We start from the raw sequence: 251,992 nt of genomic DNA on the forward strand, positions 1-251,992 counted from the left end.
AAAGTGAAGAGGTCGTCATTAGTCACCGGAGAAAACGGGCCGGCCCATCCATCACTGGCCCGTTAACCCACTTCTCTATTCAGGAATTTCTTAATTTGGACCTGTGCTCAACACAATATATCCTTACTGTTCTTTTTATGGGTTGGATAGATAAGATGAATTACATGGGGTGAAGTTGACAAAAATTTCAGCCATCTGGGCTTCAAAACCAAGACACTTCTGTCTTCACTGGAGAAGCAAAGATCATGATTTCTTGAGATGTTTTAGCTAAAGTGTTGTTTTGGTCATTGAGTCCTTACCAACTGCATTTCACTGAGCCGCCAGCCTAAGCATGGAACACATTAGTAACCAATTAATCAAATTACAGTTAATAGAGTTGAAATCATAATTGCTTTTGGCCTTGTCAATTTCTGGGCAATGGGCACATGTAATTGCTGTTATTAACCAGTCCACTGGATGAGGGAAAATTTTACTTATTTTATTGAAAACAAAGGATCCGTTTTAAGGTTTGACAGCACAAGGAATGGTCTTTGGAGCCGTAACCAAAACATTTCACCATTTACGCACACTAGAGCTTGCCATGGTATCATACCATGAGATGGTAGCTATATGTAAATCAAGTTCAAGGTCACTTGTATTTGTATAGAACATTTACAACAGCCACTAGGCTGACCAAAGTACTTTACAGAACAACCAGATTCAAGAAAGACCTGCATAACAACACATAAAACACAAATAAAAGCAGTAAAGCTAAGCGAAACCTTAAAACCGGAGTGACAAAACAGTATCAGACTCAAATATAAAATAGTAAAATCAGTAGATTCTGCCATACCATTTATATGACGCATATATCAATTATAATGTTTTTTTTTTCTTTTAAAATTATTTACACACGAAAGCCACAAAGAAAAATGGCGGAGTGTTAAAATACAGAGGCTCCGTCCGAACCCTTATTTGTTGCCCTGATGCCCAACCAGGCAATGACTTTGCAGGCAGTGTTTGCGCACAAAGGTACCTTACGAAACTGATTTTGGATAGGTGCATGTACTTCTGAAGCAGCATAAAGGTTTAATGATCTACTTTGGTGAATTATTTAATTACTACACAATACAAAATATTAAAAAAGTGGAAAAAGTTGGATTTACACACAAACACAACCGCAACTTTCAGAAGCTATTATTTTTTAGCACAGCCTGGATTGTGAAATGTCATTGACAGTGAAGGATGCTTCTATGCTGCCTTCAAAAATCAATCAGATGAAGGCAGCAAAGTAGACAGGATGTTGCATGAGCATTGGATTCGGACATGCCTTGTTGCTTTCCTTTCTGCAGAGGCAGCATTTTCTCTGTTCATTATATGTTCTCGTTTATGTGGTTTGCTAGTTTCCTATGTTTTCCCTTATTACCCAGGAGTGTTAACCCCTTAAACCCTGAGCCATTTTTGGAGTTTTTTTGTCTGAGTGACACACAAAAAAGTAAAGACTCATAACTTCAAAACTATAACAAGGAGAGTCAAAAGGTAGGTATCGTTTGATAGAACTCTTTTCAAATTTTTTGAAAATATAAATTACATTACATTTGGATATTCTCCTGCCGAGAAACTGCTGATAAATACAAAAAAAAAAACATATTTTTTTTATGATTTTGCATATCTCTCTTGTTTGACATGCAATAACTCGGGGAGGAAATATGGTAGCACAAATTTTCTTTTTTGGGGAAGTACCCCTAAATGTGAGCTGCATCTGAATCAAATTTTGTGGTGATCGCATAAAGTACTCAAAAGTTACAGCATTTGGAACAAAGGTAGCCTTTTTGTTTAGTCCTCACACATTTGGAAAGCAATAAAAAAAAAGAGTTTTCTGAGTGACATACACAAAACTAAAGACTCATAACTTCAAAACTATAGCAAGGAGAGTCAAAAGGTAGGTATCGTTTAAAAGAACACTTTTCACATTTTTTGAAAATATAAATTAAATTACATTTGGACATTCTTCTGCCGAGAAACTGCTGATAAAAGACAAAAAATAAATATAATTTTTATAATGATAATGCATATCTTTCTTATTTGACATGGAATAACTCAGGAAGGAAATAAGGTAGGAGGAAAATTCTTTTTTGGGGAAGTCCCTCTACATATGAGCTGCATCTGGATAAAATTTTGTGGTGATTGGATAAAGTAATCAAACGTTACAGCCTTTGGAACCAAGATAGCATTTTTGTTGAGACCTTGACGCCCCCTCATGGGCATTTTTTATAGTGTTTCACCATGAAGAATATCTTGTCATAAAAGCAATAGATAAAGTTAATTTTGGGCTCATTTTAATTGTATGAATATGCTGTAAAAATGAAGTGCCATTTTCAACGATTTTTGAATGTTTCGTGAGATGTATGATGTTTTTGACACATTGCAGTACATAGTACAAAAAAGTATTTTATAGATTATGAATTTTTTTTTATATCTTTATCAGCAAATAACTCAGCAATACTTTGGAGTTTTCCAAATAGGCTACATTCACTGTAAAGTTCAGACTCTAAGGTTTCAAATGACACCAATTTTGTTTGAATCAAGGCAATATTTTTGAAAAATATGATAATGAATATTTTCGCAGCTAGGGGGCGCCATGGGTGGCGCACACGGGCGGTACACTCCGGTTTAGAGAGACTAGTCAGCACTCGTTCAGAGTTGATCGAAGTGGTTAGATTCTTTAAAAAGCTGAGATTCTAAGGTTTAAAATGATACATATTTTGTGTTATTCCACGTTTGAAAACGAGCGCGGACGGTTCCGGGAAAATTGGAAAACACTTTGCTCCCCAGAAGGATGAGAGACTTGTTTTTTAGCCAAGTATGCATTACTTCGTGAGGAATATCTCGTGATCAAAGCAATGGATTCTATTGTGTGTGGGCTCTTTGTAATCGTGAGAATCTGTTGTCAATAAAGATGTTCGATTTTTCACAATCTATGCAAGTTTCATTGAGTTATGAGCAGAGCCGGTTCTAGACATTAGGAGGCCCTAGGCAAAATTCATGTTGGAGGCCCCCCACCCCCAATAAAAAAACACTTGAAACAAATATGATTCCTAACCTTTTTATTTATACAACATTTAATTTTAAAAGCAGTATATTTTTACTTACACAGTACATAAGTTTGGACACATTACTATTTTTAATGTTTTTGAAAGAAGTCTCTTATGCTCATCAAGCCTGGATTTATTTGATCAAAAATACAGAAAAATAATATAGTGAAATATTATTAAAATTTAAAATAATGGTTTTCTATTTTACTATACTTTATATTTCTGTGATGCAAAGCTGAATTTAGTGCCACGTGATCATTCTTTATTATCAAATGTTAGAAATGGTGCTTAATATTTATTTTATAACCTGTGATACTTTTTTTCAGGATTTTTGATTATTAAAGAGTTGTTTTAAAAAAGTCTTCACTATCACTTTTTATATATTTAACACATCCTTGCTGAATATTCCTGTTTTTTTTTTCTGTATTTTTGATCAAATAAATGCAGGCTTGTAGAGCATAATAATAAACTTCTTTCAAAAACATTAAAAATAGTAATGGGTCCAGACTTTTACCGGTACTGTACATATTAATCAAACTTTATCTACGGTAATCTCTTTTTTGTTTAATGAAGATGTTATTGTTGTTGTTGTTATTTTGCTGTTTTATTCAATTTATTCACAGTTCCAGAATCCCACTTCAGTAGATGAGCATAAGTGCTTTTATATTGCATTGCTACCTTAAATATGCTATACACAAATCAAGTGGAAGAGAAAGACACGATCGCTACTGAGCAGAAAAAAATATATAAAGTGCAATTATTGGCGTGATGTCAGGAATCTAATCATCAGCAGAATTTAGAAGATAGACCCATAGATATGAGATCCTTTAGACTATTTGAAACATTTAAAAATGTTGTAGTGTGTTGGCTTTTTAACTTAGAATACAGACGTCTTGTCTTTTAATTTTGTAGCTTTTTTACTAGTCAGCTCCCGACGCGATGTTATTCATTGTACGCGCAAATTCAAAGCGTCGCGTCTGGGCACGTTAATGACGCTCGCGCTCTTTTAAACTCGTAATAAAGCGGTGAATGTTTTTCCAGAAATGACGCTGATCTACAGTACAAGTTTATATTTAGAATACATTGCAATCACTCCAAAATAGATGACGACAACTCACACACCTGCATTATGAGCTGTGCTTCTTTGTGTGCTTATTAGGCTTTAGCCTCGCAGCATCTGATGGATGCGTTCGTTACTTTCAGAAGCCGGCACACATTAATTGGTTTAACTGCAGTAATGTAACAGTCTATGGTTAAGATAAACATCGTCACTATTTTTAGTGAATTAATAAATATTGAAATAAATTGTAGATAGGACATTTGTACTTTTTTTGTCCCTCTGTCTGGGCCCCATCCCGCCAATCGGGCCCTAGGCACGTGCCTAGTTTGCCTTTGCGTTAATCCGGCTCTGGTTATGAGCTGAAACGTCACATCAAAACAACATAGCATCACTGCTATTCAGCGGCGGTTTCTTCATTAGGGCGATCGGGCGACGCACCACCAAAGTGTGAAAGGCATAGACATAATATACATAGACGCCCTATTGGCCGCTGGATCGTACGTCAACGGCGCCGCCATACTGCGGAGGGCAACTTTCCCATACCTCTCATAACGAGAATTGAGAAAAATGCCTATTTCTTGTGCTGCTTGGGGCTTTACAAATCGCCACACAATTGAAAACAGGTCTCAGGGAATTACCTTTCACAAGCAAAACTGAAAATTTGTTTCTGGTTGCATTTCATTTACTATTTTTATTTTCAGAGGAGAAAGGCCGCGAAATTTAAAAATACTACTGTTATTGTGTCACGAAATGTAGTTTTAAGAGTTTTTCAGTCGACAATGTAGTTGTTTAAAGCTCAAATCTGTGGTTTATTTATAAAGATAGCGCCTTTTTAAAAATGTTATCTGACGGTTTCGGAGTTGATCCAGCGATCACCGCGGGCGCTCAGCGCTCATGTACCCCGCCGAGAACAGCCTTGCCTCGGCTATAGTGCTTCTGAGTTCTGACGTTCGTCGCTGTCAGTCTAGTGAGAATAATTCGTCTTGTGTTTATCTAACGGGCGATCTTTGGTTTCATTAATCTATAATTTGTTCCTTGGCAGATTGTTTTGGCTGAGGGCAAAGTGAAGTTTCATAACTTTATATATTTAGGCTATAAAACTTTAACAGTGTAGCCTGCTGTATGTTTGACTGGATCGTTTACTTTATTTCTTGACTTGTATAGCTTCTTATACCTTTTAAAAACTGAAATTTAACAAAAAGAGACAGGGTTGCGTCGTTTTATTTTATATAGCCTATGTAATAATATTTTAAAATGTATAAATTTACATTATTTATTATTGTTATTATAATAATATACCACTTGCGATTATCAATCTATTATAGTTATGCTGTTAAATTGTTTTACTATTCATTGTAACTATTTAACTTATTCTTTTTTATTGTCTATATTCTGTAATTGATATTTCATATTCTATTGCTATTATTATAGTATTATACATAAACTATGCTATTATCAATATATTATTATTATTATTATTATTATATTAGTACTTATGATATTATATAATTATACTTTTCATTACTATTTTATTTACTGTATACTGTTTGTTTATTTTATTGACTAAACTATTTACTATTAGCCTACCTCTCACTTTATCTAATTTACTATTTGCATTGCACTGTAGTTGTACCATATCATATGTATTACCATAAAGGATCCATCAGTTATCTTTGTTATTGCTAAAATCAGGTCAATGACAGAATATGCTTTTCCCACAATAAGAAAACTTTATTTAATTTAATGTGAAAATTAAATTATATCTCAGTATGGGGGTGTTCACAATTCTTATCCAAGAATGAAAAGCTAAATACATGACAAGCCAGAGCTTTGGCCATTCCTTATTAAAAAATATAAAATAAAATATAAGTCTATCTATCGAGAGTTTAACTAACTACAGATGGAACTTTTTTGTACACCACATACAAACCACCGAAATCGGTTGATAAATGTAATTTTTTTTTGGGGTTTTATACAGAAAAACCGCAGCTCAGCTGTTTACTTGCATTGATTACAGCGCAGTCTTGCCCTCCACAAAATGGCGGACGCGTTGACGTATCGCAGCAACGTTCCAAAGCGGCCAATAGGGCGTCTATGTATTTATTATGTCTATGGTGAAAGGGACTTTCTATCACTATCTCATTCAACCACAGAGTTACGCTAGCAGCAGAGAATGTCTAATATGGTTAGCAGTCACTCATTGTTGTTCTGCCTCTGGATATAGTCCAATCAGCGCCGAGTCACGTTCTGTGGAGTACCGCCTCTTTTTGGGCGATTTCACTCTGCCTGAGAATCGCCCAGAGTCTTCCCATAGACTTACATTCATTCATTTTTTTTTTTCGAACTGCAGGCACTGCAATGCATTCTCTATGGGTTCCGGGAGGGCTCGCACTAACGTGATTTCGTCATCATACGTAACCTTAACTTGTGCAGCGATTGGTGGAAACAAGTGTACCTCTATTAGTATTTAGCCATAAGCTGAAGTGACATCCAATAATTTCCTCAGTGCATAACTTACATTTCACGGACATATTCTCCATCTGTAAATGTTAGAAAGTCCAGTTTGCTGTCATGAGTGGGCGAGCTTTCTGCAAGCTATACTTCCGTGAACGAGCGCCCCCGCGTGCATGCGCGCCGAACAGACGGAGCGCAATAGAATAGGAGCGCAATTATTCTGACTAAAATATACATTAGCACTAAATTATAAATATATTTATCTAAAACATTTGTTGTTGAATATTTGTTGTTGTTGGTGAACATAAATGTGCTAGATAATTTCAAACCTACCTGTGTATTTTTATGATATTAGCTTTTTTTTTTTTTTTTTTTGGTTTAGAAAATTTAACTACTTCTTTAAAAAACATTTATTTTGTTTTTAGATTGTAATGTTGCAATGTTAGAATGTAATGTGATTCATTTGACCCCTTTTTTGGATAGACTGCAGATAGACAGCAAGGTTGCACTATGTTTGTTTTTATAACCTTCAATATAAACATTGTTTGTAGGACAATATCGATCAGGATATTAAATATTAAAAAAAAAATTAAATACAGGTTTTTTTTTATTCAAATAGAAAAATAATAATTAAATACTCAGATTATACCATTTATGCCATTTAGCCCAAAAATTCAGATTTATTTGGCAATTGGCTATTTCCCAACCCTACCGGCTGAAGTTTTAGCTAAACTTTAGGCTTATGATAGCTACATTATTATCACTGTTAAATTGTTATTTAACAATAAGCCTACATTCAGTCCTGAATTAAAAATTCAGTTTGTTGTGCCCCCCCAAAAAAATTTAGCACCAGCCGCCACTGCTGCTATTGCTACTTCATAGGTGCGCCTCTGGTATTTTTTTGTGTCAGAACGCTATAAGGAATATCTTTAGACCCGAGTGATGGATTATGGTGTGTTTGGGCTCTTTTTAATCGTAACCTTCTGCTGTAAATAATGATGTGCCATTTTCCACAATTGATGCATGCTTCATTGAGTTATGAGTTAGAACGCGACATAAGTGCTACATCTATAATAAAGATCTATGTGCGCATTTGTGTTACAACTCCACGAGGCATAACTTTAGATATGAGTGATGGATTATGCTGAGTTTGGGCTCTTTTTAATCGTGAGAGTCTGCTGAAAATAATGATGTGCATTTTTCTACGATATGTGCATGCTTCGTGAAGTTATAAGTAAAGACCAAACGCGAGTGCTTCATGAGTATATATCTGGCTAGGTACGTCTTTGGTATTTTCTGTGTTAGAGCGCCATGAAGAATATCTTTAGATCTGACTGATGAGTTTGGGCTCGTCTTAATCATGAGCTCCTGCTGTAAATAACGATGTGTCATTTTTCCTGATCGATGTATGTTTCACGAAGATACGAGTAAAAAGGCCAAGTCTAAGCTACCTCGCTTGGCTACGTGCGTTTGTGTATTTTTTGTGAATTAGAACTCCATGAGGAGTATCTTTAGTTCAGAGTGATGGATTACGTTGAGTTTGGACTCATTTTAATTGTAAGCATCTGCTGTAAATAATGGTGTGTCATTTTCCACAATCGGAGCATGTTTCATGAAGTTACAAGTGTGTCTAAAATTCAGCATCCATATGGTTTACCCATGGGTCTCTTGAGGGGCTTATTTTACAAAAACCTTGCTCAAGTTTAGTAAAAGCCTGAAACAATTATGCTTGTTGTATTCTACTCATTGAGACCTTTCAAATGACATATGACACATGACTATCTGAGCAGTATGATGTTTTTGACACATTGCAGTACATAATAATTTCCTCTTCCTCATAAATTATGTATTAAAAAAAAATCTTTTTATCAGCAAATAACTCAGCACTACTTTGGAGATAATCAAAATGGCTACATTCATTGTAAAGTTTAGACTCTAAGCTTTCAAATGATGCCTATTTTGTGTTGATCAATGCAGTAGTTTTGAAAAATATGACAATTAATTTTTTCCATAGCTAGGGGGCGCCCTCCGGCGGTATAATCCGTTCTAAAGGAATAACTCAGCACCTTTTAGGAGTTGAATAAAATGTATAGGTGCATTGAAAAGCTGAGATTCTAAGCTTTAAAATGATACCTATTTTGTATCATATCATTCAGTGGTTGCTTAGTAATTTGATTATGATTTTTTTTCATGGGGTGCCGTCCCGCCGGCGGGACGCTTAGGGTTTAAGGGGTTAAAGAATCTTGAATAAAGACTATTTTGCTTTATACACCATATTGTCAGACCATGCGTTACAATTTAAAGTGGAACAAGTAATTCATTTGTAATGTTATTTTACATAATTTTATAATGTTATTTCATTTGATTTAATTTTATTATTAGTCTTTTGTTTTTGTTATAAAATGTGAGATAGTTCATTTGTTATGAACAATCAACATTTTGCTCTGTGTCCATCAAGCAAAATGATCCAATATGAAAAAAAAAATCTACAAAGTATTTAATTAATCTGATTTTGCAAAAACTGTTTTTACAACATGCAACAGTCTTTGCCACACGATTATTTACTATATTTCATATTGGGTTTCATTTCCAGACAAAAATAACATTATGTCAATTGACTTTAAGTAATGTTGCAACTACATGTTAACTAACTCTCATTAAAGTATTAGTACACTGTTAGAATGTCAAAAGGGGACCATCAAAATAAAGTTACCAAAATCATGCTGTGATTTTGTTTGAATCCACCACTAATGAGAAGAGAGAGGCAGTGGATGTGTGAACACCAAATTCAAACACACAGTCCTCTGCTGTCTGTAGGGTTTCTATCATTGCACGAGCTAAGCTGTGTCAAGGCATGAGTAATGCTACAGTCATGCTGATTTACACACACACACACACACACACACACACACACACACACACACACACACACACACACACACACACACACACACACACACACACACACACACACACACACACACACACACACACACACACAAAGCCTGGACTGCAGCAACCCTCAACACACTCCATTAACACACCATTAGATGTGTTTGTGAGAGAGAATCAAATGAGTTAGGACTACAAATCTAGATGATACTGGATGCTTGCTAATTCTGTACCAACATTTAAACTTTTTAAATATAGTCATATGAAATATTACACACTCAGTTAAGGATTTAATAGAGGACTAATTCATTTTTCCCTTACTATAAAGTTTAAACATTAAAAAAAAAATAATATAATTTATTTTAAATGGTAGGGGTCATTGCATGGAGGCGATATATTGAAATCACATGACCAGCCAAATATTGCTTGCTTTATTTCGGCATCTCTCTAACCACTGATTTCTTGGGCACCTTTTCTGAATAAATGAAATATGACTGGGAGTGAATAGTTTAGTTCTTCTTATGTGTTCTATATTCCACTTGAAAAGTTCAAAAGTTAAATTTCATACTATGGTCCAGGTGATATGTTTAAATGACTTTTTCATAAAAGCATGAAACTTGGTACACAATTTCAGAAATAGAGCCATTACAAAAACGGCTCGTGGCAGCCATTTTGCGTTCATAACGGAATTATGTATTTTGTATGATATTTCCTGAATCAAACATGATAACACAGAAAACTGTATGTCTACCCCTATGTTTTGATGGTCAAGGATTACAACGATACCATATACAGTATAACATCATACACTGTTCAGGTGAATAGTTAATGATGAATTCAGTGACGTTGTGAGAAAGATTAGAATGAAATCGCAGTCTCTGAGAAGATGCAGAATTAAATGTCAAGCATATTTTATGTAGCCTTAATTTACATTCACTCTCTGGGGCCAGAGTTGTCTATTATGATCCCTGCTTGAGGCTGACTTAAGTCTCTGTGTGGATAGCATGATAAAGCTTGTTCCATGGTGCTTCAACCTTGACCACACAAATTATTCACGCTGGTTATGTTCATGTTAAAGACATGACAGGCCTTTCCAAACCCAATCCAGGTGTGGCGAAGGAATTTCTGGCAGGGAAATTCAGTATCACAAAGAGTCAAGTGCCGGTGGTGATTACTGATGAGCGCAACCTGCACGAAGTACTGGTCTCGTATCTCTCACAGAGGAGCTTCGGAAGCATAAAAGGAGGAGAGACGACAGTGAAGGAAGAGAGAGGACCAGGCCTGGATTTTATGTTATGTTTATGTTTTGTTATGTGTCATAACATGTATTTTTTTTTATTTTGTATTTGTTTTATTAAAGTTGTTAAATGTTCACCAGTTCCCGCCTCCTTCTTCCCACAACAACTAACCTTGCTACTTTGGTGCCAAAGCCCAGGAGGAAGGAAGGACATGCTGTCGGAGAGCACTCGCTGCTGAGGGGGATTGCGGTGCTAAGGAGGTTGGGCAGCAAAGGAGCAGAGACCGCTGATGGCTGCCCGAGGAGGTGGTGCTGGAGCGATTGAACAGCAGGTGGGACGGAGAGCTCGCTGCTGTGCTCCTGGGTCAAGGAGGAGTGGCTGCCATGCAAGAGAGTATACCTTATATAATTTTTTTTCCTGATCTTCATCTTCAATGGATCTCTCGGATGGGTTAGATACAATGGGGTGTTACTACCGGGTGTCTCCGCGCCTTGGTTCCTGTCCCAGGGTCCTGTGTTGTGTGCTCATTGTCATCGAGTCACTCTCACGACAGATGCCTCTCTCATAGGCTGGGGAGCGGTAATGGAAGGCCATTAAGCTCAGCTCCTTCTGTGGAGGAGTCATCATCTTTCGTGTCACACAAATTGCCTAAAGATGATGGAGGTCTTCATGGCATTGAAGTACTTCCTGCCAGACCCAAAAGGCCATCATGTGCTTGTCTGCACAGACAACACCTTAGTGGTCTCTTACATAAATCACTCGGGGGGTCTGCGTTCGCATCCACTATTCAAACCGGAGCACCAGATCCTCCTGTGGTCCTCAGGGAAGATGCACTCCTTGAGACAAGATCTTAGGAGCAGACATCCGTTTTAGGCAGGAGCTGAGGTCAGGGGAATGTAGACGTCACCCCGAGGTGGTAAAGCATATATGGGAGTTGTACGGCCAAGCGGAAGTGGATCTGTTAGCGTCTCAGGATATGACGCACTGTCCACTGTCCACTGTCCACGCACTGTAGAGACCATACTTCACTCCAGAGCTCAGAGTGGAAAGTTTTCACTTCTTGGTGCAGTGTGCGACAGTGGGATCCAGTTAACTGCTCAGTTCCTTGGGAAGGAAACCTCTGATAACACATTTCCTTCGTGGCACTCTGAGGCCTGCAATTCTTACCAGGGTTATGGTGTGTGACCTGGCTATTGTTTTAGAAGGCTTATCTGCGGCTCCCTTCGAGCCCCTTAAAATGGTTTTAGAGAAGTTTCTGACATTAAAAACAGTTTTCCTTCTATCCATTCATTCTCTGCAAAGGTTAGGAGATCTTCAGGCCTACTCTGCATCCTCCACTTGCCTTGAGTTCTCACCGGGGATGGTCAAGGCATTCTTTTACCCTAAACAGGGCTATGTCCCTAAGATGCCGACCAACATACCGCAGCCTATCGTTTTGCAAGCCTTCTGCCCTCCTCCTTTATAAGCTCATGACCAGGAAAAGCTGAACCTTCTCTGTCCAGTAGGAGTGCTGGATACATATGTCCACAGAGCTGCCCTGTGGAGGAAATCTGATCAGCTGTTTGTCTGTTTTGGATTGCCTAAAAAGGTCTTCCTGCTTCAAAGCAGACAGTCAGCAAGTGGATAGTCGAGGCTATCTCTCTTGCATATGAGGTCTCTGGTCAGCCTTCACCTTTGGCTATCAGAGCTAACTCTATCAGAAGTATGGCAGCCTCCAAGGCCTTCATTTCATGTGTATACCTTCAAGAAGTTTGTGATGCGGCGGGTTGGTCTTCTTCACTCACATTTGTATGGTTGGCTGCCCCAGGTTCTCAGGTGCTTATGTCTTAGTTGTGCCACAGTTTCACATGGACAGGCACTTGTAAGTACGGCGTTTGGGCATTATCGTTCCCAAAGCATCATTGACGCAGCGCGAGTTCCAGCAGCGGCTCGCCCATAGAGGGCGCTGGGGCGCCGACCTCCCTGCCAGTTTTTTATTTAATTTTTTATTTAATAATAAGAAGTTTTAAATAATCTCTCATTTTGAAAAATAATCTGTGTTAATGACATGCTATTAATGGTTTTACTTTAGAATGTGTTTAGAACTCTCCAGAATGATATTTGCATTCACTTCATGTTGGTGTAGTAGTAGCCAATAGGCTGTCTTCCCTGGACTCCAGTTCGCTCAGCCCTACAGTGCTGGAATTTAAGCCAATGGTTACCCTGTTGCTACGCAAAAAAGTTTATATTTTGCCAATCATCGTCGTCGAATTTTATGGTTTGGGGGCTCTGAAAATATCGCCCGTAGTACCAAGATTAGAGCAGTGCACCTGCTGCACCACGGACGGGACATTTACCTCAGAGGCAGCGCCGCCGCTCCCACCACGCGCATCACGCGCTGTGCGTAGGGCACCAAGTGCTGAGGGGGCACCAAAAATAGCCTAATTAAAAAATATATATAATGCCGATATTATTTCATTAGCTAATAATATAGAAATATTATTAGGCACATTTTAGCCATGTATATGTAACAAAAAAGGGGGAACAAGATCATTTAATTGCTCAAGTCTAGAAAGTACCGCCCCCCGCTTTGGATGGTCCGTGCCGTTTGTTCGCGCAGGCGCCTTTACGAAGGACGAACGCGAACGAAGTTTGACAGACAGACAGTAGGCAACTTTTTTGGAAATGGCCCCTAAAAGACAGCAGAAGTTAGGATGAGAAAAGAAAGAAGAAGAAACTGCGAGATGATGCCCGTGCATCACTTGCAGGTAAGTCCATGTTTAATCATTCTTAAATAAGGGAAATGTGCTGCTGCTAACGCGCCTCGAACTTGCTGACGTTAATGTTAGCAAACTATGTAATTATAACTTATAACTTCGGTGCAAGCTAAATTGAGATTTTACTGTTAAACACTACCCGTTTTACAAATAACTGACGCCAGCTAGCTGTTACTTTCTTTACTATCTTTCTTTAGATATTGAGCAGTAGTTTATGGTTTATTTTGACGTGACGGTGGTTAATACTTTCTCAGTAACAGTTAACGTTAGCAGTCAGTGCAGTGCACATGGTAGGCTAACAATTCCTGTTAAATATATAAAAAAATATAAAATGTCAATATGAATGATGTAAAGCAAACAATACTGTTTAATTGTGTGCATTATTGCACCTCATTCTATTATGCTTTTATGTTATATTATATTTATCAAATAGTTGATAAATAAGGAATAAAGGGGGAGAACTCCTTGGCTGCCATGCTTTCAGTTTTAAATGTTTATAATTTTTTTCTCGTATGAGATTCTTTGTTTGAATATTTTGTCTAATAAATGTAATTTATTCAAAGTGACATTGAATTTGGGAAAAACATGTCTGGATTATTTTGATAGTTTTTTTTTATTTTGCTATTCTGTTTACTGAAAAAAAGTTTGCACTTTCAAATGTGTAGTGTGTGTTGGCTATTCTACATATGTTTACAAAGTCAGCAAAGCTGTGAAGATTTTACTTTCTCTTTTTAGTGTTCTTAAATTTTATACTGTGGTGCTGCCATTGTGTTATTGGTATTGAGTTATATGTTTGGTAATAAAAAGTCAAACTGGCAAAAACAAACGTTTTTTTTCTCGGGGTCGGGGTGGGGGGCATCATAAAGGAATTATGCTTAGGGCACCAAAATGGCTAGCAGCGGCACTGCTCAGAGGAGTGCAAGTGCAGTATGGCAGCGCCAGCGACGTCGAGTTGCATTAGTTGAGTAAAGTTGGCAATAAATTCACAGATTCGAACTTCCCGGGTCAATAACTGGTGAGCTAAACGTTGTTACTACACAAATAACACCTCTTTTTAATCATAGTAATGTAGACAAGCAGCAACCTAATTTCCCTCAAAACGAGCTTTCCCTCGCAGTGGACAAAATACATTGATCTCTATGCGCAGGCGGCAGAGAGACAGATCCAGAGACAGAGTCTGCAAAGTGCAAAACCCGAAAAGCCTTACTACGAAAACAGTCAATAACTTCACTGTCACACACTATAGTGTCAAATTCAGTTCACACATCACTGCTGTCCTGATGGTTATACTACAACACTTATTTTGTATAAATATCTTTTTGCATAATTTTTATGATTATTATTTATGAAAAATATTCAATAACTGCACTGTAATTCACTGTATTGTTGCCAAATTCAATTTACACATCACTGATGTCCTGATGGTTATACTACAAAACTTATTTTGGGGAAATATATATTTTAAATTGTATATACAATTGTAAATGTATGATTCTTATGAAAAATATTCAATAACTGCACTGTAATTCACTGTATTGTTGCCAAATTCAGTTCACACGTCACTGCTATCCTGATGGTTATACTACAACGCTTATTTTGGAAAAAAATATATTTTTAATTTTATATACAATTGTAAATGTATGATTCTTATGAAAAATATTCAATAATGCATGTTGCAATGCATTCTGGGTTCCACCAATCAAAACTCATTCATGGCTCCCATCATGCATTGCTGCATGAATAAATAATGAGCTTGTGATCAGAGGTGATCTGTTTGTCACCATTGCTGAGATTCATATGCTAAATCTTGATGTCTGTGTGCCTATATAAAAAAAATGTAATTTAAATGAACAAATCAATTAAAAAAAAAAATATATATATATATATGAACCCAGAATGCATTGCAACATGCTTTATTATTGTCACCATTGTTGCAATTCACAGGCTGATTCTTGATGTCTGTGTGTCTCTTTTTTGTATATGAGAAACTTTTTAGAAATTATTCGGATTACATTTTAAAAGCTAAAAATATTATGCCATACAAGGCCAGTGCTGCTATAATTAATAAAGTTAACCTAACTCAGAAATTGGACTCTATATGAGTTCAGTGATTCAGGTCAAATGATTGTGAAATAATGACTATGTTAAAACACAATCAACACCATCTGATCACATTTTCTATTTGTTCATCCGGCTGTTATAACTGAATTACAGCAGCCGAACAAAACTTAAAGTTAATAATTTAAGGGTCAAGAGCCCAACTAAAACACACACTGATCTCCATAATGGTGACTTAAATTGTGGCTTTCTCCTTCAGTGATTCTGCTTGTTAACATCAGTTGTCTTCAATGTTAGCAATAAAAAAGAAAGAATTCTTAATTCAGATTTTTTTTTTTACATTTTAGTCATTTTAAATGGTTAACTTTTAAGGAATTAATTTAATTACTCAATTCTAATTTGTTAAATTTAATTAATAATATTGCTTGTAATCTGTTGCCACAATTTTATTGAGTAAATATAGCGTATTCATTTTTATGCTGTCATTCTCTTACTCACTCAGTCTCTCTCTCTTACTCACAGTCACACACACCACGTTTCACACACATTTGCCATTAAAATAGTGATCTCAATAGGAATGTAGCTGTATGTTTGCTTTGCTTTTTTTTGTTTTGAAGTTCTGAGCTGGATTACTGTGTTTCTATCTGGAAACGGAGCATAATAAACATGCAACTTGTTCATTATCATTACCTGTGAAACTGTTGATTTCTACATGGCAGTTCAATTCATATTGTCTTTTTAGACCATTGGTATTGACTGGTTTGAGTTATTTTATTGGTATAAGCAAGGGACATGGGTGGCCTAAAATGCACCAGAATGCAGGAAATCACATATATGAAATTAAAATTTTGTGGGGGAAAAAAATCAATTCCAAAAACAATTCCATGTTCAAAAAACAATCAAAAAACAAAAAATCAAAAAACAATTCCATGTTGATTCTGGCAGTCAACAACAGAGCAACTCTGCATCTTTCACGGTCGAGTGCGTACTTCGAATCGGAATTCAGTAATGGCGGCGCTCGACTGAATATGAGGGGGAGAGGGGCAGGGCGGGCTTCCTGCAGCATAGGTCTGCGGTGTCCATATATGGTATATCCTGCGCCGACTTGACGTGAAGTCGGCGCAGAAATTAACATCACGTATTTGAGTGCGCGTGCACGTGGGCTGGTTGACGAACCCAGGGGTAAACAAACGCTTCACTTTTAAATATCGGCTTCCCGGCCAGTGTATAATCGTTAGGCAATCATAACATACATTTTTTCTCGTGGAAAAGTGAAAATTACAGGTCATGACTCCTTTAACGTTTCATGATGGTGTTTATCTCTGATGATTCCTGGTGTTTATTAAATGTGAGTTCATTGTTTTTCTGCATCAAGCCTCTCTGTTTGGATTATCACATCAAATCAGGGTGTGACAATTACACTGTTTGGATAGTTTGATTGTAAATTATATGGAACTATAGACTATATAGATCTAGCTATGTGAGACTACTTTGAATTAATCCCTTTTCTTTGCATGACACATTGACATTACAGTACAGAATGGTTCTTTTGGCATTATACTGAATATTGTATAAGCATTCATTTCATGTGTCTCGGGAGTGCACATAAACGTCACTCACATCCTTTAGATTTTCCTGGTAAAAACTTCCTGAGTCCTTCACAGAAAAGTCAGTCAACAGGCTTTCATAGACAACCTAGCAAGTCGTTTCATTACAAGCTGTTCACACATTAAAATGATTAATACATGAAAGATCTTACATATAGCCCCTTTAATAATGGTAAATGAAAACCATAATAATTTATTCATTTTCCTCCCTCATCCTCTTCTCCATCTCATTTTTTTTTTTTTTTTTTTTTGCCTGTTTTCATAGTGAGTGATGAAGTGAATTCTCTTGGTGAGTGTGACCTCTTCTTTTGGGTGAGGGTGGGGGAACACTGATTCATGTAAGTGCACAGCAGATTTACACTTGTCTATCTCTCACACTCTCACCTTCACAGTCTCTTCTTGCTCTCCATGTTTTATTATAAGACTTTGTACCATTAAATCCATCTAAATTCACCCTGAAAATGCATGAGTAAGGAAATGATAGCAGGGTAGAGAGGGATGCAGACAAAAAAAAAGTGTGGCAGCACTCAGCAAAAGGGTTGCAGTCAACCGCAGAGTAGCTGCATATTTAATGTGCCCTTTGGTTGTGAGTTTAATCCTAGCGTTATGATTCTGCAATTATTAGAGAAATATAGGGGCATGTTTACCTTTTACAGTAAGGAAACAAAGACATGATTTGTATTCATTGTGCACCAAAGCCTTCTGCACTCTTAGAAATTAAGATTCTTTATTATCATCATTGGTTCTATGAAGAACCTTCATCACCCATGGAACATTTCTTTTGAACAAAAGGTTCTTTATACTTTCTTCAGACTATTAAAATGTTCTTCACACACTAAGAAAAAAATATTGTTCTTTTAAGAACTGTTCACTGAAAGGTTATTTTGCGAACACAAAACCATTTTTGGTTCCTCAAATAATCTTTCAGTTCTTAACCTCTTAAAAGAGCCACTTTTTTTCTTAATGTGAAGAACATTTTTATATTCAAGAATTTTTTTCAATAAAGAACCACTTGTGGAATGAAAAGGTTCCATTGATGTTAACGGTACTTCATGGAACCATCAATGCCATAAATGAACCTTTACTTTTAATAGTGTATGTCATTTATAAAAGATGAATTGCAATTATATAATCTCTATTCAATTGTCTCTAAATACACTCATTGTTAAGTAACTAATAGTCTATGTCCAAACTATAGATGCATTGGTCACAAGAACAACACATTAAACGTCTCAAAAGCGTTTGCCAAACATGGACAAGTGCACTCGCAGAGAAGAGCAGAATTTGAACATCACAGCTCATTGACAAGAACAGAAAGACACTTAACGAAATGGTTTCTAAACGCCACAGAAGTACAGCCTCAAAAAATGCCAAAGAATCTAATCAGCACCTCTTTGAACCAAGCTCAACAAAAACTGTAAATCACAGATTTACTGCCATCAGGAGCCTGCTTGTTTCCAGGCCCAGTGCACAAATAAGTATAACCTGGTATAAGAAGCACAAAATCTGGGCCCAGGAGCACCGAACGAAAAAGAATGGTTTCGTTTTCACTCTATTCATCCTAGAGGTTCAGAAAAAGGCATGGGTTTCTTCAACACTGAATGCTTTTAGCTAGCTGTTGTACATCATGCATTATTTATTTGCAGTTATTTTCACCTCCTGCACATAACAAAACATACAAAACATGTGCTTTACTTCAAAATATGGATTAGTATTACAAAAACTAACATCTCTGACTTCACTAAAAAATACCCATGAACCATAACAATTCTTAAATTCTTCACCCTCCTGTGTTCATACACTGTAAAAAAATGAAATGATCAATAATGACAACAATATACGTTTTTACATTGCTTTAACTCAAGTTAAGCCATTTTCAACTTTTTTTATAAGCTATACAAGATTCAAATAATTTTTAAGTCAGTTCAATGTAATTTACTGTAAGTTGAAATGACTTAGGCTAAACATCCAAGTTGATTGTACTTAATAATTTAAGACAGCAACTTTTTTTTACAGTATACCTGCCTTTAGCATAGAATTCGAATGGAACTTCTTAGTGTTTTGATTTATTAGATCACCACATAACCGCTTGTGATCCCATTTACTGGGAAATGCCTCACATTTCTTGATAGAGCCATGATAGAGCCATCCCATTAAACTCAACATCGCCTTTGACCTAACATCAGCATGTAGGCACCAAATAGTCTGGCAGTGAACAAACCTATAAATTGGATACTTTTACTGCCCTCCCGCAGCTCTCTCAAATGGATGATGTACTTAAATCAGCGAAAGGTGTAATCGCCCCTTTTCCTGTCCTTACGGCCTTCAGACACTTTATAGATTTAACAGTATCGACTTAAACATATCTCAGGGATCACTGCTCCAGTGATATACATATAGATACAGACAGCTTAAACAACAACTTGAACTGATTCGCTGTCTATTGAGTTTTACAGTCTGAACAATCAACAGATCCAGCGTACATCAATCCCTTTTATCAGTTATGAGCTGTGAATGATCGACCACTGAGGAACAGATTCCTGTAGTTAAATGTCAATGCTGGAATTCTGTTGATCTTTCATGAAAGGAAAGTAATATTTGTACTGATTTAGTGTTGTAAATATTTATTTAGAGCATGCCACAATTCCAGTACCTCCATGTAAAACTCTCAAGGATCCTGCATGTCGTCTGTACATAAACATCTATGTAATGTTTATAAACGTTTATTGTCTATTTTATAGACAAAACATTGAATTGTCTATTTATTAAATAATCTATTAATATATATATATATATATATATATATATATATATATATATATATATATATATATATATATATATATATATATTACTGGCTGAATGAAGAATAAAAGGTTCGTGCAAGGTTTTCAATGCACCGTTTTGACTGATATTGGATATATTTTATCATATTTTGAAGGTAGCGCAATGTTTCTTCTATTAAGTAGTATTATAAAGTAGCCTATGCAGTGGAGGCAAATACACGCATAACCTCTCATAAAACTATATCTAATATATCTCATTCAAACTGAAAATATATGTGCTTAATAATAGCTAAAAATAAAACTAAAAAGGCATGCAGCAAAGGCATACTATAAATAATAGACCATAGAGGCCGGAGTGGAAATAAATGCAGCAAAAGAGGTTTTGCAATATTCATGCAATGCACAGAATGTCTCTGCTTCTCAAATTCAGTTTGCAATACAATTGTTCGAACAAATGCATTTAAAAAAACAAAAACATAAACGATTCATGCATAATAGCTGACAATGATGCACTCGTTGCCTTTGCAATGCAGCTTTACCCTTATAATAATAATAATAATAATTCAATGCATCATGTCATCTGTGCTCGCGCGAATATATTCAAACACTTACCGGTAAACAGCGAGTAGAAAGAGGCACGGGATCGTTTCGGGCAGTCAGATAATGGTGTGTTTCTGTCGTGTCGTTGCAGATAATGTCATTGTTTAGTTTGTTTTATGTTCGCGTGCCAGTGTCTGGACAGTTCTTGCATCCACAGAAGAGCGCGACAGAGCAACTGACGAGAGAGCGGCGCGCTGCTGATCCAGCCTTCTCACAGCGAGCGCGTCTCCATGGTTACACACCTGATCCGCTGGTCCCTATTGGGGCAGGTGTGTAACCATGGAGACGCGCTAGCGGTGATGAGACTGGATAAAACTCTAGTCCCCAGGCACGAGTTACACAGCATAATCAGAAGCGGTTATTAGAATTTTTAATGAACTTACTTCTCATCAACATCAGCCCATACATCCTGACCAGACACACACAATTCCAGTAGGCTATTCTTGTTTATCTTATTTATCCTTTTCTTTTTCTATTTTTTTTTTACTGAAAAGGGGAACATGTACTAGTCCACAATACTGGACCATAAAGAAATCTCAATTGGGGAAAAAAAATAAAAAAGATTAACGATTTGGCCTGTCTCACTTCAGAGTTTTCTCTATGGCCCTGTCCCAAATGGCACACTCAGGGGCGTAGTTTGTGGGGGGGTTGGGGGGGAGATAACCCCCTCAATATCTAAATCTATGCATTACAACCCCCCCGATATTTATACCATGATCACATGAAAAATATGCAGACCCAAACTTCAACCCCCCCAATGTTCAAACCAAATCTACACCCGCACACTTCATGTGTACGGTCGGGTTTTGTGAACTTACAGTGGCCGCCGCGTGCGCGTGTCTGTTAAAGCCCAAAGTAAACACCGGCTGTCCGCGCACCGTCCGTGTGACGTAATTTTTGTCATCAGGAGGGTCCGCGGATGTCCACGTACAGCCCAATTTTTGTGAGCTTACAACAGCACATGTGCGAGTGAATTGAGCGCTTGAAAACAAAATCCTATAGATAGTGCGCATGCGCCGAATGTGTCTTTCCATGCTCACAGCCAAAGGAACACGGAAAATGAAGCATACCCGGGCCTTAAAGGTGCTGTATGTAACTTTCTCACTATACTAAAGCATAAAAATACCATAATATGTTTGCAGATATTTAGGAAACATGCTGAGTTCACATACTCGTTAATCTGAAAAACACTTCAACAGCCAGTTATTTTACTTTGAAATGTGAGTTCCGTGTTTGAATGTCTGTTTTTGTTTTGTCTGTGATCTCGCCCACTGCCAGTTCACCCAATAGTATTTCAACACCCAGGATGCCAGTTGGCAAACAAACTGGGTCAGAGATTGCAGATTCTACCCAAACTAAAAAGCCTCGGTATCCATCTAAAAATCTCTATGAACGAGAGCATATTAAAACACGGATGAATCAACTCATCAACTTACTCCTCGTAAGTGTCCTCGGCTTTCATTGTCAATTGCGCTCGTTCCTGAGTGCTCGTTCATCGAGTCTGAGCAGGAGGGGGCTGAGCAAACAACGATCTCTGATATTTTGAATTTGAGCTGCAGTACCTATTTTGACCACTAGCTGTAATTCTTACAGACTGCACCTTTAAGACCACAAGACCGTAGGCTTGGGCTGCATCTGAAATCGTATATGCTATAGTAGGCAAAAAACAGTATGTGACAAAATAAGCATGTCCGAAATTCACAGTATACCCATAAAAACTAAAAACTTTACATATTTAAAATAGAAACTAATAAACCTTGCAAACAAAATTACCAAAACTTTAACTAAAAAAAAAAAAACAGAAACTATGTTTAATAGTAAATTATATTGAATAACTAACTAAAATAATTCAAGCTCAACCATTCAACCCTGTTACCCAAATTACTGTATAAATTTACAATGATTTTTCTTTCATTTATGGGATTGTTCATTTATGTGATCACAAGAAAAACACATTCTTATATTTACATGGAGTCTCCTTATCTGGAGTGTTCTCTCTGTGCACAATACAGTGTGGGATATGTCATGATGCTGATACACAATTGGATTAAGAGGTTTATGGATTATAAAGATCTAAATGGGCTGACAAGGCAGTGATAGTCACCTGGAAAGTGAGTACTATTGGATTAATGGTGCCCCAGACGCTAACCTGTCAGAGAGAATTAAAGCAACAGCCTCTCTGCCGAGGTTCAGCCATGTTTGTCTTTGCTCCTGGACATGAGGAATTGTTGATGCTAGTGTTCACTTGTGGAGAGAGAACAATTCCTAATTTTGATCCTGCCACTCATTAACCACTACTCTGGCTTTTATAAAGGTTTTCATTATATATTATTTTTGTGACTGCCATGAAAAACAATAAATCCAAATACCAGAATGACTGATATAGTGTAAGAATTCCCAAAATCCAGGACAGAAGGGAAAACTTTGTGACTCTGAGAAATAGTTTAGGCATTAGACTACCAGCCAAATTGTTTTACCAGCAGTAGGTCAACATTGAGGAAAATAAGTATTTTAAAGAACCCTAAACATTAAAATGCATTTTTATGAAGCAGTTTAAGAAACCTTTTTTTTTAAGTAAATGTTATGTTCAGTTTAAATAGTCATGGAGATATTCAGATTTATTTGCATGTTTAATATGAATAGAACATTGAGAATAAATAGTTTGTATCGTGACTTTTGCATACTGTACTGAATTAATGATCTCTGATGTGGTTTTACCAGAATACCCGTCGCAGATCTGTTTATGGAAATAGGATTAGGTAGGAAACAGTGATCGTTTCCTTGTTGCAGACCCTCTTTAAAAAGGGGCATCTGGTTGTATCATGATGAAATTCATGTTATAATTGTGCAGCTGTGTGGTTTTGAGTCATCTTCACAATGGCTCTGTTTTGTTGTTGATAAATCAGAAAGCTGTGAACAAAAGTTTTTGTTTGTTTTGTTTTTTGAGAAATCTGTTGCATGTAAACAAATGTGTTCTTTGTTTTGGATAAATCAGATTGCTGTGAACAAACGTTTTTGTTTTGCTTTTGATAAATCAAATGCTGTTAACATTTTTGTTTTGCTTGAATTTGCTTTGTTTTTTGTTTAGTTTTGTTTTGTTTGTTGTTTTTTAGAAATATGTTATGATGAGAAATCAGAATCATGAAAACAAAAGCATTTTTGTTTGTTTTACTTTGCTTTCTTTTGCTTTGATCTGCTCTGATTTGCTTTGCTTTTCTCTGCTTGGGTTTCTCTTCATTTTGTTTTTAAAAACTAACCAGAGCAAACTGGCATCATAATCAGTTATGGGATAATTAAAAAAAAATCCCTTGTGGCCTTGTTAAGAGTCATATTTGCTCTTTAATAACAGAATCACAGCACACATGTGACAGCCTAATGTCTCATTAAGGTCATGTTTTTGCTTCATAGTGTTTTTGTTTTTGCATGTTGATTGCACTCCATATCAGATAAAGACTGCAATGCATCAAACAGTCAAATAAAACCTTCCAGGCAAAACTGTTTGGATATCTTGTATTCAAAATGAGGTCAAATGTCTGCAGTGACTGCATTCTGAAAGTCTCACGGTGTTTTGCACACTCATTAAATAAATGTTAAACACTATTTTTATACTGATGATTGACTATTCTGGAGGCAAACGCTTTAGAGAGACTTGCAGCGTTTGCTGGTAAGACTTATGACTATGTAGTTTGTTAGTGGTGAATGTTGCTGAATAGACCTGAATGTAGCATCTGCAGCATAAATGTAAGGTCAGCTAAATTTCACCCCCCTTCAGCAGCAGTTCATCTTAAGCTGCTGTACAACAGTAAAAAATCTGAGCCAGACGCCACATATACCTCCTACACACAATCGATATAGCAATTATGAGATGACAGGACCAGATTCAATATACACTAACACAGCATCTTTGTTAACAATCCCCCTGAACTGATTCAGCACCCTGCTCATCACAGCCAAAGTATCTCTTTCATTGGGGTCCATCTGGTTTTCGTGAAATAGCGCCCTCAGCTGTCCATACACCATTATGAGTCAAATTACCTTTTTGTATTCAAATAATTGTTTGGAAAAAGTTTCAATCTTTGACATTTCTATTATTCTTATAATTTATTTTAAAAACTTTGACATACATTCATCTCTCACAACCATATTTGGTTCATCCATTCAGTTCTTTTAATCATTTTGGCCATTCTACCTATTTCTTCTTGAGCTTTTTACTTAAAACTCTGCCTAAAAGACCAGCATCTCAGAGTCTTCTCTTCACTGTTGTTGCGGATAAAGTTGTTGTTTATTGTGTACTGTTCAATGCAAGTTGTCCTCAAGTTGTTGTGCATCTGTGCTGTCCTCTTGTCTCTCTATCCTGATGAGATTCTCTTGGCTGGCTTCTTTTAAGGCAAAGTTCAAATCCAAATATGTTGTTTTGCTAGCTATAGCGGGGAGCAAATGGCAATCCAAAGAGCCATGCACCCTCGAACAAGATCTCCCCACAAGAATGACAAAGAGACCGATTGTGACAGAACTGATATAGCTTCTGACTTGTCATCGGTCAGTCACGAGTGAGTGAATTAATACGTGATTCTTGATGTGATGTGTGAGATGCAACTCCTTCCACCATGTACTGACCATCTCTGTCGGTCTGGAACTGTCAAAAAGAACTGTACTTTTACTCAAGTACGTTTCCAAGAACTCTTTACACCTCTCACTGTTGATCAATTTAATGCAGCCTTGACATTAGCCTAATTATATGGTCTATGACTGCAGTTGAAGTCCACTTTTGGTCTAGATATCAAAGCTTTTACAAAACCTTATAATGTGAAATTATCATTCAATCCCCAACAATGTATCCGATCAGTTTGTTCTCATTACAGACTGTGACCTTCACGCAGTCAGCAAGAGCTTCTGTCATGCAGAGTTATGTCTTTAAGTGTCTTCTAAAGTCAAACAGGCCCAGAAGCTGTGAATAATTTGTCTTGCAGAGAAGGTGAGACGTGTGCCTTTGAAAGCCCTCAGGGCTTGTACATAGAGACTGAATCCTGATAACTGAACTTCCTCTACCCTCTTCATAAGTCCTGACATGTGACACCCACAGTTTTACCGTTCAAGACCTATAAACAGTTCAGAGCTCTATAAAACATAGTTAACCCAAAAATAAAAGTTCTGTCATCATTTACTGACCCTCATGGTGCTCCAAGCCTCAATGACTTGCTTTGATACTTTGAATAACATTCATAGTCTTCTGAAGTTAATAGTTTTAGTGAATAATGAGCATTTTTTTCATTCATAGAACCTTTCAATCACACGAAACCTTTCCATTGCCCATATTCTTTATAGTGGGAAATGTTTTCTTAAATTATTAAAATGTTCTTCACACACACAAAAAAATGTTTCTTTAATGACATTGTTGTGAAAAGCCTCTTTTTATTTTTAAGAGTGTATAGAGTGCACAATTCATGAACCACCTGTACATTTGCTGCTTTTTTTGGTCAATTTTGGTGCTTACTAGTCTCTGGTCACTATCATGCTTTCATTGCATGGAAAATATTTGCATGAACATTCTTCAAACGTTCTCATTTCTTGTTTCACAGAAGAAAGTAAGGTTTCTTAATGACGAAGTTTTGGCCACATTTAAAACGACGGGGAAATATAAAACTATTGATTTAAATATTTTTAATATGTATATAGACAACATGTTATGTTTATTTCTTTACAGCATCATGGGTAGGCTAATGTAGTTTTCCGCCAGGAATTCTGGTATTAAATGATTACTTAAAAAATAAGTAGAAATAATGCAAGTTGATGGCTTAAGCAGAGGCATACACTATCGAACAGCCCCACAGCTCACAACACGCCTGTCTTTAAAGTGTTAAGTTATTGTTAAAATATCTCATTTTCTATGGATAAAATTAAAGGATTTTATTTTACTTCCTGAACCAACCATTGCACTATATTGACAGTCAACATTTTTAGAGAATGTTCTTGGGTGAACTTATACCTTTCAGGGATGTTTTGATATTTCAAAAGGTCACAAAAACTATTTTGCTTTATCTGAAATTTTCTTTTCTTCTTAAACTAAAATAAGAAGCATAAACTAGAAGCATTATCTTATAGGAAAAATAGTGAGGAGACTGGGTTTTAATTCTGATTATTTTATTTAAGACACAAGATTCCTATTACTGAAATAAAGAAACAATTAGCCACTTAAGGCTAAAAGTTGAAGAAAGTGTAAAGTGTGGTTTTTGATACTGTCATTTGTATACAGACACAGACAACGGGCATACTGTATTACCTTATGCAAGCTCAGCAGCCTGTGCCAAGCACTTTGGCAAGACTACAGGAAAACAATCAAAGCTACAAGGCTTTAAAAACCATTTTCTTGACATTAGAATTGGTGCTAGGCAAAGAGTAATCGCCATGTGGGTGAAGTGCTTCCAAAATAGTTGAATAGAAACAGTTTTCTTCCTTTGTCCTCAGTCAATATTTTTCTCCTTCAAAACAAATGATGCCCTCCATCCACACACATATCTGGTTTGTACAGTCACAACAACAAAATGGTTTATTGCCATTGTGTGTAAACAGACAGCAGGTCAGCCTGACATATTGACCTGATCTACAAACACATCTCCCAGGCCAGCAATGTGCTCTTAAACTGCCAGTGCTGGTTTTAATAGCAGTCGATGGCTTTATCAACAGGCTGTGCTAATTTGGCTTCAGATTTAGGGGCCGTTCACACAGAACGCTTTGTTCCATTTCCATTTTTCAATGTAAGCGTGCGCTAAACGGACGTCTTTAACCGTTGCGCTTTTGCAGCGTCTCGTGCATGACACGCCATTTTAAAAACGTGACGCTCACGTCAAAATAGGTTGAGTTTTTAAAAAACGTGTCTCTAGATATTGCGCTGTTTTTCGTTCTGCGTTCTGTGTGAACCGGCACTTTGTCATGTATGGAATGGAGATTAAATGATGCACTATTCAAGCATTTAAAAAAAAACTGCATTATTGCAAACCCTTCACTTACCAGAAATTAGTTTAATCATTTTATAAACTACTTGGTCTATTGATATAAGGTGCAGCATAAAAGGTTGCATTGTTACTTTTAAAGCCTTTTGTATTGATCATGTAATATTATGTGGGCTGTCAATGGTTGGTCTTATGACATGGATACATTGATTTGATTCTATTGATTGCAACCGCACAATACAATATCGTTTGACCTTGGTTCATATAAAAATTCTGCTTAAAGACAAGAAAACCCTTTTCTGACAAACCATGCTTGCCTGTCACTTGTTCCTGGACAAAAAGCTGATTATTATTCACAATCGGTGAAAATCATAAACACGTAGGCTACTTATGTTGTCATAGTGAACAGATAGATGCTCTTTGTTGACAAAACATTTGGGCTTGGTATTATATGACTAAAATGTATCCTGCTTATATAAAGCCGAGCTTTTAGGTGAATCTCATGAAATCAGTCAATTTCACATTAGTCCATAAAATCAAAAGAAAAAAATTGCTTAAATAAAATGAAGATTGGTTTTAGGTCCATTATGATATTTTGCAGTGTGACATTCTTTGCGAATTAAGCTCAATTATCTTAAAATTTTATTTTCAAAAGTATTAAAACATTGTTTAGTTAGTGCACTTGTTGTAATTATTTTAAATTATGCTTATTTTAATGAAAAGGATGAATTTAATAAAATTGTGATCATTAAAATGTTTTTTTTTGTCATAAAAAAATGTCACAATGCCAAAAGAAGTTAATGGTCTTAAAGTAGTAATATATGTATATTTTAGCCAGAATGTTGTGTGTGTGTGTGTGTGTGTGTGAGATTCACCTTTTTATTTTAGACTAATTATCAGCAGCATATCATAGTGGCATGTTAAAATTGTAAAAAATTGAAAAGATTTTGAGAATAAAGTTGTAAAAGTTGTTATGAGATCAATGTTGTAATGTTACATTAATAAAGTATAAAAATTCAAAAATGAAGTAGTAACAGGTGTAAAGTAACTCTTTTGCCGCAATTTAATCTCCTAACTATACAATTTATTCTTGAAACTTCATTCATGTAAAAGGCTTATTATGATATCCCCCCAATTTTATTATCAAAATCTGTTGTTGTTTTTTTCAACATGCCACTTAAACAGTATTATAATAGACAGAAACAATTCTTCTACATCTCAGACCTGGGATCTGGGCAGTAGTTTGTCTTACTAAATGATAATATATGTCATATAGTGACTGTGAGGGTGTGAGTCTGATCCATGAGGGTTGTACGATCTGTCTAATGGTTTTAACACACAGTATGTCCGACCCAATCAAATTCTCTCCGCCGTGTCATCCTGACAGCACCTCCCAACATGGAATGTCATGGAATGCAAAGAATGATGAGACGGATCTGAAAGTGAATTTTTTTCCTGAGTTTAAACAGCACCTGAAGCGAGGCCGCAGGCGGACACTGTGCAACAAAGTGTGAAAACAAGAACCTTATTCTGTGTTTTTCTCTTTCTGCAATATCATCAGAAGGTAGGAAACCTGGATAGTCGTCAGTCAACCCGTGGAGTACAGCTCATTTCCCATTATGTACATAACACAGCGATACACGGTTTTAAATTCAAACAAGCTTTTTTCTTTATATATAGATTTTCTCATATATAGATATATTGATAGAGAGAGAGCTTATTCATACTGTGGATGTTGAAAGAGAACACGACACATAATTTAATGTTAAACATACGATCAGTTTCAAATGCATGCCCCTGACACTATTAAGACCTTGCTGAAAGCTTCAGTCGTCTTTCTCCTCATAAATCGGCGGTGAATTCGAAGGCGACACCTCGCTGTGCGCTGTCTGATTATAGTGTTCATACAAAAGCCACTTTGCTTAAATTTTAAGCACACACGAAAGCAAAGCTGCGTTTGAAAACAGCTGTGCAGTTGCTCGAGATGAATGCGGAATCAAATCAGATGGACAAGTACCTGTGAACGCATCCACATCCGTGTATATGACACTAAAAAAAAAGCAAAACGGGAATATCTGGAATGTGACTGAACTAATCAATAAGCAAATTTAATAAATTAGATTTCCGTATGAGACTCTCACTCATTTATCAAGATAACACTGAAGCCATTTGAATTTTTGATTTGCATATTCTAAGGTCCTTTTCCCAAAACGCATCCTTCAGTCCGACACGAAAGCGCGGCATTGCCACATACTCAAACCCTTCGGCTGCATTTACATTTGCTATTCTCGTTCGGGCCACAGTTGCGATGCCATGCAGATAGTAAAGATTCAGCACAAAGGTGGGGTCCATCAGAGAGAGAAGAGGAAGTTTGGGGTGGGCGAAACGTGTGTGGCGGTGGGCGCGACGGAGACCGGCTCTGCGCGCTTTAGCTGACTTCGAAGTTCTGAGGCTGCGAGGCCGATTCCGAGGGCGCCTCCTGCTGCTGGGAGGGAGAGATGGCCAGCGCTTCCGGGGGGTCGTCTGTGCTCGTGCTGGTGGAGACCTGAGTGGGCATGTGATGGTGTTGGGCGAGGGGGCATGACCAGCTGGGGCCGGCCCGTGTTTCCTCTTTCTCCTCGTCCTCCTGCTGGGAGCTGGAGTGCTGGAGCAGGGATCCCGGGAGCCTGACGGGGCAGAACGCAGAGCCGGTGGGGATGAAGTTGACCTTGTTTTTGTCAGGGCAGGAGAAAAGGGGGACGGTGGCTGACTGTCTGGATCTGAGAAAGAGAGAAAAGAGAATGTTCCAAATGGAATACTAATGTATGGCCTACTAAATACTAAACATGCAAGTTTTTTTTTGTTTTTTTTTACGATTTCTATCACCTGTTCCTTTGCAACTGTCGCCTTTGGCTTGCTTAGTTCGGGACAGTTAATATTCAGTAATATTATTGTTTTGACTGCACTGACAGTATCGGATGAGAACACAACTGAATTGATTTGGATGATGATATCACTGATTTCTGCAGAGCTGCTTTATAACTGATTGAATTTTGTTATTGAACTGACGCAAAGTGAACTGAATCAACACTGAACTCACTTCAACTGAATATTGACACTATTTTCTTTTTTTAGAGCAGCTTAAAAAAAAATAAAAAAAAAATTCCATCATTGATCAGTATTTGGATGTTTTGTGTTCAAGTCCTTCATTGCTGAGGGGCCAAGGAGCACCTAAAGGTTAATATGATTTTAATTTAATATGAATTTAATATGAGTGTTCCATACAGTCAGACGGTGAAATAACGAAATGCAAAACCTAGCCGAATCATTGTCATTTAGGTTGGCAGGGCATGTAAAGAGCTAAACAACTGGCCTGACGGTGTCAATAAAAAATTAAATAAAAACATTTTTGTTGAGCCCTGCATGCTATTTCTAAACAAATAGTCTGTGAAACTGTTAATGAAAAATTCATTGTTCTTGTGTCCATTCATTTAAAACTTGTTGATTTCATTTGAGTGTGTGTAAAAGCATTTCTAACAGCTGAATTGGGGGTAGGAAAGAGCAGATGTAATAAACCAGATAGCCCGGGGAGATAACAAACACCTAGGCACGAGAAAGAATCTTAGTCGAAGAATACAGGATGTCATATAGTAGGGTCCCAGGCCCCCTCCTGAGGAAAGCAGGAGGTCATTTAGACTGTAAATGAAGGCCTTTTGGCTTCTCAGGGACAAAGAACAGCATGACCTGCCCAGGGGGGGGGGGGGGGGGGGTAGAACCAGTCCATACTAGATGTCTTTAAGGAAATTTACAGAGACTGGGAAAGGAGGAGTCAAGAATGTCAGAAACCTGTATAAAATGTCTCAGTTTTATTATGTCAGTAGGCTTTCTGTTTCACATCTGGGTGGCTGCGGTTGCGAAAAGATTCCTCAAAGAATAAAGCCTTTTCTTCTATATTACAATTTTGCCTTTTGAGTGTTGTCTTACACCTGTGATGCTGTTTTTCCAAGTGAGATAAAAATTGCTTTTACAGCTGGTGTCAAGAAGAGGGATCCTGTGCGGACGCTTCTTCTCCTGGTCCTGAGAACGGATTTGACGGGAAAGTGCACGACCTCGGCAGCAACAGGCGGCCGTCTCATACCTCGACGGTTTGAGATAGAAACTCAACAGATTACGAGAGAGAGAGGCAAAACCCCGCACTCAGGGCCAGTGAAAGAAAACTCCCACCAGGATTAAAAAATCCGCGACGATTGCGAGAAAAAAAAACAGAAAAGCATCTCTGGGTAAGACACGGCAAATTGTTTTATTGAAGTTGAGTGTAATTTGATAATTGTGAGTGAACGTGAACCATATTGGCTGAGTTTTGCTTTTTGGTACGAGCGAGAGGTGAGTCAGTTAATCACAAATTTTATGGGGAGAAATTGATCTGACAAAGCAGACCAGTTTCTGCCTCACTTAGCTCGTTAGTGGACAGGGGATCCACTGGTGATTCAGAGAAATCACAGCTGCTGAGATGATTACGTTCTACTCGAAATTTATGTAAACCTTAGAGAAAGTTTAAAACAGGATTAAGAAGTTTCTGGGTGATTGTGCTCTACTCGAAGTTTTACCACATTGAATTGAGTCAAGCGAATAAGCGCACGTGGGGGAACTTTGAGTGGAACGTAATTACAAGACCAGGTTGAATTAATCAAGTAAAAAAGAAGTTTCTGGGTGATTGTGCTCTACTCGAAGTTTTACCACATTGAATTGAGTCAAGCGAATAAGCGCACGTGGGGGAACTTTGAGTGGAACGTAATTACAAGACCAGGTTGAATTAATCAAGTCAAAAGAATTGAGCGAGCGAATAAGCGCACGTGAGAAAACTTTGAGTGGAACGTAAACAAGCAGAGGTCCGTCCGATCTCGGAGTAAAAGATCGGGTCTGTCGAAGACGTTTGACAGATTCTGTAAGACACGTGTCGAATTGTGAAATCCAGAAGAGAGGAACTCAGCCAAAATGGGGTCATCTAACAGTAAAGTAGATCATTTTTTTTTACACCAATTTTCTGTCAAAGGAGAAATAATTATGGTGGTAATTATGACTGACATAGGGAAATTGATAAAATATCATGATTTTCCAGAAGAGGAAACATTGAGTACAACAAGATTAAAAGTGGTTAAAGAATCGATAGGAACGTGAAAGTATTGTGCTATGAGAAAGAGATATGGAAGAAAACTGTGAACAGACAGTAGTTTGTTGAACTAAAGAAGATAGGGAAAGATAGAATGTTTTTCCTGATGGAAATTATAAACAGAGAATTGTTGGATTGCAGATAAAAGAGAACAGATGCAGAAGGAACTGGCATGTAGGGGAAGATAGGATGTTTTTCCTGATGGAAATTGTTGGATTGAACAGATACAGAAGGAAGTGGCATGTAGGGAAAGAGTGTTAGATAAAATAAGGCATTGAGTATGATTAACAGGGATTAACATGATATAAAGATTAGGAATCATGTACGCAAATGTAAGCAAAACGGGAAAAATTCGATATTTTGGAGATAAAATAATGATTGAAATTACGATGTGAATGCTTTATTGTATTAATGACATGAAAACAAAAGTATTGAAGAATAGATTGCCATATTTTTGAGTTGAGGATAGCTGTCTGTGTAATTTAGAGACTGAGAAGAATTAGGGAATCTTGTGGTCTCTGTGAAACAGTAGAGATAAGTAGGACTGAATAATTATAATACAATCTTGTGATTTATGTTGAATCTGCAAACTAACCATTTGATAGAAGAATAAGCTTTTAAAACCAGTGTTGATGAAATTAATTACACGTTAATGTTTTAATACTGTATGAAGAGTAACTGAATAGTCCTGATACAAAAGAGAGCAAATGCTGTAAGCAGCTCTGCTCTGAAGCTCTCAGTTTAAAGAGATTTGCAGATTATGTTTTTGTAAAAGTTTGATTCTGATTGGAAAGATAAATAGTAACTTGACTGGCTCCAAACAAAGAAAGTGCCAAACTAACACAAATTTAAAGAAAAGTCTGTGTTAATATGAGTTAGAAAGTAGATCAGTGTTAATATGATGAAGATTATAATTCGGCTATTGTAATTGAATTTGCAGCTGGGACAGTGGGGGAGAATGCAGAGAACTTATCAGTGGCTCTGTTTGCATTTCCTGAATACAACACAATGTTTCAGAAGTGCAAAATAGGGTGAAGCTGTTAGAAAGATAAAAGGCAGAATAACAGAGAGTGTTTTATTGCAGTCAGCTGGGTCATTCAGTGACTGTATGCGCACTGTATGACTGTAAAAGTAAATGAGGGAGAAATAAAGTTGATAGTTGGAACTTTTGAAAGTTGTAAGAAGATTGAAAGATTTAAGTGTAAGGAATTCCTTTTGAAAGGAAAGAACTATAAAAGTACCGGTTGACATAAAATTACGGATAAGACTAAATGAGTTGCAAAATATTTTAAAAGTACCGGTCACTAAAAGGATGATTGTGTTTTTGAATGAAATGCTTTGATAAGGTTTAGATGATATGGAGAGACAAATCTAATGAATGATTTATAATGATAATCAAAAAAATGTATCACAAGCAGGGAGCAGCCTCAAAAGTGAATCATAGAAGCAGATTGGTAAACTCCTAGAGAAAACATTGAAGTAAAATTGAAATGAAATTGTTATTAAGAACTAGAATAATTCGTATTATTTCTTTAAGATAAAATAAACAGAAGCAGTGTTACAGGATTAACAGTTGCTAAATGTAAAATGTGTAAAAGGCATTTGATTAAACAAAGGCTTGTTAATGTTGATTTTAAAAGATAAGATTGTGATTTGGCCAAAACAGGTTTGCTTATCTGAATCTGGCACGTGCTGTGACTGAAACTGCCACAGTTTCAGTGCAACAGAGACTCATTCGGAGTGGATATTATGTCTAAATTACAATACATGTAATTCATGGAAAAGATGCCTTAAGATGGGCTACAGTTGAAAAAGATGGTAGATAAAGTCTGAAGTTAAAAGTTTATGAGAATGCAGTGTACCAGTCCTGAATGCCTCAAGAGTCTCTCTCTCATTCAATATCAGCTGAAAGCTGTTGTCTGAGGCTGTGTAAAGCACAGTGTTTCAGTTGAAAAGATTCATAGATGTGGAAAAGCTAAAACAAATCAGATTTGACAAATTTAGAGGACAATTTGTAAATGTTTTAAAAGTAAAACTGAATGATTTTAAAGAAGTCTTTAAAATAATAATGCAGACCTTAAATGATAGAAGTGACATTTTTGACCGCTTCTTTGTCTGATTTTAGCCTCCACCATAAAACAGGGCCGATGGCTCCGGCTACAGAAGTAACAGTACACTGAATGTCAATATTAAATGTTCCAAGTGGATATGATGGTTCTTGATTACCTCGATTAAAAAAAAAAAAAAAAAAAAAAAAAAAAAAAAAAAAAATTTCATTACCACAAACTATGATAATTTTGCTCAAGTGAAGTAGAGCCATAACTCAGTGTGCAGGAGGCGTAGATCCCAAAGACGGGTAAGATTCTCTGATGGCCATAGATGGGAACAACCTAAGGCAGGGATTATCGCCGCCACTGGGGCACCTGCCCACCAGGTTCGGGAGGTGTTACCTACAAGAAGGGAGTGGTTGTGATGCTACTTGGGGCCAAGAGCATCAAAGAGGGGTCTGTTCCCTACAACTTCCACTCCAATATATATATATCAAAATGTTCCTTCACTTAAAAGAGCTTAATTATCATATAGAGACAATTACATCCAATCTCAGTAATATGTAAATAGAATCACAGAGCACAACCAACAACCATCTTGATTACGGGGACTTCGAATAGCTTGTCACCTTAAACATTTGACCGTTCTGTTTTAACAGAAGATCAAAGATGTGACATAAGGAACATGATGTTGGTTGCCTTATGGGCAAAGAAAAATGTTTGATATTGAACTAGTTTTTAACTCCTGAAGGTCATTAGACATGGTGGTGGCTAAAGATGAGAACAGCTTGTGATGAGTCAAGAGAAATTTCTGAAAAACGAAGGTTAGGTGAATTGAGTATTTAAACTAAAAATAACCTTAGAAAAAAAAGATCATAGCATAATGTATTTTAGATTATTGTAACGGTTCTAATTTGAGTCAAACATTTGTATTTTGACATTTGTGAACTATTAAGGATTGACTATGACTATGATTATTTTAGTTACAGTCCTAGGAGGCTGTTGAAAAGATTATTTGCTTATAATGAGAGAGAAAGAGACTGCTTGAGTGGAGGAAGAGGATGGTACTCTGTCTGTTCTTCTGTTATCAGTCAGCCAAAGAAAGCTGAAGCAAAGTAATAATTATGCACCAAAACAATCCAGCTGACTTTTCTAAAATCAGATGAATAATGAACAGACATGCTTTGAAACTGGTTAAGAGGCCATAAAAACATTAGATAAAAGATACAGGAAAATGTAAGGTTAAAATGTCATTTAAAATTCAAATCTTTTTAGAGAAAAGATATGAATAAGAAATATGAGCAGTTCATAGTCAGGGATGAGTGTGAGTGTTAATTCATGTTTGTACAGTATGTGTTAGTTTAGGACAACTATTCTGTCTGAATAGTGTGTATAAATTTGTCATTAACCTCTGGAAAGAGTGTTTTAGCATTATAGATGGGTTAAGGCAAATGACAAATTTGAAAAGTAAGCTGAGGATTGTGAGTCAATCTGATGAGAAGGCAACACAGAACAGGATGAGCTTTAAGTTGATTGATCATCGAGCTCTGTCTATTTATTATTTTGGTCATTTATGATGTGCAGTAGATTTGAATTACTTTCTGGACAGGTTTAGGTATTGATGTGTAAATTAGAATTGTGAAGTCGTAGATAGCCGTCAGTCATGTGTTGAGAAAAAGTTATAGATTTGACAGCAACAAACACGTAGGCTAAGTAAATATCAGATTATCCAGAGAGCCCTTAACAGTTATGTATTGTAAAAAGGGGGAGATTGCTATTCGACTGACGTTGACGAAGTGTGCACACCACGACCTGACCTGACAAGAATGCAAATGTGTACCTTGAAATGTAAGTCGCTTTGGATAAAAGCGTCTGATAAAAGTAAGAGAATTTTATTATGTTAAATTTATGCACGAGATGGGTGTCGTGCATCAAGAGGAGGATGAATATGCTCATGGCGGGAACAAGAGAACGCACAGTAAAACAAGTGGTCAGATGAGTCTTTGAACTTTTTAGTATGGATAATTTGTATTCAGGCCACAAACAAAGACATTTCGGCCTCACAGGTGGGAAAAACAGTAAATCCAGGGGGGGAGGGCTAAACCCATTGTCTTCACAGCAGGCTGAGAGGTTATCTAGCTTTGACCTCATTGGTATATGAGGACAGTAAAAGTCCAGGAGGGGTTTATTAGAAGAACTTTATTTGTCTAAACCAGCTAGATCTGGTTTACTAAGGGGCTCACATTTGCTGAAAGCCATCGCACAGGTGGGAAGATAAATGTTGGGAGGACATTGGGTTTAATTGTGTGCATTGTTTGTATTTTAAGTGTGCTAATAACAAGAATTGTTTCAACAGGAAACGCCGGAGCAGATGTGGCAGCACAGCAGAAGAAAAAAAAAAAAAAAAAAAAAAAAATTTGTGACAATAACCTCAACATTTGTTTTTCTTTACAGAAGATGCAGACTTTTGCGCATGGCATGAGCAAAGTGAAGAAACACTGCCTAACCCTGTGTAATGCCTAACTTAAAAATTTTCATTTTGCAGGATGTCAGGATGGATTGAACCAAACAGAACTGATTCTGTATTGTTTTGTTAACATGAACAACATGGGTTGAATGTTTTTTTTTCAGGGGAACAAGGACCCTGAGTGCTATTCAATGAGCAAGAAATTATCCGGTGATATGTTTCAGGTTGAAAATTTCACAGGTCACACCAAAGGAACGACAAGACACGCGCTCACTAACAAAATCACTTAAGGCCTCCATTCGCAGGTGACAGTAGACAGTAAATGACTCATTCCAGTAGGGGTGCGATCGTGATCTAAGGGAAAATCTTGTAAGGATTTGAAAATGACTGAAGGATGTTAGACCTGGGTCCAAGCATCTGACCTAAACTATACCAACCAACATCAACAACCTCACACGCCAGCGCAAAGAATAAAGTAGGGGATCAATGATATGTGCTAGAAACAAATCTCCCCTGCCAACGTTGGAAAAAATCCTCTCTACGGCATGCAAAGTGTCATATTGGTGAAGATGGAACGTCCATGAGGCAACGAGATGATCAACATATCTGGAGAAAATGTTGACCAATTAATGGTTGAAGAAAAGTTTTGCGATTTTATTTGATTGAATCAAATTAGGGCTTAGTATTGATATACATGAAGGGTATAACTGTTCTTGAATTAAGACTTGAATTAATTCTATTCTTAAAGATTTAATAGTATAATGGGTTTGATTAGAAAACAGAAATGAATTTTTATTATTTTATTGGTTATCAGAGAATGATAAACAGGGGGGAGATGTTAATGAAAAATTCATTGTTCTTGTGTCCATTCATTTAAAACTTGTTGATTTCATTTGAGTGTGTGTAAAAGCATTTCTAACAGCTGAATTGGGGGTAGGAAAGAGCAGATGTAATAAACCAGATAGCCCGGGGAGATAACAAACACCTAGGCACGAGAAAGAATCTTAGTCGAAGAATACAGGATGTCATATAGTAGGGTCCCAGGCCCCCTCCTGAGGAAAGCAGGAGGTCATTTAGACTGTAAATGAAGGCCTTTTGGCTTCTCAGGGACAAAGAACAGCATGACCTGCCCAGGGGGGGGGGGGGGGGGGGGTAGAACCAGTCCATACTAGATGTCTTTAAGGAAATTTACAGAGACTGGGAAAGGAGGAGTCAAGAATGTCAGAAACCTGTATAAAATGTCTCAGTTTTATTATGTCAGTAGGCTTTCTGTTTCACATCTGGGTGGCTGCGGTTGCGAAAAGATTCCTCAAAGAATAAAGCCTTTTCTTCTATATTACAATTTTGCCTTTTGAGTGTTGTCTTACACCTGTGATGCTGTTTTTCCAAGTGAGATAAAAATTGCTTTTACAAAACCATATGCAACAATAAACGTGCTTCACTTATGTTTTACATTAGCATTAACATTTCAGAAATAAATAAATTCATTCATGCATTAATGTTTTGCATTTTAAAGGAACACTCCACAGTTTTTTCAAATTAAACTATGTTATTCCCTTAACTAAGACGAGTTGATACATACCTCTCTCGCCTAAAAAGCGGTAAAAGGGATAACTATAATGTATGGCGGAATAGCACTTGGGAGCACTTCGACTGTAACTGTATTTAAATAGAGAAAACGTGGAGGTGTTTGGTCGCTTCTAACTTCATCTCTGTTTGGACCCTAATGAATGAGCTGGACTAAGCTAAGTGCTATCAAAGTGTCGCCGCGCCAGAGCGATTGAGTGCGCGCACTGAGACGAGAGAGGTATGTATCAACTCGTCTTAGTTAAGGGAATAACAGTTTAATATGAAAAAACGGTGGAGTGTTCCTTTAAATCCAATTTCCTGAAATTATACATTACAGAAAGAGATGATGTTTGATATTCTGGTTTATTCATCACTCTTAAAATGGATGATCAAAATGAATGCACTGTATTGTAAGACACTATGCACTATACTCTGGTTGGATACTGAATATTTTAGCAAATGATGTAGGTCAACAGAATATTCCATGCATAAGGAACATTTGCAAACTGTGTACATTATACATTCTGCGTGCTGGTATGCTATTTTAGGCTCACTACAGAAAAAAAAAACTCTACTCACGTCATTTCCTCAAACACTTTGATCTTTTCACAGCCCTCTGGAGGCTCCCGTTTGAACATGTAGCTGTTGTTGGGTTTTGGAGACGAGGTGAACTTAGGCAGAGGAGAACTGCTGCCGCTGTCTGCAGGAAGAAATTACAAATCTCAAATGACTCTCTGGATTATTATCAGAGCTGAGAATCTGTCCAACTCTCATGATATAATACAGCAAACTATCAAACATAATATGAACTTGATATAGCTCCTTGACCAACAATCTGGCTTGATCACAAGTCTGTAGGTTTGACCTTTGTCTCTGTCGTCCAGCATCTCGTCAGTGGAGTATGGGCTGCCGTCGTGTGAGCGGGGTGGGCATGCGGGTGAGGGGCAGGGTGACAGGCTAGAGCAGCTACTGGAGCGCCCGGGCACTGATGGCGTCTGAGTGTCTATCCCGCGACTACTGCTGCTGCGCTGCTGGGGCTGAAACGGAGCCCTCCGTCCATCAGGAACCTCCAGTGCCTGAGTGCCAGTCAAAGAGAGAGTCTTTTAACAAGTGTGCTCTGTTATCACTCTTCTGTACAAGAGCAGAATAAAATAGAGCAGATTTGTCCCATTTGTTCACATTAGTTAAAGGTGAACTAAGTACCTTTTTTACCTTAACTGAACAGCTTTGGAGTCATTGGAATGGTTATATTACTTATTTACTTATTTCATCGTAACTAATGTAGTTAATTAAAAATAACATGGAATCTTATTATAAAGTGTAACTGTTTTTTTTTTTTTTTTATAAATAAATACTTTTATTCAGCAAGTACACATTGTGACTATAAAGACATTTATAATGTTACAAAAGATTTATATTTCATATTATATATTTTTTACTTTCTACTGTTTTCAAAATTGATAATAATATTAAATGTTTCTTCAGCACCAAATCAGCATATTAGAATGATTTCTGAAGGATCATGTGACACTGAAGACTTGATGAAACAGCTTTACAAACAGTCGTTTCAACCACACACTATCATTATTTCTGACTTATAATAATTCAAACTACTGTATCACAGGAGTACTGGAAATAAAAGTTTATAGTTCAGTTATTAACACTGATGTCTATGGTAGTTATTATCAAAACAGAGCAAAACCTTTTGAAAGTAACTGGAAGCTTAAAATAAAGATTGTATAAATTACATTGTTACAACAGTAAAACAAAAAAAAGTGTGTGTCATTGAATCATTCAATTCAAGAGATTCGCTCAATAACGCTGATTCGTCCAGTAATGAAACAAGTACTTAGTGAGTATGCCTTCAGGATTGTGTGTGTACCTTTAGCTCCTCTTTCTCTCCGTTGTCTTTGATGAAGACTTTCTCCAGCTCATGGTTGATGCCTTCCATGCTGCTGGGAACCCTGGAGATGGAGGGCTTTGGCACTGTGATGTTGGACAGTGGCATCTGTGCTGACTTCGACATGGACGACTGTGCAGTGAGATGGTACAAATGTGCATTTCACAAACTATTCAGAAATTTCTGGATGTATTTACTAAATACACTGATATTACAGTATGTGTGTGAGCGTGTGCGGACCGGAGCTTGGCTGGCTGTGCTGATGGTGGTGGTGGTGGTGCTGGTACAGCAGTGGAGGGGGGAAAGACGCTCTTTACTGTCTTTACTCTGCCGACCTCCGCCCTGTTTACTGCGCTGCAGCTGGAGCCTGAGCTTAGCAATCTGAAAGTCACAGAAAAATAAATCAATTATAAAGGACAGAGGAGACAACAAAGTTATTTTATCATCTACAAGGCTGGTAAATAAAAATAAATAAATAAAAGCTGGGACTCGAACTCTGGCCGCCTGAGGCGCAGCTGTGCTAAATGTGAGAGTGCTGCCCATAAAGCTATGGCTCCGATAAAATACCTTAAATTGACCTGAGTGCTTGCTGTAACTTAGAACGGCCACAAGAGGTCAATACAAAACAGGCAGCTATGTGACAAGGCTCACCCTTTAAATCCTTTACCAAAACACACACACACACACAAAAAAAAGGTAATGTGCTTCCTGGTCTATTAAGAATTGCTACCCGTAGTAGGAAGAACAACAACAAATAAATAATATTGTAGACACTATTCAAGATACAACTGAAAACCCATCTCCTTTGTGAAACCTTAACTGCATCCTACATATTCTATGCTTTTACCATTTCTTAAACCCTCCCTGTTCTAGCTGATACTATTCTGAACAATGTCTGAAATTTTGTAGGGATAGCACATCTTGCGTTATTGCCTCCTTAAAGTCTATTGCTTGTTATATTACTCATTTGTTACTTTAGATAGAAGCGTCTACTAAATTAATAAAATGTAAATATTGTAAGTAATGAATCTACAACAAAAATTGGAAATTGATATTTAACCCTCATGGCCCAGGTCTCAAAGGCTCCGCCTTTTCAAACTGGCTTGATCACTCATAGTTTACTTTTATTGTCTATATGTCCTGAGACAACAGAACAAGTCTAGACTTGTGCGTTCCTACTGAAAATACAATTGGTTTTCTGTACATGGATGTTTGTCTTGATAATGTTACATTTCTTGCAACAACATTCTCTTCTCTGATGACGTGTTTACCGACTTGAGGGCGGGACAACCTGTCAATCACATGAGATCACAGGCATAGCAAACCACAACGATTTAAACAATTCCCAATGGTCACAAGTCCCGACCTACATTTTTTCTTGTTCGAGAAGCCGTTTCACTAGGATATGTGTCACAATAGAGAAGAAAAAACAATCGTAACTTCCGTTTTGTGCTGACTTTAAACTACAGCCGGTACCACACCTCAACAAGAGGCAGCATTTCCTCCATCTCTGTTTTTTCTACATTAGAGATGTCAATCTAGAAAAGACATGAACATTTATTGCAAATGACATGTACTTCATTTAACTGAAAAAGGCAGCCAAAACGCTGTTTGAAAATGACAGTGAAAAATGTTTTCTAGAGGTGCTGGGCATTGCATTACCTGAATTACACAGTATGTGTTCAGTTGTAACAAGGGGAAATCCTGAATGTGCTCTCTTATAAAGCCCTGCTAAGTATGTCAATATACACAACCTAAATCCACTTAAGAGGTGTAAGGGGTTATAAGCCACTAAGCGAAAGCACTTGACATGAACCTGGATAAAAATGTGGATAACGAGGACATGAACTTTCCATATGCAGGGAAGGAAAGAAGGCCTAAACAGCCTTTTCTTGGAAAATCTCCCAAAGGGGAAACAGTGAGATTATTCAGGCCTTGCAGAATGAGCTCGCTGTGATGAACTCCTAAGAAGCCTCTATTACTTGTGTGTTCATGAATATGAATATGGACACAATCCTGTGGCTGGAAATACAGCAGGAATTGTGTGCAAGCAGCCAAAATGACAGATTCACATAAGAATTTAGAAAAGAAAGAAAAGACAAGGCTGAAAATACCACAAAATGGTTACTTTGGTGTCTCAAAAATGTAAGTATTAGATGTACAAATCTCATGCTTTTATTGTGATACCTATTAAATATGTTTAATGCATATATATATATTTTTTAACATAAAATTAAGTTGGCATGAAAACTAGCTAGATTAAATGCATCCAATGTATGTATTACACAGCAGAGGTCTATACACACACACACACACACACACACACACACACACACACACACACACACACACACACACACACACACACACACACACACACACACACACACACACACACACACACACACACACACACACACACACACACACACACACACACACACACACACACACACACACACACACACATATATGATAACACTTTATCTAGTGCATTAGTTAACATTAGTTAGCTAACATGAACTAAGAATGAACAATAGCTCTTCAGCATTTATTAATCTTAGTTAATATTAATATGTTAACATTTGTTAATGCACTGTGAACTAACATGAACAAACAACAAACAGCTGTATTTGTATTAACTAATGTTCTCAAAGGTTAATAAATACTGTAACAAATGTATTGCTCTTTGTTAGTTCATGTTAGTTAATACATTAACTAATGTTAACAACTGAGCCTTACTGTAAAGTGTTACCAAGTGTTTACCCTTGATTACAAAAAAAAATGCAACTCCTACATTCCTCAGAATTGTGACAACCACAAGATAGCATTTTTTAGATGTTTTCTACTGCATGACAGGAAGTAAATGTTCTAATTCCATTTTCTAAATGTTTATGCAAATTGTAGTTTTGACTGCGTTAATCAAGCTCAATCATTCAACCCTGTCACTCAAGGAATTGTAAGAAAACGATCAAACAAATATTTTATGGGGCTTTATGGGGTCTTTAATTTATGGGGAATATAAGTTGATTAATAATTACAAACCAACATTTGGTGGTTAGCCCCTTTTGTGTGACAGCTTAAATTTGGCTAAATTTGCAGCTCTATTACCCATTCTGACATAATACAAATAATTTTGATGTTTATTAAATGTTTATAAAAAGCTATAAAAAGTTTTGGTTGAAAGTTTTAAACCATATTTGACAGCTCATAACTTCTGGTAACAGGGTTGGAAAAAAATGGCAAAGCCCATAGAAAATGAACTGTGAATAAAGCGGCTCATTTTCTGAGGGTTAAGCCCAGTGTCATCAGTTCTTTTTCCCAGCAAAAAATAATACAAATAATAACAATTCTGAGCAGACACTTGTTTGAGAGTTTGCACAGGAAATGAATTACTTTTGCACCTGCATGTTGCTTATGCAAAAGAGGACTATAAGGCCTTTGTAAATTAGACAGGTTTGTGCACATCAACGATTAGGGCTTTCCATCAACACAATGTCTAATTGATAAAAATGTGACTTCAGTGCGAAAGGACACACGACATGACTTTGCTCTAAAACCCACACGCCTATAGTTCCAAAAGCTTGGAGGTGATGGGAAAGCCATAAATTGGCAGGAGGGGGATAATGGTTGTTGCCGAGAGGGGAAGTTGATTGTTAAAGGGGGAGATAGTCTTATCTCACTGTTCCCTGAATTGTCAGGGAGGGGCTGAGCGCCCGTGATAAGGCTGACTTTGCTGCGGCTAGCGCTAGCAATAACACGACGTGCAGCGCCGGAAGTCTGAAGCCACACAGGAAGTTATATATAGCAGCGGGTGCAGGAGGAGACGGATGGGTCGTCGTGACTGGCAGTCTTGTATAGAGCTGTGTAACAGGGGTTTTATTTCCATCGCCTGGCTACTTCGCTGGCCACACAGGATGAGATCATCGCAAATACAGAAGTGCAATGCTCATCAGTTTCAGGACAGTGAGAGCTCTGTTAATAGCTGTTAGTGTGATTGCACTTTCTTGTTCTCCAAACCCAAGGGGAAAAACTACACAGCTGTGTGCGCAAGACACACATAGTATTTCACTGTTAAAAGGGTGTGTGTTTTGTGCTACTGATGTAAGTGCATGTGTGTGTGTACCTCTTTAAGATGGTCAGAGCTGCCCCAGGATGCTGAGCGCTGGTGTGTGCTCTTTTTCTCTTCGGTCTCGTCACTCCAACATCCAGGAGTCTGAAACACAAAATGCACTTTTGTCTTTTGACTATGGTGAGGATTTTATATTTTTTTTTTTACATAAAGCTAGTTCTAATACGGACTAACTTCATATTTTTAATTTATATATATATATATATATATATATATATATATATATATATATATATATATATATATATATATATATATATATATTCATATCTTACAAATGCATATTGATATATAATATACAAAATCATTCAAAAGTTTGGTGTTGGTATTTATTATTTTTTGAAAGTCTCTTATGCTCCCCAAGGCTGTAGTGACAGCGTACAGGGTACACTTTACTTGCTTTCTTTATAAATAATTTTTAACTTTCCCATAGAAAAGTTTTGAAAGATTTAGTTAACTTCTGGGGACAATTTCCCCCCAAAATTGTAGCCAAGTAAACACACTCACACACCGATAAATCACATTCCCATGCTTCATCCTCCTGACCCACTATTTCACACCAAAATCACAAAGGCAGCATTGTTCCTGCAACCAGTTCCTCAATAAACGGTCACCTACATTCCTTTCAAAAACAACATTTTCTGTTACTATAGGAAAGTCTGCAGGCACACGTGGATGTGATGTGTGTACTCAGGTATGTTATTTGTTTAGTCAGCCCACCATGCCCATAAATGAGGCCCTGAAGTGTCAATCCAATGTGATTAACAGCATATTATGCAAAAAAAGTCTATCATAAGCTGATGTCCACTGATATTTTCCTATTTTTACCTCAAATGTTGACTGTACAATTGAACTTTTGTAAAGTTCGTTGGGCAATGTCGGGCCATTTTTGAGCGTCGGTCGTTGGCTCTAGATGGATGCCGTCTGGTTTTTTGGGATGCTTCAACATGTAGAATCGGAGTCGGGCCGTCGGTGAGAGAGAGAACTCTGATTGGCTGTTCAGTTTAGCGAACGAGTCAGTGCACGAGAATAAGAGCAAAAGTGACGAAAGCAAGCACAGAAGTCATGATGGCTGTTCTAATTTTACGTCATCTTACCTGTGCATTCCACGGCGTGAATATTTTCATAATAACATGAGGAGAGTGGAATAAAGAATGTGATCAGTGTGACTGATATTCAAAACTGTAAGCACGCGCCACTTGGTTTGTGGTTTGTGTACCTGCAGTCTTAATTTCGCTTTCCTTTTTGAATGACAAAATACACGACGAATAGACGAATACAGCTGCTTAAATAAGAAAACACCAACCACAATTTAATACACTTCTATACACTACTAGTTTTCAAATACACTACTACTCACAATTTTGTCGTCAGCAAGATTTTTTCCATCAAAGAATATTTGAAAAAAAAAAAAAAAAAAAAAAAATCCACAAACTTTTAAATGGTAGTATAAACACAGAATATAAATCACAATTCATTATGCAATGGAGTCATCGCTGTCAGTTACAACTTGCTTAAAAAAAAAAAAAAAAAAAAAAAACAATATTAAAAATCTCAACAGCTCTGTTAAACAGCATGACTATCTTCATGATACTTTTGGGGGGTTTTAAGGGCTTCCTGCGGACCAATAGATGTGGTGGAAATGTGCATGTGGACCTTGTGAAAAACAGAGGAAATATATTTTCTAGTGAAAGATGAAAATGGCTCTCTTGAGCATACATTGCCTCTCGATGGGACTGCCTGGAGCTGCTGCTGTGGAGAGAGGCACATTCAAGCCCAGTAAAACCCCTGTGTTCATCAGCCAAACAGACGTCACACTTCAAAGCCTGACCTTTGGAAACAGATCGACACGAGAAGGCCAAAAGGAACAGAGGCTTTGAAAGCTTCGTCTTTTCTTTCTGTTATTCAAATTCTTTTAAAGGATTAACAATTTGTTTTTCTACTACCCTTTTTCTGTGAAACACAAAATTTAATATTTTTTATTTAGCTATTTATTTATTATTATTGTCAGTTATTATTATTTGTGGGATACTACTTTTAAGGTACTTCTTGCTCGAAGTTTGACAGCTCCTGGGCACACATTATTTTTTACATACTTTGCATTATTGCAGCACCTCTATTCCTAGTCTGTCTGAAATGTTCTGATTGTCCAGCTGACCCTGTGGCTTGTGATTGGCCAAACACCTCAAGCATTTGTCGGAAATGTCACAACCCTTACCAATATCGTGAGTATCAGCTTCCAAGGCTTCTAAAGCAATTGCAAACACAAAAAATATGAGCAAAGTTGGAACTGCCCCATTTTTTCAAGAGTAGTCTTTGTATATAGCCGGCATTGTATTCTCCTAGGTTCAGGAAGCTGTCCTCCGTAAAATGCACTGTACACAAGCAAACAGCATTATGAATAAATCTTACCCATGACTCCTAATTTCATAACTTTTTTCTTTGCGTATGCCTTTGGATGGCCATTATGCTAATATTTCAAATTGTGGCATAAATGTTTGCAGAAGTAATATCGGGACTTTGATCTAGGAGTTTTAGGCAGGTATGGAGCAATGATCTCTGTTAGAATAAATCCCTTTTATGGGAGACTATGAGTTTTGTAACTTTGCAGATCTGATATATGCACAAACAGATATTTAATTGTATGGAAAAGAACAGTGCAAATATGCAACAAAACCTCTCCTTGTTTCATGATAGAAAGAAAGTCATAAGGGTTTGGAGTAACATGATGGTGGTGTAAATAATGATAGAGTTTTCTTCTTTTTTTTGGGCGAACTATCCCTTTAAGAAAAGGAATGCAGGCTTTTGGTTATTCCGAGAGTAGAACATCCCAAAGTCACCGCTGTTCACCTGATCTGACTGTGTTACTGCAGAGGAAAGCAGCACTGAATCACTGTAACAAAGGGGACGAGGGGTTAAACCCAAGACACGGTTCAATAATGGAGTGGAAAAAAATCTGAATCCCAACAGAGCTGCCGCACTAATCTATAAAGCTTTTGTCATTGCATCGAACTTTAAAGACAAGCTAACATGAGAGTTGTTTGTAGTTCTTTGACACCGGTGAGTAATAAAGGGTGAGACTTGAGATGGCCTGTCCTGGTAACACCCAGGCTTTGGCAAGTGAACATAATTATTGCGCGTTTATAAACCGACTGGTTATACAAAGAATATATAAAGAAATTTCACACCAAGGAAATACAGTAGGCACAAAAATAATTCAGTATCTCGGTGTCAGTAAGCAGAGCAGAGCCGCAGAGAGTGTGTGGCCTCCGTTGCCATGCAGCAGTGAAAACAGGATGCGGGGGGGTCATGTGACATGCTGCAACTCCTCTGTTGCTCTCACAAGTCCAAATGGACCACAACACCTGACCTCTGACCCTTTATTCACTCACTGCATGTGTATAAGGGGCCATATTTGGTTCTTTTGTAGCATTATAGTCCTCTTATAATGTTACTCAAGGCTTGCACAAGAAACAGTCGTAATAGTTTACATAATCATTTTCCACCCTTTGTTACTTTTTTAGAGTCAGGAGACTGAAGGCTAAACAAGAAGTTTTTGCTTCTGTATTTTTAAGCTCATATTTGTAAATGACCTCTGTTATGATTGGCTCTGTGAAATGAATATCAGCACTCTGTCACTCATGTTGCCTTCAAATTGCCATTTTCTCATTAAAAATGAATGCATTCTGGTCAATTTGTTGCTGCAAATTGTTGCCCTTTAAAAGTTACATCACAGCTGTGTTATTTTAGGATTATTTACATTACTATAATTAGCTTTTATTTTTATGTTTTCAGCTTTCATTTTAATGTTAGTAATTTTGCTATGTGCTTTTTGTCATTTTTATTTATTTATTTTGAAATATTTTTAAATCATTTTTAGATTATTTTTTATTTAAGCTTTAGTAATTTATTACTTTAACCTATTTTATTTCAGTTAGTTGCGAAGACAACAATTTTTATATTAATTATTAAAATTATATTTTATTTTACTTCAGCTTTTTTAATTAACAAAAATATTTGTAATAGTTTTAGTTAACAATAACAACACAGCATCACAGCAATGTCTTACAGAGATACAAATGAAATTATGTGATTTAATCACCATCATGTTGTTCTTTCCCTCTGCTGGAGATCACAAATCTCTTTTGAGCTTGTGTTCAATTACAAGTGGATGCGCCCTATTTGATGTCACTGACTGCAAATGCTATTGGTTCTTATGGGTCATGTGGCCAACCACGACATGACATGTTTAAAAATGCAAATACAAATTAAATTTGAGAGTTATAGCAAAGAGGAGGTTTGTCAATAATGACTTAAATTTGGTTTGTACCTAACAAAAAACTATCATGTGACTTCAAAAGAGTCCAAATATTGTATATGAGACACTTGGTGAACACTATGGTGTTCTTTTTGGAGCTTGGTAGTACATGAGAACTACATGAGATTGAACATTGACCCAAAAATGAAATTTACTCAAAGCACAAATAAAGTTCCAACAGAATTACAGAATAGCGTCTGGTTTACACAAAACGTGTTTTTGCTTTGAAAAAAGCAAGACGCGGGTAGTGGAATGGATAAAAACTGCATGGTCTCAAGACGCGTTTTTTTAAAAGTTGAACTTCTTTTAACTCGAGCGCCACGTTTTTAGAATGCTGTGTCATGCGCGAGCTGCTGCAAAATATGTGAGACATGAGCGCAACGGTTAAAGATGTCCATCTATCGCGTGTTTACATTGAAAATCCGTCGAAAAGTAGCGCAGTAGAATGAAAAAAAATCGTTCTGTGTGAACATATCTAAGAACATATTGAACAGATGCACAATGTAATTGTCTTTCAAAAACTACGGGTTAACAGTGGAGGCCGTTAACACTGGGAACGGCATTCTTGCGGTCTCGTCTTTCTGAACGGTTATATGACACTCGGTGCATGCTGAAGCACACAATGAGAGGCACGGCAGAGTCATTACCTTTAGACACACTGCACTCCCGGAGGTGCCAAATCTCACCTTCAGTGTAGCAGCAGATGGTGGGTGGAACTGTGGGATTGTGGTGATTGTGTTCCGCCTGATACACCTGCTGACATTTGAGGGTAAATCAGCACCTGACCATAAGACAGGTGTGCGTGAGGTACGTTGTGTTCTCTATAGGGACGTGCCATAGTAATCGACTAGTCAAAGAGGCTACTTGCTCTGTAACTAACACCTCAAATTGACTGATTACGCTTGACCTGCAACTAACCTCAACCACGTATGCACACAGGGCTTGACTATAAGGACTGTCTGATGACAGTGTGAAAGACACTCAGGGCAGTTGACGAAATGGTTGATCAGTCAACGCTGCTTCGTCACGAAATTTGATCATTTGCACGTTTTTATGTCAATTTAAAACTTTAAGAGATTTTAAACCATTAAAGTTCAAGAAGTTACAAGAATTCAGTTCAGTATTCTTTTAGTGCACATAAAGCACGCAAATACTGAATTGAGTTCTTTGAAAAATGATGTCAAAATGCAGACCTACCTGAAAAACTGAAAAGCACTGTTTATTTCATTTGTATCACTGTTCTATTGTATTTATTTGTGCTATTGCTTGTAATGTGTTTATTTATTCTTATTTTATTCTGACTGTTTGCTTGTCTTTAATTGTTAAACTTTATATTAGTTAGGCTAGTAGTTTTTGTTGTTGAATCGAGAATTTCGAAATATTTGTTATCATAGCCTCATTTATTAGAATACAGGGTTACATGGGTAAAAAACAAAACAAAAAAACAATGAAAGCAATAACTGCTTTATTTATTTTTAGTGAAAATTTTGACAGGGCGAATAAAAATGTGAACACCTGGCCTGACTGGGCCAGCCGAAAAAAATCCTCAGCGCTGATCCCTGGTACATTAGAAAAACAGAGAAGATCTCTTTGCATGCAATCACAGAATGCATAGTAATGAGCTGGGTGAAAAGGTATCACTAAAAAAAGTTTATTAGATTATCATGTTGTTAGCTTGGCAACAGGGTTGCCCTATTCACCGTTTCCTGTGGAATCGGGCTGCTTTTAAACTGTGCCACTGGTAGATTTTTTTTTTTTTCCCCAGCAGGTTTTGACATTGCTCTGACAAAATGCTTGTTTCAAATGATTTCACTCTACCTAATTAATCTTCTAATAATGATAGAACTGTGCTAGATAATGAGAGAGAGTAAGGAGATTTTTGTGAGCAAGGGCACCGGCATGTGTGTCCAGCTATTATCACTTCCAAGGTAACAGATTGGTGTGCGTTCCTATTCTATGGCACATGATACATCAAGACCTGTCAATCTGAGCGATCAAACCAATCCAAGCTTGCTCCAGCTGTACAACAGTGTCCGATTGGTCTCTACACATCGGCCCTACCCACTAAACCAACTCATCACACCGGAGATCCAGTTTCCATTGGTTGAACTTTCAAATGACGTTGGAAAACACTGCGTCGTGATCGCATTCATCGCAAAGCGATCGGATTCCTAAAGTCTTACAGCTTTAGCCAAGCAGCATGTCATGTCACTGTGATCTACGCATTGACTTATGTTGTGTTTGGGCTCGTTCGAGGCCACCTGCTCTAAATAAAGATATGTGATCTACTATGGTTTACTAATGTGTTGCGAAGTTACAAACAACAATGCGCCGCAAAAGCATCATGAGTATACGGTTTACACCTGTGTTGGTGGCGCTTTTTCATACAAATACTTGGTATAGTTTGGTAGTTGAGACCTGTTTATCTTTGATGAAGATAAACTGTTATGTTATGTTTGATGATTTTACAGATCTCATTTTCATGTAAAACAGTTAGCTTTTCATGTTATGAAAATAGATCACTTCTGATTTATTTTCACAGCAAATTTAAAAGCACGTGTTAAGTCAAGTGATGGTCATATTCCATATATTATCTGTAAAGCCAAGCTTCTAAGCTTTAAAACAACACTTATTTTGTATTGGTTAAGCAAGTGGTTGTTAAGTAAAGTAAAAACTTAGTAGCGCCCACTGTTTCGGATTAATGAGGTTAAGGTTGACGATTAATCGATTAATTGATCGTTAATTTAAACAATGATCGATTATGGGAATTTATGTAAATTGACATCCCAAGTAGGTAGTAGATGGCAAGGCTGCCCATGTTCATTAATAAACCACTGAATACTCAAACTCCACTACAGTCACAACTGGTGATCATTACAGCCTCTGATAAAGTACTACAGTCTCTGAGTGATTTCTGCAATTCAGCTGTGGGTCTAATACAAACCCATGTGTAAGCAGCGAAAGTCTTGGTTCCCCGTCTGTGGTTAATGGTTTATTTGATACCAATAACAGTTTCATGCCAAATGCTAAAGGTAACTACAGTTTACAACCCAGTAGTTCTTTTAAAGTTTCCACGCATTTTGACTGATGAAGGATTTAAAAATAATTTATATATAATGTGAATATTACGTTATAAAACAGTTGGTGTTTACACTGATTGAGAATCATCAGTTGGTTTCAGCTCACAGAAATCCCAGAAAATAGTCCAAAGTAACACAGCAAACATGCAAAAACCCAGAAGAACGATGGACCTGTAAAAGCTGTCAACCTAACGTTTGCAAACACACCTGAACACACAGGCTTTGGAGCCAGAGTTAGATTTGGAGCACAGTGGGTGAAAGTGCCTACCTGCGTGGACTTGTCTTTCATGCAAGAGGGGTTGTGCAGGTGGGATTCACGTGGCCACTGCCCTATCAGGTAGGGCCCGGTTATAGCACCCAAAGAGGAAGTCCGTCTGATAGAACCTGTGCTCCACACCTGTTGCGACTTTGACCTCTCAACTGCCATAAGGAACAAACAGAAAGAGAAACAGAAGGGCGATGAGCAGACGGACTGGGGTTGCAGCAGCCCTAAAGTTATTTCCCTACAAACTGCTACCTGTTTACTAGGGCTGTAACTAATGATTATTTTGATAATTGATTAATCTGATGGAGGAAAAAAACAACAACTTTAAAATATTATACATTAAAAAATATATATATTTTAAAAAAAACTTGTACTTTTAAATTTTTAATCTATTATTTTAAACAATATTATTCCACATCCTACCCAATGCTGTCTTCAAAACGATGTGTAATATTAAGCCTATGAAAACAAATATAGTGAATGTATTTATGTAGGCTATAATGTACAGCACATTATAAGCAAAAAAGGGTTAATATACAATAAACCTAAAAGCAACTGATTGCTTACTATTAGCAGAAATTAAAACAACTAAATTAAAAGTGATAATAACCAAAAACAAAAAGCACAAAATGTTAACATACGAGGGGTGAAAAACACATTCACAAATCACTCGGACATAGTATTTATATTACATTAATGGGCTATTCCAACAATAGTGCCATAGCATTTTCATTTTCGGGTGAACTATCCCTTTACAAAGCTGCATAATTATGCTACCTAGATTTTGGAAAAATTTCTTATCAGTCCATTCTGCTCATATCCCATCTGCCGTAGATGTAGACTGGGGCTCAGAAGCAGGTTAACTTGTTTGCATTTTGCATTTAAGCAGAACATCAATCCTTAATGCATTTGATAAAAATACCTCTTACAAATCCCTCATCCCACAAAGTTGGAGGGGAACTGGGTCAAGGGCACATGAACTTTTCTAATCAGCGATAGTCAGAGCGTGACATCTTCCTTCAGCAGAGATGACAATATTTACTCCTCTCAGTGGCACTATGAATACATCATCAGATCCATGGATCATCTTTATGGCTTTCAGAAGACTAACTCACTCAGGTATCTGTGTACACAAGGCAGTTGTAGGCAAACTGCTCTCATGTCTTTATGAAAAGCAGAGCCATGGGAAGTACAGTAAATGCCATGCCCTGGTGGATGACTAGTTGACCATCAAGACCAATCCCTGGCAACCAGAATTGATGGTCAACAGCATGGCTATGCTGGTCCACCAGCTAGACTAACACTAACCAGCATAATCTCCCACCTGGACAAGCATGAATCCAGACCAACTGGTAAACTTTGTGTCATTGACCTGTTTTGTCAGCAACTTCTAGTCTGGTGAATCATTTAAAAAAAGAAATTTTGCATTTTATCACATTTATGTGGTTCTGTACAACTAAACTAATAAACTAGTCATTTGTTAGAAGGAATAGTTGGCCAGTCTGTCTCATTCTAGCAAAGTTTGTCCGGTCCACAGCATGGCCATGCTGGTCCACCAGCTAGACTAACACTGACCAGCATAAACCAGTGTGGAGCAGCATGCATATTCGGGATGAATCTAGAACAACAGGCACCATCTACATTTGTGACCTGTTGACTAGCAACTTTCAGGCTAGTCCTCAATGTTGCAATTTAAGAATTTTGAATTTTATCACATTTATGTGCAACCGTGAACTGTGCACCCTCATCCCACACATCAAAAGTGACTTTTGACAGAAGTCAATTTTAAGAGAGAACTCAACACATTATGGGCCATATTTTAACGATCTGAAACTCAAGTGTCAAGCGCAAAGCGCAAGTAACTTTGTGGGTGGGTCTTGGCACTGTTGCTATTTTCCCGGCGGGATAAATGACTCTTGCGCCCGGCGCAAATCTAAAATGGGTTGGTCTGAAGTAGCTTCATTATTCATAGGTGTGGTTTGGGCGTAACGTGAAATAAACCAATCAGAGCATCATCTCACATTCCCTTTAAGAGCAGACGCGCTTTTTCCATGGCGGATTGCTATTGTAACGGCGGATTTGCCAGGCGCGCGCCAGGAGCGGTTCACAGCCGAGGAGAGCAACGCTCTCGTTACGGCCGTAAAAGAGAGAGAAGTTACATTGAAATGGAGAAACCCACCCAAATTAACTTCGGTTAAACAGGCGTATGATAATTTGGGTAAATGTGTAAGCTAGATGAATGCTTTTATAATAAATTGTCTATCTATCTATCTATCTATCTATCTATCTATCTATTGTAATAATGTATGATTTGCAAAAATGAAAAATGCTGCTTCCTGGTTAGTGGCGCAATTGTTTTCTAAACCTGCAAAATAGCATGAAGGAACGTTTGCGTCGGAACACGCCTCCTCTTTGCGCTGAACCGCCCTGGGGAGCGCAAGTGTATTTCCTAACTTACCGACGTGCGTCTCTGGAGGGAAAAGTCAAAATAGGAATGATACATGCGTCGGTGTACAAAGTCAATTGTGCTGGGTGCAAGATAGGGCCCTAAATGTGTGATTGCACTGTGACCCAAGCCGACTTGCTTATTTTACAGCTACAGTATCAGTTCACATTTTACAGCTACAGTATCAGTTCACATTTTACAGCTACAGTATCAGTTCACGCAATAAGCCGTTTTAAGCCTGATGACATCTCACTTGGTTGCAGTTTGCCAAAAGCTGTTCACACCTCCCTCAATTTTTTTTATCATCCCCCATGTGTTTGCATGGTGTAAAGCCCACATCAGACGAGCAAAGCGAGCATCAAGTGAAACCAACAGAGAGAACAGCGATGAAAACTCGAAGGAGATGAGAGATCCATTGTTACTTGATGAGCAAATGTCAGAGCAAGTGTGCAAAATGTAAACCACGTGTTTTCAGATATGTGGTGTAAATAATTAGATCTAAGGTACTAAGCAGGATTCAGAGAATAGGATTAGGACTAAAAGACAAACGTGTGTACGAGAGACGCTGTGGACACAGAGAGTGTACTGTTGCTATGGTGATGAATGGTCAGCTTATGGATTATACAGTCCATTCTAGAAGACCATATTTAGACTTGGCCCTTATATCACTGTGTGCTTTTTAGGAAGTGACTAACTAGAGACAGAGTCACTGGAAAATGTAGGTTAAATCATCTCAAACTACAATATAAAGGATTTTAAACAGCAATCATACAGAATTTTGTTTTAGTTTCTTACTTGTAATTGTTGCAAAGTGCACTGCTATAAAGATGACATTCATTGAGAAAAATCATATGGATTACACTTTTTAACTTCTTTCATTAGTAATAGTAACTCATAAATATCATGATTTTAGACCAGCAAATCATATGCATATTATATTGAATTTTCATGACATGCATTTTTGAATGCACATTAAATTCACATTTTGTTTGCTTTTAGACTCTTCTGTCTTTATTGGCAATTGACAGCATGTTGACAGCTTAATTTGCATTTAACTAATGTCATTTAATAGCCTAATGTTTGTTCTTAATTTAAGGTATTATAAAGTTGTATCAATCATTTTAGTATTGAATACATATGAAGGGATGAAAGCTCTCTCTATTCAGATAGATGGGAAAAGCTATAGAGAGGGAGTGAATGACAAATATCAGGTTAAGTACGATGTTGTAAAACAAGCTTATGCTGAGTTCCAATATCAAAGTTTGGCTCTGACATCTGGACTCAGGCCAGATATACCAGTGCAGTGCATTCACAATTTCTTTTATAGATGTAAAAACAACCTCACTGAGAACTGTTAACAAAGGAACAGACCTGTCACCAGTCCTAAACACTTGATTCATCAAGTTGAAATGACAAAATACTATGATGTTCAAAATATATACAGTACGACATTGATGTTTGAGCACTGAAGACTGAAAGATTCAAAACTACTACAGTGGTTAAAAGTTTTACAGCAAACACAACTTTTATTGAAACAGTAAGTTGGGGTGAGACATATGAAGAGGTTTGTCATTTTGCAGCCATTTTAGTTTGTCATAGCCTGGCAAAACCTTGACTTGCTACTTACTAGTAAGAGGCAGGTGGCACTTTGTTATACAAAAAATACATAAAATTTTATTATTATTAACTGCATTTAATTGGATATTATTTGTGTGTATCTGGTAAAAGATTATTTAGCAACATTTAGGAGTTTTCTAGTGTTTAAAAAAAATGTTCAAGCTTATTTTAAAAGGGATAGTTCACTCAAAAATGAACATTATGTCATTATTTACTCAACCTTATGTCATTCCAAATTGGTATGACTTTCGTTTTTCTTAGATTTTAGATTAGTCCATGACCCTCAACAACCAAAAAAGGCTAATTCAGACTATATATTAAGCTATATGCTTCTTTACAGGTGCCATAGTTCAACATGTTTTAGCATGTGTGCTAACTGTCAGACCACAGCTCCAACCTGAACTTGTTTTTTTTAGTATTTTAGCATTTAGAAATGCATACTACAAAAACAAAAGAATGAGTCAGAGTTATGGCCTGGCATTAATTTACTAAAAGAAATGCTTCTCACACGTGTGCTTTGTTGCACTAACAGCTATGCTTATTTGTCGTCAAGTTGGTACAGTTAAAGATGAAGGGGCCGAGGTTGACTTGGTGCGCAGTTTGACTTGCCCAAATGTTGCTCAGTGAGTGTGGAAGGCATTTGCTCATGGAGCCCTGGCATTGGAATGCTTCCTCTCAGCCTGTTTTACAGTTTCCTGAGAGCAGATGGAAAGGCAGGGCAGGTTTATGCCAAGAACAGTTTCAGGAGAGCACACTGACACCCCCACAGCAGGGCAGGGCGGACAGATTGAGAGATTGAAAGAGAGATTTCTTCATGTCATCCTTCCCTTTAATCACTTTAGAGCTGCAACTAACAACCATTTTGTTAACCAATTATGTTCATAATTTATATTATTTATTTGATTAATCAATGAATCAGGTATTTCAAATGAATAAAAATGTTCAGTATTCCATTGAAGTTCATTTAAAAACATTACACACACACACATAAATATATATATATATATAATTATAAATGTTCACATTACAAGAATAAAAGAGTAAACAGTAAGTAAATGTATTTTTTCCTTAGAGTATGAGCTCCATATTCTCACTATATTATACTATATGAACTACAAAAGCCTGATGACTCAAATATGATACTCAACAAAAAACGTGCAAACTTTTTAAAAATATATTTTGTCTAAAGGTTCAATAAAAAATAAAAAAATAAAAAAGGTTCTGACTATTAAGTCATGCTTTACAGGATTAAAGTGATGACACAGCAAAAAACAAAAACTAATTGTGAATACATTTTGTTTTATTATATTATTATCAGTTTTATCTATTAGCCGTGCTCTATGTGTAAGCTTTGAGCGTGGTAAACGGAGCGGCACTATGAATGCCATTAGTAAATGCGTGAGAGGTGACATTCAGTAAAATACTGCGCTTGCAAACAGAGAGAGAGAGTGCGTGGGTGGACGAAACACTGAAAGACCTTCTGTTGTCATTCACACAATCACATTTTGACAAACATCATCGCAATACAGCACGTTTGGCTTCAAGCTGTGAATTAGGTCATATTAGACGGGGGACAGGTGGTTTTGCTTGCTGCACGGTGGGGAAATAAAACAGAGTAATTGCTTCGCTGCAGAACTGCAGCCTGCAGGTTATGATGTGTTCACATGTTTGGAATTCTTTTATGGCATTAATATGATTTAATTGGAATTGATGATCACTGCTCCTGGCGTTCGTTCTTGATTCAGTTACTGTGGGTAAAGTGGGGTGAGCAAACTTTAGTTAGTGGGATATAACGCATTAGTGTGACAGCCAAGGTAAAGGAAGTGCAAGCCAATAACATCATGAACACTGAATATGTGGAAGTTTAAGGGTTTCAGAAGTAAATACAGTCCCTGTTGGGAGTCGATTTGCATTGCAGTAAACACAGGCGCTATTGTACAACATCCATTAGCTCAGTCGGAGTGCTGTTGGGCCGGGCGAAGCGTTTCGCGCAAGGAAACAAAAACGAACTGCGAGGCAGGGGGACATGCAAATGTGAACTTTTCCCCTGCAAACGCATCAGTGTTCACCGCTCTTCAACGAACTCACCCGCGCACATCACATTTTGAATCACAACATCACCACAGCATTCAGACGATCCTCTTTCACTTTTGGACGCCACACATCACATTAAAAAGCTGGGGTCATACATTTAATGGTAACACTTTACAACAAGAGCTCATTTGTTAACATAAGTTAGCCTAGTGTTAATAATATGAACTAACCATGAGCAATACATTTGTTACTGTATTTTTTAATCTTTGTTAATGTTAGTTAATAAAAATACAGCTGTTTATTGTTTGTTACTTCACAGTGCATTAACTAATGTTAACAAATACAACTTTTGATTTTAATAAATGTATTAGTAAATGTTGAAATTAACATTAACAAAGATTAATAAATGCTGTAGAAGTGCAGTTCATATTAACTAATGTACTGAACTAATGTTAACAAATGAAACCTTATTACTCTACAATTATTGTTAATTTTAAGTTCATGAAACTTTATAGTAACGTGTGTTAACCTCTTAACTGAGTATGTAATAATTAGAATTTTGCACTATTTCTTGGTCACTAATCAAATTTGAGGCATTGACCATTCAAACTTTGTACAGACGGTCAGATGCTATACTTCTATTGAAGCTTATGCTCTTTGGATCATCCCAAATCATGCTTGAGAACATGATCATCAGATTTTACACAAACTTGTGGAGTTCATACAGCTCAACTGCTGATAAAATAATTTGCAATTTAAAAAGCATTTAAAAAATGTGCAGTAACAACCTCTGAATATTCATAATGTAAGGTCAACAATAAACAGGGCTTTTTGCAATGCTTTTTTTTTTTATAGTTTGGGTGGCAATGGACCCTTTTCACATTTCCGGGGTTTTCAGAAGCACAAATCATCATACTTGGGAAAGCTTCTATAGCTGTGAATGGGAGATGACGGCAAATATAATTCTTGTATTTGCATTTGCTATAAAAGCAAAATAAAAAATGTTTCCACAACTTTCCAAAGAGAGATTGATTACAGCTGTCAGAAGAGAGAAAGATGTCAATTTTGTCATCACTCCCTTAGCCACTGTATTAAATAGTTTACAGCTGTCAAGGTGTATTAATAAAAACAAAACCGAGAATACAAGTTGCAAGTATAAAGAGAAAAACAACTTCAGCTAGGCCTATATCTGTACAACATGGTAGAAATGTGGTTGAAAGCCGCTGTACTAAAAGAAAATGTGCTAAAAGAAGGAACAGTCTTCTCTGATGATGCTGCAAAATGTTCTATGGTGCAAAATCACATGTATTCCAGAAATAGTCCTTATTTAATAATTAATGCAAATAAGAACTGAAGTCAGGGCAAGAAGCAAGTCAGTCTCCAAATTAATGCTGAAACACCCAAAGCCAGAGATATTTTCACACTGAACTAGGCTATATGGAGCAGATTGAAAACCATAATCAGATATTGATCTACCATCTACAGTATTAGCATTATATTACTGATAATTGTTTGATACCTCAACGCTCAAAGATTTCAAATAAACACACCGAACCAGCATGTGTAAAAAACATGCATTGGGTGATACTCCTCATAGTAAAATCGCCCTATCATCAATGCGTGAGATCGCTGATACACTAGATATTCGTCGGGTTGTAGGTGGGTGTTTTTTTTTACTAAGGCATAGGCTATTTGCTCATTAATTTGATCATTCATTTACTTGTTTATTTACTCATTTGTTTAATTATGTACTTACTTTTATCACAAGAAAATGACGTGAACAAAATGTGAATCGTTGTCCATCATTTTGTAAGCCAAGAGGTAGTAGTTGGTGATAGAGAAAAAATGTCACGTCACAATATTGGAAACATTTCAGTTTTACACCATGAAGGTGAGTCAGTGGATATCACACAAGCAATGTGCAAACTTTGTGCAAAAGATAAGTCGGCAAAGGAGTCCCAAACCCCAGTCAATTATTCACTACAGAAAATGAAATTAAAAATTGACAGAGCTTTCTCATCTAACGCAGAGAGATGAATCTACTTCAACATATGCTGATATGATAAGATAACGGTATATAACGGTCTTTCTATATTTATCTTGTGGCACATACGTTAGTGAAAAAAATTTGAAGATAATTATTTTGTGTTTAACAAGTTTGTGTTTGTCTCTCTTAATTTTCATTGATGACTGATTATTGCAGTGTTCGGACCTATTAGATTGGTGTTACATAATTTTAATTATATAATTAATTGCATAATAGACCTACATGTTTTTAAATCCTTTTCAATGAGGAGTAAGCTAATTTATCTAAGCTTTTATTATCACATAGCATCGGTGTGATTTACCATGAAATTATGGCGGAGCAAATGAAATGTAATATTAATTTAATAATAATAGTAGCCTAACAATAATAATCGTAATAATAATTTAGTACATTAATTGGAAATGCCAAATCCTCTTGATATCGATATCTCTGGCTTTCTTCGATACAAGATATCAACATCTACCTGCACAACCCTACATTACATTGGTGTTACATTTGTAAACTACTGTGAACAAGTCTATGGAGGTAGATTTGTGTCTTTATTATTCAATCAAAAAAAAGGTTGCTTCAATCAAAAAATATATTTTCAATCAAAAAAACCCGTTTCAATCAAAGAAAAAAAGTGTTTGAATGCAAAAATATATTTGAGACTCAAAAAAATGCATTTGAACACTATTTTTTTTTGCTTGAAAATGTTTTTTTTGATAGAAGTGAAGGTTTTTTTGTTTGAAGCAACTTTTTTGATTGAAGTATTGTTGTTTTGTGTTTGGGCCATATTATGGGTAGGACATTTGTGTCTTTATAATTCAATCAAAAAAGAAGTTGCTTCAAACAAACAAAACATATTTTCAATAAAAAAATCACTTCAATCAAAAAATAAACCTTTTCAATCATAGAAAAAATGTTTTTGAATGCAAAAAAATATTTGAGACTCAAAAAATTGCACTTGAACACTTTTTTTTTTGATTGAAAATGTTTTCTTTGATTGAAGTAATCTTTTTTGTGTTTGGACCATGTTATGGGTAGGACATTTGTGTCTTAATTATTCAATCCCAAAAAAGTTGCTTCAATCAAAAAAAAACATTTTCAATAAAAAAAAAAATAATTTCAATCAAAGAAAAAACTGTTTAAATGCAAAAAAAAAAATCATTTGAAGTGTTTTTTTTTATTGAACTTTCTTTTTTTTTGAATGAAGTGAAAAAAGTTTTGAAGTCGTTTTTTTTTTTAAATCATTTTGACACAAACGTACCGCAGTGGGGGCGGGTGCTTCCCCATTGGTCAGACATGTTTGAGTGACAAGTGTCTACACCAACGACGTCTTTCTGACAAGCAAGTCATGGTCGCCACTCGCCAGCGAGCCAGGAAGCAGTGGTGGAGTTGTTGGTAAGTAGATAAAACCGTATTAAAATGATTGGTGTCACGTTATTAGCCTACTCTGTTTGATATTTCGATTAAACATACAGCTTGCTAACTTAGCTCACGTTGACTAATTTGTGTGATGGTGTTAGATATCTGACGCCTCATATTGTCAGGCAGGCTAGCAGGGTGCGCTAACGGCTAATTGAATTGTTTATTTCACTTAAGTAACGTTACAGAGGCTTGCTATGTGCTTGTGCTATATTGTGTTATAATACGTAACGTCATTAGTGGTCAAACAACAGTCCACAGGCCAACTGTTGCCCACAGCGCTGCCTGTTTAGCAGCAACAGGTCATGCAGAGCCTGAGTCTATCTTCTCACACAGCCCACAGGATTACAGCTATTTGACCGTCCCGCTCTCTCTCTCGCTCACGGGTAGTGGTCTCCCCACCATCACAGTCAAATGCTCGCAGACACAGAGGCAGATGCTGTTATTTTGAGAGCGGGGCTTACATATGCCGTCCCGTACGGAAAATAATGTTGCATACCACCGGTAACATGAATATATATTCCGTTGCTCGGTGCGCAAACTAGCTGTGTCAGGCATTATTTATAAGTAGCCTAATGTCCTGCACAACTCCACATGGAAAACTGGCAGTTCAATGAAGTGATGCTTATTGTCTGACATAGTGTACAAGTAGTTACTAGCTTAAAGTATTGTGCCAATAATGATCCTTCTGGTAAATTTGGCATTCAGTTGAGACACAAAAGCTCTTAGTTTAATGAAAATCCTTGGAAAAGAAGACAAGATGGTTTGTTTAATTAGTATTCATTTATTTATATTTCTAATATCATATAGTATTGTCCTGTCAACCCATTACAAGTCTTGCCTTATTCAGTGTTGATTTATTGTTGTAGGACCAGAGTCCTACATTATCAATCAGCATTGCAATAAAATAGAAAAATACAACTTCAGACAACTTTCACTCACACACCTTCTAATAAAACATCTTACATAAACATGTCAATAAATCAACACTGAATAAGGCAAGACTTGTAATGGGTTGACAGGACAATACTATATGATATTAGAAATCTAAATAAATGAATACATCACTTCATTGAACTGCCAGTTTTCCATGTGGAGTTGTGCAGGACATTAGGCTACTTATAAATAATGCCTGACACAGCTAGTTTGCGCACCGAGCAACGGAATATATATTCATGTTACCGGTGGTATGCAACATTATTTTCCGTACGGGACGGCATATGTAAGCCCCGCTCTCAAAATAACAGCATCTGCCTCTGTGTCTGCGAGCATTTGACTGTGATGGTGGGGAGACCACTACCCGTGAGCGAGAGAGAGAGCGGGACGGTCAAATAGCTGTAATCCTGTGGGCTGTGTGAGAAGATAGACTCAGGCTCTGCATGACCTGTTGCTGCTAAACAGGCAGCGCTGTGGGCAACAGTTGGCCTGTGGACTGTTGTTTGACCACTAATGACGTTACGTATTATAACACAATATAGCACTAGCACATAGCAAGCCTCTGTAACGTTACTTAAGTGAAATAAACAATTCAATTAGCCGTTAGCGCACCCTGCTAGCCTGCCTGACAATATGAGGCGTCAGATATCTAACACCATCACACAAATTAGTCAACGTGAGCTAAGTTAGCAAGCTGTATGTTTAATCGAAATATCAAACAGAGTAGGCTAATAACGTGACACCAATCATTTTAATACGGTTTTATCTACTTACCAACAACTCCACCACTGCTTCCTGGCTCGCTGGCGAGTGGCGACCATGACTTGCTTGTCAGAAAGACGTCGTTGGTGTAGACACTTGTCACTCAAACATGTCTGACCAATGGGGAAGCACCCGCCCCCACTGCGGTACGTTTGTGTCAAAATGATTTAAAAAAAAAACGACTTCAAAACTTTTTTCACTTCATTCAAAAAAAAAGAAAGTTCAATAAAAAAAAAACACTTCAAATGATTTTTTTTTTTTTTGCATTTAAACAGTTTTTTCTTTGATTGAAATTATTTTTTTTTGATTGAAAATGTTTTTTTTTTGATTGAAGCAACTTTTTTGGGATTGAATAATTAAGACACAAATGTCCTACCCATAACATGGTCCAAACACAAAAAAGATTACTTCAATCAAAGAAAACATTTTCAATCAAAAAAAAAGTGTTCAAGTGCAATTTTTTGAATCTCAAATATTTTTTTGCATTCAAAAACATTTTTTCTATGATTGAAAAGGTTTATTTTTTGATTGAAGTGATTTTTTTATTGAAAATATGTTTTGTTTGTTTGAAGCAACTTCTTTTTTGATTGAATTATAAAGACACAAATGTCCTACCCATAATATGGCCCAAACACAAAACAACAATACTTCAATCAAAAAAGTTGCTTCAAACAAAAAAACCTTCACTTCTATCAAAAAAAACATTTTCAAGCAAAAAAAAATAGTGTTCAAATGCATTTTTTTGAGTCTCAAATATATTTTTGCATTCAAACACTTTTTTTCTTTGATTGAAACGGGTTTTTTTGATTGAAAATATATTTTTTGATTGAAGCAACCTTTTTTTTGATTGAATAATAAAGACACAAATCTACCTCCATACAAGTCATGCTGTTCATACAACAATTTCACACCACAACACTCACTGTAGAGCAAAACAAAATTGTAAACATCCCTGAATTGCTGTGGGGTTTCTTTTGATATATGTCCTGTCAAACTTAAAATAAACAAGAAAACATTGCATTGCATTTTGCTATAAATAATATGTTATACATGATTATTTGCCTTTCAGGACATTACAATTACGTGCTAGTTCTTTTTGGCACAGATACATTACAAAGGTCAACATGGGAACTGATAAATAGAAAGTAGCCTATATCCTTCATCTTTTGCTATTTTTATGTACTGTAATCAATTTCAAATAAGTCTATCATATGTTGTTGTAGAGAAGAGAAGTGAGAGAAAGTGTGTTTTTTGTGATTATGTCATAATGCTGCTCTCAGGCCCGTTATCACACATCCACCCAGAAGCTACACTTCAACAGCACTCTAAAGCTCACATATATGAACACAAAGTCACGGCCAAAAATAGTGCTGTCTTAGAGAACAAGACAAAAACTTACTAAGTACAACAGAAGTACCCAAATGTATTTCTTCAATACATTAACTCCAGTGTTTCCCATTAATTATGTAGATTCTGGCGGCCAGCATTAATCTAATCTGTCCTTCCACATTTTCACAATGAACCAAAAATATTTTTCATATATGGTCTCCAACAATGTGTTTTGCACCATTGCTTTGGCAAAAGTATCTGTCAAACAAGCTAAATTGAAAGCGTCCTTATCCTATAGCAAAAGGCTGCAATGGTGCGATTTGTGACACTGGACCACAAAACCAGTCACATCGGGTCATTTTTTTTTTTATTGAGATTTATATATCATTTGAAAGCTGAATAAATAAGCTTTCCATTTATGTATGGTTTGTTAGGATATGACAATATTTGGCTGAGATACAACTATTGAAAATCTGGAATCTGAGGGTGCAAAAGAATCGAAACACTGAGAAAATACCCTTTAAAGTTCAACATTTATGTTGGCGATTGTGCTGCATTCACTCACGAAAATAAATGTTTTATATATTTACAGTAGGAAATTTACAAAATATCTTCATGGAACATGATCTTTACTTAATATCCTAATGATTTTTGGCATAAAAGAAAAATCTATCATTTTGACCCATATAATGTATTGTTGGCTATTGCCACAAATATACCTGTGCAACTTACGACTGGTTTTGTCATCCATGGTCACATTTAAGCAAATAGTCTGTTGTAGGGCTAAAAATGAAAGATTATTATGATAATCGATTAATCTGTTTAAAATCTTTTCTTTAAAAAAAATATTAATCTGAGTAAAAATCTAGAAATTATTATACATTAAATATTCATTTGAATCCATTATTTGAAGCAATGTTATTCCACATCCTGCCCAATGCTGTCTTCCAAACAATGTGTAATATAAAGCCTAAAAACAAATATAGTGATCAGTGAATGCATCTATGTAGCCTACGCTGTACATTATAAGCAAAAAAGGGTTAAAATACAAATATTGCATTCTAAACCAAAAACAGCTGATTGCCTACTACCTACTATTTTTAAAGCAGAAATTAAAAAGAGTAAATTAAAAACTATAAACAAAAACAAAAGCACAAAATGTTCTTAACTTGTACGAGGTATGAAGAACACACACTTTCTCGTCTGAACATAATTATATTACATCAATGGACTATTCCAACAATAGTGAATTTACTGTTATTGCTCTCATAAACTGCTCGTGTTACATGTAGAATTTTAAACTTACACTTAATATCTAAAAATATATATATATTAACAAATGTACATTTTAGTCAGAATTATTAAGCTCCTATTCCATTGTCTGTTTGACAGGCTCTTTCATTTCATGTCAGTGAGGTTTTAACAAGACTCACTTGTCAGAATATGCAAAATGGAAATGCTTGTGGGACTTTTACAGATAAGGATATAACCCTAAAATGTAAGTTATGCGCTGAGGAAAGCACTTGTCAGACTCGGCATCTGTCAAAGCAGCACGACAGGGAAAAACGCGGTAATAGCTTGCATTCGTTTGAAGCTCTTATAAATATAAAGCATTTGTAAGACTGTAAAAACTGGAAGAGAGAGCTACTCTCTGAGAGAACAAACATTTGAACTCACTCTTGTGAAGTGAGCATCACCATTTGAGACACAAATTCTCACCTCAGAATACATCTCTTCCCCCACTCCCCCTCTGAGATCACATGAAAATCACAAAAAAATCCATTTAATGTGAATAATTATCACTGAGTATTATACATGTTTGATATCATTTGAAATGTCTCAGTGCCACTGGTACAAAGGTCTCATTCCCAAATAAGTAAAACAAAAGGTAATAAGGTTTTTAAGAGTTTAGAGATAACTGGCACACAAAGGAAAGTGGTCTCTAGGCAAATGGTCTCCTACTCCCAAAAGGTGTCAACTCTGAATGTAAATTCCCATTGTTAGCAGATGTTTCTGTCTATATAATGAAATTATGCAACTAGAGGATCAGCACGATTCTGTACCTCAGATCAAGCCGTGATGCGGAGAGCCGCCGGGACTCTCAGCATCATGTATTTCCCAATATCGGGTTCGCATCTCTTCTCTTTATTCCAGAGCATTTGATGTTTTGAATTGATTATCTTTGAATTGATTATGTAATTGGCATGATACATTTACCTGACATAATATATTGTAAACATTTGATTTTATTATTATTTTCAGTAAAGAGTTAAAAAAAGAATAGTCAAACATTTGCTCACTTTTAATGATGCACAGAACTATTCATTAAAACCTTTTCATTTATGGAGTCTGATGAAATAACGAGAAAATACATACGGTGTGAGAAAATGTATTGCATTTAATCAAAAATACTTTGCCACGAGAAAAGACAGTAACACGCAGACCTTCCCCTCTGATCGGATGCCTCCATTGGGCTGACTGAGCGCGGGCTTACACATTCTTATGTTTTGGACAACTTAAATCATGTACCTTTAGCGCAGCTTACTTGGCGTTAGGGTTGCAAAATTCTGGGAATTTTCAAAGATGGAAACTTCCCATGGGAATTAAAGGGAATTAACAGGAATTTATGGGAATAAACTGGGAATTTTCAAATTTGAAGGTTGGCTCTTCATAGGGAACTTAAATATAGTTGAGGAAAGTATATTTTAGCATAATCTTGACTAAAACAAACAGATTCCATTCAAATACACTTGAATAGCCATGCCATTCCTCAATCACATGCACATAGCACACTGCTTACTGCATGGCTATTGAGTATGGGGTGAGATTTCGGTCACAATTCTGCGCGCGCAAGATCACATTTTGAGCGCGCAAAAGGGCATTTCGCACGCGCGTGAACTGAGTTTTGCGGAGAAATGTTCGTCTCGCAGATAAGAAAATATTGCGAGCGAACGAAAATCAATTTTGCATTTAAAATAAGTATTTGGATGTGCGCGGACGTTCTCTTTCGCGTGTGCAAAGTTTCACTTTCTTGCTCCTTTCATACCAGCCGTGAGCGCTCTCTAAGCGCAGACAGCTCGCTTGCTCAACACAACCCAGCGTTACAATATGCCATAATTCCAGCCAATCAGAGATAAGACTGCTAAATTCTGATTGGCTGGCTTGAAAACCAATCACAAGACTCCCTGTATCACCGACTGCGGAAGAGAACTAGTGCAGTTGAGTTTATTATTTATGAAAAATATTCAAAAACTTCAGTGTAATTCAATGTATTGTTGGCAAATTCAGTTCACACATCACTGCTGTCCTGATGGTTATACTACAAGACTTATTTTGTATAAATATCGTTTTGCGTATTTTTTACGATTATTATTTATGAAAAATATTCAAAAACTTCACTGTAATTCACTGGCAAATTCAGTTCACACATCACTGCTGTCCTGAAGGTTATACAACAACACTTATTTTGATAAAATATATATTTTAAATTGTATATAATTGTACTCTAAATGTATAATTTTTATGATTTTTATGAAAAATATTCAATAACTTTACTGTAATTCACTGTATTGTTGCCAAATTCAGTTCACACATCACTGATGTCCTGATGGTTATACTACAACACTTATTTTGAAAATAAAAAATAAAAAATTAAGTTGTAAATACAATTGTAAATTTATGATTTTTTTTTATGATTTTTATGAAAATATTCAATAACTTTGGACATCAGTGATGTGTGAACTTAATTTGGCAACAATACAGTGAATTACAGTTATGTTATTGAATATTTTTCATAAAAATCATAATTATACATTTACAATTGTATATACAAATTAAAATATATATTTTTCCCTAAAATAAGTGTTGTATAACCATCAGGACAGCAGCGATGTGTGAACTGAATTTGGCAACAATACAGCGAATTACAGTGAAGTTATTGAATATGTTTCATAAAAATCATAATAATTCTACATTTACAATTGTATATACAATTTAGAATATATATTTTGCCTATAAGTGTTGTAGTATAACCATCAGGACAGCAGTGATATGTGAACTGAATTTGGCAACAATACAGTAAATTAGAATATTTTTCATAAAAATCATAAAAAATCATAAATGTACAATTGTATATACAACTTAAAATATATTTTCCCCAAAATAAGTCTTGTAGTATAACTATCAGGACAGCAGTGATGTGTGAACTGAATTTGGCAACAATACAGTGATTTACAGTTATGTTATTGAATATTTTTCATAAAAATCATAATAATTATACATTTACAATTGTATATATAATTTAAAATATATATTTTTCCCAAAATAAGTGTTGTAGTATAACCATCAGGACATCAGTGATGTGTCAACTGAATTTGCCAACAATACAGCGAATTACATTGACGTTTTTTTAAATATTTTTCATAAATAATAATCATAAAAAATACGCAAAACAATATTTATACAAAATAAGTCTTGTAGTATAACCATCAGGACAGCGGTGATGTGTGAACTGAAATTGCCAACAATACAGTGAATTACAGTGAAGTTTTTGAATATTTTTCATAAATAATAAACTCAACTGCACTAGTTCTCTTCCGCAGTCGGTGATACAGGGAGTCTTGTGATTGGTTTTCAAGCCAGCCAATCAGAATTTAGCAGTCTTATCTCTGATTGGCTGGAATTATGGCATATTGTAACGCTGGGTTGTGTTGAGCAAGCGAGCTGTCTGCGCTTAGAGAGCGCTCACGGCTGGTATGAAAGGAGCAAGAAAGTGAAACTTTGCACACGCGAAAGAGAACGTCCGCGCACATCCAAATACTTATTTTAAATGCAAAATTGATTTTCGTTCGCTCGCAATATTTTCTTATCTGCGAGACGAACATTTCTCCGCAAAACTCAGTTCACGCGCGTGCGAAATGCCATTTTGCACGCTCAAAATGTGATCGTGCGCGCGCAGAATTCTGACTGAAATCTAACCCCATAATTGAGACCACACCCCCTACTGGCACTGAGCATGCCTCCATCACATGTACAGAAACCCAAAGCACAAGACTATTGAAGGCACACATTTGAGCCTGTGGACTAAACAAAGTGAAGTAAGTTTTGATGATATTATGGGGAAATATATTTATTAAATGTTTCAATTGCAAATATCACATACAAATGTATTCATCTAGTAGATAGCAAGCTGATAAGTTAGATGCTAAATAAGCTAGCATAACTATTTACCACATAAGTAGGGCTGGGCGGTATGATGGTATATATCGTTACCGCGGAAGAAAATGTCAACCGTAACAGATTTTTTTATTCCGTGAATCCGTGTATACCGCAACATGTAAACAAGTAGGTGTGGTTAACTCGCGTGCAGCGTGCGTGAGACTGAGACACTGATATTTGTCAAAGAAACATGAAGAAAGACCAAGAGGGTCTACAAAAGGAATTAGGCTATGTTTTCAAAATTAACGTGATATTTTCGGGGGGGGGAAGGCGCAGAAGTCAACTAGAGCAGTGCAGCACACTGAAAGTTTAGAGAGCCTTTGCTCTTGCTTGCAACGGGGCTTACTTGACAACAAGTTCATATATCAATATTCTAACGAATAGAAATAACCTTAAATAATGTATCTATCCGTCTCTTATGTGTACAGTTACTTTCAAAGTGGCTGTCGTGGTAATGAATGTTTCCAAAATTCCCCAGCTTAACTTCCCACCCCTTTGCAACCCTACTTGGCGTCTTCCGCTATTTTCCATATGCGTTTTGTCCATTAGAAATTTGCTAATGTAAAGCAGCGACGTGACTGGCTGATGGTTTCAGAGCACAGCGCGCAGACGTGACTAATCGAAAATCAAATTCGTTCGTTTTCATTATCAATAATAATCGATTTTAGCGATTAGTATTTGCAGCCCTAGTCTGTTGCGCTGAGTCCACTCAGTTCACAGTGAATTCAGCGAACTACATCTATGCATGTGCTGAGAGTTTAACACGCATTTGGGAACAGTTAGTTCACCCAAAAATGAAAATTATCCCACAATTTACTCACCCTCAAGCCATCCTAAGTGTATATGACATTCTTTTTTCAGCCATACACATTATATCCTGGCTCTTTTATAATGGAAGTGAATGGTACCAGATTTTGAAGCCCCAGAAAGCACATCCATCCATCATAATAAAAGCAATCCATATAAGACTCAAGCGTGTTAATAAAAGCCTTCTGAAGAGAAGCGATGCATTTTAGTAAGAAAAATATCCATATTTATGACTTCATAATCTATAATCACTGGCTTCCGCTAACAGTCATATGCAAGTCGAGTTTCACTAGATAAGAGACAATTCAGTTGTAAACATGTTTTCACACAACTCCAGATTTTCACTAAAATTAAAGCTAAATGGTTTAGCCCATCTCATACAAGTATCTTGGGGATAATAATAAAGATAATAATAATAATTGATGCATTTAACATTAAAATGTACAAAAAAATTTTTTTGGGGGGGAGGGGAAGGGGTCCGCCCCCTATAGTCTCTTAAAATCCTGTGGGAAACACTGAACTCAGTCTACACTCGCAGTACATCAAATGAATAGTGCTTAACATGACACACTGAATTATGAGAGCTCAGAGACAGCATGTCTGAAACAAGAGTTTCACTTCTAAAAATATCTGACTGTTCATTTAACTCATGATAAAACGCTCAAGAATTCAAGGCCACAGAATCTTTGATGATTTCCGTAATAAAAAAAACAACAACTGTACATTAAAAGTTAGACAAAATTTATGCTGATATGACATCAAGCAGTGTCAGCAGTGTGACATGATATACTTCATTTCAACTATCTGAACTAAAAGTATTTTGAATTGGCTGTATAGAAAGATGGGATATGATCCAGTGTTTTAACATTTACAATCACACACAACATTTAAATTAAATGCACTTTCTTTTAAATATATACAAGATTAACTTAAAATCCGGATGCTGAATATTACAAATTAATAATAATATCCATATGATGTCCAACTTTGTGCAGTAATGCACATTACAAATTGCTTACTATAATAAAAAAACAACGTATAGTTAATTAATATTATATTTGTAATTTTTTTGTTACTTACAAATCTATTAATAAGTAAATATAGCCTATGTTTTTTGCACACTGCAGAAAAATACAGTGAGAACTTCAAACTGAAATTCAAACTTCAAATGGCAGAAGATATATGATTTTTCCAATGCTCGTTCAATGTCTAAACCAAAGTTTTCTTTCTTGTCTAAAACAAACATTTAAAGGTCCCATGGCATGAAAATGTCACTTTATGAGGTTTTTTAACATTAATATGAGTTCCCCTAGCCTGCCTATGTTTCCCCAGTGGCTAGAAATTGTGATAGGTATAAACCAAACCCTGAGTATTCGCCTTCGGGAAAATGAAAGCTCAGACGGGCGAATCTGGAATCTTCCCCTTATGTCGTCATAAGGGGAAAGGTCACCTCTCCTTTCTCTGCTTTGCCCGCAAAGAGAATTTGGCCCGCCTATGAGAAAATGAGCTACGTGAGTGCGATATTGTTTTTTCCTCGAGAGGCATCATGGCTTGCAAACGAGTGAAGCATGGTTGTTGCTCAGTGTTTGGATGTACAAATGAACACAAAAGTATTTTTTTAGTTCATTCATCCGAGTCTCTGAAGAACCAGTGGGTTATGTGAATTTCTGATGTGTAATTGTTCAAGTTCAGACAGATAATCTTTCTCTCAAAATCATTCAATACTGTTTATGCATCAGTAAATCAAGCCAGTGACTAGCCTAAACGATCAACTTCACGTCGTTTCTCTGAGTAGGATGAAAATAATCGTATTTAAACTGTGATTAAAATATATACAGAAAGCAAATCAAAGAACAATGCCTTTCCAATCGCCCAAGCTGTCAATCACACAGCGCGAGTTTATCTGGACACTTGCCAAAACTCGTTATGAAATCAATGACGCTGTTACACTGCACAACGAAGCTCTTACTGTATTCAAATGATTTCATCATGTTTGCATTGGTGAAAGCATTAGTGAGAGTGCAGAAACTGTGATGCAATGATAAGATCTTCATTCACGCGATCAACAGGCTCTCATCTGCTCAATGCTCATCACTGCAACCTTTTGTGATGGGAATAGATCTAAATACTTTAAAAACTTCTCACGATTCGTTCATCTCGATAGCTGTAGTATTAAAAACATATAGTAGCTGTAATAGTAAAAGTTTTCGAGAGAGTTCCACATGTAATGCTAGCTATTTCATATGAAGCATGTCAGCCAATCGCAGCAGTGGGCGTTTACACTGAAGTCTCACAGCAGACACGCCCCTTCAAACAGAGCGTTCAAATCAGAGGCTAAAATCAGGCTAGGAAAATGCCTTTTATTTCTAAATCATGACAATTTTTGATCTTAAAAAACATACTAACATTATAAGGGCACCCCAGGAAACAAAATGACTTCAATAAAGATCTATTCATTTTGATGAATGAGATTGAACGAGAGATTCAATCCTCCCATCACTAGCTCCTTCCTGAATTTAATATGATTTCCATACGATAACAGACAGATAACCTTTCATCAGCCAGGCAAATATTTAAGATTCTCCTTACAATATAATCAAAAAAGGTGGACATTACATTGACCTGTATCTCTGATATAAAGCCTCAGCAGAAGGAATGCCTTACCACAAACACCAATTCATAATCAATGATTAAAATAATGTCAAGTGATTCATGATGATTAATGTCAACAAAAATGACTGCATACTGCAACCACAATCTCCATCCATATGCATTGGCCTCAGAAAGTATTTGGACTCACTAACTCTCTGAATGTGATATCACTGCAAGCATATAAATTGTATTTGGTTTGATATTTTGTTAATGCAATGGATTAAAAACAAACGTTTAAACATCCAAATCACTGATCTCTATATCATAGATCACTGGTCGAAATATATTTTGGAGCCACTGTAGCATCATTACTATTATTATTTTTTTATGACAATTGGCTTATACCAAGTTACCATAGGTTTAAAGTTAGTAGTGTCGAAAATATGTAGGCCTAAATATGAAGACTGAAAATGCAGTAGGCCTACTGGGAATGAATGGACATTTGACATGTTATTTAGCCTAAATATACAGGCAACACGTCGAGTCGTTAAATACGGTTTTAGGTGCTCAATTTGCAACATTTAGGTTTCATAATAATGTGTTATGAAGCAGAACAGCAGGGTTGAGGTTGTGTGTTAGTGACGAGGCCCCCTGTGTGGCCTTCACACACACACACACACACACACAAACACACACACACACACACACACACACACACACACACACACACACACACACACACACACACACACACACACACACACACACACACACACACACACACACACACACACACACAACCTCCAATTACCCACGTAATTCTTTCCATCCCTGCCCGATAAACAACAGCAAATTAACTACAACCATGAGAAAGACATGCAAGCTCATTCATTCACGACTGTGTAGAAAGAACGCAATATTGGTAGTTATGCGTGTGTTTATGAAGCTACATATCGCTAGCCTTAGCAGGAGCTGAACCAGCGCGGGCCGCGTCTCAAAACCTAGCGAGCTCACTACATAGACGGCTTTTCTGGGCATCACAGGGGACGTGTGCACGGGACGCATTCTTGCAGAAGACAGAAACAGAATGGAACCGAACGCAGCGTTTCAAAAAACGCTTATGACACAACGGGAATAACGTTCGTGTTCGCGATATACGATGACTGTATAGGCAACTCACTAGGTTTTAAATCACAGCCATGGTCATGATGCATAAACACCCTGATTATGCACATTAGTAAGATATATATTAACGCTTTAAACGCATTTGGTTTCGATCTTAAATAAATAAGCATATTTAGTTAATAGGGTTAAATATATTTTAAATATGTATTCACTGTAATATATCTAATACTCTTAATAAAGCTGTCATATCTGTGTCATGCATATGCGTTTCTGGTTTATAGTGCTATAGTGACAGTTTTATGTGAAGAATGGGTGTTGTTTTCATATACAGTACATGATAAACACCCTGACCCATATAAACGACTTCAGCAGTAGCGTATGTGAAGATGCTAAAATGAATGGCAGTAAATGAAGCAGGATTTGGGCCTGTTGTTTACCTCTCAGGACAGGTGAATGAGGGCAGCGCTCGGGTGAGCTCCTGTGGTCCGGAGGAGAGCGCCTCTGCCGCGGGATCAGCCGACCGTCCAGCGAGCCGTTTCCTGCCGGACTGGCGAGCGTCGGGCTGTCGGAACTGGAGCTGCTGTGCTGGGCTGCTGCGGTCGGTTCTGTGTTGCTTCCGACTGAGATGGAAGAGGAGGAGGAGGAGGAGGAGGAGAAGTTGGACGCGGGAGGGCGGGTCGGGCTGTGCTGCTGATTTCCACGCAGGAGCTGGTAGGGCACCGTGGCGCGAATGGGCTGCAACCGGCTAGTGTTGCCGGCGGAGGATGATGATGATGATGCTGCTGCTGCTGAGGAAGAGGAGGAGGAGGTGTTGATGGGGGACCCGTCATTGCCGCGCTTGACCCGAGCCGAGTGCACAGGTGATGCTGACATGACTGAACCTTACTATGTAGTAGTTTTACTAAAAAATACGCTAATACATTCCTTCACAAGCCTTCATTAACTAAACTCACGTCATTAATTAAAATTCTTATTAAACGTCTTTTAACAGTTAAAAAAGCAGAAGCTTATTTTAATGTTGGTGTAATGCGCAGCCTCAGCTTGTCGGTTAGTGTGCTGAAATTGTAGCAATGTAACGTTAGCTTCCCTGAACGAAGTTTTTGTCCTTTAGTCATGCAGATGATTGGATGACGCTAACTTGTCCTTAAAATGTGTCAGGGGTTCATCCTACTCTGGAAACCTAAAAAAGTTGACGCTGAAGAAATGTTATCCCGACTGTCGTGTGTCTCTGCACCCCTCTTTGCCTTGTGTTACTCCAAATGACAGGCACTTCAGCGGCACAGTCATCGAGACGTGTGGGCGGGAGCGTCCGGCGCTGTTACGATCTCTGATTGGTGTATTGCAAGATCAAAACAAAATATGATTGGTTTGGCGAAAATGATGGACTCAGAAGGAGCCAATGGACTCATTGTGGTTAAGCACGTTTGGGATTCTGTCCTGCTATTGGTTGAGGCTGTAAACTGACAGACTAATCTAATGGTACAAAGTACAAACATTAATACTAGATAACACAGATGGTGTAACGGACTTAACGGTAAGCAATGCAAAGAGCATTAGAAGACATACGAGAGACCGGGGCTCTAAATGTCATTTATTAAATTAATTAATTAATTAGTTAATTACTTTTAGCTCTAAGGTTGAGCAGTATACTCTGGATAAGTTTCCTCAATAAATGTCAATTTGGGGCAAGTTGTCACATTTTAAATGTCATTTATTCAATTCAGTAATTTAAAATGTTTTAGGACAAAACAGTGATGTGACATTTTTGTTAACATTAAATGTTTTGCCTTTTCTGAAATAGTTTATATATATATATATATATATATATATATATATATATATATATAAAATAAATTAATTTTACCTATAAGTTTTTAGTATAATAATGTACCAATAAGTACAGTCAATTTTATATCATTTTTGTGCTAAATAATATTTGCAATATATGTACATACAAAACAGCAAATTGCAACAAAACAATATAATCAAATACGATTTTAATTAAACATTGTCATTACATTACGCTCATGCTCAGAATTTAGCATAAACATCATGTGGGATCAGAATCAATGAGGAATTCTGTTCCAGATATGAATCAATAAGGAATCCATAGTTAAGGTGACATTAAAGTGACATTACATTATTTTGCAGACATTTTAAAGGGCAAAGACAGCACAATGCAAACTTCGATTACTTCAGTACAGTGTTTTGAAAAGGACAGGTCAGTGACTGAGAAATTAGGAGGAACCTTAGATGAAATAACTGCATCTGACAAATCAAAACAAAGACCAAAAAAAAGAAAAAAAAAGAAAAAGTATATATATATATATATATATATATAATAAACAATAGTGAGATTTGATGTGATATCAAGCAAATAAACTATCAAGTAAAGTACAGAGGATGTAAAGGAGACACAGCTAAACCTGAGTGCATTGTGTACATAGCAGCACGCACTATAAAACCCATTCATTAACCGAAATTCAGATGAAAGGGGGAAAAAAAACAGATCAACAACTATGTGGCCTGTTCAAACAGAACAGTAAATCCTATTAAAATCCATGTGCATGTTTTTGCAATCAAACAATGTTCAGAATACATATCTGCCTCCCAAAATGGAGCAAAACTTAAAACCTTCATGCATTAAAACCAAACAACAACAGTAGATGTATGCAATGTTCACACCAAAAAAAAAATATATATATATGCATACATTTACAAACAAAGAGATATAACATTGGCCTGTTTATAATGAGCACTGCAATGTCCATCTCTCAATTTTAAGTGCAATTCTTTCACTTAAGGTCATAACTCATGTGTGTAATTTTTGTGTTGTAAAAATCCCAACTTAATAGACACAACTACAAGTAAGCAAAATTCTAATTATTAAGACAAAATACTCCAAGGCACTCATGTGGTGAAAGTAAAAAGCCAAACCGAGTAGATCTACACTTTTATTTGGAGGTTTTTAATGATTAAGCCCAGTTAATTAAAGGCTTTTTACTTTCACCATGTGAGTGCCTTTGAGTATTTCGCCTTTATAGTTTGATCCAATGAGCACCAGTGGCTATGTAAAGACTACCATGCAGCACTCTCTGCTTTTGTTGTTTTATAAGCTTTATTACTGATTCCCCTAAGTGTAAACACCATCAAAACATTGTTTGCATCCAAAACGGCCCGGCACAGCAACACTGACTCAATGATATGCTACACCTTTAAGGTTTATGGGTACTCACTGTAGTTACAGCAAATATAGTGGACTAGCCAAAAGGCCATTATGATTGTCATTTTTAATATTTAGATATATTTTAAAAATATAATTTATTTTTGAATTAAATACTTATATCTGTTATCCAATTATTTATTTTAGATATGTTTAAAGAATTACATTGCTGAGTGACAGATTACTATAAAATCATTCTTTCTATGTATAATGACTGGTTTAAGTGAACGATCTGGAAGAAAACTTTTTGAAACCAGTTCCATAAATTACAGTAAGTCTTTGCAGAACTAAGAAAAAACTGAGGAAGGCCAACGCAGACTGCGATGTCTGAAACATCAAACAACCGAATGCAACTACTGAGAAACATAACAGTTTCGAAACAATTTCAGCATATCATCTTATGCTACAGGACCCCACAGAGTCAAAATGCTAAATTGCACAGAATTTACACCCGTAAAATTTAAACAAACTACATTTGAAAAATGTAAAGCCATAGGTCATCTTATAAATACTCATCTACTGTTTTTAAATGAGGCGGTAACACTCATCTCACACAATCATGTGTAAGATCCTGAGAGACTGTAAACCATCTTGATGCGAACTTCACTAACTTATTTAAACTAAATGGACAATATGTTCGTTTGAGCCCAACACCCTATAGTCAGTGACCGATTTTTTTTCAGCTAACTGGAACTAGATCTTCATTTATTTAAGAGGCAAGCGGTTAAGGAGAATCTTGATAACCAAAGGCTCATAGTTCATCACGTGTTAGTAATATGACTGATGGGCTGAGAGTCACGGCTCACAAAGCACCGAGTTCTCCAAGGAGAAGTCATAACGAAAGTTGGCTAGTTTGTCATTTATGTCGTGAGGCAAGGTGATATCTGTTACAAAGGGCAGGCCTGCCTGCATGGCAAGGATGTGTGGTGCTAAAGTGAACGGTATATCGCCTAGAAGTTCAGGGAGAGCGGGGGTGGCGTCCACACCGTGCGTTTCTGAGGACATCTTAGCAGATGTGGGCTGAGAGGAAGGCTGAGCAGTCTCTGCAAATCCTCTGTTCCCGGCACTGGATGGCTGAACAAAAAGAAAGAAAATCCACAGTGAAAACTGAGAAACCTGATCTGTTGAAGAGCAGTACTGTTATTATGTTCATCACAGCATGTGTGACTCAACTATAGTACCATTTACCAGACTGTGAGCTGGTGTTTAGCTCTTTAAATCCCCATCAATGCTGAATGCTCAAGGTCAGGTGATATAATACGTCAGGTATCAGTTCCTTTAGCATTTTTGTTATTAGTAAGACTGACTGCAATGAGTCAGGAAATGTGCCTCGTCTCATTATTACCCCCAAAAAGAGAGAGCCTGCAGCCACATAGCTGAGAAATCTGGTCTCATATGAGGTGGATGATTCATTACAGCCCTAAAACATCACGATGAAGGAAGTCATGTTGTACCACAACTAAAGCTGAACGTAACAGTCTGAAACAACTTATGATGCACAGATGTGCAGCACATTTAAAACTTTGTAAATAGATGTGAATTATTTTCATCAAGACAATAAACAATTCTCATTCAACTACACTACTGTTTAAACGTTTTGGGCCAGTAAGATTTTGAATTTTTTTTTAAAGAACTTAAAACTGTTATTTAGCAAAATTTTAAATGAATCACATTAAATGAATCAAAAGTGCCAGTAAACACTTTTATATTGTTACAAAAGATTTCAATTTTTAAATGCTAGTCTTTTGAACTTTCTATTCATAAAAGAATCCACACACAAAAAAAAAAAAAAGTTTTGTAGTTTTGTATCACACTGAAGACTGGAGTAATGATGCTGAAAAGGAATAGATTACATTTGAAAATATATTCAAATATAAAACAGATCTTTTGTATTTTACTGTATTTTTGATCAAATAAATGCAGCCTTGGAGAGCATAAATGACTTCTTTCCAAAAATATATATATATATAATAAAAATAAATAAATAAATAAAATAAAAATAAAAAATAGTAATAATAATTGTATATATATACAGTGAGGAAAATAAGTATTTGAACACCCTGCTATTTTGCAAGTTCTCCCACTTAGAAATCATAGAGGGGTCTGAAATTGTTATCGTAGGTGCATGTCCACTGTGAGAGACATAATCTAAAAAAAAAAATCCAGAAATCACAATGTATGATTTTTTAACTATTTATTTGTATGATACAGCTGCAAATAAGTATTTGAACACCTGAGAAAATCAATGTTAATATTTGGTACAGTAGCCTTTGTTTGCAATTACAGAGGTCAAACGTTTCCTGTAGTTTTTCACCAGGTTTGCACACACTGCAGGAGGGATTTTGGCCCACTCCTCCACACAGATCTTCTCTAGATCAGTCAGGTTTCTGGGCTGTCGCTGAGAAACACAGAGTTTGAGCTCCCTCCAAAGATTCTCTATTGGGTTTAGGTCTGGAGACTGGCTAGGCCAAGCCAGAACCTTGATATGCTTCTTACAGAGCCACTCCTTGGTTATCCTGGCTGTGTGCTTCGGGTCATTGTCATGTTGGAAGACCCAGCCTCGACCCATCTTCAATGCTCTAACTGAGGGAAGGAGGTTGTTCCCCAAAATCTCGCAATACATGGCCCCGGTCATCCTCTCCTTAATACAGTGCAGTCGCCCTGTCCCTACCACCCCCATGCTTCACAGTAGGGATGGTGTTCTTGGGATGGTACTCATCATTCTTCTTCCTCCAAACATGTTTAGTGGAATTATGACCAAAAAGTTCTATTTTGGTCTCATCTGACCACATGACTTTCTCCCATGATTCCTCTGGATCATCCAAATGGTCATTGGCAAACTTAAGACGGGCCTTGACATGTGCTGGTTTAAGCAGGGGAACCTTCCGTGCCATGCATGATTTCAAACCATGAGTTCTTAGTGTATTACCAACAGTAACCTTGGAAACGGTGGTCCCAGCTCTTTTCAGGTCATTAACCAGCTCCTCCCGTGTAGTTCTGGGCTGATTTCTCACCTTTCTTAGGATCAATGAGACCCCACGAGGTGAGATCTTGCATGGAGCCCCAGTCCGAGGGAGATTGACAGTCATGTTTAGCTTCTTCCATTTTCTAATGATTGCTCCAACAGAGGACCTTTTATCACCAAGCTGCTTGGCAATTTCCCCGTAGCCCTTTCCAGCCTTGTGGAGGTGTACAATTTTGTCTCTAGTGTCTTTGGACAGCTCTTTGGTCTTGGCCATGTTAGTAGTTGGATTCTTACTGATTGTATGGGGTGGACAGGTGTCTTTATGCAGCTAGCGACCTCAAACAGGTGCATCTAATTTAGGATAATGAATGGAGTGGAGGTGGACATTTTAAAGGCAGACTAACAGGTCTTTGAGGGTCAGGATTCTAGCTGATAGACAGGTGTTCAAATACTTATTTGCAGCTGTATCATACAAATAAATAGTTAAAAAATCATAGATTGTGATTTCTGTAATTCTTTTTAGATTATGTCTTTCACAGTGGACATGCACCTACGATGACAATTTCAGACCCCTCCATGATCTCCAAGTGGGAGAACTTGCAAAATAGCAGGGTGTTCAAATAAAAATTCTAAATTATATAATAGTTTGGGTGTAGTGGTGTACTGTATTATAACATAATCAGCTCTAATACACCAGTAAGAGACACTGTCAATCCTGTGCATTATCAAGTAAGGTCAAATGTGAAACTAAATGTTAATTTGTCGATGATTAAATGAGCAAAGCTTTCTTAAGCTGCAGGAAACAGAATATGGTTGTCTTAGTTGCGGAGGTGGTTTCTTACTTTTCCTGTTTGTCTTATATGAGTGCCAAACACATGTCAGACAGGGAATGATGATCTATTAATGTCAGTTCTTTACTGTAACATGAGACTGGAACAATGCATAGAGGGAGAAACAAAAACACTGAACAACTAACTGAACTAAATAAGGTGGAAATCTTAGTTTCCATACGAATGAAAGTGGATGGTGATCGAAAGCTGACTAAAAAGCACAGTAAAAGCAGTCCATGTGATTTGCACTAAAATCCAAGTCTCCTGAAACCACATGATAGCTCTGTGCGAGAAACAGCCTAAAATTTGTTTCACTCAAAATTGAATCTTCTCCTTGGAAATATTGGTCTCTATTCATACTCATTGTAAGGAAAAGAGTAGCTTGGATATTCTTTCAAGGAAAAAACTAAATCATACCAGTTTTGATAGACACAAGGTAAGTAACTGATTAGAATTCTCAGCTTGTCCTTTAATCATCTGAATGAGGTTTCTGAATAGCAGCTTTGTGTAGCTCATAACACAAGGCTTGTGGTCCGACTGAGTCACAGAACTGCTAATTCAACTCTGGTCATTTCTGAGGATGTGCTTTCGTGGCATTTAACAGCTTTCCTATGAAGTGTCATTCTGTTCCTGTCAATGTTTCGCATGTAGTGTCAATTAATTTCCCCCTAAAAGTCTGCATCAAGCGTGAAAAGCATTCCCTATTGTGGCGTATATCTAGGCCTGTCGCGATAGTCGATAAGTCGATTAATCGCACGATAAAAAAAAATGAGCTCGATCATTTTTCCGGCCGCGATAATTCCATTTGCATGCTTGTTTGTTTTCCTCGTCTGGATGACCACTCTCGCTCGGTTCTTTAGCGTATAGGAGGAGTGAACCCGCTTTGTTGTCAGTTGCATGGTCTTTGTGTGGGGAGGCGGCACCGCGGCGCTTGTCAGTGACATGGTCTTTGTATGGGAAAGCGCCGGCGGGACTGTTTGCGGCTACTGCCGGGAGAGAGAGAAGACGCTAGTTGTGAGTTGCGACAGCGAGCCCTATCACATGAAAATGCGTATCTATACCACGAATGTTATTTCTCGTGCCATTTATACGGCAAAAATAGTTTTTGCGTGCATATGATACGCTCTTTATGGCGTGTAATACGCACGCACTCCTCACCCCTAATCCTAACCAAGTATTTTCAGTGCGTAGCATACACACGCAATAAGAGCGTCTCCGTCTTCCCGACAGTACACAATCACTTGACAAAGTAACAGGAGTAACAGTGCAAAATTGTGTGATATGGCTTGTTGAGGCTTTTTAAAATTTGTTTACAAAGGTCCTAACTGTCAGTTTTGCCTGTTATGGAATGTATCACTATTTAAGCCTAATGTCTAAAGCCTAATGTTTAGCCTAATATTTTTTGAAGTGCAATTTTGTTTACATCCATTTTATTTATTAACAGACATTTATTTTGTTAACAGACACTAAGAGTCCATTGCTTTCATTGTTTTTGGTTGTTTTGTTCATTTTTTTGGATATTTAAAATGTTTTCCGTTTTCAATGTTTAATATTCTTTAGAAATAAAAGTTTATAGATCGTTGAAAAGGTGTACCTGCATTATTATGCCATTATAATTATATTAAATGAAAATGGTCTCAGAGCGACAATATTATCGTTTATCGCGATAATTTCTTGGACAATTTATCGTCCAGCAAAATTTGTTATCGTGACAGGCCTACGTATATCCAAGGGAAACAGACAAAAAAAGAAATACGGCTGGACCTTTTGGATTTTGTCCATTGGGAACTGATTGGATCCTTGTTAATTGCTGTGATCTCATGTTAGCAACAGGTTGCTGGAGAAGAGGGATTATTGTCCCAGTGCACACGTCATCAGAGACGAGATGTTACAAGAGGGAGAGGAATGTTTTTATTAAAGATTCATTTAAAAAAATAATAAATGATGTGCAGTTGGCCAGATAAATCCTTTATAACAAACACTGCACCATTCCATAAAAAAATAAGAATTTTCTATTTTGATTTCATTGTGACTAACATTAAAGGGTTAGTTCACCCAAAAATGAAAATTCTGTCAACAGTTCTCTCTGTCGTTCCAAACCCATAAGACTTTCGTTCATCTTCTGTGCACAAATGAAGATATTTTTAATCTAGAGTCCATTCACCCAAATCGCGGAGGTTCAAAATGTTCATAAAGAGCTTGTAAAAGTAATCCATATAAATCGGGTGGTTTGATTGATCAGCGAACTTACATAGAGCACTCAAATATAGTAAATGGAAGCTCAACTCTACTTTCTTGACGCATGAGAACAAACCTCTGTTCTTTCAAATTCCATTAAAAAATATCTTCATTTGTGCATCGAAGATGAATGAAAGTCTTATGGGATTGTAACGATATGAGAGTGAGTAAATAATGACAGAATATTCATTTCTGGGTGAACTAAAGCTTTAAAGCAGGGGTGTCGAACCTCAGTCCTGGAGGGCCACTGTCCTGCAGAGTTTTGCTCCAACATGCCTCAACACACTAGCCTGGAAGTTTCTAGTATGCCTAGTAAGACCTTGATAATCAGGTTCAGGTGTGTTTAATTGGGGTTGAGGAACTAAACTAAACTCTGCTTTAAATCACTGTGCTGTTTTTGTGATCATGTGACCTCTTTGGAACTTCTAATTCTTTGGAAACTCACATCGCAAACTACACACCGTCAGGCCTCTTTGACAGCTGATGATTTTCATGTGGTTTTTCCATTATTTTGTCCACGTGATTGTAAACCGCACTTATCCCATACACAACCCCAATAACTGACTCTAGGCTTTGGGATTTTGTGAAAGCCTCTCATATTCAATGAGAAAGAGTGAGACTGAGCGTCTTTCATTAGCCATATGTCTCCACGCGGTGCTGGAACAGATTGCTGAATGGCAGCGGCACATGTTGGCGCTGTCCAAGCCCTGCCACCTGGCACCTGTCACACACCCGCTCGGCCAGCGCAACTCAAGGGGATCTTTCTCTCTTCAGTGCTGTTGCGCGCCCAGCACACAGCATATGGAAATCACGCCGGCCCACTAACACAGAGGACTCTATGATTGATCCTTAAGATTTAATTAGGATCATACTGAAAACGTAGCAAACTCTGTGTTTACTGATACTCAGCTCTAAGCAAAGAATGTTTTGATGTTTTATCATCCGCCAGGTCAAACTCAGTTTGATCACTTAAAAAAAAAGTAACAGCACACCTTTCCTCAACAAGCATTTACATCATCAAGTCTTTATGCTCTTTTCCAAATAATCACACATTTATCCAAAAATGGCTAAAAGAAGCATAAAGGTGCGGTGACACTAGTGAAAATTTGCCAGCAAAAAAGTCCACTGTTAATAGGGTATCGATCAAAGTGACACAAAAGTCACTTTAGAAATGAGCAGCTTTCTGTTGTTCAACTAAATTAAACCTGTTGCAAATCTTCCTGTGGAAATTTTTCTCCCTTACGGGAAATTCCAGGGTTCCTAATGAAATGACTGAGTTTTGCCCATGTAAATAACGGTAAATGTGACTGCACCTTGAATTTTGTCTATATGACTTGTGATGTGCACTACATTTACAGTCTTCTGCTATATGATAGATTTATGTGAAGAATGGACTAAAATTTAAGTTGTTATTCACTGATAATCTTGCCCACCAGTGAACCTCTGGGACTGGACCAATGGGTCAGTGAGTTGTTCAATCTTTTGAGCCTATACTTTCAATAAACCCGCTGATCCGGTTCACAGCAGTTTCAACACACTTCAACAGCAATTTGTAACTGTTTTGTTTTGGAAAATTGGTGGGTAATTCGAATAAATTTTTACGTTTGTATTATCTGCTTACGCCCTACTAATGCTTTTCCATACGAATCACATTGTACAAATTCATACAAAGTCTTACATTAATAGCTCTCTGGATGGGAAGATTATAAATGAATGATGACTTAGCCTAAATTTTGTTAGAAGTTTGTTGTCATACCATCATTAAGTATATGTAATTATGGATCACTCTATTAAGTGAAACAAAACACACCTTAGATGGTTGTACTATTACATTTGTTGCAGGCTGCTCAATGTTCATGGATTGAATCTTCCGTCGCTGGTCCTCGACAGTTTCACCTGAAAGGCAAAGAATAAACACAATGAATACTTTTGAAATCAATCACAGAAGAAAGGCATAGCGATTCCCAATGCCAGTCATAGCCGCTTTACGGCAACGGCTTGATTTTCAAAAAGTGATAACTTCAATAACTTTTTCTCCATGGCCAGGACAATTATCTGGATTAACTACATTTAACAAGGTAGATTACTTTCTTAGATTACTATCGTAGATATATTACAAAGCATTCCTTCTACGTACTTACAGCCACAATCAACGGTGTTACTTAAGAGTAACCTGCAACACCTTGAAACCATAACTAGACCGAATGCTGTGTAACATAAAAAGGCATTCTCCATGCAAGACCCGTTCGCATCATTAGGGCCCAAGCCCTGAAAGGGCGAAGGCCCTATTGTTTCCGGTAGGATTATTTATTATTATTTAGGGCCCAAGCCCTGAAAGGGCGAAGGCCCTATTGTTTCCGTAAGGATTATTAGGGCCCAAGCCCTGAAAGGGCGAAGGCCCTATTGTTTTCGGTAGGATTATTATTATTATTATTATTATTATTATTATTATTATTATTATTATTATTATTATTATTATTATTTTGTCAACCTTTCGGCCACTTTTGGGGCCCTTAACATGCTCGAAAACTCTTGAAACTTTGCACACAGGTCAGAACCCGCGGCCATCAGGGCCGGGCTGAGGCTGGTACCCGGGCGTGGCAGGGGGGCTCAACAGCGCCCCCTGGAACGGGATCCGAACACGTGTCCATAAATCAAACACGCTTGCATGTAATAATATGAAACTCGGTACACATATAGATCTCATCGGGCCGAACAACTTTCGTGCTCTAAGTTTTACGCCAGCCCAACAGGAAGTCGGCTATTTAGGGTTGTTTGGAAACGCATGCTGTGGAATTTAATGTACTCCTCCTAGGGAATTCATCGATTCGCCTCCAAACTCGGTGTGCATGAAGTCAAGACATTGAGGATGCTAAATTGCGGACGGATTTTTGATATCTCGAACGGTTTGGCCGTGGCGAGGAAACGAATTTATGGCGAAAAAATGAAACAGGAAGTGTGTTATAACTTCTGCATACATTAACTGATCTTGATGAAACTTCAGCAGTGTGTTCGTTGTAAGAGGCCGATCGCACAGATGTGACTATTGTGAGTCAAATTTATAGCGCCACCAACAGGCAGCAGGAAGTACATCACTATTAAAATGCTTTGAAATCACTGTCTTATTTTTACCAGATTTGCTTCAAACTTTATGTGTACAATGTAGACACACGGCAGATGTAAACCTGTGAAAGGATTATTGATATCTTAGATACTGTTGCCGTGGCAACGCATCAAACTTTAATATTCTTTTTTTATGCTTTTGAGACTCTTAACATACTTGAAATTGCATGAAACTCGACAGACACATCACATTTATTATCCAGTAGACATGTGCAAAGTTTCAGAAACGGGCGTGGTGAGGGGCTCAGTAGCGCCACCTTTAGTCATAAGTGGGGGGGTTAGTTTTATCAACAGCAACAAAACTTGGTATGTGTATTGTTCTCATCAAGACGGACAACTTTCTAATTTACATTAACCATCTCCGACCAACAGGAAGAGAGATATTTTGGTTTGAATGTGGATTTTCTGAAGAATTTTCTCTCCCTCTCTCTGTGTCTGTGTGTGTGTAAGGGGAGGGGGGATTTGACTATTGCTTTTATATTGTTAATCAAGGTTTCAGGGGCTTTTGGGGTCCTTAACGTGCTCAAAAACTCTTGAAACTTTGCACACAGGTCAGAACCCACGGCCATCAGGGCCAGGCTGAAGCTGGAACCCGGGCGTGGCTGGGGGGCTCAACAGCGCCCCCTTGAACGGGGTTCTAAAACTTGAACCATATATCAAACACGCTCGCATGAATTAATAGGAAACTCGGTACACATATAGATCTCATCGGGCCGAACAACTTTACCCCGGTCAAGTTTTACGCCAGCCCAACAGGAAGTCGGCTATTATGGGTTGTTTGGAAAACGCTTGCTGTGGAATGTGAAATACTCCTCCTAGAAAATTCACCGTGTCCCCTTCAAACTCGGTGTGCATGTAGTCAAGACTTTGAGGATGCTAAATTGCGGACGGATTTTTGATATCTCGAACGGTTTGGCTGTGGCGAGGAATCGAATTTATGGCGAGAAAAGAGAAACACGGAAGTGGAATAACTTCTGCATACATTAACTGATCTTGATGAAACTTCAGCAGTGTGTTCGTGGTAAGAGGCCGATCAGATGGATGTAGCTATTGTGAGTCAAAGTTATAGCGCCACCAACTGGCAGCAGGAAGTGTGTCACTTTCAACATGCTTTTGACAAAAGTGGGGGGGTTAGTTTTAACTACAGTAAAGAAAAAATAGTTTGTATATTGTTCTCATCAAGCCGGACAACTTTCTAATTTACATTCAATAGCTCTGGCCACCAGGAAGTCAGATATTTTGGTCTGAATGTGATTTTTTTTGCAAAATCAGCCTCTGAATTTTTAGCCACTCCTCTTAAACTATTTATTTTATTCGTACCAAACTTTTTCAACATGATGAAACTACATTAAATATGCTAAATTGTGAATGGATAATAAATATCTCAAACGGTTTTGCTATGGCGAGGGATTAAATAATGTCTAAAAAGGAAACACTAAAAATCTTCTAAAAATGTAATTATATACCATTTATTTCTATATAAAAGTATACAAATATCACAACTAAACCCATTTTATTCTGTTTTTGCAATTCAAGAAGAATGAAAAAGTTAAAACAGGCTATTTAGTGCTATTTGGTTCAACAAAAAAGCAAACATAGGGCTATACTGCCCTCTTGTGTCCAAAAGGACATCAAAATAGTATATAAAACTTTTTACCAGGTAGGCCAATATTGTATTTAAATATACATTTATTAGGTATGTGTCTGAGGATATTTTCCCACCGGTTAATCGACGTGTGACACAAGTGGGTGCTTTTAAATCGCTAATATAATAGTGTAAGAAAAATAATGATAATGTTGCACACACAAATCACACACATGTGGGAAAGAATGATGCTTTTAAACAACACTAAACCGCCATTAGGTGTCGCCAGGCATCCATCTTAATAAGCGAGTCATTGATTCATTCGTTCAAACGATTTGTTCGAATGAGTCGATCATGATTAAGACAGATGTTTATGGATTGATCATTCAATCTTTGAGTCAACCGATTCGTTAAAAATGCTGAATCATTCAGTTATGAGAAAACACGTGATGCGTGATGGTTCTGCCGTGATCTTTGTTTAACTATTTTCGCTGCTGAAACAGAACAGAAACAGTCAACATTGCATCTAAAATGTAAGTGACTTAATTGTAACTGTTTATTAACCTGTTGTATGAAATCTAGGGGTGGGAGAAAAAAAATATTCTTAGATGCATCGCGATGCGGACGTGGACGATTCTGAATCGATTCACAAATGTCAAAAAATCGATTCTCTAAAAAAATATTTTTCTAATAACGTAATATTGACGGAAGGCAAAAGGCGGAACTCTAAGCGGACGTGCGTGCAGTCTGTGGCGCGCACATAACAGAGAAGTTTCTTCTGCTCACCAAGGCTGCATTTATTTGATTAAAAATACAAACAAAAACAGTAATATTGTAAAATATTATTCCAATTTAAAACAGCTGCTTTCTATTTTAATATATTTTAAAATATTATTTATTCCTGTGATCAAAGCTGAGTTTTCAGCATCATTACTCCAGTCGTCACTGTCACATGATCCTTCAGAAATTATTCTAATATGATGATTGATACTCAAGAAACATTCATTATTATTTTAAATGTCGAAAACAGTTGTGTACAGTCTTTGATGAATAGAAAGTTCAAAAGAACAGCATTTATCTGAAATCTAAAGCTTTTGTAACGTTAAACACTACCGCTCAAAAGTTTTGGGTTAGTAATAATTAAAATTTTATTTTTTGGGGAAATAAATAAAATAAATCAGTACTTTTATTTATGAAGGATGAGTTAAACTGATCAACAGTTACAGTAAAGACATTTATAATGTTAAAAATATATATATTTGAAATATATGCTGTTCTTTTGAACTTTACATTCATCAAAGCATTTTGAAAAAAAAAAATCTGTACACAACTGTTTTCAACATTGAAAGTAATAATGAATATTTATTGAGCATCAATCATCATATTAGTATGATTTCTGAAGGATCATGTGACACTGAAGACTGGAGTAATGATGCTGAAAACTCAACTTTGATCACAGAAATGAATTACTATGTAAAATATTTAAAAATTGAAAACAGCTGTTTTAAATTGGAATAATATTTCACAATATTACTGTTTTTGTTTGTATTTTTAATCAATAAATGCAGCCTTGGTGAGCAGAAGAGACTTCTCCTAAAAACATTAAAAATCTTACTGACCCCAAACTTTTGAACAATAATATATATATATATATATATATATATATATATATATATATATATATATATATATATATATATATATATATATACATATATATGTATGTGTGTGTATGTATGTATGTATGTATATATATATATATATATATATATAAATATAGCTGTGAGCAGCGATGGAGGGCCAAAGCCGGCGGTACCGCCACCCCGGTGCCTTTAGTTGCGGTGCCACCGGCTTGGGCCCGTAATCGCTGCTCGCAGCTATATATTTTTTTTTTCTTCATTATTTTTTTTTTTGCCTTTTTGACACTTTTGGGGCCCTTAACATGCTCAAAAACTCTTGAAATTTTGCACACACGTCAGAACCCGCGGCCATCAGGGCCGGGCTGAAGCTGGTACCGGTGCGTGGCAGGGGGGCTCGACGGCGCCCCCTGGAATGGGGTCCGAAAACTTGGTCCATAAATCAAACACGCTTGCATGTAATAATATGAAACTCAGTACACATATAGATCTCATCGGGCCGAACAACTTTCGTGCTCTAAGTTTTACAAAAGCCCAACAGGAAGTCGGTTATTATACGTTGTTTTTGGAAAACGCATACAATGGAATGTGAAATACTCCTCCTAGGGATTTCATCCGATCGCCACCAAACTCGGTGAGAATAAAGTCAAGACATTGAGGATGAATTCTTGCGAACAGATTTTTGATATCTCGAACGGTTTGGCCGTGGCGAGGAAACTAATTTATGGCGAATAATGGGACACAGGAAGTGTGTTATAACTTCTGCATACATTGACAGATCTTGATGAAACTTCAGCAGTGTATTCGTTGTAAGAGGCCGATCACATGGATGTGACTATTGTGAGTCAAAGTTATAGCGCCACCAACTGGCAGCAGGAAGTGTGTCACTTTCAAAATGCTTTGAAGTCACCCTCTTACTTTTACCCGATTTGCTTCAAACTTTATGTGTATAATGTAAACACACGGCAGATGTAGACCTGTGAAAGGATTATTGATATCTTAGATACTGTTGCCGTGGCAACGCATCAAATTTTAATATTCTTTTCGGATGCGTTTGAAACTCTTAGCATGCTTGAAATTGGATGAAACTCGACAGACACATAACACTTATTAGCCAGTAGACATGTGAAAAGTTTCAGAAACGGGCGTGGCAGGGGGGCTCAACAGCGCCCTCTAACAGGGTCTGAAAACTTGGTTCATATATCAAACACGCTTGCATGAATTAATATGAAACTCGGTACACATATAGATTTCATCGGGCTGAACAACTTTCCCTCTGTCAAGTTTCACGCCAGCCCAACAGGAAGTCGGCTATTATGGGTTGTTTGGAAAACGCTTGCTGTGGAATGTGATGTACTCCTCCTAGAGAATTCATTCAATCACCTCCAAACTCAGTCAGCATGAAGTCAAGACATTGAGAATGCTAAATTGCGGACGGATTTTTGATATCTCGAACGGTTTGGCCGTGGCGAGGAAACAAATTTATGGCGAGAAAAGAGAGGAGACGAAGTGTTATAACTTCTGCATACATTAACTGATCTTGATGAAACTTTAGCAGTGTGTTCGTGGTAAGAGGCAGATCAGATGGATGTAACTATCGTGAGTCAAAGTTATAGCGCCACCAACTGGCAGCAGGAAGTGTGTCACTTTCAACATGCGTTTGACAAAAGTGGGTGGGTTAGTTTTACCAACAGTTACAAAAATCAGTATATATATTGGTCTCACCGAGCCGGACATCTTTCTCATTTACAGTTATTAGCTCAGAGCAAAAGGAAGTCAGATATTTTGGTTTGAATGTGGATTTTTTGGATATTTCAGACTCAGACAGAGTTTTTAGCTACTCTTCCTAACTGGTTTATTTTATTCACACCAAACTTTTTCAAAATGATAAAGATACATTAAAGATGCTAAATTGTGAACGGATATTAAACATCTCAAACGGTTTTGCTATAGTGAGGGACTAAAGTAAAGTAACACTTAAAGCCTCATCTTCTAAAAATGTAATTAAACACCATTTATTTCTATATAAAAGTATAAAAATATCACAACTAAACCCATTTTATTCTTTTTTTTTTCAATTTAATAAATATTTATAAGTTTAAAAATAGTAATTGTACTATTTAGTCCCATAAAAGTCAAGTCATACATAGGGCTATACTGCCCTCTTGTGTTCAAAATCAGGTAGGCCTATTGTATCTACTTAAAAATATACTAGGTATGTGACGGTGAGAATATTTTACCACCGGTTAATCGACATGTGACACCGCTGGGGGCTTTTGAATCGCCAACTTAAAAACGAAAGTAAAATATGTTCGTCCACACTGACATTGATAGTGGTTGAGCGAGCGTTTCAAATTAATTCCTATGGAAGTAGGAATTAACTGAAAAACGTTCACTCTGTTCTGCTCGTTCCTCGCCGTGGATGTGCACCGTTATGAATGCCCGTGCAGCCATGAGCATTTTAGTTTAATTTTAAAATTAGCGCCTTTCGGGGGTTGATTGCTTGAAATTATTTTACAAAAGCACAATGTTGTGTTTTATTGCGACTGTACACAAATATAAGTTAACACTTTGCAGTTTGAATGTCGTCCTGTATAATGACGGAGTATGTTTTTATGTGTCCACTGTTCAAACGCGCCCACGCCACACACACACACCCACCCACACACACACGGTTTACTATCTTTGTGGGGACTCTCCATAGATTTAATGATTTTTATACTGTACAAACTGTATATTTTATCTCCTTACACTAACCCTACCCCTAAACCTACCCATCACTGAAAACTTTCTGCATTTTTACATTTCCAAAAAAACTCATTCTGAATGAAGCTTGTTTACCCATGGGGACCTCTATTTAGGTCCCCACTGTGATACGAGTCCCCATGAGTCTGTGTGCATTCAGGTTAAAGTCCCCACCGGGACAGAAAAACATGAACACACACACACACACACACACACACACACACACACACACACACACACACACACACACACACACACACACACACACACACACACACACACACACACACACACACACACTAGCATTGCAATCTTGACATTGCAGCCTGTTCATTATAGACTTAATAAAATATAATAATAAAATGGTCAACCTAACATATAAAGATTACACTGCTCTAAATAGTCAGTAGTACAATTCGTACAATCACAGTATGCACCGCTCCACTGTGAATTTTCCAAGGACATTTTTGCGCATGTGAAGAGGATCATTTTTCCCTTCGATATTGGAACGTGAGTGAAGTACAAAGCATATAATAAACAATAGTTTAGCATCCAAAAAAAGGTAATTATATATATATATATATATATTTTTTTTTTTTTTTAAGTGACAAGACAAAGAATATTACTTGTCTGATATATATATATATATATATATATATATATATATATATATATATATATATATATATATATATATATATATATATATATATATATAGCTGCGGGCAGCGATGGAGGGCCCAAGCCGGTGACACCGCCACCCCGGTGCCTTTAGTGTACTAAAGGCACCAGGTTGGCGGTGCCACCGGCTTGGGCCCGCAATCGCTGCTCGCAGCTATATTTACATCTTTTTCCTGTCTGAAGTTGTAGATGGTGTAATTCCTGCTTGAAAATGAAACCCAGCCTCTTCCTGTTGCTCCTGAAAATAACACAGCTGAATGTCTTGGTGATCGTCTGCTCACCTCTGGGGCCTTCACACACACCACGGCTCCTCCCTGTGTTATTAACACCTTCACAACACCTCCACAAATAACTTCCTCTGAGATGGTGTCCATTGTTTATGTTCTGGGAAAAAGCTTGTATGACTTGCGTTTAAAGGGGCGTTCACAAGTGACAGCAATATATAAAAAACAGAGGTCACCACTAGGTCTTGGTGTTTGTGTTCAAGTCACTGTACCTCCTGGACTGCAGTTTCCAACTGCATCATGATGTGGGTCACATTCTCTGCTTTCATTTTTTATTTAATTTTTTTGCATGGGCAATGCTCTCTGTTCCTCATTTAGTATCAAACTTCCATCGCCAAACGACAGTGAATTATTTGCTGCGAAACACTGTAAGAGTGAATTTCTTATAAGACCTTCCCTATACCAACGGGGTGTATTGCACCAAAATATATTTTTTAACCAAAACCACAATTCAAGTTTCATTTCCCTAATGTTTTGATGTTGTAGCTGAAAATCAAAACTGAAAGTAAAGTTTTGGTAATTGAACTCTGGTTTGATTGCTGATAAGGTGTTCTGAACATTTTGTTGTGTTCTCAGGTAATAAATCAAGCTGTAGAAAAGTTTTTCCACAGTGAGCTGATTCTTGATATTTCAGCCAAAGAAATTTTACATATTGCAACCTGACACTGAACGCTGAAAGAGTCAAAACATAAATTGTCTATTACTGTATTAAAGTTTGAGAGCATTGTGATAGTCTGCTTTCCTTTTGTTCTTTTTTTAAGGCCTTTTTGTGTGTTTTTGGTCATGCACCTGCTCTAAAGTTTTTTTTGGATGTGCACTGCACATACAATCATTGGAGAAAAGCATAATTTGAGAAGTGCTAATTAAACAGCATTGTTTAAATGATTTCGGCTGAAACCGAAAAAATGCATATTTTTTGGTTGCCAAAATTTTGGTTCATCACTAACAGACCTGATCCGTTTATGACCAGATGTTAAACACATGCTCTTCAGGAATGTAATAAAGTCTCAAATCAATTTTATTCAGCTTTAATAGCAAATACGGAAAAAACAAACACACAATTAGTGTGAAAGGGTGAAAGAGCACAATTATTGAATTCATTCACTGGAAGCCTTTACATTACACAAGCATCTAAAGTCAAATAATAAAAAAACAATATTAAGAAAAGTAGAACACTACTCAGTACTATTGGCTGGATAACTTCAGCAGTGAATCAATATTAACACCAAGAACGATAACTATAAATCAAAGTAAAATAAAAAAAAAAATAGCACCCACACCACAACCGTAACGATAACAACGATCTGGCTTTAATCACTTTCAGATCGATTTCTTTCAGGCTGGTGACCAATAAAAACATTGACAGCCAATCAAATCCATTTGTCTTTAAAGCGTGCGTTCTGGGTGTAGTGTTCTCAGGTGCTTGAATGTTATTGTCTTGGTGTGGATTGTGGAGGCCAAGACGTTTATCACTTGTTATAGCATTTGTTCTTTCTGTGAATGAGCATTTAATATTATATTAAATAATTCAGTGGAAACAATTACAAAACTCAACATTTTGCTTGTACTGTCCTTGTTCCAAATATCATGGTGACGGACGGATATAGGTTTACGTTTCTTGCCACCGCACTAGCCATTAATTTTAATTGAAGGAGACGTAAGCATGTTATCCAGGCATTAATGGCAATTAATGGTAATCCCCTTATACTGGGAGTGGCCACATATGAGGTGTTTCTGGGATGTTATAGTACGCGTAATTCTTTTGTCTTTTATGAGTTTAATAAACAAATTGTCTTCTGTCCAAAACATACCATGCCCTCTTTAAAGAATGATGTGACTAACCAGGTGAACTGTAAATGCAAAAAAAAAAAAAAAAAAAAAGCGTATTGGCCGTATTTTCAATTGGTGCAATTTGAATGGTATGGAAACGCAGCCAAAGCTGAAACAATCTGTATTGTATGAAGTGATAGATAAATAAAGGTGAGTTGACATGGAACATAAACTGATCCTTTGCTAAGCTCCTACTGTTTGCCATTTTACAAATCATATATGGCCTCATTTGCACTTCAAAGTCAAAGCAAGGAATTTCTTTCCCCAAGAGAAGTGGATCTGTGGCACAGATAAATAATGCAATGTAAAGTAAGCCTATATTGTGTCCCTTATGTGCTGTCAGCATGTTACCGCAGCCGCATACGCAAGTTCCTTGGGCCTGTTCTAGTGTGCTGAAGGTGAACCGAATGAGAGGCTGCTCACTCACTGCAGAGCCAATGAATAGAGCATGACGTACAGATCCCCTTCCACGTAATCTGGGCGTAATGAGTGGATCTAGAAGGTCCAACCACACCCTAACCCTACCCATAACTATATCCCTCCAGCCATTAGATCAACAGAGGTGGAGCTGGACTAGGTCAAGCTCCACCCATGATGTCCAGAGAGCTGGACGTCATTTGACTCTGCAGTGAACACCACTTCATATGAACCGCTCACACTCAGTAGGAGCAGTGTTGGGTGTAATGCGTTACAAAGTAACGCGTTACTGTAATTAAAATACTTATCTACTGAAAAGGTAAAGTAAGGGATTAGTTTTAATTTTTAGGTAATTTAATTACAGTTACTTATAATGTACTAGCGTTACATACTGTAAATTAGTTCAACAGGTTTGCATAAATAAATATTGAATTTAAAAACTAAATGTATCGCCAAAGGTAAAAGTGAACGCTGCCTCTTTAAAATCGTTCTGTAGTGCAGTTGCGCGTGACGAGTTCGCGGCGCGGTAGTTGGTTACGTTGTCTGAAGTGGAAGATGTCGGTAGAAGCGAGTGGCTGTTTTAGTAAATGGAAATATTCCAATTATTTCAATTTTTGACACAGGTAGACAAGAACATTACGGTACAATGTAAGCTATGTCCTGGGGAGAAAAAACTATCGGCCGCTGTAAATACAGCACAAGTAATCTCCTGAAGCACCTGACAAGGCAGCATCGACGAACACTTTTGAGTGATCCATATTCGTCGACTAGGGTGACCAGATGAGATTGGCTGAAATTCGGGACGGGGGGGGGGGGGGGGGGTTGGGGGTTTGAGAGAGTGTGTTGCTTGGGGTAGTCCTACTATTAGACTACATAGCCTATAATAAGATGAATTTTCAAACCTGAACCAAACATATTTGAATCAAACATATAATAATCAAACATATAAAGATCAACAGTCTGTCATTAATATTTAGTCTGCCACAAAAAAACAATATTAAAATCATGAACTCAAATTTCATTGTGACCAAAAAAAAAAAAAAAAAAAAGACTGTTGTAACTGCGTAAATCAGACATTTCAGGCTATAAGTCTAACGCTAATAAGCCTTATGCCAAAATTATTATTATGACGAAATTGTCGGTCATTAAATAAGAAAACTAAATAATTGTGTAGATGATTTGCTTTGTGAAACCCAACATCAGACATTAGGCCGAAATTTTTTTTTTGCACACAGTGCCGCGACCGATCAATCACTCCTTTACTGGCTGCCTGCACATTCACTGTCCTCGCGGCTGCGGCAACTCGCGCTCGCTTATCAATGCATTTTAATTCGCGCCTACGGTATCTTTGTTGAACTTCAAAAAAAGAAAAAGAAAAAGAAAAAGATGGTGCAGCCAATAAGCAGCCGGCGGGGGCTGGCTGCAGGACGACTCAACCTCCACGGACAGTTTTTAATGTTTTATCAGACAATATAAGAATTTGCTTTAGTATAATTTTCGGGACAATTAGGGCCGGATTCGGGACAACAGCTTAGATTTCGGGACTGTCCCGAATTTTTCGGGACGTCTGGTCACCCTATCGTCGACAGATAACGCTACGGCAACCAACTTGATTTTACACAGGCGGTGCAGAAAGTGTCTGAAGGTGAGCTTAAAAAAATGATTGCAGGCTACCTAGTGCAAGAGATGCTACCTCTGCGTACTGTAGAGTCTCCGTCTTTTAGGCGCATACTAAACAAAATACCTGTGTGTGGCAAAAAAGCAGCCCTGCCCGATCGAAAAGTGTTACACTGACATGGAAATCAAGCTAAAAAGGACATTCGAGAGTTTGGAATATATTTCCACGACTGCCGACATTTGGACGAGCCATAACAAAAGTCTTCTCGGAATGACGGCAAATTGGATTGATCCTTCTACTTTTCTACGCGGACACGCAGCATTAGCTTGTAAAAGGGTTAAAGGGTTAAAGGGAGACACACATATGATGTAATCGCCAATGAAATCGAACAAGTCCATTCAGTTTATGGACTTAACTCTAAAGTGACAGCAACTGTGACAGACAACGGATCCAATTTTGTCAAAGCATTTAGAATGTTCGAGCAATCAGATTCTGATGAGGAGTCAGAGGAAGATGAAGAGGTGACATTTACTGATGTTGCACAGACTCTCTCCACAGACTCTGATGGACAGTTTTCTCTCCCTCCACACTTAAGGTGTGCATCACACACACTGAACTTAATTTTTCATGATGTTGAGAAATGGCTAACAGCAAATGAGTCCAAAGTCATGTACAGAAGTGCTATTTCAAAGTGTTCTGCACTGTGGACAAAAGCGAAACGTTCTTCTGTGGCTTCAGAGTTAGTAGATCATTTTTTCAAGAAAAAACTCATAGTGCCTACTTCAACACGATGGAATTCATTTCACGATGCCCTGTCCAGGATCACTGACATTCCAGTTGCTGAGTTAAATACGCTCAGTCCAAAGTAGTCGATTGCCGAGTTCACGCGTGTGATCATAGGTACTAAACCTATGCGCGTGAACTCGGCAATCGACTACTTTGGACTTCACCCGAAAACAGGATGTAAACACAGGTATTTGCGCTGGCTTAAATAACATCATTTTTATACATTTCTTTCACATCTACTGCAGTCAGATTCACTCGTGTTCACTCTGAAGGAATCACTCACATTTTCTGTGCACTTGTAATGACACATCAAGGATGTTAAGAGGCTAAAAGCAGGTTTAGTACTTGCCCTATTGAAGTCAACAGGGTGCAAATTTTAAAAATAGAATAACTCGGTGTAGGCAACACCGATTTTTGTCGTTGTTCTCTGTATTGACAGCACTCCAAATGTACAAAAAAATGAGCTCAATGTTAAAATTGACCGGAGTTCTCCTTTAAGGAAGGTCTAATCTCGGGAATGCACAAAAAAAAATCCATGAAAAGATATACTATCTCTTAGTGTTGTGATCCCATGAGGTGAAAAAAAAATTGCGCTAAAACACTCACCGAGTTTTTATTACTTGTTTGTTATTCAGATATTTTTCAGAGGAATTCTGACCGTTAACTAAAGGTTACAGTGAATTAGAAATGAGTTCGTTTTGTTGACACACATGACTAGCCTACATATAATATTGTATTCGTTGTTTTGAAAGCAAGTTTCATGTTTACAGCTTGATACATGTCATGTAACTTCTCTTAAGTTAACCTTTTTTGTTATTCAGATATGTAGCAGAGGAATTCTGTTTAACTAAAGGTTACATTTGTTACTGAAATGTTAAATAAAGCTAAAATGCTTTAAAAGGATAAACTATTCCATGTTTGACTCATATTTAATTATTAAGAGTTTCATTTCTATTGTCGATCTATCCGGTCGAGGTTTATAGGGATTTTAAGAAGTAATTTGTTTAATTACTTGTTGAGTAATTCAATTACTTTTCAGACAGAGTAATTAGAAAAGTATTTTAAATACAATATTGATGATGTAATTAGTAATTAATTACTTTTTAGAAGTAACTTACCCAACACTGAGTAGGAGTTATGCGCAGTGTTATATATCAATGACATGATAGACTAATTGTAAATTGCGATTCCATTCATACAGGAAAAATTCTCAAAAAATTTCAGGTAGTCAATTTGAGATTGAACCGTATTTAGTGCTCCAGACCAAATCGACAAGTGTGTTTTACTGCTGTGTGAAGGTAGCGTTCATGTGTTTGTCCCGTGTTTGAACCCCTTTAGTCTAGTTCCAGGTTGTACCAGAGCACTTCAATGTAGTTCAGGAATCATGCTTGAGTTGAGTTAATCTACAATTTACCCTAAAGTACTAAGGCTGGTTCACATGAAGCAAGCTGCACTCTGGACCGGATTAATTTCATAATGTTACATCACGTACCGTTTGTGTTCCAGTTGCCAAGCACACTCCTTAAACCCATAATGAAGAGTGAATAAAAGAGGTTTCAAAAATCAAAATAGACATTGGGTGATGTACTTTGTTTCAAAATGAACCTAAAATGCTGCTGAAGATTATGACTCAGAAATCAATAGAACAATAATAGATTTATAATCAGTTTGTAATAAACACTAAGACTTTGCTTTAAAAATAATAATAATAATAATTTATACATCCCAGAACTGAACACAGTCAATATAAAATCAAAAACTGAGCCTATTTACTTACATATTTCTGTAGGCCATGCGGCCTTGCCAATAGTAGCCTATAATTTAATAGCAGTTAACATTATTTTCATAAGAGTTAAGTGACAGGCTTCATACAAATGTTAACTTCAAATTAAAAGCATCAAGGCATCACTCTCCTATTGTGAGAATCTCTGTTTATTTCCAAAACATTCTCACAGTATGGTTAGCCTAAAATTGGAGAACCAGCATAGTTTGCCATCCATCTATCCTCAAATATTCAGCAGTAATTTTCCATTCCCTGGTTACCAATATTTCCTCGAACTACATGAGCACATGGTGTGAGCTATTCAAATCTGGCTCAAGCCCTCAGTAAACATATCCTGCTTTTTATGAAGCAAGGGATCTCTCTCTTTCCCTTTGACCTACATTCCCTCTAATACAGTAAAATGTAGGCTGGGAGGCATAAAAACATAAAACCTTATTACTGCAAGTTGCAACTAGCACAACAAAAGGTATGCTATGTAATTTCATTGTATTAACTGTCGAGGCTGTGGCATCTGTATCCACTCCAGGTACAGGAAAGGTGGTCCACAGAGGTACAGAGAACCCAAAATACATGTCCTGACTTATTACTACTTCACATTAAGGAAAAAAAAAAACGTCAAGGCTAAATAGAATTGTATTAACTATTACTATTGATGAACTACATTGACAGTGAATGTGAGGATTGAACTATACTGCCCTCTTGTGGTGGATGGGAATTAACCAAACAACGTTTGGATTTATAGTTTCCTATTAACAATATTTTGGATGGTCACACGGACAGGCAGATAGATAGATAGATAGATAGATAGATAGATAGATAGATAGATAGATAGATAGATAGATAGATAGATAGATAGATAGATAGATAGATAGATAGATAGATAAACAGATAGATAGATAGATTTCATTTTATTATTAAAAAAAAAAAATCTAGACATTCAGAAAGGTGCTCCTAAAATAAAATGACTTACCAATGATGACAAATCCATCAGTTTCCCTCTCAGAAGATTTTTTCGCTCCGTCATTCTTGAATCCGAAAAACTTCAACATCTTGTGTGTCTGTGTTGAAAATCAGTCACTCCTCAGCACACGTGATATGCTGGTATGAAGCAGATTTCGAAATCAATCGAGTGTAACAGGTGTAATTTTCTTTTTCTGTATGCATTCAAAATCAATGTGATCTAACGTTATATAAAGTCACAACATGAAGTCAATGAAAACTGTGCTGCCGCTTTGTTTTTCCTAGACAGCTCAAGAAACAAGCAAGTTAGCAAGCGTTGCTATACTACATTTCTACTGAACAATAAAAAGAACAATCTTTTTGAGATTTGAGTGAAATACTGTCTTACTTAAAATCATACGAGTATAATATTTCAGTTTTGTTGTGGTAAAAGCGAGCTGCTCGACTGAAGTTTGTTTACTAGTCCTTCCCACGCCGTGTCCATCTGCTTTTTCGCTCCGTGTGAAAACAAAAAATAAGCTTTTGTGTATCACTCTTACAATGCATTTCCAAACAAAAAAAATCCGACAGTTCTTCAAGCTCACGAAGTAAAGCATCAATAATGTATCTGTAAATATTTAAAAAAGCATGCCCCTTACTCAAGGGCGTAACTTTGGGTCTAACATTGGGGGGGTTAAACTCGTGGCATATTAATTCATTTATTTATTTATTGAATAATTTTCTTGCGTAAAAGGTAACATGCTAATTTGCCGTTCCTGTATTAGAAATACATTGTGATACTTTTACTGATTTAGGATACTTAACGTAAATGCAGCTGTTCATGACTATTTTGCCATAATGACACACAGTAGTTAAATTAAGTGTTTAAGCACTAGCCAGCAGTGGCAGCTTCCATTTAATTGATTTTTTGTGTGTGTTCAATATCTTATTAAAAAAACAAGAACTTAAAGATTAATCAATTGCATCACTGTATTGGCACCTACATGCAGCAAATGTATAATGCACAATTCAACTCTCAATACATTACACAATACAGGCTGGCACACTGGAGTGCAGCTTGCACCTTTATTCTAAACAGATTTCACATATTGGTGGGCATCACCAAAACTCAGTGTTTCTCAAACTTCTTCTGCCATTCCCCACTTCGGAGGTAGGAAAGGGGTCCGAGCCCCACCTGTCCCATCACATTTAAAAACTTAACATCAAAATAACAGCATTAAAAACTTTCAAATAGAGAAAATGAAAGTGCAATTATATTATCACTTTGCATGAAATAAGACTCAAAAGTAGATAAAAAAAATTGTGTTTGCATTTAGCCTCTGATAACATCAAATTCAGAAACTGAGAAAATACAAGTGTGGACTAGGCAAACGTAACGTTAGTTTTGCTTTGATTCATTTTGTCACTTTGCAAACTCCATGCAAAAAGAACAAAAAAATAATAATGAATAAATAAAAATAACAATAATAATAATAATAATAATAATCTCAAATTGAGCCGGAGGTAGTAAATTCCTAATAAATGTAACGTTACGTATTTTTTAAAGTATTTTCAATAAGATAACGTTACCTAAAATACGTTGCACATACAGCTCAACTAACGCGATCGTTATAAAGGTGTTTGAACAACAAAACACATCCACTTGCACATATTTGAGAATCGAAATATATGATATATCCTGCTATAGCTAACAAATTTGTGAAATTTTTAATAAAGAACGAAATAAAAGCAGATCATTGTGGCTGCGGTGTGACCATGGTGTGACAAGCAATGAATGACGCGTCTCCATGGGAACCATAAAGTGATACTACGATCAATAACGGTAGCCTTGAACAACTTTTAAACTTACGTGTGAGAAGGTTAAGCAAGGCTTACATTAAAATGTGTCTTTGTTATGTTTTGAGTGTATGGTCAATAAATAAAGGAATTAAATAGATGGGCACAAAACCTGTTTGTCGCGCCCCACTTGTCATGTCTCTATTCCCCACCAGCGGGCCGCGCCCGCGCCCTTTGAGAAATGCTGGGCTGACCTCCGTTTGGTCAGGATTTTTCCTCTTTTTGGCTGGTGTCGACCAACAATGAAAAATCGTTGTCTGGCTGGCTTTCAGTGTTCTATTTAATCTTTCCATCCGTTAGCATGCACCGTCAGCTTTCTCCAACCATTCATCCCAGCAGCGACTGCGCACAGTGCGCAGAAAATAGTGTGAACAAACTTGGTAGAGAAAGCGGGTTGGGTAATACCAAGTAGTCGGTGCGGTAGGCGGGGGGGACATTACAGATTATTTAAAATATGATACTGTCTTTCTTACTGGAAAATGAAATTAAAAAAGAAAACGAACAAAAGTATTAATTCGGAATATTTCATATTTATTTTAATCTGAATGATGTGATGATATTGGGGGGGTTATATTAGCTGGATCTGATTTTTGAGGGGGTCATGACCCCCGTAACCCCCGTGCAAATTACGCGCATGCCCTTACTAACAAAGGTGAATTATTAAAATAACTATGTGCGTGTGATTTCTGTGGGTTGGAGAGAGTGTTGTTCACTTGGGAATTATTCTCTGTAAATATGAAAAAAGTTTTATTTTATTTTGATAGACAGAGAATACAATCAAATATGGCTTTTATTATAAATCTATTTCTAATGATGGAAAATACCATATGATTAAACAAACGTATTGTTATTTTATGTAAAAATGTATTATTCTAGTTATAGCCCTAGTGAGTAACTTCTTGGTTAGAAAAATTAGTAAAACATGACTCACTAGGTTTCTGTGAAGCTTTTAAGTAATGACGATGTTGTACCATTTCTTTTATTTTTCCATTTTTTCTTCTTTTTTCCTCAAACTGTTATACTGCATTTTGATATGTAAATGGTTATTGTCATGTTTGCAATACATTAAAAATAAATAAATAATAATAATGATCAAAAGAATGAGCGGAAATGATTCGGACTTACCACAACTAGGAACTATAGTTAACAGGCTATTTGTTTCGAGCGTTTTTCTCTGACGCACCGGAAACGTGGTCATCCGGAAAAAAAAAAAAATACGTCACTTGATCCGAGTTTTCCCGCGGTTCTGTTTGACTCGACTGAAGTCATTTTGGGTTTTATTTCTTGTGTGGTTTGCCGTGAACATCCGCAATGTCAGGCGTTTATGAGTCTCCGAAGCCCAGAATAAATACGTCGATGTTGTCTCAATACATCAATCGACCAGTCTGCTTCATTGGACGCTTGGAAACGGTCGGTATTGACCTATTATTCACTTACATTCATATCCTGAATAATGAACATTTTATCATTTATTTATTCCGCAATGAGCCATCTAACGTTAGCTGTAATGAAAATCAAGCGCGAATGATGCATGGTAAAAGTGTTATGATACGATGTAGTGTATTCGAGTAGTTTTCAGTATCATATTAACTGCAAGACGAGCTTATTAGGGCGAATTTTTCCACGCATTGCAAAATAAAAACCTATTGGAAGAGTGTGAGCTCTGTCTAGCGTGTGAACATGACAGTATGGTTGTGTATTGACAGGTCCATCCATCAGGAAAGGTTCTTACTCTTTCAGATGGAGAAGGAAAGACTGCATCAGTGGAGCTCAATGATCCTGTGAGTGATCAGTTCAGCAGCATATGATGCACCTCTGAGTATGATGTTGGTATTTATTAAAAAGGTCATATTTCCCCCCGTCCTGTTTAGCTGGATGAAGAGCTGAGTGGGATTGTAGAGGTTATTGGAATGGTGTCCAACAAAGGAACAATCATGGCTGTTTCACATACCCAGTATCGTGAGGACAAAGTCTCTTTCGGTATAATTTGTTATATTGATTATGATAGATTTATTGTCAGTGTCATTTGCACTTGGATGTAAAAGATTTCCTCTTGCTTTGCAGATCTGGAGCTGTACAACGAAAGCCTGAAAGTCCTTCATGACTATCCCCAGTATTACCCGTTTGAGGTGTCATTAAGCGGTTAAACAGCACTTTTATTTTCATTTTACAGTTTTTGTATAATTGGATATTTACTGTTTGTCCAGTTTTTGTTACTTGAAATAAAACTTATATAAAACTTTTGTTCACATTATTTAATTAATGAAGACTTCTACAGCTGTACGTTGACAAAATAATTCTGGAAGTTATTTACAACTAAATATTAGGTAAGTAAAATAAAAGTTTGTACCATTTTTACATTGCTTTTTTCATCATGAAGCAAAGCATGACTAGATGAATGGATTTGTCTTAATTTAGCCACTTATGTTAGTTACAATGAGACAGATGTAAAGTATACTTATATAAAGTATATTTGCATTTAAAGTGAGCTGAGCATAGTTCAAAAATAAATGTACCAAAAGCATGTATTAATGTAGTTATTTCTAAATAAGAATTTCATGTTTAAATTCACATTGATTATACTCAAATAAAAAGAAGGCTTGACTGATCAGTCATGTAAGTAATCAAGTAATTTTTTGTTTTTCTAACTGAATTGGGTAAACAGGAGTGGTATGGTACCGTATTGTTTATTTAAACCGTTTTATGTATCCTATAACTGCAAGATGAGTAGCCTATAATAAAGGGATGGTTCATCCAAAAATGATAATTCTGTCATCATTTACTTGAATGTTTGTAACCAATCAGCTGATGGACCCCATTGACTTACATAGCATGGAAAAATAATACTATGGATATCAATGGTGTCCCACAACTGATTGGTTTCCGACATTCTTCAAAATATCTTCTTTTGTGTTTAGCAAGAGAAAGAAACTCAATGTGAGGGTGAGTAAATGATAGAATTTTTATTTTTGGGTAAACTCTTACTTCAAGATGAATTACTATGCACATTGCAAGGAATATACTGGTGAAGACTGGTCAGCACTTGATGAATGAGGGGATATGTGAGGCTGGTCTACAGACATGTTTGTTATTCCACATTAAAAAATAATAATGAATTATTCTTTTCGGGTTATTTTATTCAATGCTTGTCTCCCAGCATTTCCTAAAAGTGGACACCAAGATTATTCATTTTGGGGCTTTTTATATATATATATATATATATATATATATATATATATATATATATATACAAGACTGGGTTCAATAAACTTGTTTTTATTCTACCACTAGATGGCAATGAAGTGAAAAACTAAACATGAATTCCATGAGTTGGAATCATAGATTGTAAAAATGAAATACACTTTTTTTTTTCAAATAGACAAATGACATTTTGTTCATTTTTATCGTTATGCTTTTACAACATAAGACCTAAAATACAAGAAGTGAGAAAACAAAGTTTAGCAGCATCTTACTTTTTATAAATAAATTAAAAAGTATCTGGATTTGATCTGGTCTTGGTTTAATTTTATGAATTTTGATTATGACCATTTTTAGTTAGCTAACATTATTTGTAATATAAGACTATAATATAATAAGACTATGGTCTTATTTTTACTATTTACTATGTATACTTATATTTCATATTTTACTCCAGACCAGTGAGCAGAGGAAACTGACACTCTTTGGAAACTAAAACCAGAATTTTGGAATTTTCCTCTTTAATTATGCGAGGGAGGTTAATATTTCTATGGAAAAAAACTTGTACCATTACAAAATTCATCAATCATATGACAACGTGTCAGGAGGGGGCGAATGAGCCAAATACCTCAAGCAGTCACTTCAATATAGCTGTCATGTTGAGTAACTCCCCTTTTTTTGACAGGACAACCCATCTTCATCAGGATAAGAGGCATTAGGGTAAAAGATGCATTCTGCATGTTGTAGTATTTAATATGATGAGCAATAGGTGGCCTGCCTAGCGCTCGATGGTGTGGTGAGGAGTTGCCCGAGGTCAAGCAGCTGCCATATTGTTGCAAGTTCTGACAAAGTGCTGTTTGTACCACTTGCACAGGAGTGTGGCAGTATCTAGCCAGAAAAAAAAGTTATGGGAAACGCACCCCTGGTTGTGAACATATGTGTCTTTAGGTTCGGTATCTGGTCCGGTGTTAAAAATGCGATGTGAACGATTGGATCATGACTTTATTTTTTCGGACCAAACGAACCGACCTACAAATGTGAACACAACACACCCAAGGAAAAGTAACTATTTTACGAGGTGCCAATTCTTTTTTCTTTTTCTTTTTTTTAATTCGTTATGTGAATCATACAAACAAAGAACGTGAAGGTCCACGCGCAATATAGGCCTACCTGTGACGGGTGTAAACAAATTCTAAAATGTAGGCTACGGATGAGTTTGTACAGATTCATAGTTATTTACCACCAATTTGCCAAAAGTGTTACAAATTGCCATTATTGTGTTGGCAAACCTATCTGAAGTTCATGACCTTGTAGATTAAAAGTAACCCACATTACTGCCACATGCCATTAAGTTGACATCACCTTGACATTTGCCCTTAATTAAGATAACACAACTTCATACTGTATTTTTCTTCTAAAACAGCCTTTTCTGATTCATCGAAGCGTTTAAGGGTTTGCACTAAGTCATTTCCTGCAGCATCAGATCTATCTGCTCCACGGATGTGCTCACTGCCTCAGGAAGGTTTCTCCATATCATCTGACATGTTTAACAAATCACCCAAGCACAATTGGTTCGAGAAAACCTTCATACCCTGTGGTAATGCATGCAAGTTCCCAGGGCCGTTAAACTGTCTTTTAGTGCCATGCAACAGCAAATCTCTGCAGAACTTTACATTTGCATCTATTCGTTTAGCAGATGCTTTTTCTAATTCCAGCAATTTATCCAACGAAAGGTTAACAACAAGCACATATTTTGGCCATACTGAACACTTAAAGTTCACAAGTGAAGTCAAAGCTCATTCTGCAGTTGGTTCTTGTGCAAATGCTTAAAGGCACAGAATGATTAAAACATCAGTTTTTCCTTGTCATGACCATTTGATGCGCCCCGGGCAGCAGATTTGGAATTTACTTCAATTTGGTGACTTCATAAAAGTACTAAAATCATTTTTTTTTTTTTTTAATGAAAAAAAAAAGAAAAAAGAAAAAGAAAAATGGGATTTAAAGTGGAGCAGTAGAGAGGAAACCAACTTGATAAACTTTCCAACCAGAAACAATTTGTAGAGAAATTATTTGTCATAATGTCAACAGAAACCGCAAAAATGGGCATATCACATCATATTTGGTGGAAATCTGTAAATTACTGTCAGTTCTGGATAGCAACTGATTATATGTAATATGGATCACCTGCAGTTCCTTCCTGATGTTACGAACTGCTCCGAGACACGAAGGTTGAGGATCCAAATGCAGTTTATTAAAGTAAATCAAAATCATAATCAGAATCCAGGCAAAGGTCATACACAGACAGGCAATCCAATTAAACAGACAAATCCAGAGGGTGAGGCAGGAACGGGAAAAACCAGGACACAGGCAGAGATCAAGAACCAGGAACAAAGGACACGCTCAGAAATACAGTGGAATAACGTACAAGACTTTGCAGGGAATTATGAGGTGAACCAGGCTTATATGGGGTGAACTAAACAATATAATGAGACACAGGTGAATGTGATAATCATAGATGATGAGTCCGGGCAGTGAATTATGGGAAATGTAGTTGTGAGTGAATAATGATAGTCTGATGTGGAGTGCCCTCAGGTGGCTCTCAAGGGCACTCCAGCTGATGACCGTTACACTTGAAGCCTAATTTGGGAAATCCTGGCATAATACAATGTTTAATGCACTGTTTCAGATGCACTGTTTCAGAGTCAAACTTTTCACCTTTGACTCAAACATTTTGTGTAGAACAGCCACTTTAAAATATTGAGGATGTAAATATAGCAGACATGCTTCATATATCTCTTGCATAAAGTGTCAACTTTCCCCTTATGACTTGGTGCTGCAAGTGACATCTTAAGTGCTGTTTAAAAATATGGCTCATGATGACATCACATTGTCATAAAACGTGTAATGTGATCTGAGCTTTTACATCTGAGGCATAGCTTAGTTGTAATTACAACAGTAAAGCAAGCATTTTTAAACAGATTTATGATTTTTACATTAGAGGAAACATATTTGACTTTCAGAGGCGGACTAATTAAATTTATCCTACCATTAGTATCAATAATAATTTATTGACGTCTGTTGCTGTATCTGCTGTGGTTCTCCACTGATGTTCTCCGACTCCTCCTCCCTGTAAGTCATTTTGAGTGCCTCGTTGCCCTGTCACATTTTTTGTAGCTTGTCAAGTGGAGAGGTATTTCACTCACTGTACCATCAAGAGGGTTTGATCGTTTCCACATTTTTCAAAGAACTGAGATTTATCAGATGACAAGGTTGGGAATAGGGTATGTGATGTGACCCTTTTCTGAACTATGTAGTTCAAGGAAACATTCAGGTAAAGTAGATGTGATAAAAAGTTCCAACACACCTACTCTACCTACACCTACCCTAATTTTTTAATTATTATTTCTGCAATATACAAACTGAAGTAATGGAATGGTATAGTGACCAAACAATTCCCAAATGATCTTATATTTTATGTTCTTCAAAGTCGACAACCTAGATTCCAATCCTGTTCATTCTGGACCTGCTTAATGGGGTGCATTCTGGGAAGCTGTAATAGTTTTTCCTGCACTGGTCCAACCCATCCATTGAAAAAAAAAAAATATATATATGTATTAAATAATATAATATAAAATAAAATATAATTATATAAATATAAAAATATGTAATATTATATATATATATATATATATATATATATATATATACTGTATATATATACTGTATACTGTATATATGCATATATATATATATATATACTGAGAAAACAAGTTTTCTTGTACCTCTACAATATATATGTATTATATATATATATATATATATATATATATATATATATATATATATATATATATATATAATACATATATATTGTAGAGGTACAATTTATCTACAAAATTAATTTCAAGCATTTCAACGTAAGTCAATAGATTTAATGACATGATAGATATGCTAGACAAAGTTTTTTCTCCACTGATCCAACTCATCCATATTGTATAGAAATACTATAAAATATGAAACCTTTCACTAGCAATGTAATGCCTTCTGTTTGTAAAATTACATTTAAAGGCTATATGTTTGAGGTGAGACAGGGCTTCAGTTCCTAAAAGAGAATTTTTTTAGCTTGAGGATACTGATAGAAATCCAGTTTAGACCTGCATATTTTCTCAAAGGATTTTCCTCTGCCATCTGCCCATGATAGTTGTATTAAAGTTAGAGCTCAAGCAATTGTTATATTAGTATAATATAATTTAACTGAAGACAGTCTTGTTTATTTTTCCAGTGACTTTTTACACTACGTCTGTGAGCTAATGGCTGATAAAGACACGCATAAAATGTTTGACAGGAATACAGGAATCAAGCCTGTCAGAATAATCACCCTCCCAATCCACTGACAAAAGGGGGTTTTACTCTAGGAGTCCCAGAGCAGTGAGCCGGTTACTGTCAGGATACTGGCACACTGAGCACAGAGTGATTACAGAGAGGGTATTACTGCATTATTCACAGAATATATGCCTGGCCTCAATGAAACTTTGCCTATTCTGCCTCTAGCTCTTTCATACGGAGATATCACACACGATGAGGATGTAACTGGACATGAATGATTAACTGGATGACTGGATTATTAAGGTAACAGACAGTACAGCAATAAATATTAAGGTAAGGAACCACCATAAGCGATTCCTACTGTTAATTTCCATACTATATTTGTTATTTTGTTGGACACAAGAAAGTAGAGGGTCTACATATTGAAAAGATTTTCTTTATGTGTTATGGCTATTGATATGAATAAGTCCAGAAAAAGTCCAGATCTTCATGATACAGAGTATAAAATAGAATATATTTATAGAATTATGTGTTAAATATTATATTATTTTTATATATTACTTGTAGCAGAACAGAATAAGTTTAAACAAAACTTTCACCTAAAAAAGGATCAAATGTGCATTTACTTGTGGAAAAAAAGAACATCGTCATAAAATAAAATGTCAAGTTTTCTCAGTAAAATTCTCTGGAATAGCAGCAGCATGCTTGTGTCACACTGTACCGCAGTGAAGTGATTTTGTAGCACCTTCAGGGCTAAAATGGACAGGCCACGTGCATGACTGCCTCAGGGTAGTTCATAGGATATTGCTCTTCCTGACCCTCATCATTTCTATTGTCAAGATTCCGATTTTTTAGATGCGGAACTATGGGCCAGGTGTAAAAGTGTTGTTTATGATCAGTTTAATTAATCACTGCAGTAAACTGAATACAAATTGGAGTGGAGATGGCTTGAAAACATATTTCCCAGGAATAAAAAAAACATTGATTGTTAAAGCAAAAATGTAATTAGGTATTCATTTCAGGGATTTTTACCCTGATAAGGATTTCTCATTGCCTAAAATTTTTTACTGTGGTACAAATTACTGTAACGCACAGCCTGAACCGGGTGCTTTTATGAAAGTTTTATTTAGCATTTATTACTTAATGGATATACTGATGTCCCACGGTAGACTTTAATATAATCCTGTAGCACGATGTTTTGTTGCCAAACACAATATTATTTACATATCATGTTTTTACAATGTTTCTTCAATGCTGTTATTAAAGGAGAACTCCGGTCAATTTTAACATTGAGCTCATTTTTTTGTACATTTGGAGTGCTGTCAATACAGAGAACAACTACAAAAATCGGTGTTGCCTACACCGAGTTATTCTATTTTTAAAATTTGCACCCTGTTGACTTCAATGGGGCAAGTACTAAACCTGCTTTTAGGCTCTTAACATCCTTGATGTGTCATTACAAGTGCACAGAAAATGTGAGTGATTCCTTCTGAGTGAACACGAGTGAATCTGACTGCAGTAGATGTAAAAGATATGTATAAAAATTATGTGATTTAAGCCAGCGCAAATACCTGTTTACATCCTGTTTTTCGGTTGAAGTCCAAAGTAGTCGATTGCCGAGTTCACGCGCGTAATAAACCTATGCTAATGTTAAAATTGACCGGAGTTCTCCTTTAAGGATCTGTCAGGATGTACTTAAAAATGAATGCATTATTTTAGAGACATGTTTTCAAAAATGAATATGAAATGTTTAATATGGTTCATTTGTAGTGTGACGGCGTGAATAAGCAGGAAGAATGCAGTGTGGTGTGATGTTGTGTCTCCTGCTGCTGATACTGTCCTGTAGTGCTAGCAGCAAGAACAAGAGAAAGAACAGGCAGAAACCTGACAACACTGTCATCCAAAATGAAGTCAGAAGTAAGTAATCTGTCTGCCTGTCTGTCTGTCTACCCAAACCTCTCTAATGATTTTTTTTTTTTATATATATTTTTTTTACGATTGCTTGAACCAGTTTCTCAATACTTCGGTTACTTTTTCAAAACACAGTGAGCACAACAGCAGTCTATGTGGGCTAAACTGTGGATAATTTTCCATTGCTTTGGCACAAAATGCATTCAATGACTACATCTTTTAAATCACATTAATTCTTTTCTCACTTTCTTACTCAGACACCACTGCCAAAATGTACCTATAGGCCAATTTGCACATATCTTTTCAAAACTGTTAAAGGTATGATCAAAACCTAGCATAATACAAAACTGAATAACTGAATAAAATGAAAATACCATAAAAATAATTAGATGTAGTTGAACACAGTTATTACCATATATACAAAAGGGGATTGGAATAATTTGTACTGTAATGTAAACATGGACCATGTTACATAGACTGGAGTGAATTTTAATCAGCAGAGAGCTGTCATTCTTGTTTTGAAAAACATTGCATAAGGCTACCTGTTATTACAGTTTATCTCAGTCGGTTTGGTACATATCTTTATTTATGCAAACCATAATTTGCAAACCAGCCAGTGCATTTCTCGAAACAATTTGTACAAACAGCACTGCAAAATCCTGTAACTTGCTAAAAATCCCTAGTTCACCTCTCAAAAGTAGCCTAAGTATTATGTCAATGAACTTATCAGTGCCATCAGAATGACCTTGTGTCATTGTTCACAAACAAGATAGTCAAAATGCTCAACCATGCTGTCCGTAAAACTGTGTTCTCTGACAGAATGTGATGGTTTTTGATGACTGATTGAAAATGCACAAGGTGTAATGTTCAGTTTGATTTCCGTTTTGGTTTTCCTGGCTTGTAACTCATTGTTTCCTGTGTTTCCTTTCTTTTTCCAATGTTTCTAGAATGTTCTCTTTTGTTGTCACAATGACTCATTGTTTGACTGATTTTATTCAACTGTTCCTTGTTCAGCCCTTTAATTACTATGTTTATAAATAGCCCTCAGTTTGAGTTGTTATTTGTCCATTCTCATTTATTTTTAGTTGGATGTTATTCTCATGTGTTCCACATTTCTCCTGTGCTCATGCATGTTTTTTGTTTTGATTTATTGTTTAATAAATTGACTGCTGTGTATAGATCCTGTCTCAACTTTTCCTTCCTGCAATTAACTGTGACAGAAGAACAGACCTACATATGGATCTACCAGCAGATCATATTCTCCTCCTAAGCCAGGAGGACAGCACCCTTGAGGACCACACAAGACATTTTTCATAACTGGTGCCCTTGGTGCATTATCCCGATTCCTCCCCTGTGTGTTTTCTTAGAGCTGGTCTAAACAGTCAAACTAAAGCATGCTTGCCTGTAAATGGTCCTCGGGGGCTTTTTTGTGAATACATTGAGTGGGTGTTATGCCACTCTGGTTCCTCCTGGACAGTGGTTGAGGAGGAAGTAAAAGCTCCAGATCCCATTCAGCCCCTTGTCAAGCCTAACACTGACCCTGATTCTGAACCACGGAGCCAGAGCCTGCTGCCACTTCCATCCCTGTGCTGGAGCCTGCCCCAAAGTCTGACCAGGGGCGAGAGAACTCACCAATGTCCATCCCAGAAGGTGTTTTATTGCATGGCATGGAGTGGAGTTCTGGCCATACATCTCCCACTGAGGGTGAGCTGAAGGTGTTTTAGTGGAGTCGAGGGCATGGAGTGGAGCCATGCCCATACTTCTGTCACTGAGGGTGATCTGAGCCCAGACCCTCCTAAATGGTATGATGATCTGGACTGTGTCGGTGTCCAAAATAACGGTCTCCCTTAATCCTATCCAGTTTGCAGTCTCCTTTGTCACTGCTGATTCTGCCCAGCTCCAAGTCTTTTTATCACCACTGGTTCTGCCCAGCTCCAAATCTCCCTTGTCGCAGCTAGTTAGACCCAGCTCCAAATCTCCTTCATCGCAGCTAGTTAGACCCAGCTCCAAGTCTCCGTCATCGCCACTGGTCACGTCCATCCTCCTACTCCCTCCTCCTCTGACTACTCCATTAAATTCCTCAGCCCTGCCTCAGCTGGCTCCCTTCAGACAATTGTCTCCTTCTTCAGTGGCTCTGCCCAGCTGCTTGGATCCACCTTGGGCTTCCTGGTCCACAGCCTTGGCGTGTTGATCCCCTGGCTCCACCTCTGGCCTCCAAGCCAATTACTCCACCTCGGCTCATCGACCAGTCAGCTCCCCCTAGGTCCATTGCTCCCTTGGCTCCACCGGCTCCCTGCATCTGCATCCTGCCTCATCTCTGCTTTGGCTCCGTTGGACCCTGGCTTCACCTCGGCTGCTCGTCACCGCTGCTCCAACTTGGCCTCCTGGTCTTCCAGTGTCGCCCAGTACCTCCCTCCCTTCACATCAGTTGTTTGGGCTCATGACTGCTGCATATAGATCCTGCCTCAACTTCTCTTCCTTTTTGCAACCAACTGTGACAGAAGGCTGCACTTTTTATATGGCAAATATTACTTTCAACAGTACAAATGCATTGCTGTATGTGGTACAGTGACAGGATTCACAGTTACTATTTTCTGTTAATCTGACAACAAATTATAGTCTCCAAACCCTTTCACCATGCATCCTTTCTCCTGTTCTTCCTGGCTGTTGACCTTGTTCGTTTCCTTATTGTTGTTGTTGGTTTCTTTTTTCATTGTCAGAAATTGTAACATTGTGTTGTGCTTTATATATCCTTGCCAATCGAAGGGTCATGAGATGCACCTCTGAGATGTAGATCATTGGTTGATTTAATGCTTTACATTCCCCGTTTATAGTTAGATTTAAGATATACCTGCACAATTTATCAGTACAGGACACATTTACAGAAGAGTGTAATAGAAATGTATAGAAAATATGTTTGACAGATTATGACAAGTTCAGCCATTTTGCTTTTAATGATTTATGCAGTGAACTAATGCCTAGAGGTTTTGGGGGTAAGACTATGCAACAGAGATTCAGAATAGTATATTCTGATCAGCATGAGCAATTGATAATGTAGGAAACAGCAGACAATTGTACATAATCAATTGCATGAATGTACTAAAGACAATTGATCAAAAGAATGAAAAATTGCTTTTATGATTTGCACAAGTGACTAGATGATGTGGAGGTTGAACAGGTAGTTTTGAGAATAGTTCTGATCTGAGAAATGCACCAAAGCATTTCAGAAAAAAACTGTAGTGATTTTAAGGTCATTGGGTTTTTTTTTTTGACAAAGTGTGTTTGTTGGGTGAAAACTACTTGCTAGTATGAGTTGATTTAAGACATGCATGAAGTGTTTTGGAAGTTTTGGTGCATTTTGGATGTAAAATTAACATGTACAAAACTAAAAGTTGGTTAGGAGAATTAATTTTGAAAAAGTGTAATTTTGAGAAAGACCTAAATATTGAGAAATGTGTCCTAGCAATTGTTAAAAAAAAAAAAAAAAAAAAAAAAAAAACCTGTTGTTTAATTTTTCTGCAGCCCTGTTCTGTCCAGTGGAGTTGGCTTTTTTGGTGGACAGTTCAGAGAAAGCTACAATGCTTCTGTTTGAGAAGCAAATGGATTTCGTGTTGCGCTTCAGCACCAGGCTGATGCAGATGCAGGTGCCCGGCTGGCGGATGCGGGTGAGAATCGCTGTCCTGCAGTACAGCAGCAACGTCTTAGTGGAGCACAACTTCCGGGACTGGCAGGACATAGATGTGTTCCAAAGCCGAGTGGATGCTATGACCTACATCGGCCAAGGAACCTTCTCAGCTTATGCCATCTCAAACGCCACTCAGCTCTTCATCCGAGAGACAGCGGCCAGCAGCTTAAGAGCAGTGATTCTGTTGACGGATGGGATTGACCACCCGCGCAGCCCCAGTGCTGTGACTGCAGCTGCAGATGCAAAGAGCAACAACATACGCATGTTTGTCATTGGGCTGTCGGGATCCACACGAGACGAGCAAGACAACGGTAGACTGAGGTCCATCGCCAGTGCACCGCCTCAGCAGCACCTGTTCAGCCTCACTGACCCACAACTAGATGAAAAGCTCTTCAGAGAACTGGTGAGTGGATATGTTTTCACCTGGAAGGCATAAGAGATGGTTAGGATCCATTTAACTAACAGGAAATGTTCTCAGAACTTTGACTGACAACATTCTGGCAAGGTTCTCTCAAAGTTATTAACAAATGCACTTCCAGTAACATTGATAGAACATTCATTCAGCGTATTTTGGTGTTCTATAATATTCTCAGACATTAGTAGAAACCATTAGTGGTCCTAACCACTCGTTTTGAAACATAATTTCATATATGAACAATATCACAATTCCATCAAGATCTGTGTGTATCTGTCAATGGTTTATACTTTTGTGTATCAGTCTACAATGCTCTTTTCTCTTTTACAGAGTGAACTTGCGAACACAGTTGTAAGTACAGTTTTTCAACCTGAAATTGAGATGTGATGGAGAACAGTCATTTTACTATAATGACCAGCTAACTGTATATTATCCTACTTATTACATTAATGTTGTTGATAAATGAAAGTATGTATAAATGTCTGCAAAATTACAAAGCACAAAGTCCACTTCAAAGGGAGTTTTTTCTTCCTAGAAGGTACACTTCACAATTTTCCTCATTTAAATAATTCCCGCCCAAGGCATACACAAAATAGGGCAATTCCGAAACATGTTCGAAAAAGGGGCTTCATAGAGACAGGAACTAAATAGAGCTTTGCTTACAGACTAGGAAGGGAGATGTTGCATTAATGTAAAATATGTGAAAAAAATATGTTTTTTGAACACTCAACCATGAAATCCTATTCGAGACCCCAAAAACAAAATCAGGACCTTGTAAAAGGACATAAAATGGCCTATTTTAAATAGAAATAAAATAGTTAGGGTTATGTTTGGTTCAATGGACTCTTATTTTGATATTCTGTTTTGTTTCCCTTGGTTTCTGTTTCCCTGCTGTGTTTAGTTTCGATTTCCTAGGCTTCTGATTAAATCCTTGTTTGTTTCTATAGTTATGAATTATCCCCAGCCTTGTTATATTCCCTGTTTGGTTATGTCCTTTGTTGTGTATCTTTCGTGTTCATTAAAGACTTTGTTATTTCTGTGTCAGGTTTTGGATCACGGAAAACATACACATGACAAAAATAAAATAAAATAAAAAGATACAAAAATAAAAAATATGGCATGCTAACTGTATCATTTATCTCTAATGGCTTATTTCTCTGTTACAGTGTCCTCAGCCGAAATCCTGTATGTGTGAGAAAGGAGAGAGAGGTCCTCCTGGAAAACCAGTGAGTTCATATCTAAATCAGTTTGATAGCCCAGTCAATTCTCATCATATCATATCCAGCTTTGCAGATTGATAAAATGAAATCATTGTAGATGTTCACAATCACAAAAGTACCAACATGATTAATCTGTCATTGGCTCTTAAAGGGTTAGTTCACCCAAAAATGAACATTATGTCATTAATGACTCACCCTCATGTCGTTCCAAGCCCGTAAGACCTCCGTTCATCTTCGGAACACAGTTTAAGATATTTTAGATTTAGTCCGAGAGCTTTCTGTTCCTCCATTGAAAGTCAATGGACGGCATACTGTCCATGTCCAGAAAGGCAGTACAGACATCATCAAAGTAGTCCATGTGACATCAGTGGCTCAATCTTAAGTTTATCAAGCGACGAGAATACTTTTTGTGCGCAAAAAGTAAACAAAAATAACGACTTTATTCCACTATTCATTTCCTTCTCTCTGGGCCTCAAGCTATTTCACGTAGTGTTTTTGCGCAGCGCGTCTGTGTTGTACATCCTACGTAGGCTCACTATTGGCCGATGCTGGTCATGTGTGATGCGTGTGACGTACAACACAGACGCGCTACGCAAAAACACTACGTGAACTCACTCGAGGCCCAGAGAGAAGGAAAGGAATAGTGGAATAAAATCGTTATTTTTGTTTACTTTTTGCGCACAAAAAGTATTCTCGCCGCTTGATAAACTTAAGATTGAGCCACTGATGTCACATGGACTACTTTGATGATGTCTGTATTGCCTTTCTGGACATGGACAGTATGCCGTCCATTGACTTTCAATGGAGGAACAGAAAGATATTTTAAACTGTGTTCCGAAGATGAACGGAGGTCTTACGGGCTTGGAACGACATGAGGGTGAGTCATTAATGACATAATTTTTATTTTTGGGTGAAGTAACCCTTTAAACAGTACAGCCAGGGTTGTTACAGTAAACTAAAACCATAACCATAACCAAACCATGTTTCTTGAAATAAAGGTAACACTTTATTTTGATTGGTCTCTTTTGAAAATGTAGTTAACTATAAGTGACTTTGCAACTATATGTCAACTAACTCTCATTAGAGTATTAGTAGACTGTCTGCTTATTATCTGCTAACACTGTATTGTGATGGTCATCCCACAGACTGACTATAAGAAACTTTGCAATTAAATGTCAACTTATTCTAACACTACCCGTCTACTAATACTCTAATGAGAGTTATTATTAGATGTACTGTAGGTGCAACATTACTGTTAGTCAACAGAATGTCTTAAAGTGACCATCAAAATAAAGTGAAAACGAAATAAAATACTGCAAACTTTAACTGAATTAAAATAAAATATCAAAACTATTTTATTTCAGCTAGTTGCAATGACAGCATTTCTCATTTACATCTTGTTTTACTTGAAGTACTAAAATAACCTAAACTAAAACGGAAATAAAAATAGATAAAACTATATAGACATACTTTTAAAAATAATAAAAATCACAAAAACATGACAAAATGACTAAAAAAGTAACTAAAATTCAAATGAAAGCAGATATAAAATAAAAACTATTTAATAATATTAACATCAATTACAACAGTCTGTCCATAATACTAAAATAACAGTGGTTTTTTTTTTTTTTTTTTTTTTTTTGTCTAATCAATCTCTGAATACTCTGAATGGAGACATCAGACATCCGACCTATGATGTGGAAGACAGTTTCAAACACTAGTAGATCCTTGCCTGATCTGTGCACATGAACAAACAAAGTTAGAATTGTTTGAGGAAGAATTGTTAAACAGCAATAATCCTCTCTCTGAGCTGTGTTTGATCTAACAATGTGAGGCGGTTAACTCCATCGCTCTGAGTCTGAAAGCCCTGGTTTAAAGCCAGAGCAGGTGGATTCAGGGCGATCAGAGAGGCGGTACATGAAAGCGTAGGAAGTGTTTCCCACACTGCAAGTGTAGCAGGTGCTGGAGCACTCAAGAGGACCCCTCTGTGCTTTCAAATATGTGTACTCTTCACAGGGGGGGGTTAAGATCAAGACCAGGGCCTAGTTGTCCAAAAGTAATCTAAGCAGATTTCGGCTATTGGATTGGATTAAACCTTGAAAACGGGTCGTTCAAAAGAAAAAAGGATTCTGAAATTGGATTTGATCACAAAATCCAATATTGGTTTTGATCTGGATCAAATTGTCAGTTTTTTTTTTTTTTTTTTTTTTGCTTTCCCCCAAGACACTTTGCATTCACTTCCCTCTCAAAACTTGAGTTCTTTGCAAATTAACACAAAGTTTGTTGCAAGAACGCAAAACTTTTGCAAAAGAACTCAAAAGCATTAATGTATAATTTTTCACCCATTTTACATATTTTTTGTCCCTTTAATGGCACAGTAAAGGTCTTACTGTTTAAAGAAAATTGAAAATGAAAGGGGATGCTTGTTTGTTGTTTACTTTACCTTCAAATAAAACACTTCAAGTGACCCAACATCGAATCTTCTACCTTTTGATTTCCAAATCTAGATAGATCTGATCCAGATTAAACTTTCTGAACAATGGGGCCAATGGAATTATGCAAAGCTAAACAAACAAAAAGTTTTGCATTTGATCATTCTCATAAATCTATGTAGAATTTATGTGGAGGTCAAATCCACTGACTCACATAGAACGTAATGGGAAAGCTTTCACTTGTCAGTAAATACCTAGTTCTAGAGGTGTAAAGTCCAGGGGTCAGAAAGTAAAAGTCCTGCCATATGTTTATTCCACCCATGAACTCAGCCAGCTTATTTTACTAGTTCTATCTCCTGGCTGAAAACTGTGCTAATTAGCAAATCCAGGTGATTGGAACAAAATACTGAGGAGGACTTTTACTTTCTGAACCTGGACATTACACCTCTGCCTAGTTCTGGCATGAAACTCTATGGTGCAGGCTGATAGGTCTTTAACTCATTTGGTAGCAATCACGTCATTATCTATATAGCACAACTGATTGGTTGTTGTTGCATCAGCAGCCAATGAGCTGTGGCTCAACATTCAAACAAATACCGGTAGTGTTGCTGTTAGCAGTCTGCAGCGTGCTTTCAGAAACCCTCCACCTTCCCCAGCTCCACCTGTATATATCTGCTACGGGGGTTAAATCATGTATGTTACATGTGCAGCAGCATGTCTTACATGCTCACAGCAATGTCTGTGAATGTATTGGCAGTAGCAAGTCTCGGTACTTGCTCTGCAGCAGCAGCAGCAACGTAGCAGATCTATTCTGCCAAGACCAAATACATTTACATTTCCATATCCATTACCATGCCAATCTCTATTACCATACCACTCTCATGACAGAAATATTGTTCAATTACACAAAGGAAATTTTATCCAACCATGTTATTTAAAATGTATGATTGAAGTTATTTTGCCTGCTCAATCTATAACTTCTTGTAAATATTAGGGTAAACCAGGCGATCTAGGAGTTGATGGGCCTCCTGGTCCTAAAGGATCTAAAGTAAGTCTCATTTGAATATGTTTTTGTTTGCTAAGATGATCAGAGTTGTGATTTTTGATTGGAAAATGATTTTATATGTAAATATATTACATTAAAAGATAGAGCTGACACATATGTACAGACCAGAATCAAGTATGGGCTGTTTTGAATTGAGCTTGTAAACTACCACCTAGCAACCAGCCAGAACATAGCAACACCCTGGCGACCACCCACTACACCCTAGAATTGTGGAGTTGTGCACAGGCAAAAGCCACTTGTATTTTCTTTAGAACATGTAAAGAATTGTTTTCAAATCTGATTTTAGGGTTTTCTCTTTTTATTCATAGGGAGAAGGAGGTTTAAATGGACGTCCAGGATTAGAGGGTATAAGGGTACTATATCCTCGTATATTATTATGTATATATTTTTATTATATTAGCATAAATATTTTTTTGCATGTTCATTGGTTGATTTCTGAGTGATCAAGTATTTTCTTTTGTTACAGGGAAGACAAGGACCAAGAGGAGAAAAGGCTAGTATATTTGACTTAATGACAGTGAATTCAGTAATTTTACTGTACAACATGATTCTGCTTGTCAGTAAATGATGAAAGCTGTTTAATCCTGACTGATGCTTTCAAAATATCAGGAGACTACGTCACAGAAGACAGCCTGAGGATGAAGCGCTATAGATGATATTAGACACAGGACAATGAAATTAACTTTCACTCTCTCTCCGTATAGGGGGGGAAAGGAGAATGTGGCACCCCAGGGGTGAAAGGAGATCAAGTACGTTTTAGTAAATGATTCTCTTGATCTGTGGTCTGCGGCCCACAGTCTGTCATGATGATCCTGTCCTTCATTCCCACAGGGCCAGGACGGACCTCCTGGACCACGTGGACAAAGAGGAGATCAGGTTGCCTTTTTATCCCCTTTTTATAGTGTTAAAAATGTTGGGATTTGTAAGATTTAAAAACATTTTGTCATACGATCCTTTAGAAATCATTCTAATAGGCTGCTCAAGAAACATTTATTATTATTATCAATGTTTAAAACAGTTGTGTACAATTCTTTTTCAGGATTCTTTGATAAATAAAAAAATTATCTTTAAAAATGATCATTATACAGAACCATTCAAAAGTTTGGGGTTAGTTAGAATGTTTTTGTTTTTCGTTTGGTTTTTTGGAAAGAAATTAATACTTTTATTCAGCAAGAATGCATTAAATTGATCAAAAAAGTACGAACAATTATTATTTTACAAAAGCTTTCTATTTCAGATAAATGCTGTTCTTTGAACTTTCTATTTATCAAAGAATCCTGAAAAAAAGTTACACAACTGTTTTCAACATTGATAATAATAATACATGTTTCTTGAGTAGTAAATCAGAATATTAGAATGATTTCTGAATGATCATGTGAAACTGAAGATTGGATTAATGATGCTGAAAATTCAGCTTTGACATCACAGGAATAAATGACATTTTAAAATATATTCAAATAGAAAACTGTTATTTTAAATTGTAATAATATTTCACAATATTCCTGTTTTTACTGTATTTTGATCAAATAAATGCAGCCTTGGTGAGCATAAAAGACTTCTTTTAAAATTGTTATAAAATCTTACTGATCGCAAAATTTTGAACGGTAGTGTGTGTGTGTGTATATATATGCATATATATATATATATATATATATATTATTGCATTTTACATTATTTTCATAAAAAGTCATTATATTGTGCCTAATGCAAAAAAGGCACTATTTGCTATTTTATCAAATATTATATTTATTCTATTTTATCAAATATATAATTGATTAAAAAAAATAACAGCATAAATGCATAAATAAACAGCATAAATGAATCAAATATTGCCATATTTTTTCTTTGATTCTTAAAATATATGCTGTTTTTGTTTTTATTTAATTAAATTATTATTAAATTAAATTATTAAATAATATAATAAATTATTAATTATTTTTAATTACAGTAATGAATGAAGAATAACATACCTCCCAAGCTCAGTGAGGAAATGATCCTGCTTACACAGTCAGATAGCCTCTCCTCTCCCTGCACATATGGAATGTGATTGAGAGATTAAGTGCTGTTCTTACACTAATGTAACATAGCTAAAGCAGTGAATCCAGGCCTACACGCCATTGTTCCTCTTTGACGGGTTTCTTTGTTCCTCTGGATTAGCATGGGGACAGGGGTTACTATCTCCTGCCCGCCTACTTCCATCTCTGTCCTTGTGGTTTTGGTTTGATGACAGTAGCCTCCGTTTTTTTTGACCCGATTCAGATTTGGAGAGCTTCAGTTTCCCACACAGTCTATTCTCTGGTGTGTCTGGCTGTCATGTGTCTAGTTAAAACACATTATAATTGATGGCATACCTTGGTAGAGGTCCAGTACACTGAAAAAGTCCTTCAATATTTAAATAGACACACTCTTTCAGTACAACTAGCTCATAGATCATAGATGTGATTAGTGTGAAGTAAAATATATAATAATAGACTAATACATGAATATCTATCTGTTTTAGGGACTGAGTGGCAACCCTGGTGACTCTGGCCCTGAGGGCCCTGTCGGACCTAAAGTAAGAATATTGCATCTCACCATTATGATGTGATATTATGAATGTTAACATGAAAATGATATGGATCATGGAATTACAGTGATATCTTTCCCAGGGTGAGCGAGGACCTAGCGGACCCTCCGGACCTCCAGGGGACCCAGGGTTTGGGTTTCCTGGTGCAAAGGTAATGGCTTCAGATTAGTTAATTAGTTTTGATTTCAAGATAATGCCAAACATATTTTAATATCTGGTTAGACAACATGTCATGCATGCAGTTTATGTATTTTATGAATAATTGAGATAAGACAGTTGTCACAACACAGAACTGTTTTCTTTTATATACACTTCCATTCATAAGTTTGGGTTCAGTGCTTTTCCAGCAAGGATACATTAATTTTATCAAATGTGACATCAAAGACTTTTACTTTGTCACAAAAATATTTAATTTCAAATAAATTATATTCTTTGAACTTTCTATTTTTCAAAGAATCCTGAAAAAACAAAAACAAAAAAATTTAGCTTTGCATCACAGAAATATATTACACACACACACACACACACACACACACACACACACACACACACACACACACACACAATATATTACTGTTTTTACTGTACAGCTATGGTGAGCATAAGAGACTTAAAGAAATGTACGGACCACAAACTTTTGAACAGTTGTGTATCAGTATGCAGTTTTATTATAATTATAATGGAATCATATCCATGTAAACTCTTTGTGTTTTGTAAGGGGGAGAAAGGTAGCCAAGGCAGACCTGGGCCCACCGGGCCTGTTGGGATAGGGGAGCCAGGAATGCCTGTAAGTGAAGTGATTCGGCAGTAACACCACTAGAGGGAGATACAGATCCTTGGTCATGTGTTTTATGTAACAGGCAACTATCAGGCATCTTATCCACTGGGTATGTATAGTATAATGTACTAATATTTAATATCTGTTTGTTAGGGCCAACCAGGACCTCAAGGAGTTCAAGGCAACCAAGGGTTTCCAGGAGAAGGTTTACCAGGGCCAAAGGCAAGAATTAACAATAAAAACTCCATCTTCCTCCTTGTGAAAAAGAAGTGTGCTTAATTGTTTTTAATGTGCACTTGTAATGTACTTTAAATCTTAAAATTACATTTATAAAAAAAACTCCTAAAACTTAAGTGCACTAAAGAGAGTACACTTTCATGACTATTTCTTAAAACATTTAAGCGCACTTTTTAGAAATGGATTCAAAAGTGAACAATGTCAAATTAATTTGTTTAAGTACATTTGAATTTTAATAATTATGTTTTAATAATCATTTTTCGTGCTTTAAAGAAGTGCACTTAATTTGATGTGTTGACTAACATATTAAAGCACATGAAGTATTTGATAATAATTTAGTTAAGTTTTTTATTCAATATTTCATTTAAAGTTAAGACTAAATTGCAACTTCATTTATACTTACATTTAAAGTATGTACTAAACATTATAAGTGTGTAATTAAAAATATATTTAAATACTTGTATATTTTAGTTATATTAGCATATTAAGTTAGCTTGTCAGTACATTCAGTACACTTTAACCATATTTCAATAACATTAGAAATAAATATGAAATTACATTTAAAGATGTATTTAAGTCATACTTAAGTGGGTCAAAAAAGCACCCTAAAGTTCAGCTAATTGCATTTATTAAAAATTTAAACTATAATACATTTTCATTTAATTTTAAAATAACATGTAATTAAGTGTCTGAAAACATTACATACATTAACACACTCAGGTATATTCATTTAAAGTGTATCATTTCCTTAAGTACTCTTTTTGCTATGTAAAATGTGTACTGAATAATGTAAAAATGATGTACTGAATAATGTAATGATGCTTTCAGGGTGACCGGGGATTTGAGGGTCCTAAAGGTGTACGTGGACCTCCTGGGTTTAGCATCAAGGGTGATAAGGTAGAATACATTATCAAAAAATAAAAAATTACATGCTGTTGTGGAGTGTAATCAGATCCAACAATAAGACACTGCTTATTTCTCTCTTCTGTAGGGCAACACAGGGGAACTGGGTTTACCTGGACTGATGGGATTTCCAGGAGTAGGGATCCAGGGTGAAAAGGTAGAGCAAAGTTCTTATCTATCCATAGGCTGCACCCAAATGCCTACATTGTTTTATAGGAAATCATAGTACAACATTCAGTTTGAAAATACGTTCTGATGTGGCATCTCTGGCTGCAGGGAGACCTGGGACCCATTGGACCAGCTGGACCAAGAGGCCCCTCTGGAGTGGGCATGGTGGGCCCTAAGGTGCAGTGTGTTTGTGTTTGTGTTTGTTTGTGTATGTGGTACAGGTAAACCCTACATTATATTATTCCACAAAGATGGAAATCCTTGTCCGTGTGGGGTAATATTTTGGTCCCATGAGGAAAACAGGAAGCCTGTGAAGGGATCAGTTCAAGACGCACAGGTCCAGGATTGGCCGTAACCCACCTGTCTTCTTCGGTACAATGAAATAGGGGCTGTAGAATCTGGACTTCATTTCGGCTGGAGGGACAATCTCGATCGCACATTTCGCCAGTAAGGTAGTGACCTCCGCACGCGTGACAGGGGCATGCCACCCACCATAGTGTAACGGACTCCCCAGAAGCGGGGAGGAGATCGTATGAACTGAATCACATAGCCGAGCCTGATGGTTTTCGCGACCCAGCGGGACAGGTTGGGAAACTCTAGCCAGGCTTCCAAGATCTGAACCAGCGGGGCCATGCGAACCACAGACGTACCCTCGGTGGGGCAGTGAAGCGGAATGACCGGCCGGACAAGGGAGGCATAGTGTCCCGGTGTGGGGGCACGGTCATAAGCCGCGTCCTGACAGAGTAGGCCAGGGAAGGACCAGCCATCCACGGGGGCCTGCTCTGACAGGGGTCTGGCGACAGAGGGGGACGAGAGTGGCAAGGTAGAGCGTCGCACACTGCCATCCACGGCCTCTTGGGGCTTGGAGGAAGGGGCATCAGTTCATAGAAAAAAGATTCTCCCCCGGCCCTCCTCTGGGGGAAAGAGTGGTCCTGCTACCAGCTCCTGAGAAGAACTGAGCCCTAACTCCAAGCTGCCCGTCTCAGGAGTGCTGCTTAGCCTGGCGTTTTGCCGGCTAAGGGGCGGAAACCGGCGGTGCTGCCGCAGGGAGGTGGCCTCGGCGTGAAGCAGACTAAGGAACCACATGTACGGATGACCGTCGTTGCAGAAGGGCCTCAGTCTGCTTCTGGGGGGTCGAAGACTGTTGGGCGCAGTCCTCAACCACACCGCTGAGGAGCCCAGCCTGGGACATGGGGGAGCTGAGAAAATGAATTCTCAGACCCCCTCACATCAACCTGGCTGAGCCCATTCCTGGACCACACTTGTGGACATCACCTGGCCCAGGGATCACGCAGGTACCAATGTCGCCCGTAGAGCGAGGTCTGTACAGTGCACGGCGGATCGACCAGCCCGGACATGGGAGGCATAGCGTCCCTGCGTGGGGGCATGGTCGAGTTCCCACGTTCTGTCCGTGTTGGCCAGGGAAGGACCAGCGATAAGTCATAAGGGAACTCTCTCAACCAGGAGGCGTCCTGATGCACGTCCGGGAAGAAAGGCACTGGGGGCGAGTACTTGTAGTGCAGCACACGCCGCGCCTAGAAACCAATCGTCCAGCCTACAGCGCCACTCCAACAGATGCTTTCAGCTGCCCGGGAAAGCATGGCCATCAGATCAGGATCTGACTCGGCTAACGCTGGCACTCTTGAGGGAGGCAACGCAGTCAAATCCTCATTTCCAGAGGAATCAAGCCCGCCATGTGATGCTGTGAGTGACATGACATCATCTGCTGGAGCCCCGAATGAAAACACTGGGTCCCAGAGAGGAACCAGGCACACACGGAAGCTCCATGGTTTGCTATGTGGAGGGGGGCGTGGCCCGAGGAATGACTCATCGCTTATTGTGCCACACTGTAACCCTCAGATCATCCTGGCCACCAGCCAAAGTATCCCCTCTCGAGGAAGAGATAGATTGGGGTGTGGCAGAGGGGACTCTACCCACACGGAGATCATTGAGTCTTGATCTAAACATTGCAATGGTCATGTTCCCCACAAAAAAAACATGACTCATTCACGCTAGGCAGATGAATCACACACCCACACGGGCGAGCCGTCTTGAAAAAGACGTGCTACGTGCAGCTCTTTTAGAGAGAGGAAAAAGCTCAGCAGAGTGCTGAAGCGCCCAGGGAGAAACACACACACTGTCGGCAGATCACTGCACAGATCAGCAGCAGGCAATGTGATCTCGCTGGAACGCGCCGTTGCACCAACACACTGGAGAGCCGCGCGTCTCGTAGAGTGAAGATAATACAGAATGGCTTGTGGGAGTGAAGAAAACTCTTGGCTCCGAAGCGAAAACATAACTGCATGTTGCCAGAGTACTTCCTTATATATCCACGAGGTGGGGTGGAGTTACGCTTTGCAAATTCCGCAGACCCATGGCATTTTCTTGCCATTGGCTCGTTTTGTATTCTCGAAGGTGAGAGGCTTTCTAAGCGAAACCCCATTCGTCGTCACAACGTAACTCGTATTGACCATGAAAGGGAATGGAAGTTATAAATTATCGCTTTGGCAACTAACTGAAATACTGTAAATTTGTTAAATATTAAATATGTCACTGTAAATACTAAAATGAATAAAACTGAAATAAGTATTCATTAAAGCTATATAGAAATATAAAAAATTTGGGATGAATTTTTCCATCAATTGTTTGTGTGATTATCAGTGTTTGTGATTGTATAAATATGTTCCCAGGGAGATCAAGGCTTTCCAGGAGAATCTGGCCCACAAGGTGAGAGAGGAATAGGAGAACCAGGACCAAAAGTATGTACAATTTTAATGTCCTCACAAAGCAAATTAAATATTATCTGTATGACCAAATTTTTAATTTAATCTGTTTTATGTAATAGTGATATAGTTTTTTTATGATTTTAGGGTGAACCAGGACCAGATGGAGCACCTGGTATTCCTGGCATCCCAGGTGAAGATGGCTCTGTGGGTCCAAAGGTACAGTGAAACACAACATCCTGGGTCACAGGTTTCTTGTAATATGGTTACTATTTAGTTTAAAAATTAACCAATGGATCGTCACTTAAGCTACCCTTAATAATGAATGAATGTCATATAAAGTCATAAGTTTTAAGGTGTGGCCTAAATGTCTACATATTTCTGGGGCCACTGTGACTATAACACATTCTTATTTTTTGATAGCAAATACAGGAAAGCTTCAATAAAGCACACGTGCATTGCTTTCCTATATTGTTTGCATTTCTGTCTTTTCTTTATTATGTTAGGGTGAGATGGGTTTACCTGGTGTACGAGGTCCAGAGGGCTCACCTGGGAAAGGAATTCCTGGTGAGAAGGTACAATGACGTTTCGTTCTAAAAATATTTCTTACTTACCACAATTATATGGATTAAGTTATAGTTGAAAAGCATCTCTCGTGGTTAAACAGTGAGTTCTACATTCAGTGAGTACAGGAGTCAATATTTGCAAGACAATGTAATATATTTTCTGCCATTTGCAAACATGTCTCATAGTAGTTAAACACAGGTTGTAACCATTTCAAATGGTGGAAAGATATCTGTTTTAGATAATTTAGTTTAGGGCTGAATTTCACAAAACCAGCCAAGTCAAGGTTGTATATCACATTGTTATCAAAAGAAAGTACTCTACAATTCAAAAGTTTGGGATCAGTAAGATTTTGCTTTTTTGTTACACTATTTTAAGGTGTCCTTAATGTACACATTTAAGTACTAAATCATATTCATTAACAACATGTACTTACTATAAGGGCTAGAATTTAGGTTTGGTTTAAGGTTAGTTGAATGTAATTATGCATAAATTACTGTTTTTACTACAGTAAGTGCATGACTGTAAAATAAAGTGTCACGGAATTTATACTTTTATTCAGAAGGGATGTATTCAATAGATCGAAAGTGAAAGTAAAAACATTTATATTTTTGTTTCAAATTAATGCTGTTCTTTTGACCCTTCTATTCATCAAAGAATCATGAAAAAAAAATGTATCACAGTTTCCACAAAAATATTAAACAGCACAACTGTTTTCAATATTGATTAGGCCTATTATAATAAATGTTTCTGGAGCAGCAAATCAGCATATTCGAATGATTTCTGAAGGATCATGTGACACTGAAGATTGAAGTAATGATGCTGAAAATTCAGGTTTGCATCACAGGAATAAATTACATTTTAAAATTATATTCAAATAGAAAACAGTGTTGAATCAACATTGTCTTAACATCAACCTTGAATAATGAGAATTACAAAAAAACTCTAAAGTAAATGTCTTAAAATATGCTGTTGTATGCGAAGTCCTAAAAATAGCCTTCATTTTCTTGCAAAATATAACATCTTAATATCTTACATGTGTATTCATGAGGCTTGAGTTTGAAATAAAATACTGCATAACATCATGCCACTCAACTCCATTTCAAAGTTAGTCAATGATCAAAAAGCTGAATAATCTCAAATACTGTCTTTGAATGTACTGAAGTGGAAAATACTGTCACATAATCACACTAAATAGTGTTTATGAATCTCTCCACAGGGGGACAGAGGTGACAGAGGATCTCGGGGTCTCCCAGGAAGCCCTGGAGCAGCGGGACCCCCGGGGGCCAAGGTGGGTGGGACACATTTAACCTTTACATTTCATTTTGCAATGTGGAGGTTAATGTCCAGGTTGTTATGTTTCAAGGTTTAGAATGTCATATTTCATGATCAGATGACTTTTAAGGAGTTCATAAAAGGCCTTTAGGGTTTAGTTGTACACTTTTATGGTTGCTCATAATCAATCCTTTAACAGTCGGCCTTGGGTAGTGAGAATATTCATCCATAAACCCATAAACTAATAAAATACATTACAAATCTAAAATGTATTTCCTGGACTTTGTCACTAAAAAGTTGTTGGAAATAGGCACAAAGCAACAACTCTCATATAGGACATGCTGGATTCAATATATTATCTCATCATTCTAAATTATTTTATTATTTCAAAACCTACAAAATGTAATATATTTTTACAATCACCAGGACACATTTCTCAATACTTAGTCACCTTTTCAAAACTCTTCACACAGTGAGCACAACAGCAGTCTATGTGTCATTTCATTACCATCTATACAAAATGGGATTATTTTTGTACTGTAATACAAACAGCAGAGAGTGTTATTCTTGTTTGGTAACAAAACTTTACAAAAGAAAACATTGTATAATGCTACCTGTTGTTAGTGTTTTTTAGGTAATTGTGTGACAAAGTCTATTGGGTGACAGCCCTTGCTTGTGTTATGGAAGAATGAATTGATTTGAGACATGTATTAAGTGTTTTTGTAGTTTTAGTGCATTTTGAATGTCAAATGAACTGCTGTGACATGTTGAAAGTTGGTTATGACAATTGTGTAAAGAATTCTGAAAAGGTATTGAGAAATGTGTCCTAGCTATTGTTAATACAACTTTTTTTCTTCAAAAGTATCTATTGTTTTAAACTATAATTATACTCCATCAATGCTTTCTTGATATTCTTGAATATTCTTGATATTCAATATGGCAGTAACACTCCAGCTCTTTATAAATTATACACAACTGATCGCTCACTGATCACATTGCCTTATATACAGTACACTATTACCATTTTTAAAGGGCACCTATTATGCCCCTTTTTAGAAGATGTAATATTGGTCTTGGGTGTCCCCAGAATGCATTTGTGAAGTTTCAGCACAAAATACCCCACAGTTAATTTATTATAACCATTTGAAAATGTCATTTTTGGGGCCTGTTTTAAAAAGAGCTGTTTTGTGTGTACCACTTTAAATGTAAATGAGCTGCATATCCCCGCCCTGCTGCTGGACCCAGATGATGAATAGACTCCGGCACAGAATAAACACGAATGAGAATGGACTAAACGTCTCGGAATAGTTATTTGATACATTTATGTACTTACAAAGTTTTAATCGCGTCCCCTTTGCCATTATAGATGTGCAACACACACACACACACACACACACACACACACACACACACGAACTGTGATAACGTTCGCGCAATTTTTTGAAACTACACACACACACACACACACACACACACACACACACACTACTGTGATAACGTTTGCTAAGTACAAACGATTTATTTATTTCTTAAGGGGAGGGAGATAGACGTTTATATAGCCTACTGTCTATGGAGATAGAGCAGACCTTAATTTATTTACATTTGTAAATGCTGCAAAAAAAATGCCTACGTGACATAAAACTGTCTGACAGTTGTTTGTTGAGCCATCCTATGACGACGACAATAAATAGCTTTAGACGCATTTGTTGTTGAACTGGCTGACATCGATTGAAATGACTATTTGCTCAAAAATCATAAAATACACTTACTTCTTCTGGAGGTGACGTTGGATCGCGAACTGTAGGCAACGATCCACACTTGAGGATTAACTTTGACCCTCGTTCACTAAACAGTCAGTCAGAAAATGAATCTCGTATTTAGGAAGTTTAAGTGGTGCCTTTTCTTCATAAATAAAATCCATCCGCTGCGTTTTCAGTGGCTCTGATGTCAGTGAAGACTAGTATGTCCATTCTTACATCCCACAACAGAACACCTACACTTCTTAGGAGACATTACCGGCTGTCGTTGAAACAATGGAGGATGCAGATCACCGAGGGCGGGGTCTATGCCAAAACCAGATGTCAATCAAATCACGTCGGTGGGGCTTAGCTCATTTCTACGTCACAGTGAGGGAAATCTAGAACAGGGTGTTCTGAGACAGTGCTTATGATTTATTGAGATAGTAAAAAAACTACTGGGTGGATTTTTATCATTCTAGGGTGGTTTTGCTCACACACTGCCAACACACATTTATGTTCAAACACCATGTAAAAGTGAATTTTGCTTAATAGGTGCCCTTTAAAAATGATCGATATTGATAAAATATTTCCTTTCATTTATAGGGAGAACCAGGGAGTTTAGGTATGATGGGGTTACCTGGACCTCCGGGTCGAGGATTGCCTGGTTCAAAGGTACGTATATGTCTCATAAAGTGCAAATAGAGATAGATGCTATTCACACAAAGTGTAAAAAGAAGTAATATCCTGTTTGTACTAAAGGTAAATAGCTGATGAATGGTGGGTGGAGCTAGTGAAAATAGCTTTTGCCAACAAGGTTGGCTATTTGCATTCTTACCTAATGTTATACATTATTGTATGTACTGTACATGCTCTTCATCATTATGTTGGTTGCATGTGTATTGTTAGGGTGAGCCAGGACCTGCAGGCCCCTCCGGTCCTGTTGGAGAGCCAGGTGTTGGGACTACAGGCCCTAAGGTTATAGAAACAAATGCATATTACATAGTTTAATAGGAGTTATTTTTTTTTACTCTAATAAAATCTACATTGGCATGTTTCAGGGTGACAGAGGGAGTCCAGGACCAGTGGGGCCAGTAGGAATGAAGGGGGAGGGTTACCCCGGACCACGGGTGCGTGAAGGAAACAAAGACTTGATACAGACAACACAGAAAACAAAAGCAGTAATATCTATACATGTGATATATTCTCAGGGGCCTCAAGGGTGGCCTGGGCTGCCGGGGGAAGTTGGACCTGAAGGACAAGGAATTCCTGGCCCAAAGGTATTGGTCATTATGCAATTTTAAAATAAACAATTGCTGACTTGATCTTTCAGAAAGTGAGCAAAGTAAGCATTTTTGCTAAAGTGATGTTGTTTTCAGGGAGACAGGGGCTCACCCGGAGCTACTGGCCCTTCAGGGCCCCCAGGAATTGGTCTGCTGGGATCAAAGGTTCAATATCACTACTTAGAACATACTGTATGTAGAGCCAATACACATTTTATGTTGATTAATTCTTATGAGATTTTTATAGGGTGCAGTTGGCCAGCCTGGTGCTCCAGGTCTTCCAGGCCCTCCAGGAGAGGGAATACAGGGTCCCAAGGTAAGGCTCCAAGGCCTGCCGGCCTCATTAATACAGTAGCTCTACCAACTAGGACATAAAGCTAAACATAACTGTATCATACAAAAGCTTAGAACTCTAAATAAACTTTGTGTCATCACAGGGAAACTCTGGGTTTCAAGGGCCCCCTGGTCCAAGAGGGCCTCCAGGTGATGGCTTGCCAGGAGAGAAGGTACTAGAAAGGCAAACACTGACTGATTGTGTTATATGTCAGTATGGTTAATAATATAGTACTGTTCAAAAGACAATGTAACAAAGTCTGATGGTTTTAGGGTGACAGAGGCCTAGTGGGTGAGCGCGGGAGAAAAGGAGAGAGAGGAGAACATGGAGTACCTGGACAATCAGGAGCCAAGGTAATATCCAGTTATCAGTTAGCAAAGGCTCATATCATGGTTTTCTGGGCAGCCTTGTACTTGAGACCAGCTAATTTGAGTCTAAGTCCAGGCTGAGACCTGTGAAGGTTGAGTCAGAGTCAAGGTTGAGACCACAGACCACAAAACTATAGTGTTGTAGTATTCAAGACTGGAATTGGGCTTGAGTCATGACTAAGTCCAAATGCTCCCAAGTCCATAACAAGACCATACAGACTCAAGACAGAGTCTAGTGGAGTTCTACAACACGGTTTCTAAATTTCAATTCTAGTCCTGGAGGCATTACAAGTACAAAAAACAGTGATCAAGTAATCAAGACAGTTTGTCTTCAGCTTGCAACTATATTTCATTTGTTAGTTATTCACTATCATAACTTAAAGTGCAGTCACATTAGCAAAAGTTAAGTCAAGTCAAGTCATCCTCATTTATATAGCGCTTTTAACAATGTAGATTGTTTCAAAGCATCTTTACAGAGACAAACCTATAATTTAGGGTAACAGACATTGTTTTGGCTTTATAGCGGTTCTTTAATAAAGTTATTTTCCAGCTAAAGTTAGTTTTGATTGATTCACTTCCATCGCAACAATCATTTGTTATTTGTTAATTATATTAAAAATTCACAGACAACATATGTACACATTCATGGCAAAATTCAAACGGGACCAGAAAATAATTATTTTCTCACATTCACTTGCATTGACGATTTTTCAACCTTGAGGACCAGTGGGGTTAGCGGAAGGGGCGGGACTTACCAGCTCTATAGACTTTAAACACGAACCTGTGATAAACGCTGATGGCGTTCACATGCGCATTAAGAATTGGTTCTATAGTTATGTGCGTTTGAATACATGAATGAATACATGAATAAATTCCCTACAGACCAAGCCTAAACAAAGTACTGGTCTTTCCTTATAAATTTTAATACAGAATTTAATTTTATTTTGTCACTTCGGGGTAGGTACGCGAAACGAATTTCCCCGACAACGCTTTATCTGTAGAGTGGTAAAGGGATCCTCCATAGGGAGAGACTAGTTGGCACTTCAGGACTGCGTTGTCATCGGTTCCAGGCAAAGGTCCTTCATCAGATCTGGATACGGCCTGGATCCGGCAGGCTGCAAGAAAACCTCGGGATAAACAAAGACACTAAAATTTACGTAGATGCCATTCTTCTTATTATGTAACGAGTAGGCCTACATCAGGATTTATGGGAAGTGTTCCCGGTTCCATCTGACCTAATCTATGCAGCCTAACATTGAATTATAGAAGTCTATAATGTGTTATGTGTATGCTAGGTCAAAGAGATGTGTTTTTAATTATTTTTTCCAAAAAAAGTCCATATTGTTGTGATGAAACACTACTCACACAGATGTCACTTTCAAACCAAGAAGCATTTTGTTGCGAATCTGCGTGAAGAACTTGAATCCGTTGTCAAATTAGCTTGGGGAATTATTTTGCCATCACATAAAATTATATTAAAGCGACTGGGTTTCATCCGTTAAAATTCACCAAACAACTTTAAACGTGACCGGACATTTACTCTAATGTAACTGATAATGTAGATAATGTAGAATATACATAAATTACCCTGTTACTAATAAAATTCAACTTAAATTGTATAGGGACAACCAGGAGAGAAGGGAGATCCTGGCCTATCTGTGAGTCAAAACATTTTTCATAAAAACTTCATCATCAGATACTCACAAATATTGTATAAATAACATACATTGAACTTCACCCCGCAGAGAGAAGAGGTGATCAGAATAATCCGGGAAATATGTGGTATATAACCATCCCCACCACTCAAAACTATATATAGGTTGTTTAATCTGTGTTAGGTGGAGGCTCTTACTTCTTTTGCATTTTCTCTCAGGATGTGGTGTGAAATGCCGGACGAGTCCTCTGGAGCTGGTCTTTATCATCGACAGCTCAGAGAGTGTGGGTCCGGAGAACTTTGAGGTCATGAAGGACTTTGTGAACGCTCTGATCGATCGCGTGTCCGTGAGCCGAGAAGCTACGCGTGTTGGGGTGGTGCAGTACAGTCATGTTGACGTGGTGGTGGCAAGCCTACATCAGCTGTCTGACCAGGCTGCCATCAAAACTGCTGTGCGCAGGATGCTGTACCTCGGCGAGGGCACCTTCACGGGCAGCGCCGTCCAACGGGCCACTCAGCTCTTTCAAGCAGCTCGGCCCGGCGTAAGAAAGGTTGCAGTCGTGTTAACGGATGGTCATGCCGACAAGCGTGATGCAGTGAGGCTGAAAGACGCTGCAGAAGAGGCTCACAATGCTGGGATTGAAATCTTCGTGATTGGTATAATGAACAGAAGTGACTCCCAGTATGCAGAGTTTAAGAAGGAGATGAACATTTTGGCATCTGATCCTGATGAAGAGTATGTCTACTTAACTGATGACTTCATGAGACTGCACAGTACGTACTCCTATATTTCTTTTAAATATGGTGTACTTGGCTAAATATTTTTATGCTAACGTTTTGCGATGCGATTTTTTTTTTTTTTCAGCACTGGAGGTTAAACTGCTAAGTCAGATCTGCGAGCGTGATGATGGAACGCCAAATGGCAAAACATCCTTTCCATTTGGGCCTGATCCACTTCCAGATGGAACTGAAGCTTCCACCAGTGATTATTTCATCCCAATAGGCAAAGAGGTAATTTTTCATACTACAGAAAGATACAGTAATAGATTAAAAAGAAGACACTATGTAGGTTAATGAGCAAAATGTTTTTTAAAGAGAAAATATTAAACTTTTCAGTAAAATTAAAATGATAGAGCCCAGCACATGCTGTGAGCACAAATTAAAGACTTGCTCCCATATTTTAGGTAAATCATGGCTACGATTTCCCTAGGATGAGGGAATTAATTAATCAAATGTGGCCATGAATTAAGTCATGGTAACAACTTCTATGTTCATGGCCATGGTATCTGTTTTTTGGGGGTTTTTTTCTCCATGATGTGTGGGCTTCGTAAAAATATACATAAAATATGTACTTTTTTTAAAAGGAAAATGTCACGTTGATTTCATGATGTAACCATCAAGTAAAAAAGTAATAACATATTTTCCTTACACCTAATCATTATTTTCAAAAACGTTTTTAAATGTATTTTTCTAAATAAAAAAGGAACAACTTTTTTTTTCAAATATCTAATCAATCAGAAATTAAAACCCTGCTCATCACTAAAGTAATTTATAAAATGTAATTGTATTGATATGCATTTCTGAATAAATTAATAGATCTGGACACAGAATTCTGTTTATATCATAAAATATGAACAGAAATTACAGAAACATTAATTTGGAGAAAAAGTAGCACATAAAATGATCGATAATCATAATGTAAACACCAACTGAAGGTTGATTGGAAAATTTTCTTTATCACAGGCTGAACTTCCAACAGAGTTTGACACCACCCTTTCTCCTCAACAACCAGATGAATATTATGACACGAATATTGACACAAACTGGAATACCTTTGACGAATCTGTCATTGAGTTCCCTAAGGTGACAGAGGCCCCAGCTGGAGATAAGAGGAGAGACCAGTCCTCCATCTCAGTAGTAGGACCCCAGACGCCCATAAACTGGCGGCATGTTCCAGAAATCAGCTCTCCTCCACGAAATCTACCTGCGCCGCCCCCTCAGCCTGATGCCTTTGTGAAAGGTAAGTGCACTGGCTTACACCATAATTATCTATCATTTCGGGTCACTTCTCGAGCATTCACATTTAAATTTAGTTTGAATCCAGATTTTGTTCAAGTACTTCAGATCTATGTTGTTGTTGTTTTTCAGATGTAGACTGTAGGCAGGGATTGGACCCTGGGCCATGTAGAGAGTACAGGGTGATGTGGTACTATGACCAGGAGGCCAACGCGTGCGCACAATTCTGGTATGGTGGTTGCCAAGGCAACAGAAACCGCTTTGAGACAGAAGACAATTGTATAAGCGCTTGTGTGCAAACATAACACACCTTCACAATAAAGCACAGGGCTTCATTCAGCTTCAGCAGATTTCTTTTTTTTTTTCTTTGCAGTCATGCACTATGCATTTTCATTGTAGTACATGTCTTTTATGAGAACAGTAAGGAAGCCTACACTGACTGTAGATCAGATTGTGAACCAACACTACTTTAATTATTGTTTACTAGACTTAGTGCTGCTCCATTTTCTTGAGAATAACATGTATATTCTTCCTAGTCGCACTGAAAGTATCATTAATTTCTTCATTTTAAATAATCCTTTTCTGTATGTTGCATCCTTAAAAATACAGCATTGTAAATATTTCTGTTAATTGTGATTTACAATCGTCAACTTACTAGTGAATTATAACTTACTTTTTTCCACAAAGTGGAAAAAAAGAGTTGCTGGTAATCCCCTTTGTTTTCAAAAAATTACCAAAAATGCTTATATACATAATTCAGGGTCATCATATGTGGTTATCACAGGGCAATGCTGCAGGGAGTCCAACAATTATTGCTTAACTGCAAAGTATTTTTGTGAAATTTTTTTAATATGCGTTAAATAATACATTACGTTAACTTCAAAGCTAATGTTAAGAAGCTAAAGTTCTGCTAAAGTGACCCCCCTCCCTCATTAAACTGTACAAAGTAACATTGAAATGTATTGAACAAGTGTATGCCACTCTAAATCCATTATTATTTTAATGGTTTTGCAATGTAAGCATCATAAAGTATGTACATACTCTAAGATGATATTTTAGACCAATATATTATGCAACAGAAAACATTGCACAAAATTACTAATACTGTGTACCAGGAAGTACTTGTATTATATTTTAAGTAGCAGTTGTATTATATTGTGTGATTAACAGCATTTGCATTTCAAGGATGTTTTCCCATATATCATTTTAATGTTTCCTTATAGCAGTGAGCATGACTCATAAATTTGAGTATGAACTCCTCCCTGCACGTCTTAAATAAATGACAATCAAACATCCTGAAGTCCTTTTTCAAAATAAATGAATGACCAAGTTTGGATTAACTTGTCTTACATTTGACAGATTTTAATAAATATTCTCAACTTGATTTTTTTACATTCGGTCTGTGATGAAGCGAACCATGGTGTTTCCGAAGCTAATGTTAATAATGTTTTGGACGATAAAGTTCTTAGTCTGTAACTTTGTAAAACCTGTTTTAATATGTATTATAGAACAATAAATGTAACATTATTTACATGTAATGGTCTTACTGGGAAGTAATGTAAACATGTATTAAACAATTTCTCTTTAAAATACATTTTGAATGCTGTCTTATTTTTAGATTTGCTGTTGGTTCTATTATTTGTTAATCTGGGTTAAATCTGTATTTATATCCATATGGGCGTAAGTGGTAGGTGTAGTACTCTAGTGTGTGCATTCCCACTGCATCTATGTAGTGGAAAGAGATGGCTAAATCTGAACAGCATCCAGGGCCCTAAAACACAAGAACAGAACAATGTATATTAGCATAAAGAAGAATCAATCAAATCCTAGCTGAGAAGGAGATACCTAAGAAAGTTTTTTTTTTTTTTACTGTACTCATATACATCTTACTTCTCTCTTGCTATTTCCTGGTTATATCTGCATCTGACTGATTGATCATAAGCCAGGAAATGTGAAAAAGGCCTAGAGGTATTTTATTTTCATTCCAAGGGGGTTTAACAGTGAAATCATCATCATCATTATTACTGATTATTATCATAATAATAATAATTATTATTATTATTATATTGTTGTGGATGTAGCATCATGCAAAAGCAAACATTTTTGGATAAGATGCTAATGTAGATTTACCCATACGTCACTAATGACATGTCCTTGGATCAACATCCTGAACACAACTCTTAACTGGAAACTTATCAATCAAATATAAATAGTTTACAGAGTTGTTCCTGGACCAACAAGGAAACAGAAATTGTCTGACTTGATGGTTCTGTTTTCAACTGCCACGACTGGGTAGGAATGCTTGTAAAACTCACAGCCACCAGTATTTAGTTGGAACTCACTGATTGCTTAAACACATTTCTTGAAACTATGCCTTGTATTCTCAAAACTGTCAACACAAATCCATAACGTCTCACCCAATTCCCCAAACATCCTATTTTCAGGTCAAAATGAAGCTCTACACTCAAAACCATTCACTCTTGCTGAAAAAACAAACTTTGCCCTCAGACAGGACACACAAGCCCTCAAAATCACACACACTACAACATAGTCTAACACACTGCGCAATAAATTCAAAACAACATTTCCAAAACTGGTAAGTTATGTTGCTTGTGGCTTTAATAACAATTAATTGAAAAAAAATGTAAATCAGCTACATGCACATAAACATGGCTTCATTTTATTTTTATTTGAGTCTGTATTTTCACCCACAGGAATGATAGTATGAAGTAATGACGTCTTTATCATTTATTATCATTTGAAGGTAGTTTATGACCCACATTAGCCTAAAGGCTGGTATTCACAACACAACTTTTAAAATCTGAAAAGATTTTTAATCACTAAGCATCATACACTTTGTGACTGTCATCATGACTAAACGGCTAAAAGGAAAAACTGGGTATTGTATGCTAAACGACTGAGGGTCACACACTACCAAATGCAACAACCGCACAAGCGTCTTGATGTTAGTGGGGCGAAAGGTAGTGAGGATTTTAGGGGCCCCGGCCTTTAGAAGGGCCCCACAATTTCATCCGATGATCATGTGCAGGGGTGCGTTTTCCGTACAGTAACTCGCTGCTTAACTGCTGTAGTACGATGCATCGTTGAAGAAATCAACTAGCTAGTCATGACTGTTTCCAAAACCATATTGTCACAAATTTTTTTTTTGAATGAATCTGTTTGAGATCGAATTAATGCTAGATGGTTGGCTTTAAATAATTTTTCTCAGTTATTTTGCTTTATTTCCAGATTCAATCATAGGCTCGTTCTTAGAGCACGTTCGCACATGCGCACTCTTCAAAAATGACGCTTTTAAATGACATTCGTATGTATTCTGAATAAAAAATATAGATTTTACTGAATGTATGCTTGCTTATTTGGCTCAAGATAAGGATTTATTGAGTCCACATGTCATGCAAACAAGAATCTATACTTCTAACCACAGGTATGTGAAACACAGACTCGTTGAACTATGCTGATAACGATGGAACTTGCGACCCTAGTTGGTTAACGATACTTTTGGGAAACGCACCTGTGGTTATTGCTGTGGGCTCTCCAGCTATGGCTCTGGGCACAGGACAACTGAAAACAATACTTTCCAAAATCGGCTCAAAATATCAAACATGTTTGATCTCCTTTGACTGGAAGGAATTACAGTCTTGAAGATAAAAAAATCTGAATCTGTGCCCATCATACTCTACACTGTGGACTTTTCTGTAATTTCTAGTTATTTACTTTAAATCCCCCAGTATTATACTGCTATTTCTCTTTACAGTAAATAACTGTGATTCCCATTGCATCATGGGAATTTTCTGTGACGTATAACACCACATACAGAGACTTACTGTATTTTTTAAATTTGCTGTATACTACGTACTGTATTTGACGTAACGGCCTCTCTGGCTGGCACCATTCCATCGTGCTTTTTATTTCCTAATTTTTGCCTTACACCGCGTGTCTACAACGCTATAACAGTCAGAGACTGTCTATATTGGACACATTGAAGCAACCGGGCTGGACCATTAATGCAAAATGTAAACCAGTTTGTCCCTTGCCAGAAATAGCGCGAGCGCTTGGACTCGGAGTAGGGGAACGCGGGGCACAACGTAACACGGGGCTAGATGTAACACACTTGTTTTAAATACTTCCACACATGCTAGGATGACGAAACTTGGTGTGTTAACTAGTTGCCATATCAACACTATATAGAAAAAAAATTGCGCCAAAATTATTATTTTTTTGGAAGATATCCATAGACATTTATTAAACCATAGCAAAAGTACATTTCTTACTTAAGTTAATTTTTCATCTCTATTTTTTGTGTTTATTTAAAATGAGACAAATCTGATATTATTTTAATCCCCAATATGTTATTTAACAGTTGAGATAGTTCTTTAATGCTTCGCTAACTAGCAGAAGACACTAGCAGGGTTTAAATTCCAGCTGTGCAGGCGGGGCATGTTGTAACACTGTGTTACAATGTGCCCCTATTAGAAATATGCTATTATATTCTATAGTTTTATTAATTTTATTGAGAAAACGTGAGAAAAAGGTGAATAAAGACTGAGAGTCAATGTTCAGAAATTACTAATTATTTATTTGTTTTGAACTATGTTGTATAGCTGTGTTTTCCTGTGTTCGTAGTCAAAACTCAAAAAATGAGTTTATATTTAATTATTAAAAATTGCCATTATTTTATATGAAAAAGTTTTTTAATTGTATTTTATTTAGAAAATATTTTAGTTTGTCTTGTATATTTTTTTTATTAGATCAGATAACATTTTAAGCTGTCATATCATGTTACAATGTGCCCCTCACCCCACCTATGGGGCATGTTGTCACATTTCACTTCCATTCTTTCGGGGTATATCCAGAAAAAGGTATATACTGTATTAATAAAACAAAACCACATAATTGTACTAGACATGTGGGAAATTAATGTGGGAAAAAATAAATACTCTGAACCATAAGTAGATTTACAAAAACTGAGAAAGTCAAAAAGCGTTACTTTGTGCCCCGCTCTCCCCTAACGTTACCGTCCGTACGTCGTCAGAAATTTGTCGTGTCTCACCGGAGCATCCAGTGTAATATCACTGGGACTGTCTTTTGCTGGACAGCGCCGTTCGTGTCTGGCCTGGGGAAGAGACGGAATTCACTTCACCGTGACCGAGAGAGAGACCAGCAAGCAAGGTAAAAGCAAGGTGTGTTGACAGGAATGTGCCCAGTTTAACCTGTTATACTCGTCAACATGGCGGTAACGAACTTTACCACAGTAAACTGTGCTAACGTTTCATTTTAAAGACTTTGTTGTCGAGTTAAAGTCGGCATGAAATCAAATTTGACAAATCTTCTTCTTATATGTAATATTGTAGTGTTTATTATAAATGATTTATCTGTGCACTTCATTATTTTTTTAAAATTCATGTACCCTTATAATCTTTAATCAAATACATTACCCTTCCCTCCCCCCTCGAAACGACCTCTCTTCTCTTTCGGTCACGTGCCATGGCGAAAGGGTGCGGCCAGAGCCGATGAGGGGGCGGCTATAATCGAGATGCTCTCGAGGGTGAACTTGACTGATAACAGAGAATGTCTAATAAGGCTGATAACTTGACTTGACTCATCTTGGTTCGCGGGAATAATAAAATAAAATAAAAAATCCTTCATGGGAGGGTAACGGTGGGGAGTCCGGTGGAGAGAAATCCTCCACAACTGAGCGTAAACTGACATTCAAATCTGCCTCGATTTTGTCTGCAACGCCAAACCTCCAACGATCCAATCAATTCCCGAAGGACGAAATCAAGCCCCGCCCTACATTTTTTTCTAATTTCAGAAGCCGTTTGCGTCACAACCTATTTTTTTACAGTCTATGGTCACAACAAGGAAAAAATTACAATCTCAACTTCCGTTTCATGCCGACTTTAAAATACGCCAACGAGCAACGCTTAGTTTACATTAAGAATAAATTAACTATGTGAAATTCTGTTTTGGTTGTAGATAATGTTGTATGTTAGCTAACGTTAAGTTTTATTTAGCTATTTAGCTTTTTTAATGGAATTTAATATTTGCTTCCATTTTTGTATGTGTTTATTACACAGCAAATGAACCAATCAGAAGATGGACCATTTTCTATGTTCAGTCTCACCAGATTAAATGTATCCAGGTAAGCACTGCACTAAAACTCTCACTAATTCATTCATACCAAATCTAGCATTCTAAACAACTTAAGTTTATATTTTTGCATTATTTTGATATTTTATTAGGCAGAATAACGAACTTTACCACAGTAAACTGTGCTAACGTTTCATTTTAAAGACTTTGTTGTCGAGTTAAAATACGCCAACGAGCAACGCTTAGTTTACATTAAGAATAAATTAACTATGTGAAATTCTGTTTTGGTTGTAGATAATGTTGGCCTACTGATGAGAAAATAACATTGTATGTTAGCTAACGTTAAGTTTTATTTAGCTAGCTATTTAGCTTTTTAAATGGAATTTAATATTTGCTTCTATTTTTGTATGTGTTTAAAGGCAACTGCAACAAAGCGCCAATTCGCGCCTGTGACTTATAACAAGATTCCGGAGATAAGTTAACGTTAGGCCATTTGTGATATATTTTGACATAAGTTTGCTGCAATGATTAGCAAGTTGTGATAAGTGCTTTGGAGCCACTGGTGCAGACTAGGTAGCATACAATATCTTTTAAAATATCTATAAAATTGGCTAACTTTATATCAAATAAGTGACCTTTGCATCATGTCTAACTTCATTTTTATTACACAGCAAATGAACCAATCAGAAGATGGACCATTTTCTATGTTCAGTCTCACCAGATTAAATGTATCCAGGTAAGCACTGCACTAAAACTCTCACTAATTCATTCATACCAAATCTAGCATTCTAAACAACTTAAGTTTATATTTTTGCATTATTTTGATATTTTATTAGGCAGAAGACTCTCTACCATTGCAGTCCCACCTGAACAGGAAGGTCCTAAAATCAGCGCACAGGTGGGTTAACTACTGTAGGAAGGAGAACGGTCATCACTCAGTGATTTCTTGCATGTGTCTTCATGTATATTTGTCTCAGACAGGGACCCCTTCACTGCAGATGAGCTGAAATGGGCTAAATCATTGATGTCAGTCTTTCTCTCTATGGATCTCAGCATTTTTGGACAGAATTTAGGATTTGTAAGTATTAAAATTTAATCTGGAATAATTTAATTTAGTTCAGTTGAAATGTTTGAATATGCTATTGCCAAAGCTGTTTACAAATATATATTCTTAAAGGGGTGGTTCGGGATTTTTGACATCGGACCTCATTTTTAAGTCAGCCTGGTTGTTATTCATCAGTGGAGACATTTTTTTAAAAAAATTATCCAGTCCTTATATTTGGATAGTTAGCCGATGCTAGGCTAGCGCGAGTCAAGGGTAGATGTTAGCCAGCCATTGAAAAACCGTTTTACCCACTCCACAGTGCACCAATGGCTGGCTAACATCTACCCTTGACTCGCGCTAGCCTAGCATCGGCTAACTATGCAAATATAAGGACTGGATAATTTTTTTTAAAAAATGTCTCCACTGATGAATAACAACCAGGCTGACTTAAAAATGAGGTCCGATGTCAAAAATCCCAAACCACCCCTTTAAGTTATTGTAAACATAATAATAAAAATTAAAAAGGTTAAAAATATTTTGACACTAATATTTATTCTCTCTCTCTCTCTCTCTCTCTCTCTCTCTCTCTCTCTCTCTCTCTCTCTCTCTCTCTCTCTCTCTCTCTGTTGGAGTGGATGTTGGGAGTGGGTGCGTGTGTGAGAGACGCGTGTAGGAGAGCGCTTTGCTTTTTTTCAAGCTGTTTTTTTTTATTTTTCTTTCTTTATTATTACTAATTTTTTTTCTTTTTCTTATGAGGTGTTTTTCTTTTTTTCACCTCTCCGAGCACGTTTCTTGGTTTTAGGGTAGTTTTAAGGTTATATCGTGTGGTGTTTGTGTGTGTGAGGCAGTATGACGTCTACCCCTGCGGGGGGAGCGTCGCCTCTCACCCTCCGGAATGGTTTCAGGTGTGCGTCGGAGGCGAATACCTCTATTGAGGATGTTCTCCTTGCTGTATGAGCTAAGGGTTGGAAATGAAAATATTAGTTCTGCTTCTAGAATGAATAAGGCAGTCGTCGTATTTTTGAAAAATGAAAATCAAGTAAAAAACTTGATTGAAAGCGGAATTTGGATCAATGAAACGTATGTGCCTATTACACCATTGTCGGCACCGGCAACGAAAATTGTCATTTCTATCGTGCCCCCATTCGTTGGTAATGAGAATATTATTAAAGAGCTGACTAGATTTGGTAAAATTGCCGGCGCTGTAAAAGAAATTCCGCTCGGTTGTAAAAACGCCGCACTGAAACACGTGTTATCTTTCAGGAGACACGTTTACATGTTTTTGAGCTCTCCCACTAAAACGCTTGATGTATCTTTTCGGATATCTCATGGTGAGAGTGCGTATATGGTGTACGCTAGTACGGAGACTTTGCGTTGCTTTGAATGCGGGGATATTGGTCCTAAACGTTTCACCTGCCCGCATAAAGCGCGTAATACTGAAGTGGAAGGCCCAACTGAAACATCTGAAAGGCCGCAGATGGTGAAGGAAAGTATACCACAACAACCTGAAAAGGCAGATACGAATATCGAGGTAAGGCCAACTGTTTCTGAAAATACTGTCGCTGATGTTGAGGTTCCAAGTTGTAGTCGGCCTAGCACTAGTGATGTTGGTAAGAGTGATGTTTGTGGTGGCCTAGTACAGGATAATGAGACGAATGATGGGCAAAGTGAAGAAATGGATGATATGTCAGAAGCAACTTTAGAGAGTTGTAGAGATGATGATTCATGTGCGGACTTTGATGTGGCAAATTGTGGAAGTGATTTGTATACAGTTGAGCAAATTAATGCTTTTTTGGACGAGACAAAGGGCAAAAGTGTTGACATCGGTAAATTTTTTCCAGATTTAGACAAATTTGTGCTATCTGTTATGAATGTAAGACAGGAATGCAGTCTAGAAGTGTTATCCCAGCAGAAAAGGTTTCGATTAAAAAAATACATAACAACAATTAGGCATGGAGTAAAATCAGGCAGGGCGAAACGCCGGTCTGTGAGAGGTAAACTAAAATAAGTGCACGATGGGTATCTGTCCTTTTCTTGTTTTTCTTCTCACAATACTGTTTCTTTCTGCTTTCATACCCTATTTTATTATGGATGTCCTAAGAGTGGGGTCCTTAAAGGGTTAGTTCACCCAAAAATGAAAATTCTGTCAGTAATTACTCACCCTCATGTTGTTCCAACCGCGTAAGACCTTCGTTCATCTTCGGAACACAAATTAAGATATTTTTGATGAAATCTGAGCCATGTCTCACTCCTCCATAGGCTTCTATGTGACCGAAACTTGCTGGCCCAGAAAAGTTATTAAAGAGATCGTTAATATAGTCCAAGTGACTCCAGTGGCTCTATCTTAAGTTTATAAAGCGACGAAAATACTTTTTGTGCGCAAAAACAAACAAAAATAACGACTTTATTCCACTATTCATTTCCTTCTCTCTGGACCTCTAGTTGGTTCGCGTAGTGTTTTTGCGCAGCGCGTCTGTGTACACGTCACCACGTAGGCTCACTATTGGCCGACGCCGGTCATGTGTGTGATGCGTGATGACGTGCAACACAGACGCGCAGCGCAAAAACACTACGAGGCCCAGAGAGAAGGAAATGAATAGTGGAATAAATTCGTTATTTTTGTTTGTTTTTGCGCACAAAAAGTATTCTCGTCGCTTGATATGCTTAAGATTGAGCCACTGGAGTCACTTGGACTATATTAACGATCTCTTTAATAACTTTTCTGGGCCAGCAAGTTTCGGTCACATAGCAGCCTATGGAGGATTCAGAAATGGCTCAGATTTCATCAAAAATATCTTAATTTGTGTTCCGAAGATGAACGTAGGTCTTACGCGGTTGGAACAACATGAGGGTGAGTAATTACTGACAGAATTTTCATTTTTGGGTGAACTAACCCTTTAAATGTAAATGGGATTAGGGCAAGTAATAAATGGTCATTGTTAAAAGAAAGTATAAAGCTAAAAGAAATTAATGTGATGTTTCTACAAGAAACACACAGTGACATAAATAATGAAGTAGATTGGGGTTTGTGGTCTGATGGTCAGTGTTTTCTTAGCCATGGGACAAATTTAAGTGCAGGGGTGGCAATTTTGTTTTCTTCTGAGTTAGATGTAAACATTCTATCAATTAATGAATTGGAAAAGGGACGACTTCTTTTAATTAAAGCTAAAATAAAAGATTTGTGTTTTGTCTTTGTAAATATGTATGCACCAAATATTGGTAAGGACAGAATTAAGCTTTTTGAGATGCTTAAAAATACTCTTGTTTCTCTTTCAAAAGAAGATTTATTAATTATAGGAGGAGATTTTAATTGCACCCTTGATTTTGTTCTTGATAGGAATGGAGAAGAACCACATCCTCCTTCTGCTAAAGTTTTGAAAGCAATAATCACTCAGTTGGGGCTAGTAGATGTGTGGAGGGAAAAAAATAAAAAAGTGAGACAATATAGCTGGATTAAAGTGGCAGTAGGTAGAGTTAGTGCGGCTCGTTTGGATCGATTTTATTTATGTAAAAATCAAAGTAATAGGGTGATTGGTGCATCTATCACACCTTGTATTATCTCTGATCATCAGCTCATTACAGTGAATGTTGTTTTATCAGAAACAAAACCACAATTCTTTTATTGGCGTTTTGATATTAAATTAATTCAGGATGTTATTTTTAATGAGAATTTTAAAATGTTTTGGAATTGTTGGGTTGAAGAAAAAAATGATTATGAAAATCTGCTTCAGTGGTGGGAAATAGGCAAAACGCAGATTAAGCTTTTCTGTCAACAATTTATGGCACATACTGCATGTCAAATTAAACAAGAAATGGCAAAATTAGAGAAAGATATTTTAAAAATTCAAAATATGTTAATTGATCAAAATGATGTAAAATGGATTACCAGCAGAATTTTATAAAACTTTTTGGGGAATAATCGGAAGAGACTTTTTTAAAGTTTTACAAGAAAGTTATAAAGCTGAGGTTCTACCAAAAAGCTGTCAACGAGCAGTGCTCTCTTTGATCCCAAAGAAGGGAGATCTTTGTCTGCTTAAGAACTGGAGACCAGTAGCTGTTTTATGTTCCGATTATAAAATCTTATCTAAGTGTTTGGCTAACAGACTTAAAGGTGTTCTTGATGTGTTAGTACAGCAAAAACCAAACATACTGTATACCCAAAAGGTCTATTTATGATAATTTGTTTTTAATGAGAGACATTATGGATTATGCTGGAATATATAATGTTGATTTTGGTTTGCTTTCTCTAGATCAGGAGAAAGCTTTTGATCGTGTAGATCATCACTATCTTTTCAAGGTTCTTAAGTGTTATGGGTTTGGAGAACATTTTTTAGCATGGATAAGAATTTTATATACTGATGCTGTAAGCATGGTTAAAATAGGAGGAGGTCTGAGTGTACCAATCCAAATGAAAAGAGGGATAAGGCAAGGGTGCCCTATGTCGGGTCAATTATACACCTTGGCAATAGAGCCTCTACTTTGTTTGTTAAGAAATAAATTGACGGGTATTCTGGTAAGTAATAAGCCAGAAGCTGAAGCTATTAAACTTTCTGCTTATGCAGACGATGTAACTGTTATGGTTAGGAATACACATGATGTTCAAGTTATAAAGGAAGCTCTAAAGATTTATGAAGGGGCATCATCAGCCAAACTTAATTGGCAAAAAACAGAAGCCTTATGGTGTGGTTCTGAAGAAAGCTCTTTACCAGTATTACCAGAAAATGTCAAGTGGGGGAAGTCCGGTTTTAAATTTTTAGGAGTATATCTTGGTAAAGATGAATGTAAGATGAAGAATTGAGAGGGGTTAGTAGATGGAGTGCTTGTAAAGTTGTCTAAATGGAAATGGTTGCTACCCCAGTTATCCTACAGGGGAAGAGTCCTGATAGCCAATAATCTTATAGCGTCCACCCTTTGGCATAAGTTGATGGTTTTGGATCCTCCAAGAAATATAATAGAAGACATTCAAAAGGCTCTTGTTAAATTCTTCTGGTCAGGACAACACTGGCTAAAAGCTGCTGTTCTATACCTTCCTGTTAATGAGGGAGGACAAGGACTAATTGACATTTGTTCAAGGATTGCTGTTTTCCGATTGCAAGTGGCACAGCGTCTTTTATATCATCAACATCAGCAGTGGATGGACGTAGCATGTGCTTTGTTGCGGAAAAACAGAAGAATGGGGTTGGATAAACAATTATTTGTCATGTCTTTTGATGGATTAGCAATGGAAGGATTGACTGTCTTCTACCAGAGTGTATTGCAAGCCTGGCAGACTCTTTCATTTTCAAGAGAATGGGAAGGATCCAATCAGTGGGTATACGAAGAGCCTTTGTTTTTCAATCCACTTCTCTCTGTTGAGGTGTTGAGATCTGTCTCTGTGAGATCGGCAATGTTGAAAGCAGGAGTCTCTAAAATATGCCACCTACGAAGGGGACTGAGCTGGATATCGGTAGAGGAACTGACACAAAAGGTGGGCTTCAGGTCTGAGCGTTTTATCAAGAGGGTGCTGGATGATCTTGAGGAGGTCCTCCCTGTTCCTATAAGGGATTTTATGAAAGTTTTTCCTGTGGAGAACTGTGATGCTACAGATAATGCCCATTTTCCTGAACTGCATGTTTCCATAAAAAAAGGAGACTGGCAGGAAGATGACAGAAAATTGCTTTCTATGGACACACCAGAATTGAATATTTTTGGTATTTTGAGCAGACAAAAACCATCAACTTCCAACATCTTAAGGATGTGAGAGACACTAAATGGACAATGGTGTTTGATTCAGGCTCTTCCCCGAAAGGTAGCTGGCGGTCCCTGTACAAAAGACCCATTGAGAAGAGGGTGGGGGATCTTCAGTGGAGAATTGTGCATGGGATTTTAGCTACGAACAGACACAAAGCACTCCTTAATGTCTCAGATGATGAGGGTTGTCCTTTTTATGGGGTATCTGAAACTCTTTTTCATCTTTTTATTGAGTGTCCACGTTTGGATCAAATTTTGAGTTTAATGGAAAGCTGGAGTATGCAGCTTATGGGCAGGTTTAGTCAAGAATTGTTTATTTTTGGTCCTAATTATTCAACAAAATATAAATCCAAAGTGGTGTTATTAAACTTCTTGTTTGGAGCAGCAAAGTTGGCAATTTGGTGTACCAGAAGAAATAAAGTAGAAGGGAGGGAAAGTGTGTTTTGGTTTGGTTTGATTGGTTTGGTTTGATGATGAGAGGTTTTATAAAGAAGAGATTAATGATGGAATATGTGTATTTCAGCCTTATTAATGATGTTAGTTCTTTTTTTCATGTGTGGGGAGTTGATGGTTTTATATGTGAAGCTGATGTTCATGGAGATCTTGTATTTAATTTGAGTGTTCAGGAGTGATTATTATTGTTATTTTTATTTTATTTTTATTTATTTTTTTATTTAATTTTATATTAATTGTGTTGTGGAAAATATAAATGTATGACTATTTTAATGGTTTTTACCTTAAAAATATAGGTCACTTATGTTTATATTGAATAATTAAAGAAGACCTAAAAGTCAAAGTCTCTCCCCCCCCCCCCCCCCCCCTTGGAACCGGGCTCTCCTCTGAAGGACTGAGTACATTTGTGTTTGTGGACACGCATGCAGACCAGGGAACATTCTGATGTTGTCAGTCAAGTTCTGAACATGAACCAATCTTTGGAGAAGTTCATTTATTCGCAAAGGTGGACAAAAACATTGTGTTGACTTTTTAAAGATTATTTTGATGATGATTTTTACTCGTAGAAGTAGACTGAGGGGTAGACAGTCAGACATTGATAATAATAAGAAATGTTTCTTGAGAATCAAATAGACTTCAAAAACATTAAGACACTTAAATACTTCTTTTGGCCACCAGTGTACATGAATCCAACACATTTTTGTAAATAAGTGAAATTATTTTGAAGGTGGGGTTATGTGTCATGTATTGTGAAAAGAACTGTGTTTTGTCCTGTGTTGGACATTTCCTTTTTGACTGCTTAAAAATGTATTTTTATTCTGCAGTTTTATGAATGTAATGGTTGATATTTCATTATAATACTTGTATAAGCTAAACAACCAATGACTCTACATTCATTTTGTCAAATGCTAACGTTTTGTTTATGATTTTATGTATGATTTTAACAATGTGTGCAGTGAAGGACATCACATAATGTGTTAATTTAACACGTTTACACATCTTTGTGCTAACCTTTCTGACATATTTACTTTGTTCAAATCATTAACACAATGAATGAGTTAAAATTAACACAAAAAATGTTGTCCCTAAACTCACCCATTAATGTGTAAAAATTTCACACATCATTTCCAGCATTGGAAGACTGAATATTCTGTGATATATATGAAATGTTTTAAATAAAAAAATGCTATTTTTGTAATAACTTTGTCTAATTGGTTTGTATGTTAGTAGTATTTATGTAGGATAAAAATAAAATTAATCATATATCAAAATTATGAAATCTAATTTAGTACACATAAAAAATAATTACAGTAGTGTACTGATTAGCTTCGTTTTTACAGTAATGCACTGTATTACACAATTACAGTACCATACTGTAAAACTGAAATCGGTAATGTACTGCAAATCTTAATTACAGTAACTTACTGGCAAAAACCCTTAAAGTCTAACAGTGTGATTTTCTGTGAAATCTGTCAACTCCGACTGCCCAAACTCTTTGACTTTCTGACTTTTGACTCCTCCGGACTGTAAATTGGGGCAAAAATCAGGGCAAAAGTTGTTTAGTGTATTGATTCACCCTAAAACATCTCCTTCTTACCTCAACAGGGTTATAATGCTCATAGAGGAGGTACCAGGGTCGTCGTCTGGGTAGCTGTCTGGGCAGGTAATAGTCTGGAGGGTAAGGATGAAAGGTTTGTCTCTTCAACACGTCTCTGGAATCACCTGTCCTAACTTTCATTGTCTCCATGCATTGTCCCAATCCTTTATCCTCAAGGTCTGTGTTGTGTGTGCAAAGTCCATCAGCAAAACCCTTCACAAATCTCCTCAAAGCTTCCTTACTGAGGACATAACCAGCCCCTCCGCTCATGTAGCCCTGTTTAACGAATGGTGCGAACCTACGTCCAAAATACAGCGGCTCCTCTGTGTTGTGCTTGGACAGACCGTAGCGCAAATTCTCAAGGACAACAAACGTGTCATCGTCAGCTTTGAGGAACCAATCAGCATCATCCAGATGGTGCTTGTGAATGTGCTGGAAGGCCCGTATGGTCTTCCAGTAGAGTTGACTGCGTCCCTCTGACACGTTGAGCCCTACCGTGGGGAAGTCTGACTCCTTCGAGCTCATGTACAGAATGATGTTGCAGCGTTTGCCCCATGTGTCACGCACATGTTGGGTTCTAGATTCCAGGTGTTGAGGCTGCGTCATTACCCAGCATAACACTCTGACCTTCTGGCTAAGGTCCAGTGTGGCTCTTCTGTTCTCGGCTATAAGAATATTAGAGTTTAGCTTAAGGCCCGTTCATTTTACATTTATTCATTTAGCAGATTACAATTACAATTGAGGCATACAACAAGTGATTCATCTTAAAGAGGCAATAAACATGAGAAGCGCTAGTAATGCAAAGTTTCAGCTATTGTTCAGGATAGTATACTTTACGAGCCAAGTTCACACCAAGGATGATAACAACAGCAATAAAGATATGCCTAGTTGTAAAACTCATTTTAAGAATAGCACCACAACTAAACCGATAACAACACAGAGGAATGATATCATTGGAATTAATTTCAGAACTTTTTGTGTGTTTGTTTTCAGCTGATGAACGATAAAAACACTGACAGCCAATCAGAATCCTCCCCACTTTGAAAATATATTCGATTTTTTTAAAGATTATTTAAAGTGGCAGTCGACAAAACTGTAGTGTAAACTTAAAACAAACAGAACATTATCGTGCGTTGGTGTTGATGCTAATAATTAAGTTTTACCTTTATAGTTAGCGTTTTGGTGTGAACAGGCCTATAGCCAGGTTTAGCTTAGAAACAGAATGTACTGTAGAGAATGACTTACTGTACCATACTAATCTCAATATTTTTGCAATATGTATACTTTATGCAGGCAAGGAAAACATGGGTGATTATTACATTTGTCAAAGTGTGCAGTATACAACAAACCACATACATTATACAAATTGGATTAAAAATGCTAATTAATAACGGTAAGAACCCTTGTGAAAAAGAAGTGCACTTAATTGTATTGAATGTGCGCTTGTAGTGTAATTCAAATCTTAAAAGTATATATTTTAAACAAAAACTGTACTTGCAGATAATATAATTTTAATGAAATAAAAGTGTAACTTTTAAAAAGTGCACTTTGTAATGCTAAACTAAAAGTTTTACTTTAATGCATTTAAAATTTTTGTTTTAATCTTTGTCATGCTTTAAACAAGTACACTTACATTGATGTGTTGACTAACTATATTACATATAAAGTTGAACTTAAATCACTGCACTGGGTCAAAGTTAATATGTAATATGTAATTGGGTCAAATAACATGTAATTAAGTGTCTGAAAACCAGAGGTGGACAGTAACAAAGTACATTTACTTGAGTACTGTACTTGCACTTTTTGAGTATATGTACTTTACTCGAGTATTATTTTTTTGTGGAAACTTTTTACTTTAACTTCACTACATTTCAAAGACAAATATCATACTTTTTACTCCACTACAATTCTGTCAAGGTCCTTGAGTAGAAAGTAGTTACGTCAGTCAGGGGATGATTTTGGTTGGAAATGAAAGTCGGATTGACATCAGAACCCGACTGATGTTGGTTTCTTACGTCAACCCGATTTTCATTTTCAGCGTTGGGTTTGGTCTTCTAAATGCAAATGTTGTCATTGTTTTGGAGCACACTAGCTTATAGATAACAGTAAGGCTAAAATATTCATAATAAAAGTAAAAAAAAACTTTAAATAGGGCACTATTTGAGGGAACAGCCATTTGGGTGTCCGAAACCATTGTGGACGTTATTGAGTGCACTTACTCAATCTCACATTCAATCCCACTACTGGAACTGTGTTCTAGAAATAAATTTGATATCAATATGAGGGTAGGTAGGCATAGATTCAGAGGCATAAGGTACTGTACGTATTACGTACAACAATGCAACAATAATAAACATTGCATTGACATTTACTTTTGTAGTTGGTGTGAATGGATTTTAATTAATCAACTTTTATTAATCAACTAACATTTGTTTTTCTTGCAGGAACAACATTCATATGCTTTTAATGTTTCCAAATTCTTTGGGGAAAAACTTGTGACTGACTGAATGTGTGTAAAAATACAAAAAGGGAAAATGAAACTAGACAGTCTGTTGATAAGTAATCACAAGATCAGAGTTTGCTTTACCTAGTAACATAGAGGTTTGCATATGAAGAACCAATCAAATAGTGGGGAAATTATGTAACGCAGCCTGACATTTATGACATACTTCTATAGCCTACTATAAAAACTGTTGTATATGTATTTTTCGGTGGGATTCTCAATGGAATTTGTCTGAGATCCTCCGGCTTTGCTTCTTGGGAGAGATTCGCCGAGAACTGCTCGGGAAGATCTCCTGGCCGTGATTAAAGCATTTAAAGGACATTTGCAGGTCTGTTTGTCGATTTATTCCTGCGCAGGAAGCTAGTTTAGGGAAGCAAGTTAGTTAAAAACTCGGTCAGTTGTCGACTGAAGACGCAAGAGCGACGGTATAAAGGTGTCAATTAGTAGACGCCCCAGATAAAGGTAGAGAAAAAGTCTCTTACCTGTGTGCCGTACAGTATATGTATTCCGTGCATGCATGGCAAATGTAGGTGTCAGAGTCCTTAGAACACGTGAATAAGTTATTGAGAGAAGCAGACTTACTGCTACGCCACTTAAAAATAAAATGTAGTCCTTAAATAATCTCATGTCTACGATATGTATGATCAAATCTTCAACTCATTTAAACAAAGACAGCATCTCTTCAATGCTCCGAACGTCCTGCCCTCAACACACAGGTGACTTTACATTATGCAAAGTTCTACAGGTTGCATCATTGACGTCAGTGGATGGAAAGCCATATACTTTTATTTTCTCATGTTGTTTTTCCTCATGATTATATTACATTAAAGTATCTGAATATTTCTTATATATTTCATATATAAAATATATTGCATGGTTTTTTTTTAATATCTAAAAAATATGTTGTCTTTTTCTGTTTCTTATTTTTCTTACTTTAACATCTATATATAATTCAGTACTGCAATAACAATATAGCCTAAATAAAGTGCGTGTTCAATGTTGTTAAATGGTCATAAAAACATGCAATGAGACATTTTAATACACTACACAAACCTGTCCCAAATAAGAACAAAAACCTCTCATGATTGTCACGATTAAGTTATTGATTTGCAAACATTAACTTGGCAAAACACAATGTTCTAAAGAAGATTTAAATTAACTTTTAATAGGTTGGTCGTGGGTGACGTATTTAAATGAGAAAGTGATTGGCGCCCGGTTTCTTAGTTGCACAATATTCCAATCGGCGCCAGAGGGCAGCAGCGGCTGTAATAACACTCATAGCTTTGCGGTGAAGAAGACTGCAAGTACGGTTGGGTAATCAACAGTGTTATGTACATTATGACCTTTTCTAATTAATAATATCAGATCGGTTCGTCTTTCTCATGAGCTATGGTTTTTAGGCTGGTGCACTAACACTTCGTTGCTGTGTTCAAACAGGACGCTCTTGTCGCTGTATTATATCTAGAGGTTACTGTCTGTCAGATTGTGAAGTTATGGCACATCCAGCACATGTATCAGTGGTTCGGTCTTTGTATAAGAGAATCCTGTTACTGCACCGCTTCCTGCCCATAGACCTGCGGGCTCTGGGTGATCAGTATGTGAAAGATGAATTCAGAAGAAACAAGTCTGCATCAGGTGAAGATGTCACACGCTTCATGACAGAATGGCAGGTAAGAGGGAAACCCAGCTGTGAGCTTCCATCACTTGACTGCAGAGAAAGCAAATACATTTAAATCACTTAACTACATGACAGTGCTTGAATCGAATCAAGTCTTATAATGGGGGTCCCCCGCAATCATTTATTTTATTTTATTTTTTGGTGGCGTGGCTAATAGTACTATTGTGGGGTTTTTTGTCACTGTGCATCCCTACATTTACATCATTCCACTGTACATCATCATTCTCACATAACCCCACATGTAAATTCCCCTTATTATTTTTCATCCTCATCCTATTTGTATTATGTTGTCAGTGCAAGTGTTGCTGTAAAATGGAATCAAATTTATATTAGAGATGTTACCAAATCTTAAGTTCTTTAAAGGGATAGTTGACCCAAAAAGGAAAACGCTGTCATCATTTACTCACCCTCAAGTTGTTCCAAACCTGTATGAGTTTCTTTCTTCTGTTGAACACAAAATAAGATATTTGGAAGAATGTTGTTAATCAAACATTTGACGACGTCCATAGTAGAGAAAAAAAAATGGAAGTCAGTAGCTACCGTCAACTGTTTGATTACCAATATTCTGCAAAATATCTTCTTTTGTGTTCAACAGAAGAAAGAAACTCATACAGGTTTGGAACAACTTGAGGGTGAGTAAATGACAACATTTTATTTAATGATTCAGGCCTTTGCTGAAACATTCCACATGATGGCAGCACCTTCCTGAAGTCTCTATCATCATGAAGACATAATGGAATTCATCCATAACCCCATAACTAACAAATCCTTTTCTCCCAGGGAGCACCACTGTTTCCTGACACCATCTGTGTACATTAATTACACTTTAATCCAGCATCACTTTGATGAGACCTATTTCTTTCATTTTAGTTATGTGGTTACAAAATCGTGCTCTGACGCCATGCTCGAATGAAATGTTCCATGACAAATCCAAAGATCGAATTCAACGCATGAACTCCACTTAAACATGCAGCAGCATGCTTCCTTTACTCTAAGCCTGGATATTGGAGTTGATTTTTGAGCCGTCAAACTTCACAAGATGTATTACACTTCTAGTATGGTTCTGGTAGCTCAGGATTGTGGACAAAGCTCTTATTGCATTTTCACAGTCATGCAGTATCATTTCAGAGGACTCGATGTTCCTGTACTGGCTTTGACAGAAACAGATATTCTTTAAGAGGGTAAAAATCTCACACTTGCAGGTAATGAGAGTCACTATGTCCTTGTACAGAAGGACATGTACACATCTTTCCAAAATGGACAGCTGACTGTCCTGAAAAAAATTAGTCTAGCCCTTTGCAACATTTCGCTTATGCACGTTCACAGTTAGAAAATAAATCCGGTAAACACAGAAAATGTAATAAAATACACAGAGTAGCCTAAACCTTAAAGGGATAGTTCAGCCCAAAAAGAAAATGTTGTCATTATTTACTCACACTCATGTCATTCCAAACCTGCGTTACTTTCTTTTGTGGAACACATAATGCCATACATCAGTAGGGCTGGACCTGAATATTCGAATATTCGTTCAGTGGTTGGTATTCGTTTTAAAATTTGACATTCAATTTTTTTTGTTTGTTTTTGTTTTTTTTGCACACCTGGGATTCCCCGCGAAACAGTTCTCATTCGTGCTTGAATAAGGCCGGCGACACACTGGCTGCGTGACGTGTCTGTTTTTATTTCTTTTTATGTTAACAGGTTGGAGTTTATGAAGAATATGTTCAGCACCCTCTCTCCAAAGCTTTGAATATTCGATGTTCATTACTACCAAAGCTTCAAAGCTTAAAAAATGGTATTCGGACCAGCCCTATACATCAGCTTTGTTTGGGAAAGGACTGAAATTTAAGTCATTGTTCACTGATAATCTTCCCCTCCAGTGAACTTGTAGCAGTTTGTGACTGAATCATTGAGTGAATTAAACTCGACTACAGATAATTCAGACCATTTTTGTGAATTGGATAACACAATTGAAAAGATTTGACTCAAAAGAACAATTTATTCATAAGTGAGACTTCACAAATTCTTTCATGAACACATCAAAGACAGCTACAACTTTACAGTTTTTATATTTTTTCTCACACAAAGCTGTCGTGTGACTTTAGAATACTTAAGAACCATTGTTTGGACCACTTTTATGACACTTTTACAGTAAGTGGCTTATTTGTCATTTTGACAGCCTGTTTACTTTCAGTATAATAAGATTGCCATTATATTTCTCAGAAATTCACTGTTTGTGTTGCATGGATAAAAGTGAATTAAACAGGTTTGGAATAACATGAGGCTGAGTAATTTAAAAAAAAAAAAAAAAAAAAAACGATGATGACATAATTTTCATTTGTGGGTGAACTCAACTCAAAAGTGATTCCAGTAGAGTTTGATATTAGCATGTTACCACGCAAACCATGTGATGTGATAATTGTAAAAGTAATAATAATGGGTAAAAGTAATCACTTTTTTATTAGATTGGACTGTTTTAGTATTGAGTTCACTTGCAGCGAGTAAAAAACATAGTTTGTGCTGATCACAATGTGCTTTTGGGGTTGCATTGAGCGTGAAACCCTTTAAATTCAATTTACAGTTTATGAAATACAATTTCAGTTCTACACCACTATGTCCACTTTAAAACCTGGGTTCAGAATCAAAAACAGCATGAGCCTTTTTCTGTAGGCCTATATCATAGGAACATGCCTATGTTGCCTTAAAGGGATAATTCACCCAAAAATGAAAATTCTACATAATGTATATTATGTAGAACATATATGTCTCTACATATATGCACTCACCCATATGTCGTTCTAAACCTGCTTGAGTTTCTTTCTTCTGTTTAACACAAAATATGATATTTTTAAGAATAAATGCCTAAATTCAATCTGTTCATCATATAAAGCGATCTAATGTCTTCAGAAAATTTGGACTTGACTGCTCAATTCAAATGGACTAGTTTTATGATCTCTTTATGAACTTTTTGAAGCGTCCAAGTCATAGGCGTAATTTGCGGGTGGGACATGTCCCCACCACTTTTTGAAACTTCTCGCAGCACGGATGTACCTAATACAGATAAATAAAACATCTCCGGTTAACTTGTAGGGTATTCACTTCATTCATTTGTTAAATAAGAGACAATCTAGTGCTGAAATGTTGTTTTTAAATCAAGCTGAGTGCTTGTTGCCGAAATGAAAATCAGGTACTGACTTTAACGAGGGGGGTGAAACACCGGTGAAATCACAAAAACAAATTGCACACAAACGGCATGTGTCCCTGCTTCATATACAACCACTAATGAACATATTTACGTTTGATGAGAAAAAAACAAAAAAACAATACGAGTGCGGATTAGAACCCGAAACCTCTGACACGCTTGGCAAAGGTTCTATCACTTGACCACACAAGCAAAATTTGCGGATCTATGCATTTATTCACGTGAAAATTCTAGACACTAACAATATTAGTAGATCTCATTAAACGACAAATTAAACCCATTGAATGTACTATTTAAATTGATTTCTGGACATCAAATTTTTATTGTACACATACAGCATCTTACACCCTCACCCCCCACACCCACCCACTTTTTAAAACAAAGGTATGCCACTGGACAAAGTGTCAGTTGCGTATCTGTCTATGGAATGAATAGAAAGATCTCAGATTTAATCAAAAAGATCTTCATTTGTGTTCCTAAAACGGGACAGTAATCCACAGTAATCATTTACTCACCCTCATGACATTCTAAACTTATATGACTTGCTTTCTTCTTGGGAACATATAGAAACATATTTTGTTTGGCTACACAAAAGACGCCAGTGGGCTTCAATGCTGTTTGGTTCCCAATTGTCTTCCAAATATCTTTTGTGTTCGCAAGAAGAAAGTAAGTCATACTGGTATAGGTAGGCAGCTCACTATTTTACAACAGAGCTGTAGTGCTTCATACTCGCTCACAATAAAGCTGTGAATGGAGGAGTCCACTCTAAAATTAGTATTGGGAAGGAGTGTGTGTGAGTGCTTAAGAACCCCCTTCCTACTCGTTCATTTGGAGGTGAGTGAATTACTGTGGGGTCTCAGTTTTCAAAGCACTGCTGGAAAAAAAACAATGAGGAAGGGTGGCGGAGCCAGGAACAGACGTAGAGCGAGCCTCCAAATGTGATTAGGAGCACTGAGTGTTCACTTTAATCCAGTTACACCAGAGGGCCCAGGGGGCTTCTCATCGCCTAATAAATCGACCGCATTGCAACAGACAAGCTTTCCCTGAGGAATGAATGGGTGGAGAATGTGAAGGAGTGAAAAGTGTGTGCATTGTTGTTTTTATATATGGGTTTGCCATTTTCGCCTGGTAGATGATAAATCTGGCGAACATTTTAAAGACTTATTTTGATGGAAGGGTCAGAATATCTTGGGATATTGGGAAGACTGGGGACAACCCAGAACATCATATTAGTCATCAACATCTAGTTGCCTCATGTTACTATGTTAAAAACAAATCAGAACACCATAAAAAGCTAATGACAACGCCCAGGTAACCACCCAGAGCACCCTTGCATCTTTTCAATATGTATTACAAATTTTAATATGTAACTTGGTCTGGGTGACAAAATGTGGATGTCAAAGTTGAACCTCAGGAGCACCAAAGCACCATGTGTCAGAAGCAAGTGCATTACCACTAATCGTATATTAAAGGTGATGTGAGATACAAAATAAGAAGGGGTGAAGGGGAAATTAACTTTATGAATATCAAAATAATAACAGGACCGAGCATTTGTGTCTGCATACTTGCATATAGTTTACTCCTTGCTTATTTTTAAAATGTTGCACTTAGCAATGAAAACAGGTGTGACAAAGTGCTGGTTAACCTTTTAACCAGAAATTTGCTGGCTCAAGAACTATAAAGGCCCTGATCTACTCTCTGTGAAGTTGTTCTTCATGTTTGAAATGGTTGTACAGTGGTCTACTGCTTGCGACCATTCCAACTCTGGCCATGCTGCTAGGAGTGGTGTCAAAAATGACAGTGGTGAGAAAAGAGTAGCATCAAGAAAGCATCTGATCATAGTGATGTGGTTATGTTTGCACCAGCTTTACATGTTTGACTTTGAACTGAGCGAAAAGTGAACCAGAAAATATTTTCGCGTCAATGAATGTGGAGCCCAAAGCGCACCCATGTTTAACCAAAGTCCCTTTTTCGACAAGTCATTTCACTCGGCGTCCATCTTTGAAATGCCGCTCCTATCTTTTTGAATGGGGAAACATCAAATTCTTCAAAACTATTCACCAAGCTTATGATTAAATTTCATATTTGAAATCACCAATGAAATCTGACAACTGTCTAATCAATTTTGTTTCTAAATGCTAAATCTAAACGAATCATGATTTAAGCGCGTGTCTCACTGTTTCTATAGGAACTGGAGCTTCTAATGGCAGCTGCAGTGAGCATTGCACTTTTCCCCATTCAAAACAATACTAGTGACACGAAGGTCCTTAACTGTCATTGCGATATATAGTTTTTCTGCAATAATTGCAATATTGAAACAGTTTCACCAGATGAATAGCTCTATTTATAAATAATTAATCATTCTAGAATGATTGGGGTAATTTTGTAGGGGAGTGAATATGCATAGAAAACAATGAACAAATTACAAGTATAGATAAATACAATAGAACAAAGATACAATTGAAATGTTTTAGTCTAACAGTATTCAGGTATGGAAATTGAATAATAAAATGTAAAATAACACTGCATAGTCTTCACTGTATTTATTAAATCTAACTAATCTTTATTAAAGCTACAAAAGTGATTGTTTTTTGTTGTTTGATTAACATTAGTGACGGATTCAGGATAATGATTCGCATCCATTTTCTTTCTCAATTGTTTAAGTTCACATAAGCGACTGTATTGATGAAGATACTTGCCGAGATGGGCATTTTGACATAATTTTGCGTGTATGTGTCCGTTCAAGCGCAAATAAACGAAAAAGAGAACGGAATTCGGTGTTCGCGTGCTGTGCGCTCAGAAAACAACGCACGGGATCAGAATTGAGTTCTCTTTCGCAACTTCTTGCGCTTGAATGGTTTAAAATCGCTTGAATGTTTAAACTGGTGCCTAGTCTGTACAGATCACACATCAGCTACGATCCATATACTTGACATCCCGATATTGATGCTAGAACGATATATCGTGTAGCCCTAAGTTGGATCTAAGTTTGATGTAAGTGTTTTATAGTTACACCACAGATGGTGTAACTCTAAAACACTTACATTGGAGATTTTGTTTGAGATTTTGCTTGATATAAATTGGAGCCTTGAGCCTTGCTTCCAGGGGATTTTGTCTGTAATTATTATACTATTTGTCGCTTTGGATAAAAGCATCTCTTAAAGGACTACTGACTTAACTGTGAATCCATTGTTATTTCAGCGGCACGTTTTGAAGCTGTACTGTGCATACAAAGTAGTGGTCATAGACCTAATCTATTTATCAGTATAGATCTTTAAAGTTATGTGTCCTTGGGAAAGTCAGGCTTTTCCAGACAAACATAAAACGGGTTGCCTGATTACGTCAATGCGATGGGATGTGAGGTGTTTATATTCAGAAGGTGAGCTCCACCAAAAAGCTTGGCATTCAGTATGCCCACATCCCTTCCATTCTTAAAATATTACTCTTTGGCAGATGTTCAATCTAATTGCATTATGTAGAGGAGGAAGCTTCTCAGACAAATGGCCTTTTACTTCCAAAATTGAATTGCGTCCAAATTCCAAGATGTTAGGAGAGTGAATGAGAGTTCTTATTAATGGTTTTGTTTTCAGTGTATTTTCCTGAATGAGTCTGCCTGTAATGTCTTGTAGGTTTGATCGTAAGCAGTCATGACAGACGTGACGGACAAGTTTCAATTAAGAATGAAGCTCATATGATAGAATCATCGGTATGGTGTAAATATGTTTAGTTCTACTCTGGGACTTTGCGTACTAGTGCTACAAGGATTGTGGAGGATAATCGTATTTAACAATTCTGGTTGATTCCAATTACTCATTGTCTTAGTTCTTTTGTGGATGACCAACCCACAATAATGTATCCTATACTATGAAAAGAAAGTTTTTAGTTACAATTAAGTGATTGTTTTAATAATTAAAATACTTACTAGAACAAAATCTATTGTGGGCGTCTGTCTTTAAGTGCACATTATGGACAATCAGTCGGTATTTACAGATATCTTAGTGTCATGATTACACACAACACACTTTATTTATTTACTTTATTTAGAATCAGATATGACTTTAAGGTGATTTGCTGTTCAGTGAGTGAGGGAATCGCTAAGACTGAATCAAATCAAGCATTTTTGAGCTACTTCTTTCAACAAATGTATTGATGCTGTATTCAGTATGTACATTCAGTAAGAAACTTTCAGTGTTTTGTACATGGCAGCAGAAGAATGTATACCTTGAAGAACATTGATACAAATGAAAATAGTTTGGTTGCAGTAATTTTTTTTAATGCAATTGATAGTGAAAAATAACTGACAACCCCATCAAGCATGCACTATGAGGGCCAGAATGTGACATAATATAACAACTGTTCTTTATTTGGTTCACAGAAAAAAAAAAACCTGCACTTCAGATATGTTGTAAGGCCAGTTTTACTAGCAAGTTGAAGAACTTTGTAGAGACCTTCGTACAGGTGGTAATCACTGATATAGAGGGAGTGATTTAAGTGGGCTTAGAGAGAGCAGAAGGCATTGACCTCCATTAGACCTTTGTGGATTCCATGATACTTCGTAACCCCCGTGACCTGCATTTCATCTTGTGAATTGCAATCAATGAATCTCCAACAAAGAGAAATAAATAATTCTGTCACAGTCTGTAATAGTAAATCAATAGCTCTCTATAAAATGAATTTCTTAATTGTGCCTGTGTGTCAAATCAATACAAGAAGCAATAGCAGGCACACAAGTGTTAAGGTTTTAGTTATCTCAGAAAAGTTCTAAAGTAGCTAAAAAATAAAAAGTTGCTCATGTTTTTTTAATGTATCCGTCTTATTTTCTGTGCAGAACTACAAAGACACCCTACAGTCGCAGGTGCTGGAAGCGGCGGGAAACAAGAAGCTGGTATTTGGCGCTGATTTATCGGAAGATAAACTCAAAGACTTTCAAGAAGAGCAGATGGGGCAGCTTTACGAGCTTATGCTTGAGTCCACAAAACCCAACCGGCAGTTTGATATTCAAGAGGAGGGAACGCCAAAGTAACACCCTCTGAATGGAAAAGAAGGGGAAGCCACCCGACGGGTCATAGTTTGACTTATTATAAAATACTGTTGTACATAGCCAAGTCTGATGATTACATTAAAATGCTACAAAGAGCTACTAATACGCGTCTCATATTTTTAAGAGCAAAACCGCATTCTGTGTGATAATACACTTACGCCTGTCACTCAGAAGTAAAAAAATTTAGTCAAAATGGCCAGGCAGGTAGTGAAACTAAAGCATGCACGGCATTTAATGGTCATTTCCAATGATTGACATCAGGGTTTACTGGTATTTTGGTACTGATGTGTGAATGGTATCTTACTGCTAAAAAGAGGGAATGCTGCTGTTTCTGTGAACATTACATTTGTGTATTTACCGAAAAAAGTTGTTCTGGTAATTTTTCGGTAATTTACCAGAATTACTGTGTGAAAGGTGCTATTATCATTGCCATCATGTGCACACAGAAAAAGTTTGCAGACACAATAAAAAAAGTAATTCTCCAGACACTCTTTTCCTTCATTACAGATGAAAAAAGCCCAAATCAATAATGCTTCTCTCACTCTATGAATCATTAGATTGTCTGAAAAATAATACCTCATTAGCCTTAGACCGTATCTGTGTATACACTTTCACCGTAGAGCTGCACAAAAAGCTTAGGCACTGTCAGCTAGCATCAGCTGATTGGTTGTGAGATATTTTCCCCCATGTTGAACTTTACCAAATACTGCTCTAGAAGACAAGCATCTTTAGTCAAGTAAGAAAACCAATTTAGACGACACTGAACACTAAAATCAATGGTTTGTGAAGAAATCAGTATTCATGTGAGAGCATACAGCCTCAATACAAATAATGACAAGGAATGGTCCAAAGTGTTTTGAATAGAGGCGTTTAAGCGGAGGTGGTTTGTTTTGTTGCACTTCAGCATGGCTCCCTTAACACGCAGATTCATTTCTGAATGCCACTTCAATCATAAAACAAACTGTAATGACACAATACAGCTCCTATAAGTGAGCACAAGCCATAAACTGATCTCCCACAACAAAAATGTTGCGCAATGACAGTCACGCCACATAAATCTTTTTTTTTATTTTTATTTTTTTATTATAATTTCCTATTATAGTCATGATAATTGAAAAGTGTTTTTCTTCTTTATTCTAATGCTAACTTCAAGTTAGTGTCAGGGTGGAATAAAACATGCTTACCAACATATTCGCTCCATGAAGACGTACACCCTAGAATCTTTGTGCTGTCATGTTAGAAGGGCATGACTGTGGATCGAATGGCTTCTGACAGGAGAGAAAGCGAATGCGTATCCTCAGGGATTATAAGAAGACTTGGAGGTAATATCTTTTCTTTTCGTCTCAGAACACAGAGAGAAAGTGGTAAAATGGCAATGCACTCACGGCAACCTTTTGCTCTAGCTTCTAGAGTAAAGAAAAGCAGAACAAAAGATGGGAAAGGGCAGAAATCAATGGGCAGAGACGATCCAACACTTCAGCTGGTGTGCAGATTGTAGTCGGAGGACACTTCAAAATGACAGGCCATTGGAAAACACTTTACACACTGTAAAAAAAAAGAAGAAGATTTTTCGAAGTTGTAAATAAAACAAAGATCATTGGAGTATGTTTTACAAGAAAATACTATTTCAGTATATCTACTTGAGTTCAATGTTACTTGCCATTTCGCTTTCATCTCTTTCCGAGTAAAAAATATTTTAAAATAAATCCTGTAACAATTTATTTTCAGTGCAGTGTTTTACTTGAGGCACATGGTATGTATTTTGTGTTTCTGAAGTTACATATCAGGAAAGATTACCCAAAAGTCCTTGTTTTAGCTTTGAAGACAAGGGTAGTAATTACTTCTTGTGCAACGTATCATCATTGGCTTAAGTGACAAGTAGCCTATTGTGTGCTGAACTATAACGTTTATACAGTGTGTAATTAGCATAAAACCTTGATTGAGGCCAAATCTTACAGGGAGGAATCATAGACATTATGGGCATGACTCTCATACATCACTCTCAATGTGGAATTCTGTGTGAGGTTTAAATGAGTCAACAAAGCTATAAAATGAAGCAGCAGAAAGGATATATGCTGAGCCAATAGAAAGTTTCCAGGTTATCATCAGGGTGCTGAAATGAAGACATCAGACTGTGTGCCTCAGACAAATCAATTTCATGTGTTGACACATTGCATTATTCATAACATATAAAACACTGTTTTATTCAAACAAACCCAGCCCATCGCAAACAGTTTGGCACAATAGATGCAGATGATTTTGTTAATGTGGATTGACACACCGATATAATGGAATTGAAAGAATTTTTTTTTGTCTTAAATAAAGGATAAATAACATGAGGAAAGTCCCAGATGTCTAAATATATAACTTCAGCTAAATGTTAAATTATGAAATCTCAGAAGTCAAGTCACCTTCATTTAAATAGCGCTTTTAACAATACAGACTGTTTCAAAGCAGCTTTACAGTGATTATAGGAAATTAAAGTGACAGAGATTATTTGGGCTTTACAGCAGCTGTAAAATTATGTTACTGTCCAGCTAAAGTTAGTTTTGATTGATTCACTTCCGTTGCAAAGGTCATTAGTTGTCTGGCCTTAAAAATGAATAATACAGATCTTTTTGTTGCTTCCACATATCCATGTGAACTTGAATCATTTTGACCAAGTTTTATCTGTACAGAGGTAAAGGGAAGGGAAGGAGGCCTTCACAGGGGAGAGATTAGTTGACACTTCAGGACTGCGTTGTCGTCGTGTCCAGGCGAATGTCCTGGATCTGGCGGTCTGCGGTAAGCCTCGGATAAACAGAGAAACTAATATTTTCGTAGACGCCATTCTTTTTATGATTTAATGAGTACATCAGGATTTATGGGAAGTGTTCCCGGTTCCGGCTGACCTAATATATGCAGCCTAACACTGAATTATAGAAGTTGATAATGTTATGTGTATGCAAGGTCAAAGAGATGTGTTTTAGTCTAGATTTAAACTGACAAAGAAGACTGTTCCAAAGTTTTGGTGCTAAATCGGAAAAGGATCTACAGCCAGCAGTCGATTTTGATATTCTAGGTATTATCAACTGGCCAGAATTTTGAGATTGCAATAGACGTGAAGGACTGTAATGCGTTAAGAGCTCGTTCAAGTACTCAAGTACTAAACCATTTAGTGCTTTGTAAGTAATCAGCAATATTTTAAAATGTATACAATGTTTAATAGGAGCCAATGCAGTGTTGACAGAACCGGACTAATATGGTCATAATTCCTGGTTCTGGTAAGAACTCTAGCTGCTGCATTTTGGACCAGCTGTAGTTTATTAAGCATGCGGGGCATTCACCCATAAGTGAAGAAGTGAAGTGAAGGCGTGAAGAAATATAGAGCTGAGTATCATCAGCATAACAGTGAAAACTAATGCCATGCTTCCTAATGATATCTCTCAAGGGAAGCTAGTACTGAGCCTTGTGGTACTCCATACTGAACTTGTGATCGATAAGACATCTCTTTATTTACTGCTACAAACTGATAACGGTCAGACAAGTATGATTTAAACCATGCTAATGCAATTCCACTAATGCCAACATCATTTTCTAGTCTATTTAAAAGAATGTTGTGGTCAATGGTATCAAATGCAGCACTAAGATCAAGTAACACTAATAGAGAGATACAACCATGATCAGGTGAGAAGAGCAAATCATCTAATGACAAAGATGAATTAATGATATTAAGAAGAGGATCTATGACCTCTGGAAGCATCTCTTTCAATAGCTTGGTCGGTATAGGGTCTAACATACGGGGAGAACAAGTATTTGATATACTGCCGATTTTGCAGGTTTTCCCACTTACAAAGCATGTAGAAGTCTGTCATTTTTATCATAGGTACTCTTCAACTGTGAGTGATCACATTGTATGATTTTTAAGTAATTAATTTGCATTTTATTGCATTACATAAGTATTTGATACATCAGAAAAACAAAACTTAATATTTGGTACAGGAACCTTTGTTTGCAATTACAGAGATAATACACACTAAAAACTCCTGGGTCAAAAATGTACCTATTTATTTATTTTTGACCCAAGTCCTGGGTTAAAAAGGGACCAACTTATTTCTGGGTTATTTCAACTCGGAAAATTGGGCTATTCTTTTTGACCCAACTTCTGAGTTAAATACCTGACCCAAATGTTGGGTTAAAAACACCATTGTAGTTAATATAACCCATCTTCTGGGTCAAAAGAACAACCCCAATATCTGGGTAGAAATAACCCAAAATTAGTTGATCCTTTTTTAACACAGCAGTTGGGTCAAAAATAACCTAACTTGGGTTACTATGCCAGTATGCCTTATTTCAGAAAATAAAACTTTGTTATTACATTATATTACACACTTCAAGCACTTTAAAATTTTTATTGCATTAAATTAAATTAAAATCTATATGAAAAAAAAAACACACTTGGACATGTTTATTTTCCTATTTATTTTAGGTCACACTGTAATAACAATATTAGAAATAAAAAATAGAAAAATAAACAATTCTCTGAAGAGCCTCAGGAATTTAAGCCTGGGGCCAACTTTAGGGACAAGATTTTTGATAGTGTCCTCATCAAAGAGAAGAAATGCCTCCTCATCTATGTCTTCATCTGAAAGACAGAAAACAAGGCAACACGAGTAATGTTAATAAGTCGAGACAATTGTGAAACACTCACCAGACACTCTTTCGTTATCAAGCTAATAATCACTTTTAAGGGAATGATGTGGCTTTTTTTTTTTTTTTTTTTTTTTTTTTACGTGGCCCAAATTGCTAGTTAACTAATGTGGTTCTTTTGCAGCATTACCCATTTTGTGTGAATGACAGTCTATACTGTCCATCATTTCTTTCATTAACAAGTGTAATGACATTAATGCAAAGGTGAATATCTGGCCCATTCTTATGCATAACAGCTTAAAGACAAGGCACAAGTATCTTTTAGGGTTATACACTCACCTAAAGGATTATTAGGAACACCTGTTCAATTTCTCATTAATGCAATTATCTAATCAACCAATCACATGGCAGTTGCTTCAATGCATTTAGGGGTGTGGTCCTGGTCAAGACAATCTCCTGAACTCCAAACTGAATGTCAAAATGGGAAAGAAAGGTGATTTGAGCAATTTTGAGCGTGGCATGGTTGTTGGTGCCAGACGGGCTGGTCTGAGTATTTCACAATCTGCTCAGTTACTGGGATTTTCACGCACAACCATTTCTAGGGTTTACAAAGAATGGTGTGAAAAGGGAAAAACATCCAGTATGCGGCAGTCCTGTGGGCGAAAATGCCTTATTGATGCTAGAGGTCAGAGGAGAATGGGCCGACTGATTCAAGCTGATAGAAGAGCAACTTTGACTGAAATAACCACTCATTACAACCGAGGTATGCAGCAAAGCATTTGTGAAGCCACAACACGCACAACCTTGAGGCGGATGGGCTACAACAGCAGAAGACCCTACCGGGTACCACTCATCTCCACTACAAATAGGAAAAAGAGGCTACAATTTGCACAAGCTCACCAAAATTGGACAGTTGAAGACTGGAAAAAATGCCTGGTCTGATGAGTCTCGATTTCTGTTGAGACATTCAGATGGTAGAGTCAGAATTTGGCGTAAACAGAATGAGAACATGGATCCATCATGCCTTGTTACCACTGTGCAGGCTGGTGGTCGTGGTGTAATGGTGTGGGGGATGTTTTCTTGGCACACTTTAGGCCCCTTAGTGCCAATTGGGCATCGTTTAAATGCCACGGCCTACCTGAGCATTGTTTCTGACCATGTCCATCCCTTTATGACCACCATGTACCCATCCTCTGATGGCTACTTCCAGCAGGATAATGCACCATGTCACAAAGCTCAAATCATTTCAAATTGATTTCTTGAACATGACAATTAGTTCACTGTACTAAAATGGCCCCCACAGTCACCAGATCTCAACCCAATAGAGCATCTTTGGGATGTGGTGGAACGGGAGCTTTTGTGCATCCCACAAATCTCAATCAACTGCAAGATGCTATCCTATCAATATGGGCCAACATTTCTAAAGAATGCTTTCAGCACCTTGTTGAATCAATGCCACGTAGAATTAAGGCAGTTCTGAAGGCGAAAGGGGGTCAAAAACAGTATTAGTATGGTGTTCCTAATAATCCTTTAGGTGAGTGTATAGATATGCATACCCCACTGTCGAAGAAGTCGTGACTTTCACAAAATCTTGCACCGATACATTTAAGCCTTATTAAAGAAAAATGTTTAGGTATAGAACGATGATATAAGGACAGTAAGAGTAAAATGCTCACCTCTAAAATTCTCTATCAGCTCAGACAGCCGCCACTCAATTATCTTATCAGCGACAAAGCTGTCCATTCAAAATGACCTGGAGAAAATATAGCAATATAGAGGTTAGCAACAATCGAAGACTTGACCCGCTTCTTTAACTCTCACTACTTCAGCCAGTAGAGCACTATATAATATGATAAGCACAGCGCAGCTGGTAAACATAACTCAACTATTGTGTTGCCTCGTCGCTCTGTAGCCACGGCTAAAGGGGGTCGCACACCGGACGAGAAGCGCCGCTCCACGTCGCGTCTAGGACAACTCGAGGTATCGCACACCAGACGCGCACTCTCTCAGTTTATGGCCGCGGAGCGCCATGTCTTTAAAATTTGAACACATTAGTGTACACACACCGGTGGCGCCATTCGGCGTCTGGCGTCTGGCACAGAGCACCATTTACATAGTTTTATATTAAATTGACATTATATTTGCCTAAAATCGTCGTTAATGTATATATTGACTTTACCATGTGCTGCAATATACATTTAGTTTTACATTCATTCACAGAAATGAGCTGATTGAATGAAAATTGCTGATGTTATCTGATTTCTAGGTGAGATTCTCAATTCATTCAGTTAACGGACGATCTGAGGTAAACTGTTTTGACTGCAGACTTAGCAACGATTGTATTTAATTGTACAGTACAATCAGAACATAGTACAGACATTATCTTAATTTCATAATGTCCTTAAACATAACAATGTTGCTGGCCATAAACTGAGAAAGTGTGATACCTCGAGTTGTCCTAGATGTTGTCGCGATAGCCGCGGCTACATGCCAACCACGGATTTACCAAGGCTGACGCTAGTCTCAACATAGCAACTAAGCCATAGTAATTTTTTTTAGCAAATGGTGCTAAACTAGCAATGGGGACATGGACACAGAAAAGTTTACGTTACATCAACACTGAAAATACTCTCTTACCTTGAATATAGATGAAGTTGCACCGAAGAAGCACAGGCCAAAACGGATCGAGTGTGAAGCGACGGTTATTTCAAACGACTGTTGTGAGAAAATTCCAGAACAACTGCGGGCGGGCGGGCCCGAGAGAGAGAGAGAGAAAGCCAAACCTATAAACCAGAACATGGGTTACTCTTTGAAAAATAACCCAGAAAAACCAAACAACCCAGGACTTGGGTCAAAATATTAGCCCTATAACCCAGAAAATGGTTACTCTCTGAAAAAATAACCCATGATTTTAACCCAATACAAATAACCCAGAAAATGGGTTGAAGAAATAACCCAGGAGTTTTTAGTGTGTACGTTTCCTGTAGTTCTTGACCAGGTTTGCACACACTGCAGCAGGGATTTTGGGCCACTCCTCCATACAGACCTTCTCCAGATCCATCAGGTTTCGGGGCTGTCGCTGGGCAATACGGACTTTCAGCTCCCTCCAAAGATTTTCTATTGGGTTCAGGTCTGGAGACTGGCTAGGCCACTCCAGGACCTTGAGATGCTTCTTACGGAGCCACTCCTTAGTTGCCCTGGCTGTGTGTTTTCGGGTCGTTGTCATGCTGGAAGACCCAGCCACGACCCACCTTCAATGCTCTTACTGAGGGAAGGAGGTTGTTGGCCAAGATGTCGCGATACATGGCCCCATCCATCCTCCCCTCAATACGGTGCAGACGTCCTGTCCCCTTTGCAGAAAAGTATCTCCAAAGAATGATGTTTTCACCTCCATGCTTCACGGTTGGGATGGTGTTCTTGGGGTTGTACTCATTCTTCTTCTTCCTCCAAACATGGCGAGTGGAGTTTAGACCAAAAAGCTCTATTTTTGTCTCATCAGACCACATGACCTTCTCCCATTCCTCCTCAGGATCATCCAGATGGTCATTGGAAAACTTCAGATGGGCCTGGACATGTGCTGGCTTGAGCAGGGGGACCTAGCGTGTGCTGCAGGATTTTAATCCATGACGGCGTAGTGTGTTACTAATGGTTTTCTTTGAGACTGTGGTCCCAGCTCTCTTCAGGTCATTGACCAGGTCCTGCCGTGTAGTTCTGGGCTGATCCCTCACCTTCCTTATGATCATTGATGCCCCACGAGGTGAAATCTTGCATGGTGCCCCAGACCGAGGGAGATTGACCGTCATCTTGAACTTCTTCCATTTTCTAGTAATTGCACCAACAGTTGTTGCCTTCTCACCAAGCTGCTTGCCTATTGTCCTGTAGCCCATCCCAGCCTGTGCAGGTCTACAATTTTATCCCTGATGTCCTTACACAGCTCTCTGGTCTAGGCCATTGTGGAGAGGTTGGAGTCTGTTTGATTGAGTGTGTGGACAGGTGTCTTTTATAAAGGTAACGAGTTCAAACAGGTGCAGTTAATACAGGTAATGAGTGGAGAACAGGAGGGCTTCTTAAAGAAAAACTAACAGGTCTGTGAGAGCCAGAATTCTTACTGGTTGGTAGGTGACCAAATACATATGTCATGCAATAAAATGCAAATTAATTATTTAAAAATCATACAATGTGATTTCCTGGATTAGATTCCGTCTCTCACAGTTGAAGTGTACCTTTGATAAAAATGACAGACCTCTACATGCTTTGTAAGTAGGAAAACCTGCAAAATCGGCAGTGTATCAAATACTTGTTCTCCCCACTGTACATGTTGCCGATTTAGATTTAACGAGTTTAGAAAACTCTTCCTCTCCCATAGCAATGAATAAATAGAATTTTTCCTCAGGGAGACTACAATGCTCTCTTAAAGCTGCCGTCGGCAACATTTTTTTGATCAAATTCAGTGAAATCGACACTATAATCCGACAGAACAACATAAATAAGGTGGTTTTAGGGAAAAAAAAGAGCTTCTAACTCCACCTGGAGCGTGTTATTTGTTTTGCAAAAATCCACCGCTCCCGTCTCATCGAGTCCAATCAGCGCGGGGGGTGTGAGATCTGACTGTCAATCACAGTTCGTGCACACGCCACAGATCCCCCCCTCCCTCGCGCAGACGCGCACATTACAATATCACATGCACACGACACGCCTGAAGTTCGCCTGAAGATTGTACGAAGCGTGATGGCGGAGAGAAAATCTACTAACAAGCTTCCAATTCCTCGGTTATTGCTATCTATGGATAGATTAGCCAGGGCAGCCTACCTCCGAGTCCATGGTGTTGATCGATGCTGAAGAGACGGACGCGTTCACAGAAAATCAGGTAACGTTACACACGCACTGACGATGGGCGGGTGCTCGTTGGTAGTGGGGGAGGGGCATGAGAGTTGTAAACATTCAAAATTTTGTCCACTCAATCTGCCAGACTTGCCGACTGCAGCTTTAAGGGCCCAAGTGTACTCGTTGGACTATTTTCTTTAATCTTCTTTAAGCACAAAGGAGCAACTGTGTCTAAAGTGCTTTAAAAGAGAGAGTCAAAAGTTTCTGTCACAAAATTGAGTTCTTCTAAGCTATCTGGGATGCTGAGGTGATGAAACTGATCAGGAATATTATTAATAAAGGAATCTTTAGTGGCAGAAGTGATAGATCAAACATATTTGTAACACAGAGTCGGCTTTGCAGCCTTGGCTAAATGAAATATACACAAGACTAGATAATGATCTGAGATGTCATTGCTCTGCTGCAGAATTTCAACGGCATCAACATTGATTCCATGAGATAATATTAGATCTAAAGTATGATTATAACAATCAGTAGGTCCTGACACGTGTTGTCTAACTCCAATAGAGTTTAGAATGTCTCTAAATGCCAATCCCAATGCGTCTTTTTCGTCGTCTACATGTATATTAAAATCACCAACAATTAGGACTTTATCTGCAGCCATTACTAACTGATAGAAAATCAGCAAATTCTTTGATAAAGTCTGTATGGTGCCCTGTTGGCCTGTATACAGTAGCCAGCACAAATGTCAAACGTGATTTATCATTTACACTAGATAGTGTTAGATTAAGTACCAACACTTCAAAAGAATTATATTTGAAACAAGACTTCTCAGTAATTCTGAAGATATTACTATAAATTACAGCAACACCTCCCCCTTTGCCTTTCAGATGAGGCTCATGTTTATAATAGTTATCTTGGGGGGTGGACTCATTTAAAGTAATGTAATCGTCTGGTTTTTGCCAGGTTTCTGTCAAACACAGCACATCTAGGTTATAATCTGTAATCATTTCATCAACAATAAGTGCTTTTGAAGTAAGGGATTGAATATTCAGCAACCCGAGCTTTATCATTTGTTCATTTGTATTATATCTATTTTTTATTTGTTGAACATCAATAAAATTTCTACCGTTAAATGTGTTTTGAGAGTTTTTTTGTATTTCCTAAATCGGGGAACAGACACAGTCTCTATATGATGATATCTAGGTGAAAGAGTCTGTATGTGATATAATTGTGACCTCTGTGATGTGAGACAGCTAGCAGATGGTCGGTTTACCCAGTCTGTCTGCTTCCTGATCTGAGCCCCAATTTATCATGTTTGAGCTCTAAGACTAGGTGCCATTTTACTAGAGAGAAGAGCGGCACCATCACAGGAGGGATGAATACCATCTCTTTTCAAAGGTCTGCCTCAAAAATGCCCCAATTGTCTATGAACCCCATATTATTCTGCAGACACCACTTAGACAACCAGCCATAGAGTGAGGACAATCTGCTAAGTATCTCATCACTAGCCTAGCTCATGGCCTAGCTCTATGTCAAGAATAGCTCACTATCTCCCTAGCAGAGAACTACGTTTCTGGAAGTATTGCAGGACTTGACTATGATGCAGGCAGAATCGTCTCCTGCTCGTATCAAGACCATCCTGGCTACAGTCAGGAGGATCAAGATAGGCCAGGCCATCACTGTCAAACACTTTCTGAGAGTATTGGGGCTAATGGCAGCTGCGTCCTACGTAATAACTTTTGGCCACATAAATTGCCTGGAGATGATGGCTGTGCTCCTGGCTCTGAGGCACTTCCTCCCAGACCTCAGGGGCCATCATGTTCAAGTACAAACAGACAATATGTTGGTGGTCTACTACATAAATTATCAGAGGTCGCGCCCTCTGTGCAGACTGGCACATCAGGTCCTTCCAAATTTGGGAGCAGACGTCTTGTCGAGGCAGGGGCTGAGGCCTGGAAAATGGAGATTCTACCCAAATCTGTTGCCATCACAAGAGATGACCCACTGTCTGCTCTGGTTCTCCCTTATGCATCCAGTCCTGCGGGGTCAGATGCCATACTGCAGACTTAGCTGAGGCTTTGTCTGTAAGCATTTTCCCCGATTGCTCTATTCCCAGGAGTTCTAGAGAGAGGGGGGCTGACCCTTGAGGGGGATCAGATCCTAAATACAGGTCTCTCAACTGAGGTTGTGGAGACTAACCTCAACTCTAGAATTCCTCCCTCAAGGAATCTTTTTACCATAAGCGTTGGACCCATTTAACTGCCCAGTAGCTTCAGTGCTGAAGTTCCTTCAAGACCATCTCTCTGCCGGTCTTTCCCCGTCCACACTTAGGGTATGTGTGAAGAGCAGTCGCCTTCCATGCAGCACTAAGTGGTGGAAGCATTATTTGGTAATTTGATTTCTTCTTGGCATTATGATGGTGAGGCCTGGAGCTCAGGTTAGAGTCCCAGAAGGGGGATCTTGCCATGACTTTAGAAGAGCTGCCACTGGCACTCTTCAGACCTTGATCTTGGCGTATCTTGACTTCCTTGGCTACAGGCCTTCATCCTCCTCCTGTGTCGGCGGACCAAGAGAAGCTACATCTACTTTTGTACGACTGCTCAGCGGTAAAGGCTGACCAGTTGTTGGTATGCTTCGGGCCCCCCAATAGGGCTGCCTGGCTACCAAATTAAAGGGTTAGTTCACCCAAAAATGAAAATTCTGTCAGTAATTACTCACCCTCATGTTGTTCCAACCGCGTAAGACCTTCGTTCATCTTCGGAACACAAATTAAGATATTTTTGATGAAATCTGAGCCATATCTGAATCCTCCATAGGCTGCTATTGTGTCCGAAACTTGCTGGCCCAGAAAAGTTATTAAAGAGGTCGTTAATATAGTCCAAGTGACTCCAGTGGCTCAATCTTATGTATATCAAGCGACGAGAATACTTTTTGTGCGCAAAAACAAACAAAAATAACGACTTTATTCCACTATTCATTTCCTTCTCTCTGGACCTCTAGTTGGTTTGCGTAGTGTTTTTGCGCAGCGCGTCCGTGTTACACGTCACCACGTAGGCTCACTATTGGCCGACGCCAGTCATGTGTGTGATGCGTGATGACGTGCAACACAGACGCGCAGCGCAAAAACACTACGAGGCCCAGAGAGAAGGAAATGAAAAGTATTCAGATATGGCTCAGAAGGAAATGAAAAGGGATATTCAGATATGGCTCAGATTTCATCAAAAATATCTTAATTTGTGTTCCGAAGATGAACGAAGGTCTTACGCGGTTGGAACAACATGAGGGTGAGTAATTACTGACAGAATTTTCATTTTTGGGTGAACTAACCCTTTAACATTCAGCAGGTGGATTCAGGAGGTATTTTCCTGGACCCGAGGGATGCTGTCTGCCCTCGCCTCTGCCAGTAAGGCCATTCCACCTGAAGTATGGCATTAAGTATGGCAACAAGACCTTTGTTGTAAGGTTTTAAAGCCTGGACCTGCTGGCTACGCCGGGGTCTTAAAGGGATAGCTCACCCAAAAATAAAAATTACCCCATGATTTACCATGATGTACATTTCCAGGGTATGGGAAATGTCTTTCCAACTTTAAGTGTGACATGAACAAGGCTTTATTATCTAGACTAACACTAATGAGACTAATCAAACATGCATACAGTTCACCAGAGGAAAGAGAGCTGAAGCAGAATAAAGGAAAGCAAGAAGTTGTTGCATTGTTTGAAATTCAGCAGATCAACAGCCTTGAGCAAACCATCAGTTTAGTTCTAACACGCCCTTCTTTAAAAGGGGTAAGGATACTTAATGTATCAAATAATGAGACTAAGTTTGATACTTGCATGTCTCGCCCATTTGAATTATTTTGTCCTTATGCAATTTGTTGAGGCTCCAGTTGATATTTTCTGATGATGTCTTGATGAGAGAAAACCGGTGGGAGTCAAAGGATCTTTGGTGAATGGAAAGACAAGGCCGCAGCCTGGCACAAGCTTGGGGGTCCTTAGAAAAATTCTAGTTAAGCATAATCTTCACATCAGGATTTCAGAAAGTGATTTTTATAGCGTGAAGATGTCACACCCTTTGGAGGTCTGTGAGCCAATAAGAAGTTGTTCCCTTTGAAGGGAATTTCTTTACAACCCTTTTTTCAAGCAGGCCTTTGGACATGTAATCACAAAGTTAGCAAAATGTAATGTAAATTAACAAATGGGGGACGAAGATTGGAGTTTTTACATGCTACACGTATGATTTTGGTTAACCATAGTATAGAAATCTGAAACATTAATCCAAAAGAGTTTAAACGTTTAAATGAATACATAGGCCAAACCCCATAAAAGGAAAATCATGAGATGGGAAAATTGGACAGATGTTTATACATTTCTCAAGTGGTTATATATAGAATTTATAGGATTAAAAGGGGTTATTTCTCCTTCTCAGCAATAATTAAGTGAGAGTCACAACTCTCTGCAAATTCCCTCTGAGTCTTATCAGTCTTAATGTGTTCTGTAACAGGACACCGGGTTCTGCCAGTGTGTTAGCTTCATTTGGGATGTTAGTTTTGATGTTAGTTAAATTTAATGAATAATTTGTGTGTGTCTGATTGGTCCAGATGCTACAGCAGTGAATGGTCATTTCTGTTTTGAAGTCCATCAAAGTGCATCCGTCCATGATAAAAGTATTCCACAAGGCTCTGTGGGGTTATGAAGGCCTTCTGAAGCGATGTAAGTAGTGAGCAATGAGTAAGAAAAATATCCATATTTAAAACTTTATCGACTAAATAAAGTTATTTTAGTCGATAAAGTTTTGAATATGGATATTTTTCTTACACAAGCTTATTTTTCTTTACTTCAAAAGGCCTTTATTAACCCCCCAGAGCCGCGTGGAGCACTTTTATCATGGATGAATGCACTTTGATGGACTTCAAAACAGAAACTGACACTGCCATTATAAAGCTTGGAAGATCCAGGATATTTTTTTATATAACTCCGATTGTATTCATCTGAAAGAAGAATGTCATATACACCTAGGATGGCTTGAGGGTGAGTAAATCATGGGGTAATTTTAAGCACTCTCATCCTGAGCTGTGCCTGAGCAGTTCCACACCAGGACATGAATTTGTCAGTATGGCAAAGTGGGTATTTCTTTCCCCAAAGTGTCGTCATACGACGCAGCACAAGTTCCCTCTGTGGAATAACAAATTTATTAAATGTTTAATTTAGATTCCAACATAAACTGAGAAAGTTTAGCAGCGGTTATGATGATTATATCAAGAGATTCCTGCCAGTCCTGTTCTCTAAATGAGTCAATGGCTGAGGCTCTCAACCTCACCCTTTGTCTTTATGCATTTCCTGACCATTAAGCTCAATGTACAGCTGTGCATTAGTCTCTGTGATCATGTGAAGGTATGGGTGATACTGTCAGGCTGTATCTGAACTGTCATTTGAATGATAGTGTTATGCTGATTAGTCTGTTTCTCTTGAGCAAGCCAGATAACCTGCCAAACTGGTTTTCACTTGATTGAATCAAATCATCCCTCTGCTTGGTTTGAGTTTGTCTCCACCTCTAAAAGTCCCTCCTCCTAAAATGTATATAAAATTGCAAGGTAAAGTTACTCAGTTAGACTTGATGATGATGAACTACAGACTTGATGAACTACAGACTCTGAAGAATAAATCTCTTCTGCTTATAAGATCCATATTAAGTCTCCTGGTTTTTGCTTCTATGAAGGAATAAAAAGTTCCCAACACCTCGAAAGGGAACGTCTCTGGTTATGACTGTACCCCTTGTTCCCTGAGAAGGGAACGAGACGGTGCGCCCCTTTGCCATACTTCCTGCATGCCTGGGAGCGGCTTACTTCAGCCTATCAAAGCTGACGTCACTGTGTTGCCGGCTTCTCTTTGTAGCTTCTGCGTTACGCCGTCACATGTCATGAGGTGACGCAGCACGAATCAGGATTGGACTAGTTTGCATGTGCTTCAGATGCTTTTACTCTGAAGGCGTTGCCCAAAGTGTCGTCATATGACAGTGTCTCGTTCCCTTCTCAGTGAACAAGGGTTCCAGTCGTACCAGAGACGTTTTCTTGTATTTTTTTTGTAAAATCTGGGGGTTTTATTTCAGATAATACCATTATGTATAAATACTTTACAATTTAAATAATATATTTAATCAATGTCTCCATTACAATTATGAGTCTTTTAAATATCGATAATGCCATATAATAATTATCATAAAAATAATGTAAAAAAAGAGAGTCCTAGATAGACTTTTAAATATATATATTTTTATATTTGCTTTTGGAATGGAATGGAATGGAATGTGACCTTGACATGTGTGTGGCCAGGCTTTATGAGATTCACCTATTAATTTCATGGTAAATAAATACTGTATACCTCACAACAAATTGCTTTTTTTTTTTTTCAACTCAAGTCCGTTCAGCAAAGATTTGACATGTAAAGGAAATTCAGCAATTGCTTTACTACTTAAATTGCTTTTGAGACATATCTTGTTTCTATTGAGAACTTGTGCTTGGCTTGAATCCTCTCGCACATTTCCAGTGAACAGGGAGAGCTGAGATACGTGACTTTAAAGAGTACATTCAGGTGACTCATCGCCTCTTTCAGGGGTGGCTCTTTAAATCTGAAGAGCTTTTTCTAAACTATCTACTTATGTTTCATATATCTTCTGCAAACCACCTCCTTTTTCAGAGATGTTTATGCAGTGCTACATTGTTACTGAAATAAACCAGACTTTTTGTTTTTTTATTCAAATTATATCTGAAGTATATTTTACAATGTAAATTTAACATTAAAACACTGCGTGGTGAGAAAAGCACTTTTGACAACAGTTTTAATTATGGTTTAAAAGAGCACTTAGCTGATTTCAAGTGTATGTTGTCAAAGATGAAAATTTAACATTTACTCATTCACTACCTTCATCATTGGAACACAAGTGGAGTTTGCCAATATTGTCCAACACTGTTTCAAAGTAGATCCTACACCATTTTTTTTTCTTCTTTTCTTCAGTTTTCACTCAGAAATAACTAGTAAATTTCACAAATAATTACAAAGTAAAAGCAAGCAACACATTTAATGAAACATGACATTTTGAAGTGTACTCCAGTATTATGTTTTATTTATATAATCTATAGTATGACTTGAAATATAGTGCATATGGAGTCTAACTTTGAACTTTTAGGTCATTTTTGGAGCTTGACAACACCTGGTCCCCACCCACTTTCATTGTATGGAAGAGACCAGCACAAACATTTAGCTAAATTTCTTCTTTTGTGTTTCACGTATGAAAGGGTGAGTAAATTACCAACATTCATTTTTGAGCAATTTACCGTAGCCTACTACTCATAATCTGCTTTGATTCAATATTCTCAATTTGCTTCACTAATTCTCAGTATGAACATGATACATGTGTTGAAAGTGAAAGGGATCTGAGGTTGTTTGCTACAACAACAGCGCTACGCTGGTGTCGCGTCGCTCATGAGACGTGACAACAATAAAATGTTTGTGTTTTGCCCTCCTAAAGGTCACCCTGGTGAAATTCATTCACTGCCTTTTGTATCATTATGATTCAGCTCTCTGCACTGATTACAGCTTTTACATTTTTGATGCGGCAAATCTTCACAGCTATTTCTATCCTTTCTTTTTATTCTACTCCCAAATCTGCAACATCAGTTCCAAATGGCTGAGCAATGATCATTCATTTCCCCCTCTTTAGATTTGCTCTAGTGAAGGGAATTAATATACTAGGTGGGCAAAACATGAATTATTAAAAGTCAATTATTTAAGAGAGTTTCTGGGGAGCTGCTGTTCAAATGTGACCTCAACTCACAGTACTTCATCTATACAGAATCGTCTACTTTATAATGATTTCTGGGGATTGTGAACAATATATGTAAAGAAAGTTGATTTTGAATGATGAAATTATTATCTAATTACCTTTTCCTTCAATAATATAGGAATTTAATTTAATAATAAATGTGCATTCCTCTGTTGAGGTTTCAGTCGGACAATTCAAAGGATATTTTAGAGCCAGTAGTCTTTAAACATGATTTTAAACATGTCTAAGTTAATTTTGTCAATATTTATGAGTACCTTCGCATATGATCACATGATCTTGATCTTAAATTGGTGATATGTTTTTTATATGTATAGCGCGAAAAAGAGTATTAATATTATGTAAGTCTATACCACAGTATTAATGAATCAAGTCATCCTACAATAATCTGTCCTCCTGAGAATGGAAACCATCCAGTTGTTTGCTTTCATTGAGGGATGATTCCAATCACAGCTGTTTGACAGACAGGCGCTGCTTTCCTCACAGGTCACTGAGGAGGGTGACCACGCCGAGAGACACTCACGATCAATCACGGCTCTGCTAATAAGGAGTTTAATGCAAGGAGGCAGTGTGGAGAATAGAGTCACCTACCAGATTGACACGCCAATGAATGGCCGTGACATCCCATCTGCCTGCGTCTGCGCACCCCTACCGCACTGACAGATCAATATATTCCTCATCTGAATCAAGTGCCCTGTGGAGACCACAGGCATATGGATAAAGCCAGAGGCTACTGTAAAACCGATCGTTGAAGTGAGATATATTCCCTGTGTGAAATGAAACTAACTTTGACCCCTTACAGGTTGACCACTACTTTCGGAAAATGTCTTGCCTTCATGCAAAGAAGTTATATGGGATGACATGGAATATTTTTTAGTAGTTGTCCTGCAGTATGATGTGCTAAACTCTCTAATCCATGCTAAACACATTTTTATAATTCCTTTATAATTATTAGGCTACTATTATTCATGCAGATTGTATGACCTTATATTAATTAAGGAACTATGGGGAATATTTGTTCTTTTCAAAATTAATTCACCTCACGGCAAGAGTATCTGAGTAAAGTGTAAAGGTGATTAAAAATAATGACTAATAAATTATTATGAATAATGAATAGCCTAATGTTGATCAGCACCTAAAAATATACTTGAAGCAAGTGAATGAATCTGAAGCTATTGTGAAAAATTTGACTTGCAAAACCGTTTATTTGTAATTATGTTTTTTTTTTTTTTTTTTTTTTAGATGACTAAATTGTCCATAAGGGAAATATCTTTGCAACTTCAGTTTTCACACAGATGTGGGACCAAAACCCACCTGATCCTTCCCCTACCTTCACTTTCGGACCCCTTATGGGACTGAGGCAATCTGTGTAAAATGCCTCTCCATTTTGAAATGTTGATAGACCTTTAATGAGAGGCTATTTTAAAGCATGAAAACATTACTCCTGCTTTAATGTATGGAAATGCGCACATGATTGATGAATATTCATTAGCATATAATCAATTTGTTATAGACTATGTAAAATATGCCATTTAGCAGCTGTCATCTACACCCCTATGCTTCTTGCAATGAGGTTCTGATTTATAAAATCCCAATACATGCACAATATAACACATTTGCAAGTGCATTTAATGGGCATATTGCAAGTGATTTACTAAGAAAAAGCAAATAGTCACACTTGAAAATATATTGGATATACCCATTTATACATGACTTTTATTAGCTATGCTGCTCGCTTGAATCTTTTTGCATTCAAATTGGTATTCAAATGTGCACACTCAGATTCCACAGGCTTTTGTAGTATTCACATGGACTTCATAAATGGGTGTCAATGGGAGACTTAGCATAGGCTGCTCTAGCATTAGCATTTATTCAATAGCACTGTGCACCTGACCCTGATTTAATCTGCAACAACAGCGCTGGCAGAGCTTAAATTAAGTGTTACTGATACACACCTCGGCAGGAAGTACAAGGTTATCAATCAAAACTTCGTTTTAAAAACCGTTCTCTGAGTTTCATAAGGACATTCGCACACCCACAATAGCACTGCAACAAGGACACAAAAAGAGAACGAACACAATTAAATAAGACTCGAAAACAGGCTTGATGTATTAAATTTTTCGGTGAATAGAATATCGAAGTGGAGATTGTTAAACTGCAAGCTTACCGTTTTTTTTTTTTTTTTTTCAGAAAGCAAGCTCTTTTTATCCACAGTGAAGAAAGAGCAAGTGCACATGGTTGCCAGGTTGAGAAAATAGGCTAAGTAAAACACTTAACAGATATTTGCTATATTCCGCCTGTGTGAAACTCTGATTGGGGAATTATGTCTCTTGATATTAGGCATCCCCAGTTATGTTTAACTGCAGGTCAGATTAAACCTAGCCTATATGTTATATTCTATAAATTAATTTCAGCACATTTCCACTCCGTTTTAAATGCTTTTCTTGTATTCAAATTTAAAAGCAGCTGTATCGATACTATTATGTGACGATACATTGTCTTTTCAATGTATCAAACACAGCGCTATATTGCACATCACCTAATTTCTCAAAGAGTTGATATGTTCAAAGATTCAGTCTCTCTAGACCCCTCCTTTCCATGAGCCTACTCTGCTTTTATTGGTCAGATGGCCCAGTCTTTTGTGATTGGTCTACTGCTTACAGCACGTGTTGGAAACAACGCCTATTACCATTTCTGAATTTCAGCTCCGGAGGCTTCCTCAGTGCTTGGTACGCAGTTTTTCCATATCAATTCCAGCGTAAGCTCTCATCCTTTTGAAGTGCATGTAAAGTGGATTCACAGCGCTGAAAACAGCGTCTTCGCGACGTGTCAACAACAAGAACCAAACTCTACCAGGACTTCAGCTACAACTACAATGTTAGAGAGCAGGTCAAAGTAGACATTGTTCGCCGACAGCCAATGAAGACCATAGGCTGGCATTATTCAAATTTGTTACATTGTTACATAGGTATGTAACAGGGAGTGAGACTGGAATTGCTGATGACTTGTTTCAGCAGTTTAGCATCTATTGTTTCTTTTAAGAGACAATAACTTTAATTGTCATGCACTTTGATCTTTCAAACCTTCCCAAACAGCTATATTACACACTGCATGAAAGGTAATATTCGCAAAAGCATAATAGGGGCACTTAAGTAGCCGTTAAGTTTAGTTCTTAAACTTTTGTCTTTATGTCCAATTTTCAAATACTTATTGCTTCAAATCAAAGTTTGTAATGTTGCCATATCTGGCTGGTTTGCTTCATGGCTTAGAACTCTTTAACAAAGACTTTTAAAAAATCCCTATGGGAAAAATAAGAACCAATCTGCAGTAAAGTCGACAACCACTATTGCACTCTATAGACAGAAATCCAGAGAGCAAGCAATGGGTACTTGTGTTAAATTATGTATTGGATCCCAACAACACATGAAATTGAGCTAGAAATGTTTACTTGCATTTCAGGCCTTAGTCCCAATTTATATACATTAGATCTTTAATGAAGTTTTAAGTCAAGGCTCTCTTAGTGACAGTAACAACCATATACAACTTTCCCTTGCTGCTAAGAATTACCAAGGCATTTAGCCTGATATTGACACTTGAGCTCCATGGGAGGTCACATTTACAAGTCATCAGAATATTGATCTACTTGTTTCAGACATTATCCCAAAAGAAACCACAAAGCAAACACTATCCTGACACAGGGCAAATAACGACCCTTCCTTTCTCAATTTAAAAAATCACAATAGTGATTTTTCAGAATCTGATAGATTTTTGCAAAGGTCAAAATATTAGAAAAGCCCTACCAAACGACACTACTTGACAATGGAGAGAGGCCAAGTGAGCTTGGGACGGACAAAACTGTGAAGCTTGGCTCCCTGGTTAATGTGCAAGCATGCATAATATGGTTAAAGATCTGCTGCGAACATTAAGATTATAGGTTCAGCCCCTACAAAGGTTGAGTCCAGCAGTGATGGTTTACTGGATCGATATCACTTGAGAGAAACACCCCAGGTTGCTGTACGGTGACTGAGTCTTCAATTAGTGTTCTTCAAGTTGTTTCGGATACAAAGTGCTAGATAAATGGTGAGCATCAGCATTCCACTTCTGTAAGTAGTGTTAACTTAATAATCAATTACCATTACTTTACAGTCTAAATAAAGAAAGATATATAACCTCCCCAGGCACCTACTGTAGCAAAAGTTCACATTTTCAGATTAGAGTTTGATAAATGTTGTGACATTTAATGGGCTTTTACAAGCAGCACCTTTGATTCCTATAGATTTTTCCCGCTCTAACAGGTGATTAACCACTGGGGCGAGTTCAGCACTTTACAAACAATTCCTGTAAATAATGCTTATATATATATATATATATATATATATATATATATATATATATATATATATATATATATATATATATATATATATATATAACAAAGACATTTTTAAAAAGGACTGTTTTTAAGGGAACACTTTTTAAAAACACACCCTTGTGAAATATAAGTACACTAGCATTGTAATGTGTTCTGTACCTGTTTTCCCAGTTAGTTTCCTTGATTGTTAATAGTTTCCACACACCTTTTTCCATTCTCCCTGATTACGTTCCCTGTGTATTTAAGCCTTGAGTTCTTTCAGTTCATTTGTCCGGTATCATCAATTTACATGCAGCCAATAACCCGTTCAAAACCGGGATATTAGCAATAACCCGGTCGCGCACGGCCATGTAAACACCGGCAAAAACCCGAATATGCTCATATCCCGGTTTTTAAAAACCCGGATAAGATACCTGGGGTACCCCTTTTCTAACCCGAATATTTGGTCATGTAAACGCGTATCGGCATATCCCCATCAAAAGGTTGATTTGTGTTCTGCGCATGTTCTATTCGTAAGGAATCTTGGTCTTTTGAGTAGAGACGGCGCAAACCCGCGTGCAGTATACCGGAAGTAAACTAGAACTAGAGGTAAACATGGCGAGACGCAGCACAGCACCACACTTTTGGAGCGAGGAGGAAAGCGCAAACAAAGGCGATCGCTATCTGCCCCGAACTATTCATTATCCGCGTGGTGCTGTTGTTGTTGTCTTTGGATACAGGAAGAAGAATCGGAAATGACGCATATTGCGTCTTAAGGTTGTCCGTACGTCAAGACGCTAACTGTGCGCCGCCGTTTACATTGGGATATTGCCAATTCCATGTAGACAGGAGTAACTCTCTCTACTCACGCATGTAAACAGGTTATTCCGAATGTTTCAGAGACCCAAATAGTGACCTTAACCCGACTATAACCCGAATATTGACAGCTTGTAAACGTAGTCAATGTTAATGTAGTTGTGTTCCTGTTTGGGTTTATTAAAGACTGTTGTTTCTCCACTACTTCTTTGTGCGCTTTATTACAGCCAGCATGCAAAGCATACTTTTAAAAAGATTACGGAAATAATATAATTTAAAGTTCCCCTGTTGAAAAAATAAAAAATCTATATATAAACAAATAATGTTGTTTATATGTCTATGTGGTGTTTTTAATATGCTTTGAGACAAACCATGTGTAAATTCATAAGTCAACACCATTGTTGAGTATTTTCTCCTTAAAACTGCAGTGAACCAAAACACAAAAACGTGATTTGAAATCGCTGGTGTTTCTGACGTCACAAACTGCCTTGTAACCAATCACTTCAATGTGTGATCGTCAACGATTGGATCTCTGAGCTGGTGTGAGTGAGTGGAGGTGGGGCTAATTTGCATATTCATAGAATGGAGTATACTAAATGAGGCAAGGGTGTAGATTTACATTCAAGCTATTTTAAGGCATGAAGAAATTATTTTCAAGGAAAAAAAACACTTAAATATGTCATTTTGGTGATCAAAGATGAGATGTAAGGGATAAAATAATGACTACAGCGGGACTTTAAATGAATATATATATAAGAGCAAACTGAATGTAACATTTTCAGACTTAATTGCATGTTATTTGAAACGGATTGAAAATGTATTATAGTTAAAATTCATATTAAATGCAGTTATTTGAACTTAAGATTTATTTTTGCTGCAAATAAGTTGGACAATATCTTTAATAGAAGTAATTTCATAATTACTTCTATTGTCTTTGAATGGTTAAAGTATTTTGAGGAATCTACAGTCTAAAAATGCTGGGGGTTTTAACCCAATTTTGGTTCAAATATGGACAAACCCTTAGGTTAAAAATGTAATTTAAAAATTTAACCCAACGACTGGGTTTGTCCATTTTTGACCTACATTTGTGACGGAGTTGAGGTTTAGTTAATTATTACATTTAAATCTAATATTGAATAACACTACAGTTAAAATTATAATCTAAAAAAAATATATATGAAGAGTTCACATGCAAAAGCCTCTAAGTGCCATCTGAAATTTTCTTCTTGAATGATCATTTTTATCAAGCTCGTACATTTAAGTTCAGTAATTTCACTTAAATAGCAATGAAAATTACCCATGAATTGTCATTTAAGTGAAACTACTGAACTTAAATGTACGAGCTTGATAAAAATGATAATTTTAGAAGAAAATTTCAGATGGCACTTAGAGGCTTTTGCATCTGAACTCTTTATATGCAAGAACTTTACATGCTACATGCTTTATATGTTAATAATTTTATTAAATTCTAATTTGACAATAATTGAAAATGTGCTCTCTTTAAGGAGAATGTGACCTTAATCTAAATTGGTGTGACCATATATATTAATTGAGATTTAAAGTACACATGTGCACATTCAATACATTTAAGTACAATTCAGGTATGTAATGGTGATTTTAACAGCAACAGTTACTGTTACTGTAACAGTTACATTTGTGTCCTATAGTGTTTGTAAATAAAGTTAAAACAAATTAACTAGATATTCAGGTTGTCCTAAATAAATTGCAAACTATTGCCTTTTTCCTGTTGTGTTCCATGTATTTTTCCTTTTTGGGGTGACCTTGTCATTCTGTGAAATATTTTATGATATGTCCAATATATTTTCAGAGGGTGTATTAGGGTGAAGTGCCCCTGGTGGGCTGAGACCAGACACATGGTTATTAAAGAACGGCACAGGCAGTGTGAGAGTGGATGGCCTGGGTCACATCACCCATAGTGCTCCACTTCAACAACCTGATTAAAGCAGCATACAGAATTCAAAACAGCATCTCTCTATTGATCCGCTACATGGGGAATTTTCTCCCAGAGCTGTTTAGCAAGAAATAGAGATCTAACAGCAGATAACGGATTAGATCTCTATCATATACAGAGATATATAGAACAGAGATGGTGTCATCAGATAAATGTAATGTGTACATTCTGCTTTGGTTTGGTTCTGTTCTGCTTCAGTTTCCTCTTGTGTGCCATGCAGTTAATCACTAATTAAGTTCACCTGTTGTTCATTTAGTTCCCTCGTTTGCCTCTGTGTATTTATAGCTCTCAGTTTGTTCAGTTCTTTGTCATGTGTTGGTTTGCTGTCATGTGTTTCTTCTGTGATCTTCTTTGCTGTGACTTTCTTCTTTGGTAATGTTTAATGAAAGTGCTGCAATTAGATCCTTCTCATCCTTTTGCATGACCACACCTTGACAGAACACAAGACTGACTAAATATGAATCTAGTAGCAGGAAAAAGTCCTGAGGACCAGCTAATGTCCCTGTATTAAGGGGGATGTTCGCTGAAGGATTATGTGGATTTGAAGTCTTGCTTTTGGAGTGGACAGTACAAATGCCTCTACCTGATGCCAGTGGGAAATTCCAGCTGCTCCTTTCTTCAATACATTCAATATGCATTTTTTAGAATTTACTTTTTAAGGCTCTGCCTTCCCTCCAGCTCCACCTCGGTCCTCAGTCCCACCAGCTCCTCGGGCACCCTGGCTCAACTGTTTTGGTTTGGTTCTGTTTCTGTTTACCTGTTTTCCTTGCCATTGTAAGTTGACCTAGTTTACTGTTGTGTGCCAGTTAATCACTAAGTTCACCCATTGTTCATTTAGTTCCCTCATTTGCATCTGTGTATTTATAGCCCTTAGTTTATTCATCTATCTTGTCTTGTTTCACTGACATGTTTCTTCTGTTACTTATTCTTCATTTTGAATAATCATCTTTGTTCTTGTTTAATAAAAGTGCTGCAATTAGATCCTTCTTCTTTTGCTTGACCACACTGACAATATGAACACAGAAACTATAGTAATTGACTGAAAATATTCATACAACTGTAAATTTATAAGGGAAGCAGGTGATTTTATTTTTATATTTGAATTCTGATTATTTAAAAAAAAAACTTTTAAAATTAGATACACATACATACACACAGGTGCAAAACCTATACACAATTTTATATCCTTTTTTTTCACCAATCATGCTTACATAGTACTTCTATTTTATATCAGGCCATGCTGTTTTGTCAGTGGTTTTTATCTGCCCATCTTTTCTTGATTTCTTATCCTGTGACTTATAAATTCAATATGTATCCATCTCATCTATTGATTTTACTCAGTCTGTTTCCTGTGGTGATATTGGCTTTAACCAATTTTTAAGTGAGGGCTAATGACAGTGGGAATCTATTTCATTTTTATTTCATCTTGCTGTTGTACAAGTTATATATGGTTTATCATCATAGAAACCCTAGTTAGATTGATCTAAGTTATATACACCCATTCTAAGTTATACACCTATAATAACCCAGCCAACATTTTGCATGTGGGACCCATGTGGGTATGAAATGGGCCCTTTATAGGATTGTCTGCAGGTTCCATAATGGCCCTATGCCAATTGCCCAGATGGATTACATGCTGGATTGCACGTGCCAGGTGGGTCCCAACTGGGGTTCGTTCTTTGTACCTCGCTTAATATATCTGAGATTATTTGACAGATGCCAGATCTTCTAATTGAGATAACTGATCTCTGGCTAATTTGGTTCTTCAAATGAATTTGCAGATTTTATTTAGGATAAATAATCTTAATTTGTCCGAGATTACTGCGCGTTCTTGTGTTCATTGGAAAGGGGAGATATATATCAATACTCAAAACCATGATCAGCAATGCAACGATTGCTATAATATCATATTAAAAAAGAACATCACACACCAGAGCTGGACCTTTCTGGACCTTTATAAGGAAACAGCCAAGCGATCAAAATAAATTAAATGTGGACTGTTTGTTACATGATTCCCAAATATTTCACAATTTCTAGTATTTGTACAGACTTAAAATTTTTATTTCAATGTTGTAATGAGAAATTCATTTAATTTTACCTTTGAAGCAGATTTGTTACGTGACAGCATTAATTAAAATTTGACAGCACAGCAGACAGATTTTTTTACTAAGTTATCTGCATCTCCAGCACTGCATCAAGCCACTCCCATAATAGCTGTCACAATTTAAATGAATGCATGGCTCAAACTAACTGTACATCGTGTGTGTAAAATTACATTATTAATTATTATCTATATTCACTAATAAATCTCTCAATGAGTAAAACTGGCTGTGTATGTTATGATAGACAACACAACATTATAATATTATATTATTGCAAATTTATTTTTAAATCATTATTACTTTAAATTATTATTGTCCCTGGTTCATTAAGGTACTTTTGTAAGAAAGTAGCAGTGACTGGAACAGACTTTAAGTATCACCTCTGCTTAAAAAAAGATGCAATCTAATCCTGCTTACATGAAATAAGCCTGATCCAGAGCAGGTTTGAGCATGACAGAAAATCCGGGACGATCTTCGAAGAACCTAACAATCCTGGATCATGTCAAATCGTCAACAATGAAATCCAGCTAATTGAGTAATCCATACACGTACGAAGAACGGATCCCTAGGCAACATGCGCAAGACCCAACTTAGTCTCACTTTAATAATATGTTGGTTATACACTTTATTTTAAGGTGTCATTGTTACAGTGTAATTATATGTTTAAATACTGAGTAATATTAAGCAACTACTATAGGGTTAGGGTAGGATTAGGATTTGGTTGAGGATTAGTTGCATGTATGCACACTTTACTATTATTATTATGGTAAGTACATGTGACATATGTAACAAGGACACTGTATAATAAAGTGTTACCAATATGTTGAATGCAGGGGTGTCCAAACTCGGCCCTAGAGGACCACTGTCCTGCAGAGTTTTGCTCTATACACACCTGCCTGGAAGTTTCTAGTATGCCTAGTAAGACATTGATTAGGTAGTTTGGGTATGTTTAAATCTAAACGTTGCAGGACACCCCTCGTTTAATGGTATTTATTGCTGTATATATGGTGATGCACAACACAGTGCTCTTTGTCTGTTTTCAATGATTATTTATTCAGAATTTAAAACAAGGGCAATTGTACATTTTAATGTAAAATGCAGCTCAAGCAACACAGGAAACAAAAGAATTAGGGGGAAACGAATGGATGTATAACTTAGAAATCCTCTAGAAAGTCTATAATTGGCCAAAAGTTCCTATTATCACCGCTGCAAGAATAGCAGCAACAGACAGGGACAAATCATTCTCAGAGAGGAGCAGCCCATTTCACATTGAATCTTAAAGACATATTCATTCCATCCCACTAATTCTTTTTTGTCTCAGTACTTCAGGAGTTGACAGTGAGCTGAGTCACATGGTCATGAGAATGTCTGTTCAATTGCGTGAGTAATATGTGTAATAGCATGTGTGTGTGTTTGCTCACAGGGAAACCTACTCATTATTGCTCTGAAAAAGCCCTGCTGGATTCAACAGCTCAGACGGAGAACTAGAAGGGGGTAAATTAATATCCTCGTTCCAAAAAAGGCGGCCACTGCAATTTTCCAGTCATGTTTCCAGCTGGCAGTTACGGGACCAAAATATGGGATGTTACAGAGAGGCGCCCACAATAGAATGTGTCAGATACTGTAAGAGGTCACTGCACAATGCAATGGAAACATCAACCACATAGGGATTCATAAAAATCTCAATGTTAAAAGTGTCTCCAAAAAAGTACTTATACATAAAATTCACTACAGTTGAAATGAACACTAGTGGCAGTTCACAAACAAATATGATTACAGAGAGAGATTATCGATTAATAAAGACTTTTTGGTTTCACTTTATTTTGATGGTCCCTTAAACACAGTCTGTCGACTATAAGTAACGTTGCACCATACTCTCTCTTTAGAAAATTAGTAGACTGTCTTCTTAATATCTGCTGCTAACACTTTATTGTGATGCTTCCCCAACAGTTGCTTCTATACTAACTAAAAGCAACTTTTATTTTTTTGATTTTTCTAATGTAAAATGCACTCACTGTAAAGCATAATTATCAGCTGCATTTGCTCACCATACTGTTGTTATTTTTTAGTTATTTTTTTTAGCAATAACAGAAGGACGAATAGTAAAAACATGACACATATTGTAGATTCAAATATTAGGAATTTATCTCTGCAGAGCAAGTAAAAGCGAAATGGCCCTTTCCCCATGCGTTTCTGCAGGTAATTGTGCTCCTGGAGTCAAAGGGACGGCAGGGTCGGGAACACGTTGGTTTTACTGCAGTACATGGATTGAATAGAAAAAAAAAAAAAAAAGCTCTTAGAGGAGTTTTTCATTACCAGGAAGTATGGAGCTGTGACATGATGCTTTGATGGTTAAAAAAACTTAATTAGTAGATTTTTTTTTGTTTGTTTGTTTTTGATCATCAGTTGTGTGATGGCTTGTCAATCTCATTTAATTCCCTTTTATGAAGATCTCTTTTAAATTACATCCTGAAGCACAATTTGAAAATGGAATTGGTATCATCTAGCAGAAAGAAAATCATCTAACTGGTGTAGTTTCATTTTCATGTCATTTTCAGTATGAATGAATTAACAACAATTGATCATAAACAAAACATATGAGGAATTTCCAGAAACATTAGATGATATTAAAAACCAATGTTTGAACGTCATCTGTATTTAAATATTTTATTATATTTAAAAAAAAAAATTACTTTATGGACCAATGTGTAAGAACTGTACATTCACTATTGCATGCCAGTAATCCTTTATAGACTAATCCTTTTTCAGTGCTATACATATGTGAATATATTCATTACAACATCTATAAATTATAAGCATCTTATATTTATCTATTTATTTTTTATTTATTGAAAGAAAAATAAAGGTTTTGGGTTTGAGGGAAGCACATCCAATATTGCAAAATTTCATCCACAAAGCTGCAAGCATACAAAAGAGCAAAAAAAAAAAGAATTCTGTCACCATTTACTCACCCTCATATCATTCATAAAAAGTTTATTCTAAAATGGATTAGAAGAAATTAGGGAAAAAATGAAATTACATTATATATATATATATATATATATATATATATATATATATATATATATATATATATATATATATATATATGCTCTATTGAAATGAGCAGTACAGTGCTTAGTCAGAGAACGCATAGAATACACTTTGTGACGGTGTATCAGAGCCATAACTCTTCTCTCTGACAGTGCATCAAATGTTTGTATGACTCATTTCTCAGCAGGAAAACCAGAATAAACCACTTAATCGCACAGGAAGCATTTTACATTTTGTCATTTTATGCACTGTGCGCATCTGCTGAACAGAATCTCATGTTCTGCTTCCACCCTGAGTAACTCTGTGAGTTTTGGCACTACAGTACATTTTTTAGCCCATATATTGTCTCTAACTGAAGCAATAACCTGCTAATTCTGATGGAGTGGTCGGTGTTTTGGGATATAACTGTCATAGCTGAGAGTTTTCTTGAGGATTATTATTGAGCAACTACAGTACAATTGACTTATGTCTGCCTCCAAAAAGACTATTCTTTCATTCTAGCGTGAAATACGCTTGCAAAACCTGAACCCTTAGGAGAGGCATATCAAGGTCATGTCACAACTCGTGGTAGACAAAGGCACAGAGATGATGATGGTTCACAAGGCTTTACTATAAAACTTAGGCAATCCAAACACAAGGATAACATCCACACATGTACTAACGAGACTAGACAAACTGAACTGAAAAAACTGGGAACATAAATACACAGAGCAAACAAGGTAATTGATGAAGCACACCTGAAAAGAATGACGCCATCAACTCACTATCAATCAACAAACTAAGTCCATGACAATGAAACTAAGACAAAAAAAAAACAAAAAAACAAAAAAAAAAACTGATATTTGTGATGTCATGGGTACAGGTCATGGGTACAGGTCATGGGTATTCATATGGCTTATCTTTAAAGCCATGAAAAACATGACATCCAGATGGATCTGTGAGACAGTTTTTGGGATCAAAGTAACATCAGTGATGATATAATAGAGCCATATTACATACTGTAAATGCATGCATTCAATCTCTTCCTAGAGTAACATAATTAGTGGATACAAGTGTTTTTGACAAACCTTATGATATATTATAATATGCTAATCCATATGTATATATATAGCTACATATTTACAATATAGCTGTGATGTTCACATCTGTATAAATGTAACATCTTCCTCTAGGCCTTAAAATACAAGAAGTCTTGTGAAGAATGGGCACAGAGGGCAACCCAGCATTCATTTACCATAACTGTTCTAAGTACATTTAAAGTATTTCATTGATGTTGTTGTGCATTTAAAAGTATCTCGGATTGAACTGAAAACATTCATTTTTCTTATTAAAGGGGGGTGAAATGCTCATTTTCACTCAATCTCCTGTTAATCTTGAGTACCTATAGAGTAGTATTGCATCCTTCATATCTCCAAAAAGTCTTTAGTTTTATTAGTTTCTTTAGTTTAAAGATAGGCTGTACCGAGTCTTTCCGGAAAAACCCGAGTGTCTGGAGGCGGGCCGTGTGGGCGAAGCCAGAGCCATAGAGAGAATCCGTCGATCTGGGCTTTGTTTATAAAACATTCATCGTCGAAATGCAGGGAACAAACAGTCTAGACAACAATCTGCATCCACTGTTCCTAACGCTGGGTTCTTTGGGAAGCTTTCCCTCACATCCAAAAACACACTTTGGAGACACTATGCAGCGCTGCCGATGATTTCCTGTTGAAGCGCGTTGATGTGTGAGGTCTCGCTCTCCTCTGGTCGACGCGTGCGCGGCCGCGCTTTTCCGGGAGAAATGCTCATATAAGGAGTTCCACTTTGGTTTACGTCATTAGATCCACGGTCGAAAAAAAAAAACAGCCGAAACTTGTACCAACCCGGAGGTAAGATTTTCGGCACAGAAATTCTCCGTTATTCGTCCAAAATATTTTTTAAAAACTTTGGCCATGTTATGCATGAGAATCCATCTCTTTAACACTGTAAACAACTCTGAATACATGAAACACCATTGTACCCCCCCTTTAAGAATTATAGGCCTACAACATAGGATTTAGTGTCAGGGTCCTGTCACTTAGGCTGATCTAGTTCTTAGTTTAGTGACAGGATCCTGACTTCTGTTTCACACTGGATGCGTATACAGAGCGGAAGAAGCACATCCCCATTGCTTTTATACTGGCAGCATTTTTAGCACACAGTTGAAACACGGTGTAGCAAGTTAAGATGTTGTGGGAGGAAGGAGACGGGAACCGGCGAACATTTAAAAACTTTAATAAACGTAAAATAAACAAATACAATATGAAAGTAAAGACAGCAGTCCCTTACAGACGACTGCTGTCACATATAACAAAACACAACATAAATCCAGGCCTGGCCTCTCTCGTCCTTCACCGTCGTCGCTCATCCTTTTATGCTTCCGCTCCACCGTGGGAGATACGAGATCAGTGCTCATCAGCAATCGCGCCACCGGCCTCACGCCGTTCTCTCAGAACCCTCATATTTAAAACAACAGCCACGTCTTATAAGTGTTGTAGTTTGAATTTTATTGCACTGAAGTGTACCGCTGTAACAGCTAGTTTCGATTTCTCCCATTTTTGGAACATTCGCGTTTGCTGTGCGAATTGCGAGGTGCTGAGGCAGCTGTCCTCACTATAATGTTTGAAAACATTATATCTATGTAGTATGCGCGCTGTCACGGAAGCGTTCAGCTCTCATGTTCAGCCTCCTTGTGTGAAGACCGACTCAGATAAAGACCATCAACTCTACCAGTGCGACTCCACCGAGCAAGGACACCAGTAAGGCACCTAGGTATCTTCTTCTCCCTTTCCTTTCTCATTTTAACCTTATTTGCCCCTACTCAACATGTGCTTTCAATACATTCATGTTGTCTCCTGACATTGCTCTTTCATCACGCACAGAAGTCCCATTCTCTCATTCTCACACACACCTCAGTCAGCAGTCAATAAAGCTGACTTTATTCCAGCCTTTGCATCTAATTCTACTCTTAGTATCTTGGGCTTGACTGAGACCTGGATTCGTCCAGAAAACTTAGCAACCCCTGCTGCTCTCTCTAACAAATTCTCTTTCTCTCACATCCCTCGCCAGTCTGGGGAGGGGTGGGGGTACAGGTCTTCTCATTTCTAACAATTGGAAATACTCACTCTCTCTTCTCTATGCAATAACAACTCATTTGAATATCATGCCATTAAACTTACAACTCCCATTAGGATCCATATTGTAGTCCTATATCGCCCCCCCAGGTCAACTGGGAAGCTTTGTAGAGGAGCTGGATGTGCTGCTGTCCTCTTTCCCCGAGGATGGCACCCCACTTCTAGTCTTTGGTGATTTCAACATTCATCTAGAAAAGACGTATGCAACAGACTTCATCTCTCTCCTAGCCTCATTCGATCTCAAACGGCTCATCACCAAAGGTACTCACAAATCAGGCATCACAGACAACATTTTGGTGAAACCTCTCCACGTTTCAGATAATTTCCTCATTACTTTCAATCTACAACGCTCTACCCGTGCACCACCAACCCCCCTACCAGTTACTTTCAGACGAAACCTGCGCTCACTTTCTCCCTACCATCTTTCCTCTGTCGTGTCATCTTCTCTTCCCTCACCCTTGAAATTCTCATCTCTGGATGTGAATACTGCAACGGATACCTTATGCTCCATTTTAACATCTTCTTTAGACAATATCTGCCCCCTCTCCTCCAGGCCAGCATGCGCTACTCCCTCTAATCCCTGGTTATCCAGCCTGATCTCACGGCAATTTGTACGAATTCTACGAGGTGGCTAATTCGTATACGAATTTATATGACCTCACTCGTACGAATTAGTAAGATTTTTGCTAAATCGTACATATTTTACGAATTGCCCAATTCGTATGAATTCATACGAATGACCTACCCCTGACCCCGTCCCTAAACCTACCCATCATGTGGGTTTAGACAAATCGTACAAATTCGTACAAGTGAGGTTGTACGAGTGAGTTTGTACGAATTCGTACGAATTAGCCACCTTTTTATCACTCGTACGAATTGGTCGTGATATAGCGTTGGGTTATCTGAGGTGCTTCCTAAGCACCGGACAGAACTCAGGGCAGTGGAGAGGAAATTGCGCAAATCAAAAGACACATCTGACCTGAGTATGTATCAATCTTTGCTCTCTTCCTTTTCTGTGGATGTTCATGCTGCAAAATCTTCATATTTCCACAACAAGATCAACAGCGCCTCTAACACACGATCACTTTTCAAGACATTCAACTCTCTCCTCTGTCCACCACCACCCACCTCCTCGTTAACTGCTGATGATTTTGCTAACTTCTTTACCAACAAAACAACAACTATCAGCAGTCAGTTCTTAGCTCCACACACACAGGAACCCAGACCAACCACACCCACAGTAAATAACCCTCTCTCCTCCTTCTCTCCACTAACCGAGGAAGAAGTATCTAAACTTCTCCTCTCCAGTCATCCTACCACCTGCCCTCTAGACCCCATCCCCTCACACCTTCTACAAGCCATCTCTCAGACTGGCATTTTCCCCACTGCATTCAAGCAGGCTCGGGCAACTCCACTGCTTAAAAAAACAACATTAAACACATCACTTGTAGAGAATTACAGACCTGTCTCTCTCCTACCATTCATTGCGAAAACAATTGAACGAGTTGCTTTCAACCAAGTAACACCCTTCCTGTCTCTGAACAACCAGCTGGATGTCAACCAATCTGGCTTCAAGAAAGGGCATTCAACCGAGATTGCATTGCTATCGGTCACAGAAGCCCTACGGACTGCAAAAGCTGCTTCCAAATCTTCAGTTCTCATTCTCCTGGATCTGTCTGCTGCCTTAGACACTGAGAATCATCAGATCCTTCTGTCCACCCTCTCATCTCTGGGCATCACAGGTACTCCTCTCCACTGGTTTGAGTCCTATCTCACAGGTAGATACTTCAAGGTCGCATGGAGGGGCAAGGTATCTAAAGCACATCAACTGACCACAGGGGTTCCTAAGGGTTCAGTTCTTGGACCCCTCCTCTTCTCCATTTACACCACATCACTGGGACACATCATACATGCACATGGTTTCTCTTACCATTGCTATGCTTATGACATACAGCTCTTCCTCTCATTTCAACCAGATGATCCCACAGTAGCTGCACGGATCTCAAGCTGTCTGGAGGACATCTCGGCATGGATGAAGGAACATCACCTGCAACTCAACCTGGCAAAGACTGAGCTTCTCGTCCTCCCTGTCAATCCGTCTCTACAACATGACTTCACCATCCAGCTAGATTCATCATCAATCACCCCATCAAGGTCGGTCAGAAATCTTGGAGTAATATTTGATGACCAGCTGACCTTCACAGACCACATTACAAAGACATGCTGGTTTGCACTGCACAACTTCAGGAAGATCAGGCCTTTCCTAACTGAGCATGCAACACAACTTCTTGTCCAGGCCCTGGTCATATCTAGGCTTGACTACTGCAATGCTCTTCTAGCTGGACTTCCATCGTGTGCAACTAAACCTCTACAAATGATTCAGAATGCTGCAGCTAGTCTCGTCTTGAACGAGCCCAAAAGGGCCCAGGTCACATCACCCACGACTCTGTTCATCTCTCTGCACTGGCTACCACTCGCTGCTTGCGTCAAGTTCAAGTCATTGACGCTTGCTTACAGATCTATCACAGGCTCAGCTCCCTCCCACTTTCACTCACTCCTACAAGTCTACATCCCTACCAGAAGCCTACGATCAGTCAATGAGCGATGTGTCGTGGTACCATCACAGAGAGCCAAAAAATCACTCTCTAGAACATTCTCATTCACGGTTCCATGCTGGTGGAATGATCTCCCCACCCTCATCCAGAATGCAGAATCCCTGACAACATTCAAAAGACAATTTAAAACTCATCTCTTCCGTAAGCACTAACCTCTTAAAAATAATAATAATAAAAACAATTCCTTTCCTTTTCACTTAATCCTCCCTTGTCTGGCTTATGCTACTCTGAGCAATGCCTGCACTTTGTATTCTGAGCACTTCTTGCATTGTTTTTGCCTCTTCACAATGACTTGCTTAATTTAGTCCTAATTTGTAAGTCGCTTTGGATTAGGGGTTGCACGACTACTGATTTCTACTAGTCGATTTCTTATAACAATACTCGAGTTACCCGACTACTCGTCGTTCATGCTACTGTAAATGAAAAGACATGAAATAGCTAGATCTTATCAATAAACATTTATTAATTCATAGCCTAATGCAACAATTACATAAGTAAACTCTCAAAACATTATAATTATGACATTTCATTTTTAAATTTTCATGTAACAGTCTAAAGCCAAATAAATGGCCGTTCTTGCCTTTCATTTCAGACGTCTTCTTCTAGTGGCCGTTCACATATCACGTCTTTTCCGCGCTCAAGGTCGTTATTTCAAATGTAGGCGCGCGCTCATAATGAAAGCAACATGGTGCGCTAGTTTTTCCAGGCGGGTTTTTTCTTCTCATCTCCAGAAATATATCTAGTAGTAAAGCTAATGCAAGGGCTAGAAATCAATTAATCCTTTGCTGAATGATACTTCTTCGTCGTCATCATGGAGAGCGCAGTTTGTTTGCATAGCAACGACAGACGCCACGGGAGCGCGAGCGCTTGTAGGAGACAGCAGCACGGCCGCGCGCGCTTTCCACACGTTTTTAGACGCAATATGTGAACGGCCTCTTGCAGAGTTGGCCAATTACAATATTTTTGTCATCCTTGATGAAATACTTCCACACATCTGACGTGTGGTGTCTGTTGGTGACGTTCGCCATTTTTAATTCATTTATGGTTAATGGACGCTCGAGTAGTCGATTGTTTCCGACAGCGTCGACTAGTGGTTGAAGTAGTCGATCTATCGACTACTCGACTAGTCTATGCAAGCCCTACTTTGGATAAAAGACTAAATGTAAATGTAAATGTGGGCTGCATCTGAAATTGCACATTTCCCCACTATAAAAACAGTATGTGAAAAGTGTAGTATGTATGAATTCACAGTACTCATAAAAGAGTGAGCAAAAGTACCCGAATGACATACTTCTGTTGAGATTTTGAAGAGTGAATACGATGGACACTTTCGTATGCGATTTCTGTCACCCTGCGTTTCAGTGTCCATACTATCCATCCTAAACTGTATGTGAGATTAAAATAATTGTGTCCCAAAGCATGTTGAAAAGAGTATGCCAGATGGTCTACTATTTCCGGTGGATTTTCGAAAGTGTGGATCCTGGCTCACTATATCAGCTAATATTGCCCACAATATTATAGATATAATATAAAGAGCACTTAAAGAAAGACTTCTCTATTCTCTCATGTTGCTCTTTTAGAAATTACTATAATTTTAGAAGTTTTTAAAAATGGAAATTCCCTGGAGAATAGGTGCTTTAACCTGAAAGTTGAGTTCTGAGAATTCTGAAGAGGGACTATTATAGTTCATTGAGTTCAGTAATGGATCTGGCCTGCTGCATTAGTCTGTTTTGGAAATGTCTGGAAATGTCTGAGCTGGTGTTCTCCCTGGGCAAAGAACTTTGCTCAGGGGGAGTGTACAATATGGTGCCAGAGTATTTAGTGGGGAATTAGCGTCAGCCAGACCTGTGTGCTTGAAGGAGGATTTTTCCACCATACCTAACCCACCCAAGGCTTGAGCATTATTTTTTTATTCCCACAGATTTTGTGCTCACACCCAAAGTGCGCACACATAAAGCCGACTCTCAGTTCTAAATTGACCTCATTTCCACCTTTTTTTGCATTTAAACAGTCAAATACAAACAAAATAATGTCAAAATGCCGGTCTTGGCGAATATTCACGTGAACACAGTCAGTTATGTTTTAATTAAACGTAATCAGTTGAGAAAGAAAACGCATGTGTAACAGTGACAGCAGCCTAATATGGCTGCAGCCAAATTATGAGATAATATTAAAAATATCTATGTGGAAGTTTTTCCCCATGGTATTGATGTCAAAATGTGGCTAGTAACTAGCAAAATAGTTCATGTTAAGCCATGGCCTGTATAGTGTTTCACTGAATATATAGTCTTCCTCTTCAGTTGTTCTTATTGTCAATATTTACTTGGCTGTTCTGTTCACGTTTTGGAAGTTCTGAGAAACCTGAATATTTTTATTATTTTTATTTTGTTGTTAATAAAGACTGCTGTGCCTAGATCCTGCTTTATTTAATTCTGCAACCATGCGGTGACAACATTCAATTCACACTTTAAGTATTAAGTGTGTTATTTATTTCCTTAGTTAAAAACACCTTTTAAAAGTATGTTAAAATCTATTTCTTTTTCACAAGTGCAGCCTTTTAGATATAGTTTGCGAGACCAAGAAAAAGTTAAATGTTTAAAATGTTGTTTTCTTTATTAAATTAATCTGTTTGGAAACAAGAGAAAAAGCACTCCTCTCAAAATTGTATTTACTCAAAAGCCATTTTCAAAATGCAGTCTGAGTGCTTGTTGTACATATCAGTCAAACCCTTTTTAAACTCTTATAACCATGAACATTCTGTTAAATTCATTAGCTTGATGCAGCAAACCATGTTAAGCAATATGTTATGTGCTTGCATTTAATGCTCAGTGATTTGCCTTATGAACATGCTCTGCTGAACAGATAAGCTTAGACCAACATTTACTTCAAAGTTGTGCATTCAAAACAAAAAACAATATGTATATATTTTAAGTGTTTATCAAGGCCTAATAGTTGTAAAAGATGCTGTCAGTTATTTAATTGTGCTTTAGTGCTTTTTGTGTTTTGCTTGTGTGGTTAGAGACAGGGCAGTACAAAGAAAGTATTATTATCAAGTATTTCTATAAGAAGTGCTTTCATCTGGTGTCTTTGAACAAAGAAAGCAAGCAGCGTCAACTATACAAGTGACATGTTAACAGTTTAAAAGCTTCTTATTTCTTAAAGAGCTGTAAACACTTTGTATGCAAGCAAAAAGAATGTCTGCAGAGAAAATGAATAACATCATTTAACGTAATTATCATACACTGGAGGGAAACGATATTACACACTAATGGAACCATCAGGTCTACAGGCTTTGAACAAAAAGCATCAGCTCTCTGCATAATCTCTCTAATATCTGCAATCGGATATTGTAAATGACTGTCTGTTTAGCATGCCCAAATAAATTCATGAGGTTTTTTTTTACAAAGATTTGGCCCAAACTATATTACAATTTGCATTCTATTGGGTTTGTAAGCACGGAAATGCGTGTCGCTGCAAACATCTGTTTTCATAAAGTCTGCTGACTTCCTTTGTACAAACATGAAAGCCATACGGCTTCAGTTTCCTATGTGAATAAATGACAAATGGCATGAAGCGGATTTGTGTAACCAGCCCTCAATCAGAGATTTATTATCTGCTGTGTAGTCTGGTACTGAAGAGTTGTAATGAGTCTCTACAGTGAATGTGTAATGCTTTAAGTCATTCTCCAGGTATGTGCACCTTATCCATCTAACCACAGACCGTCATTGTGATTAATGCTGCACAAATCATAGCATTTTGCATGGCTGCACAAGCACTCACCATGTGTTACAGGTTTTCTAAAGTGCATGAGAGAATTAAATTACGCAGAAGCTCACAAAGCAGCAGTGTTCCATGACTGAAGCCGGGTGCACACTGTACGATTTATTACAGTCCATTACGATTGTTACTTGTCAAACTACACGAACATGATCCTTGCTGTAAGCCATGTCACACTGTTGGATCTCAGTTTTCATTAATGTCAGACTGTCCGGCAGTCAAGAGACGCATTAAAAACGGACACACACAAGAAGACTCGTCCGGAGTTCTCTTACGAGAGGTTCTCTCGTATTGCGTAAGAAGCTTACGCCTCGGGTAAAGTCATCTTTTCTCGAGATATGAAGCCAAAAAATTATCCTTAATTTAATATCTTGTCAACGCAGTGCGGCAGCAAGCAGACCTAGAGCAAGCGAAGTCGCGTGCTCATTGGCTGCTCTGCGGCAACTGCAGCAGCCTATCGCTGAAACCTTAGCGTGACGTCACGCCCAATGAGCGCGCTGGGCGCGCTCACGCGTCACAGCCCATGTGAGGAGGCGTGGCTTTAGCTTATAAAAGAAGGTTCAGAGGCTGCTATTCTCTGATTTTTGTCTCTTCAGCGACGCACTACGCATCGCTGGACTCTGAGGAAGCCGCCGTTGAAACAAGCGCCTTGCAAGCCGAGGATTACCTGAGGAAGCCGGTCGTCTTCGCCGCCTTCAGCTATCCCTGCCTGCTTCGCTATCCGGCGATTATATCCTTTTACATTGCATCATGCCTAACTGCATTTCCTGCAAAGCTCCGCTCAGCGAAAGAGACCGCCATGTGATCTGCGTTCTCTGCCTGGGTCGTGACCACGCAGCCCTCGCTCTCTCCGCGGGCGGCTGTGAATTATGCGAAGAACTGCCGATGTCGACCCTGCGGGCTCGACTCGCCTCGTTCGACGCTCTCGCTGTCTCACCGTCTGCCTCCACCGGGCCGCGCAAGAAGAAGCGCCGCTCTCAGAGGCCACCGGAACCCGCGGCAGCTGCTGAGTGCTCGCCGGAGCCCCTCCCTCGAGCCTCGCTATCTCCCTCTCCCCTTCCCGACGCGCAGCGGCCGGCCTTCGCCCGCACTGCCGTCGCCCTAGGGGATGAAGCGGACGACGCCGCTTTATCAGACAGCTGTTCTCTTATGGCTTCGGACAGCGAGGCATGGTCGGGGTCTCACCGCTCCGCCTCCTCGACACAGGAGTCTAGCAAGTCCCGCGCCAGTGTCGACGCGGAACTCCTCCGCCTCCTCACCAAAGCGGTCGACCAGCTGGGACTGGACTGGTCCCCACCCAAGGCCCCCGCGCCTAACAGGCTCGACGGGGGTTTTCTGCCTAGCCGCCGCCAAGCGCCCGCCTCTAGGTCAGCACCCTTCCTGCCTGAGCTCCACTCTGAGCTCGCTAAATCGTGGAACGCCCCATTCTCCGCGAGACTCCGCTCACCGGCCTCCGCGACCCTCTCCCAAGTGGACGGGGCCGCCGAGAAGGGATATACACAGATCCCTCCGGTCGAAGAAGCCGTGGCAACGCACCTTTGCCCGCCATCCGCTAGATGGCGCTCAAAGTCTGCCCTGCCATCAAAAGCCTGCAGGACCACCTCAGCCCTCGTCGGCCGCGCTTTCGCTGCCGCCGGCCAGGCCGCTTCCGCCCTGCACTCCATGGCTGTGCTCCAGATCCTCCAAGCCGATCTCCTCCGTGATCTGGACGAGAGAGGCCCGGATCAGGACACTCTGACTGACCTGCGCAGCACGACGGACCTCTCGCTTCGCGCCACCAAGTCAGCGGCACAAGCCATCGGAAGGTCCATGGCTTCGCTCACCGTCACCGTAAGGCACCTTTGGTTGACGCTGGCGGATATGAGCGAAAGGGAGCGCGCAGTTTTCCTCAACGCCCCGCTTTCCCCCACCGGCCTCTTCGGCCCAGCGGTCAGTTGGAATTGTGGATCGCTTCTCAGAGGTGCAGAAAGCCTCACAGGCTATGAACCTCTTTCTGCCCCGCCGCTCGAGCTCCGCTGCAGGCCGCTCTCAGGATCAGCCTCCTGCACGCAGCTCGACACAGCGCTCTGCTCAGCCTCCATCTTCGCGACGCCAGGGCGGCCGCCCTAGACAGCGCTCAGTCAGCCGTCGCAGACCGCCTCCCCCCCGGGGACCCCGGCCTAGGATAGCGCTGAAACCTGAGCCCGCGAAGTCCTCCTAGCAGCCGCAGGGAGGAAAAGATGGCTGAGTCCCGCTGCGGCCGGACCGCCATCAAAGCGCTCAGCCCTGTCAGTCCCCTTAAAAAAGGCTACTGCAGTGGTTCACATCGGAGCCAACGAGCCAGTAACACAACTCGCTCGCCTGCACACAAACGCCGTTTTTACGGCGACCCAGAGATATCTCATAAAGAGTTTGGTTTCGGGTTTTCCGGCTCACGCCGAAGGTGTCATGAGTGTAGAAAATGTGCCCACACCCACGTGCTCACCACTACACACAAACACAGTTTCCCCGGTAACGCTCACAGAGCGCACTCTCATAAAGCGGGCAAGCGCCGCTCGAGTGCTAAGTGTAGAAAATGTGCCCACGAATCTGTGCCCACACCTACACGCTGCACGCTCTGTCACTCAGTTATCCCGGGATGCAGATCTTCTAAAGCTCCCCAGCACTGGCCGTGTTGTGTATGTAAGCCCCGCGCCCGCTCACGAGCGCGCGCACTTACAATCAGACACGTTTACCCCCATGCCGCTCTCGCGCCACGGGCTCCCAGCTTCAAAATGTGCCCCGTCCACAGTGATCGAGCCATTGAATGCTGCACAGCCAGTCCCTGCTGTCTGCGAGCCCCCGTATTCGAGCACCGGCGACGCGCGCAATGTCCCCCTATCTTCTCTGATACAGGTTCCCCATCCCGCACAGCGCGGCGATCTGAACCCAGAGACCATTCGACCCCTAGCGAGATGTGCCAGCGCATGGCAAGCTATCCAGGGCATGTCAGAATGGGTGCTGAATACCATAAAGCACGGCTATTCGCTTCAATTCGCTCGCCGTCCGCCTCGCTTTCTAGCGCGAACCGAGACGAGTGTGAACACAGAAGTGGCTCATCTGCTTCGGGCAGAAATAGCAAAGCTGTTGCACAAGGGGGCTATAGAACAAGTGCATCCTTCTCTGAGCGAGTCGGGCTTCTACAGCTGTTATTTCCTCGTACCCAAGAAGGACGGGACGCTGAGACCCATTTTAGATCTGAGACACTTGAACAGAGCCCTCATGAGACGGCCGTTCAAAATGATTACAACCAGACAAATCCTCGCGCAAATTCGCCAGGGAGACTGGTTTATCTCTCTCGATCTGAAGGATGCATACTTCCAGATCCAGATAATTCCCCGTCACAGGCCATTCTTGAGATTCGCCTTCGACGGCCGGGTATATCAGTACACCGTCCTGCCGTTCGGTCTATCTTTGGCACCCCGTACATTCACGAAGTGCATGGACGCGGCTCTCGTTCCCCTGAGATCTCAGGGGATACGGGTACTGAACTATCTGGACGACTGGCTAATTCTAGCGCATTCAGAGTCAGAGCTTTTGTCTCACAGGACAGCGCTTCTCGGCCATCTGGAAAATTTGGGTCTCTCGGTCAATTGGGCCAAGAGCTCATTACTGCCCCGCCAGTTTATCTCGTTCCTCGGAATAGAACTGGATTCGGTGGCTATGACGGCCAGACTGTCAGAGCAGCGCGCGCGCCGCATTCGACACCTAGCCGCATCTTTCCAGACGGGCAACCAGACTCCGCTGAGAACATTCCAGCGAGTTTTGGGGCACATGGCCTCAGCGGCTGCAGTGCTTCAGCTGGGCTTACTGCGCATGCGCCCGCTTCAACGCTGGCTAAGAGCGCGAGTGCCTCACCGAGCCTGGACGGCCGGCAGCTTACGAGTCAGAGTGAGTCAGGGCTGTGTCTCAGCCCTTCGACCCTGGCTGGCAGCCGAATGGTATCGCACTGGGGTGACGATGGGAGTTGTCTCACGCCGGAAAGTTATCTCGACAGACGCGTCCAACGGAGGTTGGGGAGCGCTTTTCGAGGGCAGACCGGTCTATGGCCGCTGGTCAGACCAGGAGTGTCGCCTTCATATAAACTGTCTAGAGATGCTGGCGGTCGAGAATGCGCTCAAGCACTTCCTCCCATACCTGCAAGGCCACCATGTACTGGTCCGCACAGACAACATGTCAGTGGTAGCCTATGTGAACCGCCAGGGCGGTCTCAGATCCAAAATGCTCTGCACCCTGGCGGAACGCCTCCTAGTGTGGGCTCAGCACTCACTGCGCTCACTGAGAGCCGCGCACGTGCCGGGTCGCCTGAACGATGGTCCAGACAGACTGTCCAGGGACAATGTTCCCCCGGGAGAGTGGTCCTTGCATCCCCAAACAGTCCAGTTACTGTGGCGCCGTTTCGGCAGAGCGAAAGTCGACCTCTTTGCGTCACAAGACAACGCGCAATGCCCAAAGTTCTTTTCAAAGAACGAGGACGCGCTGGCCCAGAACTGGCCCAGCGGCCCGCTTTACGCTTTTCCCCCGGTCTCCCTGCTGCCGCAGGTTATCGAGAGATTCAGGGAAGCGCGCCACACGGTGCTCCTCATAGCCCCGTATTGGGAGAATCAAACATGTTTCCCGGATCTAATACGGCTGGCGGACACAGCCCCCTGGCCGTTACCGGTGAGGAGAGACCTTCTCTCTCAAGCCCACGGCTCGATTTTGCACCCCCATCCAGAGCGCTGGTCTCTGCATGCGTGGGTCATCAACGGTTACCCGTTGACTTGCCAACAGGGGTTGTGAACACGATCACACAGTCTAGAGCCCCCTCTACGAGGCGGCTCTATGCTTCAAAATGGTCTGTGTTTAGTAAATGGTGCACCGCCAAAGGGCTGGATCCACTAACATGTGGGGTATCGCAGGTGCTGTGCTTCCTCCAAGAGCTGTTGGACGCGGGCAGGTCCCCCTCCACGCTCAAAGTTTATGTTGCGGCCATCTCAGCTTTTGCCGACTCGGCGCTGGGCCGCGCATTAGGGAGGAACGAGTTCATCATCCGCTTCCTCAGGGGAGCGAGGAGATTGAACCCGCCGCGACCCCCGTCGGTTCCTATTTGGGATCTTTCCCTGGTCTTAGAGGCCATGAAAGCGCATCCCTTTGAACCCATGGAAACAGTGGATATGAAATATCTCACGCTAAAAACCGTTTTTCTGATAGCACTGTCGTCAGTTAAACGCGTGGGTGACCTTCACGCGCTGTCAGATAACGCTGCATGCCTCGAGTTTGGACCTAATGACTCTAAAGTCATCCTCAAACCGAGACACGGTTATGTCCCCAAAAGTCTGGGCACACCGTTCAGAGCGCAGGTCATTTCTCTCTCCGCTTTGCCGTCATCCGGCAGCGAGATCGATGGTAAACTCCTTTGCCCTGTCAGAGCGCTTAGGAATTATACTACACGCTCCGCCGCTGTCAGGCGCTCGGAGCAGCTTTTCGTTTCGTTTGGTGGGCGCACCAAAGGTCTCGCCGCCTCGAAACACAGCCTGTCCAGGTGGATAGTGGACGCGATTGCAGCCGCTTATGCGTCTAAAAATCTGCAGTGCCCGCTGGGTATCAGAGCCCACTCCACCAGAGGCATGGCCTCTTCATGGGCTTGGTCTAGCGGAATTTCCATTCATGACATTTGTACAGCGGCAGGCTGGGCCTCCCCCTCTACATTTGTGAGATTTTACAATCTGGAAGTTCCTGCCCTGCAGGCTAAACTCTTATCTGTCTAAGTCCCGCGTAGCCAGCCCACTCTGTGTGCAGACTACTGCTGTGTGATTTAGCTCTCCTGGTTGAGCTCAATTCTGGGGTTGTTAGTCAGACCGGCCACGCCGCTCTGAGCCCCTTATGTGTGTGCTTATGTACTGCGCTAGCCATTCTTGGCCGCCCGGTTCCCTGTTATAGTGTTCCCCGGGTTTCTCCCTGGGACTCATTCAGTGGATGCGGGGCGCGCACGGCGTTGACAAGGGAAGTTCCCGTAGCGTAAGCTTCTTATGCAATACGAGAGAACCTCTCGTAAGAGAACGTACTCGGTTACCTAACGTAACCTCTGTTCTCTCTAGAGAGGGAACGAGTATTGCGTAAACCGCCGTGCTCGCGCCACGAGCTCACTCGCTTCAGCGACAAAAACCAGAGAATAGCAGCCTCTGAACCTTCTTTTATAAGCTAAAGCCACGCCTCCTCACATGGGCTGTGACGCGTGAGCGCGCCCAGCGCGCTCATTGGGCGTGACGTCACGCTAAGGTTTCAGCGATAGGCTGCTGCAGTTGCCGCAGAGCAGCCAATGAGCACGCGACTTCGCTTGCTCTAGGTCTGCTTGCTGCCGCACTGCGTTGACAAGATATTAAATTAAGGATAATTTTTTGGCTTCATATCTCGAGAAAAGATGACTTTACCCGTAGCGTAAGCTTCTTACGCAATACTCGTTCCCTCTCTAGAGAGAACAGAGGTTACGTTAGGTAACCGAGTACGTTTTACATCATCAATCTGTGACACGTTCAGTGACTGTGAACTGCATTTACAAGCACGTTAAATTGTGGTTAGTTAACAAAAACTATCTCTAGCGTTAATTTTGTTCATGGCTTCTCTTGAAAAGAAAACAGATAAAAACGAAGACGATGTGTGTGGAGCAACCGGTGGTTTGTTGTTGTCTCACTATTTGTATCATCAAGTTCTGTGCCCCTATTAATTTTTGATTTGACAGTTTTCGTAGCAGAAATTACACTACAGGACTGTGCCTAAAATCTTCTGACACGTCAGAGGTCAAATTTGATCGCAACGGTCATTAATCAGCTGTTGGCGTACTTGTCAAACTAACGATCAGTTACTTCAGATTTTGGTTTAGGATCTGGGGAATCTTTTAAGATTCACAAAATTTGTCATCAAAAATCAGCGTGAACACGGCTAAAGTCACAGTGCTTAGACTTAATAAATAAGAGTATAACCTCTATGCAAAGAGTATCTGAGGTAAAAGCAATGCATATTCAGTGAATAAAGTGCACTTTTTAAAGCACAAGTCCAATGTTCTTTCTTGTGAGGATTAGATATGTTTGAAAAATAAAAACTATTATCTAACATAAAATTGACCTAGTTTTAAAAATAGCCTGAAAATAGCTTAAAATAGCTTGCTTTAATCACATAAAATTTCTGTATCTTTTCTACCTGAAATTTTTTATTCATACTGTGTAGTTCATAGTAAAGAACTATATAATGATAAATACACAGGTCAATCAAAGGAAACTAGACAATATACAGCTGGAACTTATCAGTAACTAAAGGAAGTATGAAGTAATCAGGAACGTCTAGATTACTAATGTAACCCCTGTTCCCTGAAGGAGGGAACAGAGACGTTACATCAGAACAGACTGAGGAATTGGGATCTCGCCTGAGAGCCCAGACACCTTTGAGGGGTAACAAAACAAGCCAATGGACATTGGTGAGTGAGATTTGCATAACATCTCCATTCCCTTCTTCAGGGAACGGGGGCTACATTAGTAATTTAGACTTTGCCTATCAGTCAGTCACGTCTGACGTTATGTCAGAATAGACTGACGAATTGGGATCCCTAAGAAAAGAGCCACAACCTCTGCACCATCCCAACACCCCATGTAAGTCATTTAGTCCTCAGTGCCTGGTGGGGCGGAAAGGACATGACTTTTCATGGAGGATGTTGATCACTGATGTTCCGTTCTCATACCATATACAGCCATTACTAGTTGGATAACACTGGGGAAGCGTGCCTATTCCAAACAGAAATGAACGCTTGGGAGACCACATCCTGCCCGCCAGGATGTAATGTAATACACATATGGACTGACCCTTGGGGCAGTGCTACATATGGAAGATCTCTGAGGTAGATCCTGCCTTGTCATCCTGCAGCTCTACATATGTCTGCCAGAGAAGTGCTGTGAGCAAATGCCCAGGAGGAGGCCACACTCCAAGTGGAGTGGGCCCTCACCCCAAGAGGGCATGGCTCGCCTAGGGACTGGTACGCCAAGACGAGGCCATTCACTATGCAGTGAGCCAACCTCTGTTTTTAGACAGACTTTCCCTTTTGCTGGCCTCCAAAGCAGACAAAGAGCTGTTCTGAGTTCCTCAAGCTTTGCGTGCAGTCCACGTATATACAGTGGGGAGAACAAGTATTTGATACACTGACGATTTTGCAGGTTTTCTCACTTACAAAGCATGTAGAAGTCTGTCATTTTTATCATAGGTACTCTTCAACTGTGAGTGACGGAATCTAAAACAAAAATCCAGAAAATCACATTGTATGATTTTTAAGTAATTAATTAGCATTTTATTACATGACATAAGTATTTGATACATCAGAAAAGTAGAACTTAATATTTGGCACTGAAACCTTTGTTTGCAATTACAGAGATCATACGTTTCCTGTAGTTCTTGACCAGGTTTGCACACACTGCAGCAGGGATTTTGGCCCACTCCTCCATACAGACCTTTTCCAGATCCTTCCGGTTTCAGGGCTGTCGCTGGGCAATACGGACGTTCAGCTCCCTCCAAAGATTTTCTATTGGGTTCAGGTCTGGAGACTGGCTAGGCCACTCCAGGACCTTGAGATGCTTCTTACGGAGCCACATAGCCTTAGTTGCCCTGGCTGTGTGTTTCGGGTCGTTGTCATGCTGGAAGACCCAGCCACGACCCATCTTCAATGCTCTTACTGAGGGAAGGAGGTTGTTGGCCAAGATCTCGCGATACATGGCCTCATCCATCCTCCCCTCAATACGCTGCAGTCTTCCTGTCCCCTTTGCAGAAAAGCATCCCCAAAGAATGATGTTTCCCCCTCCATGCTTCACAGTTAGGATGGTGTTCTTGGGGTTGTACTCATCCTTCTTCTTCCTCCAAACACGGCGAGTGGAGTTTAGACCAAAAAGCTTCTCCCATTCCTCCTCTGGATCATCCAGATGGCCATTGGCAAACTTCAGATGGGCCTGGACATGCGCTGGCTTGAGCAGGGGGACCTTGTGTGCGCTGCAGGATTTTAATCCATGACGGCGTAGTGTGTTACTAATGCTTTTCTTTGAGACTGTGGTCCCAGCTCTCTTCAGGTCATTGACCAGGTCCTGCCGTGTAGTTCTGGGCTGATCCCTCACCTTCCTTATGATCATTGATGCCCCACGAGGTGAGATCTTGCATGGTGCCCCAGACCAAGGGAGATTGACGTCATCTTGAACTTCTTCCATTTTCCAATAATTCTAATAACAGTTGTTGCTTTCTCACCAAGCTGCTTGCCTATTGTCCTGTAGCCCATCCCAGCCTTGTGCAGGTCTACAATTTTATCCCTGATGTCCTTACACAGCTCTTTGGTCTTGGCCATTGTGGAGAGGTTGGAGTCTGTTTGATTGAGTGTGTGGACAGGTGTCTTTTATACAGGTAATGAGTTTAAACAGATGCAGGTGCAGGTAATGAGTGGAGAACAGGAGGGCTTCTTAAAGAAAAACTAACAGGTCTGTGAGAGCCGGAATTCTTACTGGTTGGTAGGTGATCAAATACTTATGTCATGCAATAAAATGCAAATTAATTACAAATTAATCATACAATGTGATTTTCTGGATTTTTGTTTTAGATTCTGTCACTCACAGTTGAAGAGTACCTATGATAAAAATGACAGACTTCTACATGCTTTGTAAGTGGGAAAACCTGCAAAATCAGCAGTGTATCAAATACTTGTTCTCCCCACTGTATGCAGGGCGCGAACGGAACACAGCAAGGGATGGGTCTGCCTCCTCGAGGGGCAGCACTTGCAAGTTCACCACCTGGTCCCTGAAGGGAGTGGTGGGAACTTTGGGCACATATCCAGCCTAGGGTCTCAGGATTACATGAGAGTCGGGCGGCCCAAATTACAGGGATTCCATTGCCTGTATGTCCCTCACCCTCTTGATGGATATGAGCGCAGTCAGGAGTGCTGTCTTAAAAAGGATCTTAATCTCAACTGAATGCAAAGGCTCAAAGGGTACTCTCTGTAGGGCTGTTAAAGCCACAGAGAGGTCCCAAGGGGGGATGATGCGTGGTCGAGGAGGATTCAACCTCCTCACACCTCTCAGGAAGCTGATGACCAGGTCGTGCTTACCTACGGCCAGTGGCAGTCAACTTAAATCCTCCATGTTCCATCCAGAGACCACAGATGGAGGTTCCAGAGGTCTGGACGTGGGTGCCATATGTTGCCCCGTCCCTGAGCAAGTATGTCCTTCCTCAGGGGAATCCGCCAGGGAGAAGCTTTTGTGAGGAGCATCAGGTCAGAAAACCTGGTCCGGATGGGCCAGTATGGCGGGACCATCAAGACCTGCTCCTCATCCTCCCTGACCTTGCACAGTGTCTGTGCGAGCAGGCTCATTGGGGGAAACACATACTTACACTGAACAGAAATTTATTGTCATATCAGATTGCAGAGGCTTAGTTTCATTTTACTGCACAGTTATGTTTTCTGGAGGTGTACAGGAATTTTTATTTTCTATGACACTGCAGTGGTTTATTTTTAATTTTATATCAAGTGTAGTTTAATTTTTTGCATGTTCTGTATCACTCTGTGTTGTGTTTGTTTCCTTTATCTGTTTTGAAGATAACTGAGCCTTTAAATATCCTTTGTAAAAGCATTATGAGGCATAAATAGACCACTTTAGATGAGCTCACAAAAATAGTTAACTGACAACTACTAAATGTTTTAGAACTACCTGAATTAATCATGAATTACAGTCGGAAAATGTGTTAATAAAGCATTTATTAACACACTGAGTAACTATTACTGTCAAAATAATAAGATGTATAAATGTACCTTTAAATAGTTTATTAATCATTTACTTACACTTTCTAAATGATCATATGAACCACTGACAACTCCTAAATTACTGGTTTGTAAATAATGTAATACTCAATTTAGAAATAATCAATTGATCATTAATAAAGTATGAAAATACAATTATTAAACACATTATAGATATGCTTATAAATCAAGAGTAAAGCATTTATAGCTGTATTTATAAACGGCTTACTAATATCTATTAATGTAGGGACAATGCTTTATACATGATGAATTAACTATTTACTAATGCTTAACTAATGATTTATAGTATGCAGTTATTATAAAGTGTTACTCATAACTCTTACAGCAACTCTGTTACATTTATTTTACTTTAAAATATATATTTTCATTTAATAATTATTGCTAGAAAACAGCAAAATCACACAAATCAGGATTTTACACTGTATTTTAATTATTCAGACCATTTCTACATGCTAATCTCATTTCAATTTCTATTTTTTTTACACAAATTGTGGAAATCATTTGAATGAATATTTGTATAAAAAAAATTATCAATAATTATACTTCAGGGCTGTTGAATGCTTGAATCTGATTGGTTGAAGAACGTTCTAAGCACCTGCTCACATATCGCGTCGTTTGCGCGCGCAAGTTCGTTATTTCAAATGTAGCCGCGCGGTATGCGCACTCATAATGGAAGCAACGCGGTCTCGGTGCGACGCGCTCGTTTTTTCCAAGCGCGTCCGCGCCGCATCGAGATAAATGTTTTAAGATGTTTTTATCTAACCCCCGTTAGATATCACAAACCCCCGTTACTAACTCTAAAATTACGTTTTGGAATTAGCAACGGAGGCATTGGTTTAGATGCGTAAGAAATTAGTCCTACATACAACAGCGTTGTACGAGCGTTGTATGAGCGTTGACAAAAACTTTACAAACGTCTTTAAATACATTATTATACATATTCCTTACCTATACAAGCAAACATTTGGTCAAAAAGACTAACTAGCCTCTGTGACATCTCAATTTCACACTAAATTCGCAACCCCTTGCAAGCGTGTTACACAGTTTTTAATTTATTAATTTTTTATAGTAGAGTAAAACATTCAATATAAATTAAGTTAAACACATTCTTTACTGACAATGTGAAAAAAATAAAAAGTTTTTAGGCCTTATTTGTACACTATTAATAGAAAGTGCCTTTAATACCTATGCTCATTAATAGTTCATTCCACCTTGTAACTGAATTGATCTCAAAATTGAATCAAAGTTAAAAATCTCTTGAGAAGGACGCTATTTTAAAGTAGGCCTACATGAAAAGCTTTCCCAGTTCCTGTCCAATCTATCACTGTCATACATAGTTCTGCATCTCTCTCCTAAAGCATAAGCCAAAGTAAATAGTGATTTACAACCGTGATTCATCGGAGTATCCTCTTTAATTAACAAACAAGGATATGATCAAGGGCATGATCAACAGCATAATACATCTGGCATTATATTAATACATTGATGATTGATTCTTGCAAGAGTAATGTGACAAAGATTCATCTTATAGCAGTGATTTTAATATCCATAACAAACTAGGAGTCAAAAAGAAGGCTTTTCTGCATCTTTGTAAACATAATATCTTGTACATTTAAAAATATTACTAAAATATTAAATATACAATGGGCATGAAGAAGTATCCTACAGCCACTTAAATGCAGTAGCTTTCCAGATCCCTCAGCTCAACCAGGAACATGTTATTAGATGGTGGCATTGGTCCACTGTCATTTTATTATATTATTAATAGCTGTATGAGTGCATTGTTTAATGCCGGATTCCTGCAGAGTGTTATGGTGTTGCAGGGAAGAGGAGAGGCAAGGATCTAATAGCTAGCAGTCTTTATTCCACAACCAAACAAACAAAGATTATCCAAACTGAAAGCCAGAAGGAAATAATCCAAACATGAAGATTTAAATCCAAACAGGAAGACAATAAAAATCCATCCGGGGAACAAAATGTAACAGCTTTCCTACGAGAAGTAAAAACAACGACTCACAAACAAAGACTGATACACAAGGGTATATGTACACAGGCAAAGAGGAAAGAGAATAACAAGGAACAAGTGAGACTGATACAGGGTAACTATGGTGAGTAACAAGGTTAACTAAGGAAACTAAGGCAAACCACTTGGGAAACACTGGAACAAGGGGAACAGATTATACAGTTCAAGTCACTTCAGTTTCCGGTGAGAGTATGTTGTGCGCGCCTTGCTGCCGCTTCTCGCTGGAACTTTTGTTTGTTTGTTTGTTTGTTTGGCGTCTACAGTGTCATCTCCTTCCCAGCTAAACTGAACGTTTGCTTGTACTTTATTATTGCCATTTCCCTGTGAATTTTACTTTGGACATAACGCGGACACTGACACCTTGCCAACTCATCACTGGCACTCAACTCACACTACTCTGCTGCTATCTGCCGATCTTGGCCCTACTCTACTGTACCTTCTACATAGATGTCTGGTGAGTCTCGACTCCCTCGCTTATCTATAGTGGACAGTTTTTTTAATGGTCGGTTACCCTATCATTCAATTTATCTGATAAGGTCTTCATACTGCGTTGATTATACACGCAATGACTGTGCATTTCATCCTGCAGTTGAGCTGTTCAATGGTCGGTCTCCCACAGATAAGGCTACTGTGCTTTGCGCACTACTAACTGAGACTTATTGCTCCTCACTGAAACATGGCAAACTCCTAATGACTATTTCCACCTAAATCTTCTCACTCCCTCTGGATACAGCTACCTGGCCAAACCTCGTTTGACATCATGGGGTGGTGGCCTGGCTCCACCCCTGGAAACTTCTCAAAGTTTCTGGTACATCTCCAATGCTCTTGATTCTCCTGTATCATCCACCTAAATCTATCTCATATTTCTTCAGTGAACTGCGTGAACTGTTAACCCTTTCCTCTGCCTTATCGCTTTGTGTTATATTACGTGGTGATTTCAACGTACATGTTGATACTGTTTGTGCAGAATCACGTGAACTCTTGTCATTGTTTGAATGTTTCAATCTTGTACAACATGTCGATTTTGCTACACACTGGATCTTGTCTGCTGGTCTGCATAATGTTTCCGTACTTGGTTCTCAAATTGGACTGTCTGATCACCTCCACATCGAACTAAACTGTGAAATGCCTCTTCCCCGCCTCAGGGTGAAATCCACTATACCTCAACCTCAATTCTGTTAATCCTTTACTGTTTTCTGAATCTGTACAAACTCATCTCTCTGATATTACTGAACACACTAGCTCTCTCGATATCCTTACCTGTATTTCCACTGCCCTTGATATACATGCCCCTCTTAAACGTAAAGGTGTACCTTCTACACCCACGTCTCCCTGGTTTACCCCTGCACTTCGCAATCTAAAGACAGTTGGTCGTCGTCTTGAATGCCTTTACTGGAAAACTGGTTTGACTGTTCACCTTACTGCTTACACTGACCATATCCAGTTGTACAAATCTGCTATAAACACTGCAGTTACTACTCTACTATTATTAATAATGCATCCTCTCGACCTAAAGCACTGTTTTCTGTAGTCAATAAACTCACCAACCCTCCTGCACCTGTCAGAAGTAACTCAGCAGACCTCTGTGAGTCATTCCTGCATTTATTTCAAATTAAAATTGATATCATTCATAATCATTTCCCATCCATGATCTCTCCTGTCTCACTGCTCAACTTCAAACACATTTGTCATCTAACAACCACTATGAATGTTTTCAATCTGGTTTTCGCACCCTCCACAGCACTGAGACAGCACTTCTTAGGCTTGTCAATGATCTCCTTATGGGCACTGATTTTTCCTCTGCATTCGACACAATGTCTCAGTATTCTCATCTCACGACTCTCTGCTCTTGGTATTTCTGGAACTCCCCTATCCTGATTCACCTCCTACCTGTCTGGTCGGCAGCATTACATCTCTATCCACCAGGCTAAGTCCATTACTGCCTCTGTCCCACACGGTGTTCCCCGCAGGGTTCTGTTCTTGGGCCTCTTCTCTTCATCTTCTACATGCTCCCATTAGGTAACATCATCCGTCATCATGGCTTTAAATTCCATTGCTAAGCAGATGACACCCAACTATACATCCATTCTCAATGCAATGCTCCTTTCCCCTCAAATTCCATATCAGCTTGTATTGATGATATAAATGCTTGGATGACCAGTAATTTTCTGAAACTCAACACTGATAAAAACAGATCTACTTCTTATTGGTTCACCTCAAATTACATCCCATTTCTGTGTTGACAATGTTAATATTGCTGGAGTTTTGGTTCAACCTTCCACCACTGTCAAAAACCTTGGTATAATATTTGATTCCTCTCTTTCCTTCCTTCCACACTTCTCCTCACACACTCTGCCTTCTTTCACCTTCGTAATATCGCGTGCTTACGTCCATTTCTGAATATCAGCGATGCTGAGACCCTAGTTCACGCTTTCATCACTTCACGGCTTGACTACTGCAATTCTCTTTTCTATGGTTTACCCTATTCTATAAATAAGATCCAATATATTCAGAACTCCGCAGCTAGGGTCCTTACATACAGAAAGAAAGCCTCCCACATTACTCAGATTTTACACAGACTTCATTGGCTACCCGTATGCTTTCGTATTCAATACAAGATACTCCTTATCACATTCAAAGCACTCCATGGTCTTGCCCACGTAACCACACAGACAGGAAAAGTTTCAGGGTAAGACTTTGACAATTCATCGGGGTGATCCAACAAAACTGGATTATCAAATACTTCCAACAAAGGCAAAACCTTCCCACCGGCCAAATCATTGGCAAGGAAAAAATCTACCCCATTCACAGGCAAACGCCCACGAACACCTACTTTCACAAATCCTGTACACAATTCTGACTCTAAGTGTATCTGATAACAGAACTTTGACAAGGCCCATCTCTATGCCTTGTACCAACACATTACTGCCACAGAAAGTCTGTTCAGAGAACGGTAGTACTTCTGCAACTATGAAGGATTGCATTGCCCCAGTATCACGGAGCATTTTAACTTTTACCTGTACCGTAGACTTTCCAGTGACAGAAATTAACCCTTCAATTAGAAAAGGTTCATAACTAGAATCTGGCTTGTCACCACGCTCAACTTTGACAGCAGAACCCTGCTGTTTTCGTTTCAACATGAGACAATCAGCAATTAAATGGCCAGGCTTGTGGCAATAAAAAACATTCTCTGTCTTCCTTTGACTTTGAGTTATTTGGTTTCGGTCATGGCAGATTAATCGGGTTCACTGGAACAAACACAGCTTTTTCAGGACGGGCAGAAATACATTTTTATGTGTCAGTGCAAATTCATCTGCAAAAACAGAAGCTTGAGACAAGGGTGTCAATTTCTACTTGTTTAAATAAACGACAACATGCTCGGGTATACAGTTCTTAAATTCTTCCAAAAGAATGAATTCTCGCAGGGTTTTAAAATCGGCTACCTTACTCGACGTGCACCACTTGTCAAATAAAATGCCCTTCTCCCCAGCAAATTCAATGAATGTTTGGCTGGAATTTTGTATAAACCACTGTCTATAGGCTTCTGGTACCAATTCATACACACGCAAGATTGCAGCTTTCACTACATCATAATTCAAACTATCCTCTAAGGATAAAGTTGCGCAAACATCCTGAATCTTACCAGTTAATTTGCATTGTAAAAGCAGAGGCCACACTTCTCTAGTCCAATGGAGTGCAGATGCGATATGCTCAAACACACTAAAATATTAATCGACTTCTGCTTCTCGAAACTACGGCACAAGAGAGATATGCTTACTCACCTCAAAGGTGATTCCCATCGACCCGGCCCCCGTCGGAGCATCAGCAGTCTGCGAGGGTTGTATAGCTGGAACAGGTGTACCTATTGCTGCATTCAACTCAAGTTCACGCAGCTTAATCTGCGTCTCCGACCTCGATTTCTAGTCTGCGGACTTCGAATCGAAGTTCCATTTCAGCCCGACGGTCTTCTGCCCGTTCCCGCGCCTCCATTTGGACTCGCGCTAAGCGGACTTTAAGCCGTGCATCACCTACAGACTCCACCGAGTCCAGAGAAAAAGGCTCAAAGTGCGACAGAATGGCCTTGGTTTCAGAATCCTCCACCTCAGCAAGTCCACCCTGCTCCTCCTCACCAAACATAAAAGGGCGACCGTCAGAAACAAAGGAACCTTCCCCGACTACTGCAGGCAGCACCAGAACACCCAATTCCACCAACCTTTGTGATACAGTAAACTTTATCTCCCTTTTAAGGGAATCTGACACAGTTTTAGGTAATAGTACCAAATGTAGGTAATAGTGACACAGTTTTAGGTAATAGTTAGCCGGTTAGCCGGAAACGTACACAATATGAAACACAAAACTATATATTTTGAACACCTGATGGAAAATATCTACATCAATAATTATTCATACTTACAGGTTGTGATTCTGAGGCGCAAGTTGGTCCAAATAAACTGGTTACTGACCCTTCTCTCAAAAGCAAGATTTTGTGAATCCCGCGTTGAACTCAGGAAATAAGATATGAGAAGCAGTTGTCAGTAAAATCCCGCGTTGAAGGGCGGATCAAGTTGTTCACGGGCGGACGTTCAACATAGGCGGGCATTATGCAAAAGTGGGATTCGAATTACAGACGACTCGTTGCGGTGATTCTTCGCAGAGTCGATTCTTCCTTTGGGGAGAAAATAACTTTCGGGCACCTTTGACTTGACAACTTTGCAGAACGTTTACATTCACAAAGTATGTCTCCCTATATCTGACACACCCAATCAGACATTCAATCAAATTCACATATCATGTGGGTATCACTAATGTCAATTTCTTGGACACATGCATATCAATTGTTGATAAATTGATTTTGAGGCTAAAGCTCAGAACCTGTATACAGATTTCAGATCACGGGGATATTCTAATAAGTGGCTCGATACTGCACTTGAGAAAGTTCGTATTTTACATGCACAGGAAGAAAGCTACTTTATCACAAATAATAGAAAGAAGAGCTTCTCATGTGCTTTCAAATCCACATATAGTCCATTGAGTAATGACATTAGGAGGGTTATTAAGAGACATTGCCACATTATTCAAAGCAATCCGCAGTTATTGAATATATTCAATGATCAACCACTTTTTGTGTCTTCTAGGAGCTCTAGTCTGAGGGACAAGCTTGTTCATGCGAACACTCACATCTCTTCTCCGTCTACTCTTGTCGATGCCCAGGGTAATGTTACATGCTTTAATTGTACTTCTTGCACCAGATATGTCAAACGTAAATCATTCACACATCCTTCTACACTAAAAAACATACAAGATTAGACAATTGATTACTTGCAAGAGATGTGATCTAAATTATCATCTGCTCGTGTTCACTGTTAAATGTAGGCAAAACCACACGTGCATTACGCACAAGAATAATTGAACACACAAGTGTCATTCGAAGACAGGATGATACATCCCCTATCTATCGCCACTTTAAGTTTGCCAAACATTCTTTGTCTGACATGAAGTTCCTGGGCATCGAGAGGACTTTACTTCATAGAAGAGGCTGAGATAGAGAAATAAGAAATTGTTGCAAAGGGAGGCCCTCTGGGTCTTTGAACTTAACCCTCTACCGCATGGTGTTGCCATATGGCAACATACTCTTTGTGTTCATTTCCTTGCCACTGTCTCTTTAAGAAAACATTCTCATGTTTTTTGTTGGAATGAGACGACCTTAGTTTAGCCAATGCTGTGCTTTGTTCACTAAATCTGTGTTAGTGAGCACTTCTCCAGAACTGGGATGTTTTCAGCATCCAGGAATTGTGCACAGATCCTTGCAACATGGGGCCGTGCATTATCATGCTGCAACATGAGGTGATGGTCATGGATGAATGGCACAACAATGGACCTCAGGATCTCTAAAATACACCTGTGTTCATTGTCCATAACATACAGCTGCCCATACCATAAGCCTTTTTTTTTTGATGCTATAATTGAATACCTGCATTATTTTTTCATGCATGCCAATTATCAGACTCTACTGGAGCTCCACCTGTGATAGAGTTGTACTTGTGATACTAATTTCAGCTGATAACCCCTAATTGCTTATTTACCAACAAAAGGGTGAATGTTTGCACCGTTTCAGCGTTCGTGGCTCGACTAGTCGAGACTGTTTTCCAAGATGGATCCTGCCTGTAAATGCGTAATGTACTGTCTTTATAAAGTATCTTATTAAACTGTCTGTACACTTACAAAGTTCTCAATGCTTCGGTTTGTATGTAGGGACCCTCATTATGTTACCGTGTTAGTGTGAGGCTATTTTGAGCCTTGTTAGTGGTATTAACTAGCGATGTTATGAGCTAATCTGTTTTTATAAATAAAACTCTTTACATTCGATTTTCATGAAAACGCATCGCAGGGAACGATCGACTCGGTAACCATGTGTTAATTACCCCTAGGTTCATTTTTCACTTGATTTGTCCTTTAAACTTCGGGGTTCGGGTAGTAACCCCCGCGCACAAAAAGAACTACAAAATTCGACTGCTTTACAGCATAGGCTACCTCACTTCCCCCAACACGTCCTCACATGCTGTTGGACTTGTAAGTATGCTTATATTGTATATCACTCGGAGAAGCTTTCACTCGTTGGTGTGAGCTAAAAAGCACCATGGCGTTCTTGTTGATGGATTAGTAACTTAGACATCTTTGGAGGCTAGCTCGATGTTCGATGTCCGACGATTTGAAGCGCGTTGTGTTTATTACCAAAGTCCTTTTATATAAATTTTCTCTGTTATTACCCAATATGTTATTACCCAATCGAACTTGTGTAACTGTCCGTCACACGTTTTACCGTCCACAGCATTACTTGATAGACAAAAATAGGACACGAATGAGCATCAAACAGAAACAATCCGCTTACAGAATGTTCGAGGCGCACATACAATACAGACTGCCGAAAGTTAAACAGGGCGCGCGCAGCTCTTAAAGGGGACACACCTTATTTCCACTCGTTACAGCTTCCATCCGACTGAACAGGGACCGGTACAGTGTTGCCAACTAATTTTCAGGAGAAGTTGCTAAAGCAAGATCAATTTGTTGCTAAAAGTTGCTAAATGACGCAGTGACGTCATTGCGCTATGACGTCATTACGTAATCGCAACGCAACACTACGCCATTATGTCACACGTTTATTATTTGAAATGCTAATTTAGATTTGTTTGTAAAAAATAAAAATAATAATAAAAAAATATATATAAATAGGCATATATATATATATATATATATATATATATATATATATATATATATATATATATATATTATATACAATGTATACATAGGCCTACATGCATACAGTATTTGTAAAAGTAGGGTAATACAAACAACACTTTTTCATGATCAGATTTTTTCATTTTTAAATACAACATTGATATTGTACAGTTAAACACTTTACAACTACATTTAATGTAGGCTGTTTTCTTATCAACCAGTGAAACATGAAATGTGTTTAAATTATTTTGCCAAAAATGCAAAATGCATGCTACTGCTGCTGCTGCCGCCCGCAGCCTCTCTGCCTGGCTATATAGACCAGCCCCGCCCCCTGCGCTCGTTGTCTTTTGTTTTCCGGTTTTCACAGCGATTTCCGCACAGGAATTATGAATGAACCGCTCTGTCTATTTAGCTAGCTTGTACGTGTGTTGTTTGGATTAGAATCACTTTCCAAAAGTTGCTAAAAGTTGCCAAATAAATAAAAAAAATTGCTAAATTTGTTGCTAGGTGCTTTTTAAATAAAAAGTTGCTAGGGTAGTCTGAAAAGTTGCTAAATCTAGCAACAAAATTGCTAAGTTGGTAACACTGGACCGGTATACAGGGGGGAGGGGATCAGGCCGTGAGTGAAGAGACTGCTCTGCGTGAGTGGTATTTACGACAGTAACGTTAAATACAAGTAGTCCACAGCGACTCTAGGGGTCGTTGTTTGACCAAAACGGAATTCCTACCTAGTGTGGCTTTAATCAGAGTTTCATGTTAGTTAGTTACTACTGTAGAATGTTAATGTGTTCCTGTCTAGTTATGTGTAGACGGAACTGTATTCTAAAGTGTTACCCTTATTTTGTATGGCAGAGCTAATAAAATCAGTATGCTTCTCATTGCAGGTGACAATCAATCAATGATGACAAAATTGCAATATTCAGATTAAAACAAGCCTCCAGCAAAAAGGTTCAAATGATCAACATGTGTTCAGACATGCACTGGGCTGTTAGATGCTTGAGAAACAGATTGTGTTGCAGTTCACTCTTCTGCATCTATAAAACTTAACCACCTCTCCATTTAACCCAAGATTTATATATTTATTACTTTAAACAAGTAATTATCTTCCACGTTTATTGTCTGTGCTTCGTGAACAGGAAATTACACTGAAATTATAGGTTGCATAAGTAGCCCGAGTTGCCTTTTTAACAGAATGTGATTTTGTTGAAGTGAAAGTCACCCACTGTCTCTTATCCATATCAGCCCACGTCCACCTATCCTCTGATATTTGTGCCCAGTTCAGTCATAATGACCATAGTAAAAAAAAAGTGTGCTTAATTGTTTTGAATGTGTATTTCAAATCTAAAAAGTATATTTCTCAAAAGATTTACTTACAGATAATATAGTATTAATGAAATTAAAGGCCACTTAAGTGTACATAAAGATAGTAAGATAGTAAGTTCAGCTAACTGCATTTAATATAAATGCAAACAATATTACACTGTAAAAACAGTTATATATATATTTATATAAAAAATCAAGGTTGAAACTCTGAGGGCTGTTATTGTCCATTTCTTAGAACAGGACAGTAATCAGGCACTTGAATGCAAAGAATGATCTGAATTATGAGTTACGGTCCACTGTCAACCTTGTGTGGGAATAGAAAGTGTAAACAATTTCAGTGAATGTTTATTAATATAAGGCCTTGACAGAAGGCTTCAACTCACCAATAATGATTCTGACGAAGTTGTTTAGTGTTTTTCAAATCTCAAGGAGACATTCCCTCAAAACTGAAGACAAAATGCACGTTAACAAGCACAAAATTCATTTCATCCATGGCTATTGTAAGTAATTCATTTTGAAAATTTTGTTAAAGTCCCCCTGTAGTCAATAATTGTATCCCTTAAAACTCATCTTTGATCACCAAAATGACATATTTAAAAAAGAAATCCTGTGAATTTTTTTTTTTTCATGACTTAAAATAGCTTGAATGTACTCTACATCCTTGCTTCATTTAGTATACGTGGTCCATGAATATGCTAATTAGCCCTGCCTCCACTCGGCCAACTTACGGAGGTAAACGCTGCACAATGGTATCGTTCTTTACAGCGTCGGACACACAACGGTAATTAATTTGATTAGCCTTTTGCTTGGCTATGTTAGCAAACAGCTAATAATGTGTTGCTAATGTTACACATATGTTCCCGTTCTGCCTTCTAACAATCATAAGAAAAGCTTTCAACAACTCAGAACATCAGTGGAGAAAGGCAAATATCTTAATATACATCATACACCTGCTATATTGCTAAATCTACACAATTATTCATATCAACAAAAAAATATACCGGGATAACCTGGCATCTCTCGAGACTCCCCTGCTAGCTTGCTGTTAATTATCCTAAAGCCTGCCAGCACGTTGACATGATTGGTTACAATGTAGTTTTTGACGTCAGAAACACCAGCGATTTTAAACCGCGTTTTTGAGACTGTCTTTGGTTCACTGCAGTTTTAAGGAGAAAATACTCAGCAATGGTGTTGACCTAAAAACACCCCATATAAACAACATTAAAAACTGGATTTTTACCGTAGGGGGGACTTTAAAATAATTCAGGAAAACAGTAAATGATATTTAAGGGGTCGTCTTTTACTTTCAATGTCTTTGCAAATAATTGTGACTTTCTTTTTTTCTATGGAACATAAAAGGAGAAATTTGTAATACAATGGGCACTTTTGCATTTGGTCGATGCTTTAAAGGAGAACTCCGGTCAATTTTAACATTGAGCTCATTTTTTTGTACATTTGGAGTGCTGTCAATACAGAGAACAACGACAAAAATCGGTGTTGCCTACACCGTGTTATCCTCTTTTTACAATTTGCACCCTGTTGACTTCAATGGGGCAAGTTTTAAACCTGCTTTTAGCCTCTTAACATCCTTGATGTGTCATTACAAGTGCCCAGCTAATGTGAGTGATTCCTTCAGAGTGATCACGGGTGAATCTGACTGCAGTAGATGTGAAAGATATTAATAAAAACTATGTTATTTCAGCCAGCACACATACCTGTATTTACATCCTTATTTCGGTCGAAGTCCATAGCAATCGATTGTCGAGTTCACACGCATAGGTTTAGTCACCTATAATCACGCGCGTGAACTCGACAGTCGATTACTATGGGCTTCGACCGAAAACAGGAAGAAAATACAGGTATGTGCGCTGGCTGAAATAACATCATTTTTATTAATATCTTTTCACATCTACTGCAGTCAGATTAACTCGTGTTCACTCTGAAGGAATCACTCACATGGCTGTGCACTTGTAATGACACATCAAGGATGTTAAGAGGCTAAAAGCAGGTTTAAAACTTGCCCCATTGAAGTCAACAGGGTGCAAATTTTAAAAAGAGGATAACACAGTGTAGGCAACACCGATTTTTGTCATTGTTCTCTGTACTGACAGCACTCCAAATTTACAAAAAAATGAGCTCAATGTTAAAATTGACCGGAGTTCTCCTTTAACCCAAAGTGACTTGCATTGCAAATTTCATCAGTTCATTAATTCCCATGAAATCAAACTCATGACTTTGCCATTGCTACCACTTATAGAACGCTCTACTGCTCAAGTGGTCAAGCTCCGAAAAGAGCAAAAGATCTATCTATCTATCTATCTATCTATCTATCTATCTATCTATCTATCTATCTATCTATCCATCCATCCATCCATCCATCCATCCATCCATCCATCCATCCATCCATCCATCCATCCATCCATTATTATTATTATTATTATTATTATTAATAAATATTATTTTAAATATTTAATATATTATATTTTTTCATATTTATGTAAACTATTCCTTTAAGAAGAGTTTGGTCACAAAAATGTGGTCCTGCATAAATATACATTTTGCTCTTTCACTGTTCATCCTTAACCTTTTTACTTATTAATATATTCTTTTGAATTTCATGCACATTCCCAAAGAAAGAAAGTTGTTGAATAGATGAAGAAACACCTTGGAGTTTGCTAGTAACTGCAATTCACACCTAATTTGCCCTGACAGGTTTCAGGTTTCATCCCAATTATCACCAAGCATGTCCAGACGTCTTTATATTCAACCCCCCCAAACAATAAAATAAAGCAATGGTTTTCTACACAATAAAACGGAGGTGGTCAGATCTTGACATTCCGACCAATTATTGTGTCATAGGAGCACAAAGAACTGTAAACAAGCTATCGGACATCCTGACCTATTTTCATTTTCTCATTAACATACCTAGTGACATACTGATATCTATTCAAGCTACTGCGAACATTAGAAGACACTCATTTTCACCTGTAACCACAAGAAAGGTGCCCTGTCGTGACTTCACAGTGGGACAAAAGCACGAGGAGAATGAACATGTCACTGATGGTTTTTCACGGTGAGGATAATTGGGGCTGGTTGACGTCCTCCTTTCACTGATGGCCACCCCCTGGTGACGCAAGTGAAAGGTAAGAACCAGCCCACTGCAGCGAGAACATGTGAGAGAGATACGTAACGTGCCCTCCTACACACCCCCACTGAGTCAACCACACACACTTACGTAAAGCTCAGCATGTCTGTGGCTGATTGATGGTGTTCTCGTGTAGGACAGTAGAATAATGTCCCATTGCATTAGTAGAAAGAGATTGCACTTAGTCACACATCCCTTCAGTCAGGGAAGGGGGACAATGACATCATATCAAATACTCCATGGCGAGCCTAATCAATCACACTTTTCAAATTAAAGATGTCGAATTTAATTTGATTCATGGAAGCAAATAAGATGCACAGCCAGGCAGGGACGGTCTACTTCTGCGAAAGTCACCGCTGAGTCCGATATTACATCAAAGTAACAAAGCTGGGAGCGCTCCAAGAGCTTATGATGAAACATGCCAGAAAAACAAAACCAATCTGAATGTGGGGAAATAGCATTATGTTCATTTTTGACTGGATTTATTCATTTTAAGACATAGGATGAAGAAGAAACGTGTCCACCAAATCAAAGTCATGCAGTCAAACTTACATTCAGAAAACTGCAGTAAAAAACACGAAGAGGAAATGACATCATAGAGAGGACCACTGCAGACCCTCATGATGGTGTCAATCAGTGTCTTAAATTATCAGATAATTTCTGCTTGTTATGATAAGGCAAGTTACCCTTGTGAAAAAGAAGTGTGCTTAATTGTATTGAATGTGCACTTGCAGTGCACTTCAAATCTTAAAAGTACATTTTTACTTGCAGATATTATAAAATGAATGAAAAGGCCACTTAAAAAGTGCACTTTGTGATAATGTAAAATTAAAATTTTGATTCAAAGTACATTTTGTTTATTAATCTTTTGTTGTGCTTTAAAGTACACTTATTTTGATGCCGCTTAATAAACAAAAGCGCTTTATTGTAATTATAACTAGTGTTATTCGATATTACATATTACACACAGACACACACACACACACACACACACACACACACACACACACACACACACACACACAGTAAGTACGTATGTATATGTACTTAATTGCAACTTCATCATTACAAATGTGTAATTAAAAATATATTTAAATACAAGACACAAGTTTCAACAAATGATTGTCAGTGCATTCGGCAGTACACATTAAACATATTACAAAGACAATATAAGTAATTATGACATTTCATATAACGATGTATTTCAGTACTTAAGTGGGTCAAGTTCAGATAATTGAAAGTATAATACATTTTAATTTAATTGCAATTAACATGCAAGTAATTGTCTGAAAACATTACATTCATAAAATATACAAAAAAAACTATTATGTACTTTATTATGTAAATAATATATGTCCACTCATTTGTATACAGAGTTAATGGAAAAATGCCATATTTTACTTGATGGTTACACAACATTGCATTTTAAAATTTAATAAATCAAAACAGTATTCGTTTATTTTTTAAACGGTTCATTTTTAAAAACATGCCGTGTTTTTTAAAAAATATATATATATTGTGGACACTCATTGACCCATTTCGTGATGAAAACTGCAAAGGCAAATCCTCTACTACAAAAGCACTTCGGAGGCTCCATTAGCACAGCTGCTTCAGTGTTCTCTATATTCATAATCACTGCATTCCAGTCAGGGATAATAAACATGGTTTAGGGTGACTGAAAGCGCTGCCAAGCCCCCTCCCTCTATGCTTGGCAGGGTCAGGCCCATTCAGCCCGCATCAGGAGTGCAGCGTAAGTGTACTACCTTAATTAAAGTCTCCCCCTTAATGGGAATGTCTCTTCTACTGAATGGAAATAGGAAATTCAATAGAGCATCTAGAGGACATGAAAAATACGAGGGAAGCTAGTTGTCCATTGACAGGACAGGACTCATCTGTTCCGGTGGGGAGACCGGATGGAGTCACATTTGCCAGATTGCTGTATTTTTAATGAATGCCCAGCATTTGCAATTTTGCTTGAGCGTCTTAAGTGGTCAATAATGCTCAATTTATGCAGGAAAAACACTTGAATTTCTTGTACTTGCTTATTAACAGGATATATATCTCACAGAGAATATATATTATTCTGAAGGAGGTCAAGATCAACCAAAGGACCCTGTTGAATGAAATTTGGGTGTTGGATTTCTTTTAATCATCTGTCAAATTGAAAATATGATCACTTATAAAGGAACAAACCACATGATTTGAGACAATATTCAATATGGAACACAGGAAGCCCTACTAAGCAGAGCGAGATGGAGCTGAAGGTTATTTTGTTACCCAGACATGAATTACAAGAGCATATGCATGCCTACTATAACCAAGATAAATTGAAGGGAATTTCAAAGAACATACATAAAAATAGCAAAAAATAATTAAAAAAGAAATAATAATTGCATGCATGTGGCACTTTAAGTGTCGGACTGTGCTTGGAATATCTATATGGAAAGTGCATATTTACAATTGCTTTACAGCTTGCTAAGGTTTGTTTGCTCACTTCATATGCTGATTTGTATCCACTATATAGATACATGGTCATATCTACTGTGGATCTTCTCTAACCTTCTGGATATATAAACTAAAGCCTCTTTAGCCTAAAGGACAAGGGCATTTACATTAAGCATAGCTGAAATATCTTTAGACTTCAGTTTACGGTAAATGTTTAGTCATGCTTGGGAGGTCAGGAAGAAGTAGCATTATGTCTAAGTAATGTATAAGTTATGATGATGTTTTTTTCTAAATTTACTTTAGCAAAGTCTTAGGGGGGAAAAAGCATTTTAGCCAAAAGCAAATTCACATTTTGAAGCAATCTCTGAAAGTCTTGACTGCTGACATCAAAAATATTTAATATTGAGAACTCTGAAGTTTGCGCCGAAGAAGCAAAAATAGGGTTAAAGCTTTATAAAATAGGGTTAAACTGCACTCCTGCTTCACATCACAAAACTCACAAAAAGGTGGTCTCACGTCTTTTTCTTACAAGGTGAAACATTTCTTCACCTTCTAGTCAGTGTTTTATTCATGACACGGTGAAACAACAGAACACAAATCTAAGACAGATTGCGAGAGCTTCATTCAAACACAAACTGACCTGTCCTCCCACACACTGTCTGCACACTACCGCAATAACACTTGTACAAATAGATGATCCAAAGCAACAGCCTTACTACTGCCATTATGATCACCAATATTTGATAAAGCGCTTATTACATACTAAAATGTTCTGTGTCGAGGTCTGTAAATTTTATAACACGATCTGCTTGCAAAATATAAATGCAATCAATCCAAATGTCAAATTAAATGTTGGACTAATGCTTCTATCTGTCACAGGTATTCAGTGTTTTTTATGTTCTGCTGAATTTAGGACTGTTATGTTTAAGTTATTCATGGACTTTTAGTTTGCATCCATTCTCTTCCTGTGTTTTCTTCCGGTTAATCTGTTTCCTTGGTTACTCGTGATTTATACCTGTGTATTTCTATCCCTCAGTTCCTGGTCATGTTTCTTAATCCTCCTTTGGTTTTGGTATTTTGGTTTTGTTTAATAAGGTACTATTTGCACTTAACTTAACTCTCCTCCTTTGCCACACCACTAATGATAAAAAAAGGGATTATTTGATTATTATGGCTGATGCATAAACCTCAATAAACTTCATAAAACTTCTTGTATATGTTCAAACGTTTGGGGTCAGAAAGAAAGACTGGAATGTTTCTGATCAAAACATTAAAACATCTTACCGACTCCAAAGTTTTGAATCATAAGCTTGGTCCATTGGCTATTGGTTTCGACCTGCAAGACATGAGAAACAACATATAAGTAGTAGTAGTAGTAGTAGTCAAAAAAAAAAAAAAAACGTGATAATGCAATTTCTCTCTGCACGCTTCAGTTTCAATTCATGCTGTCTCACTTATAGTTGATATACAGTTCTAATGAGAACAACGTCTACCAATGTTAAAGATGTGGAAATGCATTGGTTTTTCAGATTCTTCAAAATGAACAAAACATTTTGTATATTAAAACCCAGGAAATGAGTCTCATTACCTATTTTCTACTGGATAATTTCAACTGACTTTCAAACAAACTGAACCGAACTTGTACATTTTTTGGAGTATTTTGATCCGTTTTGTGCATTGAAATGGGTTGCTTACATGATGGCTGTGCATTGCTAAAACTACATGGGATATATAGATTGTGTTTATAAAAAGAAATAATTGGCACCTCTTATTCTGCTTTAACAACATAAGCAGAGTAATTCAACCTGCAATCTTCAAACATTTTTGGTAAGTCTACCAGGAGAATAAAAAACACAACCATTGTTGAAAGAGAAATGAGGTCTACTTGTGCTCTTTTAGGGTGAACTGACCATTAGGGCTATTATTTTCTTTCTCTTTCAACGTCTCTAACTTTTCAGTCAGAATTGCAGAGTGGTCTGACTTCTAATGCATGTTGGGGAAAAACTAAGGAGTGTTGTGTTCTTGGAAACAAGAAGATAGCATGTCTGAATAATCAGATGGATTCATACGCAAACACATGCCATTGACTGTTGGTGTTGAGTTCTATAAAAGAAAAGATAATGAATATATCTTATTTTCTCTCTTCCATTCATTATCTATCTCTTCTTCAGACACACTTCTCCTTAGTATACTCTTCTCTTGTACCTTTCATCAACCGTGAGAGTGATTGAGAGTTCATATTTCTGAGTAAACAAATTCAATATAAAATGGCATATGAAGCAAAAGTTCAATTTCTCACTAGAGAACCATCAGCCTACTGTACACTAAAAACAGATCTGAAAGAGCTTTTTCTGATTTGACACCAAATTGGTGTAGTAACCTAATGCAATCCAGTTCATTTAGTCGTATTACAAATATGTTTGATGAACAAAACCTGCATGACCAAACATTACAGCAAAATGTTCAACCTGGATTTCCAGTTTTTGCCATCTATAAACAGATAGTGTCAAACATTTGGCTACAAATGATTTCTGAACAGCTGCGGGACAAAATGTTAATTACATCTTCTCATCAGAAGTAAAAACTAAAATCAAACAGGTTGTGCACAAGCCACTTTAATAAGTAAATGTCCACGACCCTCACGCTGCTGCTGGGGTTGTTTCAGTTGTGTAAGGCATTAGCAAGAAATAACATTTGCATTTGATATTAACACATGATTAAATAAAGAGACATCATTGTCGCTGATAAAGGCACTCGAGGTATGAAGTGTTATTCGGTCTGTAAAGACTCTGTGCGCTGAGACAAAAGTCCTTTCTCATGGAAATCAGTCATGTCTCCACTTCCTCCGTGGGTCATCCACCTCCGATGGTCCTCTTCCTCTTCCTCCTTTTCATTAAAAACACGAATTTAACCCTGTGCATCTGACTACACTGCCTCCATTAGAGATGCAATGGTTTAAAAATGGCACGCAAGTTTTGTGGGCTTATTATTACTTTTTATACTGTGGGATTATTATTATTATTATAATGTTAAGTGTCTTTAACAACTAAACACTTTAGTAGGTTATTTAAATGAATCATTTGATACAATGCACTTCTTCTGGAGCCTACATGTTTTTACATTGTACTTATATTTAAAAAAAATACTTGCATGTAATTATAGCATGTGATTGATTTCTGTAATTACATCTTTAATTACATTGTTTACCCTTTTCTTACACCTTAACCCACATAACCCTAATCGTACACCAAACCTGTCTAACTTTACTCATATCCCATATTGATAGCAGCAATTAACCTGAACACAATATAGCCTATTTTTAAAATGTAATTTAAAATGTAACATCCAGAACATTTTAACCTTAAAAGGGTAAACTCAAAAGCCATGAACAGACCACAAAAAGTGGTTATTAAAAAGAAAGAGAGAGGATGCTTTTAAAAAACAGCTTCATTCTGTTGAAAACAAGAGATGTGTTGAGCTGTTAGTTTCGGAGAACCCGAAACATAGGCAATCTCTCGTGGCTCTTGCAATTCCTTGAAGAATTCAAAATCTTGTGTTAGTTTATATAACACGGGAGAAAAAAAAAACAAAGGTTTCGGCTTCTTCAGTGTTTAATTCCTCTCATATGTGCTTTTTTTTCTATTTCCAAGACCCTTCTGAAGTTGCTCACCTCCTTTGACGCAAAAGAATCGTGTTAAACGAGCAATCTGCATTCATGTTTGCACAGTTGTAGACGGAACTTCGTAAAATATGCGTCGAATGAGTCAATCATAACGTCACCTGTCTGCAGTCTACATACTGATCAGCACACGTCCATAAAGTCACGGACTGTCCGAACCAGGACTATTTCAACTTTAGATAGCCTACTTCCTCTAGCAATGTGAGCGAAATATTAAAGAGGAGTGCTCTTCGTCATTGTGCGTTTTAAAGCAATCTGACTAATACATTTATTTGTTTTATCGATTTTAAGCGTCGGAAGGAACCTGTCACCTCCCTGTTGCATTGCTATAAAGCCGAGCGTGCGAGTCAGTACGGTCACGGAGACGCGCATCGGACGCGCGCATTAAAGAACTGTGTTATACGTGGAGAAATACTGTTCACGCACAGCTGAAAGAACACTGAACAACATACTCGAACAACACGACTTGAATCGACGTTTACCTTGCGTTTTATACTTTAAAGTGCTTTGGGAAAGGAAAAGGAAAGTTACTGGGTGAAACATGAAATTTCTCTTACCGGCTGTAGTCCTTTTTCTTGTTTTGTGCCAAGTTTTTGGAGAAGAATTGGGTCCAAAAGAAGACCTTGATTATTGGACAGGCAACAACCAGGTACAGGTGAGTTTTTAATGTTTGACTGTTGTCTAAACATGTCTTTTAGACTAAATAAAAGATACTGTAACTATTTGACACTTTTAGGGCTGGTTTTATTAGTCAAAACAACAACAAAAAGCATTCTTATCTTATATTGACTATATTATGTTAGTATATTCTATTATTAACTGTTAAAAAAATCTTATCTGTAAAGGTAATTATATTGAACTATGCTACTTTCATTATTAAAGCTCAGCTTCATAGAGTGATTATGTGATTAACAGAAAATGTCACAATTGACATTCCAGTGAGCAAATTACGTTGTAATTACAAATAAAGTTCTGTGTTATAATAATGTGCAAAATTATGTAAAAAAAAAAATTGTTATAATTTTACATTTTTTTGTTATCGATTCGGTAGGACGTAGCCACATATTCAGAATTGAGGAGGACCAAAAGCAATGATTTAGAAATTAACCATTAAATACATATAACATGTAACATGGCACATACAATAAACATTTTATCAGCTGTATTCATTGGATTTCACTGGGTAGTTAGAAAGGATTCAAGTAAAATATGCACAGGTCGCTGTCCAGTGCTGAATTACCCAATGCTCATATTGCTTGTTTGAATGGAGCACACGTTTCTCATTTGACATTGCGGGTTGGAAGAGAGCCAAGCACTTATGTCTCTCATGGTTTTTGTGTCTATAAACTGCATCTTTGCAACTGCTGTACCTAGTAAAGTATTTCTGTGCTCAAAAACTGGTGAATTCTGTATTGGGATGCATTGGTGAGTTGGTGAGTCAACATCTGCAAGGGTTCCAGTGATATTATAATGTGAGGAGTGGCATCTGTATGCTGGTGGTCTAATGTTCCACTAATCAAATCATCTCTTGCAGGATGAGTGGCTTCAGTCGGATCCCTTCAGAGAGATACTAAGACGTATGACGAGGAAACCCCGACCTCATCAGTTCATTGGTCTGATGGGGAAACGGTCCTCTGGTAAGACCACAGTCCTAAATCTCATGCATATCATTAAAAAAAAAAATCAGATGTTGATAATACGTTTTAACTAGAATGCAGCAAATGACAAAAAAAAATGCTTTTGACCTATAACTGACATCTCTTTCATTCTTCCACCCCCACAGCAAATGCACAGATTACACGAAAAAGTAAGTGATCTCAAAAACACTCCCCCATACAATGCATATATTATTTGCTAAATGCTTACATTTGCCTAAAAGCAAAGACACTTGAGGAGAGATTTACATATATAATTATACAACAACATTTTCAGTGTTTGTTTTTTTTCTCACATGAAGAAAAAGGTTTTTAGAACTCTAGAAGAGAGAAGAGAAATCTTTACAAATCCTTGAACTTTGCAGGTTTTATAGTCACATTCACAGCTTATTAAATGGAATCTTAAGAGTGTAAGCAACATGCTTCTTTTTAATGGAAGCTCACAACCTCAAGGTCTTTTTCACAGTAGAATAAAAACAGTTGTAACATCCTTCAACCGCACTCTAGGCTTCAACAATATAGCAGAACTGTACATATGTGTGTATGTATATATATATATATATATATATATATATATATATATATATATATATATATATATATATACATATAACTCTTAATTGTCTTTCAGGGCATAAAATCAATTCTTTTGTGGGGCTGATGGGTAAAAGAAGCCAAGAGGAGCCAGGTAGGAATGGCAAACCCTCTCAGTTAGTTTTAGGATAGCTGTTTCATCAATGATAGAAATAGTTATAACACTATTACAAACTAGTAGTTTTAAAATTAAGATATGAGTTATGTGTAACCCCAACCTTCTCTTTTCACAGAATCGTATGAATGGGGAACAGTACAAATCTACGACAAAAGACGTTAATGGCTAAAATGGATCATCGTCACATCCGCTTCCTTACGGATCATTTCATTATGTGATACTCATTTTTTTTTTTTTTTTTTTTTCAGGTCAGAAATAAACATTCTTATTTCACATTGTGAAATAAGGCCACACCTGTGCCAGTTTATTTATGTCAGACATTTTAAAATGGTTCAGCTGTGATCAAACGTGTTATGGGAAAATAATTCCCGATGTTGTGGAGCATTAAAGCAAAGCGTTGTCCTTTCTAAGGTACTCAGAGATTTGTGCTGAAAATGTCAATTTTAGTGCCTCATAGTGTTTTCACCATGACTGATGATGTTATAATACAGACAGTCCGGGTGTGATGTCATCCTGCGCATGTCTTGTCACTGCTACGAGCAAAGGTTTTGCTATCTTGATATCTGTGTGATTGTAGCTTGATATTAAAAATATTTTCTTTATTGGTGGAACTTTTAATTCCTTGTATCGTTGAATGTGTGGCGTATCACGGTCTAAAGGTCCTTTCACAATGGCACACTCACTCCACCTACAGGCTATTTTAACCATCTAGTATTCTTTTAAACCAGGCTCATTGAACTGTATTAACATAACACAACTCAATTGGTTTTTTGAAGAAACCCCTTTTCAGTATCATGACCAGATCTTTCAATGCAATCACTCCAGCATCTGTAGCACATTAAACTTCTTTAATCATTCAAGCCGTTTCTTTTCTCTAATTGAAAATCCACTTTTCACTGACACTTTCTTACAGTAATGGTGCACCAAAGAAAATACAAATACCACACTGAGTTTATAAAAATAATAATAAATATAATTTCTTAACCCTTAAAATTAGATTCTCATCTCAATATTAAGCCAGCAGTAAAGGATAAACAGTGAACCCTACTTTAACCAGTTCCATTCATTCATCTCAGAGACTTATAATAAGTCTCAAAATTATTATATATTTTTTTGGAATAAATAACTGCTTAAAAGCAGTTTAACTAGCCAACTAATTATTCATTTCAATTAGCTGACTCTACGCACACAAATACACTCACTAAATGGACAGACCCACTGAAGGACCCTGGGATAAGTGCATAGCTCAATTGCACAATGGTAACAGATATTATCCAGCCCAGAAAAAAAAAAAAAAAAAAAAAGTAACTTAAACTAATAATTTATTCCTGAACCAAAAAACAAAAACATTACTGTTCAAAAGTTTGTAGACAATACGATTCTTTTTAATTCAGCTTTGCCATCACAGATTAAATTAAAAATACATATATTTAAATAGAAAGTAGTAATTTTAAATTGATATACACAGTATAATATTAATATTTTACATTATTACTGTTTTTCCTGCATCTTTGATCAAATGCATTGTGTTAGTCAGCATAAGAGACTTTTTTCAAAAACATTTTAAACCTAACCGGCCTCAAACTCTTGAACAGTGTTATATCACTACTTACTAATGTAAAATAAATGAATATGGAATCTCCTTTAATCAATCAATCAATCAATCAATCAATCAATCTATCTATCTATCTATCTATCTATCTATCTATCTATCTATCTATCTATCTATCTATCTATCTATCTATCTATCTATCTATCTATCTATCTATCTATCTATCTATCTATCTATCTATCCATCCATCCATCCATCCATCCATCCATCCATCCATCCATCCATCCATCCATCCATCCATCCATCCATCCATCCATCCATCCATCCATCCATCTATCTATCTATAAAAAGGTGTGAAAAAACAAACATGAGTCTAATGGAGTATGCAAGAAAGGTTGAAGGCCTGAAATTTTTTATCTTTTGAACTATTGCATGAGCTGAAGAAATCACACTAACCTGTGAAAAACTGACTCTTTAGGAGACTAAAACCAGCCTTACAACAAATTTGAGTAAACTAAACAGAGAAAGTGGAAGCAATAAAATATATTATGGTAATGTTTAAACCAGCTTCATGTGGGAGGCATGTATGCTAGTGATTGTATTGTTTAGCCACGGTCTGAAGTCTGATGCGATTACTGGTCTTTATCAGGCTTGTAGATGGACAGGGGTCTGGCTGAGGGGTCTGTGGCCTTGATCCAGCGAGGCATCTAGTAATGTGGCGTCCACTCACAGCAGCCGGGGAAATACTTCTCAAAGATCATTCACCTGAAAGGGAAAAGAAAAATTCAAGAAAGAGATAAAGGAAGAAGGAAGAAGAAGAGGCTTTAAAGCGCTGTACATGTGCAGTACCTCAGACTATTATGCAGTTATCTATAAAGGCACGTCTCTGCGGAGATGGCTAGACTCAGAAAGCACTATAGTTTATTAATAAATAATTAAAATGTGTTCTTTTTTCTCCCAACACATCCATAATCATTACTTTTACCGGTGCTTTGCAGCAAGCTTTATGCACGAGCTTGAGCGCAGAATATGCTATATCACGCCTATAGCTATTTAGGCTATTAAAGTATGGTTTAGTAGGCTATTAATATTAATAAATTTAATAAACGTGCGACTACAAGGGGCACAGCCCTTGGCACAAGGAACCGCTCCACTTTAAAATAAAATGCAATGACATTAAGAAAAGTGTGGCAGTAGCTGCAAATCACGTCATGCATGTGTAATGAGTCAAATGTTTTTATTTATTTGTTGCTTTTATCAACTTATTTATAAATATAACATACAGCTTGTATATAATTGCTTCCAGAAAGAATGTGTGGGGGTGCTATGGGGGTGCTTTGGTTTTTCTGGGGGGTGCTATTGCAAATGCTAGCCCCTCCCTAGCGCAGCCCTTGTTCCACAGAAAAAGTCATTTTGGTTTATAACAACAATATGAGGGTGAGTAAATGACAATTTTCAGTTTTGTATGGACTCTCTTTAAAGGAGAACTCCGGTCAATTTTAACATTGAGCTCATTTTTTGTAAATTTGGAGTGCTGTCAGTACAGAGAACAACGACAAAAATCGGTGTTGCCTACACCATGTTATCCTCTTTTTAAAATTTGTGCCCTGTTGACTTCAATGGGGCAAGTTTTAAACCAGCTTTTAGCCTCTTAACATCCTTGATGTGTCATTACAAGTGCACAGCTAATGTGAGTGATTCCTTCAGAGTGAACACGGGTGAATCTGACTGCAGAAGATGTGAAAGATATTAATAAAAATGATGTTATTTCAGCCAGCGCACAAACCTGTATTTTCTTCCTGTTTTCAGTCGAAGTCCATAGTATTCGATTGTCGAGTTCACGCGCGTGATCATAGGTAACTAAACCTATGCGTGTAAACTCGACAATCGATTATATGTATATTCAAAGTGATCGCTAATGCCAAAGTGATCTAACCTACTATACAGTAAGTTGTATCTACAGTAAAGAGTGAGATAGAGTGCAACTCTAAAAACGTACATGTGACTATAACTCTGAGAGGAGAGCACAGTTGAATGACTTGAATTGAAATCAAATATGGGACAACTCCTGTCTATGGTCATGTGCAGAGTCGATCCTGACCTCCCTGGGGCCCTAAGCAAAATTCTGTTTAGGGGCCCTCATACCTGACCCATGAGCCATGAACCATTTGCCATTGCCACACAGTCACACCTGACACACCCCAGTGTTCCCACTACAATCCCTCCTTTAACTAGTTCTAGTGAAAATGTAATTCCTGATATCAGAAGACATTGTTACTAGTAAAAAGTTCATTCTTAATATCAAGAATTCACATTTTAAATAGTACAAATTAAATTATTGATATAAAAAATGCATATCCTGTGAATGAATAAAAGCTAAAATGGTGCCATAGCATGTCACTGTGTTTTAAATGATAAAAGTAATTCTTGATACTTGATGGTTATTATTTACTAGGGGATGTGCATCCATATTGACCAGAATCTCCAGCCAATCAACATTTTAAATTCAATGGAGCCTATCAATAGTCAGCAATACATTGCTTTCCATATTGCATTAGTGCAGAGTTGTAACTAAACCTTGACTGAGCGACTAGATAATCATCGGTCCCGAGTCATGTGCACACTAGCCTAACCAGACATCTACAACTTTTACACCATCCAGACTGCATGCACTCTGCTCGACTGACAGCTGCTGAAAAAGGTTTGAATCAACGATGAATCCGTTTTGACTGGTAAATTCTGTGTTATGTTCTGCAATGTGTACTTCCGAGGGTTAAAGTCATCGGTTCATTTCTTGACTGCCGTGTCCACCTGGACATTTTAGTCATATTGGCTAATTCTCCTTAATTATTGCCCTGTTTTGACCTGTTTTCCTGGAAAATTTATTTATTTTTTATTTTATTTTGTCACCGTTATTTTGTTTTAAGGAGATACAAATTGTGCTTATCAACCTTGAATGACATGGTAATAAAATTATATCACATTATTTTGGCAGTAAAATTTTGGGCGTTTTTTTTCTTGTAGTGTGCAAGTTTTGGTGAGCATTTGGGCTGGAAATTACGGAGCCCTTAAAGGGACGTGGTGGTGGAAATATTTTTAGGTTGGGAGAATTTTTTTTATTTATTTTTTAATCTTTTGCGTTCCCTCGCAAAGATATTTGCGTTCCCACGTTGCGTTCTGTTTAACGTCCCGCTGGCAGTGTTTCAGAGCTCCGTACGTTAATGGAGCGTTTCAGTGTTTGAACTTGGACTCAAATATAAAGAATGCGGTCAGTGCTTAAAGGAGAACTCCGGTCAATTTTAACATTGAGCTCATTTTTTTGTACATTTGGAGTGCTGTCAATACAGAGAACAACGACAAAAATCGGTGTTGCCTACACCGAGTTATTCTATTTTTAAAATTTGCACCCTGTTGACTTCAATAGGGCAAGTACTAAACCTGCTTTTAGCCTCTTAACATCCTTGATGTGTCATTACAAGTGCACAGAAAATGTGAGTGATTCCTTCTGAGTGAACACGAGTGGATCTGACTGCAGTAGATGTGAAAGAAATGTATAAAAATTATGTTATTTAAGCCAGTGCACATACCTGTTTACATCCTGTTTTCGGGTGAAGTCCAAAGTAGTCGATTGCCGAGTTCACGCGCATAGGTTTAGTACCTATGATCCAAGCGGCAACATTCTGATCTGAAAAATGAAGCCTACCCGGAAGTGCGAAAAACTGCAATACATCGAAAATCCGCTAGGGGCAGGTCCCAAAAGGGAGCAAATGTCCATCGCCCCCATGTTAAAATGTCCGTTTTCACAGCATAAATTCATGTTTTTACAGGTTGGTCCCATGGACTTTTATTGTATTTTTCGATAGGTTCCGAGTGCCTGACAACTGTGAGGGGGGTGAATTTTTTTCTAACTCGTTAGTTTAGATCGTATTTAGTTATAAAATATATGACAATAAGGGCGTGGTTAACTTTGATTGACAGCTTGATTGACAGCTGACAAGGCAGCGCCACGGAGAATGACAACATAAGAAGCGCCATTTTTTAATACAGTTGACATATAATACTACTGTTTCTGTATCATGAAATGTAGTTTTAAGAGTTTTTCAGGCGAGAATGTAGTTGTTTAAAGCTCAAATCTGTGGTTTATTTAAAGATTTATGAAAATTTTATCCAGTTGATCCAGCGATGACTGGGCGCTCGGCGCGATGTACCCCGCCTGGAACAGTCTTTCATCGGCTTGACGTTCTGAGGTTTGCCGCCAATGCCGCGGACTCTGGCATCTCTGTAGTGGTTAAACATGAGATATAATTCATCTTGTGTGTATCTAACGGGCGATTTTTGGTCTCGTGAATCTATATTTTTTTTCCCTGGGCAATCGTTTTGGCTGAGGGGAAGTTTAATAACTTTATAAGCTATTTAACTTTACCGATGTATGGTTAGACTCGCGCTGACTTGTTTGACTGAATTGTTTGCTTTATTTGTATAGCTTCTTATTCCTTTTACTTATACTTTTATAATGGCTAATATTGATAAAACTGAAATTTAACAAAAAGAGACTGGGTTGAGTTTTTGTCATTTTAAATTTTAATGCAACGAAGATGATATGTAATGTTGTTTACTGCAAAATCTGTTGTTTAGTACAAATGCACATATTGCCTGGACCATAAAATGTTTAATATTTTTATATTATATTTAAAATGAAAAGAGGCAGGTTTGTGTTTTATATATATACATATATATATAATTTTTTTTTTTTTTCATAAATAGGCAAACGTTATGTGCAGTTGAATATAATCAGTATGCGTTGCCTGAACCACATTTGTGTGGCTATAATGTTTAAGATTTCTTTAAATGAAAACGAAAAGAGTTAGTATGGTGTTTTATAACATATTTCGTTGCCTAAAATATACACAGAGATAACCGGAGTAGCAGAGCGAGCTGAGTGACGCGTGCTGCGTCAGAAGGGGGGCGGGGTTAGGATTTCCCAAGATTTTCCAAGATGGCGCCGCCCATACCCCCCATAAACGGCTTCAAACCCGTTCTTCAGAAAGTCTATGGGTGACGTCACAGACGCTTTGTCCATATTTTTTACAGTCTATGCTATGATCACGCGCGTGAACTCGGCAATCGACTACTTTGGACTATCAAGGTCAAGGAGTTTTGAAATTGGCAATATTCACATGGGATATTCGAACTTCCCTATTCTTGAGCTAAACGTTGTTACACAAACGACACCTATTTACAATCACAACGAGCTAACCCAATTCTCATCAAAACGAGCTTTACAATATTAATTTGTCTAAAGACGAATGAGAGACAAGTCCAAATAAGGGGCCGCCTGCAAAGTGCAAATCCCAAAACCCTTCTGCACATTTTATATTATTAAACATATTCAATAGCTTCACTGTGACGCACTGTAGGCCTACTGTCACTAAATTCAGTTCACACATCACTGCTCTCCTGCATGCTGGTTATACTACATTACTAAGTTTGATAAAAAATGCATAATTTTTATGATTATTTATTATAAAATAAAATCAATAACTTCACCCTTTTTAGAAAAAATATTAAATAACTTCACACTGTTATACAGTGTAATGCCATCAAATTCAGTAAGCAAATATAATGCAAAAGCTGCGTAGGCCTACATAATTTGTGTAAAGAATAGGCCTACTTATTTTTTATGTGCAATTACTTCCCAAACTAAGTGTTGTAGGCCTATAACCAACATTAGAGCAGTGATGTGTGTACTAAATTTGGTGTGTTACAGTGAAGTTATTGAATATTTTTCATAATATAAAATGTGCAAAAGCAGTGTAGTATGACCAGTTGGTCACCATTGATGTGTAGCCTAAACTGAATTAGGTGGCACTATAGTTTGTAACATTGAAGTTAAGGACTATTTTTATATTTTTGACTGAATCACGGTTACTGTGATTGTAAATATGTTTCGTTTGTGTTTTACAACGTTTAGCTCAAGAATATTGATCCGGGAAGTTCGAATAGCCTATGTGAATTTATTGCCAACTTCACTGAACTCCTTGAGTTAAGCACTGACCGCATTTCTTTATATTTGAGTCCAAGTTCAAACACTATGAAACGCTCGATTAATGTACGGAGCTCTGAAACACTACGGAGCCCCTAAAGCAGGGGTGGGGAACCTTTTTCCTATCAAGGGCCATTTACTATTTTTTAACATTCTTTAAGGGCCATTGTAATGAGCAGGGGCGTTTCTAGGTTTTAAAAACATCAGGGGCTGAGCCTGAAACATCAGGGGCTGGGGGTGGGTAACAAGATAACATGATTCGATACAGAGAATAATGTATATTTTAGGCCTATATGCAGGGGGCAGACTGGTTAAAAAATTCAGTCCTGGCACTGTTGGCACACCAGCCCATATTACCACACAGACACACACATTCAAATGTGAGGTAGTTAGGGGGGTTCAGGGGCTCCCCCGAGAAAATTTGGATTTCTCTGACCTACATATGTGCATTTTAAGGTGTTTGAAGGCCAACATTTTTTGATAACAATAGCTTTAAAAGCATGTCAGTGGGCAGTATACATAAATTATTTGTCAAGATAACAGATTCTTAAACATGAGAATGAGGATAAATGTTGAAATGAATGATCCACACTACAAAATGGAAATGCAAAATGTTTTTGCTTATTGTTGACAATACACAATCACATATTCCAAACAGGAATGGCCTTAAATGAGAAATCTTTCAAGGATTATTTTGCATAGATGTAAACTTTTTAGCATTAAAGATTGGTTTCAGCATCTTGTTTCTTTCTTGAGTAAATCAATGTTTTTGGCACTATTAAATCAGTTCAATTAAAGGGCACCTATTATGCCCCTTTTTAGAAGATGTAATATTGGTCTTGGGTGTCCCCAGAATGCATTTGTGAAGTTTCAGCACAAAATACCCCACAGTTAATTTATTATAACCATTTGAAAATGTCATTTTTGGGGCCTGTTTTAAAAAGAGCTGTTTTGTCGTGTACCACTTAAAATGTAAATGAACCGCATATCCCCGCCCTGCTGCTGGACCCAGATGATGAAGAGACTCCGGCACAGAATAAACACGAATGAGAATGGACTAAACGTCTCGGAATGGTTATTTGATACATTTATGTACTTACAAAGTTTTAATCGCGTCCCCTTTGCCATTATAGTGCAACACACACACACACACACGAACTGTGATTACGTTCGCGCAATTTTTTGAAACTACACACACACACTACTGTGATAACGTTTGCTAAGTACAAACGATTTATTTTTATTTTTTTCTTAAGGGGAGGGAGATAGACGTTTATATAGCCTACTGTCTATGGAGATAGAGCAGACCTTAATTTATTTACATTTGTAATTGCTGCAAAAAAAAATGCCTACATGACATAAAACTGTCTGACGTTGTTTGTTGAGACATCCTTTGACGACGACAATAAATAGCTTTAGATAGCCTGGGAAAACCCAGACTACTTCCGGCGAATTTTAATTCTCTGTCCAGGATAGTCTGGAGAAGAGCCCATTCAAACTCATTTCTGTGCCGCCGAAATCGCGGCACCAATCAGAAACGTTGGGGGAGGGATTTACATGATGACGACAGCGCAGCGACGCTGAAGGAGATGTGTGTAAGAATAAATGTAAAAATACAATCTTTTCTTTCTCACATTAAAATATATAGAGTGATAATGATAGGCTGGCTGCTACATACACTAAGATAACGTTAATTTAATAGTGGAGGTCAAGTTATACATGTACATTTTAAGAAGTTGATAAGTCTTAAGTATTAATACACCACGTTAGAGTCCTGCACGGGTTCGGACGGGTGACCCGCAAATTTTGCTCAAACCTTGTGAAAAATATCCAACTGTGTCGGGTGGACACGGGGGAAATACGGGTCTAAACATGGGTTTAAAACAATCACATGCAAACGTAAAAATATATTCATATTTTTAGGAACACGTCTACAAAAATATGCCTGTATTTCAAGTTGATAAAATAATTTAAAATCCACACGCGCCACGCGCCCACGCGCCACGCCCTCCCAGGATCTTTCACTTTTAAAAATGCATCATAACCGCGCGCGCAACCTGCTTGCAGTCGTCGAGATGGATCGTGAGGAGTTGAAGAGAACAAGATCTAGTGGAGATTGTAAAGAGGTCGACAGTCATCAAAAATCAAGTCCAGTGTATGGGAGAAATTTGGAGTTATCTTAAGAAAATATTGTGAACGGCTTATCTGCTGCATGCATTTTCGTGTTGGATAGCCACAAATGTGGAACTTCATCGCCGAGGAACCACGCAGATAAGTAACAAACCAAGCAGTTCTGTCGAACAGTTTTTCAAATTTAACACTGTTAAGTATGTGTATTTTTTTATATAATAAACGGGCAGACAGGGACAATGCTACGATCAAAGATGCTCGTGTTTGTAGTGTTAATGTGTTATATGACAGTTATTGTGACAACAACGGTATAGTTAAGCCCTGGTAAGTAAACAAATGTTTTCTGTAAACTGTAGACTGGTTTAATAGTTAGGTGAAGTTCGATATCTGGCATTAATTGTGACCTGGGAACAGAACCATAATAAACTTGTTTTAGCTAATGCCATTAGCTAAAACAAGTTTACTATGATTCTGTTCCCGTTCCTGTGATGACAAAGACAGTGCTTATTTGACACAATATGCCGGTCTATTAGCCGCACCATTTTTCTGACCCCATGCTGCGCACACACCCAACCTAGGCATTCAATGTTTACAAACATTGAAGGGGTCTATACACTGGCAAATCACGTTCTAATCGTAATATAACTGCCTTACAAAGGGGGCAAATGCGATTAGAGCTTGATGTTTTCTGTTCGACTGTCAATCCGAGATGTTTCAGTCGGTCTAAAATGCTACTAGGTTTTCCAAATTTTTCAAAAAGGTTGGTGGAGTGACGGTGCACACCAGCTATCATATTTATTTTACAAAAATGGCAAAAGTCGTCTGAAGCAATTGCTACATGTTCAGAAATCACAAATAGAGAATTGCTGTCTGAGTCTCATGTTTTTTTCTCCGTCGCTCTGCATACGTCATCTCCTTCATCGATCTGTTTGGATTTAAGACTATCCAATTGCACCCAGAGGTATTTGAGCTATGTCGATTGGTGACGCCCCTTTGGAAATGATTTGTCTACATAGCTTCGCCAGACCCTACACTCAGTTTCAACTGAGAAGGGTCTGGTTTTAACCAGGCTAAGCTTTAGACGCATTTGTTGTTGAACTGGCTGACATCGATTGAAATGACTATTTGCTCAAAAATCATAAAATACACTTACTTTTTCTGGAGGTGACGTTGGATCGCGAACTGTAGGCAACGATCCACACTTGGATTAACTTTGACCCTCGTTCACTAAACAGTCAGTCAGAAAATGAATCTCGTATTTAGGAAGTTTAAGTGGTGCCTTTTCTTCATAAATAAAATCCATCCGCTGCGTTTTCAGTGGCTCTGATGTCAGTGAAGACTAGTATGTCCATTCTTACATCCCACAACAGAACACCTACACTTCTTAGGAGACATTACCGGCTGTCGTTGAAACAATGGAGGATGCAGATCACCGAGGGCGGGGTCTATGCCAAAACCAGATGTCAATCAAATCACGTCGGTGGGGCTTAGCTCATTTCTACGTCACAGTGAGAGAAATCTAGAACAGGGTGTTCTGAGACAGTGCTTATGATTTATTGAGATAGTAAAAAAACTACTGGGTGGATTTTTATCATTCTAGGGTGGTTTTGCTCACACACTGTGTGGTATATGGGGAAGGTTTATACTCGCTGTCCGTCTTCCTTGTATGAGTACTCAGGATACTACACACTGCCAACACACATTTATGTTCAAACACCATGTAAAAGTGAATTTTGCATAATAGGTGCCCTTTAAATTTCAATTGTTCACTCATAAAGACAGTCACTTGTCACCACCTACTGGCTTAATGATGCAAGTTGAGCAAACACAGACAAGCGGAGTGATACAAACTGTGAAAAGGCTGATGCTGGTGAAATATTAGAACACATTCGAGGACCTTATATATATATATATATATATATATATATATATATATATATATATATATATATATATATAGGCTACATATCAGAGTACATTGTAATAATGTTAATCAAGCAGACTAAATCACACGACTGCGCAGCAATATTTAAAGGGACACTTCACCCATTTGCATTAAGCTTTGCATTGTTAGAAACCCAGTCATTCTATTGAATGGTCGTGCAACACTCTCTCATTTTCCCCTGAGACGGGAGAAATCTGTTATTTACCTCTTACACTTCCTCCTACAATGACGCAAAAATCGTCATTTTGCGTCATTGTAGGAGGAAGTGTTAGAGGGGGGGATTTCTGTTAAGACTACAGACACTAGTTTCTCATCTTTCCCAGGGTGGGGCGCGCTCACGCTACAGACCTATTACAGATCAGTGGGTGGGACTTTACTCTCTGAAACTGAAAGCAATATCCTCCATCTTGTTTGAAGCTAAGCTAACAGGCGCTGTGGAGACAGATGTACAGTTATGACAATAGCGGAGGAGAGTGCTCAATATGATATAGACTAGAGGAAGAGGATTTCGGAAGTCTGATGCTTGAATCAGGTGTTTGTGGCTACCTTTACAAGCCGCATTATAGCGAAGAGCAGCCGAGGCAGAAGACCTGCCTGCCGCGGACGAGGAGCCCGGACTGGCTCGAGTTAGGGCGGACTGGTGGCGCCGGTGATGTCACTATGCAGCAACGAACCGCTATGAACACAGAGATAGAGTCCGTCTGCGGCAAAGAATTTCAACGATGACAATTTCTCCTGGACGAAATCTCTGAATCAGACGAGGACACGGACGTTTGTGTTGTGAACTATCCTAGTTTCGCACCGCATATGTTCTGACTGAACATCCAGGTACCATGCAATAATTCACCTTTTCAAAAGAAATACAAACGAGGAGTAATGCACTATATGAGTTCGCCAACTAACTAGACATTTTGTGTGAATGTGAAATGAATTTCAAGCTCTGGTGGTAGCTAGCCTTGTAGACGGAAGAGTGATGCGCTTTCTGGATTAGTGGGAGTGGCTTGCGGAGCTGTGCAATGTGGTGCATTGTGGGAGTTGTCTTTCATACAAATGCGTTCTGAAGTTATTTTTTGTCTTTTCTCGGTCACGAAGGCACCAAATTCAAAAATTATTTTACATTTCGACTACATATATGACCCACTTTAAATAAAAAACAATGTTCAAATGGGTGAAATGACCCTTTAAGCTCATTATACAAAGGAAATAATACAGATCTAGACAAATTGGGTTGCTTATAGTTAAAATATTTTTTTAGTTGGCCACACACATAACAGAGCCGTCGCATAAAGTTTTGCGTGGGAACGCAAATATCTTTGCAAGGGAACGCAAAAGTTTTGCGTGGGAACGCAAAGTTTCTCGGGTGAACGCAAAAGTTTTGCCTGGGAACGCAAATATCTTTGCGAGGGAACGCAAGGTTTCTCGGGGGAACGCAAAAGTTTTGCTAGGGAACGCAAAAGATTTGAAAAAAAAATTTCTCCCATCCTAAAATTTTTTTCCACCACCACGTCCCTTTAGGGGCTCCGCAGGAAATCACTGTCCCAATCTGGCAACACTGGACACTGCATGATAAAATATCACACTAAATCAAGAGTGTGAGGCCCGCTATATTGGTCCAATCTGCCAGTTCGCCAATACACGGGGAAGGTCTCACGTGTTCTGTCCTCACTCATGCAAAGTATTGGTTGGTTAAATTTGTAATATATTAATCATATATTTACTCGTTTATTTCATCTGACTCCATAAATGAAAAGTTTTAATAATATCTGTGCCTCACTAAAAGTGAGCTAATGTTTGACTATTCCGTTTAACTCTTCAATGAAAATAATGTCAAAGTCAGTTAGAATAATCAAATGTAACAATTTAATATGTCAGGTAAATGTATCATGCCAATTTCATAATCAATTCAAAGATAATCGATACAAAACATCAAATGCTCTGGAATAGAGAGAAGATGCAAACCCAACTTTAAGAAATACGTGAGGCTAAGAGATCTCTCTCTCAGCCTCACGGGCCAATCTGAAGTACAGAAAAGGCCCCGATCATTTCATTTCATTAAATAGTCAGACCTCTTTCACATGGAAACGTGCTAACAAAATAAATTTGCATTCAGAGGTAGCACCTCTTGGGGGTGAGTGACCATTTGTCTTGAGAGACCACCTTCCTTTGTAAGTCAACTATCCAAAAACTCTTAAAACCTTATTACCTTGTGTTTTACTTATTCTGAAATTAGACATTGGTACCAGTCGCACTGTGACATTTTAAACGATACCAAACATGAAAATACTCTGTGATAATCATTCACATTAAACTATGCATTTTCTTGGGTGAAATCGGGTGAATCATCTGAGCATGAGAGAGAGGGGGGTGAGGGGAGAGGGAACAAGATGTAGATTAAGATTTAAGATGACTCGGAGGTGAGACTTTCGTCTCAATGGTGCACAAGGGCCAGTTCAAATGGTAATCTCCAGAGAGATCCTTTTGTCCTCTGAGGGTCTGGTCACCCCCGAAACAGACTGTCTGGAATTTCCTAATTTATCAATTCTTACAAGAGCACAAATTCTGATACCAACCAGCAAATAAAGCTGATTCAATGATAGACTACCATAACGAATGGAATAACATTCATACAGTTTTAAATGTGTCCACTTTTAAAAGTATCC

The 251,992-nt window shown here is 38.0% G+C and overlaps 7 protein-coding genes across 8 annotated transcripts; 4 read left to right on the plus strand and 3 right to left on the minus strand.

The window, feature by feature from the left end:
- Nucleotides 1–26,653: 26,653 nt before the first annotated feature.
- On the minus strand, nt 26,654–76,003 carry glcci1a (glucocorticoid induced 1a). Its single transcript, XM_081376353.1, has 8 exons — nt 75,160–76,003; nt 52,407–52,558; nt 44,735–44,824; nt 40,849–40,989; nt 40,591–40,740; nt 39,574–39,784; nt 39,288–39,408; nt 26,654–30,234 (listed from the first exon to the last, which is right to left on the minus strand). Exons 1-8 carry the CDS (start codon nt 75,593–75,595, stop codon nt 29,904–29,906), a joined length of 1,632 nt encoding a protein of 543 aa, XP_081232479.1. The 5' UTR covers nt 75,596–76,003; the 3' UTR covers nt 26,654–29,903.
- A 2,048-nt stretch (nt 76,004–78,051) lies between these two features.
- umad1 (UBAP1-MVB12-associated (UMA) domain containing 1) lies at nt 78,052–101,926 on the minus strand. Its single transcript, XM_081376357.1, has 4 exons — nt 101,816–101,926; nt 101,438–101,565; nt 85,789–85,874; nt 78,052–79,019 (listed from the first exon to the last, which is right to left on the minus strand). Exons 2-4 carry the CDS (start codon nt 101,514–101,516, stop codon nt 78,741–78,743), a joined length of 444 nt encoding a protein of 147 aa, XP_081232483.1. The 5' UTR covers nt 101,517–101,565; nt 101,816–101,926; the 3' UTR covers nt 78,052–78,740.
- Nucleotides 101,927–104,375: 2,449 nt separating this feature from the next.
- On the plus strand, nt 104,376–106,385 carry rpa3 (replication protein A3). The gene is made up of 4 exons (XM_081376358.1): nt 104,376–104,673; nt 104,970–105,044; nt 105,135–105,243; nt 105,328–106,385. Exons 1-4 carry the CDS (start codon nt 104,575–104,577, stop codon nt 105,408–105,410), a joined length of 366 nt encoding a protein of 121 aa, XP_081232484.1. The 5' UTR covers nt 104,376–104,574; the 3' UTR covers nt 105,411–106,385.
- Nucleotides 106,386–112,583: 6,198 nt separating this feature from the next.
- col28a1a (collagen, type XXVIII, alpha 1a) lies at nt 112,584–138,468 on the plus strand (the record flags this gene model as incomplete). The annotated part of the gene is made up of 34 exons (XM_081375640.1): nt 112,584–112,704; nt 116,221–116,786; nt 117,129–117,149; nt 117,965–118,024; nt 121,445–121,498; nt 121,825–121,869; nt 121,983–122,009; nt 122,221–122,265; nt 122,348–122,392; nt 124,017–124,070; nt 124,165–124,233; nt 124,801–124,869; nt 125,014–125,082; nt 125,926–125,994; nt 126,089–126,157; nt 126,277–126,345; nt 128,859–128,927; nt 129,039–129,110; nt 129,398–129,466; nt 130,675–130,746; nt 133,073–133,141; nt 133,376–133,444; nt 133,528–133,596; nt 133,678–133,746; nt 133,846–133,914; nt 133,997–134,065; nt 134,187–134,255; nt 134,356–134,436; nt 136,074–136,109; nt 136,197–136,233; nt 136,325–136,879; nt 136,971–137,116; nt 137,849–138,125; nt 138,254–138,468. The coding sequence occupies 34 exons, from the start codon at nt 112,584–112,586 to the stop codon at nt 138,424–138,426; spliced, it is 3,522 nt and encodes a 1,173-aa protein (XP_081231766.1). The 3' UTR covers nt 138,427–138,468.
- Nucleotides 138,469–139,454: 986 nt separating this feature from the next.
- Nucleotides 139,455–156,313, minus strand: c1galt1a (core 1 synthase, glycoprotein-N-acetylgalactosamine 3-beta-galactosyltransferase 1a). Its single transcript, XM_081375816.1, has 3 exons — nt 156,043–156,313; nt 153,058–153,722; nt 139,455–139,892 (listed from the first exon to the last, which is right to left on the minus strand). The coding sequence occupies exons 1-3, from the start codon at nt 156,185–156,187 to the stop codon at nt 139,764–139,766; spliced, it is 939 nt and encodes a 312-aa protein (XP_081231942.1). The 5' UTR covers nt 156,188–156,313; the 3' UTR covers nt 139,455–139,763.
- A 461-nt stretch (nt 156,314–156,774) lies between these two features.
- Nucleotides 156,775–165,961, plus strand: sdhaf3 (succinate dehydrogenase complex assembly factor 3). 2 transcript variants are annotated; one of them, XM_081376191.1, is made up of 3 exons: nt 156,775–156,891; nt 156,998–157,230; nt 165,266–165,961. In XM_081376191.1, exons 2-3 carry the CDS (start codon nt 157,054–157,056, stop codon nt 165,458–165,460), a joined length of 372 nt encoding a protein of 123 aa, XP_081232317.1. In that variant the 5' UTR covers nt 156,775–156,891; nt 156,998–157,053; the 3' UTR covers nt 165,461–165,961. The 2 variants fall into 2 exon arrangements, with proteins under 2 accessions (XP_081232317.1, XP_081232318.1); XM_081376192.1 differs by having other exon boundaries at nt 156,804–156,864.
- Nucleotides 165,962–235,815: 69,854 nt separating this feature from the next.
- tac1 (tachykinin precursor 1) lies at nt 235,816–237,824 on the plus strand (the record flags this gene model as incomplete). The annotated part of the gene is made up of 5 exons (XM_081375656.1): nt 235,816–235,950; nt 236,830–236,932; nt 237,079–237,102; nt 237,582–237,638; nt 237,778–237,824. Exons 1-5 carry the CDS (start codon nt 235,837–235,839, stop codon nt 237,822–237,824), a joined length of 345 nt encoding a protein of 114 aa, XP_081231782.1. The 5' UTR covers nt 235,816–235,836.
- Nucleotides 237,825–251,992: the final 14,168 nt, after the last annotated feature.

The sequence above is a fragment of the Scardinius erythrophthalmus genome (assembly GCF_964197995.2).
Source record: "Scardinius erythrophthalmus genome assembly, chromosome: 10".
Taxonomy (NCBI): domain Eukaryota; kingdom Metazoa; phylum Chordata; class Actinopteri; order Cypriniformes; family Leuciscidae; genus Scardinius; species Scardinius erythrophthalmus.

Excerpts from the sequence above, each read along its gene's own strand:
- glcci1a (XM_081376353.1), bottom strand. The coding sequence starts at position 75,595 with ATGTCAGCATCACCTGTGCACTCGGCTCGGGTCAAGCGCGGCAATGAC. Across the intron at positions 44,825-52,406 it reads TGAAAGACAAGTCCACGCAG|ACTCCTGGATGTTGGAGTGA; the intron begins GTAGGCACTTTC and ends TTTGTGTTTCAG. Across the intron at positions 40,741-40,848 it reads GCACAGCCAGCCAAGCTCCG|TCGTCCATGTCGAAGTCAGC; the intron begins GTCCGCACACGC and ends CTCACTGCACAG.
- umad1 (XM_081376357.1), bottom strand. The coding sequence starts at position 101,516 with ATGTTGAAGTTTTTCGGATTCAAGAATGACGGAGCGAAAAAATCTTCT. Across the intron at positions 85,875-101,437 it reads TGATGGATTTGTCATCATTG|GTGAAACTGTCGAGGACCAG; the intron begins GTAAGTCATTTT and ends TTTGCCTTTCAG. Across the intron at positions 79,020-85,788 it reads TAATAGTACAACCATCTAAG|CCATCCAGTGCCGGGAACAG; the intron begins GTGTGTTTTGTT and ends CTTTTTGTTCAG.
- rpa3 (XM_081376358.1), top strand. The coding sequence starts at position 104,575 with ATGTCAGGCGTTTATGAGTCTCCGAAGCCCAGAATAAATACGTCGATG. Across the intron at positions 104,674-104,969 it reads TCATTGGACGCTTGGAAACG|GTCCATCCATCAGGAAAGGT; the intron begins GTCGGTATTGAC and ends GTGTATTGACAG. Across the intron at positions 105,045-105,134 it reads CAGTGGAGCTCAATGATCCT|CTGGATGAAGAGCTGAGTGG; the intron begins GTGAGTGATCAG and ends CGTCCTGTTTAG.
- c1galt1a (XM_081375816.1), bottom strand. The coding sequence starts at position 156,187 with ATGAGATTATTTAAGGACTACATTTTATTTTTAAGTGGCGTAGCAGTA. Across the intron at positions 153,723-156,042 it reads ATATACTGTACGGCACACAG|CCGAGAACAGAAGAGCCACA; the intron begins GTAAGAGACTTT and ends ATATTCTTATAG. Across the intron at positions 139,893-153,057 it reads AGCATTATAACCCTGTTGAG|GGCCCTGGATGCTGTTCAGA; the intron begins GTAAGAAGGAGA and ends CTTGTGTTTTAG.
- sdhaf3 (XM_081376191.1), top strand. The coding sequence starts at position 157,054 with ATGGCACATCCAGCACATGTATCAGTGGTTCGGTCTTTGTATAAGAGA. Across the intron at positions 157,231-165,265 it reads GCTTCATGACAGAATGGCAG|AACTACAAAGACACCCTACA; the intron begins GTAAGAGGGAAA and ends TTTTCTGTGCAG.